This window comes from Schistocerca piceifrons, chromosome 5 (assembly GCF_021461385.2).
Source record: "Schistocerca piceifrons isolate TAMUIC-IGC-003096 chromosome 5, iqSchPice1.1, whole genome shotgun sequence".
Lineage (NCBI taxonomy): Eukaryota > Metazoa > Arthropoda > Insecta > Orthoptera > Acrididae > Schistocerca > Schistocerca piceifrons.
The window spans coordinates 360,815,812-361,104,169 of record NC_060142.1 but is presented as its reverse complement, the minus strand read 5'-3'; the positions used below and the strand labels follow the sequence as shown (position 1 = coordinate 361,104,169).

At 41.6% G+C, this 288,358-nt stretch overlaps 1 pseudogene; it reads left to right on the top strand.

The window, feature by feature from the left end:
- The first annotated feature begins 68,621 nt into the window (after window positions 1–68,621).
- Window positions 68,622–236,849, top strand: LOC124798991 (annotated as a pseudogene).
- Window positions 236,850–288,358: the final 51,509 nt, after the last annotated feature.

Here is a 288,358-nt window from a genome sequence, read left to right as displayed (position 1 = left end):
GGTAAGGAATGAGGAGGTTCTACGCAGAATCGGAGAGGAAAGGAATATGTGGAAAACACTGATAAGGAGAAGGGACAGGATGATAGGACATCTGCTAAGACATGAGGGAATGACTTCCATGGTACTAGAGGGAGCTATAGAGGGCAAAAACTGTAGAGGAAGACAGAGATTGGAATACGTCAAGCAAATAATTGAGGACGTAGGTTGCAAGTGCTACTCTGTGTTGAAGAGGTTAGCACAGGAAAGGAATTCGTGGCGGGCCGCATCAAACCAGTCAGCAGACTGATGACCAAAAAAAAAAAACGTTTCCGCTACGGCACCAGTGTCACGGTGCGCCCTTTTAATTCGACGGATTCTCCAAGCCTTGACGATGCAGCGTGGGAAACAGCCAAACCAGCAGGTACAGCACCGTGGAGTAAACTGATATCGTCGACCATCTGTGCCAATTTACGTGCACAAACAATGATAACACTTGCCAGCAGGTTGTGAACCTAAATTTCATGACTAATAGAAACTATTATTTCTCTTACTTCTTGATAAAGCCGTCGTCACACGCGTGTATTTCAGTGACACTCCTTAGCGACCGGGGACTTGCTGATTTCATTACATAATCGGTGATATTCTGCGCTTCCAGACGGAAGAGAAATATGTGCTTACAGAGCAGTCACTCGTGTAGTTCTGTCAACCAAGAAAGTAAACAGGATGTGGCATAAAGAAATTGTGAGGAATCTGTTGGGCGAAGGGTGTAGTGAAAGTGGCAGAATCTAACAAAATCTAAGTTCGCCGGAGAAGTATTGGTCACCTCCTAGAAGGAGTATCTGACCGCCTTGCAGCGCTGTAGTTGGTATCTGGCACTGAGATGTCCCCACGTGGAGAGGTGACAGAACAGCAGGAGGAGCTGCAGTGTATGGACGTACCCATGACTGCACCATAAATGAAATTGCCCGATTTGTTGGTGTATCAATACATTGTCCAACGTCTTACAAGCAATGAATGCTGTAACACTTGCAGTCATATAACACAACGTAACAACAGTGGTAAAAACGCGACGGGTACTGTGTCACGCCTTGTAAAAGTTAAGTGTCGTTCGACGTTAGCTGCGACACCCCACGGTGGTAGCTTCATCCGCCTGTCGGAAAGAGTGTTCTTGCTCAGCGCCCTTTAGTCTCTTTTTTGCGGATATATGAGGGTTGTGTCATATGTGTATTTGTAGACTCTACGCGAGTGTAATGAATGGCCAGTGATAATTGGTTTGAGACCTGAGAGGAAGTTGCCGCCGTTAGTCAAGGTGATCAATCTCAACCAACCCATCTTGGCAATTATTTAGAAGGGAATTGTATGCAATGGATATATGCTCACTGCAGCATGTAAAGCTGCAGGAGCTCGTTGGACCGAGCAACACAGGAACTTGTCAGTGAGAGACTGCAGTCGTGTTGTGTGTTATCTGAAAAGTGAGATGTTGCCTCTTCTCAGATAATGCGAGGCGTAAAGTCCACCGAAGATTCTATGAGGTGCTGACCCTTATATGTGTGGAGGATGTATTTCGTGGCTGAGGAGGTATGCGTGATGTTTTCGGGGCTTTCTTGTACCATGACTGGGCCCCACTCACCCATGTTACCATGAACATGAACCAGGATGTTTACTGCAACATTACCGATGACTTAGTTCTACATTTTTATGGTGAGTGTGCTGTTAACACATCCGTCTTCCTAGCTGACCATGCGCACACTCTGGTAGCTGTCATAGGATCTAATTATGACTTTGCGGCTTCAGCCGGATATGACATTCCCGAAGAATCCTGTGTACTCTTTTCCTGGGGGAACCGAGGCCATTACTAAGACTAGAGGTCGTGTGACACGATGTTAGTTGATGCCTCCTGAGAGGGGAAAATCTTTTTGTCAGGTATGCTCATCACGGAGAAGCCCTTCAAATGACATTCTTTAAGAGACCGACCAGCGCTCTGCCACTCCACCTTCTAGGCGGATATATCCTATATGTGCCATCGACTGCACAAGAGCTCGCGCACACGACGTGTTCCTCATAAAGATCGGCAGTTGCGGCTACGCCGACCTATGCAGCCGTCTGGGCGGTCTCCTTTGTGCAGCCACAGTCCTGCCGCGGGCCTGCCGTATGAGTAATGCATGACCCGGCGCGGCGCTGCGCGGAGCCGCGAAGCAAAGCCCGAATTTCGCGAGTTTGCTAAGCCTCTAGCAGCAGCAGCCTGGTCGCCTCCAGATTAGGCGCCTGCTGCCGATAGGCCTGAAAAGTTGCCGCAGCCTGCGAATGCCCCGTGCCCTCTGCCCTCCCTTCCTCCCTCCTCCTCGCCGCTAAGCACGAAACGAAACGAGTTTGTAAATCCCGGCTCCACATTGCACCGACCCGACGCTTCAACGTGTGTGGCCGCGCCAAGAGAGCATTTTGCCTCACATATAGGCTCTAAACGTTCCATGAATATTCATGACAGTTTGGAGTATTTCACGCTGCACCACATGTCCCTAGTTGTGCAAGGTGAACCAGAACTTCATCGACAAACTTTCAGAGGTGGTAGTGTGGGCCTAAACAAGAAAAAATATCTGGTAAACCTTAAGAGCTATGAGCACTAGTTCAGTAGAAGGGATGTGTTTCACAGCAGAGAAGATGAACAAGCGCTCATAGTTCTTAAGGTAATGTACTTTAATGTTTACTGGACATTTCCTTCTTGTTTTGGTCCATAAAACTCTCAAAGTTTGTCGTTGGAGTTCTGGTTCATCTCCTTTACTCACTGCAGAGATTACGAATAAGATGAAACCGTGGACAGAAACAGCTCAGTTACTATATGTTTTGTCGTTATAGAAAATGCCATCGTTGTTCCAAAGAACACGTGACAATATCACATGAAAGATGAAATGTCGATCTGAGGAACAAAACGTTTCATCTTTCTACGATCATATAATCAAAACGAATTCACCAGCATTTTGCACTGTGGATCGTTACGGTGTCTTAAGCGCTATCTCGTCCAAAGAGCCGTTAGCGGCTGTACCTCTCCTTAGCGAGTCCCCTGTCCAGCTGGTTGGTTACCAATTGTCCCACTCGCTGAACACCTCTGCCGATATGTAACATTAATGACGCAGGCAGTGCCTGCCGTAATAGGCAACACGGTGAGCCGTTTTAACTTTGATTCAACCGATTACTTGACAGATGGCTTACGTGTAATGACTATTATGCAGGTATTTTTGTCTTGTTGATGATCAGTGAGACTGGGGTAAATAAAGAGCCTAGTCCCCTGGAATAACACCAGGGTGTCAGGCCTGGTGGCGTCACGAGACGAACTGATCATTGTATGCTTTTTTTCGCAAGATATCACCTAGCGCGGTGGGAGGGAGCAGGTTGGACTCGAACTGGAAATATCGCAGCATATTCTGCTCCTTAAGAATAGTGTATCACAACATCTCCTTCTCTTGATGGCTGAGTACTTGCTTCACTTTACTTGTGGCGATGACTTCACCGACCATACGGCAGCTCTACGATCCTCTTCCACATATTTCTGTTGAATAAATTTTTTGTTCGTTCGGGGTTAATGTTCATCCCAGCCGCGTCCTCACAGATGTTATCTTGTTTCCTAATTCTGGGTCTTCTTCTTCCTCTCGTTCCATCTAATATCCTGCCAAATGAAGGCCGAGTGATGAAATTTTCTTCCATTAGCACAATTCGAAACGGACTCGTTTGAGTCGACTGCCGTCGCATGGTGTGCGTGAACCGTCTGTGCTCGCAAAGGGAGTACGTTGCTGACTGGCCACAGATGTAGTGGATGGTCAGCTTTACTAAGTGCAGATTCTATTCTTTAGCTCTTGATATTTATCGTACCCATACCTCGACCATTAACATCTCAAAAATGGTTCAAATGGCTCTGAGCACTATGGGACTTAACATCTGTGGTCATCAGTCCCCTAGAACTTAGAACTAATTAAACCTAACTAACCTAAGGACATCACACACATCCATGCCCGAGGCAGGATTCGAACCTGCGACCGTAGCAGTCGCGCGGTTCCGGACTGAGCGCCTAGAACCGCTAGACCACCGCGGCCGGCATTAACATCTCACTAACCTCCAAGATCGTAAAGATGATTGGCCGCTTCGGCTTTCTAAGATCAATCACAGTGGAGTAATATACAGCAACTACTGATCACTCGACAGTTACTTGCCCGTTTAAGACACTGATTCCGCTGTACATCCGCTATCTTTCATTCACCAAACTCTGACAAATTCATCCTCATCATTAAAGGTCCCAATAGCCAATCCGGCGTGGCTACTACCCCGCTGAGTGTTGTAACTGTACAAGCGACCGCACAAATTAATCCAGGTGGGGGCAAAATTCTAAAACTGACCTTTTTTTATATAAACGGCTCAGGAGTTTGAGAACGTATGATACCTAATCCACTCACTATTTTTTAAGCGTTGATTACTTTTATATCTAAATGAAGTACTGAATTCAACTTTTCATCTTGAGACATTTTCAGACTTTTTAATATGTACTGTCTTATTTCATTTTGAAATGATGGCATTCACTTTATGTGCACTGAACTTTTTTCTGAAATTAAAAAAAATCGCTCTGGAAATATAAGACTTTTTTAATGCAAAAATCTTTGCCAAGGTACAACATGGTTGGTAATGTACGTAGGAAGAAATATCCCATTAACATTTAAAAGTGCTGCAATCGAGAAAATCTGGTCAGTACTGTAATTAATAGTCTATGTAGTACATTATTACTCCACTGCACTCCAATAATCAATAAGTGAAATAAAATTAAAAATAAGTGATACCAAAATCCCGCTAGAAGTTGAAAAATTTAGAAATAGAAGACATTTCCAAGTAGGGAAAGTTGTCAAAAAGTTCAAGAAACTAATCTTTTGCAGTTATCGTGTCTTTCGTAGTAGAAGACCTCCCTCCGTTTCAAGATGCAAGATGGTACATGACTGACGTAGTATGGCTTAACCGTCACACTCTAAGTAACTAATTTTAAAAACATACCTGAAGAATTAACAATATCATCCAATAGCTTTAATACATTATACAGTTATATTTACAAACTCTGAATAAAACACAACCTCGAACCAACACCAAAAACAACAGAAAACGCCGGAAACTGCTTATGGCGGGCGCTAGTGGTCTTTGCTTCATCTGATTCTAAGATCAGTCACTAGGCTGAAATACCGACTAGGAAAGGTCCCGTATTAATATGGATATGAATGGCACCTTATCGATTCGACATGCTGGAATTACATTCCTCTTGCAATACAACAATACAATCCAGCAAAACCAGCGATGTATTCATCAAACATATATTCTTTTCTTAAAGTTAACATTTACACTCCAAATAAGAAATCGGAAACAGACGAAAAGCAGATTTACTGAGAAAATTCTGTTGGACAGTAACATAACTAACCAGCAAAAAATCCATGTTAAATTTCCCTTGAGTGAAGTAACAGAAAATAAAAAAATCTCAGTCAACTGTCATGCCATGTATGAAACATTGCCTACAAAACTTCACTCTAGACCACTTTCCGAGACCTTCGAGTGATAAAGAATTTTCTGTAAATACTTTCGTTTTTAAAATGGAGAAATATACATGTTATATAGTTTTCGAAAGTGATACAGTAACCTACGAATTAATAACAACTCAGTGAGACTATTTCTACTAGTTATTTCGATTAACTTTATTCAAGTAATAACAAAGCAATTCTCAATGCATCGTGCCTGACACCTACAACTCCTTCTCAGAACGGAAAGCTAACTCTCCTCTTTGAGGGTAGACACTTGTTACAGAACGTGCAGCACTTCTCTCCCTAGCGACACTTGCTACACAAACAAATTGTACTTCCGTCTGAAATCAACCAAAAGAAAATGTGTGCAATACACTTAGGCCTATCGGTTATAAATGACTTGATTGCTGGATTCCTTGCATAAGAACTTGTCGAAACTGTAAGACTTCAGATTGCCAACGCTTTTTTTCTAACCACTGCCACCGATAATAATAATAAAAATAACAAAATCACAGTGCAAGGCATGCAGCAAAGCAAAATCCATTACATACTTGCTGTTGCGTTGTGCTGTCAGTAAATCCGTTCATTCTAGCGAATTGAATAATGAAGCAATTTCTGGCCTACCGTGGGAACTATCTACAACCTAGAGAAGATAATGAATCAGATAGTTGAGCATAAATAATTTATACGTATCATTTCTACTCTGATAGATGCATCGCACAAAATATGACTGAAGTGGGTGCACTACGTAAGGAAGATGCTGTCCATACATTAGTTTCACAAGCTGCTGTAACCGCCACCACACTGTGTCACTCGTTAATGCTAGTATTTGAAAAAATTTAATTACTGGTTACTTAAGTCATCAGTATTACAATCTTATGAAACAGTGGTATGCCATGAATTCCTCTCCTCTGCTAACCTCTTCATCTCAGAGTGACACTTGCAACCTACGTCCTCATTTATTTGCTGGATGTATTCCAATCTCTGTCCTCCTCTACAGTTTTTGGCCTCCACAGCTCCCTCTATTACCATGGAAGTCATTCCTTCACGTCTTAACAGATGTCCTATAATCCTGTCCCTTCTCCTTATCAGTGTTTTCCACATACTTCTTTCCTCTCCGATTCTGCGCAGAACCTCCCAATTCCTTACCTTATCAGCCCACCTAATTTTTAACATTCGTCTGTAGCAACACATCTCAAATGCTTCGATTCTCTTCTGTTCCGGTTTTCCCACAGTCCTTGTGTCACTACCATACAATGGTGTACTCCAGACGTACAATCTCAGAAGTTTCTTCCTCAAATTAAGGTCGATATTTGATATTAGTAGATTTCTCTTGGTCAGGAATGCCCTTTTTGCCATGCTTTTTGACATGCTCTCGATATCCTCCTTGCTCCGTCTGCCTAGACAACAGAATTCCTTAACTTCATTTACCCTGTGACCATCAATCCTGGTGTTAAGTTTCTCGGTGTTCTCGTTTCTACTACTTCTCATTGCCTTCGTCTTCCTTCGATTTATTCTCAGTCCATACTCTGTACTCATTAGACTATTCATTCCGTTCAGCAGATCATGAAATTCTTCTTCACTTTCGCACAGGATAGCAATGTCATCAGCGAATCGTATCTTTGATATCCTTTCATCTTGAATTTTAATTCCACTCCTGAACCTTTCTTTTATTTCCGTCATTGCTTTCTCGATGTACAGATTGAACTATTGGGACGAAAGGCTACAGTCTTGTCTTACACCCTTTTTAATACGAGCACTTCGTTCTTGGTCGTCCACTCTTATTATTTCCTCTTGGCTGCTGTACATATTGTATATGACCCGTTTCTCCCTATAGCTTACCCCTACTTTTCTCAGAATTTCGAACATCTTGCACAATTTTACATTGTCTAACGTTTTATTTAGGTATAAAAATCTTATGAACGTGTCTTGATTTTTCTTTAGTCTAGCTTCCATTATTATCTGCAACGTCAGAATTGCCTCTCTTACCTTTCCTAAAGCCAAACTGATCATCATCTAGCGTATCCTCAATTTTCTTTTCCTGTATATTATTCTTGTAAGCAGCTTGGATGCATGAGTTGTTAAGCTGATTGTGCGATAATTCTCGCGCTTTTCAGCTCTAGCCGTCTTCAGAATTGTGTGGATGATGCTTTTCCGAAAGTCAGATAGTGAGTCGCCCGACTCATACATTCTACACACCAACGTGAATAGTGGTTTTGTTGCTACTTCCTTCAACCCCAATGAGTTTAGAAATTCTGATGGAATGTTATCTATCCCTTCTGCCTTATTTGATCTTCAGTCCTCCAAAGCTCTTTTAAATTCTGATTCTAATACTGGATCCCCCATCTCTTCTAAATCGACTCCTGTTTCTTCTTCTATCACATCAGAGAAATCTTCCCGCTCATAGAGGCTTTCAGTGTATTCTTTCCAACTACCCGCTCTCTCCTCTGCATTTAGCAATGGAATTCCCGTTGCACTCTTAATGTTACCACCCCTGCTTTTAAGTTCACCGAAGGTCGTTTTGACTTTCCTATATGCCGAGCTAGATCTTCCGACAAGCATTTCTTTTTCGATTTCTTCACATTTTTCATGCAGCCATTTCGTCTTACCTTCCCTGCACTTCCTGTTTATTTCATTCTTCAGCGCCTTGTCTTTCTGTATTCCTGCGTTTCCCGTAACATTTTTCTACTTCCTCCTTTCGTCGGTCAATTGAAGTATTTCTTCTGTTACCCATGGTTTCTTCGCAGTTACCCTCTTTGTACTTACATTTTCTTTCCCAACTTCTGTGATGGCCCTTTTTAGAGACGTCCATTCCTCTTCAACTGTACTGCCTACTGAGCTATTCCTTATTGCTGTATCTACAGCCTTAGAGAACTTCAACCCCTTCGCAATTTCTTAGTACTTCCGTAACCCACTTCTTTGCGTATTGATCATACCTGACTAAGGTCTTAAAATTCAGCCTATTCTTCATCACTACTATATTGCGATCTGAGTCTATATCTGCTCCTGGGTACGCAGTATCTGATTTATGAATCTCTGTCTTACCATGATGTAATCTAACTGATATCTTCCCGTATCACCTGCCCTTTACCAAGTATACCTCTTCCTCTTGCGATTCTTGGACGTAGTATTCGCTATTACTAGTTGAAACTTGTTACAGAACTGAATTAGTCTTTCTCCTCTCTCATTCCTTGTTCCAAGCCCATACTCTACTGTAACCTTTTCTTCTACTCCTTCCCCTACAACTGCATTCCAGTACCCCGTGACTATTAGATTTTCATCACCCTTTACATATTGTATTACCCTTTCAATATCATCATACACTTTCTCTGTTTCTTCATCTTGAGCTTGCGACGTCGGCATGTACACCTGAACTATCGTTTCCGCTGTTGGTTTGCTGTCGATTCTGGTAAGAACAATCCCGTCACTGAACTGTTCACAGTGTTTACTCCTCAGAATATGTTAATTTATCTCTTTGTGGGTAATTACTCCCAGGTGCGAGACTCCTGCTATGGACCATATTAACTGATTTACTGCATTATTTTCGTATCTTCTAATTAATGTTGACTATCGTAATGAAAACTGGACTAAAGATATTTTTAAAACTATATTTTGTTAGTTGTTTCAGTGAATCGTAACCGAGAGACAGCATTCGACTAGATAAACGTGCAAAACCTACGTAAACGATCTTAGTTAGAGTCTACAACAGTGTATTTCCCTCGTAAAACTGAACCTAGAGTCAACGAGCCGCTAAGAGTATGTAGACAAACAATCCGTGCCCTTGCATGTTGGACAGACCCTTACTGCATCTCTGTTAAAGGCTCTGCAAGAAAGCGGGAAAGAAATTATTTTGGACTTTATTTCGGCACTTTCCTTCAAAGGTTAATATCCTACTTGAATGCAGAACAAGAATCCAAAACGCCATCGTGCCAAAAAAAAGCTTAATTTCCCGTGAAAGGCGAAACAACGAAACAAATCCAAGTTATGCATTAACTGCTAAAGCCATTGTACTTCGTGTTGTGCTCGAAAAAGGTAGATCTTCTAGGATGACAGCTGATCATTGCCAGAAATACATGACAATATTGTAGTTAATACGAAGTATATAGCCTAAATCCTGTGCAGGTTCAAGAGCCCTTCTTGCCCCCCCCCCCCCCTCCCCCTTCCCTCCCAATCCACCGTAATACCGCCATGGCGGAAGTATACGCTTGTCATCCAGAACATTATGACTACCGATGTACTATGGGCATAACCCCGTCCAGGCGATAACAGGGCCATCTGGCGAGGAATGACTGCTAGTCAGACCTACGCCTGTGCTTGTAGTATCAGTGAACGTGCTGTCCGTATACAGAATGGGGAAGGCGTGGAACCTATTTGTTTGATCAAGGGCATATTGTGATGGCCCGGAGGCTGGGAAAGAGCATTTCCGGAACTGCACGACTTGTCACGTGTTCGAAGAGTGCTGTGGCAAGTGTCTTAAACATGTGACGAAATCAAGGTGAAACCACGGTCCAGATGTCTTAGGGTTGGACGGCCTCCCATTACTACAGGTGTCGCACGTCGTAGGCTGGGTAGACTGGTGAAATAGGACAGGCGGTGGACTGTGGTGGAATTACCATCAGACTTTAATGCTGGGCAGAGTATAAGTGTGCCTGGACACACAGTGCACCGAACACTTCTAACGACGTTCCTCTGCAGCCGACGACTAACGCGTATGTCAATGTCAGCACCACGGCATCGGTAAATACGACTGAAATGGACACGTGACCATCGGCTCTGCACGTTGGCCCAGTGTCAGAGCGTTGCACTATCTGATGAATCCAGGTACCTTCTTCAGCACGCCGATGGGAGCGGGCAAATCCGTCGTCTTCCAGCTGAACAGCTCCTTGACACCTGTACTGCAGAACGGAGACAAGCTGGCGCAGGCTTCATTATGTTCTGGGGAAGATTTACGTAGGCATCCATGGGTCCAGTGTAGCTCGTGCAAGGCACAATGACGGCCAAGGAATATCGTACACTGGTTGCAGCCCACGTACACCTCTTCACGACTACCAAGCTTTCCGACGGCAGTGACATTTTTCAATAAGATAATGCGCCATGTCACAATGCTGAGTGCAATGGAGTGGTTCGAGGAACACGGTTTCATCTTCAGATTTGTAGAAATCGCCCCCGAGAAACATCTTTCATTCAGAAACACAGCACAGGTACTGAAATTGAAACCATGTTTTTGGCACCTTCTTCTGTAGTGGTCAATCCAAGGATTGGTTTGCAACACCTACAATGGCAGCTTGTCTCCATTCTGTGCGTCTTTCAGCTTTTCTCTTCATTTCTTTACAGGTGTCACATCCCACATCTTTCACGATTTGATCCATGTACCTCAGTCGTGGTCTTCCTCTTGGTCTTTTTCCCTCGACATATCCCTCTATGATTGTGTTCAGGAGTCCTTTATGTCTTAGTAGATGGCCTGTAAATTGCACTCTTCTTTTAACAATGAAACTCCAGAAGCTTCTCTTCTCACCTGCTCTTTCCAGAACCACTTCGTTTGTGACCTTGTCGATCCATTTTATTTTGATCATGGGTCTATAGCACCACATTTCAAAAGAATTTAGCTTCTGCTGTTCCTCTGTCCCGAGAGTCCATGTTTCACACCCATAGCATTCCACACTCCACACATATGATTTCAAAAATCTTTTCCTGGTTTCAAGGCTTATGCTCTTAGATGTTAATATGTTTTTCTTCTTGTTAAAAGCAGCCTTTGCTTGAGCTTTTCTACTTCTCACTTCTGCCTTGCTCCTTCCATCCCTGGTAATATTACTGCCCAGATAAGTAAATTTATCAACTTGTTCAAGCAGTTCATTGCCTACATGAACTTGGACTTTCACTTGATCTTCTTTGTCGCATGCCATTACTTCTGTTTTTGCTTTATTAATTCTCATATTATATTCTTCACCCATAACCTACCAGCTTTAAAATGCACACATCCAGGCAAAATTGCCATTAATGAGAATATGAATGTAGAAACAGAGCTACAGTTTCTCACTTCATCGTGGAACTATGAACCAACATGAATAAGGCACATCGGGTACCATATTTGACGTGTAACTCCTCCTCCCTCTCTCTCCATTTCTTCCTCCCCTCCTCTCTCTGCCCATCTTGCTACGTCCATTTCCTCTCCATCCTTCCCTGTCCACCTACTCCTCCCTCTCTTTTGATCTTGAGCATTGTTTAGTTTTATTGAAAATTCATATTGCGTAGTAGTATTCCAATCATAAGCTGACAAGTAACAGACACAACTTTTTTGTTTTCTGTAAAAGGCAATTCCAAGGAAGAAAACAAAAGAGCACATTGTTGTGCATACAATTTTTGTATATATATATATATATATATATATATATATATATATATATATATATATATATATAATGAGAGAGGATATGTATGCAAGAAACAGTTTTTCTTATGGTTTAAATGCCCTACTATAGTAGCTAAAACCGACAGCGAGAAAGAAAAGCCGGCCGAGCGGCTCTAGGCGTTTCAGTCTGGAACCGCGTGACCGCTACGGTCGCAGGTTCGAATCCTGCCTCGGTCATGGATGTATTTGATGTCTTTAGGTTAGTTAGGTTTAAGTAGTTCTACGTTCTAGGGGACTGATGACCTGATGTTAAGTCCCAGAGTGCTCAGAGCCATCTGAACCTTTTTTTTTTTTTTCGAGAAAGAAAAAAAAACGCACATATTCACGGCAGAGCAAAGCATAGCATTTTCTTTCTCGCAGTCTGTTTTAACACAAAACCAGTATGACGTTTAAGAAAATACGCAAACTATGACCGTATGATTGCAGATTCCTGTAAAAATTTGAAATAATTTTCTGAAGAAATTTTCGAAATTGTTGCTAACAACATTTCCCTGTTACAAATTTTATAAGCAATTGTATGTTATATACAACAATATATGACCTGTTTCCCTCCGAACGCTTATTAAAGCAAGGTTTAAAATTTTGAAGTAAAGCAGCGAAGAACATTTTGACATTTCTGGTAACAATCTTCCCCTTTCGTAGGTTGCATATATATATATATATATATATATATATATATATATATATATATATATATATATGCTATATTCAAGCGAATGTTTATTAGGGTGTCTTGTAAAAATGCGAATAAATCAGTAAAGAACTTTTCGAGATTTTTGGTAATTTTCTTCTTTGTATGCATATGATAAGAAATATATAGCCTCTGTCCGTCCGAATGTTTATCAGAATAGCGAGCAAAAATTTGAAGTAAATCGGTCGAGTACTTTTTGAAATTTTTTGTATCGTTTCCTCTTACTGCGTTAAATCTGTATCTACCCATATAAATGAAACAGCAACTCTTCGCAAATGCTGAATATGGGAATTGGTGAGACGTCCCAATCTCCTTCTCAACCCTCTCTCTTCCATATCCCCCTCCCCCTCTCATGGCCATCTACTCCTCCTCCCTCTTCTCTGTGTCTCCCCCTCTCTCTGTCCAGATCCTATTCGTTATCTCTCTCCCGCTGTTCTATTTGTAAGGATAGTAGCTTCAGCGACAGTAGGGTGCGTAGTCTTAATCTGAAAATGGTAAGATTACAAGATTTCGAGCAATTCAAATTCCTTAGTAGTATGCTAATCGTAAGCCAACAAGCCATAAATACAATTTTTCTGTTTTCTGTTAAAAACTGACTACGGGGATGAAAACAAAACAACACATAGTTGTATACAGGGTGTCCCAGATATCTTGTCCACCCAAAATATCTCTGGAACAATAACAGCTATTGGAAAACGACTTTCACCGGTATCAATGTAGAGCTGGGGCCCATGAATGTACAAATTTGGAAACATTCTAAAACGAAAGCATATGTGTTTTTTAACACAAACTTATGTTTTTTTTAATGGACCTCCTATATTTTATCTTCAGCAATCCATAGCATGACAAAGCACATACACAATGGCGTTGATTGCATCGCAATATTCCCATTACATCCCGAGATATTGAGACGCGAAGTTGACGCTTGAAACACCCAACATGCGCTGCTAGCGTACGTCCTGAGGCTCAGGCGTGAACCCCATGCTGCCCGTAATCGCGATGTGATTGACAAGTAAGTGTCCCTCTTGATAAGTATGGAGGTGTGATTACACACACACATACATTATATATATATATATATATATATATATAAACATCATATATATATATATATATATATATATATATATATATATATATATATATATATATATATATATATGATGTTTATGGTGATCTCTACTCCAATTTTCTGTACAGGTTCCGGAGCTCTCGGACCCGCGGTGATGCAAAACCTGTACAGAAAATTGGAGTAGAGATCACCATAAAAATCATTTTCACCCCTTTTATTGATTTTGAAAACCACACGTTGCATGTTGTACCACCATACAGCCAAACCTTCAGAGGTGGTGGTCCAGACTGCTGTGTACACCGTTACCTCTAATACCCAGTAACACATCCTCTTTCATTGCTCCTTGCCTGTATTCGTCGTGACATACTGTCAACAAGTTCATCAAGGGACTGTTCGTTCAGATTGTCCCACTCCTCAACGGCGATTCGGCGTAGATCCCTCAGAGTGGTTGGTGGGTCACGTCGTCCAGAAACAGCCCTTTTCAATCTATCCGAGGCACGATTGATTGGGTTAGTGTCTGGAGAACATGCTGGCCGTTCTAGACGAGCGATGTCGCTATCCTGTGCACGATGGGGGCGAGTATTGTCGTCCATGAAGACGAATGTGTCGTCAATATGCTGCTGATATGGTTGCACTATCGGTCAGAGGATGGCATTCGCGTATCGTACAGCCGTTACGGTGCCTTCCATGACTACCAGCGGCGTACTTCGGCCCCACATAATGCCACCTCAAAACAGCGGGGAATCTCCACCTTGCTGCACTCGCTGGACAGTGTGTCTAAGGCGTTCATCCTGACTGGGTTACTTCCAAACACGTCTCCAACGATTGTCTGGTTGAAGGCATATGAGAAACTCATCGGTAGAGAGAACGTGATGCCAGTCCTTAGCGGCCCACTAATCATGTTGTTTGGCCCATCTGTACCGCGCTGCATGGTGTCGTGGAACCAAAGATGGACCTCGCCATGGACGTTGGGAGCGAAGTTGTGCATCCTGCAGCCTATTGTGCACAGTTTGAGTCGTAACACGACGTCCTGTGGCTGCACTAAAAGCATTATTCAACATACTGTCGTTGCTGTCAGGGTTCCTCTGAGCCATAATCCGTAGGTAGCAATCATCAACTGCGGTAGTAGCCCTTGGGCGGCCTGAGCGAGGCATGTCATCGATAGTTCTGTCTCTCTGTATCTCCTCCATACCCGAACAACATCGCTTTGGTTCACTCCGATACGCCTGGACGCTTCCCTCGTTGAGAGCCCTTCCTGGGAGAAAGTAACAATGCGGACACGATCAGACACGGTATTGACTGTCTAGGCATGGCTGAACTACAGCCAACACGATCCGTGTACCTCCTTCCTGGTGGAATGACTGGAACTCATCGGCTGTCGGACCCCCTCCGTCTAATAGGCGTTGCTCATGCATGGTTGTTTACGTCTTTGGATTTAGGATTCAAAATGGTTCAAATAGCTCTAAGCACTATTGCATTTAACATCTGAGGTCATCAGTCCCCTAAAAGTCCATTCACCGAAACAAGAGACGTACTGTAAACACGGCAAAGCGCATGGCCACAGCGCTGCCGTCGAAGGGTGTACAAGGCAGGGGCGTCAGACATTAAAAAAATAAAAAGTCTTGTTTTTTTATAATTTGGCGCCTGAACATGATAAAGTGATCCGAGAACTACCTTCCGACACCTTTTTTTACATTACATTAAAAGATATTGTCACTGGAAAAGAGAAATATTTAAGCCTTCAGGTACAGTTGTTTTTTCGCGTTACGCTATATTTATCACGCCATATATCTTAAACTGTGTGTCGCACAGAAAAATAATTTTATAATTGCCTTCAGTACTATATGTTGATGACGTATGCAAATTTTCTGCCCAATAGTCAGTAATAGTGAAGTAATAAATTAAAATCTCACGTTTGATGCAGAACTTTTACCAAATCATCATCCGAAATATAGTAAGCGACAAACTTTTCCCCTTTAAGTTTTTTTTGTGGGAGTGTAAGCAAGAAAAGTTTCAGAAAGGTTTGAATTTAATTTTGTAGTTGGTTCGAATGCGATGGGTTAAACCGTTTGTCCTTTATGAGCGATGCATTGTGCGGTTCGCAGGCGCGGCGCTCAGTCAGTGTGGCCGTCTGAGTTGCAGGTGTGAGCTCGTTAATGGGTGTTGTACAGCGGCGATTTCAGGATATCTTAAGTTCATCTGTAAAGACGCTTGAAACACTAGTTGTTGATTATTAGACTAATTATATGTTTTTGTAGTCACACTGAGCATTCACTGTTTATGTGCGATCCAATATCATCGCATGGTTTCTTATTTTATACATTCACTTATTTCATTAGCATCACATACGGCTGTCCTCATTATGTCATCCACGGATTCAGCGAGCGAGGTCGACGTGTCAGTTCTGAGTCCACCAAAGAAGCGAGCAAAGAAGAAATCATTAAGTTCTTCTGAGAAGCACATGGTGCATAATGTGTATAAAACGAAACTGTTACATCCAGAGTAGTCGATGAGTGGCATTGTTTCGAAAACAGCTGCAGCTACAGGTGTTGGACGTTCTTCAGTGTATCGTGTGATAAGTGAGTACAAGGCCACACACTCTTTGAAGTCTCCCAAGAAAGGAAAATTACGACAGAAACTTTCCGAAAGTTTTGATGACTTCGATAGAAATGCGATACGAAGGAAAGTACATGATTTTTTTTTTCGTAACGAATTGCCAAGAACTGACAAAGTGCTAAGAGTCGTGAACGAAGATGCAGATCTGGGCAATTTTCGGAGAACTACATTTTATAAGTTATTGAGAGAAATGAATTTCAAATATGTCCAGCGTGGGCGCGATAACATGCTAATAGACAGGGATGACATCATTTTATGGAGGCGGCGTTGTCTTCGAACCATTAAACGGTTGAGAGATGATGGCAGACCCATTTACTATTTGGACGAGACGTGGGTGAAAGCAGGACATACCCGAAGTTACGTCTGGGTAGATGACACTATAAATTCCTCAAAACAAGCGTTTCTGACCGGATTATCCACCGGTAGCAAGGGCCCATCAGGTAAAGGAAAACGTCTGATTATCGCACACATTGGCAGCAAAGCAGGGTTCGTTGAAGGCTGTTTGTGGACTTTCGAATCCAAGAAAAGTGGAGATTGTCATGAGGAGATATGCGCCGAAACCTTCGAGAAGTGGTTTCAAGATGCTCTTCCTCTGCTTCAGGAAAATGCAGTTATTGTTCTTGATAACGTGCCGTACCACACTCGGAGAAAAGAAAAAGTTCCCAATGCGAATTCCAATAAGCACGAAATATCAGAGTGGTTAAAATCTAAAAACATCGATTTCGAAGACGGTATGTTGAAGGAAGACCTTTTAGATATAGTTAATCACAGAACAGCGCACAACGAATACGCAATAGATGAAATGGCGAAGAATGCAGAGAGAACTGTTCTCAGAATTCCTCCGTACCACTGTGAGTTAAACGCCATCGAGTTAGTGTGGGCCAGAATCAAAGGTTATGTTGCAGTGAAAAACAAAATATACAAAATGCCGGAAGTTAAAGTACTGCTAGAAGAAGCAGTAAGAACAGTGACTGCAGAGGATTGGAACAAGTGCGTCCTCCATGTCGTAGAAAAAGTGGAAACTCAAATGTGGAAATTAGACTGCATTATAGAAGAGAGAGAGGAGCGGTTTGTTATAAACCTCAATGAAAACAGTTCAAGTTCGACAGAGTGAACCTTGTTTCGTCCTTTATCATTTGGTATTGTTATTAAAATTAACAATTAATTGTGTTTGAATGGAGCGTTTTGTCAGCAACCTGAATGAAAATAAATCTGCTTCGACAGACTGAGCTCAGTTTAACAATGTTGTTAAATTTATTTCGTACATTGTTGCCCAGGTTTCTCACGGTCCGCTGTGACAGCTCGGCAGCCAGCTGTAAAGCGTGCGCCAAGGATTTTCAACACCCCTACGTATCACGTGAACACCGAATGCTTCCTCTGGAAACGAGCGCAGTCGCTCACGTGACACTGTTCATGTTTCGTCCCAGCTCTCTGTGAATAGACTCAGAACTACTTAAACCTAACTAACCTAAGGACATCACACACATCCATGCCCGAGGCAGGATTCGAACCTGTGACCGTAGCAGCAGTGCGGTTCCGGACAGAAGCGCCTAGAACCGCTCGGTCACAACGGCCGGCCGGGTTTAGGGACATCTCTGAACAGTCAAAGGGACTGTGTCTATGACACAATATCCACAGTCAACGTCTATCTTCAGGAGTTCTGGGAAACGGGATATTGCAAAACTTTTTTTTATGTGTGTGGTAGCGCATACATTTATATACTATGTTTATTAGAAATATGTAGCCTGTGTCCATCTCAACGTTTATTAGAATATTCTGTGAAAAGTCGACATAAATCGCTCGAAAAATTTTTGAGGTTTTTGCTGACGTTTCCACTTTATGTAAGGAGCCTACGTCCATCTGAAAGTTTATTACAGTATCATGAAAAATTTTAGGTGAATCGACCTAGAACTTTTCGAGGTTTTTGATACCAATGTTAAACAACTTGTCTTTATATAGTATAAATATTTATATATTACATATATTTAAAAATGTGTAGCCTATGTGCATCCTAACGTCTTTTAGAGTATCCTGTACAAATTTTAAGTAAATCGAGGAAGAACTTTTAGAAGAACTTTGCTAACAGCGTTCCCTTTATATAGTATGTATCTATTCATGAGTGATATATTTTTAAAAAATATGTAGCCTACATCCGTCTAATTAAGAACATTCGAACCTGATCAGTCAAAAACGTTTCCAGATTTTTGGTAACCACGTTGAACAGCGACTTGTCTTTATTGGTAGTACAGCTAACTTGTATTTCATCACCTATACCCTTCCATCGCTTACGACCGCGGTTTTCAGTTACTTTAAAATGTCCCTACATCTTGCCCCAGCAATCAAGTTAAGGAAGGGGACTGTCTGAAAATCTTCATTGTATTTTCCATACACACGACACAGGGGGTGGGTAGAAGTTTCGTCGTCGACAGAGTAGAACAAGCAGCAGAGACACTTGAAGCCTGTGGCAGCAAGCGGGAGGAAAGAGGTCGCAGGAAGCCACGGGCCGCTTCCCTCTTACCGGCAGACGAGCAGGAAGTGACGTCGGTAACACAGCAGACGACGTCGTAGCTACCACGCTCCGCTGCTCACTGCTAATGGTCTCGCCATATGCTTTTTGCTGCGGTGGAGCTGTGGCCTTTCCACACGTCTGACTACTCAGCTCAAATAAAATTCGGCGTAATCTCTCAGGAAATATTGCAATTAGTAATTCTTACTGGAGCTGCTTAGTACTTGAAATTCCTTTAACAAGAAAATGAGGAGACTTTATTTTAGGTCCGCCAACATGCGACAAATTGTAAAAGTGTTCGATTGTTTTTTGAGAATTAACTACTGTTAAATCGCGCTTATATACAACTTTGGTATCCCAGCACTTTATCGTTCCCAAAACAGCTCCCTACAGCCGTGTGAATATGGTTCTTAGAATATTGGGAGATAGGTGTGTACGTAGCATGCTCAGTATAAAGTGGTAGAGGATGACCCAATAGTTCGACAACATTTGCAAATTCTGTACTTTACGGAATAATGTAGGTAGAGAAGTAGAAATTGACACACATTCTTGATATGGGACTTTACTCAAACCAAAGAACAGTGCACAAAATGAGCAGCGGATGGCGCTCTATATGGTACAACAAATGCTCACCATGTCAGCCATCATTGATCAACATCATTACACAGCGTATGAGCAGATATGGTGAGAAACTGCCGTCAGATGTTGTCATTTAGCATCCAAAATGAGGTCGAGCGATCGCTTATGACTCTTTAGGTATCCCCCATTCAGCATAAAAATCATACCTTTCAGCAGGTGTTTATCAGCCACGCTAGTAATGATCTCTCTCACTACAGAACATTGTATACACGATTCTCACTCGGCGTCACTGACGTATTGTTGTACAAAGGCGTCTGTTGGCCAGTTTTTGCACCCATTTTTTGTTTAAATTTAAAGTCCATGTCATTTCATACATGTGTGTCGATTTGACCTCTCTAACCTACAGTATTCAGTGAATTAGTGCATTTTCAAATACCAACGGAATTCTGAATCACCATGTAGAAGAACGGGAAATAACTGGTTACCGGAAATGTTGAAATGAACTTTGCTATTCATGTTAACAGTAATGCACGAAAAATATCCCCAGAACACCACAGAACCGACTCAGGCCTCAGCTTCACCTTCTACAGAAAACGAGTTAAAGGACAAAATCGTGACTAGTCGGACGATACTACGTCTCCACTTGTATGTTGTTCAGCTTATTTCTTGTTTGCTTTATTTTCCGCTGTAAGCATCGACTTTCGCGAGGTACCCGACTTCAAATGTTCATTGCACGAGATTCCTTTCGCAATTATTTTCCGAAAACTGGTTGCGATGAACCTGCGTTCACCGTGTAACGTTCCCTGGCAGCACACACACTGTTAATAAACTGAAATGACGTTTAATTGTACTACGTACGCCGCTATGAAGCAATTCGTATGTACTGTAATTGTTTAACAAAAAATTTTGTATAAAGGACGTTGGTTATTATTGTAATATTTTCTGTAATAATATTCTCGATGTATTTATGATTGTAATATTTCTATACTCATAATGTAATTACGAAATATGTTAATATCGGCGATGAAAAAATGTAAAATATAGCCACAGAGGAAAATAATGTTGTAAGATTACAAAGAGATATTAATAATCAGCAATAGTATAAATAGCACTACATAATGTGCATTCTTTGTCGTCTTCCTCGAGAGCTGAGAGACAGAGGAACCTGTGGCGTAGCATTATACGCATGAGTAGACTTCTTTTGTCTGTATCTGTCTTTAGCCGCCATCAGAGGAGAAATTACAAAGGTGTGTAATTTTAATTATTGTTGTGGTCTAAATACATTATAATTTATCAAAATTGTGTATTACGAATGTAAATTAGCTTGCCCATGTCATCTATAATATTTCTTTAAAGAATTTTCAGCACTTTTAGCGATTATCGTTGGTGTTGCTGGGCTGTGCCGTGACCGAACCATTTGCAGCGGCGGCACATTTAAAAAATTGTTCCGCTATAAAATTAACCAAACCCGTAAATCGGGAGCAGGTAAAATTAGCAGTGAATTACGAAATATTACAGCGATCCTGAGGCTGACTGAATGTATTACTGGTTTTACATTTGTGCATTCATAGGTGGATAATTAACGTTGAAGTTGTTAATCTGTTGGCTCTTTCAATTTCTAAAGCAAATAACTTAAACGTATAGTGAAGTGTGTTTTGTCAATGATAATTAAACGTTCAGGCCGGCTTGGCAATATTTAACCATTTTATGCTAACAGAGACAGTCTTGTGTCCCATAGCTAACGCCAGGAAAGAATTCAGTAAATATTTAAAAACCCACTGTATTAAGAAAATGTGTGCCAAGGCCGAAATACGTAAAAAATTTAATTTAAATAATTTTCAAAGTCATAAATGTTATTAATCAGTTAGTTTGAATTTATCAGCATGAGAGGGTTGCTAAAGTTCACGAAATTTTAAATGTGCTTAATTCTGTCTAAATGAATTTTTATTACCAAACATAAAAAAAGGGTTCTACAACAAAGTTCGTACTGAAAGAGTAAATAACAAAAATACACTCCTGGAAATTGAAATAAGAACACCGTGGATTCATTGTCCCAGGAAGGGGAAACTTTATTGACACATTCCTGGGGTCAGATACATCACATGATCACACGGACAGAACCACAGACACATAGACACAGGCAACAGAGCATGCACAATGTCGGCACTAGTACAGTGTATATCCACCTTTCGCAGCAATGCAGGCTGCTATTCTCCCATGGAGACGATCGTACAGATGCTGGATGTAGTCCTGTGGAACGGCTTGCCATGCCATTTCCACCTGGCGCCTCAGTTGGACCAGCGTTCGTGCTGGACGTGCAGACCGCGTGAGACGACGCTTCATCCAGTCCCAAACATGCTCAATGGGGGACAGATCCGGAGATCTTGCTGGCCAGGGTAGTTGACTTACACCTTCTAGAGCACGTTGGGTGGCACGGGATACATGCGGACGTGCATTGTCCTGTTGGAACAGCAAGTTCCCTTGCCGGTCTAGGAATGGTAGAACGATGGGTTCGATGACGGTTTGGATGTACCGTGCACTATTCAGTGTCCCCTCGACGATCACCAGTGGTGTACGGCCAGTGTAGGAGATCGCTCCCCACACCATGATGCCGGGTGTTGACCCTGTGTGCCTCGGTCGTTTGCAGTCCTGATTGTGGCGTTCACCTGCACGGCGCCAAACACGCATACGACCATCATTGGCACCAAGGCAGAAGCGACTCTCATCGCTGAAGACGACACGTCTCCATTCGTCCCTCCATTCACGCCTGTCGCGACACCACTGGAGGCGGGCTGCACGATGTTGGGGCGTGAGCGGAAGACGGCCTAACGGTGTGCGGGACCGTAGCCCAGCTTCATGGAGACGGTTGCGAATGGTCCTCGCCGATACCCCAGGAGCAACAGTGTCCCTAATTTGCTGGGAAGTGGCGGTGCGGTCCCCTACGGCACTGCGTAGGATCCTACGGTCTTGGCGTGCATCCGTGCGTCGCTGTGGTCCGGTCCCAGGTCGACGGGCACGTGCACCTTCCGCCGACCACTGGCGACAACATCGATGCACTGTGGAGACCTCACGCCCCACGTGTTGAGCAATTCGGCGGTACGTCCACCCGGCCTCCCGCATGCCCACTATACGCCCTCGCTCAAAGTCCGTCAACTGCACATACGGTTCACGTCCACGCTGTCGCGGCATGCTGCCAGTGTTAAAGACTGCGATGGAGCTCCGTATGCCACGGCAAACTGGTTGACACTGACGGCGGCGGTGCACAAATGCTGCGCAGCTAGCGCCATTCGACGGCCAACCCCGCGGTTCCTGGTGTGTCCGCTGTGCCGTGCGTGTGATCATTGCTTGTACAGCCCTCTCGCAGTGTCCGGAGCAAGTATGGTGGGTCTGACACACCGGTGTCAATGTGTTCTTTTTTCCATTTCCAGGAGTGTATTTAAAGCTATTTCTTCCCCATCTTCATCCATTCGTTTTACATTATATATATATATATATATTGAAACGCGTATGTATTTAGTACAGCGATGGCGAGGCATGACAGAATCTCTGACCAGAGAGTCATTTATCGTTGCTAGTCTGCGCTTGACCGCGCGGGAGTTCAGTTGCATGTACGGAGTCGGTAGTTGCACTCAGTCAGTGCTAGCAGCACGTGTGAGATAATCGGAGTTGTGTGTGAGGAGTCGGCGAGCGTCGACATGGGTCTCTGGTCAAGATTCAGGACGAGGTATATGGTTAAATAAGCTAATGAAGCAGCATTGCGCTCATCTGATAATGTAATGTAACTTAACTGTAATTAATTTGTTCAAGAATCGCCCCAATAATAATTTTGTTTTCAAACCAAGCATTTTAACAAAACAAACATTTTATTGAAAGAAAATTTCCCATGCATTTCCTTAAAGAAAAAATTTACTTAAGTTCAAAGAATATTTGCGATGCATTTCCTCCAAGCTATAGCAAAAATAAGAGCAGATGCAGTTTTACTGAGGTAAGAATTTGAGTTTAATTAGGGCCAAAGATCGACGTTTCGGTCTATTTACGTTTTCATTGTCACTGAGATTTCATTATCATTGAATTGTCTTTCATTTTTGTGGGGAGATTACACTTGGCTCAGATTCCTATTTCTCATTTATTGTCATTGTCATTAAATTCCATTGCTGGGAGGTTACACTTAGCTCTATATCCATTAGCATTTGAATAAGAATATTTTTTACCATTTTGTGGGGAGGTTACACTTGGCGACATCCGGCCAGGATGGTATTTCTTTGGGAATCTTCTAAGAAACAGTCAGATATCTGCTCTTATTTGCTTAAATATAATTAGGATTTGGCGCAACGCTTTTATTAATTTTATGACTTTCTTTCCTCAGATCATCGGCAATTCGTTGCTCTGTTGTATTTGTGTTTGTTGCTTTTTGCATTTGTGCTTATTTCTTTTGTGAATAATTGTGACTATTGTAAAAATGCCGCGAAAGACTGTGAATAGTGTATCGCGAGGTATAATGAATGAAATTACCGACTTAAGCAACTTCACCGATAGTACTAGTGACACGCAGTATAATGATGACAATCATGCTTTCACTGACAATCAGTGCGTTCCAACCACTCATGACGATTTTTGTCTTAATGATGAACAAACGAACTCGGTTATGTCCTCTGTTGATTTGACGACAATCGATGACGCGGGGCGTTCTGTTGTAATGAGCGCTGCCCAACTTAACACACCCGGTTTGGAAAATTCAAGTGACTAACAGACAAATTTTTCTAATGAAAATGAACAGGATACTCAAAGTAGGACGGATTTATTTAATTCCGAAATAGTAACCGACAGTGTACATTCGACTGGCAAACCTTTTTGTAAATTACAGAATACGGGAGGCATTATCACGTGTTAGCATCACTTCACGCAATTTTCCTAGTCGTTGGTCTTGGATTGCGCAATGGTCACACAAAACGGGACAATGGGAGATACATCATCAAACAGTGCAGAAAATAGAGTGGGTAATGCTACCTTGGAACAAATTATGGCAATATTTCTACAACAGAATGAAAGACAAGACAACAATCACAAACAACTTAGTGAGCAGAACAAACAGTTTAATGAAAAATTAGACAACAATTCCAGACAGCTAAATGAAAAATTAGACAACAATTCTAGACAGCTTAGTGAACAGATCAAACAGCTTAATGAAAAACATGACAGCCTTAATGAAAAATTAGACAACAATTCCAGACAGCTTAGCGAGCAGATTACAGCCGTTGCCGCGCAGTGTCATGAAACTAAGGAACAGTTACGCGAGGAAATTGAGGCTTGTTCAAGAAAAAGTAGCGAAGAAATTAGGTCTGTTGCTCAGGAATTAAGGGAAATGCAAACAGTTGCAACAGAAACACTCAGAGACGAAATTAGCGGAGTCGCTAAACAATGCTCTGAAAAAGCTACACAATTACGCGACGAGTTTAAAGCAATGACAGCAGAACTTTCGCGTACAATGGACGCAAAGATAGACGCGAAATTCGACCAACAGAACTCTCAAATTGACGAACGTTTTAATCTTCACATAGAACACAGTGATACGCGTTTCCGCAAATTTATTCAGGATCAAAATAAAGTAAAACGTCAAGTAATGGAAACAATCACTGCACAGAGACAACAAGACAAACGTAAAATGTTTGCAAAGGCAAAAACATATGTAGACAACAATATTGCTACAGTGTCTGACGAAATTAATACCATCAAACAGTCGAACACAGAATTACGTGACGAAATTTCCGATTTTAAATCGAAAACAGAGACATACACAACAGATTTTCAAACAGTGACCAACAGACTCGAACAATTAGAACTAACACAGGATTCTGATGTCATCAAAGCTGATGTTAAAAAATTGAACGAAACTACACGTAACTTGCAAAAACAGATTAATGCCTCAGACACTAAAACCGATGGTCAGGTAAAAATACTGACTGAAAAATGTGATGAATTGGCCAGTCGTATTGATGCTATTGAAAGTAATAATGACAGCAAATCAGACGATACTTCACCGGTTTCATTTAATCAAACACCTGAATTTCAAAATCTACAGCAGACAATTAATGAGATCGATTCATCTAATAACACATTGCGTAGAAAATTGTCATGTTTACAGCAAGAGGTAACAGAGATAAAAAATGTTTCTGGGTTTAACACATCACAGCAGACGTCATTTGGTGAACATTTGTCAGACTCACGCAGCATGTATAATTTGAGTAATCTACAGAGAGTACGGGACTTAGATTCTGAACAGACACAGACAAATAGATTCTCTTACAATCATGAACCTGTTCCATCACACAGAGACATTAATTTTGATTACAAACATTTTCTGTCGGTGAGAAAATTTAAAGTGTTTAAAAATGACAGAACACAGATTCATCCGCTAGATTGGATACAACAGTTTAGCTTTGCTTTTGCACCGACTTGGCCTGTAACACATAAACTTGAATTTATCTGCAGTTTTTTGGAAGGCGAACCGGCAACTCGTATGAGACCGATCGCAAGACAATGCTACTCAGTAGAAGAATTTCAGAATGCTTTTCTGTCAGCGTACTGGTCGAAGACGACACAGCGCAGAATAAAAGATCAATTAATTAGTTTACCAAATTATGAGAACTCAAATTTTTCCAATGTCACGCAATTTTTTGAGCACATGGTGCAACAAAACCAGTACCTAAGTGAACCGTACAGTGAATCTGCACTTATTCAACTATGTATCTCTAAATTATCACGGTCATTAAGAGTGTCACTTCTAACGGGTCAGCAGAAGGAAAATATTTCGGCATTCAGGGATCTGTTGCAGCTTTTAGAAGTGCAGCAATCAGATTATTACTTCGTAAACAAAAACTTTTCGTATAATAACCAAGGTCAACAAACATACAGCAATTATGATCAGACACGTAATTTCAATAGGAAAGGTAACAGATGCTTTAGGAACGACAATCACCAGAACTTTAATAGCAGACAAAATTTTGATTATCAATATCATCAAAATTTTCAGCAACAGGAACCACATTTTAGTAACAACAGAGGTTTTCCACCACAACAGCATGAAAGTCAGCCGGTTAGAATACCTAACCAACAATGTAATGCACAAGGTCAACCTAACTTTAATATTTCGCCATGTGCACGTATAGTCCCACATCCAACAAATACTAACGCACGGCAGCAAAGGAACAACTACGTACAGAAAACACAGTATTTCAATTCCTATCGCAATGCACCGTATAGGAATGACTATCACGACAGACGTAAAAACGATGAGCACAATTATCAACGTACATATAATAACAGTAGGTCTTACCAACAGCAAAATCATCCGCAAGAACATATTCTCATGAATGAACCCGACAGTAGGTATCACCCAGAGCGTAACACGTCTGGAAGAAGTAATAGAACAGTTCAAATAGTAGAAATGCCACAACATCCTCCTGACAATAATAACACGTCAGATAGAATTTGACTAGATACAGTACAGGTCGCATCTTCCAGTAACATAAGCACTACTTTTGACACGCAGAATGTTGTTCACGAAAATGTAATTACTTTTGACGATATCAGAGACACTCTTTTGCAGGAAAGACCAGTTGTTCAGAAAACTATTTCACATCCTGTCATCGAAATTAAAATTGGTTCATCGAAATTTTCAGCAGTAATCGATTCTGGGTCACCTATGTCAGTTATAAATGAGGAGACTTTCAACGAATGTAACAAAGAGAATACGTATCCTACATTACCATTAGGCAAAACGAAAGTGAAAGGAGCAGTATCGAGTAGAGGTGTAGACGTTAAATTACAGACGCATTTATCATTTTGTATTGCAGGCCACACATTTCACTCAAATTTTTGGATTGTTCCTTTATTGACAACAGACGTTATTTTAGGTACTAATTTTCTCGTACAACATGACGCAGTGGTTGATTTTCAAAATTCCTATTTAATGTTGAAGGATGAAAATGTGCAATTGGCTTTAGAGTTTCAGCATTCATTATCTGCAGAAGAACAAACAATTAACCGCACAGAGGTCATTTCCGCAACACGTAACATAGACTGTAATTCCACATTGTTCACGGATACGTACGTACATAACTATAACACTCCAGACGAAGCTGACTACGACGTAATGCAGATGATTTCCGATAAAGTTAAACAAAACAATGCAAATACAGACGACGAACGAACGCAATTACACAAAATTCTTTTACAGCAAGCTCCAGTTTTTGACAACATTCCTGGTACTATGTCCGGATTTATGTATGAATTTCAAGTCAAACAGCATGACACATTTAAAGCAAAGCATTATCCCATTCCATATATCCACAGAGAACTAGTTAAAAAAGAATTGCAAGATATGCTCGACCAAGGAATCATTGAACCGGCAGTTAGTCCGTACATAAACCCGCTACATATTGTTAAGAAAAAAGATGGCTCACTTCGCCTCGTACTTGATTCACGTCACATTAATGACATTATTATTAATGAAACAGATCGACCACAGACATTAGAGGAACTTTTACAGAAATTTCATGGTACAGCTATTTATTCCACACTAGATTTGAAATCGGGATTTTGGCAAATTCAGCTTCATCCGAATTGCAGAAAGTATACAGCTTTTCTCTGTTTTGGCGACTGTTATCAACTTTGTAAATTACCGTTCGGATTAACTATTTCTTCAGCAGCTTTTATTCGCGGTTTGAACACAATACTTCCGACAGAACTTAAAGACAGAATCACGACGTACGTAGATGACATTCTTATTGCAGAAGCTAACTGGTCTGAACACAATCTGATTCTAGAACAACTGTTACAAACTTTTCATGCACAAGGACTTACAGTTAATCTTAGTAAATCGCACTTTGGCAAAACTTCTATAAAATTTCTTGGACACGTAATTTCAGCAGAAGGCATTGCGCCTGATCCGGAAAAACTTCAAGCTCTACGTGACGTTACTGTTCCTACGACAAAGAAACAATTACGCAGTTTTTTGGGCTTAATTAAGTTTTTTCGTAAATTTATTCATCACTCTGCTTTAGACACACCTAGATTATGCCAATTAACAGGTAAAAATGCTATTTGGTCCTGGGATAAGCAAGCACATTCTGAATTCATGTACCTGAAAGAAGCCTTGTTGATGCTCCACTTTTATCGCACCCAGATCTTACCAGAAATTTTTCCATTGCCACCGACAGTTCCAACACAGCTTTAGGAGTACATATTTTTCAGGAAATTGAAGAAGATGGCTCTACAGTAATCAAAAACATCGCATTTGCAAGCCGCATTCCGTCACCTGCTGAACGAAATTATTCCGTTACAGAACTGGAAACGTTATGTGTTGTATGGGCTTTTACGAGATTTAGGCGCTTTCTTTATGGCAGACATACCACCGTTCATACAGACCATAGAGCTATATTTTCGGCTAAATTCACTCATGACAGATTAAGCAGATGGAAACTTTATTTACAGGAATTTAATTTTACAATAGTTCACATTCCCGGCACACAAAATGTTATAGCAGACGCACTATCTCGTTCCCTCAGCAACAATCAGCAAGACGTAGCAACCAACTTCTGCAAAGCAAATTTCAGTGTCATGTACATTCAGCAAGTTGCATTTGAAAATTTTATTTCATCGTCATTACAGGACATAGCAAAAGAGCAAAATAAAGACAACGTGTGGAAAGAAATTAAACACCTCTGGCAAAATAAGAATAATGTTACGATTAGAAACCATTACACTGTACGCAATGACATTCTATTTCGCCGCTCTCATCCTGACAGCAACAATTGGTTATTATGCATTCCTGACGAACTGGTCAACAAATTAATATGGTATACTCATTTAAGTTATGCACATTACGGAGCCAGAAAATGTTTTCTTATACTGAGACAGAACTGTTATTTTGCCAACATGGAGAACGTATACGACGAGTTTTAGCGTCATGTAAAATTTGCCAGAAAGCTAAGTCAGACACAACTTCACATATTCCTCCATTATATCCCATTGTACCTATTCAATTAAGACATATGGCCACAGTAGACATTTTTGGTCCAATTCCGAGAACTAACAGAGGTTTTTGCTACAACTTTGTCGCTGTTGAACTCACTTCAAAATTTGTTACTTTCACTCCGTTACGCAAAGCTATTGCTAACACTGTTTCGAGAGCATTTGTAAAACATTTTCTATTTCATGTAGGGCATGTGATGAGAGTAATTTCCGATAATGGATCACAATTTCGTTCTGCTATATGGACACGCATGTTACGAGCTAGAAACATTTCTCCGATCTATATATCCAATTACCATGCTTCTTCGAACCCCCGTGAACGATTAATGAAAGAAATTGGTAAACTGTGTAAAATATACTGCCACAAAAGACATATTGATTGGGACACACACATATTCTCATTCCAAGATGTAATTAATTCCATACCAAATGAATCGACTATGCTATTTCCGTCTGTTATACTGAAAAATACTGAACCACCTAACAAAATTAAAGAATTAGTAACATTTCCTACATCTCGTCGATTACGACACCACGAAATAATTGACATTGCGCTGAATAACATCAAACGTGCCGCAGAGCGCCGGAGAAGACAGCAAAAACAGGTTTGTACACGCCGAGACTTTCACGTGGGACAGAAGATATTAGTACGTACACACTATTTATCCAACAGAATAAAAGGTAGGTGCAGTAAATTTGAACTTCTATCCGCAGGACCATATCGGATTCGCAGCATTCCTCACCCCAATGTTGTACACGTCGAAACTCTGAGAACCAGAAAATCGAAAGGAAACCACCACTTATCCAACATAAAACCCTTTATTGAGTGAACATACTTTATGATTTATCACACTGTAATGCTGTTTACTAATTTTTACGATCACTTATGCAATTATATTTATGTGACTACTTATTGATGATTATCATATTTTTATCATATTTTTTCTTAGCAAGTGCCCGGCAAGGTAAGGTTAGCAGGTCGCTCTTCTTGTCGTTACACATCAGACCGTGCATATTTTCCAGATGAACTTACACATTTTATTACCACTTATGCAATTATATTTATGTGACTAATTATTGATGACTATCGTATTTTTTCTTGGCAAGTGCCCGGCAAGGTAAGGTTAGCAGGTCGCTTTTCTTGTCGTTACACATCAGACCGTGCACATTTTCCATTTTTTTATGTATGTACGATTGTTTTCATGTTTTGTTTGTATGCACTGTGAAATAGTTAAGGTATAACACACACCAGTTGACTTGGACATTTTTGCCCTATGATATCTCAACATCGTGACTGTTTCACATTTTTTGCTGCTGCATTGTGATATTCTCTGTACATTTTTGCCTTTGAACACTGTCTATGCTTTTGACATATTACGTTTTCTGTCATGTTATGCTGTATGCTTAATTATGTCACCATAAACCAGTCATTATTTAGTGGGTATATGATTTAAATGCAAGACATTAATCTTTGTTCATCAATTTCAGAAAGAAATGATGCGTAAAGGAAATAAATTAAACAGAAATGGAATTTCAACTACGGAATAGACGAAAGAAGATACAAAAACCTTATGAGGAAGAGTAAATGGACCAGAATTAACAAGCATTAACAAGAATATACTATACACATCGTAGAATAGCAGTCTTAACTAATTTTTTCTTTCAGAATACAAGGCGATTGATGCAGGCTGTCAGACAGAACTACACCTCTTAGTCTTAGTGATGAAATGTGCTAGAGATAAGGAATAGTTGTGTAATGAGTAATGAAGTGATTTTTTTTTGCAGATGATAATGAGTGATGATGAATAATGATGAAAAATATGATAATATGGATAATGAAGTTTTTCTTAACAGGTGATGATAATAATGGAGTTATGATAATATAAGTAATGAAGTGATGGATAATGAAGTTTTTTCTTTACAGATGAGAATATTGTTGAAGTTATGTATTTATGCTATGTAGTTATTTAAGTATTTGTTGCAGTTTGCTTTGACAGCAGGTGTTACATTGCATAGTAGGATGACGGAAAGTTTTGGAAAGGACAGCTATGAAACACATTTTTTATACACATTTCACTACCTGTAAATTCGAAGTTCACTACTTTTCAGCGTAGTATGCGTTTCTTCTTTCAGCTCAATAATCAATTTTGTATTTTTTTTCAGGAGAAGCTTTTCATGATACTTACTAAACTTGTTACTTATTAAACCTATACTAGTACTTGCATTTTTTTACCCAGTTGTGTCTATCATTCATAAATGTGATCACATATACTTCCTTGTTTCATAACCTTGCTACAGCTGACTCATGACGAATGAAATTACACATTTTTCATTTACAGGAACAACCCAGAAGCAAATTTTTTTCTCCTATTTCTCTTCTTGCTTTCCCTTATAATAACCCAAGCAATGCATTGCTAACATAAAAAAAATAAAAAAAATGTATCACCAGTTCCAAATAATGCTACCCATTTAAAAGAGTTCTGAATAATACTGAATGATGAACAATGTTTTGTACTATTCAATACTTGCTGGCCAATGAGTGCCAATAATTAGTGTAAATAAATGAATTATGTTAATACTATGCCATTCATTAGCTCCTGTTTTCAATGATAACTTTTGATGTTTTGTAACTGGCCACTGAGTGCAAATAATTAGTGTAACTAAATGAATTATGTTAATACTATGCCATTCATTAGCTCCCATTTTCAATTATGACTTTTGATGCTTTGTAACAGGCCAATTGTAAGTAGGCTGTTTATGTTTTCTCTATGTAAGTAGGCTGTTTATGTTTTCTTATTGGCAACGTTACGTAGCGCTCAATATGAAAATCACTGGCTGTGCTGTGTGCAGTCTGTGGCTAGTTTGCATTGTTGTCTGCCATTGTAGTGTTGGGCAGCGGCAGCTGGCTGTGAACAGCGCGTAGCGTTGCGCAGTTGGAGGTGAGCCGCCAGCAGTGGTGGATGTGGGGAGAGAGATGGCGAAGTTTTGCAGTTTGTCATGAACTGATATATATATATTATGATTTGTGATGATATTAAGGTAAATACATTGTTTGCTCTCTATTAATATCTTTCATTTGCTAACTACCCCTATCAGTAGTTAGTGCCTTCAGTAGTTTGAATCTTTTATTTAGCTGGCAGTAGTGGCGCTCGCTGTATTGCAGTAGCTTGAGCAGCGAAGATTTTTGTGAGGTAAGTGATTTGTGAAAGGTATAGTTTAATGTTTGTCAGGGCCATTCTTTAGTAGGGAGTTTTGAAAGTCAGATTGCGTTGCGCTAAAAATATTGTGTGTCAGGTTAGGCACAGTCATGTAAAATTGTTCAAAGGGGACGTTTCATATGTCGACCCTTAGCCTAGGATACCTCACTGGAATCTTCTGATTTTTTCTTGTAGTTTGTGTATTTAGTGTAGATTTTGTTTATTGCTAGTGCGTAATTGTAGAGAGAATTTCCTTTGTAGTTGCAGTCTTTCATTGTTGTATAGTAAAACAGTTGTGGCACGCATGTAGATTTGCAGCAAGTATTTCGCAGCTGCGCTTGCAATTAACTAGATATTATTTTCAGTGCTATGTTAATGTGTTCTCTTATTTTTGATCTTCAAATTGTGTTTTTCTGTGTTGTCGTGTGAAATACTGTGACAATAATGGCGTGTGAAAAACGTAATACTAGGCTCCAAAGTAAACTGAGAAATGACAGTGAAGACGAAGGCAGTGTGTTAGCGCCGCAGAGTAATGAATTAACTGATGTTCAAAGTAGTAATTTGGTAATTGTGAATAGGGAAATGGAGCGGGCTGCAAACAATGGTGTAGACAGTGAAACAGGTAGTGAACAGGGAAGCATTATCGATCGATCGGTCGGCAACAGCTCGCCTCAGGAATCCGAAATGACAGGACACAATTTCGCAAATACTGTAGATTCAGGTTTTGGGTTATCACCGTTTTCTCAAATAAGTCAAGACGCATTTTCTGCTTGTCAAAATGTGAATGTTGCCGGTGCAAATGCACTGCCGAAAAGCGTAGAGAAACAGATTCCAGACACTAATACATTATTATTGCAATTAATGCAACAAATGGAACAAAATCAGAGACAAACACAGCAAAAGCTTGAAAAGTTAGACACAATGGAACAACACCAGAGACAAACACAGCAACAATTAGACACAGTGGAACAAAATCTCAAAAAGTTAGACTCATTGGAACAAACTCTCGAACAAACACGTGAGGATTTAACTGCTGAGTTACATAACATTGAATCGAAATGTCAAAAAGTCTGTAATGACGTAAAAACTCAAATTTGTGAGCATTTTCAACCTATTTTTTCGCGTCATGAAAATGCATTACAGAATCACGAAGCAGCCATAAAAGAACTGCAAACTATTGTTCATGAAAATCACAACACCTTGCAAGCTAAAATTGACTCAGTTGCATCTACCGATTCGGTTACGCAACTTGCAAAAACTCAGGATAACTTAAAGGACACAGTAGATTCGATTTCAACACAAATGGACACTCTGAAACTTGGTTCAGAAAAACACACTGAGGAAATGTGTTCATTATCAGAGAAAGTAGTTGAACTTTCGGATCAGCTAAATAATTTATCTGCGAAGGTAGATGATAATCTGAATGACGCAAAACCGGTAGTCTTTAATGACACAGAACAGAACGCACAAATTAGGAAACTGAAACAAAATCTGAATCAAATTGATACGCAACACCAAAGAGAAATCCGGGAAGTACAAGATCAGCTGACACAGGTAATACAAGAATTACGTATTTCAGAAGACACTCGCGCTCCAACACGGGAAGAGGGACTTAGAAACACGGAAAAGCCGCAAAATAATAACACAGGGCATTTCGGAAGTTATGAAAGAAATTGGCAATGTGCACCGAATTTTGAGATGGAACGGCCGACACGACCTAACAATGACCGATATGCGACTCGCCGACATGATGATTTTGACTATAAGCTGTTCATTACTACACGTAAATTCAAAACATTTAAGAATTCTGGCAACGACATTCATCCACAAGCATGGCTCCATCAATTCTCTCATTGTTTTCCTCCCAACTGGTCGTTAGAACACAGATTAGAATTTATGTGTGGCTACTTGGAGAATGAACCAGCTGTAAGAATGCGATCGGTAATTCACGATTGCCACAGTGAAGGAGAGTTTTACCATGCCTTCCTCTCAGCATATTGGTCTCAAGCTACACAAGACCGTGTAAAACATAACATCATAATGATGAAACACTTCGAACAATCTGAATTTTCCAGTCTTGTGAAATATTTTGAAGACATGTTGCACAAGAATCAATACCTGTCAAACCCATACAGCCCCTCAGAACTCATCCGCATTTGCTTAATCAAACTGCCTGAACATTTACGACATATTATTTTAGCAGGACGTTGCAAAGACGACATTGAAGCTTTTCAGGGACTGTTACAAGAATTAGAAATTGACACTGACAATTGCGGAACGCGAAACCAGGAACACAACAATTACAGGTCACATCCGTCGCAAATCCGCGATGAAAGAAGTAATAACTGGACACGACAAGGCTATTCTCACAACACAAATCGTGACCAAAATAGACACCACCCGTATGACAACCGTTGGCAGAGTAGTAATAACTACAGGGAAAGATCACCTCTCCGTGGTAATGACTATCACAGAGACAATCAGAGAAACAGACAATATGGGAACCAAAATAAATATTATCAGGGGAGACAGAATAACTTTAGACGCAACGGTCCAGCGCGCAGTTTCGATTCAGGGAGAAATTCTCCACCACGTGACCGACAAGAAAGAAACTATGGCATCTACCGACATGACGACAGACGATATGATCGTAACGATAGACCTGAACTGCATCAGAACTGGCGGGATTCAAACAGAGCAGGGCCCTCTCGTCACGGTGAATTTGTAGAAGTTAGGTCTCCAAATCCCAATAACGACGCGCGCCAACAAAGAGACAATAGGCAATGACTCACACCGATGGCAGCCACAAAACGTTCTTATGACACTAACGACGCAGCTGCCGTAGCTAGTAATTACGTAAAAATGGAAGACATTAGGGACATCTTACTCCAGGAACACGACATAAAACATAACAATATTGTATATCCTGTGATTCACATTACAGTAAATGATGTAAAATTTACGGCAGTACTTGACTCTGGCAGTCCCATTTCAGTAATTAGTGAAACAGCCTTTAGCAAATGCAACAAATCGAACGATTGCCCCACACTTCCGTTACGTAAGATTAAATTACAAGGTGCAATCTTTGGAAAAAGTGTAGATGTACGCCAACAAACCAACTTAGAATTCTTTTGTCAAAGCCATAGCTTCTCTACGAACTTTCTTATTGTTCCATTATTGTCGACGGAAATTATATTGGGAGTAGACTTTTTGAATGAATACAAAGCAATCTTAAGCTTTCACGATGCTGAAATAAGTTTAGAGAAAGAAGGTAAGTCAATAGCTTTGAAATTTGAAGACTGGCTCTCAAACCATGACGAGGAAATTAATCGGCTTTACCTTCTGTTAGACAACAGTTCGGACTTTTCTACGGAACTAGACACTAATAATCACTCTGCAAGTACTGACAGGGATGATATCGACGGCGCATTTGACATTAATAAGTTAATTCAGAATAAAATTCAAACAATTGAGAATTGTAATGACACTGATAGGCAGGACCTTTTTGAGATTTTACAAGCACATTCCACAGTTTTTACTCATAAAACAGGAACAATCAAGGGATTTCAATACCAATTTCGTGTTCGTGAGCATACTAAATTTTGTGTTAGACCATATGTAATTCCAGCACATTATAGGGACCGTGTTAGAACAGAAATACAATCTATGCTTGACGAGGGCATTATTGAGCCTGCAGTAAGCTCATACAACAATCCATTACATGTTGTTGAAAAGAAAAATGGATCGATCAGACTTGTCTTAGATTCGAGACAAATCAATACTATCATTATTCCTGAAACAGACAGGCCGCAGACGATGGAAGAACTTCTTCAAAATTTTAATGGTGTAAAAGTGTTGTCTTCCATTGATCTCAGATCCAGCTTTTATCAGATCGAACTTCATCCAGAATGCAGAAAATACACAGCTTTCCTTTGTTTCGGCGTTTGTTATCAGTTTCGGAAACTTCCCTTTGGTTTGAACATTTCTTCAGCAGCATTTATTCGCGGGCTAAATTCCATATTACCTGAGTTCTTAAAACGTCACATCACCTTATATGTGGACGATATTCTAATAGCGGAAGCTTCATGGGAACAACATAATCGCATCCTCAACAGTCTGTTACGTATTTTTGCAGAATCTGGAATTACAGTTAACTTGGAAAAGTCTGAATTCGGTAGGTCAAAGGTGAGGTTTTTGGGACATATTATTTCTTCTGAAGGCATTCAGCCGGATCCTGAAAAGTTAGAAGCAATCAGAGCCATTCCAGTTCCATCCACAAAAAGACAAGTCCGCAGTTTTCTAGGTCTCGTAAATTTTTACCGTCGTTTTCTGAATATGCAAATTCTAGTTACACCAAAACTTTGTTCTCTCACTGGAAAAAATACTATTTGGAACTGGGACGAACAAGCACAGTTGGAATTCAATTCTTTGAAAGAAGCGTTACTTCACGCGCCAATACTAGCTCATCCTGATCTGTCACAAGATTTCTGCCTTAGTACGGATTCTTCTAAAGTCGGTCTTGGTGCCCATTTATTTCAAGAAGCCATAGAAAATGACACTACCGTTCAGAAAACCATTGCTTTTGCTAGCCGAGTGCTAACAAAATCTGAAAAAAATTATTCCGTTACTGAATTAGAAGCTTTAGCTATCGTTTGGGCATTTAACAAATTCCGTTTCTTTCTTTCTGGTAAGCACGTAAAAGTATACAGTGATCATCGTGCATTACAATTTCTTATGTCTTCAAAATTAAATCATGACAGGTTAAAACGTTGGGCATTGTTTCTGCAAGAATTCCGCTTCACAATAGTCTACATTCCCGGCAAGGAGAACATTGTTGCGGACGCACTGTCACGCGCACCGGCTGGGCTTGAGAAAAGTACCACAGAAGGCAACCTCGAGAAAAATTTCAGTATTCTTTACATTCAGAAAGTCGCCTTTGAAAACTTCATCACCACATCTTTAAAGGACATTGCTCATGAACAAGATAAAGATCCGATTTGGAAAGACATCAAGAGCAAATGGCATGTAAAGACACACACACAGATTCGGCATTATTATCTGGTTAGAAACAACATACTGTTCAAACGCTGCACTGTTGATGACAAGCTATGGGTACTTTGCATTCCTGACGATTTTGTTAATAAGCTCATTTGGTACATTCATTTCAGCTACGCACATTTTGGCCCACGAAAATGTTATCATATTCTTCGAACGACTTGTTATTTTAACAATATGGAAAAGCGAATTCGAAGAGTCTTGTCTATTTGTAAACTTTGTCAAAAGGCGAAACCATCCACTGTCTCACATCGTGCTCCGTTGTTTCCTATCATTCCTTCTAAATTAAAAGAATTTGCTGCCGTTGATCTCTTGGGACCGCTTGTCAGAACATCTAATGGGTTTTCGTACGTTCTAGTCGCTGTTGAACTTACTTCAAAATTTGTTTCTTTCACACCGTTACGTAAAGCCACTGGACGGTCTGTATCCAACGCCTTTGCTAAAAATTTCTTACGTGAAGTTGGACACGTTAGTAAAGTCATTTCAGATAACGGACCGCAATTCAGATCTGCTGTTTGGTCACGCATGCTTCGCAACCATAAAATCAAACCTGTTTTTATTTCATTGTACTCACCACATTGCAACCCGTCTGAACGGATTATGAAAGAAATCAATAAGCTTTGCAGACTTTATTGTCACAGAAAGCATCAGCATTGGGACAGATATTTACACTTATTTCAAAACGTGCTGAATGAAATGCCTCACGACTCCACTGCTTTACCACCTACTCTTGTACTGAAGAATGAAGAACCATCGAACAGAATCAGAGAGCTTGTACCTTTCCCGAATACACGTAAACTTCGACACAAAGACATAATTGATTTGGCTCTTAAAAATATAAAATCTGCAGCAGACAAAAGGAGAAAACTACACGGTAAAGCAAATGCAAAGAAGTTGTATATTGGTCAGAAAGTTCTCATTAAAGCTCATTCATTGTCACATAAGAAGAAACACTTGAGTCACAAATTCTTTCTAGTTTACAATGGACCTTACAGAATCCGACGTATACCACATGATAATTGCGTTGAAGTTGAAACTCTGCGTACTAGGAAGAGTAAAGGTTTACACCACATTTCTCATGTAAAACCATTTATTGACAGATAATCTGCCTTTTAACTTTGTCTTTGCCATAAAACGTTTCACTTCACGTTACTAGTATGCTTTAGAAACTGTTACCATGCAACAATGTTTGAAGTTAAATATCCAATCAAGAACCAAGAGAACTTATTTAAACAGAAATGACGAATGCATTGTTATAGTAAACAGACGTCACAGTGTTATTGTGTGTGTACATTCTTGCTTGTTTGTTGCACGATTACGTAACGACTATAAGGCTCACATACTTAGAACATTTACCAGTACTGCTAATGAGATTTTAATGCAACATTTTGGTTTATTTGAAAATACATTCTGAATTTAAAGTGCTTTCTGAGAGATACCAGATGACACAGAGGTTAGTTTATGTGACAGCTACACGATTTTTATCACGACGCTACTAATGAGTGACAATTTACAATGTTGCTTTTGCGGTGTATCTGTTTTACATCTGCACAGTTTTCTGAATTCTTCTGGAAATCAAAACATGTTTTATTAGTAACTTTTGTGGTATAGCTACAAGGAGACAGCCTTTTCCATAGCACAACAATACGTTACAGCACAGTACTTTCATCATCACAACAATAAGCGTAATAACTAAGATATCTCTACGCAAAGCATTTCACTTTTGTTTATCATGAGGTAAGTACATTGGCTTCTGCAGAACTTAGCTTTCAGAGGACGATAACTACGACACTTCCACACAGATTATGTTGCAACAAGACGCACATTTAGCGCTACAGTACACGTATTTGAGTGATTAATTTTGTACTTGAAACATTTATTTTTAAAGATTTTTTAATTACAAAGAAAGTTTTCCGTGATACATTTCATTCCATTGCTGTAATTTGTAACACCTGAGGGCATAATTACATTTATCCTCAGGGGGGTACACGCTTACTTTGTGTACCATGTGTTTGGCAAGCACAAGGAGCCCTAGCTAATATGGTATTTGCTTATACAACTTTACACATCGGTACCATATTTCTCTAACACACAAATTACACAGCTATCTGATCATTTAACTGAGAGATAAACATGTTTTTTACTACATCAGTGACAGATGTTTACGCAATTACACCGTTGGATAACTTCACACTTATGAAACTGTATTTTGTCTGTACTTTGTAAACTTCATATTTTTTTTTTGGAACCATTGTGATACTATGAGAGCTTTGAATGATGTATTTGGTATGGATTCATGATTTTTAAAGTACGTTTGAGGCAGCTGACACTTTTGACATGAGCAGAGAATTTTTTTAGGCTTGGAAATTATTGGAGGAAGTTACGACGATTTTGAGATTTGACTGAGGTGTTATGATGTTATTATTACGACGACGATGTGTATTATGTTGTTGAGGAATGTTTATTATGCTACGTATTTCTCATGATGAAATATTGAAGAAGTGTCGACGAATATGTATATGTATAATGAGGTAAGGAATAATGAGTAGTGTTTAGGGACTCTGATTTATGAAAAGGATGTTGGAAACCAAGAAACGTACTTTAAGAGTTATGAAATGTGTGTGTATATTCGTGAATGTATTACAATGCAGACGAAAATTTTTTTTGGACACTTATATTTATAGGATTTTGTTTCTACAGATTTGCAACGCTAATTCTTGACCTGTGAAATATTTTTATGTGCGACTGTCTCTGTAGCGGAAACTGCTGTCGTAAATATTTCCGTAAGAAAGTTAACGGACCACCTACACATAATGCGTCGTGGGCACCCAGCTGTGTCAGACGCCTGGAGAAAAAGCCATTATTGCGAGCCCTTTTCAGCGGCACAGGTAGAAAAAAAAGGGGACGTGGGACGTGTCAAACACCTGGAGAACAAGCCATTAGGGTGTGCCTTTCATCGCTAATGCGACACCCTCGTTACTTGAAAACATATGATTACTCGCACTTTGTGCTAATTACTGAAATGCTTATGAATTGATGGGAAATATTCGTACATCTGCACACCTGATTATGACAAGCGTCTTTCTATGAGAGTTGAGAGAATTTCTACTAACTTACGAAATGCCACATGACTATTGAATGATATTTTTATGCTTTGCTTTTCATAGTTGCTTATTTCATTTGACATCTGTTTTCCAGCTGTGTTGCAGCATTGCTTTTATAAAATAAAATGCATTTGCTAATGTGAACACTTTCTGTCAACAGATCTATTAAATAATTATTTTATGATCCACATTCTTTAAAAAAGGAGCACTTGGAAAGGAAAGAACAATAAGAAGGAACTAGTAACAGCATTCATAATTTTCTTTTCAAGTAATTGGTAACTTTTTGGTAGAATAACTTCTTGTGGTGCACCACTTTAATTACATAGACATTAAGATGTGAATATACATTTCCCTTATCTGCATTGTTGTTTTTACTGTAATATTTTTTCTTCTTGAGCTATGTCATGTTTAGATATAAGCTGCTGTTTGCCAGGCATAGTGCTACTGAACTTTAATTTGTGTTACTCTGCTGAGCCAATTTTACTACTCATTGATTTTTCATGTTGCTGCACATTGGCTCATATTAGTTGTAATTTTGCATTTTATCTGTTAATTTAGATTTACGGTAGCTTGCTTTGCAATTTTCCAGTTTTTTGGTAATTGCTGTTTATATTATTTGTTATGTGATGCTGCATTGCCTCGTCCCTTAGTTTAGCATCTGAGCTCAGTAGATTTAAGTTAGCTTAAGAGGGGGTAGACTATATAAGAAACTGACTATGGACAATATGAAAAAGATTTGGGCCAAAATGAGTATTGTACACTGAAAAATAATTATATTGAAAGAAATATGAATAGAATACAGAAAGCATGCTTAGATAGAATTTTTTTTGGTGGAAGCAAAGGTTGAAATAAGACGAAAGATCTATAGAATGAAGTTTTGGGATGGACTGCAGTACCAAATGTTACACTGAAAACGAACCCTGTCCTTTCCTATTGGTGTTATCCCACTATGTGTGTGTGTGTACCCTTGTGTATTTGTTTTCTTCCTGTCTCTGTGTAGTTTCATAGAATTTTTTCTTCTTTTAATATTAAGCTACATTCACTATGATGAGGAATACTGTTATCCTCAAATATAATTGGCATTAATAATATGTTATTTACCTTATAAATATGCTTACACATTATTTATTCTGTTTAATGCTCATGTGTGAAGTTGATGTTTCAAAAGTTATTGTGATCTTTTATGTATGTACTCATGTCATAATTCCACTGATGTATATGTTAGTTCGATTCTTTTGTAAAGCCTGTACTACAAATGTTATCTATATTGTTATGTTTTTAATGATGTATTTTGTACCTTTGTTATTGTATTCTTATGTTATAAAATTGTAATTGTCACCAGTTCATGATATTATTAACTTGTTAGTTACATTTCACTGCACACGTTTCTGTTGGTCATAGTATATGGACAATATGTGAGAAGTAGGGACTGATAGTGTTTGCACGTTTGTTGGTAATTCAGCAAGGGACTGGATAACAGCATTGCTGGTTCTAAGGACAATTAAAAGAAAAACTTTCTGAGTGCACAAGTGGTGGTTTATGGACTTGCTATATTCTCTGCAAGAATCTTCGATGGTGATTGTGCACCTGCACAGTCGCAACGGATGGCTGCTGGCCGTCTATACCAGGACTACAGTGGGTCTGCACCTCTGGTGGCCCACCAATACCATTATCTCTACAAGGACTACAGTGGGTCTGCATCTATGATGACCTACCAATACCATTATTTCTACAAGGACTGCAGTGGGTCTGCACCTCTGGTGGCCCACCAATACCTTAATCTCTACCAGGACTACAGTGGGTCTGTTCTGTGTTGACCTACCTACCAATATTCTTCCAAACTACGACTGACTCTGCTGTGGGTTTGCTCTGTTGTGGCCCATTACCTGTATGCATGTCAAGAGTCAGCACTGTCTTTCCGTTGGGAGGACAACACTGCTTCTTCAAGACTCCATGGAAATCCACTACTTCCGTGTGCATTTTCTTTTACTGCTCAGACTTTGAGAAAAACACTGCTATTCTCCTGTTATGTACGATTAGGACTGTCTTTATGGACTGTGAGACAATTTTAGCTTTTGACCAACATTGTATTAATAAGTGTGTGCATTTTATATCTTTGTTACTGTAATTGTGAAAAATTTTTGTCAAATCTGTATTGGGCACTGCCCCATCCAATTTGTAAAAATTTTTGTGGGGAGCATGGGGGCTATGTAAGTAGGCTGTTTATGTTTTCTCTATGTAAGTAGGCTGTTTATGTTTTCTTATTGGCAACGTTACGTAGCGCTCAATATGAAAATCACTGGCTGTGCTGTGTGCAGTCTGTGGCTAGTTTGCATTGTTGTCTGCCATTGTAGTGTTGGGCAGCGGCAGCTGGCTGTGAACAGCGCGTAGCGTTGCGCAGTTGGAGGTGAGCCGCCAGCAGTGGTGGATGTGGGGAGAGAGATGGCGAAGTTTTGCAGTTTGTCATGAACTGATATATATATATTATGATTTGTGATGATATTAAGGTAAATACATTGTTTGCTCTCTATTAATATCTTTCATTTGCTAACTACCCCTATCAGTAGTTAGTGCCTTCAGTAGTTTGAATCTTTTATTTAGCTGGCAGTAGTGGCGCTCGCTGTATTGCAGTAGCTTGAGCAGCGAAGATTTTTGTGAGGTAAGTGATTTGTGAAAGGTATAGTTTAATGTTTGTCAGGGCCATTCTTTAGTAGGGAGTTTTGAAAGTCAGATTGCGTTGCGCTAAAAATATTGTGTGTCAGGTTAGGCACAGTCATGTAAAATTGTTCAAAGGGGACGTTTCACAATGACTGCCAATAATTAAAAATGTTGTACTATTCAATACTTGCTGGCCACTGAGTGCCAATAATTAGTATAACTAAATGAATTATGTTAATACTATGCCATTCATTAGCCCCTGTTTTCAATGATGACTTTTGATGTTTTGTAACTGGCCACTGAGTGCCAATAATTAGTATAACTAAATGAATTATGTTAATGCTACGCCAATAATTGACTCTCATTTTCAATGATGACATATTCAGTGTAATCAGATGATTTATGAACATTACTCTGTAATACTTAATACATGGTACAGAAATGTTCAGTAACTGGGCGATGAGTGCCACCAATTACTTAAATCAGCTGTTAGACTAATGTAATTCTCAATGAAGACTAGTATGTGACTTAATGTCCTTCACCTACTGACCTAACTACCCTGAATTACTGCAATATCCATTTGTCCTGTCCATCCTCATGATCATGGAGCACTATATTTGGTTTTTGCACTGATTCTACGTTGGTGTGCCTTGTAAGAGTGTGGTGTTGACACGACATGCTGTCCACCACCGTGAGCGATGGAGACGTTATTATGGTCCCACTGTTTGGTGTACCTAATGTACTGCCAAAATGAAAACATGGAATTTTACTACGACATTTCAGTGTCTTTTGTTAACATAATTTCTATTTGTATACATTTTGTGATTTGCTGATATATTCTCAACTGCAGTGCATGTGCACTTATGTCACTTGTCAACATGATTTTTTGCCATTATGTTTATTTGTTGCAAAAATGCTAAAGACATTTTTTTCGATATATTCTGAAGCACAGTATATGTACACTCTTGTCATTTATATTGTATATACATTTTGTGATTTGATAATTTTTTTTTGCCATTACATTTATTTGTTGTGAAAACGTTGAAGAATTTTTCAGTGCATGTGCACTTATGTCTTATGTTAATATGTTTTGTGCTGACCGTCAGTAAGTGTGCACTTTTGTTATTTATCAATATGATCTGTATATACATTTTTCTGATTTGCTGATACGTTCTGTACTCATTGTATATATTTTTTGTCATTGTCTAATGTTTTGTACTCGGTACATGTGCACCACATTTAATTCATGTTCTACATCTGAATATTCTGTGAATTGAAAAGTTAATTAGTTAAGAAAAAATTTGTTGCTCATGGCAAGTCCAAATGACTCACCATCGCTGCCAAATTTTTGCCCCCCCCCCCCTCAGTGGAGGGTTATGAAACGAGTATGTATTTAGTACAGCGATGGCGAGGTATGACAGAATCTCTGACCAGACAGTCATTTATCGTTGCTAGTCTGCGCTTGACCGCGCGAGAGTTCAGTTGCATGTACGGAGTCGGTAGTTGCACTCAGTCAGTTCTACCAGCACGTGCGAGATAGTCGGAGTTGTGTGTGAGGAGTCGGCGAGCGTCGACATGGGTCTCTGGTCAAGATTCAGGACGAGGTATATGGTTAAATAAGCTAATGAAGCAGCATTGCGCTCATCTGATAATGTAATGTAACTTAACTGTAATTAATTTGTTCAAGAATCGCCCCAATAATAATTTTGTTTTCAAACCAAGCATTTTAACAAAACAAACATTTTATTGAAAGAAAATTTCCCATGCATTTCCTTAAAGAAAAAATTTACTTAAGTTCAAAGAATATTTGCGATGCATTTCCTCCAAGCTATAGCGAAAATAAGAGCAGATGCAGTTTTACTGAGGTAAGAATTTGAGTTTAATTGGGGCCAAAGATCGACGTTTCGGTCTATTTACGTTTTCATTGTCACTGAGATTTCATTATCATTGAATTGTCTTTCATTTTTGTGGGGAGATTACACTTGGCTCAGATTCCTATTTCTCATTTATTGTCATTGTCATTAAATTCCATTGCTGGGAGGTTACACTTAGCTCTATGTCCATTAGCATTTGAATAAGAATATTTTTTACCATTTTGTGGGGAGGTTACAATATATATATATATATATATATATATATATATATATATATATATATATATATATTCATTAAAACCGATACCAGAAATTCCTCTTGGGTTTGAAACCGATAGTCATCGACAAGGAGTGATAGTCGCCTCTGGTCCCTGTCAGTTTCCGACTATTGTTCTTAGTCCGCATGGCATGGCTGGAAGTGTTAAGCCATTTCTTATAGAAAGTGGACATTCCCCATCGATATAATTCGAGCAACTTCGTACACGTTGCAACATCAACAGCTCCTGTTTCTCGTTCTGCTACGTCCCCTGTAGACTCACCTCATTACTCTGACTCCACAACCGGCTTCCACATACACACCACTTCATTGCCATAACTTACAGCAGTGGTAGGATCACGTGATCACCTGATGTCAGTTCTCCATGGTGTTGCGTTCGGTAGATTTTGTACACTACTACGGGCAAATGGTAGTATTACGCGAAGTATTGGTAGCATTGATAAGGAAGGAAACATAAATCAGTGTGTAAGACAGAAACTGAGAACGACGACTTCTCGTTGTTTTTTGTTGGCTTGTCTTCTTGCTTTGCAGGTAATTAGAACCGTACGTCATCTAGTGTTAGTCCGTTGTATATTTTATATCCTTACAGAATATAAACTGCATTTGATAAGTAATAAAAATTAGTTGATCGCATTACTTCTGTGCTTTTATGTGACGAAGGCAAATGCTTTTGATGCAAGTTCAGTTTACATGAACAAAGATAAAAAATATATAATTATTGTTGTTACTTGCACTCAATAGAAAGTTTTTCGTCATGATCGAAGGCAAGTATCTTTTTGGTATTATTGATAAAAGCGAAATTCGTTTACGAATAACAGAAACAAGCTTTATATAAGTTCGACGAAGTATTGAAGCAATGTTTGATACATTGTTGTTTTGTTGTTTATTTTTTATTTTACTTTACTGTTGAAGAAATTGCGTTTTCTAGCGCTATATGATAAACATGTATTATTTTCTTTATTTTTACTACAACACCCGTCTGTTTCACGTTATAAATCAACAACTTTAGAATAAAGGCTGAATTAAACATTGACGTTTACAATTTTGCTAGAAATACTGTTTATTTTTGAATAACAGACTAGAGGATGACTGTGTAGAACAAACCTGTCCCGTATTTCGCCTGGCCCTTTATATATCTTCACTCAGTTTCTAGGTGGTTCACCGTTTCCGGTTCTTAGGGGAATCTAGTAAGACACTGATCGCATACAAGAAGAAAGAGGTCGTTGTGAGGTAACAACCCATAGGTAAGCAACAAACCGAACGTGCACGTGCGGCGGGTACGACTTCAACTGAGCAGAACTACTAGAAAAACTACTCTAGTCTACATTTACTCATAATGAGGTGACAAAAGCCATGGGATAGCTTATGCACATATGCAGTTGGCGGTAGTAGCGATTACTCAAGGTATAAAAGGGCACTGCATTGTCAGAGGTGTCATTTACCTCAGATGATCCACGTAAAAAGTTTTCCGACGTGATTGTTGTGCACGGTGGGAATCAACAGACTTAGAACGTGGAATGATAGGTGAAACTAGACACATGAGACAGTCCATTTCGGATATCGTTAGGAAATTCAGTATTTCGAGATCAACACTATCAAGAGTATGCCGGTAATACCAAATTTCAGGCATCACGGAGATGCCGACAGCCTACACTTGACGATCGAGGGCTGCGGCGTTTGCATACAGTTGTCAGTGCTAAAAGCCCACCAAAGCTGCGTGAAATAACAGCAAAAATCAGTGTGGGACATAAGACGAACCTATCTGTTAGGAGAGTGCGGCGAAATGTGGCATTAATAGGCTATGGCATCGGATGACTGACGCCAGTGCCTTTGCTAACAGCATTACATTGTCTGAAGCGCCTCCCCTGGACTTGTGATGTCATTGGTTGGACCCTAAACAATTGGAAAACCGTGGCCTGGTCAGATGAATCCCAATTTCATTTCACAAGAGCTGGTGGTAGGGCTCAAGCGTGGCGCAGACGTCACGAAATCATGGGCTGAAGTTGTCAATAAGGTACCGAGCAAAGTCATGATGGCTCTATAATGATATGGGCTGTGTTTACATGAAACGGACAGGGTCCTCTAACCTCTACTTGGAGACCGTTTGTAGCCATTCAGGAACTTCAAGTACTCAAAGAAAGATGGAATTTTTACGGATGACAATGCGCCAAGCCACTGGGCCACAATTGTTCGCGACTGGTTTGAAGAACAGTCAGGATAAGTCGTGCGAATGATTTACCCACCAAGATCACCCGACATGAATCCCACCAAATATTTATGGGATTTAACTGAGAGGTCAGTTTGTGCACGCAATTCCACTTAATCAATACTTGCGCAATTATGGACATTATAAAGGCAAAAAGGGTCAATATTTCCGCAGGGGAACTCCAACAACTTCAGTTCCACATTGTGTTGTTGCACTTCGCAAGGCCAAAGGAGGTCCAACACAGTATTGGAGGGTATCCCATGAATTTTGTCACCTCAGTGTGTAATAACCTACACTAGCCTACTTTCGTTTTACAACTCTGCTTCCCCACCATATACAGTGCTAAAAAGCGACTAGTGTGCTCCCTGTTAACGGGTGACTTAACAATTTCGCCAGTGAGCTTATTAGTTCAAAATGGTTCAAATGGCTCTGAGCACTATGGGACTTAACTTCTGAGGTCATCAGTCCCCTAGAACTTAGAACTACTTAAACCTAACTGACCCAAGGACATCACACACATCCATGCCCGAGCCAGGATTTGAACCTGCGACCGTAGCTGCCGCGCGGTTTCAGACTGTAGGGCCTAGAACCTCTCGGCCACTCCGGCCGGCGAGCTTATTATTGTTGTACATGCTAATATGCGTTGAGCCAAGAAAATATTTAGTTGTTTGCCAAATAATACCTCATTTACGACTGTTATAATTTTGCTAGTCATGTTTTTATTACGTGTGATGAGCTAAGCTCTCATTCTACAACAGCTCTACTGTATTAAATATTCATAAATGTGTAGTTTTTTTAGGACAGTTGTGGCCATTACGACAAAATTCTTCCAATTTCTCTGACTTCAGTTCTCCCTGCTACCAACAAGCAAAGCCCCTAAGCCCACAAGCGATCTCACCAATACTTCTAAGGACATGTAACCTCCCAGTCGACTACCCAGGTAATCCTAGCCATTTTATAGGATGACGTCCACTCGCTTCCTCGAATATTACAGTTCGATTCCACCTGTACTCCCCTATAAAGTTCGCGAATCCTGTTATATCCGCGTGGTTGCTGTGACCAACTGGCTGTTCAAGACGGCGCCGAGGTATTGGCCACATCAGGGCTGTTTCGTGGAAGAAATGGCCATACATTCAAAAAGAAGAGGTTATGTACACAGTACGCATTTCATATTCTTAGAAATCCTGCAGCTATGGACTTTACGTTCTACGAGACAAGATTTGGAGTATATACGCGACTATGGAATAATTTCTGCCGCCGACTAAAAGTGAGTTGACACTTCTCTATGCAGACTCAGGGCGTCAATTACGTTAGAAAAGTTTACTCGATCGAAAGTTACTAGTTAATCATTCAATGGTCAGTGTGCTGCGTAAAAGGAAACGCTGAAATTAATTTACTGATGAAAATTTCTATTGGACGACTTTATTGTAACAGTCTACCATTGTTAGATCGCTACAAAAACTGTCAAGTGAATAACACTGAAATTATCACTCCCGGTGGCGAAAAGCAACGGAAACTATTGAAAACAAATAAAATAATGTGCTACGCTCTGTCACAATTAAAATATCTGCATCCCCACTTCAAAAAATATTTTTATTCCATTTACGGAAAATATCACGTGTAACGAACAATGAGAAGCAGCTAGGAAAGAGTGCATTTTTTTCTCGTATATAAAATGGCTTAAAGAATGGGTGCCCAGAAGTTTTTTCTTTATTACAGAGGTTTGGCCGACTATAGACCGCTTACAACCTAAAACAAAGCTACAATCTTTTTCTTTTTATCGTCACAGAACTTCTTCGTGCGCTGGCTGATGGCCTGCTTCTGTTACTTTGACATGACCATCCTAAGTTGTGAATTTTGTAGTTGAACAGGAAATTTTGCAGTATTGATCGGTAGCCTGAAATGTTCCCTTCCCTTTACGGTGTCTTTTGTGACATGAAGTTTCCATAAGTTATTTCTTGTCTCTTCAAGCCATCTCGCCGTCTTTTTTTTTAATTTGGAAATGAAATTAAAAATTTTCTTCGCGAGCCTGTTGTCATTCATTCTGTAAATACGACAGTAAAACTTTAATCTCCTCTTTCTTATTGAGCTCGCGATTGTTTCTATGTTTCTGTATAGATCTTTATTTCTCTTCTTAGTTCAGTTGTCATCTTTGGTGGTCCTAAATTTTGTCTGAATATTTTGCTATCTATTTTCTTCCAGATCTTCTTGTTCACCCCTTTTTTCGGTGTTAAGCATTCAGATCCACAAAGTGCTTCCGGTTTAATTACTGTTGTGTAGTTTTTAATTTTTCCCGGAATGATACTGACATTTTATTATGTCAGTTTAGGCTGAGCTTGTATGCTAATTCCATTTTCTTCTATGTTTCTTTACTTATTGTATTATCTAACCCATTTTATTGTATCTCTTCTCCCATGTACATAAACTTATCAATTCTTTTGAGTTTACCGTGTTATGTTTTCATTTTTTTTTTTCTATGTTCTGCTTATGTTCAGTGTGTTCCGTTTTCTCGTACGATATTTGTAATCCAGTTTGAGCTGCAGTTTCATGAAGTGTCTCTATCATTATCTTTCCATCCGTTTTGTCCTTAGAAATTATTGCAATATCGTCAGTCACAGCGAGATACTTCACCTCAAATATTCTTCTTTCTGATCCTAGATGGATTCTTTCAAAGTTTTCCTATTGTGGTTCTTTATCGCACTCTATCATGAACTTTTGTAAGACCTGATTGACGAGAATCGGTGAGAGCCCAACACCCTGCCGAACATGTGTATTACTTCTGAAGGGTTCAGTAACTTCTCCTAGAAATTTAATTTTTGAAGTTATGTTGTATCTGTTCGATTAATTGTATGGTGATTTTGTCGATACCTGCCCCTTCCAGTGCTAGGAATACTACCTGTTTGCCTACATAATCGTAGGCTTTTTTGAACTCAGTGTTTAGATTCCGCATTTTCTAATACTGAGGATAGTTTCCAGGTTAAAAATTTGTTATGGGCATGATCTGTCTTTTCTGTATCCAGTTTGGCATTCGCTAGTTGTGTGTTCTGCGTCAGCTCCTATACTATTTAGTAGAGCTTTACATTTTGTAGGTGACTGAAAGCAGAGACGCGCCTCGGTAATTGTTGGTGTCTGTCCTACCACCCCTCTTATGTATCGGATGGATTATGGCTTCTTTCCAGTTTCCCGTTGTTCCTCCTTTCTCGCAGCAATTTTTAATAACCTCAAAATTTTTTTCAGCTTCCCGCTTCCCTCCCGGTTTCCAAATCTCAACTAACATCCCGCCTTCACCTGACGCTCTGTTGTTTCCCAGCTGGCCAATGTATTGTTTAGATTGATGCAGTGACGGTGGTTCTATAGGTGGGCTTTCATTTTCAGGTTGTCTGAAAATTAGTCGTTGTATTGGTTCTTCGAGGTTTAGAAGATTTCTAAAGTATTTTGGTAGTAACTCACAGTTGTCTTTATCGTTGAACTGTTTGTCTTGAATTTATGAAGTGTAGGCTAGTCGGGTTGTACTGTGATTTTTCTTCTTTGAAAACTGGTCTATATCTTATTTCACCACCTACGTTTCCTTCTTCATCATAATTGTTCTACTTCTTTCACCGTTTCTATCACTGCTTCTCTAATTTCATCCCAGGTCCCAGTCTTCGTTGTGTGAAGCTTCGTTCCTGTTGTCTGACCTAAATTTTATGACAATTCTGTGGAATTTTTTAATTTTGCGGTTCAGTTTTTGGATTGAATTTTGGCTTTGATTTCTGTTATGAAGTGGTCCGAATGTATGTCTAGTCCTTTTCTGACTCGTACGTTTATGATTTATCTAAGGTTTTGTTTGGCCAGTACTACATGAGCCAGTTAATGAGCCTAGGTATTAGGAGATTAGGAGAAGACTAGGTCTTCTTTCTCCATGGTAATTTTCTGGAAGAGGTTGACTTAGTTTTAAGTCGAATTATCTGCAGAAATTAACGACTCTTTCCCCACTATTATTGGTGCGTTTGTGTGCAGCAAAATTTGCTACTGTTGCCTTGTATTTTTCTTCTCTGGATTTTCGTGCATTGAAGTCTCCTACCAGTAGTTTTATGTGCTGCTTTGGTATTTCTGATGTCTCATTTTCTAGTGTCTCCCAAAATAGTTCGACTTTTTCTGGATTTTTTCTGTTGTCATTGTTGGTAGGTGCATGTGCATTTATGATGGTATAGCCCTTGTTTGCTGATCTAAACGAGAGAAGTGAAATTCGCTCCAATGGGGACGCAAAATTTGATGTGGATTTTGTTAGATTCTGTTTGACCATGAAAGCTGCTCTAAGCATAGTGATTTTCTGTTTATTTCTTATGGCCGGTTTTCCTTTATGAATCCTGTAGCTCTCTGATTCGAGTGCGTTCTCATCACCCTATCCGGTTTTCTGAAGTGCTAGGATGTGTATCATATGTTGCGACTGTTTAACACATCCACCACTTGTTTGAGTATCCCAGACTACAGCAAAGTCTTGATCTTCACTGTTCCCAGCAGATGTTTTTTTCTTAAGCCGTATGCAAGAAGTTCTAGGTAGCTCTGACTCTCCCTTACGTGATGTTCTAGGCTCTCCATAATCCGATGGCCAAGTTGCAACACTGTTCCCAATGATGAAGCGTTGTTTATCTGCCAGGGTACTTTTCCGTTCAGTGTTTATCAACATCTCCTGATTGAAAGAAAATTAGGAAGTGGTGTTAATCTCTTCGTGGGATATTACATCTGTGATCGAATCGCCGAATGGGCCTTAATATGCCGCCCAATGAGGGAACAGACGCCTTCCGTAGCCGAACACTTTCGTAACAGACGCTACTGATTTCTGCAGCCGCCATCAACGTGTAGGGAGAGGCTAACCACGTCGCCACTTGTTGCAGGTCAGACGCGACGAGGATTTTTATCCTGCTTGGTGGGTGGCCTCTTCCACTAGATTCGCCGTAATGAGGTCCCTCCTCCTCACATTTACTACCGTTGAGATATCACTGTCACGAGAAAGAAAATGACTCATCCGCCTTCCTTGCCGTTGAGATACATCTGGCTCAGAAGCTGTTGATCCTCTTCACCTCATTTCCCACGTTTCTGGCTAATTGGCTACCTCTCTCCTTTCACCAAGTGACCAGCTATTAGAAATAGACTGTCATTGAATACTGAGCCCCCTTCGCACCAAGACTTAGTCCTTTGGGAGGGGGGAGGGGGGGTGGTGCCCAGATTTTTTTGGAAGTATTATTTATATGTAATGTACAATCCTATTACGTCTTCCAAAATCGAATTTGATGTCGTTTCCACATAGCTGACAACTTCTTATCACAAATGAATGTTGACTTAAGAAACATCACTCGAATGAAACTACGTATAATTACCACTCTTTACACACAAGAACTTACAAAACGTGCGATCCGGTGGCCAGTTATCTGGATGAGACCCAGCATTGTGGTTTCATCCTGTTTTAGAGCAGCTTTATTCATCTCGCACCAGGAAATGACTTTTTCATTTGCGTTTGAACTGCTGGGACAGATAGACGGAGATCACTAAAACAGTCAACAGTTAATGAAGGTCGACCTACCACAGCGTGGAAGGTTTCTGAATGTTTGTGGAAACAAGAATACGTGATCTATCGACTACATTTAATCCATTTTATAGATGTGGGAACGCTTATTATTTTCCTTCCCTTGCGACTTCAATTTGACTCTGACGTCTCATCGACAACTGTGAATCGCAAAGAGAAGACCATATTTCTTTCAAAACGGGAAAGGAGAGACATGACCTCATCGACAACTGAGCAATCGGAAAGAGAATACCATTTTTTTTTTCTTTTCAAAACGGAATGGGAGAGATATGACCTGTAGCATCGTTAATCATAGTAATGTTCACCCGATGTTTTATTTTATTTATTTACTTTGTCGTAATAGTGCGTTCGCAAATTTCTGCTTATCTCCGAGTTTTAGGAGACCGTCTAAGGATGAAAAGAACTATGAACATGACGTTGACTGGTATAAAATTCGTATCGTCGAATAGATCTCTCCAGTCTGAAACATTTTTGACCGAGACTTCTCTGTTATATGTAAATTAAAGGGGGATCGCTGCTGTCAGCTGCAACGGGACATTAAGTGGAATCAGCGGTAACAGACGAAAATGTGTACCGGACTAGGATTCGAATCTCGGCCCGGCAAACATTTCCGTCCGTCTCCGCTGATTCCGTCCCATTGCAGCTGACAGCAGTGATCCCCCTTTAATTTACGTATAATGTTTCACAGCTGCAGCTTTTGCATGGTGTCTGTTCTTTCGGACTGACATTGCGCGTTCATATGATTCTGTGTTGTATTCGATTATATTAAAACGACTTTGTGACCTTGACAAGCTAGTAATCCTGCCACTCCTATCAGAACCGTACCTGAGTGATCATACAAGATGATGATCTCGGTTTATGCCCTGAAATATATCTCTAGCTACTGATTTCGTAGACTTAATTCGGAGGTAGCAAAGCTCACCCAAGGGCGACAAAGGAGGACATACTCTGCAGTAACACAACTGAACGTTGAACTACGACGTTAACTGGAAACCTCATTCGATAGTAAAACCTTTCCGATGGTGTTGAGCCACCATCATGCAATATTGTTTAAAAGGGTAAATCGCCACGTGACTGTGTATTATCGTATTTATCTTCTGTACTATCTACACTTCTGGAAATGGAAAAAAGAACACATTGACACCGGTGTGTCAGACCCACCATACTTGCTCCGGACACTGCGAGAGGGCTGTACAAGCAATGATCACACGCACGGCACAGCGGACACACCAGGAACCGCGGTGTTGGCCGTCGAATGGCGCTAGCTGCGCAGCATTTGTGCACCGCCGCCGTCAGTGTCAGCCAGTTTGCCGTGGCATACGGAGCTCCATCGCAGTCTTTAACACTGGTAGCATGCCGCGACAGCGTGGACGTGAACCGTATGTACAGTTGACGGACTCTGAGCGAGGGCGTATAGTGGGCATGCGGGAGGCCGGGTGGACGTACCGCCGAATTGCTCAACACGTGGGGCGTGAGGTCTCCACAGTACATCGATGTTGTCGACCTGGGACCGGACCGCAGCGACGCACGGATGCACGCCAAGACCGTAGGATCCTACGCAGTGCCGTAGGGGACCGCACCGCCACTTCCCAGCAAATTAGGGACACTGTTGCTCCTGGGGTATCGGCGAGGACCATTCGCAACCGTCTCCATGAAGCTGGGCTACGGTCCCGCACACCGTTAGGCCGTCTTCCGCTCACGCCCTAACATCGAGCAGCCCGCCTCCAGTGGTGTCGCGACGGGCGTGAATGGAGGGACGAATGGAGACGTGTCGTCTTCAGCGATGAGAGTCGCTTCTGCCTTGGTGCCAATGATGGTCGTATGCGTGTTTGGCGCCGTGTAGGTGAGCGCCACAATCAGGACTGCATACGACCGAGGCACACAGGGCCAACACCCGGCATCATGGTGTGGGGAGCGATCTCCTACACTGGCCGTACACCACTGGTGATCGTCGAGGGGACACTGAATAGTGCACGGTACATCCAAACCGTCATCGAACCCATCGTTCTACCATTCCTAGACCGGCAAGGGAACTTGCTGTTCCAACAGGACAATGCACGTCCGCATGTATCCCGTGCCACCCAACGTGCTCTAGAAGGTGTAAGTCAACTACCCTGGCCAGCAAGATCTCCGGATCTGTCCCCCAATGAGCATGTTTGGGACTGGATGAAGCGTCGTCTCACGCGGTCTGCACATCCAGCATGAACGCTGGTCCAACTGAGGCGCCAGGTGGAAATGGCATGGCAAGCCGTTCCGCAGGACTACATCCAGCATCTCTACGATCGTCTCCATGGGAGAATAGCAGCCTGCATTGCTGCGAAAGGTGGATATACACTGTACTAGTGCCGACATTGTGCATGCTCTGTTGCCTGTGTCTATGTGCCTGTGGTTCTGTCAGTGTGATCATGTGATGTATCTGACCCCAGGAATGTGTCAATAAAGTTTCCCCTTCCTGGGACAATGAATTCACGGTGTTCTTATTTCAATTTCCAGGAGTGTACATTATAAATAAATGACCACGTTTGACATGAAACAACGATTAAGTACTCAAACAAAGAGACAAGGTACACGTGGTAGGAACTGTGAACGAAGGAAAGGTGTAAAATATTGAATTTACAAAGTCTAAATATATGAAAAATGCAATAATACATAAACACATCTAATATACAAGTCAGCTGTTTTGGCTACAAATAGACATCGAGTCAAAATATTTATCGTTCCTTCCAAACATCATACCACAAAATTACGTAAAAATAACCTTACAAACTGTTTGGAAATACACTGATCAGCAAGAATATTATTACAACCTTGAAAGGTGGCTACACTGAGCCACTGCGCCAGAGATTGCGCCAAAGAGTACTATTAAGCCGCCTCCACGGTGCGTGGAGAGAACTCGTAGTTGTCAGTGCTTGTTGAGAGCTCGTAGAGACAGTGCCTGTTAAGAACTCGTAGAGGTCAGTGCTTGTTGAGAGCTCGTTGTAGTCAGTTCGTGCCGAGATGTGCTAGTAGGCACTGCTTGTCGTGAAGTCGGAGTGAGATGTGATAGTGGAGAGTGTTGTTCCATGTTTTATGCAGTTATTTGATGGGAGAGATAGCAGATGTTATTCTAATGGAAATACTGTAACGATCAGAGTGCTTTTCGTCAATATATATGAAGGTAAAATACTGCGTGTTTTTTCATTAATTCCATGTTTTAAATAATGCGTCATTACAGGTTCAGTCAACAAAGCATCTGGCGTGTGTTCTTGTATTAGAGTTTAATTCTGGTTTCCTTACGCAATTGTAGTATTTGTAATTTTCTTTTATCACGTCAGTATAATTGGTATTTAAAATTCTTGTCTTGTTGAAGAAGAACCGTGCCAGATGTGCGTTGAGTCACACTCCCACACACAGAACAGTTACTCTTGTGCTTATTGGTTTCGTAGGTTTTATAGTTGCTGGGGACTTAATTAATTAATTGTGTTAACGAAAATTTTCATTTCATTCTTTGTTGTTGTTCTAAGCAGTCAGATTGCGTAACAATAATAGTCAGGGCCAACCGATTACGAGACACAGCGTAATCGGACATACAGCTACGAAAAACTAAAAATATTTTCAATCATATTTAATTAAGCCCCCATGCACGTGGCGACCGCTGCCAGGATCGTCCCTTGAAATTCTTCTGATTGTAAAAATAGTAGACAGTAGTATTGTTGTAGTAATTTGTAGTTCAGTAATTGTAGTCTATTTTGCATGTGTAGATTTGGTAATTGTCATTCTTCTAATGGTATTTTTCAAAATTTTTTTTTGTTGTCTTGTCTACGGGTTTGACAATTTAATGCAATTATTTCAATTGTTCGATTGATCGTGTTTGAGGGAGACATTGCAGGTAAATGGTTTTGTTGGAGATAAGGAGGCATTGTGTGTAATTTTCGAACAGTGACGAATTTTTTATGTTTTGTAAATGATTACGCGGTCAATGAAGAAGGCAAAAATGATGAATAGTGAGAATAACGAAATTGTTGACATGGCGAACTCGCCAACACAGGACAACAGTATGATGAATAATGGTGTTGAAAACAATTTAATAAGCAGGGAAAATAGTCTGGAACCATTTCAAAATTTTTCTCAATCAGAAAATTCACAGAATACGAGGTTAACGACAGAAGAAATGGAACAGTTAATGAGTGCAATATTAAATTCGGGATCACAAATAGGAACAATTCGAACTGAGATAAAAGCAATGACAACACGGTTATGCTCAAAAATAGGAACAATTGAAACCGAGATGAAAGCAGTGGGATCACAGTTACGATCTGAATTAGAAACTGATATGGGAACAATGGAAACTCAGTTAGGCTCACGAACAGGGACATGTTTCAAATACATGAAAGACGAATCAAATAAAGAAATTAGAGAAGAAGTACAACCGATTTTGAATGCTCACAATAATAGTTTAATTTCAACAGAAATCAGACAAGAGGAACAGGGCAGGGAACAGGAAGAAAAAGATCGCGTGAGAGTACAGAAATTTTCAGAGTTAAATTTACAACGTGCAAACGATAAGGAAGAAATCGAGGAATCCGTACCAAATGACAGAATAGATAACTTAACGCAACAGTGTGAACAGTTAACTACTAAATGTGACAACACCGAAACCCGAGTCGCGACACTTACAGAAGACGTAAATAAACAGAGAGAACAAATAGGTGATTCATCGGAAAGAGTTGAGGAAATCTTAGATCAATTGACAAGTGTTAGTTTAGCAGAGGGCTTTGAAGAAAATAATTTGTTTCATTTACGGGATGCAACAAGAGAGCGCCACGCGCGCGAACTTGACAATAATCAACATTGGGACTGACACAGGCGCGGTAGGTCTTTGTCGCCACGAGGCGAAAATTTTGACTATAAACACTTTTTGACTGTTCGGAAATTTAAGATCTTCCGCAACTCTAAGAATGACATACATCCATGTGCATGGTTAGATCAATTTACGTACGCACTTCCGCCAAATTTGCCACTAAGTCACAAACTAGAAATTATGTGCAGCTATTAAAGTCCTCAGGGGATTCACTACTCTAAGTGAATATGTGCCGTAGCGAGCATAGGGCCCCGAGCTGTGGTGGTGCTATTTCTCTTTTAGTTTTCTGCACCGCTGCCTACTCTTTTACTATTCTTTGCATCTGTCAAACCAACTCTTCGACTATCAATCTATCTAGTGAGTAAGTAAACAATAACCTGATATGACTAATTGTACCCAAAAGTGACTTCGGAAATTACCGTTTGGACTTACTATATTTTCAGCAGCATTCATTCGTAGCTTAAATGAAATTTTACCTGTTTATCTTCGTGACAATATTACTTCATATGTTGACGACGTTCTTATTGCTAAACATTCTTGGAGTGAGCACAATAAAATTTTGGATTCATTATTACGTATTTTTGCAAAAGTTGGCATTACTGTGAACTTAGAAAAATCTGAATTTGGTCGTTCTCAGGTGAAATTTCTCGGTCACATTATTTCTACAGAAGGTATTCTCCCTGATCCAGAAAAATTAGACGCTATTCGTATTTATGCTGTTCCTACCACAAAACGTGAGGTTCGTAGTTTTCAAAATTTTTGTGGAATGATATACTTTTGAAAAATTTTTGTGGAATGACATACTTTAGAGAAACTAACAGCTACATGTAAACATGCAGAGAATACAAGGATACCGCGCTGTGTTTTGGCGGCGGCACATACTCAAAGCAACAGTCAAGTCTGCGCGCCGCACAAGGCAGTCGTTGACCGCGAACAATTGCTTCCTACGTCACGCGCCTACAGCTGATCGAGCGCTCAGTGCGAATGCACTGACAGCCGTAAACAAATACACAGTTTAATTTCTCCGATTAAATTCAGTATAAAGCTATAGTGACTTGATGAATTATGTTATTAACATTCAGTATTTTTCAGGATACGGTTCTATAAAATATTTAAGAACTTCAGGTAAATTCTGTGTGTCTCCGACGTTAAGAGGACTTGCTATCGAGAAATTTTCAGGAAGAATGTCATTTCGAAGAAGAAACTAATAAACTAAAAAAGGTAATTATTCATTGAGTTTATTTTTCAGGTAACATATTTCCACTTAGGTACGTACTTAGACGTAATTTGCTGCTCGCGATTACGTGATTCATACTGTGTGCTAATTTCATGTTCTATGAAATTACTTGTGAAGCGACGTGCTTGCGTACGTTAACTGATTTTGACAATGATTATTAATGAACTGGGTTGTAACTTGTGTATATTATGCATCGCTTGGCTGCTATGCTTTTTCACTGATGTCATATTTTTTAATTATGTGCCTGCTGTGCTTATTTATTTAAATTGTAATTGTCACCTGATTTATTGTGCTGATGTGGTTAGGTATGTAAGTTATACTTTGTGATTTATCTGCTTGCGCCTTCATGTTTACTTATTAGGATGACATATGAACATTTATTTGCTTATGCTGATATGATGCTAATGACATGTTTACTGCTTTGCGTATGGATTGCATGTTTATACATATCTGTTGTTGTCATAACTACTCTTTAATTTGGTATATAGAAATGCTGATATACTGTGTATGAACATAGAGTTTAGGTCACGTTATTGGATTAATTATAGATTGTTCGCTTGGCAGAGCCTCGTTGTAGGCTTTGTGCTGCATCCACTTTTTGACATTCTGTTCACTACTGGTATATTTACTCGCTATTGCTTGTTTTGCTTACGCTGAGTGCCTTATATTTTAAGATAAGAAAATGAACTGCTATAATTCGACGAACGACATTGGTACAAAGAACTTCGTTGAAGTCACATGAGCTGGAGGTTTTATGGAAGCTGTATAAATTTATGCTAATAGGAAGGAAGCTAACGACATGACATACCAACACTAGGTTTAGACCATTGACAGTCATTACACTGCATTTTTCGTGAGCAATTGAAATAGGAAGTGACACTTGACACAAGAAATACTCCACATGTTTGCTTCTGTTTGCCATAATTCTTGAAGTGGTGTACACACTGTGAAATATTATGATCATTCACATTCCGTAATCGTACTTAATTACTGAGAGTTATTCGAACTAAGTCTGTTAGAGGTCATGTATGCATTTCTTTGTTTATAATTCATAATGAGCAGAAGATTTGGGTCAGATGGATTACACAGAGGTTGTGTGTTGACAATGTGTCTTCGGATTGTATGGGAAGATGAGGTTGCATTAGGATTTTATCTGTACTTGTTCGAGGAGACTGACTAGAGGAAAGAGTTGTGTTGGAAGTGAGATGATATTGGCAATAAGGTTCATATTTATCGACGTATTAAAGAGGTATTATTGAGGTATAGAGATTATATGAAGTTGATGATTATTGGAGTTTTTGTGGACAAGAGGTAAGGTAAATGATATTGATGATAAGATTTATATGTATGGACGTAAGAAGTATTAGTGAAGTATTGAGATTATGTGATGCTGATGATTATTGGAGTTTTGGTGTATAAGAGGTAAAGTAAGTGAGGAGCATATTTTTTTTTTTTTTTTGTTGGTCTTATGGAACAAGGAGGATGAAGATAGCAGACTAGAACACTAAAGTAGAAGGAAGATAGTCTATACACACACTTTGTTAAATCACTAAGCGGTATATACTTTTTTTTTGAAGAGAGGAAGAATTTGCATATCTTGGCTCACTGACAGTTGTTCAACAACAGTACATTTGATCTGGCTTGGCAAACATTGGTCTTGACATGATGACTATGACGTTGACCTAACTATTATTGACTGTTATACATTGCTGCCACTACTACTTGATACACATGATGAACATCAGATTTTGACAGAATTACATTTACGCAGTTAACACCATTCAATTACACAGTAGTACTTAATGTGGATGAAAGATGAGTGAGTGTGTTTTGTGTGTTTTCCTTTCCTAATCCTACCCACCTATCTCCTGAATATTATTTTATTTGTTTGTAGTGGCTTGCACTGACACCCATAAATATTATAGGTTTACTGATATTTGTGTATTTGTAATAGTTAATATGACATTTATCTGATATCATTTTTGTGTTTATTAGAATTTATATGTTTAGTGTTTAAAAGCATTTGTATGTGTTTTCAAACTATTGTTCATGCCTGAACTGTCAGATTAGTGATGGTGAATATTATGGACTGTTACCTGCACTTTTCAACGTAATGTGTGACACTTAGGAATGATTAATTTCTGCTGTTGAACTGTGTGATCAGTGGTAGTGAATATTATGGACTGTTAGTTGTACTTTTTCTTTGGTGTCACTAGGACATGTTTAATTTCTGCTGATGAACAGTGTGATTAGTATGTGTATTCAAACTATTGTTCATGCTTGAACTGTGTGATCAGTGATAGTGAATATTATGGACTGCTCTCTGGACCTGCTCATCATTGCTAGGTGCAACTGATGGACTACTTGTATGGAAATGAAGTCACTTCATGCTGTCTGCACCTACTCAACTTTACTGGGTGCCACTGATGGACTGCTTCTACTGAACTAATGTGACTTGTTGCTGTGTGTACCTCTTCAACTGTACTGGGTGCCACAGATGGAACTGCTTCTACTGAAATGATGTCACTTGTTGGTGTCTGCACCTGCACTCAACATTGCTGGGTGCAACTGATGGACTGCTTCTACTGAAATAATGTCACTTGTTGCTGTGTGTACCTCTTCAACTTTACTGGGTGCACAGATGTAGCTACTTCTATGGAAATGATGTCACTTGCCGGTGTCTGCACCTGCTCAACATTGCTGGGTGCAACTGATGGACTGCTTCTACTGAAATGATGTCACTTGTTGGTGTCTGCACCTGCTCAACATTACCGGGTGCACAGATGAAGCTACTTCTATGGAAATGATGTCACTTGCCGGTGTCTGCACCTACTCAACATTGCTGGGTGCAACTGATGGACTGCTTCTACTGAAATGATGTCACTTGTTGGTGTCTGCACCTGCTCAACATTGCTGGGTGCAACTGATGAACTGTTTCTACTGAAATGAAGTCACTTGTTGCTGTCTGCACCTACTCAACATTGCTGGGTGCCTCTGATGGATTGCTTCTACTGAGCTAATGTGACTTGTTGCTGGGTGTACCTGCTAAACTTTACTGGGTGCCACTGACGGACTGCTTTTACTGAAAAGATGTTACCTGTTGGTGTCCTTTTTTTTGTATAAACTAATCATTGAAAGCATTTTATGTGAACATTTGTATAAACTGATTTTTTATGCATTGTGTAAACTATTATGTAAATCCACATGTATGAAAAGAATTTGTATTGCCTACTGTATTTTATATATTAGGTTATTGAAAGGTCAGTGCAAAGCCAAAATTTTAACTAATTATGTGATATTTAAGTATTAATATTATCTATTTTTTGTCTGTATTTTTCTGGACGAATTTGGTGGTATTTTCACCACCAATGCTGGCAAAAATACCATCAAATTCTGGCCTGTGGAGGAGGGGCATATGAAAGGTGGCTACACTGAGCCACTGCGCCAGAGATTGCGCCAAAGAGTACTATTAAGCCGCCTCCACAGTGCGTGGAGAGAACTCGTAGTTGTCAGTGCTTGTTGAGAGCTCGTAGAGACAGTGCCTGTTAAGAACTCGTAGAGGTCAGTGCTTGTTGAGAGCTCGTTGTAGTCAGTTCGTGCCGAGATGTGCTAGTGGGCACTGCTTGTCGTGAAGTCTGAGTGAGATGTGAAAGTGGAGAGTGTTGTTCCATGTTTTATGCAGTTATTTGATGGGAGAGATAGCAGATGTTATTCTAATGGAAATACTGTAACGATCAGAGTGCTTTTCGTCAATATATATGAAGGTAAAATATTGCGTGTTTTTTCATTAATTCCATGTTTTAAATAATGCGTCATTACAGGTTCAGTCAACAAAGCATCTGGCGTGTGTTCTTGTATTAGAGTTTAATTCTGGTTTCCTTACGCAATTGTAGTATTTGTAATTTTCTTTTATCACGTCAGTATAATTGGTATTTAAAATTCTTGTCTTGTTGAAGAAGAACCGTGCCAGATGTGCGTTGAGTCACACTCCCACACACAGAACAGTTACTCTTGTGCTTATTGGTTTCGTAGGTTTTATAGTTGCTGGGGACTTAATTAATTAACTGTGTTTACGAAAATTTTCTTTCATTGTTCTTTGCAGTCAGATAGCGTAATAATACTAGTCAGGGCCAACCGTTTACGAGACTTGCGTAATCGGACATACAGGTACGAAAAATTTAAAAAGTATTTTCTTCATATTTAATTAAGCCCCCATGCAACCTATCTAATAGCCAATATTTCCACCTATGACACGGATCAGCGGCACCACGTCGTGGTATGATGGCACTGAAGCCTTGTTAGGTGGCTGGATGGCGTTGGAACCACATCTGCACACACACACACACACACACACACACACACACACACACACACACGCTCAAGTTCCCGTAAATTTCAGGGAGGGCGGCGATGCATTCTGATGCCACTCTCAACCACATCCCAGATGTGTTCCTTTCGGCTCAGATCTGGCGAATTGGGATGCCAGCACATCAACTGGAACTCGCCACTGTGTTCCTCGATCCACTCCATCACACTCCTGGCCTTGTGATATAGTGCAGTATCGTTAAATGCTACTGCCGTCGGGAGACATGATGGTCATGTAGGAGTGTACATGGTCTGGACCAGTGTACGATACTCCCTGGCCGTCATGGTGCCTTACACGAGGTCCACTGGACCCATGGATGCCAACATGAATGTTCCCCAGAGCATAATTGTGGCACCGCCAGCCTGTCTATGCCCCGTAGTACAGGCGTCAAGGTGCTGTTCCCCTCGAAGACGACGGATTCACGCTTTCTTGTTGGCTTCATGAAGAAGATATCGGGTTTCATCAGACCATGCAACGCTCTGCCACTGCGTCAGTGTCCAGTGCTTAGGGTCACGTGCACATTTCAGTCATAGTGTCGAAGTCGTGGAATTAACATTGGCACATGCATGGGTCGTCGGCTACGGGGGCCATCGTCAGCAGTGTTCGGTGCACTGAGTGTGCAAACACATTTGTACTCCGCCCAGCATTAAAGTCTGACGTTGATTGCGTAACAGTTCGCTCCTGCCCTGTTTCATAGTCTGTCCAGCCTACGATGTCCGACGTCTGTAATGAGGAGTGGACGCCTAACCGCACGACATCTGGACGTGGTTTCACCTTGGTTTCACAACGTATTGAAGATATTCGCCACAGCACTCCTGGAACACACGAAAATTCGTGTAGTTCCCGAAATGCTCTTGGCGATCTCCCGGATCATCACAATCTGCCTTCGGTCAAACTCAGTATATCACGCGCATTCCCTATTCTACACACGGACAGCACGCTCATTGATTCTACATGCACCGAAATGTGTCTGCCTAACAGGCATTCCTCTCCAGCTGGCGCTGCTGTCGCCGGGACGGATTTATATCGATAGTACGTCGGTGGTCATAATGTTCTGGCTGATCGGTGTAAACTTGCGAATGATAAAATCATCTGAATGATAAAATCACCTGAATTTACAGATGGTTAACTGAGAGACGGATACTGATTACCACTTGTTCTGAAGCAGCTGAAAACAAGAGCAAAGACTTACCAAAAGAGAACGCGTAAAGGATAAACTTTTACCTAACTTCAGTGCTATCACCGTTTCCAGTAACGGGGATGCAGCCCAAAAGCTTGCTGCTTGCAGCGATCTCACCATTATGTTGAATGTTGCTGGTCGTAAACGCCTACATCAAATGCGAAAGACAATAGGTTTGAATAATTCTGCTCTGGTGTACAGCCCAGTTGAAAATGAAATGTGTGTGAGTTCCTAAGGGACCAAACTGCTTAGGTCATCGGTCACTAGACTTACACTCTACTTAAACTAACTTGTGCTAAGAACAACACACACACACCCATGCTCGAGGGAGGATCCGAACCTTCGGCGAGAGGGGCAAGGGAATACTGCCCAGCTCTCTCTCGAGAGAGAGAGAGAGAGGCGAGAGTGTTTTCGTGATTCAGGTGAATGAACCAAGCGATGTGTGCCAAGAGATCCGATTGTCTAAGTGTCATCACTTCTCTCAACAAGCTGGTCGTCGGTTGTGTTCCAAAAATGAACAGCATAGAAGTGATGACACTCTGCAGGACCTGACCATCATTTTGCAGGACAATGCTCAAGCACGTACAGTTGAAGCTGTTACTGATTTGTTTGACTGATGAGGCTGTTAAGTGCTGTACCACCTACAGCGCTCCCCTGACTTAAGCTCTCGTAAGTTCAACTCAGTTTCTAAACTGATGGAAACACTTCAAGCCATTCACTTCAGAACTGCTACAAATTTGTTGGGCAATAGACCGCGCCGCTCGAACTGTCAACACAACTGGCGCTGCTAAGAGTGTCCTACGACTTCCACATTGCTGGCAACGGGTTATACATAATGCTGGTGACTACTTTGAAGGTCAGTATCTATTTTGTACGAGCTGTAAATAAATAGTTGCAACTATTGATGTTCCAACCCTGTCGAGATGTATTTGTAACGTAGACTTTTCGATTAAGTCCCTGCCTCACTGGGCTTAAATTCCAGACAAGGCGAACTTTGACAAGAGATGCAATACTGCTTCAGCACCATACACGTCACCGTTTACTGTACACTCGTGGCTGTTAAAGGGGGTGTTCTACGTGACGTTCACGCATTTGGATGCAATATTACAGCCTTCTTCAAACATCCCCCGGATGAAGTCGTGCAGTAAGACAAGACTGGACAATTCGCTGCTCCAGTTCTTCGAGCGTATCAACGGGTGTGCTGCACACGTTTCAAAATGCATTTGTTCTATGAGGACAGTATTTGGCTCTAAAGTCAACGGCGAGGCGTAACCACTCATTCACAATTATTTCGCAAACATGTCTTTTGAGGTACCACTTATGCTGAAACGTCTTTGCTTCTGTTATCATACACTTTCACATAGGCCAGTTTTCGCTGTTAATTGTGATATACCCAACAGAATTTTAAGAACATAGTAAGGCAGCAGATATAGCTTTTATTCTAAGGAGGGGTCGACTCCACCTCGTGACGGTTAATGAGGAGATGCTTGAATAAATAAGCAACAGCACCATCGAGCTTCGTCTACAGGCAACAACGGCTGGTGGGATGGCAACATACTGATCGTAGATCGCTCATCGCACTGCTTTATAGCCAGCTGTCGGCCGGCGAAATAGGCCTAAGCACTAATCCGTGACTAGTGTTTACCGTATTTTACAAAGAATATACGTTCTACAGACTATTCGTCGATACTACACTGCTGGCCACCGTAAATGCAACACCCTGAAGGAAGCATCCGAATCAAGTGAAATTTACACCATGGGTTTGCAGCGATGAGATATGCAACTGATTAGAATTTCAGCGCAGACGCACATCACGCGCGCCTGTGGCGCCACCTCATAGCGCCATTTAAGGCGTGGCGATTTCGACGAGTGTACGTTCGGCACGTGTGTTTACCTTGTGGTTGTTTCACAAGACGATCAGTTATGCCTCGTAGACAACAGCGAACATCGTTTGATCAAGTATCCGAGTTCGACAGAGGAAGGATAGTGGCTTACCGAGATTGTGGATTATCATACAGAGAAATCGCTAGTCGTGTTGGACGAAACCAAACAACTGTAATGCGGATATGTGACCGTTGGATGCAGGAGGGTACGATGGACCGACGTGGTCGATCGCATTCACCTCGGTGCACCACTGCACGTGCTGATAGGCAAATTGAGCGCATGGCAGTGACGGATCGCTCAGTGACATCCCGAACCATAGCACAGCACATTGCGTCTGTAACGCATCATCCAGTGTCTGCGCGTACCATTCGACGGCGTTTACAGCAGAGTGGTCTGTCCGCAAGACGTCCATTGCTTCGTCTACCATTGATGCAGAACCACAGACGTCTCCGTCGCCAATGGTGTGATGACAGACGGATGTGGACGGCAGAATGGAATGACGTTGTCTTTACTGACGAGGCACGCATCTGTCTGCAGCACCACGATGGTCGGATTCGAGTGTGGAGACACCGTGGAGAGAGGATGCTGGACAGCTGCATTATACGCCGCCACACTGGTCTTGCACCGGGTATTATGGTATGGGGCGGTATTGGATATTACTCTCGCACGTCTCTAGTACGCATTGCCGGTACTTTAAATAGCCGGCGCATCATATCCGAGGTGCTAGAGCCAGTTGTCCTTCCTTACCTTCAGGGCTTGGCCACAGCCATATTTCAACAGGATAATGCGCGACCACGCATGGCACGCATTGTCCAAAGGTTCTTCGTCAATAACCAAATTGAAGTGCTTCCCTGGCCGGCTCGCTCTCCGGATCTTTCGCCGATAGAAAACATGTGGTTCATGGTTGCTCAACGAGTGACCCAGATTACATCCCCAGCTGCCACACCAGATGATCTTTGGCAACGTGTGGAAGCTGCTTGGGCTGCTGTACCCCAGGAACACATCCAAAGTCTCTTTGACTCAATGCCGAGACGTGTGGCAGTGGTGATCTCCAATAATGGCGGCTACTCTGGCTACTGATTCTGGCAGGAACCACATGTCACAGACGTCTGTAAACGTAATCATTTGATACTTGGTCAACATGTTATCTACAAAATAAATTTTGTTGTGCTACCTCTTGTCTTTCTTGGTGTTGCATTTACGCTGGCCAGCAGTGTAATTTACGTGTGTGTGTGTGTGGGTGGGTGGGTGGGTTGGCGGGTGGCTGGGTGGCTGGGTGGGTGTGTTTTTGTCGGTTAAGGACTCTCAACGACGAGGTTATCAGCGCCTATACGAAACTGGTAGAAATGAATATTGTTAAAACGGAGAAAATGCGAGTAAAGGGATGAAAATCAATGTGAGATAAAAGCGCGCTCACCCTCAACCGGCCTCCACTAACTTACATCACAGAAGACAGTATTAAAAGTGTTCTGATGTTCTTAAACTGTCAAGTAAAACTTACGCAGACAGGAAGGAAGTTGAGAAACAGATTCACAGGAACATGTGGCTCGCTGATCACGTTACTAATTTGCTTTTATCTACAGGTTGAAGACTTTGACTCCACTTTCTCCTGTTTCAACAGATTACAAATTAAAATTTTCGATTTCACTTCGCTTTAAAGATTTGCTTAAGCTCGTATTGCACACACCTTTATTGAGAGAAATGGCTGGTACTGCTGGCGTGTGAGCCCCGGTACAAGATTGAAGTGCGCATCATGTCGGTATCCAGTATGTACGCTACTGCGTCGCTGCTGGATTTTTGCGATACAGTGGAAGTAGAGCTGATAAATGCAACCTGGTGCTGGCGGTGTGGAGAAGCTGTCAGTAGTTTATAGACGTCGGTGACGGAGCACTGGCAGCCGGCACGCTGGTGCAGCCCGGCGTCGCGTCTCCGACAAAGAGTGAGAGGGTAGGAGGAGGGGGAGGGGGAGCAGGCAGGCGGTCTGGGCCTCTCAGCGCAGTGCCGGGTGCGCGTGATTCCCGGCAGGCTTTTCGCTTTGTGGCGCTGCGCCCCGGCCTTCAAAGGCGGCGCTGAGCAGGCGCCAATCGCAACGGCGTCCCATCACCCGGGGCAGGCGCTGCAGCTGTCTGCACCCAGACGTGTATAAACTGCTCGGAAAGAGGGTCGCACCACCTGCACATCTGCCAGCGGGTGTGACCTTTCAGATTCAGAGATAGTTCCGGATGAAAAATAAGGCGCTACCAAATAAAAGCGCAACAATAACTAAAATAATGGCGGGCTGGTCGAAAATCCACATCTGCGAAATCAAAATCAGCTGGCGGGGAAGTCTCAGCACCGTGTTGCGCCACGTCCTATGCTCTAACATGCTTGTATTCTCCATGGCATGTGTGCACGATGTGGTCCACACGCCGCCGTTCGGTGCCCCTCTCACTCCTCGACAGCGACCCTCCAGAGGGCATCCAGTGTGCGTTTATTCTGCGATGTCGCACTGCAAGTTTCTACTGGTCTCAGTCATGTTCAGTCGTGGTCCCACTCTATCACTGGACATTAGCGTAAGGTGTGTCCACGCTTTACAACCGTTTATCCTTTGCCGGGGCACTTTCAGTGAGGAGTCTCACAGGCAGTGGAGAAATGGCAGCCCACTGTTCCTCAAGAACCGAAAATAGGGAAGGCAGTGATGATGGACGATGGAGTCTTGAGCGAAATCGGTGATCTAACCCATCCCAAAGGTTTTGCAGTTTGTTCAGGTCGGGACCCTGGGCACACCCAACCACTTCAGGACAGCTATTGTCAGTAAACCATTACCGCACTGATGCTGCTTTATGACGGGATGCATTTTCAGAGTGCATTTTCATAGCGTTCTTCTACTGTACGCAGTACACATTTCTGTAAAATATCTTCATATGCTTCCGCACTTAGCATATTCTTAAGTGCGATAAGCGTTCCAAATCCTAACCACAGAAAACATCCCATACCGTAACACCACTCCCTCCGTATTTCACTGTTGGAACTACGCATAGTGGCAGATAAAACTCTCCAGACATTCCTCACATTGAAACGCATCCACCTGATTGTCACAGGTTATACAGTAACTCATCACTCCAAATCACTCGTTTCGAATCGTCCACTGTGCAGTACCGTCGCTCTATATATGTCATTATAGAAATTTGTGGCTTATCGGGAGCTGATTGATCATTACATCCAATTCTTCTTAAGAAAGGACGGAAGGAAGACTGGGTTTAGCGTCCCACCGACATCGGATTGTATCAAGATGGCGGAGGAAATTGGCCCTGCCCTTTCAAAGAAACCATCCCGGCATTTTCCTGGAGCGATTTAGGGGAATCACGGAAAACTAAAATCTCGATGGCCAGAGTAGGTTTGAACCATCGTCCTCCCGACTGCGAATCCAGCTCGGTCATTCTCCTTAACTCTGTGCGCACATGCACTGTGCTACCTGGACTGCTGGTGGCGCTTTGGAACTCAGTTGTGATTCCTTCCGCTGATTTCATGCGAGATTTTACAACCATTCTCCGCAATGTTCTACTGCACTGTTCCTAAAGTACGTGAGGCCTGCCTGGACTTGCTTCAGCTGTGATTGTTTCTTCGGGTTTCCACTTTAAATCACATCATCACTAGACTTGGGCAGTTTTATAAGGGCTGAAATTGTCCTGGTGGATTTGTTACTCAAGTGACGTGCAATGACTAGTCCACGTTCGAAGACACGGAGCTCTTTTGACCGACCTATTCTGGCGTTATTGCTTCTCTACTGACAACAGTATTATCCCCGCCCGTTTCTGTAATTGCTAGTCCGTCTCGCATGACATCTAGTGGCCAGTTTTGCGTTACGTATGTGTGTCCGGATTCTTTTGATCAGGTAGTGTGTATACTATGCACGATGGAAGAAAACCATATGTTATAGTGTAGAAAGATTCAGTCAGCCATTTCAGTTGCTGTTATTGTCACGTATGAGTTTAGCAATTTGATGATGGCTGTGGCTAAAACTGGTAACCACTGAAATTGAACAACAAGTAATCTAGACGGTTAGTAAATAACTAGAAGAAGAGGGTATTCAAAGTGAAGCTTTCGACAACGCCACAATTGATTTTATCAACGCAGCAGCTTCAGAGATGCCAATACAGTCCAATGGGGTACACATCGACACATCGAGGAAGGGGTTTCTCGTCCCAGAGAGCCTTATTGCGTAAGTATTCCGAGATCGTATATTTCAGCACAAATCAAGAAACACGTCACTTTCTCTAAATTAGATCTCGAATAATGAGCGTGATCACAAGAGTAGAAAAATTCCAGCGAACACATGTATCGACTATTAAATTCAGTTTGTCGTTAAATATGGTGTTTCTAGGAAACCTGCTTTCTCGGATCGTTAGATTGTACAAGCAAAGTAACTAATGTCGATGCTGCTATAGAACTCTGGACCGCGACCAGTCCGGCGCTGTCGCTTTGTCGTCCTGGAGAGGGTTTGGTCAGCGTGCGATTGGCCGACGTCTTCTCACAGTCATTTCTTCTCTATCGTTCCCGACTGGCGCGCCGGCGCTTTGACTTATCGCCGTAACATTCTTCATTCCCCTCCCCCTAACCCCCTCCCCGCCCACAACGCCACAAAGCGACGGACCGTCGTGGTATAGGGAGTACAGCAACGGCGGGGAAGGAAGAAGCGTGGACGCTCTGAGGGACTGGAAGCTGTGGCTGCAGAGCACGTCACACTTCCAGTCGTACCCCACTATCCGGCCTTCGCTCTGGTGGAAACCTCCCCCAAAAACGACCAAAAGGGTACGCGTCCGCCTCCCGAGGCCCAGACCCAGATGTAGAAGACGTCCGCTGCTGCGGCGTGGGAAGGTCCAGCTCCATCGGTGGGGCGAGAGGAGGCGGAGGAGGCGAAGGCTGCTGTGGCTGCTTTGTCCTCGGAATCCGTGAATCTGGGGGAAGAGGTGCAGAAGGATCACGGTGCACATGACACTCGCGAATCTGATTGTGATATCGGCGGTGCAATCCGTCTGGGCCTGAAATGAGACGAAGGACCTCGCCTCGTGCCCACCATCTGCTGCCACTAAAACCCCTGAAAATCATAATATTATGCGGCGCGAAGCGATACTTGCGACCTTCCTCCGGCACCGTACTATCAGGAGGGTGGAGCACTCTCCGATGGTAGCGGCCGTGTAGCAATTCCACCGGCGATGGTCCATCTCGTGGATGCGAAAGATAAGAGGCGAGAAAGAGTTTAAATGCTTGATCCCTGGTGTGTGCGGTGCGAAATTTGGCCATCTGCTGCTTCAATGTTCTGACAAAACGTTCCGCATCGCCGTCTGACTGTGGATGGAATGGTGCACTAGGTAGATGCCGTATGCCATTGTGTTCACAGAATGTTTCAAATTCATTTGATGTGAACTGAAGGCCGTTGTCCGACACTATGATTTCAGGCAAACTTTCGAGGCAAAAAATAGAGGATAACGCCTGAACTGTGCTACGTGATGTTGTCGAGTTCATTGGCACAGCAGAAGGAAACTATAATAGTCTACCACAATCAAAATTCCAAAAATGACCCGCGGAGTGTATGTGCTCACGTTGCGATAGTGATTGCGACTTGATCCAAGCGGAGCGGACTGATTTTCCGCACATGCGTGACACTGTGACGTCACCTGTTCTATTTGGGTGTCCATACCCTGCCGAGTACAGTGTCGACGCGCTTTGACTTTACGCCGTAACATCGACAACCTCTCTCCTCAAGTACTATTTGCAAATCGAAGATGAGGGGGAGAACGGATTCTACTCCACCATTTTCCCTCTGCCACACACCGAAGCATGCCTTGTAGTGCAGATGTAGGAATAAACATTCGATTCTTACATTCACTGCACGGTCAACGCTACGCACAAAGGAGAACATGCAACATCACTTCAATGTAGGCATTACTGACTACTTTTTGCCCAATTTTCGCGACCGCATTGTCACCAAATTATATTACCTAATTACACCTTATTGAGCTGGACACCTTGTACCCCCTCAACCCCATTTTTCTAACTTACCTGGTGACATATTCTACTATGTATTCTTCTCACTGGATCATTAGATAATTTTTACGTATGTTACTCCTCTGATTCATAAAAATAAGTAGTTTATGTTTATTTAATATTAGTGACTTAGCAGCTGCAGAAGGAAGTTGGTACCGAAAACGACGAAAACTTGTTTGCCTGTTTTGGTGTGGAGGTATATCCACAAACGAGAATTTCGTTCAGAGATGGAAAATGTAGCGTGAAGGTTGAACACCTGTTTTTACTGACTCACGTTACCCAGCGCGCAAATGTTTACTGCTGCAGTCGTCCGAATACCAATTGTACTGTGCGAACAAAAGGCTTTCTAATTTGGAGAGCTACAAATGATATTTATTTTGTCCCCATTTGCACACTGAAATGCACGTAGGAGTGCTCTTGCTGCAGAGTTAAGCCTACCCTTGGTGTCAGTTTCGTTGTCCTCGTTCCATGGTATCAAAAAGTATCCGTACTTACGTTTCACATGACAATCGCAGTTATTTTGTTATTGGTTTATTAACTATACAAAAATAGCACTTCCCACTAATTTACCTAGCTTAAATTGCGTGTTGTTGCAGGATCTGCAGTTTCTGATGTTTCAGTGACCCTTTCTTTGAGGGGAGATTCCAACCCAAAAATTTAATTTTTCGTCTGCTTTTCCAGTTTCAACCGAATTTTAAAATCATGTCTATATTAGTGTTTTTGAAACTCAATTCTTGGTACTCAGACCACAATTTTCACATTCCAGTTTTTAGATATATTCACGAGACGTTGTTTACCAGTTCTCGGCATTCGTTTTATGAGAAGGGTTATTAATTTACTTTCAGTATTTTTTATTGTCAAACAAATTTTCTTTAACTATGGGTAAATATATGTGATAGTCAAATAGACAAACTACATTTTCTATAAAATTAATGCACTGAAGAAGGAAAATACTCAAGGCTACTTCCTACAAAATCTTCATTGAGATTGGTTAATATTTAATATTTAGGATTAAAAAGGTAGTATTGGCCATAGAATAACAAACTAGTAGGAAGCTTAATTTTAAAATTTCAGTAAAAGAGAGTGCTATTACAAGACACATACCCATTGTAATTCACCAGCAACATTCAGTTTTACCTCCTGCTCCTGTAAAGCTTCTTCTTCTTGTAATTTCAAGACCAGGGAATTTTTCACTTCGTGGAATTTCTTGAATTTTTCCTTCCCCATGCAGCATCTTGTGCGCTGTTTGATCCATCGTAGATCTCTACATAAGCAAATGTTCTTCTGGAAGGGTGAAAAGGAATGCTGATACCCCTCTTTTCTTCACTCTTAACATCCCATATTGAACTGAGAAACAGCTTCTACAAGACCAAAGAGTACCTTTAGATTTTTTTCTTCGAACTTTCATTTGCGTTTTGTGTCCTGCCAACAGTGCATCTCGCCAGTAGTACATCAGATGCAAGTCTCTGATTACGTTGGCAGTTATCACTGTGCCAGGGCCCCTCATCCAATCCGAACTTCAAATATTAATCAGACGTAATTGTAATTCGAAAACAACCAAATCGTTTTGGGATCTAAGAGTAAGCACTCCAAAGATTTGAACAATAGATTAAAACCTTTTTGAAAAAGAAATGAAGTTTCATGGTGGAGCTTCCCATTGACCATAGCCGTTCTGTTACCTTTCCATAAGTGTTTTAGAGAACATTCACTAAAGAAGAGCTGATGTGTATAAGACATTCTCTTGCAAGAGACTGCTGTGCGCACCAAGGCTACCGGATTATCGAATATCGAGTTGTTATGAACTTCACGGCTTTTTGGCATGTCAATTATGTGCGTTTCCCTTTTCTTTTCTTCTTTTGTCGATTTGCATGGAACTGTAGACGCGACTAATAAAGAAAATTGAAGTATATATGCCGTTCGTTAATTCTGTTTCATAACGAAGAATGCCTCACAAGCTCTTAACTGATAAAACAAATAAATATGTAAGTGCAATGCAAAGCTGACAGATTATAAAATTTTCCATTAAACGAATATGCATCACGCCATTAGCCGGATTGATCCTGCTCCCCCTCACCCCTTTCCATCCCATCCAGGCTAACTCCGTTAATTCGGTTTATGAGTTCAGCGACGCGCTGGATTGGTCTACGCTAAGCGGATAAAGACAGCTTTGCTGCTATTTCACTTCGTGGAAATACGGTTGACGCAGAATGCTTGTGTGCTATCAAGTCAATCAGCTTGAGCAGTTATTTCGTGCGCATATTATGCAGTTCCGTTTCGTAACAAGATAGCCAGTACGCAAATTGATTCACTTATTATTACTGCAACATGGGAGTCGGCAGTAGGAGAAAGGGCGGAAGGGGAGGGGGGAGGGGGGGGGGGAAGACGCTAAACCTGGAAATTTTTTATATAAATTAGTTGATGGGTTATTCACTCAGCATATGAATAAAAACTCTATACTCAAAATTCCAGGTGGGAGATGGGGCAACAGAAAATGTTAATGTCAAACGATTTTAATGTCAAACATTGCGTCAGCGCAATTAACCAATTCTCGGGCGTAACAATGTTTCGGTGTGGCCGAGCGGTTCTAGGCGCTTCAGTCTGGAACCGCGCGACCGCTACGATCGCAGGTGTTCGAATCCTGCCGCGGGCATGGATGTGTGTGATGTCCTTATGTTAGTTAGGCTTAAGTATTTCTAAGTTCTAGGGGACTGATGACCTCAGATGTTAAGTCCCAGAGTGCTCAGAGCCATTTGAACCATTTGAACGATGTTTTTGGTCTCATCCTATGCGACTGCAGTACTCAATCTCTTCAAACTGTTTTCTCTCCTTTTCATTCTTGTATTCCTCGATAATCTGTCTTACACAATTTAATCCTCGTTTACAACTGCAATTTACACGTATCGTCTCTGAAGCTTGAGTTATTTCGTGGATTCCTTATCAGAAGTTCCATACATTGTCCCTATTAACAATGGAAAATGCTTCTCAAATATTTTGTGTTTCCCACATTATGTTTGGTATCGCTTCATTTTGTATTTCACCTACCTTTTAACAGTGTTCTGTAGACTCACGTCGGAGATGCCAGAAAGTTTTTCTGCTCCAGTTTTTCCACGCTGTCTACCTTTCCCGCTGAGAGTTAACATCCCAAAGATAAAGACCCTTAAATGATGTAGGTCACACAGCTGCGATTTCGTGAGAACAATGTTTATTCAGAAAGCAAGCTAATAGCGAAAGTGGTCGTATTTAGAGTTACTGTTACACGCGAGCGCACATCCATTTGTCACAGTTCAGTCATTCACAATCTCATCCCGAAATACAAGTTACCTACGCGAAAAGTTAGAGTTCACACCAGGCGCGCGGCTGCTCACCGCTCAGAGACTGAATCCCGCGATACCACACAACGCGAAATTATCTAAGTCGTTTCACTTCCTAGCTGCCTAAAGACCGACTGTCCGCTTTCGCGCCTCTTTTACATAAAACCAATACAATTTCCTTCTTAACTCTGAATGTCACAGCAAGTAGCCTTGTACCAATGTGCTTTCTGTTAAATAAATAAAGAACAAAAGTAACTGCTATGCACTAAACTAAACAACAAATGTTCTATTACCTGATGTTTCAATAAGGTGTCTTGCTGTCATCGTTCAATGTGTTTTGTGTGCTTAACTGAAAATAACGATAATTTTAATTTACTGTATCTTTTAAACAAATAAAGGCACAGTTGATATTTACAAAGTTTGTCATTTTAATGATGCTCTTCTATATGAAATATCGATCATTAAGATCGATCAAAAGCGTTCAGACTTTAGCATTCAGGTCTTTGTTGCAAAACTTGTTAATTTCACTTTAACAGTAAATCCTAAACTATTATAGATATGATCAATATTCAAGTTTCATTGGGATCACCATACAAATTTATGGAGGATGGCAGATTAAAATTACTGTGGCTTCATTCCCTGCATTACTACAGAATTAGTTTTCATAAATGTTTTCCTTTATGGCCGATCTTAGGTCCGCCATATTTAACACTGCCACATCTCCTTGGCCGCAAACGGCTTCTACTGAGTTTCCCTTTGACGTAGGTTCTGATCTGTCTCACTCGCACACTACAGTGCTTTGGCCACAATAGACAATAGACGCCTGTGAGTTTCCCCATCTCGTGTTGAATCTGCGACCTTTGTGGCACGCAGTCCTGGACGACAGGGTTCGTTTCACAATTCCTGTAGGTTGATTCTTTCGGTCATATATTTAAATGAGAGAGTAACGCTCGTTAACTCACACCGCGCTGTAGGATTTACTACTTAACAGTGCTACGCTCTAGATGTACAGTTTGAGAATCATCATTCCGTTTTCCACGTCATTATTTGCATACAAGTAATACAATTTTAATGAAAAATATTCCTTTCTTTGTGCCAAAATGTTTCTGATGTCTGTCTTTCGTCCATCATCTTGTGAGGTCATGCTGCAACTAAGTACTTCGTACACATCCATATTTTTTTTATGTTTCGCTATTTTAATATTGTTTACTCCAATTTTATCACAGTTTTCTTCTATTTGTTTACTATTAATCCGAGTTCTGTCGTCTACAGCTCACATCGCTGTTAAGTTCTCCCGGTTTCAGACGAAGTGGTAGATCTGAGACATTGTTGTACCGTTGTCGGAATTACGAAATTTTGATGCACTGCTTCTTCCATATTCAACAGCATTAGCCCTGAGTTCAATGATTCGTTAGATTAAAGTTAGTTTTCTCTTGGAACAACCCACTTTTTCAGGAAGAATTGTAAATTGTCGTAGTTTCTAACACCCATTCAGTTTTGTCTCAGAATTTTCAATGTATTAGCCGCATGACTTTGTGCAAAATTTCCTCTGGCTCACAAATGCCGTGAGCATATCTTTTCACACATATATTCTTTCCGTTACTAAACGCAAGTAATGAATAAATATAAATCATAAATGATTCGTCCTTCCGTGTGAATTATTTTAGATAACATATAGTTAACTCAGACTTATCCATCCGCTAACTTATATTCACCAAGGAAAGTAATGTCTCTGTACGTACTTTACATTCTGACAGTAGCTTTTTGCTGGTTTCTCCCGTTTAATATACATTACAATCTGAGATCTGCAATCGTGAGGTGCAATAAGTACTCAAATGATAAATACAATGCAGCAATACGTTAGGCTGGATGTTGGGAACTTTTAACTGCATTTTTGTCATCGCATCCTTCATTCTTCCCATTTGCTAAAAATGTAACGTGGGTTGTCCGACTTCTCTGCGGTTGCTAAGGGAAACACGATAGTAATTACACTTAAAAATACGTTTATTTTTTCGTGTAACGACTAGAAAACGAAAATCTGTGGGAATGTTAATTTGTTAAAATAGTGGAAGATTAGAATTAGAATACGGTCAACATGCTGCCACTTCCGGTACCGACTCGCACATCACGAAATTCAACTTGTCATTTGTGTCCCTCCACACATCCAAGCTACAAGGTACGGAGGGAAACAAGCGATGAATAAAATTTTTTTGTCGGCCTGTGAGGCGTATTTGGGACAGCAAAATTAACTCATTAGGACTCATAAAAAATAAGATTATTGAGCTTGAACTTTTTATCTATGCTATGGAATTTGGCTATGGCTATTTCACTCACCAACTTTACATTCATCTTACATTGCTAGCTTCATCTTACACTCTAGCGAAATGTTGCTAACTGAATCGGTAAATCCTGTAAAACAGAGTGAATGCTGCCTCTAATTGGTAACGTAATCTGTGTAATTGTAGCGAAGGAGAAGTGGTTTCTTAATTACAAATTTGCCTTCAGTTGTTCAAGAAATCAGCAATAGTGTACCTCACAAAGCTTAGACTGAGCCCACATCACAGAATACATGACAGACTCGTCATTTGAGATTGTGATTGATCAAGAGTCGCCGCTACACTCTTATCCGTTGCTGCCAGTTTTCTACAAGTCTGGTCTCTTCTCGTAGACAGAAACAAATACTGTTCCTTGGAACCTTATTTCGTGCATGCTTAACGAGACCTCCTTCGGCATCGGGAAAGTTTCGAATAGTGTAAGCGTTGAAGCATGGTCCGGTCGATTTTGTGTCAAATTCTTCGCGCTCGCGTAGCCTGGCGAACAGATCAGTGCCTGCGGTATGTGCCGGTTCTCAATTACTTTGAAAAGATAGAAAAGGCTGAGGAGTACAGAAATTGTGGTATCGCACAGAGATCGCGGTGCCACGGCAAAGTCAGCAACGCAAATCGATACTACAGACATCAGCGAGGGCTCACTGTAATCCGCGATGACGTATAGGAGGTACTCCAGAAGACCACACCTCCCTCTTAGCAACAGCAGCGCACTCACACTGAGGTCAGTATAGTGCTCAGCATACGGATTTCAGCCAGCTTAGTGACCTCGCCTACAGCAATCAACATCATAGCACAAGACCGACGTGATTGTTAAAGGTTCTGATTGATTTGTTCATTAAAATGTTGAACATAGTATCGCAAGAAAACAGCTTCTTACGTAGTTCTTCAAGTGATGCTTTGTTAACTCATGATACACTACGTGATCAAAAGTATCCGGACACCTGGCTGAAAATGACTTACAAGTTCGTGGCGCCCTCCATCGGTAATGCTGGAATTCAATATGGTGTTCGCCTACCCTTAGCCTTGATGACAGCTTCCGCTCTCTCAATCGCGTACTGGAAGGTTTCCTTGGGAATGGCAGCCCATTCTTCACGGACTGTTGCGCTGAGGGGAGGTATCGACGTCAGTCTGTGAAGCTTGGCACCAAGTCGGCGTTCCAAATCATCCCAAAGGTGATCCATAGGATTCAGTTCAGGACTCTCAGCAGGCCAGTCCATTACAAGGATGTTGTTGTCGTGTAACATCTCCGCCACAGGCCGTGCATAATGAACAGGTGTACGATCGTGTTGAAAGAAGCAATCACCATCCCCGAATTGCTCTCCAACAGTGGGGAGCAAGAAGGTGCTTAAAACATCAATGTAGGCCAATGCTGTGATACTGCCACGGAAAATAACAAAGGGTGCAAACCCCTCAATGAAAAACACGACTACACCATAACACCACCGCCTCCGAATTTTACTGTTGGCGCTATACAAGCAGATGACGTTCACCGGGCATACGCCATACCCACACCCTGCCATCGGATCGCCACATTGTGTACCGTGATTCGTCACACCACACAGCGTTCTTCCACTGTTCAATCGTCCAATCGCTCCTTACACCAAGCGCGGCGTCGTTTGGCATTTACGGGCGTGATGTGTGGCTTATGAGCAGCCGCTTGACCATGAAATCCAAGTTTTCCCACCTCCCGCGTAATGGATCCTGATGCAATTTGGAATTCCTGTGTGAGGGTCTGGATAGATGTCTGCCTATCACGACCCTCTTCAACCTATGGCGGTATCTGTCAGTCAACAGACGGAGTCGGCCTGTACGCTTTTGTGCTGTACGTATCCCTTCACGTTTCCACTTCACTGTCGCATCGGAAACAGTGGACCTAGGGATGTTTATGAGTACGGAAATCTCGCGTACAGACGTATGACGCAAGTGATACTCAATCACCTGACCACGTTCGAAGTCTGTGAGTTCCGCTGAGCGCCCTACTCCGCTCTCTCACGATGTCTAATGACAACTGAGGTCGCTAATATGGAGTACCTGGCAGTGGGTCGTACCACAATGCACCTAATATGAAAAACGTATGTTTTTGGGAGTGTCCGGATACTTTTGATCACATAGTGTAGTTGTGAATTATCGAGTACTCCTGTGGGAATGAAGTTTGACAAAGTTAAGTAAGTCTTTTACTCATTAATGCAGTATAGTGAACTAGTACTTCAAGTGTTCTAGTCTGAAGTACCACCTCACCGACTGATCAAAGAACACATAGCTGACACCGCACGAAAGTAGTTTCGCATAGTCACAGCAGAAACAGTGTCGATGATGACTGTCTAACCGTAGTGTGAGCTGTTGTTATTGTGAATGGCCTAGAGAATCATGCGGATCTGAGAAGTGAAATGAACAGAATGCCGTTGCTGTAACAGATCTTCGTAACGTGAACTGAAAGCAGGTAAGAGCTCCAGTCAAACCAAAATACTGAAGAGAATGAAATACTACAAACCAAAGACTTACACCTAACTTCAAGGTGTCGGTTCTAAATGCACCGATAAATTATGTGATTTTGGCCTCGAGGGAAAAAAATATACATAATAAAAGCATGCATCAGTTGCACTATGAGTGTTGTTCAATTCGACAACCAGCTACTGTGCTACATCATGAAGGATAATGCCAATCTTCCGACCAATTCTTGAATAATACCCGACAGTGAGCTATAGTCATATTTTTTCAGTAAAATAGATGTGTAACCCTCGAGGGAAATTTTCAGACATCGTTCAAAATCTGCCCTATTGCGTTAAAACAAATGCACAAAAATACGCAAGGAGACACGTGAGACGTATTGCTAAGTTTCCGAGAGTGTACATCCCAAGACAAGTCAAAAAACATATCACTTCCTCCCACATAAATATCACGTAAGACCAAGAAAGTGAAATCTGTGGTATTCTGGATTTAATCGAGGCGTAACGGCTGTCATTTTTCCCAAACTCTATCCCTGAATGGCATACGAAGGAAATGAAGTTTATTAGAACAATAAGTAACCTCCGCAATCACATGTGATGTAGTGATGTAGATTCAAATTTATGAAAAGCAAATATTTTACTCCACATTATTTATAAGAAATCCAACACAGGATTTAGGGACAGAATTACATAGTTTAGTATGATAAATAGCACCCAGTTGCTGCATTCCGAACGTTTAACTTCACCCCAGGAAATTCGTGGATACTCTGGCTTCATGATATTTCTATTTGAGTGCACGATTTGCGTGTAGAAATTGCTAGAGGCCCGTTCGATGGACGACACATGAGGTGGACGGGCAGAAAACGGTAGCAGCGGTACCTGATTGCGTATGGAGGAGATCTCCACATTTTTCATTATCTCTGTGGTGAACTGATGACATTTGCAGTTGTCTGAAAGACGGCCAGTGCTGCTAGCTCTAAGACCTCCATTATGTCGCATTTGTTGTTAAAATAGCCCTCAACACGTAGGAACCGATGTTGTGCGTCACAGCTAATGAAGAACAAAACGTCCTCATTTTTCTAACGTGATTAGGGAAACTCAAAGGACTTGAACAACTGTTCTGTTCAATGCAAATCTATACCTATATCTATATAATCTGCAGAACACCTTACAGTGTGTGGCAGAGGGTACTTCTGGTATCAATAACATTTCCCCCACTTCCCTGTTCCGTTTACGAATGGCGTTTGGGATTAATGATTGGCGGTAAAGCTTCGTATCACATCTCATTTCTCATTTTCTCGTCATTATCATTTCGCCATCCGTATCTGGGAGAATTACTATGTTGCTCGACTCTTCTTGGAACAAAAGCCCTTCAAATTTCAACAGTAAACAACTACGTGATACACAACACGTCTCTTGCAATGTCTGCCCTTGGAGTCTGTTGAGCGTCTAAGTAACGCCGTCCCTCCTTGACGAAGCGCGATCCTTTTTTCGATCTTCTCCATCCCTATTGGCCTCCTAATTGGCAAGTGTCCCAGACTGATGAACAGTACTCAAGGTTCGGTCGAACAAGTGTTTTGTAAGCCACTTAACTCACGTATGAATCAAATTTCCTTGAGATTTTCCCAATGAATCTCATTCTATCGTCTGTTTTCCTACCATATGTTTATTGTTGTGTTTCCACTGTATTTCGCTCCGGATGGTTATTCCTACACTATTTTACGGTAGTTACTGTTTTCGGTGATCTGTCGCCTGTATAATCGAACATTAATGGATCCTCTCGCCCATTTATGGGCAATGCGTTACATTTATTTGCGTTCACGATCAACTGGCAGTACCTGCACCGATCATCGATTCTCTGCGGGTCTTCTTGCATTTGCAACCAGAGTCTTAAAATTAGGCCACCTTACTCGGTGGGATTCATTCGAGCTGTGACTTCTGATTGTTGTGTAATAACTAGGAATTGACCCAATATATTCATCGATAACATTTACGAGCGACATTGTGTGTTTCTTTATGTAGACCCATAGGAACATATTCTAATCGGTGAAGTGATGACAGTTCGTGATTAACTAGGTATTCCTCATTGAATAAGGTGGAGCCACGCCAACTGTTACTCTGCGGCGTTCTAGTAACTCCCGGTACAATATGACAAAGCATTATTTACACAAGAAGGTGCAACTTAAATTACTTTAGCCGTGGCTGCCCTAGTTTTAAAATTACCTGCATAGAACCTTTTGTCATCTGCAATTCTTTGTCCCACACATGATCGATTAGTAGCTCTAATATGTTAAACCTGATGTTTGCTCGTGCAAGCAGAAGAGAGTTTGATGGTTATAATATTACGAATGACATTTAACATACATAACTTGCACTTCAATAAACCCTGAAACATATGAATTTCCATATTTTCATTTAGTTATAAACAGATTTACCTCTTTCCCTGTTTTTGTGAGTAAATTGAATACATATAGAGACGGACCCGCTATTCTGTTACGAAAGGCCTATAAATTCTCACTAGTTATGTACTGGAGTAGCGGGTAGCGTACTAGTTATTGTACAATGCAGCCAGAACCCATGAGCAAAATGACCGTACGGTGAAGGCTTAACCGACCTCTTTGAAACACTTGCAGTGGTTCATCGAGATTTCGTGTTTCTAGGGACACTGGTTTAGACCGCGCGTTGTTACGTCAGTCATCGATTTCACCTATAAACAGGATGACGTTTAGACGTGTACAGAAAAATAAAAGACGTACAGAAATGCTGAAATGAATCGAACAGTTAAGTACAACTTTTAACGGAAAACTAATATTTACAGATCTAACCCTCCTTTTCGGTTGCACGTGAACTACTAATCAGAAGAATGTAAAACTAACTAATTCATACATCCATTATAAAGATTTCATTAGGTTGATTTGTCTAAACGAAGTAAGTTGATCTCAAAGTACGAAGACAGTTACGGTGGTGAACGAAGTTAAAGAGGTTTATAGCTCTGGGAACACTGTCCTTCAAGAACTACTTAGTGAATCCATTAACCGAACGTTGTCGAGTAAATACGGCACTGTGACAAACTTTCCCTTGTAGGTATTAGCCGCCTCATGTCGTCACAAACCAGGAAGGCTCCCTTACGGCTCTCTGTTTGGTAATCCGTGCGTAACTGTCTCCAAATGATAATGGTTGACTATACCGTTTGTCCAACAAGGAAAATAGAGGAGGAATTTCTGCTTCAAATTACCTGTCCTTTCTCCAGGATACGTTCCCGTACGCATCGAAAAGTCATTGCACATCCCTTTCCGTATCTACACATTTTGGGTAGTATACTCAGGTGACAAAAGTCATGAGATACCCTCTTTTTCACGTCGTGGCATGTACTCAACAAGTCGTTCAAAGTTCCCTGCTGGAATAATTCAGTCATGCTACCTCTATGGCCATCAATAATTGAGGAAGTGCTGCAGGTTCAGGATTTCAATCACGAACTGACTTCTCGGATATGTCCCATAATGTTAGATGGGATTCATGCTGGACGATCTAGATGGCCAGATCATTCGCTGAAACTGTCCACAATGTTCTTCAAACTAATCGCAAACATTGTGTCCACGTGACTCTGCGCATTGTCATCCATAAAAATTCCATCATTGTCTGGAAACACGAAGTCCACGAATGGTTGCAAATGAAGTAGCCGAACATAACCATTTTAGGTCAGTCGGACTTAAGGACCCACTCCATTCCGCGTAAACACAGCCCACAGCATTATGGAGCCACCACCATCTTGCGCAGTGCCTTGCTGATAACTTGGGTCCGTGGCTTCGTGGGATCTGCGCCACACTCAAACATACCATCAGCTCTTACCAACTGAAATCGGGATTTATCTCACCAAGCCACGATTTTCAGTCGTCTAGCGTCCAATCGATATGCTCACGAACACAGGAGAGACGTTGCAGGCGATATCATACTGTTAGCAAAGGGACTCACGGCGGTCGTCTGATGCCATGGCCCATTAACACCAAATTTCACCGCACTGTCCTAAGGAATACGTTCGTCATACGTAAAACGTTATTTTTTGCTCTTATTTCGCGAAGTGTTGTTAGTCTGTTAGCACTGACAACTCTAGAAAACGAAGCTGCTCCCGATCGTTAAGAGAAGGCCGTCGGCCACTGAGTTGTCCCTGGTGAGAGATAATGCCTGAAATTCGGCGTTCTCAGCACACTTTTCATACTGTGGCGTTTGGAATATTGAATTCCGTAACGATTTCCAAAATGGAATGTCCCATGCGTCTAGCTCAACTTACCATTCCGCGTTCAAGGTCTGTTAATTCCGGTCGTGCGGCCGTAACCACATCGGAAACCTTTTCACGTGAATCTCCTGAGCACAAATGACAGCTCCCCCATGCATTGCCCTTTTATACCTTGTGTACCGCGACACTACCTCCATTTGTATACGGGCATATCGCTACCCCATGACTCGTCACTTCAGTCTATAAGGACAGCGATAAACCTTTAGTCCTAATGTTACTATTCCAGGCAGAAGTAGCTGTACAGAGCATAAGGAAGGCCTTTTGGTTTGTTGTTACAGCTGATCGTCGAGATCAACGCGCAGGTGGCGCTGTTCCGCGACCTGCTGATCCACATCGGACAGCCGAGGGACTGCCCCGAGCTCAGGGAGAAGATTCGCAAGCTGCGTCGCACCTGCGTGGACGCCTGCCGGCACACCTGCCAGCTGTTGCTGCCACAGGTCCGCAGGTGAGATGTCCACTCTATTTATGTTGGTACTCCTGTCATTAAACTGGGACAACTGTTCTGTGTGCCTATCTTTCTATCTGCACTCAACCACATTAGCAATACTCGATACAATTCAGCTACGCGTTTTGAGAGACAATCCTCTCCCCATCAAGTTGTTGACATTCAGTTTGCGACGTTGATTAAAAAAAATAAAATGAAAATAAAACTCATTACACTATGGGGCCTCGTCTGACTTAATATCGTACACTTCACAGTCGGACCTCGGGCATAACAAACTACCTCTGGTTACCAGGCACTGCTAATTCCCGCATATGAAGGAGGCACAACCTGCTGCGCAGTTTTGGTGGCTGAAGTGGATGATTTTATGTAAGAAAAGAATCCATTGTCTAAATTTGTGTTCCATATTATTTTACTTTATTTTTCATTCTAAGACAAAAAATCTACGCACCACGAAGGAATTATCCGAATGAGACATAAATCAGTATATGTGATGTACACGTACAGACAAATAAATGAAATGTCAGAAAAATTGATTCAAGAGAAAGAGCTTCAGAAAATGAGCGAGTCAATAACGCGTCGGTCCACCTTGCACAAACACTAGTGTCCCTTATGTCAAAACTTATAAGTCTTGGCAGTGATTGATGGAATAGTTGGACGTCCTCCTGAGAGATATCGTGCCACAAATTCTATCCAGTTGGCGCTTTAGATCGTCAAAATCCCAAGATTGTTGGAGGGCTCTGCCCCTAACGGTCCAGATGTTCTCAGCTGGGAAGAGATCCTACCTTGCTGGCAAAGGCAGGGTTAGGCAAGCACGAAGGCATTATCTTGCTGAAATGTAGGCCTAAGATGTCTTGCCACGAAGGGCAACAAAACGGGACGTAGAATATCGTTGACCTACCGATGCACTGTGGCAGCGTATCGGATGTCAACCAAAGGTGTCCTGTTATGAAAAGAAATGGCCTCGAATATTACTGACTGAAGCAGAATTGACTTCAGTGATGAGTTCCGCTTCGAATTGAGCCCCGATGACGTGTCTTGAGATGCCCCGGACAGCGGTGGGTTAACAGCCTAACTGACACCCACTGCGGCCCGACAACGAGTGTCTACAGCCTGATGAAGACAGAATTCTCTTGAAACGCTTGGCTGAATTCTGTCAACCACTTTTTTTAGCAGTTATTGATGCAGTTAGCCTTAACAACTGCTATCTCACATCCAAAAACTGAACAATTTCAAAGTACCTCAATTTCTCATCATTCTCTTAAGGTACCGAACCCATGGTACTACATGAGCGGAAAATCTCAGCCTCTGTTAAACTGCCCCGATTCAGTATCAAAGATTTTCCAAGGGGAGAAATAGTATGTAATTAAGTAATCTGTAAGGAAAAGCAGATTGAAACAGTAATACATGGGCTATATTTTACCATCATCCTCATGTCTCTCTTAACATTCTGGTAACACAGACAGAGATGATTATTAACTGTTGCACCTCTGCACCTCCAGGACAACACGAATGAGTTAACAGTACTGGAAATGGCCTCTGAAGATGCTTCCCAAATAAAGAAGCGAAACGTGCATGGCAATAAACAAACTGCGTTCAATTAGTTGCATAGACGGAACTTAGCTGCACGAATTTATAGCGACTAAGGGAAGTCGGGAAACAGAAATAAATGAAGAAAAACACTTGTTTATATTTCACTACCTATTAAGGTAGGTTTAATGGGACCAAACTACTGATGTCATCCGTCCCTAGGCTTGCGCACTACTTACTCTAACTTACGCTAAGGACAACACACACATCCATGCCCGAGGGAGGACTCGAACCTCTGATGGGGGGAGCCGCCCGAAACATGGCAAGACGTGTTACACATTTTATCTCTGCTAATCACAGCATGCAGTGCATCTTTCCTTGTGGCATCCACATGTTGACTCTTAGGAGTACGTCTGCCTGCTGCACGGTTGTGCGTATGCGCCATACAACTCAGCGCTGTTCATGAAATGGTGAGGATCACATCTTGGAGAGTATCTCTGTCGATTGCGTATTCCTTCAACACAAAAAGTCAAGTTTTTTCGTTATTGGCGTATCCTGGACACCCTCTATTGTTGACAAATAAGGTAATGCAGACCTCGAATGTCGGGCACACCAACAGTTATAACACGTTAGAAATGTAACGCTTGCTGTCCAAATTACCGGCTATGCGAACGAGAGACGATCTTAATGAGAACCGAAGGTACCTCATAACATCACGCCAAGTACTGGACTCATGTGACGATGACAAATGCAGTCTGTCAATTTTCGTTCTTCTCGGAGCCTCCAGAAATAGATACGTGCATCGAGATTCTACATGCGAAACCGAGACTCGTCTGAAAAAAAGGCGGGATATCCTTCCTTGGGCTTTTGTTGACCACGTCTGTCAGTGCTGTCCACAAAGGAAGCCGTAACAAAGATAATTTTTCTGACAGTTAGTAGTGCTCCAGACGTCGTTGTAATGTCCATGTGGTTACTTGTCCTGTTGCTAATGTACTCACTTCCTGACTCAACCTGTGATCCTGTCCTCTCGAGCGCTAGTCACATGGGGCTGCTGAGATCCGACATCACCCTGACTATGACACTTCCTGACCGATAGATTGCATATTCGAATGGCAGTCGTGGTATCCTAGCAAATGCGAGCAGCAACATCGCGGAAGGATAAACTGCTGTCTCGATATGCCGCGATCCTGGTAATTGCGACACAATTAACATTGAAAAACGATTCCTGAATGAAACTCATTGCCTACTGTTGCCATTATTCAAAATATCTTATTTGCGCTGAAAATTTAATTATTTGCATATTCAAGTAGGTAGTACACCTAACGCCAATTTGGCGTTTCTTGCCTGCTGCCTTCATAGCGTTGCACCTGTAATGGCTAGTTGGTATATATAAAATACATCGTTGTAAATCGGTCTAGTACACTTTCATCTACGTCTACATCTATAAAGTCACCTGTCGGTGTCTAGTAGTGGACACTTCGTACCACTGTCTGATCCTCCTCTTCTCTGTTCCATTCGCGAATTGCGCGTGGAAAGAGTAATTGTCGGTAGACCTTAGTATTAATTCTAATGCCTCGAATTTTCTAGTTGTGGTCACCTCGTGAGACGCACTGGAGTTTGCTCAACATCCCTGTAATGCTTTCGTGCTGACTAATCGACCCAGCCACCAAACTCACAGCTCTTCGTTGGATCTTCTCTAACTCTTCTATTAGTCCTTCCTGCTAAGGGTCCCAGAGTGATGAGCAATACTCAAAAATAGGTCGAACAAGTTTTTTGTAAGCTACTTCATTCGTGGATGAGTTACATATTCTTCCTGTGGCTAGCATGGCGTTTTCCTACTGCAGGATGGGGCAGATAAAAGTGTCCCTGGTTCGTGGATACGATGGGACGCGAATGTATGCATATTGCCACACCCTGAGACGCACACCACATGTACACCAGCCACCACCAGCTCGGAGGGTAGTGCAGGGTGGGTCAGTGTGAGCAGAGTAGTGCAAAGGGGTCGATGGTACTCGCAGAGGAGTAGCGGGTGTTCGTTGCCGAAAGTTACGTGACAACAGATTTGTGGAAACGATGCAGTCAGCTATTTGCTGAGAAGTTTCGTGGCGACAAAGTGCCAGCAAAGAGTTCCATGCAATGCTTAGTCCGAAAATCGCGCCGTACAGGGTTTTGAACAAGTCAAAAAACATTCCGAAACGTGCCGGCACACCAGAAGATATGATTGCAGTTCACCAGATAATGCTTCAGACTCTCACCAATCAATCCGAGACCGACATATCACGTCGATAACACGAACAAATACCCCACCTGGACCTGCACATGCATCCCTACAGAGTGTCTGTTCAATAATTCAAAAACAGTCTTAATTACATTTATTATTATTATTATTATTATTATTATACCGCCAACGGTTTCAACCCGACGTAGGGGTCATCGTCTGGGAGTTTACACCATTGGTCACTGCTGGTGGTGTTACTCCTGTCTACGTAACGGCAGGAAAATAGATAGTTGCCAACGGTGTAAACGCCCAGAAGATGACCCCTACGTCGGGTTGAAAGCGTTGGTGGTATAATAATAATAAATGCGATTAAGACTGTTTTTGAATTATTGATTAATCATACTAATCACTGCTTCTCTCCAAAACCATGTTGTCCAAAAAACGAGTGTCTGTTGTTCATGCATTAAAATCAGCAGAACCTCCTGAGCGCCCCCATATTTGTGAATGGCTGTTAACTGAGATAACAATGAATGGCGTGGACATGGATCTGTTCTTCATGTCTGATAAAGCCCGTTTTCACCTGACTGGTTGTGTCACTCACAGAATCACAGGCTCTGGGCACCGGAAATTCCACATAACTTCCAAGAAACGCCATTGTATGATTGGGATTTGGTGTGCAGTGTCTGTACTCCGTATTGCTGATCTCACCTTCTTTGGTTCAAAATGGCTCTGAGCACTATGGGACTTAACTTCTAAGGTCATCAGTCCCTTAGAACTTAGAAATACTTAAACCTAACTAACCTAAGGACATCACACTCACCTTTCATAAGACGGTGACTTCCAGGCGTTACATTTCCAACATTTTGAAACCATTTGTGGCAACCTATACGGAAAAGGAAACGACCTACAGTTACTTCCAACAGGATGGAGCAACTGTCCATACTGCTGGCCGAACCTTGGAGCAATTTTACACAATCTTCACACTTGACATATCCGTTGTTAGCAGAGGTCAGTCTCGTCGCGGCCCTAGCTGGCAACCCAGGTCACCCTGACCTGTCAGCGACCGATTACTTTCTGTGGAGAGCCCTTAAGCCTAAGGTGTATCTCAATACAGCTCATAATCTTCAAGAACTGCAGCAGAACATTTCAGATGAGATTTCAGAATTCAAGCAGTCCAACTTCGATTCGCTTTCAGCAGCTTGCTGACTAGGGCCCAAAAGTGCCAAGAGATGACCTTTCAACATTTGCTATAGTCCAGTTACTACCGCATTTCCTTTTCTCTGCTGTGTTTCTTGTACCCTGGAACTCAATTCTCTGGGCCACTTTTATTTCCCCTTTTCTGTATTTGTTTTATTTGGCGTTCCACTGAAGGTCCTGTGTATTTTATGGTACATACTGTTTCTAGTAATTTTTCATCGACAGTGTAATTGTGCAGTATTGGATTTCTTTTCCTATGTACGAGCGATTACATATATTTACGTTCATCAATCCTGCCCAGGTCTTCCTGCGACTCGCTAGTCTTCTCATGTTGTTACCTTCTGATAGACAACCACCTCATGGAGCTTTAAATTATTTATATAGATCATAAACAATAACAGAACTACCACAATTATCTTTACATCTGTTAGTGTTATTCTGTTGAGAGCTAGGTGCTGAGTTCTATCTGAAAGAAAGCCCAAATCAACCTTGAGATTTTCGTTCTCCAAAACCCTCTTAACACGTCAGCGTAAATCATGCTCCTTATTTCTACAACAGTTTGACATCACCAGTCTAGGCCTCTAATTATGTGCTCCTATCCCGTGACCGTTCTTGAATACGGGACTGACTTGTGGTTTTCCCTACGCGAGGCATCCGTCCGCGTTCGAGCGATCTACGATAAACTGCTTCTAGAGGGTGACCAAGTATTTTTGCATAATCTCTGTAGAATCTTACAGGTATCTCATCTGGTCCACATCCCTTTCCACTATAAGCGATTGTGGTTGCGCCAAAATACCGACTGTGGCGTATACAGGGCGTAAACTATACTTGTTTACAACGTGCCACAGATGTACTGGGCTTAATAGCCCAGTCCAAAGGAGACCAAAAGTGTCGAATATAGGAAGTAATTCGTACATTCGCAAATTTTTGTACAGTGTTACGAGGGAGTGCCATGAACAATATACTAAAAATCCGGAACGATAAGGGATGACTGTATTCGCTTATGCACGTTTTCTTTAACAATTCGGAAAGCCTGGTCTCTAGCGAAAACGTATCCCAGTACAAAATTAAGGTAATTACATTTCCTACAAAAATTCATTTTACCTCTAGTAACGATAGCACGGGTGCAGAGAGCGAGAGAAAATAATAAAAATGTCACGCATCGGGCATTCTCTGTAGCTTAGGTGGATCCTCTAGGCCAATTTGAGTTAGTTTCCCGCCTTGGTGGACCACAAGTGTCCTATGATATGTCAGATTGTTCGTGTCGATTTCCTCTACACCACTTTGCTATGTAGTAAACAATTATTGCTTACACTCTGTACATACACTATAGAGTCACTGCTTGTGTTTATCTGGTAGTAGTTTCGGTATGCTCCAATCTTACTGCTATTTGAATTTTTTATATAAACTTTTATTTGGACCCACGCTTAATGTTGGTAAAATAGTCTTGGTACACAATGCCTCCTCAGGCTTTTCTAGAGTAAACACGCCAAGATCATAAAGGTTCTAAATTCCATCTTCCTTCGAATTGTAAAATAGTAGGCCAAAAGTGGGGTATTAATCGAGAGATGGGTGTTAAACGACGAAATTTGTCAATAGACATAATTTTATTTGTCATTGCTACTGCAAAACATTGTCCCGAGGACGAAAAATTGAAATAAGTAGCTTATTCGAAAAGTAGTGTGTTGGCCTCAAAATGGCTCTGAGCATAATGGGACTTAACATCTAAGGTCATCAGTCCCCTAGAATCTAATGACATCACGCACATCCATGCCCGAGGCAGGATTCGAACCTGCGACCGTAGCTCTCAGGCGGTTCCAGCCTGAACCGCCTAGAACCGCTCGGTCACACAGGCCTGCGTGTTGGCCTCAGTTCGAGGTTCTTTGAAATGATTATTTTTATGCATGAAAATAATAGTTTGCTTCAAGCTGATCGGTCGGCTGCAGTCCGACGTCCTTTTCTTCAGATAAATCGGAGGATTGATTTTTTGTCATGACCGAAGTTTTCCTGTTTTTGTTGCACATGTATATCAAAGTACTTTTTCATAATTCTGAACACTGCAGCTTTTGACACTGAGTACGTTTCACGGCTAGAGTACTTTCTTGACGATATGAGTTTTGCGATCTTCAACCGTCATTTTCGGCACGACTTAATGATTTTAACGTTATATTACAGCAGTGGGAGCCGTACTCAGAGCCTGTGACACAGTTATATACACTATGTGGTCAAAAGTATCCGGACAGCCCCAAAAACATACGTTTTTCATATTAGGTGCATTTTTCTGCCACCTACTGCCAGGTACTCCATATCAGCGACCTCAGTAGTCATTAGAAGTCGTGAGAGAACAGAATAGGGCGCTTCGCGTAACTCGAGGACATAGAACGTTGTCAGGTGATTTTGTGTCACTTGTGTCATACGTCTGTACGCGAGATTTCCACACTCCTAAACATCCCTAGGTCCGCTGTTCCCGAAGTGATAGTGAAATGGAAACGAGCAGACACGTACAGCACAAAAGCGTGCAGGCCAACCTCGTCTGTTGACTGAGAGAGACCGCCGACAGACGATGAGGGCCGTAATGTGTAATAGGCAGACATCTATCCATACCATCACACAGGAATTCCAAACTGCATCAGGATCCACTGCAAGTACTATGAAAGTTAGGCGGGAGGTGAGAAAACTTGGATTTCATGGTCGAGCGGCTGCTCATAACCCACACATCACGCCGGTAAATCCTCCCTTGGTCTGAGGAGCGTAAACATTGGACGGGTGGACAGTGGAGAAACGTTGTATGGAGTGACGAATCACGCTACACAATGTGGCGATCCGATGGCAGGGTGTGGGTATGGCGAATGCCCGGTGAACATCATCTGCCAACGTGTGTAGTGCCAACAGCAAAATTCGTAGGCGGTGGTGTTACGGTGTGGTCGTGTTTTTCATGGAAGGGCTGGCACCCCTTGTTGTTCTGCGTGGCACTACATTGATGTTTTAAGCACCTTCTTGCTTCCCATTGTTGAAGAGCAATTCGGGGATGGCGACTGCATCTTTCAACACGATCCAGCACCTGTTCATAATGCACGGCCTGTGGCAGAGTGGTTACACGACAATAACATCCCTGTAATGGACTGGCCTGCAGAGAGTCCTGACCTTAATCCAATAGAACACCTTTGGGATGTTTTGGAACTCCGACTTCGTGCCAGGCCTCAACTGCCGACATCGATACCTTTCCTCAGTGCAGCACTCCGTGAAGAATGGGCTATTATTACCCAAGAAATCTTCTAGCACCTGGTTGAACGTAAGCCCTGATTGAACGTAAGCCTGCCAAAGTGAAGGCTGTCATCAAGGCTAAGGGTGGGCGAACACCATATTGAATTCCAGCATTGCCGATGGATGGCGCCACAAACTTGTAAGTCATTTTCAGCCAGGTGTCCGGATACTTTTGATCACATAGTGTATATAAAGTGACGAACAAAATCGTAACACCAAAAATTAATTAATGTAGAGTAATGAAATTTCGGGAATACATTTGCCTGGATAGCGTATTTAAGTGATAAACATTGCAAGATCATAGATTAATGGAAGTGAGAGGCAAGCCATTGTAAATGTCAAAACCTGGTACATTCATAACCAATGTAGCCACCAGAATGTTGAATGCAAGCATGGAAACGTGCATGCATTGCGTTGTACCGGTGCCGGATGTCAGTTTCTGGGATGAAGTTCCATGCATGTTGCACTTGATTGGTCAACACAGAGATGGTTAATGTTGATTATGGATGAAGCTCGTGTTGTCATCCGATGACGTCCCGTATGTGCTGCATTGGAGACAGATCTGATGATCGAGCAGCCCAAGTCAACATGTCGACGCTCTAGAGAGCATGTCGGGTTACAACAGCGGTACGTGGGCGAGTGTTGGAAAACATCCCCTGGATTTCTGGTCATGAATGGAAGCACAACAGGCCGAAGCATCCGACTGACGTACAAAGGTGAGCTAGAGTGCGTGGGATACCAAGAGAGTGCTCCTGCTGTCATGCGAAATCTCACTCTTGACCATAACCCTAGGTGTAGGTATAGTGCGTCTAGCACGCAGCCTGACTGGTTGCAGGCCGTCAACTGCCCTCGTTCTAACCTACACATGGCCATCACTGGCAGAGACGTAGAATCAGTTTCTATCAGGAAACACAACAGACCTCCAGAGCTCTCGCTTGACACCAATGAAGTCGCAAATGGCGGTGGTTTGGGGTCTGTGGAATGCACGCTACAGGGCGTCTGGCTCGGAGCTGTCCTTGAAGTAACCGGTTTGTCACTGTGGTGCCGACTACTGCTCAAGTTGCTGTTGCAAATGCAGTACGATGCGCCACAGCCATACGCCGAACACAGTAGTCTTCCTTCTCGATAGTACATTGTGGCCGTCCAGAGCCCGGTCTTCTTGCGCACGTACATTCCCGTGACCACCGTTGCCTGCAGTCATGTATAAATGGCTACATTTGTGCCACGTCATTCCGCAGTATCACAGAAGGAACGTCCAACTTCTCTCAGCCCTATTACACAACCTTGAGGTGTTGACAATTGCGTGTTTGCCACCTTAAAGGCATTCTTGACTCACTTCAACTCACCACATCCAGTTTCAGAGGTAACCAACTGTCACGATCGTTACGGCGTGTATTTAAAGCAAACCTTAGTTGGATCCACTCCTATGCGACTGGCGCGATATGTAAATAGACGACATGTGGAAACATGCCTACCAACTTTTGTTTATGTCACATAACACCTTTTTGGTCTTGCCATTCTTCTTTGCGTCAGTGTATGAAAACCGGCTGTCCTTTCTAAAAGCCATGAAGTGCACCTTCTCTTACGTTTCGGCAGATTTTCTCAATGTGTAGCTGGATCCAACCCAAACAAATACTGGAACTTCCTGACAGATTAAAACTGTATGCAAGACCGAGACTCGAACTCGTGACCATTGCCTTTCGCGGGAAAGTGCTCTACCGTCTGAGCAACCCAAGCTCAATTCACGCCCCGTCCTCGTGCCTTTACTTTCGCCTGTACCTCGTCTCTTACCTTCGAAATTCTCCAAACAAATACTGCTTGTGTGTAGTAACCTACACGATCTAATGATGCCTTTCTTTATGCGGGCAGTATGTGGTTACGGACATGAATTTTCGCTTCAGTCTTTCCTAGTGAATTATTCCACCAATATTACTGCAAATTTGACTTTATATGTTATCTTTTGTTTGGATCCACGCTCTGTACTGGTAATATATTTGTGGTACACAATGCCTTCTCAAGCTTTTGGAACAACCACGTCGTGATCATCACAGCTGTAAATTCCAGCTTCTGTCCAACGGGAAACAGTGCATCGACACCAGGGTATTCCTCGGGAGATTGCTAATATGACTACTGCAAAAAAATCGTCCAGGTGTTTGCTCCTCCCTCTCGGAGACATTTATATACTTCACAAACACGGCACAAAAGAACAAAGATCAACATAAGGTGCTTCTGAATGGTACAACTGAAATGAGTGCTCCTAATCTGGTAATGTGGTATAAAAACAGGCCGTCGTGACCTGAGTCGTGGTGATGTAGTGACAAAGGTCGTGACACAAGTCCATCATGTCATTGGCTAATTATAACCGCGAAGACTATTGAGGTACCGCGTCCAGGGAAGGCCAGCAGCGGACGGGCGAGGGCTCCGAAAGCGACGCCCGCTATAGGTCAGAGCGTAAACAGCTGCGTTACGTTTTGTCTGCAGTAGTGTTTCCATAAGACGTGGTCCCTCGTCAGAAGTTTGAGTCCTCCCTCGGGCATAGGTGCGTGTGTTGTGCTTAACGGAAGTTAGTTTAAGATTGTGTGTAAGCCCAGAGACCGATGACCTCAGCAGTTTGTCCCATATGGATTTATGACGACAAGAAGTGGTTTATCAGCGATGATGAGCGCATGACTGGCTCCGGTGAAAGAGCGCCTGTGAGACTTGAGCAGACTACCCGCTAACCTTGAATGTTATGCCAGAAGCCGAAGTGCCGGGGTACGCCTATGCACGAGAGATATTCGGAAACGAATTTCCGATCGGTCAAGAAATGGAAACCACTATGAAAATCTAATAAATCTTTGTACATATGTGTTCGACATTGTCTCTAGTATCCCTTTCGGTTGCATCACTTCGCTTTTTTCAGTTCTGAGCGCATGGTAAACACAAAAAGATGTTTAGAAAGTAGTGTCTCCCGCCAAGTATGAAGTCCTGGTGAGAGATTTCGCTTGATGTTATGCAGCCCACATTACAGAAGTGTCATACGGTTCCTGCTTCGTGACAATTCTCGGTCGCAGTCTGCAGGGGCAATGAAAATGCTCCAGCAGCGTTTTCGATGGGAAGTGTTTGATCACCCGCACTACAGCCGGTAATTGGCTCCCTCTGTGTTTTACCTCTGCTCACATTAACTACTGGCTATAAAGACGACGAGTTATAGATGAGCGTAGAGAATTGACGGGAAGCACATGCGGCTGCCTTATATGACGAGGGTATTGGAAAGTAGGTATAACGGTGCGACGGATGTCCTAGCTAGAGAGGCGACTATGTATAGAAGTAGCTGGAAGGTGGAGTCAACTGTCGCAAATAAAACATTTCAGATTTTCAATGTAGTTTTCATGTCGCGACTGATCGGAACTTATTTTCTGGACAAGCCTTGTGTACAGAACTGTTAATTTAAATATTTTCAACATTTCGCGGCCCTGTCAGCAACTGTATAAATATTAATTTTAATTCTAAAAACTACCAACCTCAGTTGCAAAGTTTACCTAGATTTGCCTAGGTTTCAGTCGGGATAACCCAACCTTCTTCAGGCTAAAACTACAAATCCATAAATTATCGTCAGACTGTAAAAATTTATCTCAGACTGCCTATCCCCCACTTCGCGCCCGCGATGCAGCAGCCACGATTGCTGTACTGGAACTCACCGTAGCGTCATGAGGCCCGCCTAGGCAGACACAATATCTTCAGCCTGCGCATAAACTGTGTGACGGGTACTGTTGGGACAAGACGCGAACCTAACTCCTGACCTTGAATTTACTAGTAAAGTGAAATAAAAGGAAGGTACAGCTGATCAAAAGGGCGTGTATGTTATCCTGTGCAGAACGTACTTAGATCGACTGTCTTAACATTTATGAAGTACTCGTTGGTCATTATATCAGGAAGACATCACGTGCTTACAACGTATGGCCTGTCTAGGAAAATTGTGATGCTGTACTCTTCCTCCATGTATATCTTTCAGGGTTACGTTCCACCTTGACTTCTTTCTCACGGATTAAAATGAGCGGCTCCAGCGAACAGTGCTTGTGTAGGATCTCATGGAATGGCAGCACGTTTGGCAAATGGACTGGCCTGTCCTTTCCGTGACATAAATCTCATCCAGAACGTGTCGGATGTGCATCGCAGCACATCCACAACAACCAACTACCAACCGGCAGTAACCAATCGCGCTAGCGGAGGAATGCATCACTTTAACACAACAACAGATTACCAGCCTTGTGACCAGCACGGGAGCACGTTCCATAGCACAAATAGCTGTCGATCACATACCCTATTAAGAACCATGTACAGCCTTTTGTAGTGCCCACCTAATTAACTACAGTAACTTTTGTGCTACACTGTACGGTCCAAGTTACGGCGAGCTATGTTACTCGACTGTCGAGTAAAACACACACACACACACACACACACACACACACACACACACACACACACACACACATAACGTTACCGCTGGATATATTTCGTGTAAACCACATCCAATACTGACGAATCGATTCCACAAACCGAACGTGAGGAGAGGGGCTAGTGTAATTGGTTAATACAAACCATAAAAAAATGCACGGAAGTATGTTTTTTAACGCAAACCTACGTTTTTTTAAATGGAACCCCGTTAGTTTTATTAGCACATCTGAACATATAAACAAATACGTAATCAGTGCCGTTTGTTGCATTGTAAAATGTTAATTACATCCGGAGATATTGTAACCTAAAGTTGACGCTCGAGTACCACTCCTCCGCTGTTCGATCGTGTGTATCGGAGAGCACCGAATTACGTAGGGATCCAAAGGGAACGGTGACGGACCTTGGGTACAGAAGAGACTGGAACAGCACATTACGTCCACATGCTAACACCTTTTTATTGGTCTTTTTCACTGACGCACATGTACATTACCATGAGGGGTGAGGTACACGTACACACGAGGTTTCCGTTTTCAATTACGGAGTGGAATAGTGTGTGTCCCGACATGTCAGGCCAATAGATGTTCAATGTGGTGGCCATTATTTGCTGCACACAATTGCAATCTCTGGCGTAATGAATGTCCTACATGCCGCAGTACATCTGGTGAAATGTCGCCGCAGGCTGCCACAGTACGTTGTTTCACATCCTCTGGGGTTGTAGGCACATCACGGTACACATTCTCCATTAACGTAGCCCACAGAAAGAAGTCCAGAGGTGTAAGATCAGGAGAACGGGCTGGCCAATTTATGCGTCCTCCACGTCCTATGAAACGCCCGTCGAACATGTACCTCACCCCTCATGGTAATGTACATGTGTGTCAGTGAAAAAGACCAATAAAAAGGTGTTAGCATGTGGACGTAATGTGCTGTTCCAGTCTCTTCTGTACCTAAGGTCCATCACCGTTCCCTTTAGATCCCTACGTAATTCGGTGCTCTCCGATACACACGATCGAACAGCGGAGGAGTGGTACTCAAGCGTCACCTTTAGGTTACAATATCTCCGGATTTTTTACAATGCAACAAACGGCACTGATTACGTATTTGTTTATATGTTCAGATGTGCTAACAAAACTAACGGGGTTCCATTTATAAAAACGTAGGTTTTTGTTAAAAAACATACTTCCGTGCATTTTTTTATGGTTTGTATTAACCAATTACACTAGCCCCTCTCCTCACGTTCGGTCTGTGGAATCGATTCGTCAGTATTTGATGTGGTTTACGAAATATATCCAGCGGTAATGTTAGGTGACTCACCCTATATAGATATATATATATATATATATATATATATATATATATATATATATATATATATATATATACAGGATACCAGCAAAAAATGTCCTATAAACATCGGCTCTCAAGTGCATGTCTTAATTCTATGAGCACTTACTCACCTTCGATACTACGAAACCCATCTATTCTATTGAATAAGTGTTCAATCTCTTAAGTTATGCATTTTGGAGCCCATGTTCTCTAGTCTTTTTGCTTCGAACGATCGTTCGTGTCATATCCCCTGAATACTGACCACACCTAAAAACTGGCCGAAGAACAGAGTTCCAGCGTACAAAGAAACACAGCGGAGGAAATTAAATACAGTATTAACCTGGCTATACCAGACGTTGAAAGTGACAACAAACTATCTCTTGGCACTTTTAGGCTCTGTTCACCAAGTTGCTAAAGGCGGATCGCAGCTGGACTGCTAGAATTGCTTTAATCCCATCCGAAATGTCCTGCTGCAGTTCTTGAAGACTATGAGGGTTGTTGCGGTATACCTTAGACTTAAGGGCGATCCACACAAAATAATCCATGCAAACCAGGTGACCTGGTTTGCCAAATACGTCCGCTACCAGACTGATCTATGCTAACAACTCTGAAAAGTGTGAAGATTATGCGATGTGCTCGAAGGTTCGGCCGGCTGTAAGGGCAGTTACTCCATCCTGGTGAGGTATGTTTATGTGCATACATTCACGTCCAATAGTATCCACTAGTCTGGGTCACTTTTATTTACCCATATATAAGGTTTCCTCTACATCCTGGGGTGTAAAACTTAAGAACGAATCATTTTCCGAACGACCGGATTATACATTGCTTGGCTAGTGGACACTCTATGGATTTGGAGCAAACGATTCTAGCAAACAATGAATTAAAATTGAAGGAAAATTTATTAATCACGAATCTTGTTACCGCATCCGCAAGGTCTAGAACCCGCTCAAAGCAGAAGTATAGGCTAAAAATCCGCGATCAATTCGCTAAAATCGAACAATACAGAGAAGGAACGATGAGGTAGCGAGACAGAACGTCGGAGAGCGCAAATCGGCGTCGAGACGTTAATCTAACCCCTATATATGTTACGAAAGGTATTTATTTTTGTTTGCTACCAAAAGCTGCTACTGAGTAAAGCTTTATGTGCTGCGACTAATTTAGTCTTTTTGTCGTCATCTGGCGTATATTTTCCTACGTCATTTGCATCAGTAAACAAAATTTATAAAAACTTTCCGGAAACCTTTAAGGTGGACCGTCTATAGTTGTGCCACACTTACACAGTATTGGGCCAAGGGACCAAGTCTGAGTCGTACTGACGCAATGATGTCAGGAGGCTGAAAGGCCTCCCCTTATACCTGTGGGCGTCCCAGCGCCCTTGTACTCCTCACAACGGCAGTCTGGGCGCTCCACCCTAGGTTCCCCCCACCTAACGCCGCTTTTGGCTCTCTGGTGTTCTGTTTCGCAACCCCGCCGTTCTTACTCTATCTTGTTGTTACCCTTTAGTTATCTATTGGAGATTTATAGCCTATACCTCTGCCGTGATTTAAGCACTTGAAAGGCGGCTTTCTAGGCCTTGCTGTGGTGGATAATAAGATTTCCGGGAATTGTAATTCATTCACTGCTAGAGTCATTTGGTCGAAATTCATAGAGTGTCCACTCGCCAACCAGTTTTCCGTATAGTCATTGTACTGTGTTGCTTCAAATGTATGCTTCGCTGGTATTTTGAAAATCGTTTGCGGGAATGCAAATTTCGGGCTGGAAATTATTAAATTATTCGGAGAAATCGGTAACTGACAGAAGATGTTTATTGCCTTATTCTGGCTTAGTGATGCTCGCAGCTCTCTTTCTACCTGTACTTAGTTCTCTCCGTAATGCTCCAGCGACGACCTTATGCCTGATTCCCACTTCACAGTCGCAGCAAACGCGATTGTAGCTGACACCTAAAAATACTGAAAAAAAAAACAGTGTATTCGTACGACATTCTATTGTAGGTTCCTTTCAGGTGTCCTGACTGAAAAATTCAACGTCTCTGTCGAAGCAGATATGTAATGTAAGTTCGTACAATGAAGGATAACTATTATCTACAAAATCTTCTAACACATTTCATTGGTAAAAGTGTGTGTATTCTGAAAATGAATGTGTCACCTTTACGACAGACGATTCCTTCATGCTCACTGTAATTGGCTGTAAATTGAAATGACACAGAAGTTCCTTCCTAGCAACGGTTTTTTACAGCTCGCCAACGTCACAGTTTACTTAAGGTCGATAAGTGGTCTGGTAAGCTGCCGACGGTAAAGTTCAGTCAGTAATTACGCTCGCCCTAAAGTGGACTCCAGTAGTCTTCCTAAATACACTAAATCCGTTCTCCACACGGAAAATACTCCACTTGTCACATGGCATTTAGCCTCTAGATCACGAGAAGCGGAAGGATTGATTCAGTACGGATCTTGTTATGAACCTGTGATTCATTCATGGGTATGTGAATTGCTGTATCCTCTTATATGAATGAATTCTTTATAGATAACTCATGTAATAATCACTTAGACTTAAGTGTAGGTAGTTGAGTAGTACTTTGGTCGTTGTTGTCTTGGTGACTGGAGGTAACTAGCAGTATCTAGTTTTATGTTAGAGATAAGGGAAAATTTTCTGGTATACCCGCCAGGTTAGCCGTGAGTGTCGAAGCGCCACTCCCAGGACTGGAATTCGGTGTGCCGGTTTGTCTGGACGTGGTTTTTCGGCTTTTCCTTACACCCTACCAGGTGAATACCGGGCTGGTACCCAAGCCGCGCTCAGTTACAAAATGCGTAAACATTTCGAAAACTTTCACCCACTTTCATATGAATAACACTACACGTAGGCAGTTGGGGTACCAAAACTCCGCCCCAGAGGGTAAAGGGGTGTCGACAGGAAGGACATGCGACCACCCGTTAAATTAACCATGCCGATCCCCCGGCCGATGTCTGTCGTCACAAAGGCACAAGAAAAACAGAAGAATATTTTCCGGTATAATAAGTTACCTTTGCCGTAACTATTGAAGCCTGATGGCCTTATATTGCAAAGTGTTACTTCGTTGTTTGGGTTGGTCTTGTGGTGCCAGATTGAGTTGTTTTGTATTAATGATCATTATTATTTCAAAACGATATTTTATGTTATTCCAGCCTTGCTCAAGTTTATTAGAGCCGCTAACAATATCCGGTTTTACAATAGTGTCTTATTTCTTGTTAAACTGGTCTTTTGCATGGTAAATAAAGCGTTAACAAAAAACTGAGCCCCCTTCAGCGCAAACCCCAGCTCGAACCCCACTCCACCTAAACCCCAGGCAACAACAAAAACTATTACTACCAGCGTTGAACGTCCCGTAGTCAATCAAGTCGTTAGAGATGTAGCACAATCTCGGATCAGGGAAGAATGGGGGAGGAAATTGGCCTTCTCCTTTCAAAGGGAACTTCCCGGCGATTGCCATAAGAGAGTTAGGGAAACCATAGAAAACCTAAATCAATATGGCCAGACAATGAACCGTCGTCCTCCCGAATGTAAGTCTTGTGTGTTAACCACCTCTCTATCTCACTCCGTAACTACTGCTGCTGTCCAATGATTGCGCAACGAACGTGACGCCACGTACGTGGCTGCCGAGGCCTAAGAGAGACAGGCCGCAGCGCGTACGTCACGGAAGTAGGCCGAGCTCGCTCCCTCAGTTCTGCAAACAAACTGCATTTCTACACCTGTTAACTCGTAACTAGGTGTGTATGTACAAACGACAATTGCATCTTCTACTGCAATCCACTATTATGGAGTTTTATTGTATAGTGTTTTTATGGGAAGTCCACAGGCCTACTAATAATTTGTTACCGCTGTACTGCGGTACAATAAGATTAAAATCATGCCAAAATGACTATCAGCTGCGGAAGGCACCAAATCTTATATGAAATGAGGACTGTTACATAGAACAGATTAAATGCTATAATAAGGCCGTTATAACATTTATGTCGAGAATTGATCTTCAATTTTGTTGTACAACTATAATCAGCCAGACATCATGTAACCTCCCCACAAAATAAAATAAATATTATGGATAATGATTCTGGTTTAGTGTAACCTCCAAACAGAAAAATTCTTTCTCATTTGTAACCTCCCTACAAAATTCTTTCTCATTTAATCCAAGCTCAAAATTCATTCACATTTAGCGTAACCTCAAAACAGAAAAATTCCTAAACCTCTCAACAAAATTCTTCTCACATTAACGTCCCAATAAAAAAAATAAATTCAGTAATCTGGTAATAAAACAATGCAACTAACCTCTCAATTAAATTGTCGCTCACTTATGACTTTTCAATAATTCACTGTGAATTTAACCTGGTAAATTTTGGACGACAGCAGTGCTGCGTCATGGCCCTGAAAGATCATTCTGAATAAAAAAAGGAAAAATTCTTACCTCAATGAAGTCGCCGGGTATATCTGCTCTTACAATAAATTTTTCCGGCACAGCTCTGTGCAATGCTGGCCGACCTATCTGTCATTTATGAAAGAAAGCAACTGATTTTTCTATTGCAATAATCGGGATGATCATGGATGGGAGAAATTAGTAAATTCTTTAAATTGAAATGAATGGTTGTTGAAAGTTACTTTTTATGAGGAAGATTATTATTACGAGAGTTTTAAAACATTTACATGCGACTTGAGATAACATTACTACATATGCGCGAGGCTGCTTTTTACCTTATACAATAATACTCAGGCTCCGGCATCGCTGCACCGCGACCGGCCAGCCAACACGATACACCATACCAGACCAGAGCAGACTCCAGACTAGCAACAACTTACTGCTACAGCTACACAGTTCCAACTGCAGTCAACACTGCTCTCTGGTCAGCGATTCTCTTATACCTTGCATATCGCAGGCAGCGCATGAGCAATACATCGAAATTACATCTGCTCGGACCTCTTACATAAAATTACATCCACCAAGTGAGGCAACCTGAAGTTCTCTTCCCTGAAGTATTAATCAGTGTAGCCAAGACACTGAAATGTCGTATTAATATTCAATGTTATCATTTTGGTAGTACATTAGGTACACCAAACAGTGGTACCATATTAACATTTCCATCGTTCAAGGTGGTACACAGCATGATGTGTCAACACCACACTCTTGTAAGGTACATCAACGTAGAATTAGTGCAAAAACCAAATATAGTGCTCCATGATCATGAGGATGGACAGGACAAACGGATATTGCAGTAATTTCTGGTAATTAGGTCAGAAGGTGAAGGACATTAAGTCTTATGCTAGTCATCATTGAGAATTACACTAGTCTATCAACCGATTTGAGTAATTGTTGGCATTCATTGCCTAGTTACTAAACATTTCTGTACTATGTATGGAGTATTACAGAACATTATTCATAAGTCATCTAATTGCAGTAAACATTGGCACTCATTGGCCAGTTACAAACCATTTTTTTTGCATTGTTCAGAAGTCATCATTCAAAACAGGAGTTAATTAATGGCATAGTATTTACATAATTCATCTAATTATAGTAATCATTAGCACTCGTTGGCCAGTTACAAAACATTTTTATGCATTATTCAGAAGTCATCATTCAAAACAAGAGTTAATGAGTGTAGCATCTAGCTACTGGTATTCATACATAATATCATGTGAGTGACATAAGACAAATTTAAAATATAAGAAACAGTGGCATTCATTGGCCAGTTACTAAACATATAGCAAGTACTGAATATTACAAAACATTTTTCATCATTCAAGTGACATACGACATATTTAAAATAATTATTGGCACTCGTTGGCCAGTTAAAAAGTATTCATATCGTTTTATAAAACATTATTCAGTATTATTCAGAAGTCATCATTCAAGTGACATAACAAAAATATTATTTACAGAAATTATTGGCATAGCATTTATGCATTATTACAAAACATCATTCAGTATTACTCAGAACTCATCATTCAAGTGACATAGGACATATTTAAAATGTAACACACTGTAATTATTGCTCAAGGGCTGTGGTTAGAAAACATCATTCAGTATTACTCAGAACTCATCATTCAAGTGACATAGGACATATTTAAAATGTAACACACTGCAACTATTACTCAAGGTCCATGGTCCAATAATACATCATATAACTATTACTCAAGGTCCATGGTTAGAAAACATCATTCAGTATTACTCAGAACTCATCATTCAAGTGACATAGGACATATTTAAAATGTAACACACTGCAACTATTATTCAAGGTCTGTGGTTAGAAAACATCATTCAGTATTACTCAGAACTCATCATTCAAGTGACATAGAACTAGAAATATCTCTTAAACTAGTAGCATTATTTGGTTGTATACTGGTAATACATTTTTTTTGTGCTAGCAACGCATTGCGTTGAGATCGATAATTAATTGCTGGGGCATGAAAATATTTGCATTTGACTTATTGCTGCAAATAAGGATTAGTAACTTCATTCGTCATGAGTCAGCTGTAGCAAGGTTATGAGACAAGTAGAGTATATGTGATCACATTCATGAATGACACACACAAATGGGTAAAACCAATGTAAGTACTAGAATAGGTTTAATGACTAACTGCATATAGCACATTAATTTCATTAATAGCTCCTCCTGGAAAAAATACAAAATGGATTATTAAGCTCAAAGAAGAAACGCATATTACGCTGAAAAGTAGTGAACTTCGAATTAACAGGTAATGAAACGTGTACTCAATATGTATGTACTCTAGCTGTCCTTTCCAAAACATTCAGTCATTGTACCATGCGACATAAGATAGACTGTCAAAACGAACTGCAACAACTACTTAAATAACTACATAGCATCTCTTAACTAATAGTAAACATATAAACTTTATCATTATTCTCATCTGCAAAGAAAAACTTAAAAGTGGCGTGTTAAGTGGCCATATAAAATTCATCACTATCATCACCTGCAAAGATAAACTTCATTATTCATATTAGCATATTCTTCATATAATTATTCATCATCATTTATTATCATCTGGAAAAAATAGACACTTCATTATTCATTATTCGTATTTCTATTTACTTCTTACAACTATTCATAGTATAGAGTTTCTTATTTCTCACATATTTCATCACTGAAACTAAGATGTGTAGTTCTGTCTGACAGCCTGCATCAATCGCCTCGTATTCTGAAAGAAAAAAAAATTATTTAAGACTGCTATCATATGATGTGTATAGTATATTCTTGTTAATGCTTGTTAATTCTGATCCATTTACTCTTCATGGCTTGGTATTACATCTTCTTTCGTTCATTCCGAAGGTGAAATTCCCATTTCATGGTAATTCACTGTGGTTTGTTTAAGTTATTTCTTTTACACGTTATTGCTTTCTGAAAATGATGAATAGGGATTAATATCTTGCATTTAAATCATATACTCATTAAATAAAAACTTGTTTCTAGTGACATAATTAAGCATACAGCATAGCATGACAGTAAACGTATTATGTCCAAAACATAGAGAGTGTTCAGGTGCAAAAATGTACACACAGTCTCAAAATGCAGTAGCCAAAAGTGTAGAATAGTCAAGATATTGATATATCATAAGGAAAAATGTCAAAGTCAACTGGTGTTTGCTACAACTTAAACATTTCATAGTGCATACAGGAAAACAATCATACATACACGAAAAATGGAAAATGTGCACGGTCTGATATATAACGACAAGAAAAGCGGCCTGCTAACCTTACCTTGCCGGGCACTTGCCAAGAAAAAATACGATCATTATCAGTAAGTACTCACATGAATATAATTGCTCAAGTGGTCATAAAATATCTAAGTTTATCTGAAAAAATGTGCACGGTCTGATGTGTAACGACAAGAAAAGCGACCTGCTAACCTTATCTTGCCGGGCACTTGCCAAGAAAAAAATACGATAATCATCAGTAAGTGTTCATATAAATATAATTGCATAAGTGGTCATATAAAAATCAGGAAATGGCATTACAGTGTGATAAATCATAAAGTATGTTCATTCAATAAAGGGTTTAATATTGGAGACATGGTGATTGCCTTTACTTTTTTCTGGTTCTCAAAGTTTCGACGTGTACTACATTGGGGTGAGGAATGCTGCGAATTCGATATGGACCTGCGTATAGAAGCTCAAATTTACTACATCTACTCTTTCCTCTGTTGGATAAATAATGTGTGCGTACTAATATCTTCTGTCCAATGTAAAAGTCACGGCGTGTACAAACCTGTTTTTGCTGTCTTCTCCGGCGCTCTGCGGCATGTTTGATGTTGTTGAGTGCAATGTCAATTATTTCATGGTGGCGTAGTCGACGAGATGTAGGAAAGGATACTAATTCTTTAATTTTGTTAGGTGGTTCAACATTTTTCAATACAACAGTCGGAGATAGCATAGTGGATTCATTTGGTATGGAGTTAATTACATCCTGGAATGAGAGTATTTGTGTGTCCCAATCAATATGTTTTTTATGACAGTATATTCTACATAGTTTACCAATTTCTTTCATTAGTCGTTAACAAGGGTTCGAAGAAGCGTGATACTTGGATATATAGATCGGAGAAATGTTTCTTGCTCGTAACATACGTGTCCATATAGCAGATCGAAACTGTGGTCCATTGTCGGAAATTACTTTCAATACATGTCCTACATGAAATAGAAAATGTTTTGCAAATGCTTTCGAAAAAGTTTTAGTAGTAGCTTTGCGTAACGGAGTGAAGGTTACAATTTTTGAAGCGAGTTCAACAGCGACAAAGATGTAGCAAAAAACTCTATAAGATCTGGGATTCGGACCAAAAATGTCTACAGCGGCCATGTGTCTCAATTTAACAGGTACAATGGGATGTAACGGAGGAATATGTGAAGTCGTGTCTGACTTAGCTTTCTGACAGATTTTACATGACGCTAAAACTCGTCGAATACGTTTCTCCATGTTGGCAAAATAACAGTTCTGTCTCAGTATAAGAAAACATTTTCTGGCTCCGTAATGTGCGTAACTTAAATGAGTATACCATATTAATTTGTTAACAAGCTCGTCAGGAATACATAATAACCAGTTGTTGCTGTCAGGGTGAGAGCGGCGAAATAGAATGTCATTGCGTACAGTGTAATGGTTTCTAATCGTAACATTATTCTTATTTTGCCAGAGGTGTTTAATTTTTTTCCACACGTTGTCTTTATTTTGCTCTTTTGCTATGTCCTGTAATGACGATGAAATAAAATTTTCAAATGCAACTTGCTGAATGTACATGACACTGAAATTTGCTTTGCAGAAGTTGGTTGCTACGTCTTGCTGATTGTTGCTGAGAGAACGGGATAGTGCGTCTGCTACAACATTTTGCGTACCGGGAATGTGAACAATTGTAAAATTAAATTCCTGTAAATAAAGTTCCCACCTGCTTAATCTGTCGTGTGTAAATTTTGCGGAAAGTAAAAACTGGATAGCTCTATGATCTGTGTAAACGGTAGTATGTCTTCCATAAAGAAAATGCCTAAATCTGGTAAATGCCCATACAACACATAATGTTTCAAGTTCTGTAACAGAATAATTGCGTTCAGCAGGTGACAGAATGCGACTCGCAAAGGCGATGTTTTTAATTACTGTAGTACCATCTTCTTCAATTTCCTGAAAAATGTGTACGCCTAAAGCAGTGTTAGAACTGTCGGTGGCAATGGAAAAATTTCTAGTAAGATCTGGATGTGATAAAAGTGGTGCATTCAACAAAGCTTGTTTCAGATTGACAAATTCAGAATGTGCTTCGCTATCCCATGACCAAATAGTGTTTTTACCTGTCAATTTACATAATCTAGGGGTGTCTAAAGCAGAGTAATGAATAAATTTACGAAAAAAGTTAATTAATCCCAGAAAGCTGCATAATTCTTTCTTCGTCGTAGGTACAGTAATGTCACGTAAAGCTTGAAGTTTTTCCGGGTCAGGCGCAATGCCTTCTGCTGAAATTACATGTCCAAGAAATTTTATAGAAGTTTTGCCAAAGTGCGATTTGTTAAGATTAACTGTGAGTCCTTGTGCACGAAAAGTTTGCAACAGTTGTTCAAGAATCAGATTGTGTTCAAACTAGTTAGCTTCTGCAATAAGAATGTCGTCTACGTACGTTGTGATTCTGTCTTTAAGTTCTGTCGGCAGTATACAATTAAAACCGTGAATAAATGCTGCTGAAGAAATTGTTAAACCGAACGGTAATTTACAAAACTGATAACAGTCACCAAAACAGAGAAAACCCGTGTACTTTCTGCAGTTCGGATGGAGCTGAATTTGCCAAAATCCCGATTTCAAATCTAATGTGGAATAAATAGCAGTACCATGAAATTTCTGTAGAAGTTCTTCTAGTGTTTGAGGGCGATCTGTTTCATTAATAATAATGTCATTGATGTGATGCGAATCATGTACGAGGCGAAGTGAACCATCCTTTTTCTTAACAATATGGAGCGGGTTTATGTACGGACTAACTGCCGGTTCAATAATTCCTTGGTCAAGCATAGCTTGCAATTCTTTCTTAACTTGTTCTCTGTGAATATACGGAATGGGATAATGTTTGGCTTTAAATGTGTCGTGCTGTTTAACTTGAAATTCATACATAAAACTGGACATAGTCCCAGGGACGTTGTCGAAAACTGGAGCTTGCTGTAAAAGAATTTTGCGTAGTTGCGTGCGTTCGTCGTCTCTATTTGCACTGTTCTGTTTAACTTTATCAGAAATCACTTGCATAACGTCATAGTCGGCTTCGTCTGGAGTATTATAGTTGTGTACGTACGTATCTGTGAACAATGGGGAATGACAGTCTATGTTTCGTGATGCGGAAATGACCTCTGTACGATTAATTGTTTGTTCTTCTGCAGATAACGAGTGCTGAAATTCTAAAGCCAGTTGTACATTTTCATCCTTTAACATTAAATAGGAATTTTGAAAGTCAATAATTGCGTCATGTTGTACCAGAAAATTCGTACCAAAAATAACGTCTGTTGTCAATAAGGGAACATTCCAAAAATTTGAGTGGAACGTATGACCTGCAATACAAAATGATAAGTGTGTCTGTAACTTTACATCTACTCCTTTACTAGATACTGCACCTTTTACTTTAGTTTTGCCTAATGGTAACGTAGGATAGATATTCTCTTTGTTACATTCGTTGAAAGTTTCCTCATTTATAACTGACATAGGTGATCCTGAATCGATTACTGCTGAAAATTTGGATGATCCAATCTTTACTTCAATGACAGGGTGTGAAATGGTTTTTTGAATAACTGGTTTTTCCTGCAAAAGAGTGTCTCGGATGTCGTCAAAAGTAATAACATTTTCGTGAACAAGATTCTCTGTGTCAAAAGTATTGCTTGCGTTGCTGGAAGATGCAACCTGTACTGTATCTAGTCAAATTCTATCTGACGTGCTATTATTTGCGGGAGGATGCTGTGGCATTTCGACTATTTGTACTGTTCTGTTATTTCGTCCTGACGCATTAGGTTTGGGATGATACCGACTGTCTGGTTCATTCATGATAATCTGTTGTTGCGGATGATTTTGCTGCTGGTAAGACCGACTGTTATTAAACGTACGCTGAAAATTGTGCTCATTACTTTTACGTCTGTCATGATAGTCATTTCTATACGGTGCATTGCGATATGAGTTGAAATGGTGTGTTTTCTGTACGTACTGATTTCTTTGTTGCTGTGCGTTACTATTTGGCGGACCCGACGCTATACGTGTAGGCGGCGAAACATTAAAGCTTGGTTGACCTTGCACATTGCATTGTTGGTTAGGTACGCTAACCGGCTGGCTTTGATGCTGTTGCGGGGAAAAGCGTCTATTGTTACCAAAATGTGGTTCCTGTTGCTGATAATTTTGACAATAATGATAATTAAAATTTTGTCTGTTATTGAAGTTCTGGTGGTTGTCATTCCTGGAGCGTCGATCACCCTTACCACTGAAATAGCGTGGCTGATCGTAATTACTGTATGCTTGTTGGCCTTAGTTATGATGTGAAAAATTTTTGTTTACGAAAGAATAATATGACTGCTGAACTTCCAAAAGCTGTAACAGATCTCTGAATGCCGAAATATTTTCTTTCTGCTGACCTGTTAAAAGTGATACTCTTAACGATCATGGTAATTTAGAAATACATAATTGGATAAGTGCAGATTCACTGTAAGGCTCACTTAAGTACTGGTTTTGTTGGACCATGTGTTCAAAAAATTGCGTGACAGTGGAAAAACTTGAGTTCTCATAATTCGGCAAGCTAATTAATTGATCCTTGATTCCGCGCTGTGTCGTCTTCGACCAATACGCTGACAGAAAAGCATTCTGAAATTCTTCTACCGAATAGCATTGTCTCGCGATCGGTCTCATACGAGTTGCCGGTTCGCCTTCCAAAAAACTGCAAATAAATTCAAGTTTGTGTGTTACGGGCCAAGCTGGTGGAAAAGCAAAGCTAAATTGTTGTATCCAATCCAAGGGGTGAATCTGTGTTCTGTCATTTTTAAATACCTTAAATTTTCTCACGGATAGAAAGTGCTTGTAATCAAAATTATCGTCTCTGTATGTATGAACAGGTTCAGGGTTGTATGATAATCTGTTTGTCTGTGACTGTTCGGAATCTAACTCACGTACTCTCCGTAAAGTACCTAAATTATACTGGCTGTGTGAGTCTGACAAATGCTCGGAAAGTGGCACATGCTGTGATGTGTTAAAGGCTGAAATATTTTTCATCTCCGTCATTTCTTGCTGTAAAGATGACAATTTTCTACGTAATGTATTATTGGACGAACCTATCTCACTGATCGTCTGCTGTAAATTTTGGAATTTGGGTGTTTGATTAAGCGAAACTGGTGACGTATCGTCTGATTTGGTGTCATTATTATTTTCGATAACATCAATACGACTGGCCAATTCATCATATTTTTCAGTCAGTGCTTTACCTGATCATCGTTTTTAGTATCACAAGCATTAATTTGTTTTTGTATTTTACGTGTGGTTTTGTTCAATTTCTTAACGTCTGCTTTAATGGTATCGGGATCCTGTATTAGTTCCAAATTTTCAAGTCTGTTGGTCATTGTCTGAAAGTCTAATGTGTGTGTGTCTGTTTTTGTTTTAAAATCGGAGATTTCATCATGCAATTCGGTGTTCAACTGTTTGATGGTATTAATTTCGTCTGATACTGTAGCAATATTGTTGTCTACGTATGTTTTTGCTTTCGTAAACAATTTACGCTTATCTTCCTGTCTTTGTGCAGTAATTGTTTCCATGACATGTTGCTTTACTTTATTCTGTTCCTGTATAAATTTACTGCAACGCGTTTCACTGTTGTGTAGGTGGTGATTAGAACGTTTGTCAATTTGGCTGTTCTGTTGGTCAAATTTCACGTCTACTTTCGCATCCAGTGTGCGTGAAAGTTCTGCTGACATTAATTTAAACTCGTCGCGTAACTGTGTTGCGTTTTCAGAGCATTGTTTAGCGACTGCACTAATTTCATCTCTAAGTAATTTAGTTGTTGCTGCATGTGTATTACTTAATGCTTGTGCCACAGATCTAATTTCTTCACTACTGTTCTAGCACAAGCCTTAATTTCCTCACGTAATTGTTCTTTAGTATCATGACACTGCGCGGCAACGGCTGTAGTCTGTTCACTAAGTTGTTTGTTCTGTTCATTAAGTTGTTTGGAATTGTTGTCTAGTTTTTCATTAAGTTGTTTGTAATTGTTGTCTTGTTTTTCATTCGACTGTTTTGAATTGCTGTCTAGTTTTTCATTAATTTGTTTGTTCGATTCATTAATTTTTTGTTTGAAATTTTCATTAAGTTGTAGCAATAATGCCATAACTTGATCCATGCCAATATTACCTACTCTATTCTCTGTGCTGTTTGATGGCGTACTTGCAACTGTCACGTTTTGTGTAATCATTTGGTCATTCTGTGATTCTCGAAAAGGTTTGCCCATCGGATGAGCACTGTTGGTCGCTAAATCGGGATCAAATAAATTTGACGTACTTTGAGTATATTGTTCACTTTCGTTAGAAACAATTATCTGTTCGTTACGTAAATTTTGCAAATCGGGTGTGTCAAACTGGACAGCGTTCATTGTAACGGAACGTGCTGCGTCATCAATTGTTACATTTACTGTGGACATAATTGAATTTGTTTGTTCATCATTAGGATCAAAATCATTACTAGTGGTCGGCGTGCACTGATTATCTGTAATTAGGGGATTATCACTATTACACTGAGTGTCGCAAATATTATCAGTCAAACTATTCGAGTCGGCTATTTCACTCATTGCACATCGCGATGTACTATTAACAGTTTTTCGCGGCATTTTTCACAAATCAAAATTAAGCAAAAATGAAACAAAGACGAAGCAAAAATGGAACAAACACAATTACAACAAAGAGCAACAAATTACCGATGATCTGTGAAAGAAAGAGTGACAAATTAGTAAATGCGTTGCGCCAGATGCAAACTACATTTAAGTAAAAAGAAATACGATCCTGCCCGGTTGTCGCCAAGTGTAACCTCCCCACAAAATAGAATAAATATTATGGATAATGATTCTGGTTTAGTGTAACCTCCAAACAGAAAAATTCTTTCTCATTTGTAACCTCCCTACAAAATTCTTTCTCATTTAATCCAAGCTCAAAATTCATTCACATTTAGCGTAACCTCAAAACAGAAAAATTCCTAAACCTCTCAACAAAATTCTTCTCACATTAACGTCCCAATAAAAAAAATAAATGCAGTAACCTGGTAATAAAACAATGTAACTAACCTCTCAATTAAATTGTCGCTCACTTATGATTTTTCAATAATTCACTGTGAATTTAACCTGGTAAATTTTGGACGACAGCAGTGCTGCGTCATGGCCCTGAAAGATCATTCTGAATAAAAAAAGGAAAAATTCTTACCTCAGTGAAGTCTCCGGATATATCTGCTCTTACAATAAATTTATCCGGCACAGCTCTGTGCAATGCTGGCCGACCTATCTGTCATTTATGAAAGAAAGCAACTGATTTTTCTATTGCAATAATCGGGATAATCATGGATGGGAGAAATTAGTAAATTCTTTAAATTGAAATGAATGGTTGTTGAAAGTTACTTTTTATGAGGAAGATTATTATTACGAGAGTTTTAAAACATTTACATGCGACTTGAGATAACATTACTACATATGCGCGAGGCTGCTTTTTACCTTATACAATAATACTCAGGCTCCGGCATCGCTGCACCGCGACCGGCCAGCCAACACGATACGCCAGACCAGACCAGAGCAGACTCCAGACTAGCAACAACTTACTGCTACAGCTACACAGTTCCTACTGCAGTCAACACTGCTCTCTGGTCAGCGATTCTCTTATACCTTGCATATCGCAGGCAGCGCATGAGCAATACATCGAAATTACATCTGCTCGGACCTCTTACATAAAATTACATATGCTCGGACCTCTTACAATCATAATAGCAGATTTCAGTACAACGTTCAATTCTCATTAGTACGTACACATCCAGTTGCGGGTTAACAGGTTAAAACATATTTTGTCTGCTGAGTTGAACGAGCGAGTGAATTCAGGCCTGCCTTCGTGACGTACGCAGTACGCACCGCGGCCTGTCTTTCTTATAGGCCTCGGGTGGCTGCATGCGGACGACATGAGGGAGGACTTGCTCTAGTAATCAGAACCATTCGGCTACGTGGACCGAATACAGAGCACGTTACTAATATCAAAGTGTGGCTTATGGAAGGACATGCTTCTTTCCCCTCATGTTCTTCGACGGATATGACCGTTCGATCATATTATGGCATACCAAGGTATGATAAATTCACGACTGATGGAAATTCAGATTGTCTTTACGCTACTCTGACGAAATCTTATTTTGAGGACAGGTAGATAATATACAAGTAACTTACGGTAATGCAGCAGGGTAACCGGCGCTATTTCTAAGGGAGCATACATAGAATTTGCCGCATTACGGAAAATTGCCTATCTGAGACTTGAGATGGTTTGCAGAGAAAGTCTGTAGAGATAACACACATCCAGAAAGTGCAGTTTTCGTAAGGCGTATTCAACCGTCTTCCTAGCAGTTGTGGCATGTCATATATTGGTAAGACTCTCAGGAATGTAGATAACCGATGCAATGAGCATAAGCGTTACACACGCTTACAACAGCCAATCAAATACGCCAATACGCCATTGCCGAGTATTGTCACCCTGTGGAAATAACTAAACTGAGATTCTCGCATTCACTTCCAGATATTAGGATAGGGCTTTTCAGAAGGCTGTTGAAATTAAATTAGCAAGGAATGTTATAAACAGAGATCATGGTTTTTGTTTAGATTATGCGTGGAATTCTGCTCTCTCTCCTAAAAAAAAAAAAAAAAAAAAAAGACAGAGAGGGACAGAGTTAATGCTGCCCTATCCGTTCCTTATTAATTTCACTATCGGTAACTTCTGTCGTCGGTCATCTTTAGTTTGTGATGACGCTAGAGTTTACAGTTTGTGTGTGTGTGGTGTGTGTTTGTGTGTGTGCGTGTATGCTGCAGTTTTGCCTTGAAAGTGACAGGATGTGTTCCTGTATAAATGTCGGTAGCTGTCGACGACTTCAATGGGCCGCATTCCCATAAGTTGAAAATTGTATACGGCAGGAGGAAGTCAGGTCTCAGACAGACAGCTTTTCCGTAATGCGGTAAATTCTGCTTCAGAGATCCGGTATAAGGAAGAAAGACGGGCTCCCGCAACTACTCTGTCTTCTGGGTTCTGTCACAGCGCTCCGATGGGTATGAAGTGTGACACTGATGGAACGAGAAATGGTGATAGCAAACCGAGAGTGAAGCCGGTATACGAGTCTAGAATAAAGCCTGAATCGCCGCCTTGATGCGTTGAGGAACTGAGGGAAGCTCTCAGATATAAATTAAGCACGTTCCATGCTTAACGACAGATGGTGCTGTAGTCGGAAAAATCGAAATGGGTAAAAACCGTACTTGTCAAAATGCTATCCAATGACACTTGAATTAACCACCTACTTATACGAAGCGAGAGTAGGACAGACAATTATCTCACCACTTTTAATGGAACTGTACTGCCTATTATGATAAGTCGTACTTCGCTACACGGCCACAGTGGTGCATCACCGGCCGCTGTGGACGAGCGGCTCTAGGCGCTTCTGTCCGAAACCGCGCTGCTGCCTCGGGCATGGATGTATGTGCTGTCCTTAGGGTAGTTAGGTTTAAGTAGTTCTAAGTTCTAGGAGACTGATGACCACAGATGTTTAAGTCCCATAGTGCTCAGAGCCATTTGAACCATTTTTTGAGTGGTGCGTCGAGCAGTCGCCTTGTCGTTTTGTCCAAGCATGACAATGTTAAGAATGGGGTTTCCCATTAAAAGTTATGGAATAGCTGTATGTCCTACCCTCGCAGCTTCGAAATGGGGGTTTCATGCAATTGTCATTGCGTAGCATTTTGAAACATATGATTTTCAAACCATTTTGGTTTCTTCCAATTACAGCACCATCGGTCGCTAAATGAAAAAAGTGTTTCAGACAAAACTTATGGATTTTTTTCGTATAATCCTAATCTGAACGCATTATTGTGGCCAAGATAGATACGAAGCCCACGCCTACTACAGTAGTACAAGTTTATATGCCAACTAGCTCTGCAGATGACGAAGAAATTGAAGAAATGTATGATGAAATAAAAGAAATTATTCAGATTGTGAAGGGAGACGAAAATTTAATAGTCATGGGTGACTGGAATTCGAATGTAGGAAAAGGGAGAGAAGGAAACATAGTAGGTGAATATGGATTGGGGGACAGAAATGAAAGAGGAAGCCGCCTGGTCGAATTTTGCACAGAGCACAACATAATCATAACTAACACTTGGTTTAAGAATCATGAAAGAAGATTGTATACATGGAAGAACCCTGGAGATACTAAAAGGTATCAGATAGATTATATAATGGTAAGACAGAGATTTAGGAACCAGGTTTTAAATTGTAAGACATTTCCAGGGGCAGATGTGGACTCTGACCACAATCTATTGGTTATGACCTGTAGATTAAAACTGAAGAAACTGCAAAAAGGTGGGAATTTAAGGAGATGGGACCTGGATAAACTAAAAGAACCAGAGGTTGTACAGAGATTCAGGGAGAGCATAAGGGAGCAATTGACAGGAATGGGGGAAATAAATACAGTAGAAGAAGAATGGGTAGCTTTGAGGGATGAAGTAGTGAAGGCAGCAGAGGATCAAGTAGGTAAAAAGACGAGGGCTAGTAGAAATCCTTGGGTAACAGAAGAAATATTGAATTTAATTGATGAAAGGAGAAAATATAAAAATGCAGTAAGTGAAACAGGCAAAAAGGAATACAAACGTCTCAAAAATGAGATCGTCAGGAAGTGCAAAATGGCTAAGCAGGGATGGCTAGAGGACAAATGTAAGGATGTAGAGGCCTATCTCACTAGGGGTAAGATAGATACCGCCTACAGGAAAATTAAAGAGACCTTTGGAGATAAGAGAACGACTTGTATGAATATCAAGAGCTCAGATGGAAACCCAGTTCTAAGCAAAGAAGGGAAAGCAGAAAGGTGGAAGGAGTATATAGAGGGTCTATACAAGGGCGATGTACTTGAGGACAATATTATGGAAATGGAAGAGGATGTAGATGAAGATGAAATGGGAGATATGATACTGCGTGAAGAGTTTGACAGAGCACTGAAAGACCTGAGTCGAAACAAGGCCCCCGGAGTAGACAATATTCCATTGGAACTACTGACGGCCGTGGGAGAGCCAGTCTTGACAAAACTCTACCATCTGGTGAGCAAGATGTATGAAACAGGCGAAATACCCTCAGACTTCAAGAAGAATATAATAATTCCAATCCCAAAGAAAGCAGGTGTTGACAGATGTGAAAATTACCGAACTATCAGCTTAATAAGTCACAGCTGCAAAATACTAACACGAATTCTTTACAGACGAATGGAAAAACTGGTAGAAGCCAACCTCGGGGAAGATCAGTTTGGATTCCGTAGAAACACTGGAACACGTGAGGCAATACTGACCTTAAGACTTATCTTAGAAGAAAGATTAAGGAAAGGCAAACCTACGTTTCTAGCATTTGTAGACTTAGAGAAAGCTTTTGACAATGTTGACTGGAATACTCTCTTTCAAATTCTAAAGGTGGCAGGGGTAAAATACAGGGAGCGAAAAGCTATTTACAATTTGTACAGAAACCAGATGGCAGTTATAAGAGTCGAGGGACATGAAAGGGAAGCAGTGGTTGGGAAGGGAGTAAGACAGGGTTGTAGCCTCTCCCCGATGTTGTTCAATCTGTATATTGAGCAAGCAGTAAAGGAAACAAAAGAAATATTCGGAGTAGGTATTAAAATTCATGGAGAAGAAATAAAAACTTTGAGGTTCGCCGATGACATTGTAATTCTGTCAGAGACAGCAAAGGACTTGGAAGAGCAGTTGAATGGAATGGACAGTGTCTTGAAAGGAGGATATAAGATGAACATCAACACAAGCAAAACAAGGATAATGGAATGTAGTCTAATTAAGTCGGGTGATGCTGAGGGAATTAGATTAGGAAATGAGGCACTTAAAGTAGTAAAGGAGTTTTGCTATTTGGGGAGCAAAATAACTGATGATGGTCGTAGTAGAGAGGATATAAAATGTAGGCTGGCAATGGCAAGGAAAGCGTTTCTGAAGAAGAGAAATTTGTTAACATCCAGTATTGATTTAAGTGTCAGGAAGTCATTTCTGAAAGTATTCATATGGAGTGTAGCCATGTATGGAAGTGAAACATGGACGATAAATAGTTTGGACAAGAAGAGAATAGAAGCTTTCGAAATGTGGTGCTACAGAAGAATGCTGAAGATTAGATGGGTAGATCACATAACTAATGAGGAAGTATTGAATAGGATTGGGGAGAAGAGAAGTTTGTGGCACAACTTGACCAGAAGAAGGGATCGGTTGGTAGGACATGTTCTGAGGCATCAAGGGATCACCAATTTAGTATTGGAGGGCAGCGTGGAGGGTAAAAATCGTAGAGGGAGACCAAGAGATGAATACACTAAGCAGATTCAGAAGGATGTAGGTTGCAGTAGGTACTGGGAGATGAAAAAGCTTGCACAGGATAGAGTAGCATGGAGAGCTGCATCAAACCAGTCTCAGGACTGAAGACCACAACAACAACAACAACACAACAATCCTAATCTAAACTGCGTGGGGTGGGTGGTCGAGTTTGGTAACATTGGATGTCCCCCTCCGAGACGAACATATTTTAAACATAAATTGTTTAGAGCCGATGTGTAGTTTTACAGATATTGCAATGTCTTCAGATTTTCTGTGGTACTCGCCTGTCTTGCCCCGGAATATAAATTTATAAAAGAAGAATACGGAGGGTGAATAAAAATTTGTCCAGCCCCTAGGGAGTTCTGATGGATTAAAAAGTGTGGGAAACGGCCCGGAGAGCAATATGGGATACTTTGCTGATTATGAGACTGAACGAGATTTGAATTCAAAGGGCGACTTGCACGAGAACTCTTACCAAGATGGCACCTGCGTTAGGTGTGCCGTCGACTCGCAGCGCGGACTGACTACGAGCGCGGGTAATTTCGGCGATCACGCTAGCCGTTTGTATCTTCTCTCGATCTGATCCGATTGCCACCGAACTGACTCTACCCACTTCTAACTCCAGGCTAATATAGGCCAGTATACGCTACTAGTTTAGACGGGGCACTTTTCACGAGCGAACTAAAACCAAACATCATCGACAAGAACATGCGACAGCCAGGGCTGGAGAGCGTGCCCCTCTCGGTTTTATTGCCTCGGTGGTGAGGAATCGTTAGCGCCAGGATTTCACCCGGAACAAGTCCCGCCCACTCACCCCCGGTCTTCCCGGTCTTTGTTCGGCGCCTGGGCATCGTTTCAGTTGACCCACGTGGTTTACCGCGTTCAGCTGCACTCGCTCGGCGTGAATGTTAGATTAATATTTTGCTAGGTCTCAAATTTTGCCACATAGTTACAAGACACGTTACAAAAAACGTGTACAGTTGGCCTCAGCTGTGCCAGGTACTTCCACAGCAAACATAAGAGAAAACAATTTAGCACTGAATTCTTTAAATGCGAGAACTCAGTATTCAGATGAATGGCCTATGAAGAAACATACTTCTGTGTGAGAAAAAGCACCCAAAGGGAAAACAGGAGAAACCTACCCTCAAAGAATAATTTGCTAGGAGAAATAGGAACCACGGTATATTTGACACTCGAGTTTCAGAACTCAGACAGTATACGCGAAACAGGCACCAGTGTTCACTATAATTCCGGAGGGCATCAAAATTACTTTGTTCTTGCTAGATCGATCCAGTGTGTTTTCGCATGTTATTCACTGAATAGTTTTGCTGAAAAGTTTTAGGGGTGGAAGAAGAGCTGCACAGCATGAAGAACGTTTTAAAGCCGTCAAACACTGCAGCATTTATTTCCTCCATAACTGCTCTGTGACAAACATACACATCATCATTATCATTTTTAAAAAATGGTTTGAATGGCATTTATGAAATTAATAAATCTTTTGGTTAAAATAGGCAGGACAAAGAATAACGACAGATTATTTTCCTGAGACGTTTGCAACAGCGTATAGTACATTAATCACACAGAAACAGCCACAATTCTTTATAACCTCGTTTATAATGCGCAGGTATGGCATTGGAAGAATTTACAAGTTAAAATTCACCCATTACCCATGCAAATACTAACGAAATATGTCATATAAGCAAATATCTTACTTCTTTCATTAGGCATTTCTACTTTATGGCATTCTTATATTCTTTAATTTTCGTGAGTTACTATGAGGGCCTACATAAACAAAACGACTTTCACTTATTTCTATATAACGTTGATGTTAGACAAAAGAGTTAGTCGACTGCACCCGTGGCTTTACTACCGACATGACAGATTCAAGACCATTGTTTCCGCATTGTATGTTTGCTCTGCTGTTTCCCTCAAATAAACGTATTATAATAAGTGAATTAGTTAACGAAAATTTGTCCTCATTGTCCTTAAATAACATCACGTTATTTTTTGTTTTCTATTGCTGGCGATGCTTTCAATTCTCTATAAATATCTTTATTTCTTTAATAATTCAAATTCGTGTTATATTACTATCCAGAAAAACTTAAATTTCTTATCATTACTGAATTTCATCACAGTGTAACACGTGTTGAACAGTGACGATAACAACTTTGCTGTAGCTTCCAGTTTGCGGAACTGGCGGCTGTTTAGGGGAGGGCCTTACACTACAGATAGGCATGGAGGGGGGTGAATGGGCGGGACTTGTTCCGGGTGAAATCCTAGCGCTAAGGGCACGTTCGGTGGTGTGTCTACACCGGCAAAAAAAAAGTAGTTCCTGCAGGCTCTCTTACAGGAGAGGCTGTGTGGGTGGTACGGGGGCGACTCCGGGTTTTTTGGTTGGCCATTCTGAAGTGGCGCCTCTCGAGCAGACGGCGAACAAAAAAGGTGTTCCTCCATGACAGCGTGGCCGCAAAGCTATTTTGATCTAACGGCTCTTTTTCCCCATCGATACACTTCTTCTGCTGCTTTTTTAAACAATGTGTTAGGAGGAAATGAAAGTTGTTTTGACATTACCAATCGATGCTTCTCTACTTCAGAATACATCGCTGGGTCCAGGCTACCGACAAAATTGATTACATAGGGCAAATTTGCATGCTAAGTTTTCAAATTTATTAAATATCCACACGATCACCCTGTGATTGCGGTCACTGGATTCGTAGTTTCCCCTTTTGTATGAATCTGTGATTGGATTTTACGTCAGTTTAATAATTCGATGCTATTTATTTTAAGAGCTGAACAACACGATCGCTAAGGCCTCTTCATGTGTGTGGGATAAATCTAGAAAAAGTCTTAGATTTACAAACTCATTAGGAATTTGATAATAGCGTGAAGTGTTCTCTTTCGTCTTAATGATGACTCCATTGTGTCAAGCCATGAACATCATATTTCCATTGAGTGTTGCAGTTGGCGAACAGATAGGAAATTTCTGTTTTAACCAGAAGAAACCCGTGGCAGACTTGTCTGAAACCCATTTCACCAACGTCAACATCCCCTTCACGATAGGAACTCTACAACACACCGCCACGATATCCAGGCAAATTGGATGCATTGTCACTGATGGTTTTCCAACCAGCACCGAGTTGAATTTCTTCATTTATTAATCATTCAAGGCTGTGATACTACCACCGAGATAATTGCTGTTTCCTGCAATAAGAGATGAGCATATGTGCAATTTTGAGACGGTGGCGCCTGCACTCCAAAGTTGTGGTGTAGTATTGAAGTGGAAACTAACTTGCTGTATTGTGACTGTCTATGCGATATCTCGTAGTTTTTTGAATACCCTGGGCATCCATGAGCTGGCAATTATCATGCATCTTGCCAGTCCTGTGTTCCTCTCACACCGACGTCAAGTACAGTGTTCAAGGTGCGACACGATTAGATGCAGAAGACCCACGACCATTACGTACACATGAGATTTATGTCACCGCTGAATAGATCGCTAAAATAATGGGTCACTTGCTGCTAAAAATTCTTATCTACAGACGCGTTTCGATCACAACGTATCATCAGTGCGTCTGCGAAGAAAAATACAAAGCCATGAACACAAAAGTAATTGATGAATGTCATTTAATGTAAATTAAGAACGGTAGCATATACAACGGCACACAAAGTATACGTAATTGAATTTGCACCTTTATAAAACTTAGCCAACAGGATTCACCACCAGGCTGCGAGACAGATGGTACCATGATTCTATTTGCGACCAAGTGAATATTAGAACAAGTTAATAATGGAAATAGAATAATAGATAAATATGACCAGAAACCTAATTCTGGACCTAAATGTAGATAACAAAGCAAGAGTATAAGAACAGCACATAACCATACAAAGGACACTAAGAGCCGATAAGAAAAGATATGGGGAAAAGAGAGAGGGACAGGAACAAGAATGGTAGAAATACAGATCACTCGTAATACAATGTTCATACAAGAAACCAAAAATCTAGGCAAAATGATTAATCTGAGTGACAGTTAACAGTCCCAAAAAGCAGGCCAGACGATACGAAAAACTAGGATGAGAAAGGGCATCTTCATTGCCACAATTACTGAATATTATAGTAATCAGTGGCTCAGGATTTTTTTAGAAATATTTTATTGCTATTTGGCCTCTCTCAATTTTTTTGTCATTGCTCTAATAGGCTGTGCTGTACTTAGACTTTGTATTACAACGATGTTCTTTCTTAGTTGTAAATGCATACATTGGCTTCAGAGCCACAGATTACTGTGAAACTTACTTATGAGATTTTTTGCGAGGTAGACTGATCTGTCTCTGCTCAGAGGAAAACCGCTGAAACACGCATGAAAATTCAGCTGTCTTAATATTCTTGTATAAGATGACGCGGCAGTACTTACACAAAGATTTTGATGACACTGTAACCGACCGTGGAAGACTACGTATTTAAATGATTCGCTTTGTCTTGCTTGTTTCTGGATTCCAGCTTGTCACGGTGCTGTTTATGATTGGTGAGCTGTTTATAATAGCTGAAGCTGACGTGGCCTATCTTGTGGGAATAAGACATCCTTATTCCACTAAGAACAGTCCAGGAAAGCATGCTCTGAAAAACATATAGCGCCGGAATAGTTGGTTGCGCTGGAGAGAGCAGAGACACGATAGATGATGTGGACAATGTGAAAAGACAACGTGATGTAGGAATCGTATATTTCACTGAAACGCTACTGGGGTGGTGTTTACTAGCAGTGTTTAAGAGGGCTGTACTAATTTCGAAGAGTTTCGTGCCGTCGTCCATATAAAGTTGGGAAAATTACACAACTTACAAGGACTCAGCTATCGTCAAAACTTACTTTATAGAAAACTGTGACAACTCTGAACGCCGGTGAGTGATCATTTCTGTCACGTGAAAACCTGACAGCCACATAACAAATAAAGCAAACCGCATAAGACACTTGACATTTTTGTCATAACAAGCAACTTTACATTGATGACTACGACCTTGCAGCTCAACTACCTTTGCCCAGAACGACTGCTTGACAGTTCTGTCGCTGATTAGCCACTCCGCTTGTTTAACTTCCTGGAATGCATCCGATTTTGCAATGTGAATATCACATCGTGCAAGTTACACACGCTACACTGGAAACAAAATCGTCTAGTATCATTGGAGATTTCTACTTTGTCAAGCTGAGATACGTCGCTCTATTGAAAATTTGGAAGGGTTGTTGTTTCAACGAGTCATGTTTAATGTATGTTGAAAATCGTAGTAGTAAGACCCATTTACACTATCATCTCGGGTCCATATATCCACTGGAAAATTCCATTAGTTATTCAAGTCTACTCCTGCTGATGGACGTCCACAGAAAGTTTGTGAAGTTACTCCTTTGGTATAACTGAGTCTCTCTTCCCATGAACTAAACTTTGTAGGAAACACACCTAGCTTACTATGTTTAAAAGGATGCAATAGCTATTCACTTAATTGTTTTCTAGGTAAATTACTATGGTACCGCAAAGAGAAGCATGATTGCGTTAATTTATACTAATTACATCATTTATGCTATTCAAACTATATTGGATGATATTTATTTAACCCCCTCGTGGTCTCGCGGTAGCGTTCTCGCTTCCCGAGCATGGGGTCCCGGGTTCGATTCCCGGCGGGGTCAGGAATTTTTCCTGCCTCGAGATGACTGGGTGTTGTTGTGTCGTCTTCATCATCATCATTCATTCCCATTACGGTCGGAGGAAGGCAACGGCAAACCACCTCCATTAGGACCTTGCCTAGTAAAGCGATGCGGGTCTCCCGCATCGTTCCCCTACGCTCTGTAAAGAAGCATGGGACTTCATTTCCATTTTTTTCATCTGAAATTAAGACCTCGTATCATTATATCCAGCAGATAGCCAACAAAACGTTCAAAAATTATGGAAGGGAGGAAGATTAGGGTCGACAACAGGGTCATAGAGACGAAACACATGCTCAGAATGGACAAAGATGGTGAAGGAATTCTGAAGTGTTATTTCCAAAAGAATCATTTTGGTATCCACCCTAGAGATTTAGGGAACCAAGAAAAATATTAATCTGTATTCCAGGACGGAAATTCTAGCCTCAGATCTCCCGCAGACAAAGCTAGAAATATCCAGTAACGACATTTTTATTCTTGTGCCAATCATTCAGAAATAGCTAGAATGAGAAATCGGAAGAAGGTAAACAATTAGAGTGATCGAATACTCTTATCGGATACCAACAAAAACAATCATTGAAAAAGTTCTATCGACTGATACTTCTCAGAAGTGAAGAAGCAGGCAATAAACTTATTTTTATTCAACTTCGATGCCAACTGCGACCTATTCTTTCCTTACAAAAACTCGTAGCTGATCACGTTAATAGCTATATCGCGTTACTTTTATATACCTATTTTACATCGACTAACATTAATTAAGTTTAATAAGTGTATATTGAAATCTATATTTGCCAAAGCGTTTGTGTAGAGGTTCATCATTTGTCTACATGAATGTGAAAAGCCTCCCAGTAGAACGGACTCACAAAAGCTTATGATCAATCGAAGACGGTTGTCATCTCCATAATTCGACTTTTTATTGTGCAGTGATGTCAATGGCTTGCTGAATTTTTAGCCTTTAATTACAAGCTCAGTGATGTTACCTGCCGCTGAGGTCGAGAAGATTCACACTCCTAACGGCTCTTTTCTCACTTTTAGCAGAGAACGAACAGTATAGGGATCCACAATAAGACAAAGATGAGCTCACTTACTCGCTCATGTTCTTCAGGTTCTACTAGCCTGCTATGTAAAACTGATTGTAATCTCAGCAAACTACCAGAGACGAAATTTGTATAAGAATAGAACACGAACTACTATGATGATAACACTCTGCAGGGGGTGGGGATTGGGCCGCTTTCTTTCTGCTGTTTGGCCTCATACACGAGATTAATCTTCAAGTTTTGAGATTTGGGGAGAGAAAATACCAAGAATTTGCCATAGAACTCCTAGTGCAAGTTTATCGGGGGGGGGGGGGGCGGAGGGGATGAGGGCGTATAAAGGAAGGGACAGCTCGTTTGACGCAGCTATCCACCCCAATCTGAATTCAGCAAGCCTCTTCAAGTTTGCTTAACTACTTCAACCCACATCTATTCCAGTCTTCCTTCCGTAGCCAAGCTACGGTCTCCCTCTACTATTTTTACCCCAACACACCCTCCACCACCAAACTGACGATCCCTTGATGTCTTAGAATGTCTCCTATCAACAGATCCCTTCTTTTAGTCAAATTGTTCCATTAATTTCTTTTCTCTCCAATTCGATTCAGTACCTCCTCACTAATTAATCTACCCATCTAATCTACATTGCAGCTTTCTTCTGTAGCACCACAGTTCAAAATCTTCTATTCTTCTCCTGTGTGTACTGTTTGTCGTCTACGTTTTACTTCCATTCCAGACAAAAATCTTGAGAATAGACTTCATAACACTTAAATTTATATCCGATGTTAACAAATTCCTTATTTCAGAAATACTTTGCTTGCCATTGTCAATATGCGTTTTGCATCCTCTCTGCCTGTTGGCCAAATAGCAAATTCATTAACTACTTTTAGTGCCTCTTTTCCTAATCTAATTTGCTCAGAATCACATGATTTAATTCGTCTACATTGCATTGTCCTTCTTTTAATTTTTCGATATCCAGTTCATAATCGTTTCGAAGACAAAATCCACTTCGTTCAACTTCTCTTTCAAATCCTATACCGTTTCTGACCAAGTTACAATGACATAGGCAAGCCTGAAAGTTTTTATTTATTCTCCCTGAATTTCCAAATTTCTTCTTGATATCGTTTACTGTATGTCAATGCACAAATCGAATATCTTTAGGTATAGTATACAACCCTGTCTCTGGTTTCAGCACAAGTTATATTTAACCTTTCGCTCTTAGTATTTTATCCCATATTTTCAGAATATCAAAGAAAAAATTCCAGTCAACGTTGCCAAAATCTTTTTCCTAAATCTATTGGTACCACAAACGTACGTTTCCCTTTCTTCAGCTATTGTCTAAGATAAGTCGTAGATTGGGTTGGTACTCTCTGGCGTGTACCTACTCCTGAGTCAAACTAATCTTTCCCGAGGTTTACTCCTCCTTCTTTTCTAAATAATTCGTGTCAGGAATTTTGAACCGTGACTTATTTACTAAACATATAGCTCGGTAATATTCACATCTTGTAGCACCCGCATTCTTTTTAGTTGGAATTTTCACATTTTGCGTGAAGTCTGATAGCGTTTCACTTGTATCACATATCTTGCATTGCAGGTGGAATCATTTAGTCGTAGTACATTCTCCCAAGAACCTCTATGTCATTTACTCCAGATGTCTTATTCAATACTGAATCAAATTTCTCTTACAGATACACATCTGTCTTCTTATCTTCATCTACTTTCACTTCCCTTTCTACACTATCGTATTGAAGTTCGTTTCTCTTGTGTAGCCAACCTACACATTCCTCCTTTGACCCTTCCCTTGCTTGGTACTGGCTTGCCTTCTGAGCTCTTAATATCCTCATAGGCAATTTCCTTTCCTCCACATCTGTCTGTAATATTCCTATACATCGAATCTGTCTTTTCTTCTACAGACTTCCGTTTCTCCTTTAACCATTCCTGCTTTCCATTTTGCATTTTTTGTCAATCTCGTTTATAGAAGTCTACTTTTTCCTTTTGCCTTCTTCGTTTGTTGCGTTGTTATATTTCCTCCTTTCTACGATTAAATACAATATCGCTCGTGTTAGCCAATGATTTCTACTGGACCTTGTCTTCCTGCGTGTTTAGTCCTTTGTTACCTTCACTATTTCGTCTTTCGAACCTACCACTGTTTCCGTCAAGCGTTGCCTAACTCTCCCTTTAAAACTCTCATCAACTGTCCGGTTCTTGCGACTTATTAATGTTCCATCTCCATAACGTCCTTTCTCGAGTTTTAATCTCCAGTTCATAACCAAATATTATGGTCAGGTTCCAAATTTTAAACTAAATGTTTACAATGATTAAATTATGTTCTGTGTATAATTCTGTCAGAAAGCTTGCCCTTTGATTCCCTCCGAGAGTTACATGTTCTACTATTTTTCCTTTTACTCTTTTTCTACTATTGATTTGCAGCCCCCCACCATATTTAAATTTTCGTTTATCTCAATTGATTTTTTTTTCTCATCGTATATTCTTTTCATCTCTTCGGCATTTGCGGAGCTGTTGGGGTACAAAATTGTATTATAGTGTAAGGTCCTTTTCGTCTGTCTTACTACATCTCTTCGTTCATTGTCCTCACACTTATCAAAAAACGGCTCTGAGCACTGTGGGCCTTAACATCTCAGATCATCAGTCCCCTAGAACTTAGAACTACTTAAACCTAACTAACCTAAGGACATCCATGCCCATGGCAGGATTCGAAACTGCGACCGTAGCGGTCGCGTGGTTCCAGACTGTAGCGCCTAGAACCGCTGGGCCACCCCGGCCAGCTCTATTGTCACAGTTGGGCGTTCTTTTAGGTATCTTATTCACACGACTATATTAAGATTTTCAATCGTAATATCACGTTTTACGGGAATCGTTATTTCGGATGGCTAAAAATGTGACAGTTTGACACAATGCAGGTGACTATTCTTAAGGAGCGACCAAAAACGTTCCATTTAAGGGTGTTGCTGCAGCGTATATGCAACGTGTCGCAACTCTGATGCGAGTACATCAGGGACAGGGAAAACTACGACAAGGATGTTGCTGCTTCGTGATGACGCACGACCCTTTCTCGTAAATCTCGTGACGCAGAAGTTACGCCAACTCAAGTGGGCGACACTCGAGCACACACCCTGTAGTCCTAATCTCTACCCACGCGATTATCATGCCATTGGCCCCTTAAAGAAGGCCTTGAAAGATCGACTGTTCCTATCAGTTCTATCAGTTCATTCAGATCCTTACACTCAGTCTTTTTTCCTGATCCACTTATCCCTTACCAACATACAAAATTTCCTTCTTTCCTCTCCAATCCCAAACTCCCACGGATTTCTTATAATTGCCTAAGATTTCACATCAAGCATCCTGTCGTTACTGCCCTGTATTCTAATCTCAGTGCCCTACCACGCTTGTAAGTCACATTGTACAGTTAATCAGTACCATCTACTGACCCTGCAGTATGGCCAGAAGTGCACCTCTCCCCTCTCGAAGAAGACTTTCCTTTTTCCCATTCTCCTCTCCCCTCCTAGGCTTCCTTTCCCAACAGCATGGTCTGCGGTCCTTTTTCATCACACTATCTGCGTCCTTTCCCAAATTTCCCCCGAAATAATCTCCATTCCACATTTCGACTTTTCCCAAATCCGTAGTTAGTCCATACCTCATTTTCAAAGTCCGGAAAATATCACTACTCAACCTCTCTTACTCTTTAGTAACTATTAACACCGCGCTCTACCGTGCAACAAACATAATAGTTATCAAATGGTAATTAATTGAAACCCTCAGCTGCCGACAGGTGTTGTTGATATACCTCGATGGGGACAGCTGAAAATGTGTGCCCTGACCGGGACTCGAACCTGGGATCTCCTGCTTACGTGGCAGACGCTCTATCAATCTGAGCCAGCGAGGACCCAAATGAATAGCGCGACTGCAGGGATTTATCCCTTGCACGCTTCCCGTGAGACCCACATTCCCAACTGTCCACAATCTACATAAGTAATGTACCCAATAGATACTTGCCCATCTACTCATTACTCGCGCACACTAAGGTGACGATTCCCGTAAGAGTCTGGGCAACCTGTGCGCATTCGCACAGGCGAAGGTCAATGACTGGGTAGCCTTTAACTATACATATCAAGAGGGTTTCAATTAATTATCATTTGTTCTAGAGAAGCTGCACGGTCATCAATGGTATCTGTTCTTTCGAGAACAGTTACTATCTTCATATACAGGGTGTCCCAGCTATCTTGTCCACCCAAAATATTTCTGGAACAATAACAGCTATTGGAAAACGACTTTCACCGGTATCAATGTAGGGCTGGGGCCCATGGATGTACATATTTGGAAACATTCTAAAACGAAAGCATATGTGTTTTTTAACACAAACTTATGTTTTTTTTTAAATGGACCTCCTATATTTTTTCTTCAGCAATCCATAGCATGACAAAGCACATACATAATGGCGTTGATTGCATCGCAATATTCCCATTACATACCGAGATATTATGACGCGACGTTGACGCTTGAAACACCCGACATGCGCTGCTAGCGCACGTCCTGAGGCTCAGGCGTGAACCCCATTCTACCCGTAATCGCGATGTGATTGACATGTCTAATCACACCTCCATACGTAGCAAGAGGTCCGAAACGAATAATACGGTCTGCTGCCATCAACTCTCATAAGCACATAATGGTTTCCCTCTTGCACGTTTTACGTATCTACGTACACAATATGAACCAGTACCGATCGGTGTACACCCGTCAGGTTGTCTTATTTATCCTGCACACCCAAAATAAGGTTTATCTAATGTGTTATATGACCCATTGTGCCTGTCGCGCAGGGCCTGGCTCTACCTAGTCAAGTGTCCAACGTAGTTCCCACTACTGCCACAGTTACCACTTCGCCTTGTTTATGATTTGCGCTTGCCAGTGTAGTCGTGCATCAGAGTAATCTAGTGACGGCACGGAGGTAGTACACATTGTGTTGTGGAACTTATACTGTACAGTATAATGTACACACATGAAGATATGGTGGAAATGCTGCTGATCTATGGAGAATATACGTTGACGGGAAATACGTTATGAGATTGCTTGTTTGTTGATAGTACTGTTAGCGAACATTATGAAGTTAATATGTCTGTTTTCTACCCTACTCTACATACCTGTACTGTACCCTGTTGTAGGTGGACGAAATGCTGTTCAGGCAGAACGACTGTACAGAAGACGATTCCCTGATAAGCCATCGCCTTCGCGCCGGATGTTGGGTCGTCTCACATCTCGTCTACGTGAAACGGGAAGCTTAAATCCAAGACCTCGACATCGTCCTAGAACACGCACAGATGAACGTGCTGAAGTTGCTGTGCTCGCTACCATAGCTGTGAATCCTCAAATCAGCACACGTCAAATTAAACGTGAAGTTGGTGTGTCGAAATCAAGTGCACAGCGTATTCTTAAACGTCATAAATTTCATCCTTACCATGTTCATTTACACCAGGATCTTCATGGAAATGACTTCCTCAATAGGGTAACATTTTGTCGGTGGGCTCAGCAAAAACTTCTGACTAATCCAATTTTTTTTTGCAGATGTTCTCTTTACCGACGAGGCATCATCATTCTCCAACAAAGTAATTGTCAATATGAGGAATATGCATTATTGGTCCGCAGACAATCCAAAATGGCTCCGTCAGGTAGAGCATCAACGTCCTTGGAAAGTTAATGTTTGGTGTGGGATTATTGGAGATACCATTATCGGACCTTTCTTTATAAATGGCATCCAAAATGGCAGACAATACTCCAGATTTATACGACACAATCTTCTTGTTCTCTTGGACACCGTACCTCTGAACCGGAGAATGATCATGTGGTTTCAGCATGACGGATGCCCTGCACATAACGCCTTACGAGCACTACGACTTCTGAACCGTAAGTTCCCTGGTATGTGGATTGGACGAGGTGGCCCAGTTAGGTGGTCTGCCCGATCTCCGGACCTTACACTGCTGGATTATTTTCTTTGGGGAGCAGTGAAGGATGCTGCTTACCAACATGAACCAACAACACCAGAGGGCATGAAGCAACGCATTATTGATGCTTGTACAGCCATCAAAGAGAAAACAGTAGCACGAAGTAGGGCATCCTTCATCCGGAGAGTGACCCTATGTATGCAAGCCAATGGGCATCACTTTGAGCATGAGATGTGAACGCTATGTTTAGTATGTAGTGCTGGTATCACAGTGGAAGGTTCTACAAAGGGCCATTTTACCCAGTGATGTTAAGAAACATTTGTTTGCAACAATTTGTCATTTAACGCATTAGATAAACATAACATTGATAATTATGTGATAACAAAACTAATTGGTTAAACATGTTTACATTCATCTTCTATGTCCTACCTGAACTTCCCAAATCAAAACATTTTTACCTAAATAACGGTAAAACTTTTAGCCCACTTGCTCGTTTCACTAAAACCATCAACATGAATTTTACTATTACGAGTGAATGATTAACTGTCACTTACGCTAGATCTACAGTGAAGTAAAGTTTTAACGTTGAACGGCATTACCTTTTTAGTAACGGATTAACGATAAGCGAAGTTAACTTTGTGACTAACGTTGCGGTACACAGATATGTTACAGAACCGCATCACCCCTAGCCTATGGGATAAATACCTGCTGGAATGAACGACGTTAATGCAGGATGATAGCTGACCGTATTATTCGTTTCTGACCTCTTGATAAGTATGGAAGTGTGATTACACATGTCAATCACATCGCGATTACGGGCAGCATGGGGTTCACGCCTGAGCCTCAGGACGTGCGCTAGCAGCGCATGTCGGGTGTTTCAAGCGTCAACTTCGCGTCTTAATATCTCGGGATGTAATGGGAATATTGCGATGCAATCAACGCCATTGTGTATGTGCTTTGTCATGCTATGGATTGCTGAAGAAAAAATATAGGAGGTCCATTTAAAAAAAACATAAGTTTGTGTTAAAAAACACATATGCTTTCGTTTTAGAATGTTTCCAAATATGTACATTCATGGGCCCCAGCCGTACATTGATACCGGTGAAAGTCGTTTTCCAATAGCTGTTATTGTTCCAGAGATATTTTGGGTGGACAAGATAGCTGGGACACCCTGTATATAATTATTATCGTCTTTTACTCAAAAATCGCTAACGGAATCGGCTTGTTCTTGAAAAAAAACACACGTAACTAGTCTTGTGTGTTTTAGTTCATAAAACCTAAAAAAATGTTTTCCTAATACTTTAAAACCTTGTTTAGATGTTTTAAAATATTTTAGATATTGATTTGGTGTATTTTACTAGCTACACTCGCCTCGCACCTGAAGGGAGCGAGGAGAATCAAATTCTAATGAGTTTAAAGAGATCCTGTATTTCTTTATCTCAGGTAGTCGACAAGGAACGCACATTGCTTTCTTATTGATCTACACGTTTACATAACATTATCTGGAAGGATTGAACCAGTATTCGCAAAAAATAAGGCTAATCAGCTGCAGAACAGAAATTAAAATTAACTCAGAACTCTACACCTTCATGAAATTTTCAGACTTTCATATTAATCACATGGGCTTGAATAGATTTTCAGGAGTACTAGGTCCCGTTAGTTGAGGCTGCTTTTTATCCTGGGATCAGTACCAGACAGAATTGATGGTGGAAATAGAGAAAATCCAAAAAAAGAATAGCGCGTTTCGTTTCAGTTCGTTTGGTAAGCGCGATAGCGTCACGGAGGCGCTCAGTCAACTCCAGTGGCAGGCGCTGCAAGAGAGGCGTTCTGCTATATATATATATATATATATATTGCTCCTACGCATATGACGCGAGAAATCTATCAAGATAAAATTTAGAGGGATCCGATCCCACACTCAGGCTACCAGCATCGTTCTTCCGGTGAACCATTTGCGAGTGGGAAAGGAAAAGGGAGAAGTGTAACTTGTAGACAAAGTATCCTCCACCGCACACAGTAAGGTGGCTTCGAAGTGTAGATATAAACGTAGACAGTCGATACATATACATATATTGGTTGCTGACGTTAAAATCTTCTGGGTTGTTTGGCCGCGTCATATTTCTTCCAAACGGTCGACGTTTCGACCTCTCTACTGGGATCTTCTTCAGGATCTTGTAGTGTCCTCTGTGGATTGAACACTGTCAGAGATCGGTGTCGCGTTCTCTTGCAACGGGGAGTTTTCCCGCGCTTGTGCCGGAGAAGTGAGATTATTGGGTAAAAATCTTAGTGCTACAATTGGTGATTCATCGTCATTGGATAGTAAAAGAATAATCCCGAGCTAATGCCGAAGAAGCAGGTTATAGGCTAAGTCTCTTGTGGCTACCATTGGTGGGCCAACGTCATTGGTTAGAAAGGGATTTTTCCCGCACTTATGCCGGACAATAGTTATTGGTAAAAAAATTCTTCCTGTTGTTATTGTTGGGCCATCATCATTGGCTAGAAGCGAAACGGGCAGAGTAAAAGAAGGGGAACATTTGCCCAAAATATTGTTGTTCACAGAGACGGCTTCTGGGCTGTTGTCTGTATTGCTCACACGTTGCAGCCGCGTATTCACTTTGTTAGGGTCGGGGGACCTGGATGTCAGAAGCCTGTAGAAGTCATCTCTATTGAATTCACATGCGTTCTTAGAAATTTCAATCGCTTCTCGGACTTTTGTTCTATAACTGTTGGTTTCCTTAGCAAGCGCACGTACGTTGTTGAAATCGATGTCAGGGCCATAGTTCTCGTCGAGTTCCGTTACCTCCGATTTCTTTGGTTATTAGTTGTCAAACCACGTGGCAGCGTTGTGTGAATGAAAGTAATTCTTTGGCTTTCCAGTTCGGCACCAGGGTGTAATATGAGCATACTTAGTGGTTGTTGAGTTAGACATTCATTTGTAATGGTCATCGACGATTACACGGCGATCGGAAGGCGTTTCTGGGCACCGCCTGTTTCGACTCTGCAGGTAACAACTGTGTTAAGTTTAAAGGTGAACAGTGTTTGCAACAACCATTGTAAGGTACTTCTTGCTCTACTAACAGTACTTCCGTTGAACAGCTTCAGCCATATGAACGGGGTAGCGTCGTGTGTCTGTTGGAAGTTGTGTGGACGTATTATGCAGGGGCCTGAAGATGGCATAATGAAATACCGAAACTGGTAGCCTTGAGAATAAAATCTTCAAGTACACGGCTGTTGGTGAATATTATTGACATTGACAATTACGTAACCAGCCAACGTCACCTGGCTCTGATGGACCAACAGAAATATAGCTGTACATGTTGTGGACAATGTATCGGTGGTGTACCACTGCTTTAAACACTGCCCTGTGGAAAATTTCCGCGTCTATACACACGGTACGAGACGTCCGCTTAGTACTGACACACGTCAAATGGATTCATTGTGCGAGGAGCGGTGGCCCACCAAACGCAATCCGCGAACGAACTCCGGGCACATTTCGCAGCTGCTGCGTCATCAGGAACCATTGGGGACTAAGGCCTCATATGCCTCTGGCCAGGGTGCCACTGACACCACGATACCGCCAAGATTGGGTAACCTGGTCTCGTGGAAGATAGACTGTAGACTGGAAACGCACTCTGTCGTCTTCGAGTGACGGATGTACACGTTTGTGGCGCAGACGTGGTGAGCTGCCTACTCCAGAGTGCATTCGTCCACGATACAGAGGTCCAGTTCCAGGCTTCATGGTGCAGTTTGGGGATTTGGGGGAGGGGGCTCAGTTGAACTCGTGGTCACATTTGGTGTTCCCGCAGGGTTAAGTAACCAGTGTCCCCAACATTACACAGCAGCTGTTACTTCCATGCTACTGTTATTCCTTCGATAGGAAGGTGATGGGCTTATTCAGCAGAACATTGCTCTTCCACATACGGCTGCTGAGACCCAACAAGCTCTTCGTGGTTTACATCTGTCCTGGCTAGTAAGACCACCAGACCTTTCACCAAGTGAACCGTAAGGGGCATGATGAAGCGGGAATTTACTTGTTCTCCTGAGCCTGCAAGACCACTGCCGAATTGCAACAAAAGCCGCGAGATGCTTCTATCGAAGTTTGCCATTTGGGACCTTTATGATCGTTTGCATGCTAGTACCACGCATGCGTTGCCGCCAGATGGGGGTACACTCTGTACTGATGTGACTGACCACGACTTACTGTGATGTATGGTTCATTGGGCCTGAATTTCTTATCATATACTGCTACTATGGTGAACTAACTGGTGAACTGACTGGTCAATAAAACGACTTTATCAATGCGAGCGTTGTACTTTTTCCCGGAAATGTATGTCAATGCAATGTTTCTGCGATGCTGGTCACGAAACCTCTAGATTTACTTTTTATGTTTAAAATTTCAGGCACTTGGACAGTGTATTGAAGACTCTATGATGCATCGTAAAAACATTTTCTGGTTGAAAGGCGAGTATATTTATATTGTTATTTCTCGGATTACGTAAAGGAATATTTTCGACAATATCTTGTTGACAAGCTTATCAGCATTCCTATTTATGCGTAAAATTGCCGTGTTAGTCTATCGCAACGTCAAAAGAAGTTCTGCCTCTTTCTCTGTGTGTTAGACTGTTGTACCTTTAGTATTGTTTCTTTCAAATTATTGAGTTCCTTATTGCAGTGTCGAAAGGTACCACAGTCAAAAAGCATCGGCTCCGGAAATGCAGCATAGTGTTAGTGGTGAATAGTTAATTTACCTTTACGCAGGAGCAAGTTAAAAAAAGGCTCCCGCCAATGAAAATGTACTGCGAATGACAGCTGAAATTTTTCTCGCTGCGCTAAATTTTCAGAAAGTTAATTACAACAGTGTAACAGCTCTGCTATTTACAAACCCGCGAGGAAGCGATAGGAAAGGCTAGAACACCAAAATCAGAGAGAGAGGGAGAGAGAAAAGTAAACTGCGTTTCGCGTGAAGATCAATTAAGAAACAAAAATACAGTACAAAATTCAGAATTCTGATTTGCAGTACTGTCAAATATTCTGAAACCACCACCCCACTGAACTTAAAAGTTCTTTGTTTCTTACCTAAACGGAAACCTTTTCGTAAGTTATTCATATTGTCATAAAAATACATTTTGTATCTTATAAAGTGTGAACTGCTCACACTTCAGGTCGTACCGCACTATTTTTATGCATTGAAATAAGACTTTCACAGACAGCGAGAAAACGTAAAGCAAGAAGATTTTTCTGCATTATTCACATTAACGGTGATCTAATCCGACGTAGTGTGGCAACTTTATTTCCATTAAATCGTTTCTTGCAATCTTTTACAAGCATTTTAGCTAATGAGGAAAGTACTGTTTTACTGTATAGATTTTTTATGCTTCTGCGCCTTAGTCCGTATAAACGGAACCCTTATAGGATCCGACTGTTCAAAGCCCTTCTCCCAAGGAACGATTAGACACATAAAGTTGAAATTTATGTCACATAGTAAGTCCTACGGTCCCTTGTTGATGAAAAAACGTGAAGCTTCTGTGTCAATACAATCAGAAGATACGGCCATTTGCGTCACATATTTTGATACTCGCAAATTTTCTCATTAAAATCTATAGCTTACATTCCCTGGATGTAGACTCATGAAATTTGGCAAGAAGCATGGTTCCACAGTGTAAGTAAAGGGAAAAAACTCAGAAAATCGCAACTCTGTAATTATATACTTCTTTTGTTATTTTTTATCTGGCTTCAGACTTGTCAGTAAAACATTCTCGAAAGCCTTGCAATCCATTGGACTGCTGTCTTTCCAGTGTTAAAGTTGATAACAGGCAAAAATCGTCGAGATTCTCGATTCCTGATACTGCTGAACTGCCTATATACATAATTAATTTCGACAGAACCCTCAGTGCGCGAGTCCCGCTTGCACCTGGCCAGCTTTTCAATTATGGCCGTAGTCGTGAAATATTCCTAAGATACCAGGGCAGCCAGTTCCAGCTCTCCTGGCCAGTGAAGATGACACAACAAGGCTGAAGTTGCTCAACAACGGCCGTGTCTTTCATAATCATTGCAGTTCGCGACTATTATTTGCGAATCTCTTCAGTCACAAATATGTCGCAAATTATCGTACTTCTTCTTTCAAGAACTGACGAATCGATCGTTTGATTTTTTAAAAAAAGACTGTAGTAGCTTCAAAATGTCTTTACAGTATCTAAAATCGTTGACGTAATATATTTGTGGGACACAATGTAAATAACTAACTGATGTCTCGAAGAAGATGGAGTTATGAAAGGCACCTGCATTATTGGCCTGTGTTCTTCATTTTCCTCCTGCTATGCATCCACGAAAATAGAGCTACTGTAATTTTGACAAAGGTACACTCTCTTCAACGATCATTCTGATAAAGCCTGTACCGTCTAGTAAGAAAAATTTAGTATAAAAGGAAGCAAGTTTAACGCAAACTCAGGCTTATGAATTACAGGAAAATGGGAGAGATAATTTAGAGCTCATTGAATAGGCGTCCGCTAGAGATGGAGGAAGTGAGGAGGAAAATGCTCTTATGGTTCTATTTGTGAAGATATATCAAGGGAGGTTGCGCAGTGGTTAGCACATGGGACTCGCATTTGGCAGGACGACGTTTCAGATCCCCGCATCCAGATTTAGGTTTTCCATGATTTCCTTAAACCACTCCAGGCAAATGCGGGGATGGATGCTTTGAAAGCAGCACGGCCGATTCGTTTCCAATCCTTTTGTATTCCGAGCTTGTGCTCCGTTTTTTATGACCATGCTGTCGAAAGGCAGTTAATCTATAATCTTCCAGCCTTCATTTTCAGACGTTCGCAAAGTTGAATGAGAAACTCGTACGGGACGTGCAGTTACAAGACGGAATCCAAAATAAAGTGTTAAAAGGCTGCAAGCAATGTAACAAGGAAATTTGCTTGTTGTAAACCTCTGCATCAAGTGAATTTGAGAAATTCACATTTGTTTCATTCATTTGATAATACTGAAATACACTGACGGAAAAAATCGCAACACCAAAGAATAATTAATGTAGAGTAATGGAATTTCTGGAATGTATTTGCCTAGGTAATATATTTAAGTGATTAACATTGCAAGACCAAAGGTTAATGTTAGCGCGAGATAAGCTATTGCAAACGTGAAATGTTGGTACATTAATAATCGTTATAATCCCCAGAATGTTGAATACAAGCACGCAAACGTACATGCATTGTGTGCATTTTGAACTTCTCGCCGCGTAATGAATAGTCCATTAAATTTCTAGCATGCAGCAGCTCAAATTTTATTTGCGCGGCTGCATGCCCGAAATTTAATGGACTGTACATGCATTATGTTGTACAGCTGACGGATGCAATTTTTTTATTGTTTATTTATTTTATTGTTTATTTAAGCTTGACAACATATTAAGTGTCCTGCAATAATGTTAAAGACATAAAATCAGATACTTGAAAATGGCAGAAAAGGCCGAAACCTGGGTTATACTTAAATAAACAATAAAACAGTCAAATGGCCGTGTGTTCCTTTAAAAAACATTGTCTGTCGCTCAGTAACATCAAAAACTGTTGACGGATGTCAGTTTGTAGGATGGAGTTGCATACCTGTTGCACCTGGTCGGTCAATAGAGAACGATTAATGCTGTTTGTGGAATGCTGGAGTTCACATCCGATGATCTGCCACAAGTGGTCGATTGGAGACAGATTCGGTAATCGCACAGGCCAAGGCAACATTACGACACAAAGTACAGCTTGTTGGGTAACAACAGCGGTATGTGGGAGAGCGATTTCCGGTTGGAAAACACCCCTGGAATGATGTTCATGAATGTCAGCACAGCAGGTCACATCACCAGACTGACGTACAAATTTGTACTCAGGATTCGTGGGGTGATCACGAGAGTGCCCCTGCGAAATCCCACCGCAGACGATAATTCCAGGTGTAGGTACAGTGCGTCCAGTAGGCAAGCCGGCAGGTTGGCTTCCCTGTATCCAACACACGTCCATTACTGGCACGGAGGCAGAACCAGCCATCATCGGAAAGAACAATAGACCTCCACCTTGTCCTCCAATTAGCTCTCGCTTGGCGCCACTGAGGTCTCAAATGGCGGCAGTTTGGGGTCAGTGGAATTCACGCTACTGGATCTGGCTCGGAGTTCATTATGTCACTGCACTGCCAAGTGCTGCTTAAATTACTGCTACAAATGCAGCACGATGCGCCAGATCCATACGCCGAGCGCGATTGTATTCTCTCTCGGTAGTGCTACGTAGCCGTTCGGTGCCCGTTCTTCTTGTGACCGTATATTCTCGCGACCACCGCCGTCAGCAGTCAGGTACAATGGTTACATTCCTGCCGAGTCTTTCCGCAATATCTCAGAACGAACATCCATCTTCTCGTACTCCTACAAGATGAGCTCGTTAAAACTCAGTGAGGTGTTAATAATGGAGTGTTTGTCGCCTTAAATGCATTCGTGACTGACATCAACTCATGACCTTGACTCTCAAATATTACTAACGCCCAAGGCCGTTACAACGTGTTTACAACAAACCTGATTTGCATTGTCATAGTGGCGCTACTTGCGCCTCTCTCATGAGCGACTGGCGCAAATTTTGAGTAGACATCATCTTTCAGACGTAAAAACACGCCTACCAACTTTCGTTTATGTCGCAAAATTACTTGTTGGTGTTTAGACTTTTTTTCCGTCAGTCTACTTTACCTTCTGTCCGTGGACAAACTAGAGCCGTGTCGGTATGTTGAGACTACATTCCGTTCTAAACGGTAGACAAACTGTAGTAGAACCTGTCGTAAAAAATGACCACATAATCCTGAATGAATACTTATCTATTCTTCACACAACGACCCGAAACGTCGGAAGAGAATGCACCACTTTCCGCGCTAGAGAAAGAAACTGAAATGTAGAAGATGTCCTCTCCATTAGTTGAAACCTTCTTCATCTCTATCGAATGTAACTCAACACTGCATGTGTTATAGTGCAAGTGGAAGATTAGGGAAGGTAAACCTTCCGTAGTGGATGTTCACCATCACTAAAATGATCAGTTAGAGCTTACCATAAACTGAAAAAAAAACACATCCACTTGTGAAGGTGAACCATCACTGTACTCGGCTAGGGAAGTGTACAGTTGCATATTATCCAGTAGTAGAGATGGATGGAGATCACAAAGTCGTAATGGTTTATCAGAACTACCTCCTAAATTCGTTGTCCTCAGCCCACTGAAGTCCAGAACAGCTGAAGAGGTATGCGATAACATTATTGACATTTTTACGTTTTTAGGCGCTCCCTCAGTATTGCAGTCTGACAATGGTAGAGAGTTAGTTAGCAAAATAATGAGCAGTTTGACTGAACTATGGTCCAAGTTTAAGATTGTCCACGGTAAACTTAGACACTGTCAGAGCCAAGGCAGCGTAGAGCGAGCAACTCGACACATAGAGTAAATGCTAATTACATGGATGCAGGAGCACAACACGGCGGAGTGGATCCGTGCATTAAGAGTTGTGTAGCTAATAAAGAACAGCGCTGTACAGCTTGGAATTAAAAGATCTCCGTACAAAGCGATGTTTGGCTGCCCTCCTAAACATGCTTTGTCATCAACAAGTTTACCTCCTGAAGCATTGATGAACGTTCACTCTGAGGATGACCTTGAAAATATAATTAAACATGTGAGTGTTAGCACAGTAAATCTTCATTGCAACAGTATAACATACCAACAGCAACAGATGTTGAGAACAGAGAGAAAGAAAGTATTCCTGACAATAATGACTACTGCATGACTGATATAGACGAGTCACCTCGTGCTACTAAAAAACACAGAACTGAAGGGAACAAGTGCTTAGAAGAACAAGCGGAAAGAATGCGGCAGTGTTCAGATCGCTGCTTTCCAACAGTGGAAAAGGGCTGTACTGTGAGATTGCCAGCTCCCGACCACGATAGAAAAAGAGGAGACGATAGGTCGATCTTGGGTGTCGTTCTCGAGACAGTGACCGATGGCTTCTACCGAATCGGGACGAGAGATGGTGTGCTGAGCCAATTATACGCACAGTAATAAATTGTTTGTTTTTAAATAATTATGGAGGAGACGGTACTATATGCCACTGCGGCTACAACATTTTTTTTTCAGGTCCCAGTTCAGTACTTGCACTCTAAGAAGTTCCAGCAGAGAAAATTGCTGCCCTGAGGACAGTTGCGACGTCTCAGTCGATGGGAAGCGGCCATGGGTTCTTCAAATGCAACTGCCACCAAAAATATCAGACTCTGAGATGTTTTTGCAAAAACAAAAATGGGTTGTGCAACTCAAAGTGGCATGGTGCACGTCTTTACTGGAACAAATGAATTTTACATAATATGACTATGTTTTCAAACTACAGGTGACAAGTATAACTTTCGAAGTAAGACTGTTTTGTTATTACAGTCATGGTTCACATTCCTTACCTCTTGGCAATGAAGGTACACATTCACGAGTGGTAGCGCACTATCCCTAGTCAATGTGTATTGGTTGATTGAACTGGAATCAGTAGTCCACTTTCACTAAATGGGCCAGTGAAGGTGCACTATCACCAGTGATGGTATACTTTCCCGGAAATTTCCACTTGCACTATAACACATCAATCTTAGAGTTGTGAATACGGCATTCCTGAAGATGTCAAACTAGAAAGGCGAAAATTTTTCAGTGCTTAACTTTGTTCAGTCCTAAGCTGTTGAGGGTTGGTATTACACTTTAGTCTCGGGAGGTGTTCCATTTTTCGGAAACTGCTCAAAAAATGTAGTTTTTAAAAACAATGAGTTAGGCTGTCATCATTAAAAAACAGAAGGCATGGAATGACTCTTTCGTTTAAGTTCATTTCCTGTATTAGTATATTTTCTCACTTTATATTTTTGTTGATACCAAACAGGATTTAAGCAGTTCTCTTTATTTTTTTTTAATTTCTGATTTGTAGTATTCTGTGTTACAACGCGATGACATGATGGCTGGGTGTGAATGGCGGTTCTCCGCCGAAGATGTATGCAGGAGCAGCAGGACACAACAGTTCGTAGGTACAAGAACTCTTTGACGCCACTAGTATCGATGGCGAGCGAAGCGAATATGTCATTCGGCATCTCCCGGTGCTGGCGTTCCCGTGGCAGTGGCCCGCTTGCCCGGCGCAGCTGTTCGTCGGTGAACACCGCAGGCTGCGCTACTGCCAGTGGTTCAGCACTTGGAAGCCCCTTGCTGGTGCCTCACTGCAGGCGGTAGACTCCCCGAGCATTGAGATGCTCAGGCGCCGGAAAGAGGTTCGGAGAGGCGCCAGTGACATCGATAAGGCGCTAAACAACAACGGCTGCACGTGACGCTGCTGCCCAGTTGTTCGACGATGATGGCTGGTCAGGAAGAATTTAAATGTTGCTGCGCGGTACTGACTTCGTGGTAGTCGCTGCGTTTATATGTCGTGTCGAACGATCTGAAACAGGCACTGTCCGGTGCAGCTCTCGCAATCGACAGGAAAATTTTGGAAATATGTTCCTATGGTACCAACCTTTTGAGGTCATCGGTCCCTAGGCTTACACACTATTTTATCTAACTTAAACTAACTTACGCTAAGATCGAAACTCACACCCATGCTCGAGGGAGAAATCGAACGTCCAACAGCGGGAGCCGCGCGAACCGTGGCAAAGTTCCCAAGACCGGGCGGTTACCCCGCGAGGCGCAGTCGAAAGCTCGCATCGATGACACGAAGTCGTCAACATGGAGAGACTTTTCGAAGGCTAACCTCATGGCATTGACACCCATAAGGGTGTGTCACAACCGTCTTGTTAGTGCTGATCAAGCAGGAACGCCAACCGACGGTAGCCGATGTCTATTTCCTGGCCTAGTGTCTTGGCTCCACACACTGCTTCAGTCCATGCCACTACCGAATCAACGAAACTTTGTTGGTATACGTATTACAAATGTTCGGGGGATATACGAGGGGTGTTTAATAAATAATGCAACACTTTTTTCTCCACCAGTTTCGGTTGAAAAAATGCGGTTTTTTTTTTTTGCGTCGTGGAATATTCGTTCCGATAGGTGACGACGCCACATGTTGACATCAAAGTGGCGTCTGAGAGAGAGCTGTCATGGAATTTCTTTTGGCAGAGAACCAGAGCATCACAGGTATTCATAGGCATTTGTAGAATGTCTGCGGTGATCTGGCAGTGAACATAAGCATGTTCAGTCGCTGGGGAAGCGTCTGTCATCATCGCAGTAGGTCGCGAAATCCTGTTCTATCACCAGCGTGCCGGCGGGCCTCACACAGCTGTGACTCCTCCAATGTTGGATCCACGGATCACAATCAAACACCTCTATTTACAACTGGACGTCACTGTTGGTAATGCTGACACACTCATTTACCATTTGGGGTACTGAAAGGTGTGTGTCTGCTTGGTTTCTCTCTGCATAACAGAAGACCCTCAAGAGCAGCGAAGGACCATCTGTGAGGAATTTCGTGCTGATCGTCACAAGTTTTTGTCGAACAAGGAATCAACCGATAGAACATGAGTTCATCACTTCGAACCGCAAACAAAACCTCAATCCGTAGACTGGCGCCACACTATCTCTACTCTGTACAAAAAGTGCAAAGCAGTACCGTCAGCCGGTCCTCTGAAAATTTGGTTATTCTCCAGAACGATATTTTCACTCTGCAGCGGAGTGTGCGCTGATATGAAACTTCGTGGCAGATAAAAACTGTGTGCCGGACCGAGACTCGAACGCGGGACCTTTGCCTTTCGCGGACAAGTGCTCTACCAACTGAGCTACCCAAGCACGACTCACGCCCCCTCCTCACAGCTTTACTTCTGCCAGTACCTCGTCTCCTTCCTTCCTAACTTTACAGAAGCTCTTCTGCGAACCTTATTCTGTTTGATTTTCTCCCTCATGGTGCAACGGTCAATTCTGAAGTGTGCTACCCTTAGGAAAGTGAACGAAACGACTTCAGTGTGTTTGTCGCCACAAAAACGCACATGAACTGCTCCTTATCTGTGGCAACGCAAAGTGTCACGCAGGTCTGTGCACCTCACGAAACTTCATATGACTCCTCTTCTTCATCTATCCCATTGTACGGATCTCGCACCTACCGATCTGTTTGGCCCAATGAAGGATGCATTCCGCGTGAAGCAGTACGTGGATAATGGGGAGGTTATTGATGCAGCAAGATGTTGGCTCCGATGTCGACCAGTAGAGTGGTGCCATGTGGGCATACAGGCCCTCTCTGTGAGATGGAGTAACACGTCGTATTGAACGGTGATTAAGTTGGAAAGTAGGGTTTTGCAGCTAAAATAGTGGGGAATAATATGGTGTATTGGGATAAAACCACCTGGCTTGCAGAAAAAAAAATGTTTTGCATTACTTTGTAACTCGTTGAGTTTAATCGTATACAAGTGAAACTTAGGACCTTTAACTGAAAAAATATGGCGTCCATGATTATATTAATAAAATAAAAAAGTACTCTGCTTACTCTGGTTAAATATGCTAGCATTTTACGTATCAAAGTTCAGACTCGCCTGTTAATTACATCACAACAGGCAAATTTCAGAATCGTACCTCCTTTTACATACATTTCTGCGTGCGCCCATGGTTGCTTGTATGTGATGCAGGGTATCAGTGGTGTATCAGGGCCCCAATTCTGGGGAGCCCAGGAAACAAATTGGAAAATCCTCTTTCCTTCCCTTTTAATATGCGCATACCTAGCTTTCCTAACGTTTACTACTATTACTAGTTCTACTACTACTACTAAGACGACGACGACTACCACTACTACTACTACTGCTAATAATTTTGACACTTTTATTTACAAACGAACTCGTATATAGGGCATTTGAGCGTTCTTACTTGTAAAACAAGTTAACTCGATGACCCTTCTTCTCCCGAATCTTTCGATGACGTTGTTTACCACATATCTCAGCTTTCAGGTATTCGTAGCATTGGTTTTTCAAGAGCTGATAAGTGATCCTGGGCCATACTGTTCCTCAAATGTGTTTTTACACGTCTAAGACAAGAAAAACTCCTTTCATCTGAAACACTTGTTGCACGAATGGTAGCAATTAGACAAAATAGTTTGAAATCTTCTGCAAACATTTGGTCCGTTTCTCGATCATAGTTTTGTTAACGTCTCCCGAACTGACAGAATGAAATGTCCATGCTGTATTCATGTGTTGTTCAGGTTGTAAGAGGTTCCCCACCCTGCTGGAGCAAATGTAATCTCGACTTATTGCTCACTTGCTAGAACGACAACTCACAGGCGCTGCCTGAGACATAAAGTATCTTTGCCTCTGTCAAAAGAGAGCTGCAATAGAGTCGCAGTTCAGAGCAGTTCTCTTTTGACAGGGGCAAAGATGTTTTATGTCTCAGGCAGCGCCTGTGAGTTGTCGTTCTAGCAAGTGAGCAATAAATCTAGATTACATTTGTTCCAGCAGGGTGGTGGACGCCTTACAAGGTTGTGAATTAGTCGAGCGTTTCGTGGAATTTAAAACCTCGATAAATTTATCTTCATTTCTTAAGTTTTTCATGTAAACCATGCATTCTGAGACAGCATTGTTGCAGAACTATCCATCACTGGGTTTTTCCACAAAAATGTTGAAAAACAGTTCCGTCTTCAAAAACATTCTTTGAAAACATGAGAGAAGGAAAACAGGCTGGCTCTGAGCACTATGGGACTTAACATCTATGGTCATCAGTCCCCTAGAACTTAGAACTACTTAAACCTAACTAACCTAAGGACATCACACAACACCCAGTCATCACGAGGCAGAGAAAATCCCTGACCCCGCCGGGAATCGAACCCGGGAACCCGGGCGCGGGAAGCGAGAACGCTACCGCACGACCACGAGCTGCGGACCAGAAGGAAAACAGAATCAAAGTGTAGGAAGCTACTTTTGAAACGAAAGACATCTCTTGGAGGCATCGCATTAGAGTTTGGACTGTCAATTATTTCATTTAAAATGTCATTTAGCCCCCAAAGGCTTTCATGAATGGCAGATATTATTCTGCCGTCACATTTCATCTAGTTTCACTTTTCGAAAGAATACGTTTACCAACAATAACGTGGAGAACTACTGTGCGTTTGGAAGGCAGGAGGAAGAAAGCAGCTACATCTTGAAGCGTGGAGAATAAATCGTTACTGGTATTATACAAGAACAGTTCTGCTGCAAAACTAAATCAAAACGATGTGCAAAACAATGAGTAAAAAAGCCTTAGTGCTGCAGGCCATTTAATTTACCATATTCATTGCACGCGGGACAGCTAACGTGAGAGAAAGCCAGAGAGGCGGCACTGCTGCTGGCCTCTCGTGCCACTTCTGATCAACCACCGCTTCAGTGCATCACAGTAACACGAAACGACCGAAGTCAAGGTTCGTCGGAGAGATGAGGGGCGCGTTGCCGCGGTCAGTAATTGATCCGCAGCGTACGTGGGGACGAGGTGTCCGCCCGCGCGTGCCGGCGCTGGTGTCTGGAGGGAGAGCAGAGCCCACTGCTGGCTGTCTGTGGCCAGTGTCTGCGGCCGCAGTGCTCGGTTAATAAGCGCCTTGCGCTAATTGGACACCACGCTCCGGCTCTGCACTTACACGGCTTGCTCTGGAGCGCTCGCCGCCACCTGTGGGTCCTTCAGCAAACACGTTCCTTCCTAAAATGTAAATAACAATAATATTCAAGAAAGACAATAGTAGTAATCCACTAAATAACTAGCCCTCATCATTAACTTCGACATGCAGCAGCATTTTGGAACATATAATGTGTTCGAACATTGTGAATTACCTCGAAGAGAACGGTCTGTTGACACACAGTCAACATGGACTTAGACAACATATTTCTTGTGAAACAAAACTAGCTGTTTACGCAATCAGAGTGTTGAGTGCTATTGACAAGGGATTTCAAATTTATTCCATATTTTTCGATTGCAGAAGCTTTTGACACTCTACCTCACAAGCGGCTTGTAATTAAATTGCGTGTTTACGGAATATCGTCTCAGTTATACTACTGGATTCGTGATTTCCTGTCAGAGCAACCACAGTTCATAGTGACTGATGGAAAGTCACCGAGTGAAACAGAAGTGATTTCTGGCGTTCCTCTAGGTAGTGCTGTACTCGCTCTGCTGTTCCTTATCTATATAAACTACTTAGGAGACAATCTGAGCAGACATCTTTGGTTGCTGGCAGATGATGCTGTCGTTTATTGCGTAGTAAAGTCATCAGAAGATCCAGACAAATAGCAAAACTAGTTAGAAAAGATATCTCTATAGTGCGAAAATTGGCATTTGACTCTAAATAATCAAAAGTGTGAAGTCATCCACTTAAATTGGAGAGAACAAATAGAAAATGTTGTGGGGAGGAGAACCAAATACTGTGATTTATTGGCAGAATACTTATAAGATACAATAGATCTGCTGAAGAGACTGCTTACACTACCCTTGTCCGTCTCTTTTGGCGAAGTGCTGCGCGGTGTGGGATCCTTACCAGATACGATTAATGGAGAACATCGACAAACTTCCAAGAAGAGCAGCACGTCTTGTATTATCGAGAAATACATGACGGAGTGTCACGGACATGATACAGGATTTGGGGTGAACTTGATTCAAACAAAAGCGTTTCCGTTGCGGCGGAACTTCTCACCAAATTTTAATCACCAACTTTCTCCCCCCAATGCTAAAATACACTCCTGGAAATTGAAATAAGAACACCGTGAATTCATTGTCCCAGGAAGGGGAAACTTTATTGACACATTCCTGGGGTCAGATACATCACATGATCACACTGACAGAACCACAGGCACATAGACACAGGCAACAGAGCATGCACAATGTCGGCACTAGTACAGTGTATATCCACCTTTCGCAGCAATGCAGGCTGCTATTCTCCCATGGAGACGATCGTAGAGATGCTGGATGTACTCCTGTGGAACGGCTTGCCATGCCATTTCCACCTGGCGCCTCAGTTGGACCAGCGTTCGTGCTGGACGTGCAGACCGCGTGAGACGACGCTTCATCCAGTCCCAAACATGCTCAATGGGGGACAGATCCGGAGATCTTGCTGGCCAGGGTAGTTGACTTACACCTTCTAGAGCACGTTGGGTGGCACGGGATACATGCGGACGTGCATTGTCCTGTTGGAACAGCATGTTCCCTTGCCGGTCTAGGAATGGTAGAACGATGGGTTCGATGACGGTTTGGGTGTACCGTGCACTATTCAGTGTCCCCTCGACGATCACCAGTGGTGTACGGCCAGTGTAGGAGATCGCTCCCCACACCATGATGCCGGGTGTTGGCCCTGTGTGCCTCGGACGTATGCAGTCCTGATTGTGGCGCTCACCTGCACGGCGCCAAACACGCATACGACCATCATTGGCACCAAGGCAGAAGCGACTCTCATCGCTGAAGACGACACGTCTCCATTCGTCCCTCCATTCACGCCTGTCGCGACACCACTGGAGGCGGGCTGCACGATGTTGGGACGTGAGCGGAAGACGGCCTAACGGTGTGCGGGACCGTAGCCCGGCTTCATGGAGACGGTTGCGAATGGTCCTCGCCGATACCCCAGGAACAACAGTGTCCCTAATTTGCTGGGAAGTGGCGGTGCGGTCCCCTACGGCACTGCGTAGGATCCTACGGTCTTGGCGTGCATCCGTGCGTCGCTGCGGTCCGGTCCCAGGTCGACGGGCACGTGCACCTTCCGCCGACCACTGGCGACAACATCGATGTACTGTGGAGACCTCACGCCCCACGTGTTGAACAATTCGGCGGTACGTCCACGCGGCCTCCCGCATGCCCACTATACGCCCTCGCTCAAAGTCCGTCAACTGCACATACAGTTCACGTCCACGCTGTCGTGGCATGCTACCAGTGTTAAAGACTGCGATGGAGCTCCGTATGCCACGGCAAACTGGCTGACACTGACGGCGGCGGTGCACAAATGCTGCGCAGCTAGCACCATTCGACGGCCAACACCGCGGTTCCTGGTGTGTCCGCTGTGCCGTGCGTGTGATCATTGCTTGCACAGCCCTCTCGCAGTGTCCGGAGCAAGTATGGTGGGTCTGACACACCGGTGTCAATGTGTTCTTTTTTCCATTTCCAGGAGTGTATTTTGTTGCCGATTACCTACATACGGAGAGAATATCATCACAATAAGACAAAGGAAATCACAGCTCGCAAGGAAAGATATAGGTGTTCGTTGATTCGCACGCTATTCGAAAGTGGAATAACAGAGAATTATTGTGAAGCTGGTTCGATGAACCCTCCGATAGGCACTTAAGTGTGATTTGCAGAGTATCCAATAAATGTAGGTGAACACTTCCAGAGACCAATGAAATGTGAGGAATCTGATGCACCGAGTAAGGAATTTGAAAAAAAAATTGAAGAGACAGGAAGATCAGAGTTTAACATCCCGTCAACAAAGGCCTCATTAGAGATGGAGCACAAGCTCGGATTACAAGAGGAAATCGACCCGAATGCGAGTCCAGTGTGTTAATCACTGCGCCCTTATGCTTGGAGAGGAATGTGATGTACTGTGAACGATGTGATAAGGAATAATTTCCTCTGGAATTACTCTTCTGTCTTATTACGTCATGTACAGTCGAGTCTTAATTTATTCGGTTTATACGTTAGAAATGAACTTTTTTCCGACATAGCGTCGATAGATAAAAATTTTCTTTACTTTCTCCAGTTCATGTATTCCGTCGCTGAAGAGCGATCCTGTAAGGTTTGTATCTGCAGGAACCACAACATTTTCATTTTGATTCAAACGTTCAACAGGCACAAATTTCTTTACATGTGGCAGTGTGTGGAAGTCACAGGCCACCAAATCACACGAAAGTGACAGATTTTCCTACAACTTAAACTACTAACTCCACGTTCTCACATAATCCCGTCGGTAGGTTGATTGCCTGATTTCCTTCTTTTGCAATCAGTACCTCTACTAAGTAACGTACGGTTATAATTAAAGCGCACCTACTCATGGAGATCCAGTGTGGGCTGTAATTATCGTATGACAGTGAAATTCCATAGATATGCTAAATACGCCAATGCAGAACCAACGTACGCTGAAAAAAAAATATATGTTAAGTCCCATAGTGCTCAGAGCCATCTGAGCCATTTTTTTGAAAAAAATAGATCCAATTTTGGCCGCCAGGTGCTATTCCGTCCCGGCCGGTGTGGCCTAGCGGTTCTAGGCGCTTCAGTCTGAAACCGCGCGGACATGGATGTGTGTGATGTCCTTAGGTTGGTTAGGTTTAAGTAGATCTAAGTTCTAGGGGACTGATGACCTCATATGTTAAGTCCCGTAGTGCTCAGAGCCATTTGAACCGTTTGATTTTGCTGTTCCGTTGCCGTGCTCATATTGAACAAATTGTGAAGCGCCAGTTAATAACAAACTCTGCTTTATGCCTTTCGGGCCTGTTGGACTTACCTGCCCACGTTACGTTCCTAATCCACTACATATGGAAATATTTCTATACATCTTTTCGCATTCACAGAGCCAGATTTGCAGATGATGGCCGAAACTGGAAATTTTTTTCAGTGTAAATCGAATTTGCAATAACGCATTTCAACATCTACGAAGTTTCGTTGCCATACGATAATTAAAGCCCACACTGTACCTTTATGATTAGCCGCACTTTAATTACAACCACCCGGTATTTTTAGAAGCATTCGGCCCAGTAACCTAACTATTCGTTACAGTATAAACAACAGTCACTTACTGACCATCCATAACGGGAAATAAAATAGATTTTTCCCTTATTTAGTGTGAGCCATCATTCCGTCCATTGATTTGATTGCTATTTATTCGAGTGATATGTGCAACTCATGTCTCATATACAAAAAGAAGTCATCACACTAAATCAGATAAATTCTTTTTAATGTGGTTCGAACATAGATGACGTGTTAGTCTTTGCATTTGGTTTCTGTCAGCATTTAACAAATTCGTTCCGCATCTTGCGCGAAGAAAAAAAATGTGTGTGAAATCTTAGGGGACTGGACTGCTAAGGTCATCAGTCCCTAAGCTTACACACTACTTAACCTAAATTATCCTAAGGACAAACACATACACCCATGCCCGAAGGAGGATTCGAACCTCCGCCGGGACCAGCCGCACAGCTTGCGCGAAGATTTCTTGTACTTAATTCTTCGGGTAAATGTACTGTACTCTTTCTTCAGTATTGCCTTCAATATCAGCAAGTTCATACATCTTCATTTGTCCAGCGACCAGTACACAACGGGTAGTTTGTTAATGCTTACATCCATAGGCGCTGTTTCGGGACACCCTGCACACAGACCATCCCCATAGAAGCACGACCATGACCGAATTCTGCTATTCATTGCTGAAAGTGAAAACATTCGAAAAGTTATTGTACATGTATGTTGACCGCATCTCTCAGTCGGAAGATGAAATGATGTCCTTATCTTAATACACGTACCACGTACAACACAAAACTCGTAACTGACTTACCTGCGATTTATCTGAGCTGTAACAAAGAATGCTCGCTTGATGTAGGACTTCTGGGAAAAGAGGAGTTAGCTGAGTGTTTGGGAACATTAGAGTTTGTGAACTGTCTTTGTCTCTGTGATCAAACTGATTCGTCAGTGAAGTAATGACGGCAACAGCACTAGCATCCTTCACAACCCTACTACGCTTGGAACTAGGACTGTCGATATTTTTAAAAATATCGCGAATCCCATATATTGCTATTTTAAAAAATTATGTGCAATTTTACAGACGTATCATATAAGTAATAACTCAATGGACAGTTTCTTGTAAATTTCCGTACAACAGACTGAAATGTGAATATGTTGTAACGTATATAATAATTTTTAAAATGCCTTTTCTGTTATTATGCGAAACTATTAAATACTAAAGAAATATCATAAAAATCATATCAATTTTAGAGCCCGTGATTATTGAATATTTTTTTTTTGTTTTGGTCCACAACACCACCTCTGTAGGACTCTTGCTCGCAAATTTTGCTGATTTCTTTTGTATACGTCATTACAATGAATCAACGTCCTCCTACACTATGAGATCAGAAAATCCCAATACCCCTAAAGGCATACGTTTTTTCATATCAGGTGAATTTTGCTGCCACCTACTGCCAGGTACTCCATATCAGCGACCTCAGTAATCATTAGACACCGTCAGGGAGCAGAATGGGGCGCTCCGCGGAACTCAAGGACTTCGAACGTGGTCAGGTGATTGAGTGTCACTTGTGTCATTCGTCTGTGCGCGAGATGTCCACTATCGTAAACATCTCTAGGTCCACTATTTCCGATGTGATAGTGAAGTGGAAACGTGAAGGGACACGTACAGCACAAAAACGTAAACGCCGACCTCGTCTCTTGACTGACAGAGACCACCGACAGTTGAAGAGGATCTTAATATGTAATAGGCACACATCTATCCAAACCATCACACAGGAATTCCAAACTACATAAGGATCCCTTGCAATTACTATGACAGATAGGCGGGAGTTCAGAAAACTTTGATTTCGTGGTCGAGCGGCTGCTCATAAGCCATAAATCACGCCGGTAAATGCCTAAAAACGCCTCGTTTGGTGTAAGGAGCGTAAATATTGAACGATTGAACATTGGAAAACCATTGTGTGGACTGACGAATCAAGGTTCACAATGTGGCGATCCGATGGCAGGGTGTGGTATGACGAATGCTCGGTGAACGTCGTCTGCCAGCGTACGTAGTGCCAATTGTAAAATCCGGAGGCGGTGATGTTATGGTGTGGTCGTGTTTCTCGTGGAGGAGGCTTGCACCCCTTGTTGTTTTGCGTGGCACTATCACAGCACAGTTCTGCATCGATGTTTTAAGCACCTTCTTGCTTCTCACTGTTGAAAAGCAATTCGGGGATGCTTACTGCATCTTTCAAAACGATCGAGCACCTGTTCATAATGCACGGCCTGTGACGGAGTGGTTACACGACAATAACATCCCTGTAATGGACTGGCCTGCACGGAGTCCTCACCTGAATCCTATAGAACACCTTTGGAATGTTTTGGAATGCTGATTTCTTGCCAGGCCTCACCGGCCGACATCAATACCTATCCTCAGTGCAGCACTCCGTGAATAATGGGTTGCCATTTCCCAAGAAATCTTTCAGCACCTGATTGAATGTATGCCTGCGAGAGTGGAAACTGTCATCAAGGCTAAGTAAGGGTGGGCCAACACCATACTCAATCCCAGCGTTACCGACAGAGGACGTCACTAACATGTAAGTCATTTTCAGACAGGTGTCCGAATACTTTTGATCACATAGTTTATGTTTACGCCATTGTATCAACATACACTGTTTGCAAAGATGACTCTATACGTTTGAAAGAACTTCACAAATACGAGTGTCATTTCAGTAGTACAACGATGATAAATAGCTTCCATGTTATAAAACACCATTTAACCTTGAAACTTTCGGTTACTTACATAATGTGCAGAAAGATAATACGTAACATCATCGATGTTTGCCATTGGTAGAAACTGAACAACAACATTAGTATTGCAGGTTACAAAATACAAGTTAATTACTTTATAAGCATGTTGCTTTCACACAGGATTAAATACTATTACATTGAAGCAGGAAAACAGTATGCAACCTTTCTTACAATATTTTATAACAATTTATTAATATTATACATTAACAGAGTCATGGGTGTAAGCAGATTAGTTATGAGGTAAGTGACTGGTGGCAAAAAGGAAAAGTTGGAAGAGCAACAGATCTGTTGTGAACTATAAAAAGTATCTTCGCTATTAGTTATAGTGTGTGTGTGTGTGTGTGTGTATTTAATAGATGGGGATGTGGTATGAGATATTTTTTTTTAATTTCTGGAGTTTCTATAACATGTAGTCTTAAGTCTTTGAGCAGAACGTATAGCACCTTTAAGTCTGCTTCTCTGTTGTCACTTCTGTAGCTTGTTTTCGGAATTATTAAAGGAAAATAATTAAAGATTAAATTATGTTGTGTAATATGTAAGTTATTTAGAATCTTTTTACAACTAAAAATTCATCAAAATTGTTATGTTCTTTGGAACTTGTAGCGTCCTTCTTCAAAATTAAGCATGTCGATATAAATACGTAGGCAACATACAGAATTTACATCATTTTGATGTATACGAAACATATCACCAAAATTTGCAAATGTACTATACGTTTAACAAATTGCTACACATATTTTTCAGCAATAATTCGCAGCTTACGATTAAGACTGCACTATAGCTCCCGCAGACACGCATTTATGACGTGTTAATATTGTGAAGATCGTTTCATAACAAGTGAAGCCCTGAGAATGAAGCTGTGACTTCGAAATGCATAATGGAGAAGTGCTATTTATAAGACGTTAGATGGACGTTTTATTAAGTGTTCCAGAGTAGCCAGAATGCCCCCAGGGATTTCAGTCTGGCATTGCAGTGTTCTTGCCTGTTAATTACTTATCTCGTCTCTCTGTATTGATTCTCTAGAAATGGAAGATAATCGTCGCCACTACGAATTTGTTGTCTTAAAATGAGGATAAATGGGCCTGAGTTCATTTTCTTGTTGGTTTCTCTTCTACTACTAATGAACCACGTGTAACACATTGCTGCTAATACCACCTGATTTCTGGCAGTCTTCGCCTTTGATGATGCCCTTCTTTATTGTAAATCATACTGGAAAATGTGAGACGGATTTTAAATTCCCGGTTTATTTCAGGATTCTTCCGAAATTAATAGTAGGAATTGTCTTCATGGTTTTCTGAGATGAGCGAGTGCTGATCAAAAGAGATACTGTAGGGCGCAGTCTGTACAGGTAACCACTGTTTTATATATCGATTAACTACCAACCAACAATCAGCAGAACTGCGCAACAACAGGATGTCCCCAGAGCTCCAAGCCGAGTTATGCCGGTATTTACAACTAACATAGCTCCGTTTTTCTCTGTGCTATATGTTGGTATTAACTCTCCAATTAGCGTATGGAGAACGCTCAGTGATTCTCTGTTTAGTGGCTCTGACTGACTAATATCGACACCCTCAGGAATATACCAGATGACCAAGGGAAGTTCAAAAAGCCTAATATTTTATATATTATTTAATGTGGCGGAACATGTTTTTCCACGAGTGATAGTCAAACAATACAAATATATTTCCACTTCTTGTAACATTTTGAACTATCTATACAATGGAGCAAAGACGGTTGGTTTTCTTTTACTTCATGAAGCGACATTTCTTAAAGGCCTTGCACTTTTTTTAAGCAGAGCATTATAATAATCGTTAATATTTATGGTGAAATGATTTATAGAAATAATTGGGATTCACGCTACGAATATGTGTGGTGACACAGTCATTTGACAACGTAAAATTGTAGCATTATTGTGTGATGTTTAGGTGAGAGGCAGATAAAGTTGCACTGCAGAGATAACCTTTACCTTCGAGTTTAACGTATATCTCGATATTTTTCTAAACTGTTACAGTTCAAACATTGGCAAGTGTACGGCGGCATGCCTGTTTTCACCTGCTCCGAAAAAAGATACAGAACACAAGCTTGGATTGATAAGGATAGAGAAAAGAGCCGCGCATACCCTTTTCAACGAAAACATCCCTACACTTGCCTTAAGGGGTTGAGGGAAACCACGAAAAACCCAAATGTGGGATGCCGCACAGGGTTTTGAGCCCCCGTTCCCCCAGTGCGTTTCCAGTGCCTTACGATTGCGCCACTTACTTTGGACAGTTGTTACGGAATGCTGTTAAAATATTCCAACATTCCATAAAATATACGTCGCCAATTCAGAGTGGTAGAAGTCTCCTAAAAATAATGACCTTCTGTAAATCCTTTTAGTTCTGAATACGTTGATCATTTGGTTATTGTCAGTTGCAACTTTGACCTTTATCCTTACGTGAATGATGTCCCACGGCTGTACGGTGCAGCAGTAAAGTCACTCTTTGGTAACAGCCAATGAGACACTTTCTCAATAAAATTTGCTAATATTTTGTACCAACTATCAATATAAGAATATAGTTTCAGTTGTTATCAAAGCGTAAGTATGAGTTACTTTCCACGGTGAATTATGTGTGTGCGTGAGACAAGATTTACTTTCGGTGCTCATTAGCTCCACTATATAGTTTCAGTTTTCCGCTGTCATATTTTTCTTTTAATGTTTTCTGAGACGGGTCGAACGCTCCCTCAAACACGACTCAAGTATCCGCACAAAAATGAACTCAGAGACTCATTTTCCGCTAAGTTGTTGCAACCAAATGCTGCTTTGAAAAATCTAAATACCCAGAATTTCATTTTAAATAAGAAATAGGAGCGACAGCAGAGTTAGATTAAGTAATTTCAATGGAACTCCGTAGTAAACGTGCACTGGGAACTCTTCTCTTCCTAGAGCACAGAGCTTACACCCTCTTCGTCACGTAATAACTTCAAATAAAATATTTAGAAATACTGTTCTGATTGTCACACCCAACAGAAACTGAAAGAGAAAGGGAAAGTTCACTCTCGCCCGCGCACTTGTTGCTATGCAAATACATGCAGTGTGGCCTCATTCACTGTAGTTGTAAATTCACGGCAAAGCGTATTTACGATATTTACTTCCGTGAAAAATGAAATTAAAAAATATATAATATATGGAATGCACAGTTATTAATTGTAAAAAATGTCATACATTCTGCAAAGGTATTGCCCGCAGGACGAAAACCATTTTACAGTTAGCACAAATGACGAAGCTCCGAGCCGTGATTAACAGCACATCAACAACAACAGCTAATATCTGAAATTCAAGTGAAGAAGTTTTTAAAAAGAAGGAATAAATATTGGCATCGTCGATCAATCATCGCAGCTCACGTTACTTTGAAATATTCGTAACCAAACCCAACAGTTCGTAGTTATCCAAAGAGCTGTCAGCTTCTGGCTTCGCACTGCTGGTGCCAATGGTGTTGTTGGGAGGGCGGAACACTGTTCACGAAAAGCTGATGTTGGGGCTCCGACGCACGGTTTTGCCAATCGGCCCGGTGCAAAGCAAGGGATTTCGTTCAGGAACAAGGCCGCATATTGTTCCCCGGGTCGGATGCGCGAGCACGGTCCCAGCTGGCGTGGTAATCGGCTTAACCTAGACACCCCGAGCGCCTGTCGAACGGACCAGCCAGAAACGCACAATCAAGTTGCCCGGGCACGAACCCGAACTGGCGAAGTGCCTTCGCTCTTCCGAAAGTAAGGTCAAGGTATAAGAATATCGGAAATCTCAAATTAAAGCTTCGCCGTCCTTCTGGCAACAGATTTAAAGTCTGGAATACGACGGTAGTTTCGTCAGCAGATACTATGATAATTATACAGTAACTGTAATACACGCGGATTTCGCATGACGTAGTACTTTGAGCTGAAAGTTAAAAAGTAGCAGTCCATATCACTAGCGTCGTTTGAAAATGTAATTAGCATGACTTTTGATACTGGGCTGCTCTACTGCAGAAATTATGTTGAATCTGAAAAAGTAGTTTCAGTCACACATGAAAGTTATTTTGCTCCAGTTTGCTTTGACCATTTCATTGAAGTCTCACACCTGCATTTTGAAGAGTGGATAACTGTGTAACACTGTCAGGTCAATAGAAAAAATTTGTTATTCAGATAGCCTAATTAATTTAAGCAGAGGGAAATACAGCGAGAAGTCACGACATTGAAATATTTGTGTTTTGGTCCCATTATATTGATATTTCGTTTCTTAACGTTAGCAAAGTTATTCATTTAGACATGTGAATAGCTGACCAGTCAAGCGTATCTCGCGGTAAGACACGCTGTTTTGCTTACGAATGGCTCATACCACTGGCTTTTTTTTCTTTAATTGGGAAGGGGGGATGAGTGATTCATATTCTAGCCACATTTCCACATTTTCGTACGGTTCTGAGTGTTCGAGGTTACGCATTACTCTCGTACGTCGATTTCAGGAACCGGTAAGCTTATGGCCAGTGTTTTCTGGGATTCAGAAGAGCATTCTTGTTATTGGTTATCTTGCAGAGGGCAAAACAGTAAACGAAAATTGCTACGAAAGTCTTCTAGACCAAGTAGAGAAAAGAGTACGTGAGAAAGGACTTGCACTACAAAAGCAAGATAAGTGATCAAAGTAAAGATCCGTCTATGAATGTGTTCTAGCTGTGGGAAAACAGAGATCTGATGGTCGAACTGCTCTCTTGTTCACCAGTTTTGAAACTTTCCTGCGTTCTGTATAGCTATAAACTTTATTGCTGGTAATCGTTTTGAATCCAGTTAATAGTAATTTCAGTAGTGTTTCAGTGTAAAAAATTGACATATTGTCTATTTACGTATTGGAAATTCCTCAGTCAGTGGTTCCACAACAATTTTTGTTGTTATTCTACACTGCACATATTTCTTATGTCATACAGGTTTCAGTTCCACAGAAGCATCTTCAATGTGTATAAATAAAAATAACATTAGAAATATACGGATTCGAGACGAACAATAAAATTTATATTTGGAAGATTCTAGCATTCGTTCCAGTATCGTAGTCTAGGTATGTAATATATTTACTGGAAACATTATGACCAATGTGCACTGATCTAAAACAGCTGAAGTTCGATAAAAAAAAGTATATTGTGACGTGAAGAACATGGTGCTCATAATTCTCTCCATTGCTACAGAAATATTGCCGAATAGGTATTTTTAGAAGCCAGACCAATACTTAGTCTCCCAGTATTTTTCACTGCTAAAAGAAGACTTCCAGCAATTCTATTGCAATTAATGTTTTTAGTCTACCACTTCCATGTGCTTACTTTTACATTTTGGCATCTCATATTGTGCTTTAAACAGAATCACACAACTGTTATTTCACGTTAGACTTAGAAGCTAAATCATCCATCCATGCTGTCCTAAATGACTTACATTTAATGAATGTTTTACCATAATGCTCTAAAGGCACTATAAGGGCCACAAAAACAAGTACGCAGGTAACCGAAGTACGATCCGTACAGATGACACAGAAGGAAACAGACATCCATGTGGTGAATCAACTGTTCCACTATACTTGGTCTTCTCTAAGCAAAACGATATGTACGCTGTTTACGACAGAAATTAGAAAATTCCTCCACAGTACTTCTTTACATTTTAAGCAGTGGCGCATGCTAGACTGACACGGTTAAAGCTTTTGAACAATTCACTGCATCTTTTTATTTGTAGATTTTTATCTCCATAGAGTTTTGCTTACTGTATCAGATTCAGCACGAAATGGTTCTTTTTTACTGCCCTAGGATATGCCATGTCCCTTTTCCAGCTTTCTGTGTTTTCTCTCTGTTCTCTTTAAACTCAGAACTCCTAACGCTTTCAACTTTTGTTCCTCATACCTTCAACAGCGGTTCATTTTAGTTTGTTTTCATCACCTTGTATCTGGGTCAACGCTGAACTCACTTTATTCCGGTTATGTGCTTGCATATTTGTCACGACGTCGGAACATCAGAAGCAGACTGAGGAACATCTGCCAATCATAATCACCCAAAAGTACCTATCACATTTACTGTTTGTTGCAGCATACCTTTGAACGTGTACTTGAATTTGTAATTGATTTTCAGGCATTGATTTCCCCCTTTAATCTCTTTAATGCTTCATGGAAATAATTAATTTGGGGGTTAAATAGTACTTTCTCACGATCGACCTTGACTGACACGATCGCTGAACTCACCAGAGTTTCTGAGTCGGCACACAGCCTCTTCGATTAAAGGCGTATAAAAATCAACCAAGTACCAACTGGCTAACATCATATCTCTGGAGCAAGGCTAGCCATTATGTTTTCGGAGCATCCATGAGAGAAAGTTCAGATACAGATCTGGAGACAATTCTTTGGGAAGCTTGTCTAGAACAGACAAATCCTGTCAGCTGTTTTTCGCCGGAGTTAGGCGGACGAACTCAGTTGGTAGGAAAGAACGGGGACGTAAAATTTTACCTGAACATTCAGATAATGAAGAAATGAGAGTCTATTTGTGTCATTGTCTCGTATGGAAGGATCCATTCAGTTGCCAATTCTGAAACTCCTTCCGGCAGTAAACATTACGATTTCGCCAGAACTTTTGGGAATACTGCTACTATTTAAATGCCTAGTATGTTCTCAGTCCCCTTGCAGCCCAGTCCGTTTCACAGACCTATGTAAGAAAATCAATCACATACAGCTTATGGCATCATCGATCACGTTTTACGTTTCAATACACCGTTCAAGATCAGAGCACGCAATACTATTTTGTAACCCTATCGTCACAGCGACTGGTGTGTGCACAAACTGCACCTTATTCAAGCATCGCAGTCTTTACCATAATAAGAGATAAGATTAAAATATTTTATAATTTTTTCATTAACTTTACCTCAGTCGGTAAACACGGGATCCTTATAGAATGTTCAAATGTGTGTGAATTTCTAAATAACCAAACTGCTTAGGTCATCGTTCCCTAGACATTCACGCTACTTAAACTAACATAAACTAACTTATGCTAAGAACAACACACACCCATGCCCGAGGGAGGACCCGAACCTCTGGCGGGAGGGTCCGTGCAGTTCGTGACATCACGCTTCAAACCGCGCAGCCACTCCGCGCGGCGATCCTTATAGAATCGCTTTGTTGTCCGTCTGGGAAGACTCCTTTTTCTCAGGAAGAGGTATCAAGTTGAAATTTATGTCAAATACTCTGACCTACGGGCCTTCTAATGGGTAATATATATATATATATATATATATATATATATACACTCCTGGAAATTGAAATAAGAACACCGTGAATTCATTGTCCCAGGAAGGGGAAACTTTATTGACACATTCCTGGGGTCAGATACATCACATGATCACACTGACAGAACCACAGGCACATAGACACAGGCAACAGAGCATGCACAATGTCGGCACTAGTACAGTGTATATCCACCTTTCGCAGCAATGCAGGCTGTTTTTCTCCCATGGAGACGATCGTAGAGATGCTGGATGTAGTCCTGTGGAACGGCTTGCCATGCCATTTCCACCTGGCGCCTCAGTCGGACCAGCGTTCGTGCTGGACGTGCAGACCGCGTGAGACGACGCTTCATCCAGTCCCAAACATGCTCAATGGGGGACAGATCCGGAGATCTTGCTGGCCAGGGTAGTTGACTTACACCTTCTAGAGCACGTTGGGTGGCACGGGATACATGCGGACGTGCATTGTCCTGTTGGAACAGCAAGTTCCCTTGCCGGTCTAGGAATGGTAGAACGATGGGTTCGATGACGGTTTGGATGTACCGTGCACTATTCAGTGTCCCCTCGGCGATCACCAGTGGTGTACGGCCAGTGTAGGAGATCGCTCCCCACACCATGATGCCGGGTGTTGGCCCTGTGTGCCTCGGTCGTACGCAGTCCTGATTGTGGCGCTCACCTGCACGGCGCCAAACACGCATACGACCATCATTGGCACCAAGGCAGAAGCGACTCTCATCGCTGAAGACGACACGTCTCTATTCGTCCCTCCATTCACGCCTGTCGCGACACCACTGGAGGCGGGCTGCACGATGTTGGGGCGTGAGCGGAAGACGGCCTAACGGTGTGCGGGACCGTAGCCCAGCTTCATGGAGACGGTTGCGAATGGTCCTCGCCGATACCCCAGGAGCAACAGTGTCCCTAATTTGCTGGGAAGTGGCGGTGCGGTCCCCTACGGCACTGCGTAGGATCCTACGGTCTTGGCGTGCATCCGTGCGTCGCTGCGGTCCGGTCCCAGGTCGACGGGCACGTGCACCTTCCGCCGACCACTGGCGACAACATCGATGTACTGTGGAGACCTCACGCCCCACGTGTTGATCAATTTGGCGGTACGTCCACCCGGCCTCCCGCATGCCCACTATACGCCCTCGCTCAAAGTCCGTCAACTGCACATATGGTTCACGTCCACGCTGTCGCGGCATGCTACCAGTGTTAAAGACTGCGATGGAGCTCCGTATGCCACGGCAAACTGGCTGACACTGACGGCGGCGGTGCACAAATGCTGCGCAGCTAGCGCCATTCGACGGCCAACACCGCGGTTCCTGGTGTGTCCGCTGTGCCGTGCGTGTGATCATTGCTTGTACAGCCCTCTCGCAGTGTCCGGAGCAAGTATGGGGGGTCTGACACACCGGTGTCAATGTGTTCTTTTTTCCATTTCCAGGAGTGTATATATATAGCTTCTACGTCAGTGCAATGCGGCTTAAGTCACACGTTCTGATACTGGAAAACAAACTCGCCAAAACCTATAGATGAACTCTCTGTAGACGTAATTTCGTATGGATCCCTGAAGGCGCGGGTCGTACTCGCGTGTGTCCGGTTTTTAAATAATCCAAGATGCTTTTCGGCAAATTACTTTCATTAGGATCTTTTCCCGGACGACAGTGAGGGATACCCACAGTGGCCCGTAACTAACATTTCCTGCGTGTGGGACGACTTTTACTGGAAAGATGAATCCGTTAGCTTTTTGTCCAGTTTTTTGCTACTGTCTGCCACAAATCTTCAAATGTACACTTCTCTACGTCCTATGTCTACGGTTACATCATCAGATATAATTGCACAGGACTGGTTTCTTCATCTGTGACAGTTCTGACCCTGATTTCTCTTCCTACGGCCATCTTATTTTATCGCGTGTCTATCGTAGAAGAATTACTAAAATTGTCATATGGGGTTTCGTATTACTCTCACCTTTGGCTGAACATCAATACATTTAGCTCCAGAATGAGATTTTCACTCTGCAGCGGAGTGTGCGCTGATATGAAACTTCCTGGCAGATTAAAACTGTGTGCCCGACCGAGACTCGAACTCGGGACCTTTGCCTTTCGCGGGCAAGTGCTCTACCATCTGAGCTACCGAAGCACGACTCACGCCCGGTACTCACAGCTTTACTTCTGTCAGTATCTCGTCTCCTACCTTCCAAACTTTACAGAAGCTCTCCTGCGGTTCGCAGCAGTTAAGTCCCATAGTGCTCAGAGCCATTTGAATTTATTTTGCAACCTACATCCTTCTGAATCTGTTTAGTGTATTCATCTCTTGGTCTCCCTCTACGATTTTTACCCTCCACGCTGTCCTCCATTACTAAATTTGTGATCCCTTGATGCCTCAGAACATGTCCTATCAACCGATCCCTTCTTCTAGTCAAGTTGTGCCAAAAAATTCCTCTTCTCCGAAATTCTGTTCAGTACCTCCCCATTAGTCACGTGATCTACCCAACTAATGTTCAGCATTCTTCTGTAGCACCACATTCAGAAAGTTTTCATTCTCTTCTTGTCTAAACTAGTTATCATGTATGTTTCACTTCCATACATAACTACACTCCATACAATTACTTTCAGAAACGACTTTCTGACACTTAAATCTATACTCGATGTTAACAAATTTCTCTTCTTCAGAAACACTTTCCATCGCCAATCTACATTTGATATCCTCTCTACTTCGACCATCATCAGTTATTTTGCTCCTCAAATAGCAAAACTCATTTACTGCTTTAAGCGTCTCATTTCCTAGTCTAATTCCCTCAGCATCCCCTGATTTAATTCGACTACATTCCATTATCCTTGTTTTGCTTTTGTTGATGTTCATCTTATATCCTCCTTTCAAGACACTGTCCATTCCGTTCAGCTGCTGTTTCAGGTCCTTTGCTGTCTCTGACAGAATTACAATGTCATCGACGAACCTCAAAGTTTTTATTTCTTCTCCATGGATTTTAATACCTACTCCAAATTTTTCTTTTGTTTCCTTTACTGCTTGCTCAACATACATACTGAAGAACATCGGGGATGGACTACAATCCAGTCTCACTCCCTTCCCAACCACTGCTTCCTTTCCGAGCCCATCGACTCTTATAATTGCCATCTGGTTTCTCTGCTAATTGTAAGTAGCCTTTCGCTCCCTGTATTTGACCACTGCCACATTCAGAATTTGAAAGAGAGTATCCCGATCAACATTGTCAAAAGCTTTCACTAAGTCTAAAAATGTTGGAAATGAAGGTTTGCCTTTTCTTAATCTATATTCTAAGATGAGATCCCCATGAACCATGGACCTTGCCGCTGGTGGGGAGGCTTGCGTGCTTCAGCGATATACGTAGATAGCCGTACCGTAGGTGCAACCACAACGGAGGGGTATCTGTTGAGAGGCCAGACAAACGTGTGGTTCCTCAAGAGGGCAGCAGCCTTTTAAGTAGTTGCAGGGGCAACAGTCTGGATGACTGACTGATGTAGGCTTGTAACACTAACCAAAACGGCCTTGTTGTGCTGGTACTGCGAACGGCCGAAAGCAAAGGAAAACTAAAGCCGTAATTTTTCCCGAGGGCATGCATCTTTACTTTACTACTCAAGATATTTAAATCCATATTTTTTTCTTGGTCTTGCACTGATAATAAATACCTGTCAATGGCTTTAGATGTTATGAGTCATCTAAGTACTCTAGTTTCATCCGAATTCTATTAACTAAATATCTCATTCAACCTATCGAAGACTTCATCTAGTTCATACATACCAAGAGGATTGGTCCTTATGAATTGTTTCTTGTACTTGACAGCCGGCTAACTTCGTAGCTGAATTGATCGTCGTATTGTTCCCCTTTTTTTTTTCTTTATATTCTTGCATACGTTATTTTGGTAAATATTTTTGAATCGTTTGACGTTCAGCGGTTCATGCAATAAATGTTCACTCTCCGTTCTTTCTTCGTCAGCGTGAAAATATTGCTTTTCGGAAAGTCTTATATGTGCTCTTCTTTCACAAGCCGTAACACTAGTTGTATAGCCGCCTATTTATTGGGTGATCATGATGTTACGATAAGAGAAACGCTGCAATAACAACAGTTTTAAAACTAGTCTAGATCAGAGATAGAGATATGATTACGGAACATAATTGCGAGTAAAGGTTTACTTGATGAAATGGTTAGACACAATGAACGACGACTACTGAAGTGTACCGAACTGTAGCAGACAGTAGTCAAAAAATTTTTTTTGAACATAATGGTGATAATGTTCATAACACACAAGTATATGGTAAACTGCTTTTAAAACTTACGGATGCTAAAATTAACAATGTTACCTTTCCGTTTCTCGCAACAGATCTCTAACAAATACTAAAATTGTGCTGCTTTAAATAGGAAGCCTAAACCTTAAGTAGAAACTCTGAGTTCATAGCGTAGCGATCTCACTCCCATTCTTCCGTGAATTTCATAGGAACAACATTAGCATTTAAATACCCAAACTATTATTTTCGTTCGTATTCAGGTAAACTAGTTTGTGACTACATCCTTTTCAGTTTTATTGCCCGGTTGCTAATTCATAGTTTTATTTTCTAACATAATTTTATTCTACGTGTAAACTGTATATTGATAAAATAGAAATCATATCAAAACTCCAAAAGTTTATTCAGGGACAACTCATCTTTTCGCTTAGCAGAGAATCATAGGACAATATTTAACAAAGAGGTGGTAGTTTGATGTTGTTAGTGCGTAATAACAAGTGTGAAAATCATTCAAGCTTCGTTGAATTATGGTGGATGCTTAGCACTTATCAGATGAAAGAAACTTACCAAAAAGTTAGTATGGAAAATTTAACACGAAAACATCACCTGTACTCAGTTAATAAGGGATGTAGGCACAGGGTTTCAAGTACAATGGTTCTCTTGATTCAGGAACTAGCAGCGCGGGAAGAACCGAAATACTCTACATGAAAAAGGTCACGTTGGAGGCAAAATTAGAATGAAAGCGAGATTGTGAATTATATATTTTTTTAAATTCACAATCTCGCTTTCATAATTTTTTTTAACTTCCCACGTAGCAAAGCCTTCGTGTTTCGTATGGTTGGGAAGTTATATAAGAGCTATGTCTATGGTGTTAGCACCATTTGTTATCGCTTTTAATTCATTATAATGTTTGCGGAAATAAAAGTAATTTATTTCGAATAATCTCTGATGTATTTTCTTTTTTAATCCTCATACGTACACATGTGTACCACCATAGGAAAGTTGGTTTACTAATGAATATATAGAAATGTGTTAGTTTCTTTATGTGTAGGTCCACAGCTTCGACGTAATTTCTTAATTCTAAAACCACGTAATTGAACCGCTACTGACAAACATCTTCCATGTCATTGCGTAAGGTATTTATCAGCACAACGAGTCCTTTGGTATCCTTAGACGTAAACAGACACCGCAAAAACGCGGGAACAGGCAAATTGAAACAGTATGTTCACATCGTGAGATTTTACAGAGAGCAGATGTATATTAACCGAGAGAGCTACAGTCGTCTGGCCACAGTCACGCATACAATAAGTGTCTTATAATTGTTCTTGAAAAAAAAAAACGTAGTGTGCGTTAAAATCATATACAATAAAGTCACCAGTACAAATCACTTATACTCTTGCTGCGTAAAATATACCTTGCTTTTGTCAAAAAAATTATGTCTATGGTAAAAGTCGTCACCCGTGCTCATTAGTTTATATGGTAAAAAATGTACAACGTCACTAACACAATAACAAAGAATATTCATTACTACATACAGCATAATGTGATTTTGTAACACTGCTATGTGGCATGAAGGTGTTTATTATTCATACGGTATTAAAATATGACTAAGGTTAGTCAGAAACCTTCTGCTCTTCAAATACGTCTCAAACACAATCAAAAACTCGTTAGCGCTGCACAGTTTATAGGAATTCTGTAAATGCCACACAAAATAATTTAGCAGTACATTATGTATTTATTTTGACAAAACCACAGTACATTTTATGCAACAATAACGAGTAAAGCTGACTGCACGATTGTCTGTATCGTAAGTAATTTTCACTTACACTATGTGATTTTATCAAGAATAATGAAAAGTCACATAGTGCGAGCGAAATGGCGCCTGAACGACTGTACCTCTGTATGTTAGTACAAATACACTATGTAAATTGCCACGATATAAACAAATTATTTGAGCATTGCCTGTTCTCGAGTTTTTATAACGACATTGTTTATGTCTATGGAAGTGAAAGGACCGTTGTGCCGTTAAACACCGTGCGCAAGAACGTGGAAGCCGTTTGTCGTTTATCAACAGCTGTTCATCCTAAATTTTGATTATGGACGCTTTTTAGGGCAAGTGGCCTGAACAGCCCTCGTGTTTCCCCAGGGGCATGCACAACACGGCAAACAACGGCAGAGCGCGGGTCGGGCGCGCAAGCACGGCGGCGCCGCGGATCGGCGACCGGGCGGGCGAGTTTTTCATTGGCGCGAGTCGCCCCCTCCCCCCCCCCCCCCCCCCCGGCATTCTACCATCCTGTAGCCCTTCATCCGACTCGCATCAAATATTTACCGGAAAAGGCAACTTCCGCAGCCTTCCGGTGTATTAGCCCGCCTCGCTTCACGCTGCCTGCGATTGTCGGCCAAACTTCAGTGTCAATTCGAGCGATACTCCAGGTGTTTCCGACATGAATTTTGCAGCAATCGAAAAGGTGTCCAGACAGTCAATGTTGATGAGGGATTCATTTCTAGAACGAAAATGTAGCACTGGTGTTGTGACACAGCTTCCGAAAACAGTACTTTGTAAAACTAGTGGTAGTCTCTGAAGCTGTATGTGCAGTAATAATTTAAGATACATGAAGGAGAAAAGAAGAGTAGATGGCATGTACGCAGAAATGGCTTGCCTCAAGGTTCTGTTCTTGCATCGGCTTTATTACAGAGAACTGCTACCGAACTTGCTCTGCAAACTTCCCTCGCGGTCCAAAACCTCCACACAAATTTCTCAGTTCACCCGCGATTCCGTAAAAAAAGGGATAGATAACGTATAGTATAGTGGTCAAACCTTCCACAGGAGAGAGCACTATCTAAGATGACCCTTCATGGATTACTTTAGTGAATCAACACGTAGCATTTCTCCTACATGTTCTCTGTGAAGCTCTCGTAGATGTTGTCCCTCAAAGCAGCTCTTGTAGTGCACTGAATTCTCCAGAAGATGCAAGCACGCGACCGGTGATTTTAAGTATTGGTGCAGGCAGCTAAATCATATGAAATAAGCCCCTGGATGCCATTATGATGCATTCACTTATAAATATATTAAAATAGTAACAATTCTGTACTATAAAACGATTCCTCTCAAAAAGTTTATAAAATCCGAGTGCACGGTGAAGCCGACTAACGTATAAGAACAAATTCCGAGTACTCCCCATCGCCGACTGTCACATATGAACATGCTCCGAGTACTTCCTATCGCCGGCTGGCGAGATTGGTGAGCAGCAGAAATCTCTTGCTTAGAACTAAAATGTTCGAAGTCCTTCGTACAGCGTCGGTAAGGTAACAACATTCATTTCTGCACAGCTTTGCTGTACTAGTGAAGCTCTGATGGCACTTAAGCATCTTCTAGTACCGATATGCAAAAGGAGGACTGTAATCATTAATATTTAATAAAGCAAGATCGGAGTCTCGCGCCGAAAGGCTAGTGGTTCCATCACGCATTTACTGCCGAATAAGATCTGTTCTCAAGGCTCACCTTTCTCTCCCCACTTCCGTGATTCACCATCGCGGCATATGATCCGGTCGCTACCTGGGAACCAGCTTCCAACTTGCTGTACTGCTTAATGCAACAAACTAATATTTACTATCTGCCGAGTTACAGAAAACGTAAAATTTGGAAAATAAAAACCTCATAGCCTTCCGAAAATTTGAATATAGATACGAACTTATGATTTCTAACGAGAGTGTCTGAATGTGAAGAACACCTAACAAACAGTCTCATTAACCCCTATGAATATTTTATAACATATCGACTTACTAGTATAAGTAATGTTTGTAAAACAGAATTAGGACTTTTCGACCTCTCTAATCGTCTACCATCAGCAAAGGTCACCCCATGATTTGGCCCTCTTGGTATATTCAAGTACAACAGGAAGCCAAAATACCTTGGTGCCACATTGGAGAGAACGCTGACAGAACACAGCTGAGAAGGTACAAACACGCGTGATTCCGGATAGGAAGCTGCCAAGTAGTGCACGGGAACCAAGTAAAGCATTTCTCCATGGCGCATCCAATGCGTTGATCTACTCTGCAGCACAATGTTGCGCCCCAGTTTGGGTCCGCAGCGCTAGTGTAAAGAAAGTTCACGTTCATTTTAATGCAGCTATGAGAACGAAAGTGGCACAGTCGGATCAACACCTACATGCTGGCTGCCAATACTGTCGAACATCTATCTTGCTCAATTTCGTCGATAGGCAGCTCTCTACAACCTTTTCTAAAAATGAATCAGCTCCTCTCCACGAAGATTTAATCTCGCTGTCTAGGAAACGCCTCAAATCCAGAAGATCGACATTTGAAGGAGGAGTCCAAATGCTCTCCATTGGATTCAACCGAGGCGCTACAAGGAAACATTAGTGGCAAGTCACGAAAACCTGGAACCACGAACTTACTGAGAGCCCAACTATGAAAGCTTGTACAATATCTGCCTAGCTTTCCATTTTCTTCTAGACGGAAGATAGGTTTTGTGGGAGTTCAATATCACATGCGGTCCTCCTAGACTGATGTCTGGCTTATCGACATTGTCATGAAGAAGAAATCGTTTATTTTTGCCCACTAATGCACAATCACTTGTCACATTCTAAGGCTTGACAGTGTAATCTTGACAGCAGTGATATAAAATCTAAGATGCCCTGTACGGATCACACAACTTAAGTTATTTATGCGTTTATTGCAATTGGCAATATTAGGACATTCAAGCTATCTCTCCTAAATAAGCAGATAACCTCTTGTTGTTCATTTTGGAGCGTACGGGCGCTCAACGGCGATGATATCAGCCTCTAGAGATTTTATTACTAACACAATCATTCCAACTGAAATCAAAACAGAAAAATACGGTTTCCAGCCCGATTATCTCAGATTTTCGTCACATTTTGTGCGCACATTGTACGTGACGAGAGAATGAAAAATACCAAATTTTAGAACTGTAGCGCAAGTACGACAAAAGTAATGGCTAGCAGAAATCCTGTAATTGTGCGGATGAGTCGACAAACATTGCAGACAAAAAATTGCTGTAACTTCTATTCGAATAGAGATAGAACTGTCAAGCAGGTAATTTTGGAAAGGTCTGGGAACAAGTTTTCGAATGATGTGCAACATGGTTATACTCAAGCAATGTACACAATTAAGGTTAATGACAATGGTCTTTGACCTTTGCGTTGGTATCTATAAAGTTTACCTGTATAGAAAAACGAAATATATTAATCCAAGCAGGTGCCAGTTGAATGCGCCAATGATATATTAATTCACATTACTCCACATTAATGTAATCTGAGGGGCGGCGGAAAAATTAAAAACACTATACCTGTACCTTCAAATTTTTAACACCACCTCTCTTGTTTTAATGCTTGTAATAGAGCTCTCCTGTTTTCGTCAGCCATGGTGTACGGTCGTATCTCGTTCTACATGTGTCTATCTCGTGAAAGAAAAGTATTTTATTTCTACGTGTTTCAAGTATACCTGTTCCCCTCCACGAGCATCAAGAACCATGATGTTAGTCTTCGGATAAACTGGAATAATGTTCAAGGGGACGACCGCAGCATCGTCATCGATATCGTCGTACAACGGAAGAGGAGAGGTAAATATAGTTAATATGGAGACGAACCTCTAAGTTAATGATTTCCAGTATGTGTTACAGAAGATTGAAAGCAGTACCTATGGTCATGTCCTGCATGGTGCTTGTGTACGGAGAAAGAACTTTCGACAGGTGTTGTTGATCCTAACGTCATACCTCTCTCGCCAAATTAATTATATTTTTATACCCTGAATATTACAAAATACGTCACCTTCAAAAACGATGAAAAAATATCAAATTGCGATGACATTTGGATAAGAAGATAGAAACGAGTATTTACGGCTGTATGATGCAATAGAGCAATACAAACTGTATGCAGACTGCAGGTATACTGTATATACTGCTTTCCTGAATCACGTAGATGTAGCGTACAATTATATCTTCTAACCTAAATGTCATCCCAACTTGATTCTTTTCTGTGTTGTATAGTGCAACATTAAAAATTAGAGATACTTTTTATCAGTTATCGAAGAAGACGCGTTCTGAGGTACTCTGTCTACATTGTTTGAACTGTTTCACAGTTCTGTCTCTGTTAGAACAAAGATAACAACCATTTGTGTCTGCTGTGCCTGTCGAATGTTCCATGTATTTTCAGAACTTCGGGTGGTCGTTACTTCTGCTACAATTCTCTTATTTGCCATTTTTGATTCACTCATATTGGGCAATAAACCTACTAAATATGATGGAAACTGGAAACGGTCAGGCTGCTGCCTACGTTGATTGGACATGGAATTATAATGTACCAATACTCTCTAGTGTATAAATAGGTCTTTTGTGACATATGAACCTGATGTTTCGTAATTAAAAGAACAATGCATCGAATCCGAAGAGCAATGCTTACCAATAGAATATAGGTAGCTACAACATGATCGTTATCGCACGTGTGTTCACTGTGTACAACAACGATCGAAAAGTATATATAAGTTGAATTTTCACAGTAGTTAGCCGTAATTTTCTATACCAAAATTGCTTGAACGAATTTAGGCTGTAGGAGAAAACCAGTAGCCAGTTCCAAAACGAGCAAAAGCTAAATTTGGTAAATGACAGCAAATACTATGAAATCATGCAAATACTAGACAGAATGATAATGTGGCAACTGAACAAAATCCACTCGCGCGTGATTAAATGTAGAAAAAAGTGTAACATGAACACTAAATCGATAATTTCGGACGCAATGATGTTAATCGTAATTATGGAAACCTGTAACATGCGGCAACTGGCAACACTTCGTGGAAACTACTGTACTACATAACTCACGGCAAAGTTCTCTATTTCGATGTTTCCATAAGAGTGATCAAATTTAATTACGGTTCTCTACTGATTATTTTCCAAATGATGTCCTAAAAACTTTCACTCTTTTCAACAACTATTCGTCAACGCTAATGTTACGTAAACATACTCACGTAATATCACTTACAGAAAGTAACATAAAATTGTGAAGTTACTTTGACTGCAAGAGAGCGAGCATACTGTTGTCATTGTAATATGAACTGCATTTAAATCAGTTTGAACTGATTGTATGCGGTAGTAGCGCTACACTATATGCACAACTATAGTTACTACAGCTTTTTATTACAGTAATTACTTGAGTTAAAATCAATTGTAAATTTAACTGAATCTGTAATTTTAAACTATTTCTTTGACTCATAATTTCTCGGAAGTTATAGTGATGAGGATAGGACCCTGCTGATGGTTAACGATTTCGGTCAGTTAAATTAAGTCGCAAATTTATGCTTTGACTAAACACACTCTAATGTTACAAAAAAGAGTAAATATATACCTATTATACAGCTACATAAGAAAATACTAGCTGGATCTTACTTTGCGATGAGTTTGTGCGATGCAATGATTATTATGAAATTCGTCATTCGCAATTACTGATTAGAGAGCAGCTTGAATAAATCACTGCCACAGAGTACTCTTCATTAATTCGAAAACCTTCTTGCGACCATGTACCGTGTCCATGTAAGTGTTCACTCACTTATATTTTGCCTTGCCATATTTTATAAATATAAATCTCCATTTGGCATTTTCGATCCAGCACACACGCCTGTAACACACCACGATGCTTCACAATTCAACTTTGCCCTCACCTCTACAACTGTGAGCTCCCACACCTACGATGTTACTGTTACATAAAATATATTCTTTGGGTTTCGTAAAATTCAGATTTCCCTGACATTGCCAGCATGTTTACTTCAACGATTTGACATAATTATTTCTTACTTATGTTTTCAGCATACATTATAATTTCATAAACACTAATTACTGAAAAAATTCATAAATATGTATAGTTAGAAAAAATGGTTTTAAATGGTTATAAATTCATGAAATCAAGTAGCTGAATAACATGTGAAGCACTGGGTTATAGTGTTACATGTGCCCCAAATTTAATTTATTTGTATTGTCAAATATATACTAACGTTCATGTAAAAGAGTGACTAGCATCACTTATGTTTCGTTTGTAATGATTAATTATTAAAATATAATTGATTTTATTGTACTGCTGAGAAAACTGATTTAACTATTCACAAAAGATGTACCTGTATATTTTGCAGTGTAAAACAGGTAATAATTAAGCTTTTCACAAAACACCCTCAAAGCAAAGTTTATCACATATCATATCCCAGTGTATTAAGTGTAGCTGTTTCATACGTTACATACTAGTACAACAATTTATTCACATAATCATATCACTATTATTTACTTACAGTTATATAGTTATTTACTTAACAAATAAATCAAATTCTGCATTTATGACTTTTACTGGTTAGTCTTTTGTGAGAAGTTTATCCACCAAATTGCTTTTACATAAATGTTATCGTCGTGCAAGGATAGGTAACTAGTTCATGACTACATAGTACACTCTGTCCACCTCTTCATGCTACCCACATTAATATGCACAATTCAACCATTTACAGTTTCCTTCATTTTCTGCTGTCTTTAGCATAATATGTAAACTTCCTGTATTTTATTAGGTAGCCGTTCATTTTATTTCACTTGCAACTAAAATAAGTCTTAGTCTTCTGAAACGTATTTCACCATTCCACAATGACTACCCTTCTTTTTAAGTACCACTTTATATGATATAATCATTACCTATTTACAAACATAGTTCCAAATCTTGTGTTCATATTTTACCTCTTCGTTTGCACTACGATCTTCAATTATCTCTACTCTGGTAATGCTTCAATTGATTACAACATACTCACCTTATCTTTTGCCTGACTGGTTGCATATAAGACAGAAAGCATTAGGGTGAGGAATGCTCGATTTTAAAAGAATAAAAATCCTTACAAGTAAATTCAAATCACAAAATTTCGTAAATTCGTAGATATATCTGCCGCTCGCCCAATGCCAATGGAGACATTATGCACAGATTTATTTTATCTGGTGGTTTTTATTATGTCTTCCGTACTCAATTGGTTTATTGTCTATAAGTCATATCAAAGGGCAGCACCCTTATCTGTCGAGTGTACGCATACTGCATCTTTGTTTGGTACATTAGAAACATTAGTAGCACCTACTAACTTTACTCCGATTTCTGTATCATCCATTCTTATTGTAATTATGGTTTGTACCTCTTGATCGAATTCACTACTTTTATTTTCGAGTAACGAATTGCGTCCGACTTTCAGACTGAGTGGCAAAATATAGCTCTAATCGGAAATTTCATTTGCATACTCTTCCTGTTTATAATTGCTCAGATCTTCATTTTGATACATTTTCTCCATTAATTTCATGTGATCATCGAAAAGTACTTGCTCTTGCCTGATACTTCAGTATCCCTTTCGTTACTTTTGGAAAGGGCATAAAACAAATTTTGATTTGTTTGCACTTCACATGCACCGTCCTCCTCTTCATTCCACTAACCTCATCTGCATGGTGTAGCATCTTGTTTAGATTACTCGCCCATACCTTTCACGCACTTCTTAATCATTACTACTCTTTCCATTCTGACTCTTTTTTCCAGCAAAACTTCCATGTCTTTTCCTTTTTCTATTGTTCTAGTCTGTCATATATTTGACCAAGCTGCATTACCTATTCCTTATTGTTTGCTATAGTTTCGACTTCATTGTGCTGTATAGTTTGCTTTGTCCCGACCAAATGCTGATCCATTATCAATACTGCTACGTTACTATTGTGCACAAAAGTTGCTTTTGCTTCAGCAAAATAATCATTTTTGTTCGATGTCAATTTCACTTCATTACCCATACAAATATCATTATCCATACATTGGTTTTCATGCTCATTACTTTCTTCTGCGTTCTCTGTTCGTGATTATCTCCTTTCACCCCTAAATTACTACAAATAGATTTGTTGCTTTTCATTACTTCTTTAATTTCTTCGTTCGTCGACACATTAAACGTAGTTTCCACAGAATTCATTTTCTCAGTTAATTCACTGCTCATTTCATCTCCAAAACTCGCCAGCTTCCGTTTAAATTTCTTGTTCATTGATTTATTCAAATAATCTACTTTATTATAGAATTTATTGACTACTCACCTATTTTTCTGTTCAAAAACTGACTTAAACAGTTTTGCTGTTTATCTGATTTTTAAAATTTTTAAGCAAGTGCATCATTATATCAACATCGATATTTGATTCAATACCTGTATTGTTTTCTCTTCCCAAACTGCCTGCTATGAAACTGTGATTTATTGTTTTATCAGTAGGTAACTTGTCTCTCCCATGGTGGTTGTATTTCTTGTTTCATAGTTGCTAGCTAACACAATGTTGTAATTCCTGAGATCGCCTTGCCCATTTGAAGTTGTCGTCCCACCTCCACTGTCCATTCTGACATTATTTCTAGCTCTTGTTTATTGTGGAAACTACACTGATCACAGGTGTATTTAATTTTCAGGTTAATTTTGCTAGGGTTGGGACACCAATACCCCATAATGTCCTGTCAGTTGGGGAATACGATAGCTACGATGGCAGTTTCTATTTATTCAAGATGGTGCATTCTACCCCACCCCTCAGCCTCTCCATGGCGTAGATGTGGCAACATTGCACCGATAATGTCATAGGTTTCTCCACCCTCAGCCCTCCCACCATCACCCCACACCTCCCTCCCCACTCCCTCAACCCATTCCTCCCCTCCTCCTCCCCTCTCCTCTCCTCCGTCCCCTCCCCTCCAGTACCACCCTCTTCCCTCCCCTCCCCACCCCTCTCCTTCCTTAGCCCCTCCTCCCCCCATCCCTGCACGTAGAAAATGCTGGGGAAAATCGCTCAGCCTGTCCTGAGTGGGTGGTGTGAAACGACATAGAGTGGTTTTTCTTTATTTTGGGGGTGCACTCTGTTGGAAAGTATTTCCTAAATTTTTTATTGTGATGTGTTCACCTTGATGTGTGGAGACCGATTGGCTTAGTTACCACGATGACGACGACGACCACAACTACGAACACGACTACGACCATGACTACGACCACGACCACGACTATGACCACGACCACGACGACCACCGCCACAGGGCAGTGGGAAAAGCAACGTCTCCTTCCCTTTTGTCAGTGTTCTAGGTGGTTGGCGACATTTTAGTGCCTCACATATTCACTAGTACTTTCTGGAAGGATGGAATGCTTTGTTCTATCCGCTACATGTTTCTTTCTAGGAAATACGATTGCTCGCCTTTATGACAGAGAGTGGAAGCACTTCATTCTTTGTCGATCTTTCAAGTGGTCGGTGGCACTTAAGTGTGCAGGTATACCATGATTGCTGAATGTAGAGAGAATATTTGCGCTAGTAGTCTAGCCAACAATACAATGTGGGAAGGATGGGTTGTTACAATAGGATAGCAAAAAATCAATGTAGGCCAGGGAAGTAGCCTTCCGCTGATTTACAAACGAATAACTGTTGGAAGGGACGTAAAGATGGGTAATGATATTAAGACAGCGACTCACCGTCCTAGTGCTGCTTTAAATCCATGCTCCCTATATACAGGAATCATGTAGCAATATCATTGGGGGATGAGACACACTTATAACTGTTTATGAGGCACAAGTCGTATCCGAGCCAACAGAAACATGGGAAAACATGGTGGACCATTTTTCAAGCGTGTGTTGCTTATTATCTATTTATGCACTGGATCTAAAGACGAAAAAATAGACCAATCACCTCTAGTGCAATTCAGCACCATCTACCAAGTGTATTGCGTACCTGAAGAGCCGACTAATTGATACCTTCCCTTATACATGCCTAAGCTCTCATTATCATGCCTGCCACTGGCCGCAGACCAGCGTCGCTAACTCTGCGAGACAAGCTCGTTCAGATTGAACATTGGGCTCTAACTGCAGTTCCACTCCTGACATAGATTCTCAGGTTCAAATAATCCACTTTATCCGGTCTGAGACGGGGATCTTGTTGTCCATACACGTCGAATTTTTCACGCAAAATATAGATTCCTCCCTATGATGCGCATTATTTCCGAAGACAGAAGAAAGCGGAGCATACGCGCGTTTTCTTATCGCTAAGCTATAGTTACTTCTTGGTTCTTAGCCGGCCGGAGTGGCCGAGCGGTTAAAGGCGCTACAGTCTGGAACCGCACGACCGCTACGGTCGCAGGTTCGAATCCTGCCTCGGGCATGGATGTGTTTGATGTCCTTAGGTTAGTTAGGTTTAAGTAGTTCTAAGTTCTAGGGGACTTATGACCACAGCAGTTGAGTCCCATAGTGCTCAGAGCCATTTGAACCATTTTTTTCTTGGTTCTTAGAGTGCGTATCCTGTCCAACAGTATGACATAGGCTATATTTCCTATAAGTATTCTCTCATCCGGTAAGAAATCTGTTCTGATCAGTTTAATATCTCTTACATCCTGCATCACAGGACTAGAATATTAAACTCATGATGGGGTGCTAAAAGCATGCTCTATATTTGTCACAGGACGCTTCCTCGCTTTCGAATTCTGTTAAGGTAGTCAGATGCCTCATAACCTACTAAGTCTTTTAAGGTAGCAAAATAGCAGCACAGACAAGTTAAATATCGGATAAATACTAGGTATTACTTTATAAATTCGGTATTATTGGTTATTTTATTGCTATTGTTATCCCTCCCTGTGTATACGGGAGATTGAAATTCCGTTGAAAGATCTCACCGCAACAAAAAATGCCTGATTACTGCTCCAACTCACGAATCGTATCTGTGGTAATCTCCCGCTCGCTTCCAACCGCCCAGCGGCATGTCATTGATATCAAACTGAATGACTAATCAGTTAAGTTGATCATGAGAGTCCCTTTGCACTATGGGTAATTTTTTCCGGTCGGCGGATTATAACTGTGAGGTAACTGAAATGGGAATCCCTGGAGGGAGACCAATGTTCTTTTCGAAAATCACTATTGAGAAAATCTAGATAACCTACATTTTAAGGTCACTGGAGATGGATTCTATTGCTGCCTACATACATTTCGCGTCAGACCCACGAAGATAAGGTATAAGAAATTAGCGCTCATTATGAGGCATATATCTTTTTTTTTTTCTTCGCTCTATTTGTGAGTGGAACATGAAAGGTAATGACTAGTTGTGGTACAGTGTGTCCTCCGTCACACATCGTACGACGTCTTGCAAAGTACGCATATACACTGAAGAGACTAAGAAACTGGTACACCTGCCTAATATCGTGTAGGGCCCCCACGAGCTCGCAGAAGTGCTGCAACACGACATGGCTTGGACACGACTAATGTCTGAAGCAGTGCTGGAATAGTCCCCCATTCGGATCTCCGGGCGGGGACCACTCAAGAGGACGTCGTAATCAGGAGAAAGAAAACTGACGTTCTGCGGATCGGAGCGTGGTATGTCAGATCCCTTAATCGGGCAGATAGGTTAGAAAATTTAAAAAGGGAAATGGATAGGTTAAAGTTAGATATAGTGGGAATTAGCGAAGTTCGATGGCAGGAGAAACAAGACTTTTGGTCAGGTGAATACAGGGTTATAAATACAAAATCAAATAGGGGTAATGCAGGAGTAGGTTTAATAACGAATAAAAAATAGGAGTGCGGGTAAGCTACTACAAACAGCATAGTGAACGCATTAAGTGGCCACGATAGACACGAAGCCCACGCCTACTACAGTAGTGCAAGTTTATATGCCAACTAGCTCTGCAGATGATGAAGAAATTGATGAAATGTATGAAGAGATAAAAGAAATTATCCAGATAGTGAAGGAAGACGAAAATTTAATAGTCGTGGGTGACTGGATTTCGATAGTAGGAGAAGGGAGAGAAGGAAACATAGTGGGTGAATATGGATTGGGGCTAAGAGATGAAAGAGGAAGCCGCCTGGTAGAATTTTGCAAAGAGCACAACTTAATCATAGCTAACACTTGGTTCAAGAATCATGAAAGAAGGTTGTATACATGGAAGAACCCTGGAGATATATTTTATAATGGTAAGACAGAGATTTAGGAACCAGGTTTTAAATTGCAAGACATTTCCAGGGGCAGATGTGGACTCTGACCACAATCTGTAGGTTATGAACTGTAGATTAAAACTGAAGAAACAGCAAAAAGGTGGGAATTTAAGGAGATGGGACCTGGATAAACTGAAAGAACCAGAGGTTGTACAGAATTTCAGGGAGAGCATAAGGGACCAATTGACAAGAATGGGGGAAAGAAATACAGTAGAAAAAGAATTGGTAGCTTTGAGGGATGAAATAGTGAAGGCAGCAGAGGATCTGGTAGGTAAAAAGACGAGGGCTAGTAGAAATCCTTGGGTAACAGAAGAGATAATGAATTTAATTTATGAAAGGAGAAAATACAAAAATGCAGTAAATGAAGCAGGCAAAAAAGAATACAAAAGTCTCAAAAATGAGATCGACAGCAAGTGCAAAATGGCTAAGCAGGGATGGCTAGAGGACAAATGTAAGGATGTAGAGACTTATCTCACTAGGGGTAAGATAGATACTGCCTACAGGAAAATTAAAGATAGCTTTGGAGAAAAGAGAACCACTTGTATGAATATCTAGAGCTCAGATGGAAACCCAATTCTAAGCAAAGAAGGGAAAGCAGAAAGGTGGAAGGAGTATATAGAGGGTGTATACAATGGCGATGTACTTGAGGACAATATTATGGAAAAGGAAGAGGATGTAGATGAAGATGAAATGGGAGATATGATACTGCGTGAATTGTTTGACAGAGCACTGAAAGATCTGAGTCGAAACAAGCCCCCGGGAGTAGACAACATTCCATTAGAACTACTGACAGCCTTGGCAGAGCCAGTCCTGACAAAACTCTACCATCTGGTGAGCAGGATGTATGAAACAGGCGAAGTTCCCTCAGACTTCAAGAAGAATGTAATAATTCCAATCCCAAAGAAAGCGGGTGTTGTCAGATGTGAAAATTACCGAACTATCAGTTTAATAAGTCACAGCTGCAAAATACGAACGCGAATTCTTTACAGACAAATGGAAAAACTGGTAAAGCCGACCTCGGGGAAGATCAGTTCGGATTCCGTAGAAATGTTGGAACACGTGAATCAATACTGATCCTAAGACTTATCTTAGAAGAAAGATTAAGGAAAGGCAAACCTACGTTTCTAGCATTTGTAGACTTAGAGAAAGCTTTTGACAATGTTGACTGGAATACTATCTTTCAAAATCTGAAGGTGGCAGGAGTAAAATACAGGGAGTGAAAGGCTATTTACAATTTGTACAGAAACCAGATGGCAGTTATAAGAGTTGAGGGACATGAAAGGGAAGCAGTGGTTGGGAACGGAGTGAGACAGGGTTGTAGCCTCTCCCCGATGTTATTCAATCTGTATATTGAGCAAGCAGTAAAGGAAACAAAAGAAAAATTCGGAGTAGGTATTAAAATCCATGGAGAAGAAATAAAAACTTTCAGGTTCGCCGATGACATTGTAATTTTGTCAGACACAGCAAAGGACTTGGAAGAGCAGTTGAACGGAATGGACAGTGTTTTGAAAGGAGGGTATAAGATGAACATCAACAAAAGCAAAACGAGGATAATGGAATGTAGTCGAATTAAGTCGGGTGATGCTGAGGGAATTAGATTAGGAAATGAGACGCTTAAAGTGGTAAATGAGTTTCGGTATTTGAGGAGCAAAATAACTGATGATGGTCGAAGTAGAGAGGATATAAAATGTAGACTGGCAATGGCAAGAGAAGCGTTTCTGAAGAAGAAAATTTGTTAACATCGAGTATAGATTTAAACGTCAGGAAGTCGTTTCTAAAATTATTTGTATGGAGTGTAGCCATGTACGGAAGTGAAACATGGACGATAAATAGTTTGGACAAGAAGAGAATAGAATCTTTCGAAATGTGGTGCTACAGAAGAATGCTGAAGATTAGATGGGTAGATCACATAACTAATGAGGAGGTATTGAATAGAATTGGTGAGAAGAGGACTCTGTGGAACATCTTGACCAGAAGAAGGGATCGGTTGGTAGGACATGTTCTGAGGCATCAAGGGATCACCAATTTAGTATTGGAGGGTAGTGTGGAAGGTAAAAATCGTAGGGGGAGACCAAGAGATGGATACACTAAACAGATTCAGAAGGATATCGGCTGCAGTAGGTACTGGGCGATGAAGAAGCTTGCACAGGATAGAGTAGCATGGAGAACTGCATCAAACCAGTCTCAGGACTGAAGACCACAACAACAACAAAAACAACAGTGCTTGACGGAATTGACACCATGAATCCTGCAGGGCTGCCCGTAACTTGTAAACTTCCCACAAAATTAAAAAAAAAAATAATATCAATAAGATTCTAATTTAGTGTAATCTCAAAACAAAATTCTATCACAGTATAACCTCACAACAGAAAAATTCCTAAACCTCTCAACAGTAAAAATTATAATTATGTCGTTCACATTCAGTGTAACGTCCCAATAAAAAAATAAATTCAGTAACCTGGTAATAAAACAATGTAACTAACCTCTCAATTAAATTGTCGCTCACTTATGACTTTTCAATAATTCACTGTGAATTTAACCTGGTAAATTTTGGACGACATCAGTGCTGCGTCATGGCCCTGAAAGATCATTCTGAATAAAAAAAAGAAAAATTCTTACCTCAATGAAGTCGCCGGATATATCTGCTCTTACAATAAATTTTTCCGGCACAGCTCTGTGCAATGCTGGCCGACCTATCTATCATTTGTGAAAGAAAGCAACTGATTTTTCTATTGCAATAATTGGGATGATCATGGATGGGAGAAATTAGTAAATTCTTTAAATTGAAATGAATGGTTATTAAAAGTTACTTTTTATGAGGAAGATTATTATTACGAGAGTTTTAAAACATTTACATACCACTTGAGATAACATTACTACATATGCGCGAGGTTGCTTTTTACCTTGTACAATAATACTCAGTCTCCGGCATCGCTGCACCGCGACCGGGCCAGCCAACACGATACACCAGACCAGACCAGAGCAGACTCCAGAATAGAAACAACTTACTGCTACAGCTACACAGTTCATACTGCAGTCAACATTGCTCTCTGGTCAGAGACATTGCATATCGCAGGCAGCGCATGAGCAATATATCGAAATTACATCTGCTCGGACCTCTTACAAACTTCGTAAGAGTACGAGGTGGTGGCAATCTCTTGTAAACAGCACACTGCACGGCATTCCAGATATGCTCAAAAATGTTCATGTCAGGGTAGTTTGGTGGCCAGCGGAAGTGTTTAAACTCAGAAGAGTGTTCCTGGACCACTCTGTAGCAATTCTGCACTTGTGGGGTGGCGCATTGTCCTGCTGGAATTGGCCAAGTCTGTCGGAATGTACAATGGATTTGAGTGGATGCAGGTGATCAGGCGGGATGCTTACGTACGTGTCACCTGTCAGAGTCGTATCTAGAAGTATCAGGGGTCTCACATCATTCCAAAAGCACACCATTACAGAGCCACCACCACTATGAATAGTGCATGGATTCATGAGGTTGTCTCCATACCCGTTCACGTCTATCCTCTCCATACAATTTGAAACGAGATTCGTCCGACCAAGCAACATGTTTCCAGTCATCAACAGTCTAATGTCGGTGCTGACGGGCCCAGGCGAGGAGTAAAATTTTATGTTGTGCAGTCATCAAGGGTACACGAGTGGGCCATCGGATCCAAAAGCCCTTATCGATGATGTTTCCTTGAATGGTTCGCACGCTGACACTTGTTGATAGTCCAGCATTGAAATCTGCAGCAATTTGCGGAAGGGTTGCACTTCTGTCACGTTGAACGATTCTCTTCAGTTGTTGTTGATCCAGTTCTTGCAGGATATTTTTCCGTCAGCAGCGACGTCGGAGATTTGATGTTTTACCGGATTCCTGATATTCGTACGGGAAAATTCCCACTTCAAATGGTTCAAATACCTCTGAGCATTGTGGGACTTAACGGCTGTGGTCATCAGTCCCCTAGAAATTAGAACTACTTAAACCTAACTAACCTAAGGACATCACACACATCCATGCCCGAGGCAGGGTTCGAACCTGCGACCGTAGCGGTCACTCGGTTCCAGACTGTAGCGCCTAGAACCGCACGGTCACTCCGGCCGGCCAATTCCCACTTCATCGCTACCTCGGAGATGCTGTGTCCCATCGCTCGTCCACCGACTGTAACAACACGTTGAAACTCACTTAAATCTTAATAACCTGCCATTGTAGCAGCAGTAACCGATCTAACAACTGCGCCAGACACTTGATGTCTTAAATAGATGTTGCCGACCGCAGCGCTGTATTCTGCCTGTTTACTTATCTCTGTACTTGAATACACATGCCTATACCAGTTTATTTGGCGCTTCAGTGCAGAAATAGATGTAACTTTAATCTACTTTTTAATATGTCAGTCCACTCATTTATAGGAACACGAAACTCATGGAAGAATGTTGTCTCGTATATATCGAGAAAACAAAAGACATAACTTCTCCTGCTGATTGTCTCTCAGTAAAAACCTTCGTATTAGTCTTTAATTTTCTCATTGCATTCACTTCATGAGACATATATGAGAGGCTGTAATATGTTTGCCCATAACAGAAGAAGCGGTATAGAGCTCACTTCTCAACTCCCCTTTTGACAGAATATCAATTACCCGTCATATTCTCACTTATCTTCCAGTCTTTAATATATAGCATTTGAATCCATCTGATTTTTATGAGGAAGGTATGTCCTCCATCTAGTCACAAACACCTGTTAATTGTCTCGAAATCCCATAGAACAGCACTGTTCTATTAGTTAGAAGAATTGTCCAGCCCTCTACCCTGCACTGACTACATAGAGAATTATCACAACGAGAAAAAAATAGCACATTAACGTTCAGGGAGAAAAACACAGCCATGCAGACGCTCACATCTAGATATTTTTTCGACTCGTGACGTAATAGAACAGTAGTAGGTCTCTTCGGCTATGTTACATTAAATACTTACATTTACCTTAACGGTGTCACAACACAGTTAGAGACATGAGCTTACATTTAAATACATAGTCCGCATACCACTGCACCTTGTGGACTGTGTCGTAGCACCATTATCGATTTATTGGTTTCTTTTCAAGCCACATGCGTGATGATCGAGTAAAAATGAATGTCTCTATGTCTCTGTATACATCATAACATACTCCGTGACCGCTACGCCAGATTTAGGTATTTTATGGCCAAGGAAGTCTTACTACTGCACCTTTATTACACTAGGACTGCACAAAGAAAATCTCATACATCTCAGACTCAGCGGTATCAAATGGTTGTCTATAAGTATTTTGTGTACGTGTCCTATTATCCTTTAGTGTACTCCAATGATCACCACGCTAGATATACGATGACATAAAGGTGTCACAGTCTTCGTTGACAGCTTGTGTTTCATTAGAAGTACACCATCAGTTATTCTGTTTGGAGATACCACCATAATACAGTTTTAGCAGTATAACAGAGCTTTCAATGGGCACACTATCGAATGAAGCATTTACATTGGTGCAACAGCGTCGTACCCCCACAAACAATTCACTGGTACTGGAGGAAAAATTCGGAGTTTAATCATATGACCATGACACTGTATTCCGTCTAGAACAGAGTATATCCACCTGGTAGTACACATATTCGTAGTGCAGTCTTTTCTTTAGAAGCAAACACAGTTCTAACATGCTTATCCAACTATTGTACATCTACAGCCAATTAACCAAATGGTACAAGCCAGACCAAATCATCTTTGTTGTTCCATCATGGACAAGGGACATCATCAGGTTAAGTGGTTAAGTAATTGTTAGTGTGTAATTTAAGATGTTATTTTATTTTTTTTATTTTGAAGGCTACCAGTTTCAGCATTTCACTATGCCATCTTCAAGCCCCAGTCTGGAAACTGGTTTGATGCAGCTATCCTGTGCAAACCCCTTCATCTCCGCGTAACTACTACAGCCTACATCCTTCTGAATCTGCTGAGTGTATTCATCTCTTGGTCTCCCTCTACAACTTTTACCATCCACGCTTCCCTCCAGTACTGTTTTGGTGATCCCTTGATGCCTCAGAATCAGTCCTACCAACCGATCCCTCCTTATAGTCAAGTTGTGCCAAAAAATTTTTTGAAATATGCCGCTATCAAGGCAATATTGATGGTAGAGCTACGAAAATGGGTGTTTACTTTCACCCTCAGAAATAAAGAATTATGTGTTTGGGCGTTTTTGAAAATTTGACCCTATGGGGTGAAATAGTGGGTGAAAGCTCTTTTTAAGAACTACTAAAGTATTAAAGAACTACTAAAGTATTTTTAAATGTACATCTATGGACATTGATATTTGAGTTCTCGGTTACAAATAAAAAATACTGTACATGTTTCACTGTTTTTGGAAATTTAATCCCTAAGGGGTGAAATAGGGGATGAGATTTTTATGAAAATATTTTATTCTGGAAGTATTTTTAAAGCCGAAGCTGTGAAAATTTAAATTTTGCTTCCCAGTTAGGAATTGAAAAATGCGTGTTTCACTGTCCTTGGTAATTCAACCAGTATGGAGGTGAAATGTAGGACGGAAGTTTTTTTTGGAAGTCTTTCATTTTGCATGCATTTTTAAAGCTAAATCTATGAAAATCTGTATTTTTCTTCTCCACTGAAAATGAAACATATGCATGTCACTGTTTTTGGAAATTTAATCACTAACGGGGTGAATAGAGGGTGAAACGTTTTATGAAAATATTTCATTGCGAAAGCATTTTTAAAGCTAATTTTTTGAAAACTGGTATTTGCTGCTCGGTTAGAGATGAAAAAACACGTGTAACACTGTTTTTGAAAATTCAACCCGTCATGGTCAGACTGACTCCCTGACTCATCACCACTCAGCCCAAACCATTAACGATAGAAACTTGAAGTTTGTAGAGTATGTGGGTCTTATATTGTAGGCGTCGTTTAAGAAAGGATTGTCCGAAATTCTGCTCCTAAGGGTGTGAAATGGTGTATGTAGGCGTTTTGTAGGTATGTCGCTGTTAAGAGAATTTTGAAGCTAGAACTACAAAAACTGGTATTTTTTTCACTCAGCAAATAAAAAATACGTGTTTCAACATTTTTGGAAATTCTACCAGTAAGGGAGTAAAATAGTGGGTGAAAGTTTTTTTGAAAATAAATAATTACTAAAGAACCATTAAAGGATTTTTAAGGCTCCATCGATGTCAATTAGTATTTGATCTCTCGGTTGGAAATTAAAAAAAAAAAAAAAAACGTGTTTCAGTGTTTCTGTAAATTCAACCCCCCAATGGAATGCATAGGGGATGAAAATTTCTAAGACAATACTTCGTTACATTAAAAAAAATATTGAAGTTAAACTTATGAAAATTGGTATTTCACTTTTCTGTTAGATACAATAATTATTTGTTAGTAGATGAAAGTTACTACGCAAATATTTCCACAAGAATGCAAAAAAGCATGGTTAACAAAAACTTTGGACTCCAGCTACCAGAATCACTTTTTGAACAGAAGTAAATTGGAGAAAGACCGTGTTTATACGGTGTTAATTAGCGTGAACAGCTTAGAAGATGTTGCAATTTGTGAACAACATAAAAATTCGAATAAACAAAACCAAAAGAAATCTCTACAGATTAATATCATAATTTCGGTCTTAAGCCGATATCAAGTGCAATAACGTTGGGTATTAGGTGATACAAATTGTCGGTAAGCGAGCTGAGTAGCTCTAAGTATGCTAGAAGCACAGGGCATCGCCACAGAGCTTCGAAGTGTGTGTGTGTGTGTGTGTGTGTGTGTGCCAGACGCGTGGCGCACCAGCAAGAGGGCGGGCGCTCGCCGAGTGAGTCCGACTGCGTGGGCGGGCGGCGCCGGCTGGAGAGCGCCCGCGGCAATGGAGGGTGCTCCGGCTAATGAGAGCCGGCGCGCCCCCCAGCGGACACCTGCGGCGTCTGCCCACCTCTCGCCTCTCGCCGCTGCCGCGCTGTCCCTGTCTATTAACAGCCACGTCCAACCACACCCCACAACGCTGCCACCTGCGGTCTTCAACATCAGTACTCCGCAAGCCGTCTTCTGGTTTGTGGCGTACGCTACTTCGTGTACCAGTGCCCCCTCCACCTCTTTCTCCCTCCACTCACGAGTGACGTGTGGCAAGAAATATAGTCGGCAAGCTTCAGTTATTGTAGCTATTGTGAATTTCACCCCGAAGACTCGTTCGATGCAGCTCTCTACGCTTGTCTATTCTGAGCAAGCTCCTTTATCTATGAATAAATACTGAAATCTACACCCACCAGAACCTGTTGTCAACTCCTGGTCCCCCTCCACAATTTTTACATGACGCGCTTCCCTGACAATTACCTGATGTGTCTTATCAACTGAACCCTTCTCTTAGTCAAGTTGTGTCATAAATTTCCCTGCAGTACGAATCAGTATTGCTTCATTAGTTATCCGATATACAAATGTAATTTTCTTTCTTACCTGTACTACTTCGGTGTTAACTAATTTAATTTATCTTTCTTCAGAAATATTTTCATGCTATGTCGATTCACATTTTGTATACTCTCCACTGCGGTCATCATCATTTACTTTACTGCCCAAATTCCAAATTTATCTACTACTTTTTGTGTCTCACTTCCTAATCCAACTCTCACAGCATAGCTTGATTTAATTCGACACATTCCATCCACTTTTCTCTTACTACTTTCGCTCATAATCATCTTACAACCTCTTTGCAAGATAATATCGACTCAATTTGATCTTCTTACTGCTTTAACGTCTCTGGGAGAACTACGATGATATCGGCAAAGCTCAAATTCTGTATTTCCTCTCCCTGAGCACAAATTAATTTTACAAATGTGGCATTCATTTCCATTACTACTAGCTGAATGTACAGACTGAATAATGTGGGAGATAAGCTACAACCCTGTACATTTTCTTCTCAACATTTCTTTGCCTTTCACGTCCTTCGATTCACATAACCACAATCTGGTTTCTGTGCAAATTTTAAATAATACTTGACTCTCTGTACGTTATCCCAGCTACCTTCGGAGTTTCAAAGAGTGCATGCTTGTCAGCATTGTCAAACTCTTTCTGTAAATCTACATTAAAGGTAGGTCTGCCTTTTTGCAATCTGTCCTCTAAGAAAAGACGTAAGGTCAATACTGGCTCTCGTGGCCCTACATTTCTCTAGACTCCAAAGTGATCGTCGCGAAAGTTTGATTCCAAAAGTCTTTCTGTTCTTCTCCATACAAATCTCTCTAGTTTTATCTCATGATTATTTCCGGAAAGCAGATAAATTTGTCGACTCTCCTACGAGAATGCTGCTTGGCAATTGTAACAGTAAAGCGAATCGCGACGCACAACGCCTAGCTTGTAGCGCCTGCCTAAGGAGTTGACGCAACGCGCTGCTTTTCTTTGTATCTTGTCTATTACCATTATCAATCCTACCTGCCAAGAGTCCCAGACAGAGTAGCAGATTCAAGTGCTGATCGAACGACGGTTTCGTAGGGTACCTTCTTGACGATTCTTACACTGAATGTCACTCTGGCATCTTCCTTCTTCGTGAGTAGTCTGATGTGGTCGTTTCATTCCCAGATGTTTAACGGATGTGGCTCTTTCCAGTGACTGTTGGGCAAACGCGTAATCCAACAATAACAGTTTTTTCGCCCATTTATGCACAGTATGCTTCATTTGTCCGTACCAACGGCAACTGGCAGTTTCGGTAGCAATTGTCGATCCTCTGCAGATCTCCTGCACTCAGCTGTCTACACTTAAAAAGAATAAAAAGTATTCCAAATGAACAGGACAGGATTGATGGTGCTAAAGAAAAAAAATCTGTTCTGGTAAGTTCCAATGCTTTTATGGATTTGTTCTTCCACAGTTGTACTCTAGATTTTTGATTCTTTTATCTGGTCGAGGTACAAGTTCCTGCTAAAGTAGTGTTACCAGTGACTTGCCTCTCTCTTGTTGTTGGGAAATGAGTTTGAGAATTTTTGGTTTAAGTTATGAACAACCTTTTTGATTTTTCGGAAACGTTAGTTTTGTAACTTGCCTCTAGTGGCTGGTGTAAATTTATGTTTGTTAGATAATGCAGATTATTACTTATCATCCCCTTGATAAGTGAATAATTGAAATTGTAGTTTCTTAATTGAGTTCTGTGATTATTGTTGTTTCAAATGTGTTACCTTTTGTGTCTAGGAATCCTGCGTACTCCGTTCTCCAGACAAACAATCAAACATCTGGTGTTAATGAGTTTTATTACAATTAATCAAATACAATACTTAACTTCGGAAATTACATAGATATGTCGCTAGCAAAGGGCGACATACAAAATAATCAGTCTTCGAAGTGACTACTGATCTCAAACTGACAAAAGTCTTTCCTGAACTACTATCAAAATGCCTTACGTTGACACTGCTATCCAAGTGGCTAATCTTGAAGCTGCTATTGAACTGGGCCGCCACCAGTCGGTCTCGGCGCTTACGTCCTCTTCACATAGGGGCCGCTGCTGTCACGTTGTTCTCCTGGAGGGAGGTCCAGTCAACGTGCGATTGGCTGACCCCTTCTCACAGCCTTCTCAGCTTTGTCGTTCCCGACTGGCGTGCCGGCTCCTGACTTAACGCCGTAACATTACCTGCAACTGGTTCCAAAAATTGGTTATTTATCTTGGATATACGTTCTCGTCTTACCGTACGTGACATACTTTATATGATGATTGATTTTTGCCCTAGAGCCATGTAGTCGTTTAGTTTTTTTTCTTGTGTATGTGTGTGTACGTACATGTGTGATTTAACTTCATTACTTGCATATGTTAGCAACAGTGCTTACGTACCTCTGTGTGTGTCAGCGCCGTGGCGGAGGGCATCCCGGCAGACAACCCGCACCTGGTGCTGCTGTTCTTCATCTCGCAGCTGCTGCTGAGAGAGCTGGCCAAGTGCCGACGGCTCGTGCAGGTGGTGCCCATGGACATGTCCGGCCTGTATGGTGAGTACCGCTGTCCTCGTGTCTGCCTGTCACAGTATCCTTGATTTCCTCCATCACGAACAAGAGAACAGTACTAGAGGCTAAAAGGGTCTCTGCTTACCAGTTAAGTGACATCATGAATTAAAGGATTGATCGAAGGCTGTATTTAATGTTACAGAAGCTTAATGAAACCAACATAATAAATATATTAGAAACAGGCATATTACACTTGTGCAAAATGCACTATGTAAATAACATCAAGGCATACACTGATGAGCCAAAACATCGTGACCACTGCTCACCGCGAGACTGAATGCCGTCTGGTGCCGGTGCGGGCGCTTGACGTGAGAATATAAAAGCGAAATGGAAAAGATTGGAGAATCGTTCTAGCGAAGAGATGTGTCATAAGTGAGGAAAAAGCGCAGATTGTTATGATCCGGAGCCTGTGAACGAACATCTGGGAAATGAAAAAGCAGGGCCGGCCGGGGTGGCCGAGGGGTTCTAGGCGCTACAGTCTGGAACCGCGAGACCGCTATGGTCACAGGTTCGAATCCTGCCTCGGGCATGGATGTGTGTGATGTCCTTAGGTTAGTTAGGTTTAAGTAGTTCTAAGTTCTAGGGGACTGATGACCTCAGAAGGTAAGTCCCATAGTGCTCAGAGCCATTTGAACCATTTGAAAAAGCTGGTCTGCTGTCCCCGCACTATTGGCGTACCATCTATGGAAAACGACTGATAGACGGTGATATCATGAGTAGGTGACAGGATGTAGGACGCCCACGCCTAATCACAGAACGTACAGGTGAGAGGGCTGCGTGCTCTGTAAAGCAAGACAGGCGGTGATCTGTAGCAGATCTGGCGGCAGAGTATCTTGCTGGTGAACACCATTCGGCGCACATTGTTCAACATGGGGCTACGCAGCAGACGACGTTTTTCCACTTTGACTCAATGATATTATCATATACGATTGTTCTGAGCGCGGGATCATCGAGTCAATTTATTTGTTACACTTTAGTCTGTTACCTGTAATATAAACACGTAACCATCGATACTGGGCCTTGAATCGACGGAAACGTATCACCTGATCAGATGAAACACGTTTGTTATCACACCAGGTGATCATCTCCGAATATTCCGTACCCACGCAAACAGCTGCCCGAAACATGCACTGCGCCGTAGACGCAGGCCGGTGAGGTGGCATTCACCTGGGCTGCCATGGAAGCTGTGGTATTTATCCGCGGCACCATGAACGCTATGGACTATGTGGCCATCATTGAGTTATGCGTTACGAAAAAACACATAACTGATGTAGATCTATCTGCATCCTATACAAGCTGTTATATCATACATAGTCAACCACAAGGAAGAAAACCAGCACAAGACATCACTGATTTCGATTTCTAGCCACACACTGCCCCCCTCCCCCGCCCCCCCCCCCCCCAAATGCCACACCAGCCGCTACAGCAACAAACAATGGACAAAGAGTTCTAGATTAATCTATTTTAAGACCATTTCTTTTCAAGTAACATTTCTCTGTATGTATGTATGTATAAACGCCTGAAGATAAACAGAACATGTTCGAAACGCGTAGTATTATGTTAGATTAAACATAAAATAAAAAAGTGACTGGTAGCAGAATTTATAAATAAATAGTTATCCCACACGGCCGTGGTTCACAAAGATAGCCATTATGGCCGAAAACAAGCATGACAATGAATTCGCGTTGATAGTTGGCTACCAAATTCACTAGACCTGGACCCGATGGAACGCATGTGGGGAGATGCTACGCACCTACAGACCACCAACTCGTAGTTTACAGGAATTGCGTGACCTGCTCATAGACATCCTCTGGCAACCTACCAATGCCCTTGACAAATCCATGTCAAGCAGAATCGTGGTTTTATTGTGTTCCAAAGTATCTCTAACACGCTATTAAGCAGGTGGTGATAATGATTTGGTTCATTACCATGTACGAGGGGCGTTCGATAAGTGATGGAACATTTTTTTTTCGGTTCAAAAAATGCGGAATTTGTTGTGTGACATCGTGGCATATTCCCGCTTCAGCTTCTATAGTTTCGCAAAGTTCCGAAAGGTGGCGGCGCTATACGTAACCTTCAAAATCGCGTCCGCAACGGCTGTGGTTTTCTAGTAGAGAACTGCCACTGAGATTTTTTTGGGGGAAAACCATAACATCGTAGATGTTAAAAGGCGCTTGCGGAATGTCTCCGGATACTTGGCAGTGAACAAAAGATCGTTGATTCGTTGGGTGGAGCGTCTGACATCATCGCAACAAGGTCGCGCAAATGCGTCCAAACACCCGCGTGCCGTTCGGCCGGAAACAGCTGTATTGCTGAAATGTTGGAACGTGTGGTTACTCTTATCCAAGGTGATCAACGGATCACAATCAAACACGTCGTTGCACAACTGTTCGTCTCTGTTGGTGGAGCTTGGTAGTGCTGATAGAGTTGTCCGCCATTTGGGATACTCATAGGTGTGTGCCCGCTGGATTCCTCGCCGGTAACAGAAAACCATACAGAGCAACGCAGGGCAATCTATGCGGAATTATTTGCATTACGATGCTGATCATGACAATTTTTTGTCGAACATGGTAAAAAGCGATGGGACGTGACGTCGACCAACAGACTGGTATCATTCGGAGACACATTCCCTCGCAGTAACGTTGCTTAGGACAGTCGGATTGAGCGGAGATTATGTTGAAGAATAAAGTTTCGTGGTCAATAATTTGGCGCATAATATGGTGTACTGAAATAAAAACAGCCTGCTTTCAGAACAAAAATGTGTTGCGTTACTTATTGAACACCCCTCGTATTAATAGAAAACATAATATCTGACGAATACATTTAGGTGGAACATTACACTTGCAGACAATCCATAGTCAGTTGATATCCCTGGTGCTAGAGACATAAACTGGAATTTGTCACCTTTAGTTAGACACGGTATGAAATTTAAAAGTAAACTCCAATTTATTTGCGCTAACAGAACAAAATATATGAAATTACATGACATTCTCATCCCACATTGTATAATCATAATGTCTCAAGAGCAAAGCAACAATTTCAAACAGGTAGTATATTGTCCCACAGTACTCCAGTCTGTCACCTCTGCTATTGTGACCTAGTAATCCATTTCCTTCGGTTCACATTTCTCCCGTTACCCAACCGAGCGACAGATACTGATCAAACAAAGGATCTGACTTAGAAATATTAGGACCATAGTCGATTCTTACAATCAGTATTTTGTTTCCGAGTAATAGTGTCTGCTGTGTAGCTCCGGGGTTAAATCTTAATGAATGCCCTTGGGAGCAGATCGCGAATGACGTCCGCTTGTAAGCGGGTATGTATATATTGTGGTTTAGAAGCCGCTTCCGTGTATTGTGGTTCAGAGGCCGCTTCCATGCCACTCTGGGACAGTGCCCACTAGAGACGTATAACTACAACAATCTGTCGTAGTAATCTAAGTAAGAGTAGACTACGGTAGTTTTTCTTCTAGCTGTGATGTGTTGCATACCTATTGGGCGTTATCTCACAACGATCGCTTCTTTTACGTATGTGATCAGTATCTTACTACATTCCCCTAAAAACCGGAAGTGGTGAACCATCTAGAAACTGAGGAAACATAAAGGACCGGATTCTCTACATAGTTATCCTCCGGTCTGTTCGTTAAAAGTAAACATTATTTGTAGCAAAATTGAAATTGTTAATGTTTAATGCTGATTTTATTCGAAATGCGTTGGTATGTAACTAGAAACTGAGGTAGGTTGTGGTAAAAATAAAGAAAAGAATACGGACTTATCACATAGAGCTAAAAAAGCAGTTTCCCCAAAAAAAGGAAACATAGAAGAACCCGCAAATACATCTAATGTTTGTGCCTATAAACTGTACTCGCAACAAAAGTAAATGCTTTGATTGCATAAAAGCGCAGAAGTTAAGAGATAAGCTAATTTTTATTACTTAGAAAATGCAATTTATATTCTGTAAGAATGGCGAATACACAGTGGACTGACACTGAATGATATGCGGTTCTAACTATGTACAAAACAAACAACCAAACGACAAACAAACAAAAAAGAGAGAAGTCGTCGACTCCCAGTTTCTCTCTTACACTATCGTTTATGTTTCTTCCCCTACCACTACTACCAATACTACAGGTAATCCTACCATTTATTACGCCATTTATGTATTGTACCAAAACTACTGAAGTAAAAACTTCCGAACCTAGGTTCGAACTCGGGACCCGCGAAAGGCAATGGTCCCGATTTCGAGCCTCGTTCCAGCACACAGTTTCAATCTGCCAGGAAGTTTCATATCAGCACACACTCCGCAGCAGAGTGAAATTTTCATTCTGGCTAGTGTAGTTTTGGTAGAGCGCCATTCTAGTGCCCACATTACGGTCATGCCTTAACGACGTTTCTGTCTAAATGAAGTGTAACACTGAAGGCAGCCTACAAGTTTTCAGGTCTGTAGTCTAAACACCAGTAGACAAAAAGTACTGGCTAAATCTGTTATTGATAAGACAGTAGGATTAATGACGACAGGCTACACGAGAAAGAAGCAGGAAAGGTGCACGGCAGCGGACCTGACGAGCCTGTGATAACGCCTTTGCTTCTGTTGTGCAGAGAACCGGCCGGGTCCGTCGAACCTGGGCAACGTGATCAGCCAGATCCTTCTCTGCAAGACCATCACGCCCGACTTCAACCAGGAGGAGCTGTGCAGCATCGCCAAGGACTCGCAGGACGTGCTGCGGCTGTTGCAGGACATGCAGGAGTACCTGCCGAGGCAGGAAGCGGGCACAGGTAGGCCCACCCACACACCTCTGTTCATGTCACTTCATCTCGCTTCCTTTGCCCTCCTGTTATTTCAGCAGTCGACAATCGCGTGTTTTACTGGAACAGTTACGGGTTTCGGCTGTTATCTACAGCCATCTACGGGAGTCAAAAAGGAACTAGTGCCTCCCACTTCTTTTCGTGGAAACTGCAATATATACAGAAACCATAATAACACAGTTAAACAGAGCAACAGTTATAAACAATATTTTTTCTACGCTGTAACTACCAGTCGCCATACACGTTTGCTAATGACGAGCAAGAGCCTGCATACTGGGTCCGTGAAAACCTGAAGCATCTGAGGATACCCACTGTCTTACAGCTTTGTGACGGCATTTGAGTCTGACAATGTAGTTTGCAGGTGCTAAATCGGGACTGTGCGATGGTTATTGCTGCACAGTCTAGCCAAATTGAGCAATGATTTTCATTGTAGAAAGCTGTTATGGAGCTTGCAGTTATCGTTCTGGAAGCGGGTCTTCTCCACTGTCCTAAATAGATATTCGAATATTCCGCTTGGTTAGTGTTGTCTTCTAACGTTCTGAATTTACAGTTGCTTTACGCTCTGACTCATCAAAATGAACCACACACTGCTTATATCAAAATACTGTACATACCACTTTGCATTCTGTCTTCAACTTGTTCATTGTTCGAGAATTTGCATGTCGCTTCCCCATGAAATCTCCTTTGGATTTCGACTCGTAGTGATGATACCACGTCTCATCTTCCGTGATGACGGTACTGAGAAAACTGCCGCCTTCATCCTTGTATAGCATCAGCTCCCAATGAATTCTCATTCAGTGATCGTTTTGGTTTCGTATATGCATACGTGGGACCTATCTCACATGCATTTTGGGTAACCGAGGTTGCATAACAAAAATGGCTCTGAGCACTATGGGACTTAACTTCTGAGGTCCCCTGGAACTTAGAACTACTTAAACCTAACTAACCTAAGGACATCACACACATCCATGCCCGAAGCAGGATTCGAACCTGCGACCGAAGCGGTCGCGCGGTTCCAGACTGAAGCGCCTAGAACCGCTCGGCCACTCCGGCCGGCGGTTGCATAACAGCTTGAGTAAGGCACTACAGACGACATCCAACCCTGCACATAATACCTAATCTGTAATCCGCCGATCATCAATAATGACTTCATCGAGCCACTTACGATTATGACTGGCAGCTAAGCTGGATCGATGAAGCATGTCTTAACGTGCACATTCTTTGCACCACTTCCCAAAAGCAGTACCCACTGTGTCATATTACTCTCGTCTTCTGTAATGTCTCTACACTCCTATAGTATGCATAGATGGACTTCAGTTGACACAATTAGTCACTAAGTGATATCTTATATAGGTCATTTCAACGTTTCCTTTATAGAGATGATCTGGGACGAGTCCAAATACATGATTAATATGAATGAGCACATTATTTTTTAGATCTACTCATGCAACAACACTTAAAGATACTTAATATGCTACTACTTTTTAAATAATAGTAGTTCATGGAACAGCAGGCGCTGTCCAAGAGAAATCATTTTAGGTTAGATTTAAAACTTGCTTTAGTGCTTGTCAGACGTTTTATGATATTGGGAAAATGATGAAACATATTTGTTCCTTCATATTGATTCATTTCTGAGTATATGAGGGCTTTAATAGTGGGTAATAAAGATCATTTTTCCTCTAGTGTTTTATGTATGGCCTTCACTCATCTTCTCAAATACGAAGAATTATTTACGATGAATTTCATTGCCGTAAGTATGTATTGTGAAAGTTCAGTTACAATGTCTAACTACTTGAAAAGCAGCAAGACCGCTACGGTCGCAGGTTCGAATCCTGCCTCGGGCATGGATGTTTGTGATGTCCTTAGGTTAGTTAGGTTTAACTAGTTCTAAGTACTAGGGGACTAATGACCTCAGCAGTTGAGTCCCATAGTGCTCAGAGCAATTTTTGAACTTGAAAAGCTACCTGCAGGTAAACAAAATATTTTATTCTTAACGCTCGATTTTGCGCTATCAGTAATTTATTTCTAAGTGCTGAGATCCCTAGAAAATTATTCTATAAGACATTAATGAGTAGAAATATGCCAAATATGTCAATACGTTAATTCGTTTGTTTCTAAGATTAGCTATTATATGAAGAGCCAAAGCAGGTTAACTTCATTGTTTGACAAACCCGGTAAAATGCTTCTTCAGCTTCAGTTTTTCATCAGTATGTAAAACTAAAAATTTGAAGCATTCTACCCTATTTAGTGATTCCTGTTCATCAGTTATGACCCTATTTGTTGTACAGAGAGATGACTATTTGCTGTACAAAACTCAATATAATGTATCTTCTCAAAATTTAGGGGAAGTTAGTTTTCAGAGAATCATTTATTGATTCCTTGTAAAATATCATTGACTTGCTATTTTGAACAGAAGTGACGAAATAAACGACACATCTGTGTTTTATATGCAACTCGATGGCAAACGACATTTTGGAACACTCCCCAGCTACAGCAGTGTGCCTCTCTACAATGAAACCAACAGGATATTAGCGGGAAGATTCAAAGATTAGTACTATACCAACATCATCTGACTCAGACACTCAAAATCAACACAAAAAGGAGACATTACTTTCGAAACGAGCAATTTAGATTACAATTGACGTCTGTAACTGTATGTAAAAACAATTGTCCATCGTCGAGTTAAGTTAAATAACGAAAATGAATCAGTCACAAATTCCTCCACAAAATACAATTATGTCGTATTTCAGAGCACTCAATTTGTTTCTTATCTGATACTACCAGAGTACTTGGCATTGCTTTGGTATGTATTTAATCGAATCTTCTGTTAGTTATTAGTACATCTCCTCCTTTCCTCCTCCTCCTCCTCTCTGCCCATCTCCTCTTCACCCCTCTCTCTGTCCACCTTCTCTATCCTCTCACTGTTTGTCCATGTGCTCCTGACCCTCTCTCCACCCAATTGCTGCCCCCCCCCCCCCCCTCTGGGACTGGGTGTTAGAATAGGCCCGAGGTATTCCTGGCTGTCGTAAGAGGCGACTAAAAGGAGTCTCACACATTTTGGCCTTTATGTGATTGTCCCCTGTAGGGCCTGACCTCCTTATTTCAAAATTTTGCCGGAGAGCGAGCCAGTTGGGGAAGGGCGCCTTACACGGTGCATCGTGTCCACCAAGCACTGAGATCTTTCGCATCGCCGGCCGCGGTGGTCTCGCGGTTCTAGGCGCTCAGTCGGGAACCGCGCGTCTGCTATGGTCGCAGGTTCGAATCCTGCCTCGGGCATGAATGTGTGTGATGTCATTAGGTTAGTTAGGTTTAAGTAGTTCTAAGTTCTAGGGGACTGATGACCACAAATGTTAAGTCCCATAGTGCTCAGAGCCATTTGAACCATTTTTTTCTTTCACATCCTCCGTCAACGTGGATCTGCACTTCCGCTCATTTTCCAGCTGTTGGGCGAGGTCACCCTTCTTCCACTGTGCAGTATCGTTTTTTGCGCTGATGATGATAATGGACTTGTTTGCATCTGATATCCAGCACGGTAGCCAGTCCATTGTGGTGAGGCCGCCATCTATCCTGTTGGTTGTAACCACCTGACAACACAGGTATCGCTCTGCTGATGCCTGCGCCATTAACTCATTAACTCTTCACATATCCCAAGGAGTAGATGCCCGTCACCCTCGGGCATCGGGACTCCCAGCAATGGCCATCCTGCCAGGTGGCCTTTGTTGTGGCTAGGTGGCGACTGTGAGGGGTGGAGGGGGGTTCGTCGGAGTGGGTGGCATCAGGGCGGATGACACGCCATGAAGCGTAGTACATCTTCTCTTACTCGTAGTCAACCACCAGAAGAATCTAAGTGTTCTAGGGCTCAGTTTAATGCAAGGAAGTATGACTCCAAATCGTTCCCCTGCCTGGACACACCATGGGAGGAACGCCAGGCTAAGGATGGCGGCGAATCTTATTCGTCCCAGTACCTAGTATGTACGAGAGCTTATGGGGAATCCTTTGTGTCCATGAAGCCTCAGTTCTTTGTAGAGCATTTAGAGGACAAGTTTGGGGAGGTGGAGGGATTGTCCAAAATTTGATCAGGATCTGTCTTGATAAAATCAGTCTCCTCTGCCCAGTCACAGCCATTACTCACTTGTGACTGCTAGGGGATGTTTCTGTTACTCTCATGCCCCATAAGAGCTTAAATATGGTCCAGAGTACTATCTTCCACAGGAGCAGTCTGAGACGAGCTGCGCGCCAACTTAGAGTGATGTGGTATCCATTTTGTCCAGCTTGTCCATCGGGGTCTGAGGGATAATCAGGTTGCCACTGGTACCTTCATCTTGGCCTTCGAGGGTGACACATTACCCAAGAAGGTCAAGTTGATGGTCAAGCCAATATGCTTCCCTCGATGCTGTGCTTTAAGTGCTGTACTTCCAGCCTATCATGTCGAGATTGTAGATGTCCATCGCATCCCAATACTCCATGGGCCCCGCCTTCCATTGGTGTCAACTGTGGAGAGCATCATTCCCATTGCTCGCCAGACTGTAGGATTCTACAGAAGGAACGGAAAATAATGGATCAGCTGATCTATGCTGACGCTAAAAAGAAATTTGAAAGGCTCCATCCTGTGCCCATGACAACATCTTACACCACTGCTATAACTACTGTTCCAGCCCCATCCGTTGCGCCAATTCCAGTCAGCTCTCAGAGTCATAAGTCTACACCTGCCCCTTTGATGGTGGGGGAGCGCTTCCCTCCCTGTTGCTCCCACACCACCTCCTTTGGGAGCAGCACCCCCCCAACACCCCACCATCAGGGAATCAGTCCCTACTTCTCAGACAGAGAAGTGTATGTCTTCTTCGGCTCCTCTCGGTAGAAAGGGGTCCCTTGGGTCACTCCCTTCCCAGGTTCCTACCAGTGGCAAAGCGGACACCTGCCAGTGGCTGAAGCAGCCACAGGTAGCTGGTCGTAGGGCTTCACGGTCCTCCTCAGTCCTGGAGACTGAATCAAAGAAGCCCTCCCAGCTAGAGAAAAACCCAAGGAACAGAGCGAGAAACCGAAAAAGAAGACCCCCAATAATAAGTAAATTGCGGTGGCACCCACACCACCGCTACCTACAAGCTCTGCGTCTGAGGATGAGATTCTGACGTCTGCTGAGGACCTAGTTCTCGCCATACCCTCAAATACAATGGATATCGACTTCTCAGGAAATACGTCGTTGGCAGAAGCTGAACCTGAGGCGTAAAATGCCTCACTGAATGTTCCATGCTTCCCAGCCTCACGATCACGTTATCCTCCAGTGGAATTGCGACGGCTTCTTCCACCACCTGACTGAGCTATGGCAGTTGTAAAGCTTTACACCTGCTTTCTGCATTGCCATCCAGGAAACCTGGTTCCCGGCAATGCGAACCTCTGCCCTCTGCGGCTATAAGGGATATTACAAGAACCATAGATAATATAATAGAGAATCAGGTGGAGTTTGAGTGTATGTCCTGAACTCGATATTTTGTGAACCTGTGTCACTTCACAGTCCTCTTGATGCTGTGGCTGTCAGGATATGGACGACACAGGAAATAACAGTCTGCAATGTGTATCTTCCTCCAGATGGTGCAGTACCACTGAACGCATTGGCTGCACTGGTCCATTAACTCCCTAAGCCTTTCCTACTTCTGGGAGATCTTAATGCCCATAACCCCTTGTGGGGAAGGACCATGCTTACTGGCCGAGGCAGAGATGTCTAAAATTTACTGTCCCACTTCAACCTCTGCCTCTCAAATACTGGGGCCGCCACACTTGTCAGTGTGGCTCATGGTAGTTTCTCAGCCACCGATTTATCAATTTACAGCCCAGGACTTCTTCCATCTATCCACTGGAGAGCATATGACGACCTGTGTGGTAGTGACGACTGCCTCATCTTCCTGTCACTCCCCCAGCGTCATACCCACGGACACCTACCCAGATGTGCTCTAAACAAGGCAGACCAGGTAGCTTTCGCCTCTGTTGTGACTTTTGAATCTCCGCCACCTGGTGCCATCGAAGTTGTGGCTCACCAGGTCACTACAACCATCGTTTCTGTGGCAGAAAACGCGATCCCTCGTTCTCTAGGGTGCACCTGGCGAAAGACAGTCCCTTGGTGGTCGCCGGAAGTCACTTGGGCAATTAAAGAGCGTCGGCGAGCTCTACAGCGACATAAGCGGCATCCTTCCCTAGAGAACCTAATAGCCTTTAAGCGGCTCCGTGCCCGCGTTCGACTGCTTATAAAACGACGGAAATAGGAGTGTTGGGAGAGGTATGTGTCGACCACTGGCCGCCATACGTCACTTTCCCAAGCCTGGACGAAGATCAGACGTCTGCTTGAGAGCCAGACCCCAGCAGGTGTCCCTGGCGTTAATATCAACGGCGTGTTGTGTACAGACGCAAACGCGATTTCTGAGCACTTTGCTGACCAGTATGCTCGAGCCTCTGCGTCGGAGAACGACCCCCCAGCATTTCACACCCTCAAACGGCTGATGGAAAGGAAAGTCCTCTTGTTCACAACACGCCACAGCGAACCCTATAGCGCCCCATTTATGGAGTGGGAGCTCCTCAGCGCCCTTGCACATTGCCCTGACACAGCTCCTGGGCCAGATCGGATGTACAGTCAGATGATTTAACATCTCTCGTCTGACTACAAGCGATATCTCCTCGTCATCTTCGACCGGATCTGGTGCGATGGCGTCTTTCCGTCGCAGTGGTGGGAGAGCACCATCATTCCGGTGCTCAAACCCGGTAAAAACCCGCTTGATGTGCATAGCTATCAGCCCTTCCGCCTCACCAACGTTCTCTGTAAGCTGCTGGAACGTATGGTGTGTCGGCGGTTGGGTTGGGTGCTGGAGTCACGTGGCCTACTGGTTCCATGTCAGGGTGGCTTCCACCGGGGCGTTCTACCACTGATAATCTCGTGTTCCTTGAGTCTGCCATCTGAACATCCTTTTCCAGACGCCTACACCTGGTTGCTGGCTGTTTTGACGTACGTCAAACATACGACACGACCTGGCGACGTCTTATCCTTGCCACTTTGTATGAGTGGGGTCTCCAGGGCCGACTCCCGATTGTTATCCAAAACTTCCTGTCGCTCCATACTTTCTGTGTCAAAGTTGTTGCCTCCCATAGTTCCATCTATATCCGGGAGAATGGAGTCCCACATGGCTCTGTACTGAGTGTCTATTTTTAGTGGCCATTAACGGTCTAGCAGCAGCTGTCGGGCCATCCGTCTCACCTTCTCTATATGCAGACGACTTCTGCATTTCGTACTGCTGCTCCAGTCTGGTGTTGCTGAGCGCCAGCTACAAGGAGCCATCCACCATCCACAAGGCGCAGTCATGGGCTCTAGCCCATTGCTACCAGTTTTCAGCGGCGAAGTCGTATGTCGTGTGAACATGGTACGGTTTATGTTGCATCTGGTTTGTGTGTAAGTGACTGGAAATGGACGAGCCGCACTGAGAGACTGTTTACAGCGCTTTCCCAACAAACGGTTTCCACAGTACCAAATGCCTGGATGTTTGTATCGCCTGATACTTGAACGAGACGCTTTCTGTGCAAGTATAGGTGATACTGGTCGGAACGCAGCAGTGCGAACTCCCGAAATGGAAGACGAGATTGTACGACATGGTAAAGACAGTCCATCTATAAGTAAACGACGTGTTGCACTCGCCCTTGGCGCCAGGAGGTAGCCTTGTGTGGAATGTCATAGACGACCGGTAGCTTCATCCTTTCCATCTTCAGAGCGCGGCAGCACTGGCAATTGAAGATTTTCCTCAGTGGATGCAATTCGCACAATGGTTTTTACAGTAGATATCCCTGCATCCCTTATTTCCTATATCCAGAGGAGGCATTGTTTGCTTGTGAAGGCTGATATCCACAATTTGCATGTCTGAGCACTTGTGAATCCACGAGGTGCTCGACTTTTACCAAATCAACATCTATTTGGTGTTAATGTGTGGACTAGCATTCTCGATGGAAGTTTGATTTGACCATATGTTCTTCGATTCCGTCTCAGCGGACGGAGATATCATATCTTCATGGAACATCTGTTGCCAGAACTGCTATAGGATATACCTCGTAATACTAGACAAAGGATGTACTTTCAGCACGATGGGGCGTCAGCCCATTTCAGCACTGCTGCGAGGGATCATCTGAAACTTATATTCGGGAATCGCCGGATCAGCTGAGGTGACCCTCTTGCCTGGCCAGTCAGGTCATCTGACCTCACGTGTCTGGATTTCTTCCTCTGGGAGCCTATGAGGCAACTGGTCTATTAAATCGTTATAGAAACAGAAGACCTCGTCGCTAGAATTGACGTCATTGCCGGTGCCATTGTGGACATGCCAGGAATCTTCGAACAGACACAACAATCATTGGTCCGACGATATACTGCGAGCATACAGGCGCGTATTCAAGCTATTCCTGTGAATGTCACTGCTGTAATTAGCATCCTAAACTTCCTCCTCAGTATATCGTCCGTAGCATCAGAAATTGCCGACAGGAACTTTGTGTACCGCAATTACGTATATTGGCTTCGATGTTCTTTATCTCCTTTATTAATTTGAACGAATAGTTTCGAAAAATCCTCTGTTTGTCTACATCGCTGCAGTTATTTGAAGGGGACCGTTTCAACCGACGTATGCTGTCATCTTCATTTCAGACAATAAGACAATAGTCAGGGTAGATCTGAGAACTGAAATGGAGGATGGGCATAATTAAAATTTCGCTGTTTGATAGGGGCCCATGAAAAACGAGTGATCGTAGGACAACGAAACTTTATCGAAACATTTGTAACGACATAGGGAAGTGAAATAACGAATAAACCGTTGCAAGAAATACATTTCAATTACCACATGAGCGAGTAACATTTGTTAATTGCGTATCATATTTACGTTCCACTTTGCGAACTTTGCTCAGTGTAACGACCATCTGCACCTACGACAGCTTATAATAGCACTAGAGATTGGTCCACTGCTGCGCGAAGCATCTGAGGCGGGATGTTGGCTATGCTCAGCTTGAACCTCCATGTCTTACCGTCCACGGATAATACCTGTCTTTCAGGTAACCTCACAGCCAAAAACCACACAGGTTCAAATCTGGTGATTTTGGCGGCGACCCAGTTTGGAACGTAAGGCCAATGATTCGGTTTTCTCCACATGTGTTACGGAATAATCGAGTGACCTCACTAGCGCTGCAAGGTAAATCTTCGTCGTGCATAAAAACAGTCGAGATCAAAGTATCTCTCTCTCGTACAGCAGGGACCACATGTTGCCGTTTACACTGCATGTCCTCAGTCCTTGGAGTCCGATTTCCTCCATACAACGACATATCAGTACCGGCGCCTAACGACAAGTCATGATATACCACTAACAACACAGATCCTGCCGTGCACAATCTGAACACCATTCCTATAAAGTTGAGTACCCATAAGGTAAACACTTTTCCATCCACACGGCCCCAAGTAGCGGAAGTTCCATTATAACCGCCCTGTAGAATAGGCACCAGACGATCAAATATGAAAGAAAGCGAGGCTGAACAGAAAGACTCTTGGGTAATACATGAGAAACTGAATTAGATTGACAACAGGAGTAAATATAAGAATACAGCAAATGAAGCAAGCAAAAGGTAAAACAGACGTCTAAGAAATGATATTGACGGAACTTGCAAATTTCCAAAGAAGGAATGCCCAGAGGAGAAGTGCAAGGCAGTAGAAGCATACAATAGTGGGGTAAAGTTAGATGATGCTGCCTATAGGAGAATTAATGATGCCATTGGAGAAAAGAGAAGAAATTCTGAAAATATCATGAGCTCAGATGGCAAGCCAGTACTGAGCAAAGAAGGGAAAGCTGAATGGTGGAATGACCAAATATAGAAGGGCTGTAGGAGGGAAACTAATGACAGTGTAATAGACAGGGAAGAGGAGGTAAATGCTGATGCGATAGGAGTGATGGTACTGGAAGAAGAATTTGACAGAGTGCTGAAGGACCAAAATGGAAACATGTCAGAAAAGGGCTTGGTAGAGCAGTTGAACAGAATGGAGCATGTTTTGAAAAGAGATAAGCAGATGTACGTAAACAATAGTAAAACAAGGGTAACTTAGGCGATCTGAATCAGGAAACGCTGAGGGTAATTAGACCAGATAAATTATGAGACATTAGGGAATCAAATGAGATTAGGTGTCTGGGCAACGAAATAGTCGATGGTTGCCGAAGTGGAGATGATACAGTGACCGGCAGTAGCGAGAGAAGCATTTATGAAGATAGGTCTAATACAAATTTAAGTTAGGAATGAAAAAACACACGGCATCGGTTAATATTGTAAAACATTTAATTAATATAACAGATTCAAGTTTTTAGAAGTATTTTCTGAAGTGACCCATGCTGCGTTCAACGTAGAGAAACTAAAGCCAGGAAGGACAATGAAAATCAAGTTTACTGATATGAACATAAACTTCAATTCTTCTTATTTGTAGCGTAATTACACAACAAAAGAAATAGTTCACAATTTAGTTGTGGCCAAAATAATGGAGATCCGCGCTGCAGGAGCCAAGTCCCGGTATAGCTCGAGGAAGACTGTTAGTGGTTCTAAATCGTATCCAAGGCAAAGATCCAAAGCATGTAGACTGGCTCGGACGACAGGTCGTGGAAGGATTCCACGAGAGCTTCTGACTGCAGAACCGTGGCGGAGGTCGGCGTAAAGCCCAGAGAGCACATCCTCGGAGAACTGACTAGCCATAGGTGCGCTCCGGTCCAAAATATTATCGAGGTGCCAGGATACAGTGAGACCTTTTTTCGAGAATGTGATCCTATGGAAGTGAATAGGTCCTTACTGACTGCACCCTCTAGTTACGATGCTGCTGCCGCCTGCGGGCGAGGTATGGGCTTGGAGTTGCGTTGGTGTTGTTCACCGTCGTAGCCCCTGTGGCGTTTGACATAGACTACCCGTGGTGCACCAGCGGTATGCTGGAAGGCTTGGCGTCCAGAAATAGCATTTTCTGAAGGTGTTTTAACAGTGTTTGCTAAGTCGTACTAGTAGCTCAAACGGTCATTTTCGTCAGATCGCAGTAAAGCTAAAGTTGGCTAATCTGGATTTCTCCATTGAGCTCCGACTGCGCTCACAACCGCATGTTTCTCCCAAGCAACTGCCATTCTCAATTAGGAATACTACTTTTACTACTAAGTCAGCCTCATAGTTGATTTATACGGTTGAGATTGTGTACCTTTTTTCTTATATGTATATTACGTGGAAAGTTTAGTTTACGCATTGATACCAAGCAAGGTTACAGTTTCGGCGATACAGTACGATATCTTCAGGCCCCCTGGCCGATGTGTAGGAATATTCCCACCTCTGGTCCAGTCCAAACAGAAGCCAGCGTTCAGTAACTGATATTCACAGATTTTTGACACAGTGATCTTTCTACACATCGGTCAGGGGGCCTGAAGATGGCGGAATACATCGCCGAAACTGGTTGCTCAATGAACAACAAGTAGAAATTTTGACGGTTGAATGGTGTTTTGATTCAACATTCTATACTGAACAGAGACTAAGCTACGTTAGTCCTAATGATAGCTTGTTGATGCAAAAAAAAAAAAAAAAAAAAAAAAAATAGAAAAAAAACCTTACCACTGTTATTCGGAATGGAAACAGATTACGTGTTTGCCCGGACAAAGGACAAATGTGTGTCTTACTGCGCTATGAAAGTGTACCAGTTGCGAAGAAAAGGAAACACCGAGCGTCACTTCAAAACCGTTCACTCAGGGATTGAAAAGAGTTGCCAACTGGCTTCTGCTCTAAGGAAAGAAAAAGCAAGGCTATTAAAATCCAAACTTAATGCTCAACAATCAACTGTTTTAAAACCATTAGACAAGAATAATGCACCAACTGAGACATCATTCCGAGTTTCCAAAATTAGTGCACAACATACCTAACCGCACGAAGGTAGTAAATTAATCATAAATGCATTTTTTGTAAGTTGATGATTCAATATTTGATAGTTTCAAAAATAAAAATTAGATATTTTCTTCTGTTAAATCTATGCAACTGTCAGCAAATATAATAATGATGGGGATTGAGATTGTAAGTTCTGACGTTGCTTCACAACTTAAAACTGACTTTGATAGCTGCAGCTATATTTCTGTACAACTTGGCAGATCGACTGTTGGAATTGATGCAGCTCAGTTGAACATTGTTTCAAGAATGGCTTTTGATAATTTCGAAATAAGAGAGGAGCTGGTAAACTTCATACTACTAACAGTGTGCGCTACAGGATAGGAAATCTTTTTAGCCGTTAAAGATCTTATAAATTCTGAAACATTCCTGTAAAGAGGTTGATGGGCTTAGCAACTGATTGAGATCAGACGATGGTAGGCAGAGAGAAGGGATTCATAGGCTTGTATCGTAAAGACAATATCTTTTCGAAATTTCTGTCTTACAATTATGTAATACACCAGCAGTCACTATGTGGAAAGGTTTTAAGTATGAGCAACATATTCAAAGCAGTCACGAAAGTAGTGAACAAAGTTAGAGCACACGCAATTCAGAGACGTTGTTCGGAGCACTGACTGATGAACTAGACTGCCATTATGTGATCTATTACTTCATAGGGAAGTTAGTTGCTCTAGTAGAGGCAGAGTTTTACATCACTTTTAAGAGTTTTTTTTGCCTTAGTAGGTCTTTTGGAAGAACAAAGCGAATCCTTCCGTGAATTAGAAGATCCGGTTTGGCTGCAGGACTTTGATTCTCTCGCTAATGTCATTTGCAACTTTAAGGTAGGGATAATAATATTAGGAAAACAACTTCGCTCTAAAAAGAGATGGAACTGTGGGAAAAAGTCTTGTCCTCCTTACAACAAGCAAGCAACACATCGAAATTTTTTTAGGTTTGAGAAGTTAATTCAACAAACGCTTCCAAAATTTCAGAAATATTTTAATAGTTTCACATTTTGTCAAATCGCCTTTTATAGACGGCGATACTGAAGAGTTCTCTACGTGTGTGATCGAGCATTTTGATTTTCAAGAAGACACTGCTACAGTGGAATTGGAACTGATTGAAAACCGCTTTCTTGAGACTCTGAAAATATTTTACCTCTTCTTCCTCAAGAAAAATATCCAATTTTGGTCCTGGTTCTTGTCAAAGTGAAGGCGATGTTTAGCTCTACATACGTGAATGAGGTCTCTTTTTTCCTGTATGAAATTTATTAAAAAAATGTACAGATACCCACTTATGGTCACTTGGCCAACTGTTTTCGCAAGGCAGCCTCTACTTACTCTCCCCAACATTAAAAAACTTATTGAACGCCATCCTTCTCATTAACGTTATTAAGGCCGACTAAAAAATCTGTTCTTGTATTTGTAATTTATTATTAACTGCATTTCAGTTTTGTTCTTGCGCACAATTCAATCTCAGTTTCTTTCTCTTATAAACCGTACAATTGAATTAAATTTCATTTCATATTTATTAAAACGTAAATTTTTAGACAATAAACAAATCTAAGATTCTTTTTTTAAAACGTTTTTATTTGTGTCCCAGATTCTTTTGGTAACTCCCTGCAGGATGTGAAAACGGTGTGGTCGCTCTGAAGCTTCATAAGTTTGCGAAATAGCAATGCCTGTGTTATTAAGAAATACGGTGTAATGTTGTCCCTTCTGACATCCATGCATATATGCAGGAACATGGCATCGTACCTCTTAACAACACAGGCAACGCTATTTCGTATTTATTTGCTAACATCAGGACCTCGATCTCAATAAATATGTCCTTCTTGGGCGGGGATGTACGTAACGTACGAGTGCAGGTTGTGACACGTAAACGACGACGTATGTGTCTGTCCGTGATTCGTGCTCGGATGGCCGAAGCAGTTAAGCTGATCGCTCGTGTAAAACAGGAAATCCGGATGTGAATCTCGATCCGGCGCAAATTTTCATTATCGTCATTCCAACGTACAGCCGAATTTGGTTCATAATCGCAACTGCGAATACATTTCCTATACTTCATAAGTTTGCCGAACAGTGGTATGTTGTGTGGCACTGTGCAGAGGTGAGACATAGATTATAGGCAATTCAAACAGGAAGAGAATAGATATTTTTAAAATATTGTGCCACAGAAGAGTGATATAGTTTGAGAGATTGAATAACTAACGAACAGACACTGAATAGAACTGCGAAGAGAAGAGATTTATGTCACAAGCTAACTGAAAGAAAATATCGTTGATAGTATACATCCTGAGACAACACAGAAACGTGAATTTGGAATTGTAGAGAGTACATGGTTCATAATTTTGTGGAGGTGTTTGACTGGAAGATTGAATGAAAAATATAAATGCGAAACTGAAATAAAAATATCTCCATTCATTTGTCCCACGCTGTTTTACTAGGCCGGCCGGTGTGGCCGAGTGGTTCTAGACGCTTCAGTCTGGAACCGCACGACCGCTACGGTCACAGGTTCGAATCCTGCCTCGGGCATGGATGTGTGTGATGTCCTTAGGTTGGTTAGGTTTAAGTAGTTCTACGTTCTAGGGGACTCATGACCTTAGATGTTAAATCCCATAGTGCTCAAAGCCATTTGAACAATTTTTTTTTGTTTCACTGGTCCTCCTGTACCATATATACTGTAGTACTTTGTAAACATGAAGGGAGCAAAGATGCATTCTAAAATCTAATAAATGCAAAGAACATATAGCAAAACAGAACATTGTTCATGTTAGAGGAAAGAATCCATCACCTCTATAGATATTTACACTTTCATTTCTATTCACTGTACATATTTATACTTAATTTCCTATTCATTTACGGAACCAATGGTCTCGGCAACGCTTGGACACTTACTCCAAAATAGTGTTTTGTTTTTCTGTCTGTTCTTTGTACTTAGTAGATAATATAACTCCAGAATCTGTATACTGTGCTCAACGCGTTACAAAGCCCCATAAAAGGCCTTATTAGCGAAAACAGAAGTAAAAAATCATGACAGCTATTCATCAGTGTAAGGTAAGTTTTTTTAGCGTATCCTCATCCACACCTGGGAAATGTAATAATCGCAAACTGCTTTCTAGACTGGTTCCAAAGTGGAAGGTAATGGATTTCTAGCTACCAGTTATGAAACATACACGTTTCATTATGAATCTGAATCCAAATAAAAAAGTTTTGAATGGAAGCATCCCAATTCACCACCTACTGAAAATTTAAATTTCGGGCATATTCTGGTAACGTGATATTGTTTTCCAAATTCTCAGAGTCTAATTTTTGTGACTATTCAAAAGGACAATATACTGTTACTCTAATATGCTTCAAAATAACGTGGAACCTACTGTAATAGATCAAAGCAAGAGTAATTTATTTGATTTTGCTGAATCATAACGACCACCTAAGTACTAACCAGTAAATGAGAGAAGACCACATTTGAGTTGTGAGGTGTTTCCACATTCATCCCATAGAGCTTACGCTTGCATGGACATTCGTGTTCTTTGCATAGTCCACCATGTTGTATTAAAGCAAAAGTTTCGATTGGTCTAAATACGACTAAAGATGATTGTTGTTGTAAAACTAATTTAGTAGCCTGTAATAATACGAAAGCCTGCTGTACAGTAATGCCTCTGAACTTTTTATGTAAAAACTCTTCAAGCTTCTTAAATAAATCAAACTTTATTAACATTGTACGTCTTTATTCTTCATGTCTACAGATTTATTAATCAAAATTGTCACCCTGGCGACGAACAGACCAGTTTGTTGATTCCGTCACTGTAGAATGTCCGACTTTGTTCACAGAGCCACCACCTCACCTCTTTTCACACCGCTACATCACTACCAAAGTGAAGTACTCGAATGCGTTCTGGAAACAGATCAAAATCGGATGATGCCAAGTTGGGTTAGTATGGGGGATGACTGATGACGGTAAACCCAAGGCGTCGTACTGTTACAGCTGTTGCAGCGCTCGTGTGTGGTCTGGCGTTTGTCACGCTAAAGGAGAAGGTGCTCTAAATGTCGACGAATTCTTCGAATTCGAAACTTGATTACAGCACGCTGTTATTCACGTGCCGACATAGTTACATTATACACTTCCATGTTACACGCTAAAATTCGGAACCCTCTTGAGGCAGAGGGCTACAAATATACAGACATGAAGAATAAAGTTGTACAATGTTTGTAACGTTTATTTCACATAAAAAATTCGGAGATGTTACTTTTCAGTATGCCCTCGAATCAGCCAGTTTCAATATCCCGTTAAAAGACGCCCACATAGCCAAAGTAATGTTTTCCTTCACGCAAGCTACAAATTTTAGTATCTCGCTTGCAGTTTTCTTGTTGCAAAAGCTAACTGAAAATTTAGCGATCCAGATATATTCCGAATACTTTGAGTCTTTACTGTGTATGCCCTGCAAGCTGTTCACAAGCATTTGTAACATTATTCAAAAATTACATCATCCATCCTTTTGTGGATTTATCTCTGTTGCCAAAACTCTTCCTAGACCACATTTAGTGCCTAGATGTGCAGATAAACTGTCTTGAAAGCTCGATATTTGACATCCTCCTGTGAAAAAGGCATTGTTGCATTTGTAGTTCGTGTCTGTGTGACGTTGAGTGGTAACATAAACGCTGGTATGGAATGTATAATTTCCGATATTAACAATCTCAAAAACGTATCACTCTTTAGACAGAGATGTAGACTGTGCACATTTCAGTATCAATTTATACCTAATGTGTGCCTATTTCCTCCGTTCGTAATTTTTATCAGGAGCATAGGACCAAACACTGCCACTATTTTTGTCTGCATTGTTTACAACACTTGAGTTAAGAATTATAATTACTCAAAGAATTGGCTAGTATGGTGCTAAATTTATCGATAACAGTACGCTCTTATAGCAACAGTCCCCTGTCACCAGGATGTTGGCAGAGCTTGTTATTGACCGTCGGATGGCGGTCGTGAAATGTTTGAGCAAGACATGAAAATTCAGTGCAATTGATAGCGAGCAAATAGTGGGTGCTGGATGCGTGGGAAACTACACAGAGGACTTCGTTTGTCATTGAGATTTTAACGCGCAACCATAACAAGGATATCAACGTGTCTGTTGATAACGGGGATCGGTATCAACTACCGGCATTCTAACAACGAACAGAAAGGCCACAGAGCCACAAATTACTCGCCACTTTAATGCTGAGCAATAATCAGTGGGCATCATTAGTATCATGAACCGCCTTTTCGCTATGGCTTTCACAGGCATAAATAAAATAACGCAGACTTAATTTTCTGATCAGCCTGTCAATCTCCGGATCACATATAAGTGTTGAAACGTACTGAAAAAATGTCAGAGTTCTTTGCACTAGTTTTGTTCTTCTCTAGAAATCTAGGACCTCTGAAATAACGCACTGGCGAAATCTCAAGCCTTATTCTATGAAGGACCGGTCTGGTAGTTATCAAATTTCTGGAGATCTTCAACACATTCATTCAGTTTAGAATTGTCCATTACCCACATCGGTACAGCCGTGACACCTAAGGGCACGAATACACCTTTGTGTTTAGTGTGGCATAGAAGGAAACAATTCCAAATGTCATGTTCTAGAATTTCTTGTCGTGGCTGCAGTATATGTCTTCCCATCACAACCCAGACTTGCTCCGTGCGAGACAAATCAGGGGACCGAGTAGACCAGTCAACGATCCAATTTTTTTGGTGTGACCTGCAGTTTGGGGGTTTCGTAATATCCTGCTGGAATCCGCCCTCGTCATGAAGAGTATGACAACAGGGTTTACCATACTTGTCACCTACTTGATAGGATTCAGCCTCCCTTCAACAGTCAACTAATCAGTCCCGTCACAGTATTCAACAATTCCCCACACAATGACAGCAGGCGTACGAGAGGTAAGGGTCTCTATATTCGCAAAAGCAACTCTCCTGGCCTCGACAGCCAGAGACACTGGTCATGTGTGTGTGAGTTGCGTTTGCGTGAATGTGTGTCTGTATGTTGTCTGATTCGGAAGAAGGCCTTTAGGCCGAAAGCTTACTTGTTTAAGACATTTTGTTGCGCCTGTGGGAAACGTTATTTAAAATCTCGAAAAGTTGTAGGTCATTTACTACACAGTTTTACACGATCCTGTATTGCACATGCAGACGGACATGGGCTATATTTATATTAACGCATATAATACCAAATATAAACGCTATATATAAAAGGGAAAATTTTTTACAACATATCGCGATAAGTACCTAACCAATTAATTTCAAATTGATCAAAGACACACATTCAGACGGTCATGGTCTAATATAAAGGTTTCCTGTTAAAATCGACTGCGAAAAAGAAAATGCTTTCGTTTTCTTTCTTGCAGGTAGTTTTAACTACATCTCCCCATACACGCCCTTTCTCGTTATGTATATGTAACAATGTTCTGTTTTGTTTTCTTCCTCGCAGTCGGTTGTAACAGGAAACAAGAAAGTCGTATTTATGGCTTATCGGCTTATGATTAGAATACTACTACAGAATCTTAACTGTCCAAAACTGTAATCCTATCAATTCACAGATAAAAACAGCCAAACACTGTCCTTGGAGCTACTATCGCCACAGATCCAGCAGCAGCTAAGATCTCTCTCATACCATGTATACCAACGATCCCAACCAATTTACCCAGTCATTTCAACCGACTTCAGTTTCCAATCAAGGTTTCGTTTGCAATTGCAAAAAAGAAGACCCAAGGTCAGAGAGAGGACAGAGTGGTGAAAGCGGGGGGGAGGGGAGGGGGGGAAGGTGAGGTTGTGGAGCGTTAGCGGGTTTGCGAGTGTAGACTGTAGTTATATGAATGATAAACGTCATGAAAAAGGAATGAAATAAAAATATATTAATAAAATATGCACCATGCCATGACACGATAAGAGAGAGATTTTACCAAGTGACGTATTGAGCCATATTGTGTTGACATATTTATATGCGTTTTTCCTTATGTATGCATACAACTAGAGTTTATACACTGTGGATTTTTATCATGTCTAAAAGTAGCAATAATATGCTGAAGCCGGTAATGTGAATGTTTGTAGTTATTAGACAATCTTGACGCATAAATTATTGTGTGAAAATTTATAAGGTCGCATCTCTCCATTCCACAATATGTCAGAAAATAAACTTCCTTAATGATTAAATTTTAATCAGTATGACCCACTGACAAGGAAATACTGGCGTACCAGTTTAGTAGCTTCATGGTGTAACACATCACATTTCCGTCAATGTAGAGCGATGTGGCCATATAGTCGAAGAGCAGTTTATTTTCTTTACTAGTTATACTTCTTTGCCGAAAAGTTATTGTTAACGAAGAAACGAAGGACGACAATCTTCGGCCGGCACGCCCAGACGCCTACAATTCGAAATCCGAATATAGAGCACTGTGGAGACCTATTGAAAACTACTATAATGTACTTTGTCATTTAATTATTAATTATTGCACATCTCTCGTAGTGTTCAACAATGTACAGTTGTCTTTCTGGGGCGCCAATGTGTTCGTATTTCAAATTTTTGCACAATTACTTTGCTGTATTGTACAGTTGCTCGTGTATAAGACAGTTGAATATAGCGCCTTGTTTCCACTCTAACACACTTGATGAAACATATCTCGCTCCACTGTTACTATTGCAACTCAGTTGTGGTAAAGTAAGAACACAGACATTTACAACCCAACCGACTTGCAATTTTTTCAACGAGAATAATCAAAATGTACAGCTAAGTCATACATAGCGTGTTGAAACTGATGATAACACAGATGCTTAATTCATTTGTATGAGCAACAAGCTGAAATAACTGATCTGAATACACGATATCGTTCAAACAGAGAGTAGGGTAAGTAATCAGCGCAGCTGCACAGCAACGCATCCGGTATTTCCCATGCTCCCTATGTTCCGTTGGCGTTTCACGTCTCCGAGATAGCTAATACAGACGCACTTGGCGGATAATCATCACTATTTGGTTAGCGAGGCAGAATAACGTTGGCGTAAGCTTCCTGTTCATGCAGACATCAAAAAAAAGTTATGCGTCACCTCGGTTCCGAGAGTTCTGGAACCTGTACAGAAAATTGGAGGAGGGATCAACATAAACATCATTTACGCCCTTTTATTGCTCATGAAAACCACACATTCCATGTTGTACCGCCATGCAGTGAGACCTTCAGAGGTGGTGGTCCAGATTTCTGTACACACCGGCACCTCTAATACCCAGTAGCACGTCCTCTTGTACTGATGCATGCCTGTATTCGTCGTGGCATACTATTAACAAGTTTATCAAGGCACTGTTGGTTCAGATTGTCCCACTCCTCAACGGCGATTCGGCGTGGATCCCTCAGAGTGGTTGGTGGCTCACGTCTTCCAGCAACAGCCCTTTTCAATCTATCTCAGGCATGTACAATAGGGTTCATGTCTGGAGAACATGCTGGCCACTGCATTCGAACGATGTAGTTTTCCTGAAGGAAGTCATTCACAAGATGTGCACGATGGGGGGGGGGGGGGGGGGCGAATTGTCGTACATGAAGACGAATGCCTCGCCAATACCTGCCGATATGGTTGCACTATCGGTCGGAGGATGGCATTCACGTATTGTAAAGCCGTTACGACTCCTTCCATGACCACCAGCGGCGTACGTTGGCCCAACATAATGCCACCCCAAAACAGCAGGGAACCTCCACCTTGCTGCACAGTGTGTCTAAGGCGTTCAGCCTGACCGGGTTGCCTCCAAACACGTCTCCGACAATTGTCTGGTTGAAGGCATATGCGACACTCATCGGTGACGAGAACGAGATGCCAATCCTGAGTGGTTCATTCGGCATGTTATACCGTTCTGTGTGGTATCGTGGTTGGAAAGATGGACCTCGCCACGGACGTCGGGAGTGAAGTTGCCCATCATGCAGCCTACTGCGCACAGTTTTGAGTCGTAACATGACGTCCTGCGCGTGCACGAAAAGCATTATTCAACATGGTGGCGTTGCTGACAGGGTTCCCAGCGGTAGGTAGCGGTCATCCTCTGCAGTAGTAGCCCATGGGCAGCCTGAGCGAGGCATGTCATCGACAGTCCCTGTCTCTCTGTATCTCCTCCATGTCCGAACAACATAGCTTTGGTTCACTCCGAGACAACTGGACACTTCTCTTGTTGAGAGCCCTTCTTGGCACAAAGTAACAATGCGGACGCGATCGAACTACGGTATTGACCGTCTAGGCATGGATGAACAACAGACAATACGAGCCGTGTACCTCCTTCCCGGTAGAATGACTGGAACAGATAGGCTGTCAGACCTCCTCCGTCTATTAGGCGCGGCTCATGTATGGTTGTTTCTATCTATGGACGGGTTTAGTGACATCTGTGAACAGTCAAAGGGACTGTGCCTGTGATACAGTATCCACAGTCAACGTCTATCTCCAGAAGTTCTGGGGACCGGGATGGTGTAAAACTTTTTTTGACGTGTGTATTACCTGCGAACGTTCCAAGTTAACATCCAGATCTCTTCACAGTTCCTCATAGTGTGATGCCGTGTGGCCCTGATTACACTGATATGTCTATTTGATGGGAAGATTAAGCACGGCAGTCTTCAGATTTAATCCGGGGGAAGTACGTTAACTATGCGGCGTCCTGCTTCAGTCTCTTTCTTCTTTCCGTCTTATCTAGTGATACACCGTCATTTCAGAACAGGTCACTGAAAGGCGAGCGACATGCATAAAGATCTTGCCCAGGACAACAGAGTCAGACTTCTGCGTTGCCCGTAAGGCTCATTACGTTCCTATGAACAGTGGTGTTACACATTCAGTGTTCTATGAAAATCAGAGCTGATTACAAATAACTTTTACGTCTAATAGGCGGAATACAATCATAATTTACCGCAACTACTCCATAAACAATACCTTTACTTATTTCTGATGGAGTGAAAACATAGCATTCAAATAATCTATTCGTATTGAGAGCAACCAGGTTAAATTCCTGTCTTGCCTCTACCTCGCAGATTTTCGTGGTGTTCGTGTTGCTTCAAATCAGGTAGTTCCCATAAAAAAGGCCGTAACATCTTGACCATCTTGACTCCACATAGTTTACATTTGATATTTCTCCCTTCACTGTCGCTCAGATTGTAAATTCTAAAATGGGGAAAAGATACTGGCTTTGTCTTGAGTGGTTTTTATTTAGCAAAACTCACTATTTGTTCTTCTGTTCTCTGAACAATAAGTATTTTTAGATGATAGCACCTTGAACAAAGTACTCTCTTTTTCCCCTCTCTCTTCACCGATACATATTTCGATGATGTTACACCATCAAAAAATGCGTTTATTTTACTCGACAGTACAGATGACGCTGCCATAAACATGTCAAACGGCGCGTTTTCGTCAGTGCAGCTCCTAGATTCGTGACAACGTGGAAAGTACTACCACCAACGTAAATAAAACTAAAATAGATCTATAGTGCAAAAGGCAGACTACAACGCGAACAACAAAATGTATTGTTCAGTGAAATAAAGGGAAAGCGACGGACGGTGGAGTAACATAATCGAAATATCCCAGGGTAAAGAGATAAATACAAGGAACTATGTTATTCTCTTGGCGGAATCATCAAAATATATTTATTACACTGTTTTCCTCTGAAATATTCTTGGAGCTTTTTCCAGTGCAAATAATTTCTTGCAATCTTATTCTGGAGTCATAACGAAAAAAATTCAGCTTGGGTAGCAGAGGCTGTTATCTGCAGTGCAAGTGCTTGCTGGCGCCATCTCCTCCAGACTCCAGTGCGCTGCCTGCAATTTCATTACGGCTGTGGGGTCAGGCGTCGCATTATTTAACGCCGCCCGTGAAAGTAGTTGCACGTACTACGCCGTATTCGTTAGGCCCGTGCAGCGAAAGCCAGAGATGCTGGAGGCAAGGCACACATTGTACTACTGAGCGAACTCATACTCTGTGCTGTGATTATACGGTTCTTAGAACACTTTAAGAGATGCTTCTAGCGATGGAGAATTTTTGTTGCCATATCAGGCTGATTTTCCTGCTTTAACCTTAGCAAAGACTATATTCGCGCGCCTAATCACCACATTTCCTTCAGGAATGAAAGGCTAATTTCAGCGGCAGAGCATCCCAGGAAACAAATGCAATGAGATGTGAATTGTTTATAGCGAAGGAAGACAACCATCAGCTTCAGATTTCTTTAAGTCCATTGCACTGTAGAGGTTTTACTTCATCGCATGCAATGTGTAAGCTACTTTTGAGGTTCATTAATCAGAGTCCAAGTACCCTGATGAATCTCCCGCACTGTCCCGTTAAAATTCACTGAAGAGCTAAAGAAATGGTACACCGTCCTAATATCGTATAGGGCTCCCGCGAGCACGCAGGATTGTCGCAACATGACGTGGTATGGACTCGACTAATGTCTGAAGTAGTGCTGGAGGGAAGTAACATCATGAATCCTACAGGGCTGTCCATAAATCGGTAAGAGTACGCGCGGTGGGAATCTCTTCTGAACAGCCGTGCGGTTCTAGGCGCTTCAGTCTGGAACCGCGTGACCGCTACGGTCGCAGGTTCGAATCCTGCCTCGGGCATGGATGTGTGTGATGTCCTTAGGTTAGTTAGGTTTAAGTAGTTCTAAGTTCTAGGGGACTGATGACCACAGATGTTAAGTCCCATAGTGCTCAGAGCCATTTGATTTCTTCTGAACAGCAAGTTGCAAGACATCGCAGACATCCTCAATAATGTACATTTCTGGGGAATTTAGTGGCCACCGAAAGTGTTTAAACTCAGAAGAGTGTTCCTGGAGCACGCCGTAGCAATAATGGACGTGTGGAGTGTCGCATTGTCCTGCTGAAATTGCCCGAGTCCGTCGGAATGCGCTATGGACATAATAGATGCAGGTGATCACACAGGATGCTTAAGTACGTGTCACATGTCAGAGTCGTATCTAAACGTATCAGGGGTCCCATATCACTCCAGCTGCACACGTCCCACACCATTACAGAGCCTTCACCAGCATGAACAGTACCCTGTTGACATGCAGGGTCCATGGATTCATGAGGTTGTCTCCATACCCATACGCGTCCATCCGCTCGATACAATTTGAAACGAGACTCGTCCGACTAGGCGAAATGTTTCCAGTCGGCAACAGTCCAATGTCAGTGCCGAAGGGGCCCAGAATAGGCGTAGAGCTTTGTGTCGTGGAGTCATCAAGGGTACACGAGTCGGCATTTGGTTCCGAAAGCCCACTCCGATTATGTTTGTCTGAATGGCTCGCACGCTGACACTTGTTGATGGACCATCATTGAAATCTGCAGCAATCTGCGGAAGGTTTGCACTTCTGTCACGTTGAACGATTCTCTTGAGTCATCATTGGTCTCGTTCTTGCAGTATCTTTTTCCGGGCGTAGCGATGTTCAAGATGTTTTACCGAATGCCTGATATTCGTGGTACACTCGTGAAAAGGCGGTACGGGAAAATCCCCACTTCATCGCTACCTCGGAGATTATGTGTCCCATCGCTCGTGCGCCGTCTACAACACAACGTTCAAACTCACTTAAATTTTGCTGACCAGTCATTGTAGCAGCAGTAACCGATCTAACAACTGCGCCTGACACTTGTCTTATGTAGGCGTTGCAGCGCCGTATTCTGCTTGTATTTGAACGCTGTATTTGAATGCGCATACCTATACCAGGTTTCTTTGGCGCTTCAGTGTAATGTGGCATTGGCAGACGCACAGCACCTAATTTTTCTGTTCTATAAATGGAGAGTTTCCGATCATTCACTACACATTCCGACAGGGCGGTTTCATTCAGAGTTACCTCAACCTAATATATAATCGGATCTGTTGCAGTCTTGTAGCTGCTGCACACAATGAACCCCTCACCTGTTGTCGTCATTTGAAGAGAGTGAAACCTAGAATCAGGGTTTTAACCTTATAGTGATCAGGTTACTCGCCAGCGTGCAGGTGCCGTCTGAGTACCGATTGCTCTGGGAAAGGTGTGAAAGTGCATGTAAGCCTTCCAATTGTCTTTCATGAGCTTCCCTCCGCGTCTTATGGAACGACTCTAAGGGCCCTACCGCTGTGGGGTGCCACGGCAGATCTGTTGACAGAGACGCCAGACGGAAGCATGGGACGCAATGGAGCCTCCCGCACCTAGGCATGCCAGCCAAGCTGCCCTGTATCTGGAACACGGCCGCTCCCGCAGACCTGCCAAGCGCTACCTGCCTCTCACCCGTACCTAGTTTTATCCTCCCACGTAGGCGCTATGGCTGGTTTTCACACCGAATCTTTTGTCTGCGAGATTCCGATGAGATCAGCAACTTGGGACACTCAGAACTATTCAAAACACGAACTGAAAAACAAAAAAAAATCTATTGGGAATTACGAGGGTCACAAATGAAACTCAGTTCGAAGAATAAGCCTCTCCTCATCATAATCGCATTCAAACTACTTACAATACCGGAACCGCGCCACTGCTACGGTCGCAGGTTCGAATCCTGCCTCGGGCATGGATGTGTGTGATGTCCTTAGGTTAGTTAGGTTTAAGTAATTCTAAGTTCTAGGGGACTGATGACCTCAGATGTTAAGTCCCATAGTGCTCAGAGCCATTTGAGCCACAATAACGCATTTTCTGGACTCTGTTTGGCTGGCGATCGTGAAAATTAACAATCCTCAATTTCCTCGGAGCCTGTTCCTGATGCTCCATTCCAGCCACCAGAGGTTTACGCCACACACTAAGCATGTTTAGTATCCGGGCTATGTAAGTTTCTCTCGAAACCTACTTTCAGGCCTTAATAGCACCTCTACAGCTCCTGCTGCAGTAAGTGACGCTAATGAGCCAGATACATTAGACACGCTAGAAATATTTTAAGAAAAAATATGTAAACAAAGGTGACAGGTTTCCGATTTCATGTCTAAAACATTTGTAAATTTAATTTCAGTTTATAATAACGTACTTTCAAATAATAATTGAGAAGCACTTCTATGTATACTTTAAGGTTACAACAAAAACTGTATATATCATTAAGCTTTAAACGTGGCTGCGTTGTCAGCGACCATTACAATGTAAAATTAAAACGATTACAGCCCTCGGTCTGGAAAATGAAGTCTTTTTGACCTAGGCTTCGGCCACGTCTAAGAGTGCCTTCGTCAGATATAAAACATTTAAAACTGGCATGTCACGTATAAAATAAATATGAAGCGATAACACTTTAGTCACAAAATATAACTCTGATGCTACCGCAGCTCGACATGTGGTGCAGCCCTTAGTGCCCTGCCTTCTATGCTTTCTATTTTAATATTTTGTGACTAAAGCGTTATCGCTTCATTTTTATTTTATATGTGACATGCCTATTTTAAATGTTTTATTTCTGATGAAGGCACTCTTAAAAGTGGCCGAAACCTAGGTCAAAAGACTTCATTTTCGCAAACGAGAGCTGTAATTGTTTTAATTGTATTTGTAAATATCACTACAGACCACAAATAATTAGCTACCGAGAACACAGGCTGCATCCCTCTGGTGTGCCTGCTGGCGTCTCGTGCTGCCTGACCTGAGCGCTGCCAGCAGTGCGGCCAGCACACTTGCTTACCCGTCTCGTAACCTTGATTTGTTAGATTTTAAGCTGACGTAGCAACGAATTCCGCAACTGATCCCTGTAAAATAGCCACTTTTTCGTATAAACAGCAAGAAAAAAAATTAAGTCACTTATTGAGCAACTTTAATTACCCTAATAGTAAACACTCAAAGAGCGTACCCAACTTCGTTCTTCGAACAGAAACACTATTGAACGTTTCTTTTGTTAGTGTGTTTAACGTTCAAAAAGGACTAACTTTTATTTTCAAACACATTACATTTATTTTATTTTATTTATTTATCGTTCCGTGGGACCACATTTAGGAGAAGTCTCCATGGTCATGGAACGAGTCAATACATGAAATTATAACACGATTGTAGAAACAGATAAAATAAAATATAAGAAACATATTCAGGCGACAAGTCGTTAGTTTAAATAAAGAAAATCAAGAATGTAACACTGGAATTTGCTTAATTTTTTAGCTCTTCCAGGAGCTCCTCGACAGAATAGAAGGAGTGAGCCATGAGAAAACTCTTCAGTTTAGACTTAAAAGTGTTTGGGCTACTGCTAAGATTTTTGAGTTCTTGTGGTAGCTTATTGAAAATGGATGCAGCAGAATACTGCACTCCTTTCCGCACAAGAGTCAAGGAAGTGCATTCCACATGCAGATTTGATTTCTGCCTAGTATTAACTGAGTGAAAGCTGCTAACTCTTGGGAATAAGCTAATATTGTTAATAACAAACGACATTAAAGAAAATACATACTGTGAGGGCAATGTCAAAATTCCCAGACTATTGAATAGGGGTCGTCAAGAGGTTTTCGAACTTACACCATACATAGCTCGAACAGCCCGTTTTTGAGCCAAAAATACCCTTTTTGAATCAGAAGAATTACCCCAAAAAATAATACCATATGACATAAGCGTATGAAAATATGCGAAGTATACTACTTTTCGTGTTGAAATGTCACTTATTTTAGATACTGTTCTAATGGTAAATAAAGCGGCATTTAGTTTCTGAACAAGATCCTGAACATGGGCTTTCCACAACAGCTTACTATCTATCCGTACGCCTAGGAACTTGAACTGTTCCGTCTCGCTTATAACATGCCCATTCTGTCTGATTAAAATGTCGGTTCTTGTTGAATTGTGGGTTACAAACTGTAAAAACTGAGTCTTACTGTGATTTAGCATCAAATTATTTTCCACAAGCCATGAACTTATATCATGAACTACATTATTTGATAATGTTTCAATATTACACACAAGATCCTTCACTACCAAGGTGGTGTCATCAGCAAACAGAAATATTTTTGAATCACCTGTAATACTAGAAGGCATATCATTTACATAAATAAGAAACAGCAGTGGCCCCAGCACCGACCCTTGGGGAACGCCCCATTTAACAGTGCCCCATTGGGACTGAACATCATTACCACTCTCAATATTGCGGAGGATTACCTTCTGCTTTCTGTTCTTAAAGTAGGAGGCGAACCAATTGTAAGCTACTCCCCTTACTCCATAATGTTCCAACTTCTGCAGTAATATTTTGTGGTCAACACAGTCAAAAGCCTTCGTTAAATCAAAGGAAACACCTAACGTTCGTAACCTTTTATTTAATCCATCCAAAACCTCACAGAGAAAAGAGACTATAGCATTTTCAGTTGTTAAGCCATTTCTAAAACCAAACTGTACATTTGACAGCAAATTATGTGAATTTAAATGCTGCAGTAACCTTGTATATACAACCCTCTCGATAACTTTAGCAAACACCGATGGCATAGAAATAGGTTTATAATTGTCAACATTATCCCTGTCTCACTTTTTATAAAGTGGCTTCACTACCGAGTACTTTAATCGGTTAGGAAACCGACCACTCCTAAAGGAAAAGTTACAGATATGGCTAAGTACTGAGCTAACATACGTGGAACAATACTTCAGTATTCTGCTAGATACCCCGTCATATCCATGAGAGTTCTTGGTCTTTAGAGATTTAATTATTGACTCAATCTCCCTCTTGTCAGTATCATGGAGGAGCATTTCAGGTAACAGTCTCGGAACACTTTTTTCTAAGAGCGCTATATGATTCCCTGTTGGGACTAGGTTTCTATTTAGTTCACCTGCTATATTCAGAAAGTGATTATTAAGTACTGTACATATATGCGACTTATCAGTAACACGGACATCCCCACTACGCACTGATTCTATATTCTCGACCTGTCTCTGCAGACCAGCCACTTCCTTTACGACTGACCATATGGTTTTAATTTTAACCTGAGACTTAGCGATTCTATCACATACTTTTTGCCTTCCTAATAACTTTTTTAAGCACCTTACAATACTGTTTGTAATGGGCTGCTGCATTTAGATTTTGACTGTTTCTAACGTTTTGATATAATTGCCACTTTGTTCTACAAGATATTCTTATCCCTTTAGTCAGCCACCCAGGCTGCCTGTTTGTGCTAGTACCCTGTTTTGAACGTTCTAACGGAAAGCAACTTTCAAAGAGCACGAGAAAAGTCTTGAGGAAAGCATTATATTTATCGTCTACTGTATCAGCACTATAAACATCTTGCCACTCTTGTTCCTTGATAAGGTTTACAAAAGTCTGTACAGCAACTGGATCAACTTTCCTAAAAAGTTGGTAACTATATTTAACATGTGTTGCAGCACAAAAATCTTTTAGACTTAAAATTTGTGCATCATGATCTGAAAGGCCATTCACCTTTTTGCTAACAGAATGCCCTTCTAATAATGACGAATGAACAAAAATATTGTCTATGGTTGTTCTACTGTTCCCTTGCACTCTCGTTGGAAAGAATACGGTTTGCATAAGATTATATGAATTAAGGAGGTCTACCAGCATCCTTTTCCTTGCACAATCACTTATACAATTAATATTGAAGTCACCACATGTAACTAACTTTTTGTATTTCCTATAAAGTGAACCAAGAACCTCCTCTAGCTTTAGCAAAAATGTTGTGAAATCGGAGTCTGGGGATCTATAAATAACAACAGTAAGAAGTTTAGCTCCACTAAATTTAACCACACCTGCACAACATTCAAACACCTTTTCAGTGCAGTACTTTGAAACATCAATTGACTCAAATGGGATACCGTTTTTCACATACATGGCTACTCCCCCACACCGCAAAGAGCTCCTAGAAAAGCTGCCAGCCAACCTGTATCCTGGTAAAGGAAGCCTCTGAATTATCTCCGTATTTAAGAAGTGTTCAGATATACCAATAATTTCAGAGTCAACATCTATAAGCAGTTCACTAACTTTATCTCTAATACCTTGTATATTTTGATGAAATATACTAATTTCCTCACTAATCGGATACCCAAGCTCTGTAGAAAGTGGTTTCTTTGTTAGAGAGACTTCCCTTAAGCAGGAATACCTATCAGCTGACTTCAATCTAAAAAAGGTACAGCTCTAACACCGAAACTACCGGAATTTTCCCATGAGTGGTCCCACCACCCCCACCTATGCTGTCACCTATAAGTTTTACCAACCTCCCCTTCCCATACCTGTTGAGGTGCAGGCCATGTCTAGTGAAACCCGTCCTACTGATAGACTCCACCGACACCACTGAAATGTGACTCATGCCTTCTGTCATCAGCGCACCCCCAAGTCTCATGTTATTACGCCTGACGACTGTATTAAGATGAGGCCGATCGTGACGCTGAAACAGTTCCACGAAATGCACATTCGTGTTGCCAGTCTGAGTGGCTATCTTTTCCAGGTCACCATCTATGTCATACTCCCCATCCCTATCAATACTATTACCAGCCCCACTCACAATCACTACCTGGTCCTCTTTAGTAAAATCCCTACATAACCCCCCTATGTTAAAAGTCACCTGAGCCAATCCTGCAATAACTCGCCTACAACAGTGAAAGTAGAGATACGAACACTGAGTAAGACTAACTGGCGTCCTCTCTTTCATTTTGGCTCCATTTAGTTCCAATGCGCGGCTACTCTTACGGTAACTTCTAAATGGTTGCAGTGTGGAGAACATATATTTGTTTCTACAGCTAACTGCTCGTAAGATTCTCTGACGGCGCAGGAACGTATTCCGACCCAGTTCTTTGTTTCTTACGAACTCCAGTAACTCTTTTCCGCAGTAAACTAAGCTTCTAACTTAGTTATAACAAACAGTCGGTATGGTGACACATCCAAATCATAAAATCCACAACAGAAGTTCTTTACAAATTAATGCATTTTTGAGTCACGTTATTTCATTGTCTTTTTTTTCTTCTATTTCGTTTCATTCTCTACGCTAGGAAGAAGCGGATTATTTAAGATCCGACCTACTTCAGAGCTCGAGTCATAAAGCTAGTTACGTTTTTCTATCTGTATAGTATCTGGAGAAGATGCGAGAGAGTCACGTGCTGAGAGGCCTCCATGCATCTGTGGATCAGTGATTTGCACATCAGTCGACGCTGGTTTCCCTGCAAATCTCACATCTGACGAATGACACGAGAGGGATCGAACTTGTGGTCGTCAAACTGCGGCCGAATGAAATATTCGTGCGGACCACGTATTTTGTTATAATATGCATGTAGCAGGTAACAGCCTAAGTCAAAATCGTCGACTAACGTTAAGAGCTTCTTTAGAATATATTTTTCGGGGACTGTAACAAACAGAAATACTTGCAGAGGCAGTAATGTTTCAAAATCCTCCTCATTTTGATTGACGTTGGTGAATTCGGCCGTGAGCTAAGTTGGCCGCTAGTATCAGGGGCAGAAAGGTAATTAGCGCGGCCAATGCGGGATTAGAGGGCGTGAGAGGGGGAATGTGGTACTGTTTACCAGCACTGGCAACTCACGAGCACGTGAGATTCGTACCGATTAACCACTGTGTTATAAATTTTGACACGGAAGTAATTTGCTTTCGTGAACGCGCGGTACAGAGACGATTATCTTCAAATGTGGTATATACGAAATCCGTAACTGCTCGTTCGAAAGAAACCGTCGATCCTTCAAGATCTTTTGTAAGCGACCAAAGGCGTGATAATCGCGTGGGGAGAGATCAGGATTATAACGCGGCTGCTCGAGTGTCTCCCACATGTCGCAGCTTCTGCGTCAAGCCCTCTACCGACCGGCGTCTTATGTCAAATCGCAACCGGCACGAAACCATTCCTCAATGGTGGTTTTCGGTAGAAGTAGTGCCCACACGCTTCTTCATTCTCAGCTGTGTGTCTACGGTGTTTGTTCTTCGGCAGCCAAGAAAAGAGTACTAGCACGTTCGTCCCGTTTGGACGCATTTGATAATAACGTCGCCATATTTCCCGTTTCCGCATTTACCGTACGCACGTCGGAAACACACAAATGCCGCACTAATCCCTTAGCTACATGTCGGTGATTATATACCCGCTACGTAGCATATTTGGTGCAGCAACGCCCTCAAACGGAAATGTTCTGATCGTCCCTAACGATATCAGTACACATGCGGCCCGAGGTGCCACAACACATTGTTAATATCGACTCTTCAGGAAATAAGTTTGAAGACCACTGCCCTAAATGTTCAACTGCACTACGAGCTATAGAATTTGCGGATCAAACCATGTGCCCCCCTCCCGTGAAAACGTTTACAATTCACTGAAGCGAGTGTTACCTGATGATTGATTGGCAATGGAAACAGTTAGCAGAACATTCCATATACTTCATTGCCCTAGACAATTTCAAGATGTAATTTTCCTGATAAAACTGCCCAACTATCTCGTGTTTCCCCAAAACCTGTTTCCCAGTCCATTCTCTAATGTTTTTTGCCGATCACACTGACATCCATCAACCCTATGAAGCAGAGAACGTGGCTAATCTGAGAAAACAAATGGCTCTGACCACTATGGGACTTAACATTTGTGGTCATCAGTCCCCTAGACTTAGAACTATTTAAACCTAACTAACCTAAGAACAGCACACACATCCATGCCCGAGGCAGGATTCGAACCTGCGACCATAGCAGCAGCGCGATTCCGGACTGAAGCGCCTAGAACCATTAGATCACTGATAAAACAGCCCAACGTCAATAAGCAGAAGTTCACCTATCATTAGAATTGGTGCATAAGCGCCTGTGTGACACAGTTCACGGAATTGTTATTCGCCCAATTGTAGTATCCGACTGCTTCTTGTTTTATTTCGACATTCTTCGTAGTATGTCAGGCGCCCTTAATGCAATATCGAAGCCTGTACTCTTCTAAGACTTCTGCCAGAGGCCTTAATGAGGTCCTTTAATCACCAATCACTATTTTTAATCGATATTATTGTTAGTCGACGTTGAACATTCTACAAGGAAAGGGCCATTATAGAAATCCTGTAAGCTGGATCAAGATAATGCAGCTTGAAACGATTCTGAGCAATACAAGTTGACTCGACTTCTTGACTGCAAATGAACTTCGACTCGATAACACCTAAAGGAAAAGATCACCAGTGCGTTACTATGGGAATGTCAACACCTCCAGCAAATCGACGTTTAAATTAAAGGCAAAAAGTATGTAATTAGGCGACAGCCGTAGAGACACTACCAGAAACGTCTTCGGATATACACACACTAAGGCTCTTAGAGGGAAGGAGTTCAGGCGGCAAACCGAAACACGATGAGTTGATTGGTTGGTTGTTTTGGGGAAGGAGACCAGACAGCGAGGTCATCGGTCTCATCGGATTAGGGAAGGAGGGGGGAAGGAAGTCGGCCGTGCCCTTTGAAAGGAACCATCCCGGCATTTGCCTAACACGATGAGTATCTGCACCTGGATCATAATGGCCTTCGGGATAACAATGGCCTTTTTGCTGAGCGCTTGGTCTGTGAGAATGGGACAGATGGGTTTGGATCATGAGCAGACTTGTAGCAACATTTTTTCTTACGAAATAACCACCACAGTCCAAGAGCAGGAACTCCACACCACAAGCGATTCCCACATACAATCACTAGTATAACATAGCGCTGGTGGTAGAGGATCACTGTACCCTAATTTAGCACTGTGGTCAGTTCTGGCCACTTCATAGTATCGATGAGACACAACAGACACGTGCAGCTCACCAGTCTTCGTAGAGAGTACGACTTTGCGGGTCGGCCCTGGGGAGTTGCCGCGCTTATCCGCTGCATTTGCAGACGCTTCACCACTGGCCGCCAAGCTGGATGGTTAAACGTTAGCACACACGCCGCTAACGGCTCATCGCTAAATTGAACGCTGACAACGTGTGCAATATGTAATATTCCTAGCCTTTTCGATCCACAGATAGATTCTCATATTTTGGAACTGATGTCTTTTTTTTAATTATCATAATATTTAGTAACATTTATCAACAATGCGTCACAGGTAGTATGTCGTATGTAGTACTTAAGTACTGGTTATTAGTTTCTACTCCATGTAAATTATCACAGTTCACATAAATGTTATTCTGTATAATCGAATACTTCACTGCCACGTATCATTACACTGATTTTTCTGTTTGTTGTTCTAACACTTTTGTAGGGTAAGCTCGGGTGTATCGGGACAAAAAATTTGAAAATTTATAACACTGTTCTTTTTGTTAGTAGAAACTGTAAAGTTCTTAGTTCATTCTTTATCATACTTAAGGAGAAAATTACGATTCATATTGCTATTGTTATCAAATACACAGAAAATACGTTAAAGATAACAATTAGGTACCACATGTCTCTATTTACTCTTGCCAGTACGCATGAATCGGGACTGTCACAGAGATGAATCAAGCAACTGTTACAATAACATTTTTCTCCTTTTAACTGTGAAGTACTGTACTTATATGTTAAGAAAGTATACTGAGTGTCTCAGGACAACTGTCCATGGATTTTTGCAATCACGTAATGCTTATTAAGGCCCTTGCTACGGTATGAAGAGACACCTTCAGACTTCCTGAATCTTATTTCAGGACTGCACGTACGAAAAGCAATAAGCCAATCAATTCCTGCAATCTAATGAATCACAAAGTTCGAAGAGACTGGTTCAGCGCTGACCAAACCGAAATTCGAGCGACCAAGGTCATCAAGAACGGGGGAATCTGTGGAGAGTGTAAATCGATCTGTTCATGACGATCCTAACCTCTCCATTCGTATGCGAGCGAGTTCTTTAAATAAACATAGATCATCACTGCACCGAATTCTGCAAAAGACCTTAAATTGAGCCCTTAAAAATCCAATTGGTGCAAAAACTAAAGCTGGGTAGTAGATTTAAAATAAACAAAATATTAGAAATCAGAAGTTTCTATTCCTCTTAGTTTCAACACCTGGTATTTGCCGAGAGAAGTTCAGAACTTGACACTAGACGGTCACTATGTCAAGTAGTTTTCTGATACATCAAGTACAGACAATAATCTGGAGATTGCAGCAGCTTATTATACGCAGTTCATCTCTACTAGGGAATTAATATTCTAAATCTGTCCAGAGCTTACCCTACTTACAGCTACATCTGCATCTACATTATTACTCTGCAATTCCCAATTAAATGCCTCACAGAGGGTTCATCGAACCACCTGTAAGTTACATCTCTACCATTCCATTTTCTAGGAGCGCGTGGGAAAAACGAACGCTTGAATCTTTCTCTGCGACTCTGATTTCTTTTATAGTGCCGCGCGGAGTGGCCGGGCGGTTTGAGGCGTCATGTCGCGGACAGCGAGGCCCCTCCCGCCGGAGGTTCGAGTCCTCCCTCGGGCATGGGTGTATGTGTTGTTCTTAGCATAGGTTAGTTTCAGTAGTGTCTAGGGACCGATGACCTAAACAGTTTGGTCCCTTAGGAATTCACACACATTTTAACATTTGAATCTTTTATACTACTATGATGATCATTCCTTCCATGTAGGTGAGAACCAACAAAATATTTTCACACTCTGAGAAGGAAGTTAGTGTTTGAAATTTCATGAGAAGATCTTGTCGCAACGAAACACGTCTTTCTTTTAATGACTGGCACCCCCAATTCACATATCATATCCGTGGCGCTCTCTCCCCTATTTCGTGATAGTACAAAAGGAGCTTCCCTTTTTCGAAATTTTTCGATTTCCTCCGTCGATCCTGTCTGATGCGGATCGCACACCGTACAACAATTCTGCAGGTGGGGAAATACAAGCGTAGTGTAGGCAGTCTCTTTAGTAGACCTGTTGCATTTTCCCAGTGTTCTGCCACTAAATCGTAGTCTTTGTTTTGCTTTACCCATAACATCATATATATCATCGTTCCAGTTTACGTTAAGCGTAATTGTAATCCCTAAGTACTGAGTTAAATTAACAGCCTTTAAATTTGTGTGATTTATCGTATGACCGAAATTTAGTCGATTCCTTTTGGTAATCAGGTGGAAGACTTCACACTTTTCATTATTTAGCCACTTTTCGCACCATACAGATAGCTTGTCTAAATCGTTTTGCAATTTCGTTTGATCATCTGATGACTTTATGAGACGGTGAATGACAAATAATGTAAGAGTGCTACTCAGATTGTTTCCTACATCGTTTACGTACATCAAGAACAACAGAAGCCTTATAACGCTTCCTTGGAGAATGCCAAATATTACTTCTGTTTTACTCGATGACTTTGTGCCAGTTACTACGAACTGTGGCCTTTATGACAGGAAATCACTAACCCAGTCGCACAACTGAGACTATAATCCATAGGCACGCAATTTTTTTAGAAGTCGCTTGTGATGCATGATGTCAAAAACCTTCTGGAAACCTAAAAATATGGAATCAATTTGACATCGACTGTCAATAGCACTTCGTGGTAATAGAGAGCTAGTTGTGTTTCACAAGAACAATATTTTTTGAATCTGTGCTGGCTGCTTGTCTACAGGTCGTTTCTTCGAGATAACTGATAATATTCAGACACAGTATATGTTCCAGAATCGTACTGCAAACCGACGTTACACTTTTGGGTCTGTAATTCAGCGGTTTACTGTTATCTCCTTTCTTGGCTATTGGTGTGACTGTTGCAATAATCTAGACCTCACGCATGGATCTTTCAATGGGTGGTCGGTTGTATATGAGTCCTAAATATGGAGCTATTCCATCGGCATACTATGAGAGGAACGAGGCTGGTATATAATCTGATGCCTTGTCTTTATTGAGTGGTTTAAGCTGCTTTGCTGCACCGAGGATATCTACTTTTACCTGTTGTTCTTGCTTCGAATTCTGGATTATTTACTTGGTCTTCCTTGGTGAAGGAATTTCGGGAATCCGTATTTAGCAAGTCCGTTTTAGTGGCACTACCATCAGTAACATCACCACTGTTATCGCGGAGTGAAGATATTATTGTGTCTTTCTGGTAGTGTTCTTTGCATACGACCGGAATCTGTTTGAAAAACTGCTTCATGCTTAAATCACACCTGCTGTCAAAAGCACTGCAAGAATTGATCAGAAGAAGAGTAGCCAAGAATGTCGCAATTATTTCATAGTGATTGTCCAATATTCAGGCCGGATTTAGGGGGGGGGGGGGGGGGGGGCGAGCGCAAACCGTGGTATCTGCCCCGAGCGGCAATTTCAGGGAGCGCCAAATTCATATTCTTGAAGCAAAAAACCTAGTTTCACAAAGCGCCTAGCATCTAGCGCACTTTGGTTTATCCATTGTTCATATGATTTTGAAACGCATTGCTGTTGGTCTTTGAACATTTTTGAACACATCCTAAGTTGATTTCTAAACGAATCATAAGTTTATTTTTGAGTGCGTGAATAGTGTACATGATGTCTCTGCCAGAGGAAGCATCATCGCATCTAGAAATTAACTTTCCCGCAGACAAAATGGGACGGGGCTATACAAGCTGAGTCGAACAAACCCGAACGGGTGGGTGCGGGGGTGGGTGCCAATTGTTGTTTGTTTATGTGGTCGATCGCGTGTGCGAATGACAAGCCTTGTTATAATTATACCAGAGTGGAAATAAACTTCTCTGCCTCGTGATGACTGGGTGTTGTGTGATGTCCTTAGGTTAGTTAGGTTTAAGTAGTTCTAAGTTCTAGGGAACTGATGACCATAGATGTTAAGTCCCATAGTGCTCAGAGCCATTTGAACCATTTTTTAAAATAAACACTAACAGGAATAACAGGTAAGAAATATTTCATATTATATTCTCGGTTATCCAAGAAAATGAACGTTTCACAGAAAATTTTTGCCAGATCGGTACACAACTAGAAGCCAGTTTAACAATCCCCGTTTCGTAGCGGCTTAATTTTATTCCCGGAATAGCGCGGAAAACGCGTTGTACGAACATATAATAACGCTTAACTGGAGGATAAACGCTTGATAAGTAAACCTGTGATTCTGGTAGGGTTACTGAAGTTAACTGGGAAATACGTTTTGACAATGGCTTAAATAGTTACAGAATTAGTGATAAGATTGTTGGTAAGGACGAGGAAGGGGAAGAAACGGGGACAGCACACAAATTATATGGATGAATATAACGATTCCAAATTTATATTAAAATTTAGTACTACTACTACTACTTTTCGATCTTCTGCTTGAGAAACTGAAGTGTATGAAGGAAACGTGAAACTATTTCCTAACATAAAACTTTATGCTTGTAGTAGGCCTAATATGCATTTGATATTGGTACTTCGTGAATTATGTTCTGTCGAGTTATTTATGTAACGAGATAGATAAAAATGACAATTTTTTAGTATGTGTTACAATTGTTGTAATACTAAAAAGGCTTGTTTCGTTTTATCTAGCTGACAGTGACAAAATAGACGTAATCAAAACGAGCAAGCACACCAGTCTTGGGTATCATTCGTATTAACAGCTTTTTCAGTATTAGACGACGACATTTTGATTTTTCATGTAGCAAAACGTTTGACGAACCCGATGATATAATAGATTCTTTTGCAGAAAGGAAGCTTCGCGGCATAAAGCTGTAACAAGATTAGAGAGAAAAAATCCTGATACCTAAGGATTGAAGAAATGTGTACTGTCTTGCTTTTCTCTTGTCTTTAATGCTTTTATGTTCGCTATATTTAATTTTATGCCACACAAAAGAGAAAGTTATTACCCAATAGACAATAAAGACTGCAAATTTTCTGAAGAGTCTGAAACGTCCCCTTTTGAAGAATTATACATGACTGTGCTTATACTGACACACAATATTTTGTTAGCGCAACGCAGTCTGACTTTTAAAATTCCCTACAAAAGAATGGCCCTGACTAACATTAAACTATACCTTTCACAAATCACTTACCTCACAAAAATCTTCGCTGCTCAAGCTACTGCAATACAGCGAGCGCCACTACTGCCAGCTAAATAAAAGATTCAAACTATGGAAGGCACTAACTACTGATAGGGATAGTTAGCAAATCAAAGATATTAATAGAGAACAAACAATGTATTTACCTTGATATCATCATATATAAATATAGCAGTTCATGACAAATTTCAAAACTCCGCCATCTCTCTCCCCGCATCCACCACTGCTGGCGGCTCACCTCCAACTGCGCAACGCTTCGCGCTGTTCACAGCCAGCTGCCTAACACTACAATGGCGAGTATTACAACAATGCAAAGCAGCCACAGACTGCACACAGCACAGCCAGTGATTTTCATATTGAGCGCTACGTAACGTTGCCAATAAGAAAACATAAACAGCCTACTTACATAGAGAAAACATAAACAGCCTACTTACATAGAGCATGGGGGCTATGTAAGTAGGCTGTTTATGTTTTCTCTATGTAAGTAGGCTGTTTATGTTTTTCTCTATGTAAGTAGGCTGTTTATGTTTTCTTATTGGCAACGTTACGTAGCGCTCAATATGAAAATCACTGGCTGTGCTGTGTGCAGTCTGTGGCTGCTTTGCATTGTTGTAATACTCGCCATTGTAGTGTTACGCAGCTGGCTGTGAACAGCGCGAAGTGTTGCGCAGTTGGAGGTGAGCCGCCAGCAGTGGTGGATGTGGGGAGAGAGATGGCGGAGTTTTGAAATTTGTCATGAACTGCTATATTTATATATGATGATATCAAGGTAAATACATTGTTTGTTCTCTATTAATATCTTTGATTTGCTAACTATCCCTATCAGTAGTTAGTGCCTTCCATAGTTTGAATCTTTTATTTAGCTGGCAGTAGTGGCGCTCGCTGTATTGCAGTAGCTTGAGCAGCGAAGATTTTTGTGAGGTAAGTGATTTGTGAAAGGTATAGTTTAATGTTAGTCAGGGCCATTCTTTTGTAGGGAATTTTAAAAGTCAGATTGCGTTGCGCTAACAAAATATTGTGTGTCAGTATAAGCACAGTCATGTATAATTCTTCAAAAGGGGACGTTTCAAGTCTTTATTATCAAAAATGGTTCAAATGGCTCTGAGCACTATGGGACTTAACATCTGAGGTTATCAGTCCCCTAGAACTTAGAAATACTTAAACCTAACTAACCTAAGGACATCACACACATCCATGCCCGAGGCAGGATTCGAACCTGCGACCGTAGCGGTCGCGCGGTTCCAGACTGAAGCGCCTAGAACCGCTCGGCCAATTGGCCGGCTCTTATTATCCCGCTCACAAATAATCCTACCCAGTATTGTGAGGTTTCTGTTTAAACTGAGGCAGGATGTCAAACCGGCCGACTGGAAGCTAGGGAAGCACCACAGGACATTATAATTTCCACTCTCATGAATATATTTTTGATGTCTTGCTTACAAAGTATACATCTTTGAATTCCACAGAGCGAAATATAGTGACGTGCGATAGAGGAACGCTGTGTGGCGTGGCACTCCACTTCGGCACACTGAAGACCAGATTATATGTCTTACATTTCCACGAAAATACATATTTCATATATCAAACTCTTCAGAAAGATGTGCGCTACAAAATGAACAAAGTTTTGAATTTTTTTTTAATTATGACGTCCTATCTCAAACGCACAAGAGCACCGTCAACTTTTTCCCTGGTTCGGAAATTCCGTAGATCCGGGGCTGCTAATTTTATCTGTTAATGCAGCGTTTTTGTCCAACAGAGTAGCACTAAGCTTTAACGTGGTACATATTTTCTGAATTCGCCTTTGACTTACACTGTGACGAGCTATTGTGCAGTAATGGTGTCTGTTGCAGAACGGAACTCGGCGCTCCAGGAGGCGGAAGGCAGCCGCAGCGGAGGCGGCGCCGGGGCCGCTGGGGGCGGCCAGTGGTCGCGCAAGCGGCGCCGCCGCTCCTCCAGCCTCTACAAGAACGTCGGCTCGTTGTGCTGCCTCTGCAGCCGACCCAACTACCTGTGACTGGCGCTCCCCCAGCCTCCACAAGAACGCCAGTCCCTCTCCGCAACCGACCCAACTACCTAATACTGCCGCTTCTGCAACCTCTACCACCGGGTCCGGCTGCCATTGCTGCACCGGCCGTGACCTCACCGACGGGACGCCACCTGATGACTGCGCAACAGTTGATACACTACTGTGTTCACCCTTGCGGCGAAGGGATGTAGCAGACTGTGCGGTCTATGTCGCCAAATACTTCACCATCATTTACGCAAATATGAGGGGTGCATCTCCTTACTAGGAGCACAGTAATTACTTCATGTAGTCAACAGCACTGTTCTCGCATCCCAATCAATTAGCACGTGCCGGTCTGAGTTGGAATGCTAACTATGCACGGTGGAAAAAGAGCAGTGCCCTTCAAAACTACCGAGAGATAGACATTCCAAAAAGAACACTGTAAGGAGGCGATTAAATTGAGACCGCATCCATATAGCTGCCGCTGCGTATGTGCAGCTCTTTCCCAAATGCAACTTAAGAGAATCTGTGGCTTCATCAATGGTAAAAAGCAGTAGCATCACTGACCAGACGTACTCGTTAAAACTTCGTTCAGCGCCCTGGGCAAAATTCTCACAGTCGCCTATAATCTTTGCAGGCGTCAGGGGAACAATAATGTTACCGACCGTCGAATCGACGAAAGTTTTAACGCTGGACGTAATGTCAGCGATGGTCACATGACAGATAGATGCCCTTTCTCACAGCACTACGTAGTTAAATGATGAAGTGTACGGTATTCGCATACAAAAACAAACTTCATATGATAGAATTAATCCTTGTACTGTAGCCACTGAAAACTTGAAATTAGCAAAAATCGTCAATTACTCGACAAGTCTCCTCAGCTAACACTCCCTACGTGATCACCCACATGCCGTTCAGATGTAACCGTATGATGGACAGATAATAGACTCGTCCACAACTTTAGACTAGCAGCTTTCTAGTGTGACCACACCAATAATGTAAGGAGACACTCTCACCGTTTCCACAGACTCAGAACCACACGAGCAGGACCATTTGTGTAGCAAATATTCGAAGCTTGTAAAGGCAGTGGCGATATTTCCGCCGTTAGTGTAGATCCTTGCACGTAAATTCCGATCCACGATACCTCATAACACAGCAGTCAACCTCTCCCCACCTTAATGCATCAAGTCATCTTGCCAAATCTGTAACACCTGTTGAAGAAAACGCATGTGAATATGGGCGCATTAGACGTCGTGTACAGATAATGGTGTGTCTCGAGCTCTGCTTCTGCTTCGTGTACAGTGAGCTGGGAAGATACACCGTGTCTTAACTAAAATCCCATTCTTTACAGCAAATGCACCAGTGCAAGACGTAAACCTACGATGAAGTTCTATACCCTCGCTCGTTTGAGCTCCTTTCCTAATTCCTACGTAGCGTATTACTACAAGCATTTAAAGACAGCTGACTACGTTTAGGCAACTGCCTGTAACATTAGGAATATCAATCCCTTTCTCCATGTTTACAAGGAACGCAGTTGTTTGTGCGTCGTCTACAGTTCAGTAGATATTGCATTTTCTAAATAATCCGTATCCTCGAACAGATTTTACCAAGCAGCAGTTTGCAGCTACTATTTATGAAGGTATTTTTTGGAAATTTTGGAGAGATTAAAAAAGAAAAGACGTTTTATTGCCAAAGTTATATTTAGAGGAAATATCGTCTTGTTAGGTTTGTAGCACATGTTGGTATTTTTCAGAACGTTTACCACGATGTTGACCGAGTCCACTTCACAAAAATTCTCCTTCTTTTCCGTATAAGTATCAAAGAAGTATTGTTTGGAACTCTTAAATACTAAATGAAATAGGAAAAATGATATCTCTGTAAAATCGGCGCGTTTGTCACCCTTACTTACGGGTAAATCATAGATAATACAAGTTTCTGGAAGTTTTGAAAGAATGTAAAAATCAGCTGTGTTGCTGGATACTTGGTCAACAAATATTGTATTATAGATGATTATTCTACTGTATTATACTCATAGCTGTAGAGCCCTGAATATTTTCGGGCTTAAAGGAAAAAAGCAATACTTAATGATATACATATATAAATCTAACTTTGGGGAGTATTTTTTAAGCATGCCGTTTTAATATAATTACTATTGCTATGATACATATACAAATACACACACCGATAGAGTACTCCGCTATTGTCCGTAGCTCCGATGTTCAGTATCAAGGAGATGACGCCTCTATTTCCTTCACATGAGCCTCGTGCTCCACCTTCCAACTTGTTGTGACACGTTACGTGTCCTGGCGAGTACTCTTAACGACTCCACTTTATCGATTAAGCGGACCAATGTTTGACATAGCCACCAAGCAGGTATCGATAGTCTTTAGCATGAACGGACGCCAATGATGTTATTGACTGAAAAGCAACAACAGCGGCAGACAGAATATAACAGCTTGTACTGAGTGGGAAGTCGTTTCCTGTCGAACGGCATTCGGCAGGATAGGATGAAGGACTGCGAAACTACTAATTGTAGGTTTTAATACCAGGCTTATATTTACTCTGATCATGTAGCGCCCTCGATAATCCGTGACTGTTATTCGAATCTTTCTCTCCCGCTACAATGTCCCTTTCATTCATCTTCGCAGATGCCTATAGCAATAGACGGATAATAGTTCATTCTGTTATTTCTCTCTCTCTCCCCCCCCCCCCTTTCCAATTACTTGCACAAATCGAGCACAGGCAAATGTTTTTATCTGTGTCGCAACCCCTTTTACGTTCATCTTCACATCCAACAAGGATCTGTACACTTGAGATGACAGAATCGTTTTACAGCGTTAAATCTTCGTATTCTGAAATTCGACAGTATCGCTTCGTCAAAAGAAAGTAAAAAATTCAGTAACACGTCTCAAATCTTCCCTTTAATCCGAACTGTAGAGGGTCCCACACGCTCGTGGCATATTAAACAATAAGTTACACAAGGATCTTGTAACGGTCTCTTTGTACCTTTCACTATACGTTCCCAATAAGTCGACTTTGTTCACTTACTTCGTAAGTTCGTCCTTCACATCGCTTCGTAACGACATCCTTAGATAATTAACGTTTGTGGCTGAGTCCAGGATAAATCGCTAACGCGCACCCAAAAGCTACCAGAAAGTTTCCTATTTAAGCCCATTATTTTGCTTCTGCTCACATTCAACGTAAGCTGCAATTCGTAACCCGATTTTGATATTCGGCCAAATCGTTCTGATTTTCCTGTCGCTGTAATAGCATGGAACTTTCCTGCACACAACTTCGTTCTCATTAGTTACCCTTAATGCAGAGCTCAACCTGACCAAAAGTTTGTTTATATGTTCCGAGAATAAGGGCCGCCTCAGTCGTCATCTCGGGTACTTTTGGAAAACTCAGCGTCTCTTCTAGTAACTTTTTCATTCTTATTTATTTAACTAATCTGTAAAGGCCTTTCCGTTTCTTTATTTCTCTGTCCTCTTAAACCTTTGAGTTATTTGCAACTACTTTTTATGGGATCCTGGTTCCTACAGCCGGTCATTTTTCACATTCATAGTGTTATGGTACAAGCGTAGAGTTAGAGGCGCTTCATTTGTCAGCTGAGAAGCAATATATGAGACTAGTATCTCTGGCAGCAAACGGCACTCTTCGCTTGTGTCTTCCTTGCTCCGATGAACAAGTGTCATGTTCCCTTCCACATATCAGATTTCAGTCCTTTTCCCGTATTCTGATGTTTCAGAATTGGAATTGGCTGTTCACTCACCATCGCTTTCGACTTTCCGAATTAAGTGATAGTCAGACAATCTGCTCATTATCCTATTTCTTCATCATTTCGTACTTGTTCCTCACATTTACTCTAGTTTTGACTGCTCTTTTACCATATAATCACATGCTTTCGTGAGTGAAATCCAGTGCCTTAAAAAGCTTTGCCCAAGTTATAGGTACAATTTTACACTTCATTAGACCACACCGCTGTCATAGAACTAAGTAACTTTTATTAAAATGCCCTTTGGTTACCAACACAGCCCACTAAACAGTAGTGATAAACTGGAACAGTCTTCATCTGGGTTACCTTTGAGGGCTTTCCACTTTAATAAAGCAGAAAAGAAACAATAACGACTGCTATGAAAAGAAATGATAGCGACTCCATGGGGACCTGTTTATCATCTTTAATTAAATTGACTGAGACACGCACTCATACACACACAGACACACACACACACACACACACACACACACACACACACACACACACACACGCACACACACGCACACATACTCTACAACATTTACTCCCCAGGCGATTATCGTATCTTCGAGACAAAATTAGCCGGAACTCTTTCCCCTCAGAATCGATCATCTCCATCATGCCTAAAGCAGCAAAGTGAGGAATAATTCAAATTGACTGAGTGAAGAGATGAAAAGCCACAGCTCGCGTGACAGTTTGTAACTAACATTAATGACTAGTAATTAACAACGCCCATCATGAAAGTAATTGACAATATTGGTCGTATAACGAGCTGGATGCAATGTGACTTATATACCATGGATTGGAGCAAATGCGTTTACAAAGCAAAACATCCTGAAATTCATCATATAATTAAAACACAATTCTGATTTATTGGTTGTCAGTTTTGCAGTCCCATCTAGAAACTGAAATTACAAGTCAACATTAGAGGCATTCATTTCATTTAGTTCACTAAAAATCTTAATTCCATTATATCTTTCCGGCGTATCGAAAGTTTTCTACGAAATATTTAAATACACTGCCTTCTAAAATGGAACGTATTTATGTGAAGAGTAGTATCTTTTTGAAAAATACTCATTTATAGGAATGACATCTGTCCTGGAAAAGCGAAAGAACGAACGATTTACCGATACATTGAGTGAATATGTAAGATAATTATGGTACAACATCAGTGCTTAGAAAACTGGTATGCCAGACAATATGTACTCCTACACTTGTGGTGCTGAGATGGTCCTAAAGCATTGCACGCATTCAAGGTTCAGCGAAGACATAACGTCTCGGTGATGGATAAATGGTTCACTTTGACACAGCTGAAGACCTAAAAGAAGAAAAGGTATAATTTAAATTGATTGGCCTTGTATGATTACCTAAGATCTTGGCTTTCATAAGTAGAGGTAACAGTGGAGTCTCAGTGTAAATAGGACAAATATATAAATTACAGTCAGTTAGTGATTATAACCATGAACTCGAATGCTATTCGCAGTTTAAAGTAGAAACGTAATGTCATTTCAGGCCCGAATTTTCATGTCAAACTATGACGCCATAATGATTTTATGCAATGTTAAGGGCTATGGCATACAATAAGTGATCAGGATTATAACATTCGAAATGACACTGCAAGTATTCCTGTTAAATGCAACATTTTAAGTCCTTTAATTCTGATATCATCTCACACCAATGGCAACTTTTAATGTCACGAACTAGAGGTTCGTGATAAAATCTGCCTACTGCATAATAAGAGCTAACCCTCCGACTTATGACTGTGTAACTGGGAGCAAGTAGTAGACAGATTTCATCATCAACCCCAGTTTTCTAGAAGACTCTCCACTGTTTAGTACAAACAATAGTAGTAAATTATTGCGTTACTTACACACAAGAGCGACGATTTACCATCCTTCCTGGGCGTACTCCAGGCATAAAGCAGCTGATAACTCGCATTTAAATCTGCTTGAAGCTGTCGCTGAATGTAATAGCAGCATCCATGCGGCAAGTCGCATAGTTTCTAGTAGCGACAGCGCACAGAGCTGGCGGTCGCACAGTGAAAGGCAGAAGCAGGTCGCGGATGGCAGCTGGTCGCGTCGCATAGCTCATGCATTCAAGCGCGCCTCATATCGACAGCGGATTACAGCTGCGTGCTATAATGAACGCACATCAGCCCACTCGGTAGCACCCACCGGATGATGCGCCAATCCGAAGCGCAGGGAACGTATATCGTGCTATGAAGAAATGTTTTGAACTGTCAGGATTTACTTGGCACGTAGAAAAACCTCACAGGACAAGTGAACTCCGGAAGTCATTGTGGACATTAAAATTCATCATAAGACATTGATGAAATCCGAAAGTTGGATTTATGGCCTGGTTGAGTGAAGGGTTCAGACTTTATTTTCATCGACCCCAAGCATAGGTAATATCACAACTCTTGGTTCTACTGCAGCCAAATAATGGATGACGGATAGTCCTCAATTCGTCCGCGAGATCTTGAAGTCGTATGCTCAGAGGGAATGACATTTCATGGACTGTGGATTGCTTTGCCACCGATGAACAGAATGTATGCAATGTTTCCCTACCCAGAGTTAGTCCTTAATTCTATGACGATGACATATAATAGATGTAACAAGTACTTATTGGTCCTGAATAATCTCAAGGACCTGCTAAGTTGCCAGATGTAGTTCGTTACGTTGTTTGTCGCGTTCGCTTCCTGACGGTTTTTTCTTTCCTCTGAGACTTTATATTTACTTTTTTACAAAATTATACTAACCGAGGTAATCCTGGCCTCACATTCGCGATACGTATACTTGAATAGATCTATAAATTTTGAGATGCAAGAGTATCGACAAACATGTGAGTAATCTTTAGCACATAAGTACTTTTTGGAAATTCAAGACATTCCTCGCCCTCCTTTCCTTCTCTAACTTCTTCAGGTCTCTTATCTCTAGGAGGCTTTTGTGATTATTGCATACTTCAGCTGTACATTGGCGAAAACTCTAGATGTTCTTTACCTAAAATACAATTGTCTTTTGGCTTGCTTCTCTCACAAATATCTGAAAATAATACTTGATTATTACAGAACGGAGTTTCACCTCCGTTGAACAACACTTACTTTTCAACTTCCTCGCTGAAACATCTTTCAGCACATCATCAACAAGTCCTTATTTTTATAACAAACCTTAATTACTGGTTCGTAGACCATTCATTTGTTCCGGTTCGGAAAACTGTTAACTTTTTAATTGATATTATTCTCCACATGCTCATGTTTATCTCGTGAATTCAGGAACTTGGAAATACTGCAAACTTCATAATTATCTCAACAGCACTCATCAGCGTTACGCAACGGGTTCACGAAGAATATCATGTATAACTGCGTTCGTGGAGATGTAGCACCTGCTCCGTTCACAGCCGCCGTCTACGATCATGAAGTGTGTCTGAAGATGATCGTAAACAGGCCGAAACCGGTAACCTTACATTAAAAAGTTTATTACGGTTGTGACTCTTTATATTCAATTTCAGATTTTAAATAAACGGCTGTACTCCAGAGATTCATGTTCTCAAAAATTACTAATATAATGTATCTCCGTACAACACGAGTGCCTGCAGGTGTGGTGCAAGGAGAAACCTTGGTTTCATACATGTAGTGTTCAACAACAACGAAAGACGTTAAGGATTAACGTGTCCACCATTTTCAATTTTCTGTTTTCATATGAGGAACTCGTTATTCGGATAACAACTTCGAAAGAATAGCCACAACAGACTAGCCAACTAAAACTGTTGAATGTTCCACCAACAATAAGATTGTTAATTAACATACCTCATAAAAATGGGCTCTCTGATGATGACACAAACTGTCAGGTATGGACACAAAGGAGAGGTCCTGTTTTGAAAACTCATGGCGAAAGCAGTCTTATAATTATTTTGAAAACATGTCTTCGGTGGAACGCAATAAACCAAATAATGACTAATACACCGTGAAATTCACCTTTGTTTGACGAAGTAAGCTGTTTACATCTTTTTGTCCACCCTCATAGCTTCTTTTGCTTCATTTGTTTAGGAACATCTTAGCTGTAATCGTGATATGTGAATAACATGGTGGTAATACCACAGTTCAATGTCTGCATCGATAAATCACATACTTACCTAAGACGATAAAGATCAAAGAACATGTAACATACCAGAATTTTGTTCCTCTGATACAAAACTTTCATTACCGATTACAGTAGTAATGTTCTTTCTAATAGACTTCGCACTGATTCACTGTACAATGTATGATTAAGACATTATACTACAAAGGGAAGCTATTTAAGTTACCAGTGATATTGCTTTTACTAGTTTCCATCACCTTCTTTTCTCTCAGTTTATCCCATAAATAATGGAACTTTACTTCGTATGGTTGTCTTTTTGCCACTACTTCCTTATTAAATTAGTTGGACTAATGCTGTTGGTACATCATTCAGATCACTTTGAATGACTTGGAATTTATTTGATAGCATTCGACACTTGAATGAAACTTTCAAAGTCCGTTTCTTCGCTGTTTTACAAATGTAAAATTGACGCTTTGTTGGTAGAATACAGAGTGCACATTTAAGTAATTTTTGTAGTAGCATCGCAGTGAAAGTAGTCTTCCAAAAAGGCCCACAACTTTTTAAATTTGTTCACTAGGCAGTATCGGTGTTTTGTAAGGGTTTCTCATTTGTAAAGAAAAGCACAGTTGTTTTAAGCAGTCTTCGCACTGTCTCTGCTAATGCATGTTTCACAGTATGACAAAACGAGTATGCGTAGCACACACGGGGCTTTTGAATGCTGACATTTCGCAGCGGAGAACTTCAGTCATAAAAGTTACTGCTTTATAATTTGTGTTTATCACAACCAATAGCTGCTTTCAAGTGGGGCAAAATAAATTTGCTCTTGTTCTTAACATAATGCACTGCAGTATCCAAGATGAAGACCAAGCCGACAGATCTTCGCTTTGAAGAGCTTACAACCTGTTCGGTGCGGTGATTATGGTGTGGAAAAATCCGTGCAGGAAAAGCGGTGACATATTTTCCCATTGGAATAAATGGAAATGTCGTGTGGCTAGGGCCTCCCATCGGGTAGACCGTTCGCCTGGTGCAGGTCTTTCGATTTGACGCCACTTCGGCGACCTGCGTGTCGATGGTGATGAAATGATGATGATTAGGACAACACAACACCCAGTCCCTGAGCGGAGAAAATTTCCGACCCAGCCGGGAATCGAACCCGGGCCCTTAGGATTAACAGTCTGTCACGCTGACCACTCAGCTACCGGGGGGGACTCCATTGGAATTAATCGAGTTTTATTCTATCGATTCAGCATCTACAATTTATTTTTCTTACGTTTTGTGGATATGACCGTGACAGCAACAGAAAACTCGCACGAAATCCCTGGATCGTAAAGCTACTTTCGGAGTAATCTTAATATTGCTGCAACAAAAATTATCAGTGTCAAATATTCAGGTGCTGTGTGTGTGTGTGTGTGTGTGTGTGTGTGTGTGTGTGTGTGGCTGTGTGAGAGAGAGAGAGAGAGAGAGAGAGAGAGAGAGAGAGAGAGTGGTGGGAGAAGAGGAGAAGAGGGGAGGTTGACGGGAGAGGACCAAGAGATCAGGATGCGTTCGAGTGTGTACAGCCTTGAGTTCTATCGTTTAATTTGTTGTGAAGCCCTCCAGTAATTAACATATCAGTCAGACAATTTAGTTCCAACACGGTCCCCAGCCGTGATAGACTTCTTGGTAGACTTAAGAGTCCTGAATTGGCTGTTTTTCATCGTCATTTAATTTTTGTTTGGTGTACTGACGTCCGGCTGCGTAGCCATTTTCTAGCAACTGCATACATGTCAGAATAAATGTAATTAGAATAAAAATTAAAAAGTCTGTACGTGATCTTACTTGATTTTTATTGTTCTGTGTAGTGTATAACGGTTACAATAAATCGTATTATTAGAAGTACATATATTTCGATGGTATTAGTCACGACCTGTCTACACAAAAAAAGAAAATAATCCTCCTTCTTTCCCTTCCCTACGTTATGTTAATATCTTAGATGACTCTGGTCACACATTGAGTGTACTTGTCCACAGAAGTTTCTCTTTGACTTGTTTGCAGTGCTTGCACGCAGTAGTCAATGCTTGGCTCTATTTGTATCATGACTATAGCTTTTAGGTCCGGCAATGTAGTTAACAATCGTATTATATGGTGTTATCAACTACGGCCTACTTTCTATTTTTACCTGTACGTACATAGTGGTTGCTTTGTATTATACTTTATTATAATGTGTCAGCCCAGCCATCGACTGCAAATGAGATTATAGGACTGTAACCCAAACCATATGTAGTTAATGGGTTAAACATTGTTATTGCTCTTTTTATTCTATTTTTAATCTTGTTTTATTGTGGTGGCTATAGCCAAGGGTTGCTTTCTTGAGAATACTGTAATTGCGTTTTTCTGATTTGTACGCAGTAGTTCGAAAATGGCTACACAGCCGAAATGTAAGACTACACAAAATGAAAGTAAAATGGAAATAAAAGCAGCCAAAACAGGAGAATTATTTCAGTTTAAAAAATGTTTAATGTTGAAAAATTATTAATAGTTACGTAAGTTTTCTGAGTAGGAACGGATGGGAGTGTCATATTTTCCGAAAGAACATACAAAGTCAACGGAAGAGGAGCTGTTAACTTTGACATTTAAAAAATTATAACGTCACCCTTGATTCAAATACTTTTGTTAATATATCATACAAGACTAATGTAGGTCCATTGACCATGATCAGAGGTGTCAAACTGAAGCAGTATTTGTTCTTACGTAATGGATTAAAATAAAAGACGAACAGGAGGAACATAGAAGCAAACAGCACATATCATACCAACATGACGTCAAGCGTGTGATACAGCTTATCTCGTGATCTTAAGTTTCAGGTGATCACTGTCAAGTGCTAACGTTTTATTTGCAACGCCCTGTATTATAGCGCGTCTCGATGATCCGGTGAATGGAGTTTGAGTGCTGTGGGGTTTCAGTATGTTGATTGCAAAATTATGAATTAATCAAACTGTGACGTCAATCGTCTTGACTTCAAGAGATTAAGCTAACTGCTATTTCCGTCTTCAGAGGTTACTGTTGAGCCCATCTAGTTTTGGTCCTAAAAGGGTTTCTTCCTGCTTTCGGCCTGTATAGCTACAGTTGTTTGGTCGGCATTTCTTCTGGCATTCTGCTTACATGCTGATTCCACCTGATTCTCTATTTGTCTCTTGTGTTGTTTATCCCTTCAGCATTCAGTTCTTCCCTAATTGTTTCACTACACCACAGCAGAGACGTCACAGCCATAGTTGTATAAAACTTTATTTTTGTTTCTTTTCTGACCTCACTCTATAAGGTTCTAATAAGAGTACCACACATGTTCTGAAACTGATGAAGCTTGTTGTTTCTATCTCTGCTACTCTGATAAGTAATTTGATCCCCTAAATAATTATAACTGTTAAATTGGTCACTTATTTTGTTATTGATAACAATTATTGATCTGACTGGCTCAGCTACTTTAAATGCCATTACCTTAGTTTTCTTCATTGAGATTTCCATGTTGTATTGTTTGCCCAGGAGGTGCAACTTATGTACCGCATAAACAAGTGTCGTAATAATAACATCCGTATTGAATCACATGAGATTACAACCAATGAGCCGCCTTGGTAACCGCGTGCGTTAGCACGCCGCTTCCGGGCTTCGGGGAGATTCGCCAGCCTCGGATCGAATTAACGACGAGGGTTGGTGTGCCGGCCAGCTTGGATGCGGATAGGTGAATACAGGGCTGGCACCCATTCCCGCCTCAGTTACACGATTCGGAAACATTTCGAAACCGTTCACACACTTTCAGATGAGATAACACTAAACGCAGACAAATGGAGTGTAGCAATCTGGGCTGGGAGAGAGAGAGGGAGGGGGGGGGGGGGGTTGGAGGCCAGGAAAAAGAATGTGTTACATTAGTTTCCCCAGCCACGAATTAACAAACTCCGTTTTAAAAAAATCAAATAACTACCAGTGGAAAATCAGTCCAAGGCTACAGGAGAAATAAATTATTTTATAGAACAGTAATACATACATATTAGTCATGAGAATAAAGCGAAATAATGGTTGGAACGCAAAGAAGTTTTAAAAACTTCATCTACAGATTATAGTAAAAGCATAACTAAGATGCCGGCGCATTTAAAACCTAACAACAAATAAGATACTATTTTAATAATATACCGGTATTATGAGTGCCATTTCAGCACGACACTGTATTTATAACAAGTCGGAGACACTTGCCCTCTGCGACTTTCTCATCTGTCACAGGATTTTAAGTTCAGTGGCCGGGCATCAGTTTCCTAAAACAGTAAAAAACAATTCTCAAAAACTTCGAAAAACCGCTTTTGAAAATTTGATTTCAGACCGTTCGTAACTAAAAAATGTTTCCATCGTGGAGACATAGTAGCTGATAGCTGGTTGCGTAGTGTGAAAGATTTGTGTAGCCAGTAGAGTCAAGCTGTTACCAACTTTTTTCTTTTATTTAAATTATAGATTTATGAACAAATATTGGATCATTACTTTTAACAAAAATTACATCTTTCCATTTTATTTACAACTCGTATGAAAAAAATGGGGAGACGCGTCAAGTGACTTACTACGAAGTGAAAAAGTTATTAACAGCAATAACACTATTCAGTCTGTAGACATAAATTATTTTACATTTTATTTTATGTTTTCATTGTTGTCCCACATTTAAACTTATTGTTGAGTACTCGCATTTCATGCGATTAGCAATTAAAAATAGATGTTATTTGTATTAGAAAATTATTGTTTCACATTTCTTAAATAACATTTTCATTCGTTAATAGATACGGAATATAATTAAAATTAAAACAATTGTTACCAACGAGAACTAACTACTTTACGACTATTAATCTTTTACATTACGTGCTGTGATAGCGGCAACTATGTTAATTCCCCTAAAATGCTGTGTTGGTAACAGCAATCGGAAATCTAACTTTCGAAGGCGATTTTTTTTTCGAGTTTTTTTTATATAATTGCATCTCATTGCTTTAGGAAACTGACGTCAGGGCAATGACCTCCAAATATTACAAAGGCTAAGAAAATCGAAGGTGAGTCGGTAAGGTCGCCTGGCAAACCAGATTGAAAAAATGCTGTTTCTGGGGCCAGTGAAGGGTCGGGGTGAATCACTTAGCGCGGCTGCGCCACCCCGACGCCGCGCTCATACATAGGGAAGACTCGGCGTCGGCGCGGTGTGCCTGCAGGAGGTACGGGCCGCCCTTTGAGCAGCCGCTCACACAGCAAAGGAGCGCCGAGTCCGCGCCGTGACAGCGAGCACCGGCTCAGCTTCGTGGGCAAAAACTTCGCAGCTGGGACGTGCCTTCATATATAGGGTGATACTCATTAACGTTTAAAAACCTCTGAAGCGACGTAAATGGCGCTGAGACAAGTTATTTGAGACATATTGGGCCGCAGATGACCTCAAAAAGTGGGTGAGAAATGTTGAACATGTGGCGTAAGCAGATGTACCTCGTCGCACGTGCAGCGGTCGAGCCTGTCGGTCTGCCACAACTGATCACCGCAGCCGAAGTGCAGGTCGGTGTGGCTCTGTGCTCACGTGCGCGACTCCAGTGCGTGCGTCTCACGGTTCGAGTATTGCGCCTGGCAGACAGTATGTTTTTCACTAAGCTAGACCATTATGCGTTTACGTCAAGGTAAGATTTTTTATTTTATTTACTGGTTCGTGTCTCCGCTGATTTGTCGCAAAGTGCAGTACAACAAAAACCTACCGCATTGCGTCTCAAGTAAAGGAGTATAAGCTTCTGAACTGCATTGTTACCAGTAAATGACCTATTTTTTTTTTTTTTACTAAATAATGTCTGAAAACAAAAGAAGAACCGACACAAGAAACACTAAATTAGAACAGCTCTTCCGTGGTTACACCGAGGAGAATAATTTTGTAACTTCTATATTCATAAGAGATTACATTTACAAAAGGTGTTCGCAATTTACACCGTTTGTCCGAATGCAAGTACTGCATCGTTCAATCATCCCTTCGCGCCCAAGGCGAATCGCTGCACGTGTAGTGAGTTAAGTCATCTGCTGACGCCACATCTTCAACATTTCTCATCCACTTCTGTGGTATTTCCCGACATTTGCGGCCCCATGTCTCTTATATTAAATTACTCCGTGTCATCTAAGTCTCTTTGGGGGTTTTTAAGTGTTAGTAATAATCACTCTGTACAATTTCATAGAGCACAGGAACATGTGTATACTACTATCCAGCACGGAGGAAACCGTAACAACCGGCAAGAAAATCTCCCCCGCCCCGGTAAGAAATGTATCGAGAGTAGCCTGCTGGCGTCATTTACTCTAACAAATTATAGAAACGCATGGTCAACAATTTGAAAAGAACCTTTTATCGAATATTGCATCAACGAAGCCCCAATTGTGCAATAAAACGTTACGTCCTACTTGCAAGTCGATGGCTGTTGCAGTGGTCTTCATCCCGTACTGTGCTTATCTTGTGCAACGCTCTATCCCGTCGTAACTACTGCAATCCCCATCCATTTCCTAGCCTCGATTTCGGACCACATTGTTTGCCCCATACTTCCCTCCACTACCATATCAACTGTTTCTTAAAGCCTCAGCATGAGTCCTACAAACAGACTCCTTCTCTTAGTGAAGTTTTGCTCTGAATTCTTTTGATCCCCAAACTGATTCAGTTGCTCATAGTTACTCGATTTACACAACCGATCTTCAGCTTTCCTATTTCAATTCAGCTCTTGCCTGAACTGTTTATCGACCATTTTTCGCTTCCCCACAAGATCAGACAATCAGAAAAGGCTTTCAAGTATTTAAACTCATATTGTACTCGTATGTCAACAAAATTCCGTTAAGCTGACTTTGCCATTGTCCTCAGTAGCTCCCACCCAGAGATGCTAATGGGACGCACTTCATCTCCGGAGTATTTTGCCCATGGCTATGCAGCCATTATCAGTCCATATAGCACAGTAGTACGTCATCGGGAAATATAATGGCTGTAGTTTCTCCTTGCTTTTAACCGTTCGCAGTAACATCACAGTAAGGCCATACTGATCACTATTCAAAGAGCAGCTCAGTCACTCCTACATACAGATGCCCCTGCAATTACTGAAAAGTTTTCTGCCCCTCTTTACGATCTATATGTGAATCTGGCCTTTCCACAGGTACCCATCCGTTCCCGTTACACCTACGGTATCGCTTATTGTACCGTTGAAACATACCGGGACAAGGTCCATGCTCGCTGGAGATAAAATAAATATTCATCACCAAAATTTAGGCACCAGATGAGTGAGACGGGGATATAAGGTAATAAGTATCACCAAATATAAATGAAAGCTGCTAGGCGTTACCGTGAAAGGTTTAGAAGGAAAGGGGTCTTCAGTTCAGCTTTGCCTTGCTCCTAGGTTATGGGCCTTTAGCAAGATCACACTCTCCCTCTTTCATCTGCATACTCACTCATACCAGCAGTCACGATGTTACACTGCACAAGAAGCCATCACAGGCATTCAAAGGGCAGACAGTATAGGCTGATACTTCGTCAAGCTGACAGCAGGAGCAAGTGGCAAGCCACATCCATTTTTATTATGCCTAGCATAGTAATTCGAAATTATCGTAATGTTCGGAAAACATGAAGACAGTAAGCCTGTACTCGTAAAATATTGTACTTTCATTCATTTGTTCATTTTATGTTTTTCTCGAATGATCGTAGTTCATTTACTAATATGGTTGGCTTAGAGCTCTTAGCTGCAGACGTACGAAATGATTTACTGCGTAATGCGAGGTTCCGATTTGTAGAAGCATCTCACGAACGTACACCTGACAGTCTGTACTTCAAATTAAATACTTAGACTTAAATTTCAGCCTGGAGATTCATTTGGGTAAGAGAGACATAAATACACCATACATTCTTGCTTTTATTAAAGATCCTGAAGCGCCTCTTCATCCTATATCTATTGCGACAGCGACATTCTCAAATTATTCGACTGTGATGCTGTTTTTCTATATACTGTGAAATATTATTGCACTTAAAATTAATGAAATCCGTACTATTACTGATCGTTACAGTTACTATACTTAATTTGCATCTGTCCGCATACATAAATAAAGACAAGCCGACGCAGAAGCCTTATATCGACAACGAGGCTTCGCAGCTGTCTACTGTAGCTCCGGCACTAAGCCAGTGTAGTCAGACATTTTGATCCTTCAAACAAATTGGCCCGATATCCTACAAAAGTGAGCGAGAAATGTATGTCTAAGACTGCAAACCAGTCGTGGTGCGAGCATTATGTCTTCCACACATATACTGGAAAAAGAAATTAAGAAACATATTTCGGCCGATATAGGAACATGCCTTTTTTCGACGTTCGTCCGTTTTGAGTCACGGTAATATGAGAGGCGTTTCATTAGGAGTGCATACTGACATTGTAGAAAGTGCTTCCTCTAACTGCTGTTTCTCACTTTGTCGTAGTCTTCGTTGTTCTGCTTATTTGAGTCCTTGGAGCAGACAGTATGAATTTCTATGGCTAATAGCATCCTTTAGACATTAGTATGATCAGTCAGCTTTCAGAGCTTTTCTAATGCAGCAGCACATGGCCATGTACAATTGTTTTTGCCAGTAAATGCATCCATACACTCATTTATTTAACTTCTCATTGCTCGCTCTATGACTCAAAATTATGTAAAATTATTTGGCTACAGCCTGGTACTGTGGCATAGAGTTTAGCTTATGCCAGTACGCTTAAATATGAAACGTAGTGTAAATGCTGCATCTGCTCGCCTCTTCACAATGTAGAGCTCTCAAATAAATATTGCGCACTATGTTTGTTAGTGATTCCGAGTGGAAGCTGCTCAAGCAGGTTCTCTCACGGAGCACGGTACTTAAAAGTACTTTTCTTAGTGATTGGCAAAATTTAGATCATTCTGTATAATTTTATTCGTCGTTGTTGCTATTATCATCGTAGCTGACACGGTTCCTGTCTCGTTCTGCACTTTCTTCTCGTTTCCCATAGTCAGTGCGGCAGCTCTTGCATCACCCACTGTATGTAATACATCTTCCGTGTCAGTGGAACTCCTGCAGCCGGACTAACCATTAATTAGTGTGCGTACTGTACATGGACATTTACTTGTTGTTGCTTCTGAACTTCAAATCCACTCTCAAGATAAGATATGACATAAAGGGCTAGAATGCATGTATATCGGATAGCATGATGGTAACGCAGTGTGAGCTATTGTATTCCACCGTAAGTGAAGTAATTTCTTGCACGTTATCTCGTGCTCGTAGACATTTCTCTATAGGAACCCCCCAATCACTGACGTTCAGATTATCACTTGCGACCAACGTGACCCTATTGCTCACTAAATATGTGCTCGTTATTGCATTTGTACAACTAAGTTTGATAAGTGGCTAGCTGGTTTTACAATACTATAATAATGTTACTGCCTTCTTTCGAAAATAATTTTCGATTTCTTTGCAGAATTCCTGGTGGACAATGGTGGAATTCTTAATGTCTGTTTCTCGTATCTGCCTTTTATAGTCATCAGCCTTCCAATTGCTCTGGGGCATACACATTCACTGTGTATTTCTAGATGTGTAATTTGTCTTTACTTACAATTACGATACGTTCTGTAATAATGAAATATTGAAAATGTTGCTGTACATCTGTTAGTAAAGGTGAGGAAGGAATGGTCAACGAACACTCATGAGAAAAAGAAAACCTTGCATACAACATAGGAGAAGTGTAATATTTACTTACAAATTTCTGCGAAGTCGACGCGCATAAGAAAGCTTAGGCTCAGTACGACGCTGTTCTGTCTGCCGACGCTGTTGTACGACCAGTCGTTGAGGGGCCCCGTCACTCGGTAACCTCAGACCTCACAATCTGACTGGTCCGGGCTACAGTGGTTTCCTACCGACGGCGCTGGTTTGTCAGCATATGCACAGCGAGCCGCAAAGACGATGCTCTGTATACAGTACGGAAGTGCGAAACAGTTACGAAACACCTGGTAGCCCTGACAAACTTGCGCTGTTCGCAGAAGATATGCTTTCATTGGACCGACTGATGGCGGTAAGCTTCAGTCCTGTATATTACAGCCTCAATAATGACGACAAGTTCACTGTTACCATTTTTTCCTAAATAAATAGAACTTACGATATTTAAAAATGTGTTATCTTTTTTTAACCTTCTCTTCTACGATGTCCCCTTTGATTTTTAGTAGTTTCAGAAGGTGAAGAGACTTCGGTCTTCACTGCCAATGAACTTCGAAAACGTGGAACTAAGGATAACGATAAGAGACTAGGGTAGGTATCTGCATGAGAACGTAACCCAGAAAGCAAACGGAAACAATTTGTTTGTGATGATAGCCTGTATTAAAGCACACATGAAGTACCGGTACTGCAAGTGAAATTTTCCCATTACATCTCGCATTGTTCTGTAGCCCAAAAGCAACACTGGTGCGATAAGCATAAATACACAGCGTTAGTTGCAATGATTGCTGGAAACTTGTTATGTATACCTAACGCAAAATCCTTCAGCAATAATCTTATTAAATTGTTTACTGTAATTACAAAGTATGCTTAGATGGAATTAAAATATTCAAAATATATTCTCCTAGTAACTTTACACACACTGAAGGCTAACTTATCTCTGCCCGTGTTGCGCTTTTCTGTCCAAAGACAGGTTCAATGCTATTCTAGTCTTTGCAAGGCTCTACATCTCCGAACAGTCACTACAACCTACATCCATTTGAACCTGCTAATTGTATTCACCTCTTGGTCTCCAACTACAGTTCACGCTACATACACTTCCCTCCGGTATCAAATTGACGTTTCCTTAATGTCTTTGAAGGTGTGCTAATAAACGACTCTTTTTTAGTCAAGTTGTATCAAAAATTTCTTTTCTTCCCAATACTATTCAGTATCTCCTCATTAGCTGCCCTCTCCACCCAATTATTCTTCAACATTCTTCTGCAGCACCACATTTCTAAGGCTTCTGTTCTTTTCTTTTCTGAACTGCTTATCGTCCACGTTTCACTTTCATACAAGGCACAATCCAGACAAATACCTTCAGAAGAGACTTTCTGAACTGATTGTTGCTTAATGCAATAACAACCAACGTCAGTTCTTCAAGAACCTGAAATACGTTACGTAATAGTTTAAGAATGTTACCAAATTTTATATGTTAGAATAACCAAAACCAAATTTTAATGAGAACGACAGAACAAGGCTTCTGGAGAATCAGGGTTATATTATAAGCATGGAAGTATTTTATGGAACAATAACAGATGTATATATTTGTGAAGAATGTTTCATGGTTTACACTATTAGAACAACCAATGTCAATAATGAGTAAGAGAAAGTAAAATGGAAGAAGAGAACTCATTCATTCATAATTCACCTGGGAACGTATATAATTTTTCCTTCCGGTATACTAAAGGTAAACAAGATATTAAATCTAACAAGAAGAGGCAAACATCCGTTGAATCACGACGCATATTTTAGCTCCTTTCATCTATTAGATTCAATATATCATGCGTTATCAAAGATTTTACTGTGTTCAGTCTTTTTCCCTATTTCTCCCTCTGCTGCCTTTACTATTTCATCTTTGAAGACTACCTATTCGTCTTCTGTTGGGTTACTGGTCATCATTTCAGTAAATCGTTGCAGAATGCTCTCTTTGAGACTGTCAACATCTTGGGGTTCTTTCAACTTATCCAGGTCCCATCTCAAAAATCTCATATCTTTCTGCAATTTCTTCTGTTTCCATCCGCAGTTCACAACCAGTAAATAACGATCAGAGTCTATATCGGCCACTGGAAGTGTTTTGCAATTTAAAATCCGGTTTCAGAATCTCTATCTTACTATTATGTAAATTACAAAATGTCTCTAGGTCTCTTCGATGTATATAACCTTTTTTCAAGATTTTCAAACCAAGTATTATCGGTGATTAAATTATCTCCTGCGCAAAATTCATTCAACCATCCTACTCTTTCATTCCTTTCCCTCAGTCACCGAGTGAGGTGGCGCAGTGGTTAGCACACTGGACTCGGATTCGGAAGGACGATGGTTCAATTCCGCGTCCGGCAATCCTGATTTAGGTTTTCCGCAATTTCCCTAAATCGCTCCAGGCAAATGCCGGGATGCTTCCTTTGAAAGGGCACGGCTGACTTCCTTCCCCATCCTTCGCTAATCCGATGAGACCGATGACCTCGCTGTCTGGTCTCCTCCCCCACAACAACCCAACCCAGTCCACGTTCTCGTACTATTTTTCATCTGCCGGCCGCGGTGGCCGAGCGGTTCTAGGTGCTTCAGTCCGGAACCGCGCGATTGCAACGGTCACAGGTTCGAATCCTGCCTCGGGCATTGATGTGTGTGATGTCCATAGGTTAGTTAGGTTTAAGTAGTTCTAAGTTCTAGGGGACTGATGACCTCAAATGTTAAGTCCCATAGTGCTCAGAGAAACTTGAACCGTTTTTTTTTCCATCTCTTCCTTTTCCTGCTATCGAATTCCAGTCCTCCATCAAAATAAAATTTTTGGCCCCCTGAGCTATCCGAATAACTTCTGCTACGTCGCAACCAAGTATCATAGCTCTTTCAATCTCTTCGTCATCTGAGTAGCTAGTTGGCATATAAACTTGTACCATATGTGGTATGTACCATATGTGGTATGTACCGAAAAGTACAAAAATTCTGATGATGAAATTCAGAAGTACAAATTGCTTCCCCTCAAATTTTTCGCCGTCATGTTGCCAACACTGTAAACTGCGATCTGGCTGCTTTGTGCGGAACTGGCATGTTACCGAAACATACTACACTGTGCCCCTTTCTCCAGACCTGGTTGCATGCTAATCCTTTAGAATCAGAATTATGGAGATTTTAGGTCGATGGTGTTTATGGTGTCTTACACCCGGTTGCTTCCAAAAATTAGATTATTAGCCCTGGCACATCTGTTGTTGTAATATACTCTGGTGTGCAGAACGCAAGGAAGGAATTAACTTTCACACGATACGTCGCAACCAAGTATCATAGCTCTATGAAACTTAGACCGTACATAGAAAGAACTGGTACATTAGAGTACAGAAGATAACTGAAAGAAATACGCAATATAACAAAAAGAAACGACACTTTTATTCAGAGAGCCGGCCGGGGTGGCCGAGCGGTTCTAGGCGCTACAGTCTGGAACCGCGCGACCACTACGGTCGCAGGTTCGAATCCTGCCTCGGGCATGGATGTGTGTGATGTCCTTAGGTTAGTTATGTTTAAGTAGTTCTAAGTTGTAGGGGTATGATGACCTCAGCGGTTAAGTCCTATAGTGCTCAGAGCCATTTTAACCATTTTTTTAATTCAGAGACAATAATTAGACTTAAGTTAACGAAATTTATGATGGTTCTCTGGACATTAAAAAAAGCCTGGACACGGTTTTTAATAGGGTCTGTGATAACCACGGATCGCAATGCATGCTGGCCAAGAGGTTGGTAAGGAGTTCTTGTGGTTCCCTATCTCCATCAGCGCGTGTGACGACTGTTGGACGGTCGTTCGCGCATGCAACCGTTCTGCAATACGTCTCCACAACGCAATTTGTCGAATGGACTGCCCTTTCCTCCCGACTTAAATCTCATCGAGCACATTTGAGATGCTTTGATGAGACGTATTGCAGTGCGTCGACAAGTACCAACGACCATCCAGCACTTGTCAACGGTGCTGGTAGAGGAATGGAACGTCCAACCATAGGAAATCCTTACCAGCGTTGTGACCAGCATGAGGGGACGTTATAGAGCATGCACTGCTGTCCATGGTGATCACACACACATTTAGGAAACATTTCCCGTCTTTTGTAACGTCCAAGGGACCTCATAAATTGCAAGGCCTTCAGTGTAACCACTTTTGAATGAAAGTGTCGTCTCATGGCGTGTTTCTGACAGTTTCCTTCTGTAATATATTGCAGCAGTTCTGTCTGTGGGTGGCCCAAGTTTCGTTAGGCTACATTGCTTGCCAGTGGCATATCGTGTGAAAGTTACTTCCGTCCTTAAGTTACGCAGACCAGTGTATACAGTTATTGAACGTTTCAGTTTGTTTAATTTTATTTCATGGAACTGAAGCGTTTGATGATTTTATTTATATGGGAATTAGGTCGTGGTCTAGGGCAAGTTTCTGTGCCTAACGTTTCCTCTCCAACCACCAGGGACATCATAAGAGACTATACGAACTCAGTAGTAGTTTCAAACTTAAGCATCAGTCTCTACATCTACGTCTACATAGATACTCCGCAAAGCCCCCACACGGTGTATTGGCAGAGTTACCTTATACCACCACTAGACACTCCATTTCCTATTCCAGTTGCATATTGAGTGAGGGGGAAAAATTACTGCTAACACCTCCATACAAGCCATAATTTCTCTCGCCTTCGTTGTCCTTACGAGAGACATGCGTTAGTGGCAGTAGAATCGTTCTGCAGTCAGTCACAGATGCCAGCTCTCTAAGCTTTCTTAACAGCTTTTCTGCGAAAAAGAGGCAGTCTTCTCTCTGCGGATTCCCATTTAACTTCGCGGAGCATATCCATACCACGTTTGATCAAATCTAGCAGTAACAAATCTAATGAGACGTCTCTGAATAACTTTAATATATTTGCTTAATCCGACCTGACTGGTATCTCAAACACTTGAGCAGTACTCAAGAATGGGTCGTACAAATGTTCTGTAGAACGTATACGTTGTCCACTCACATTAATGTGACCACCTGTCAAAAATCTCAATACCCGCTGTACGCAGTGCGGGCCGCTGCTAGACTAGCAGGAAGGGAGTCGGTCAGGTTGTGGAAGGTGCCGACAGGGATATGGAGTCGTACCGACTCTAGTGGAGTGGCCAGCTGAGCCACGTATCTCGGTTGAGGATCCATGACGTGAAACATCCGATTAAGGTGGTCCCTCAGATTCCTGATTGGGTTTCAATCCGGAGAGTGTTGCGACCAGCCAATTCCTGCTGGTAGATGCCATCGTGGCGAGGAGAAACAGACTGCACGTGAGGGTGGACATGGTCTCCAAGAATAAATGCCTACTTCGTTTGATCCATTGTGCCTTCTAGAATTACGAGCTCACCCAGGGAACGCCACTAACACATTTTCCAGAAAATGACGTCCCCTCCTCCATCCTGGACCATACACGCCAACGCCGTCTGTCCGATGGAGCCATCTGTCCCCAATCAGTGGATGTCCAGTTGCATTACTCAGTCAATTGAGGTAGTTTTCATTGGAAACAAACACTAATAGTGATTGACAGTTGTTTCACAACGAACCTATTTACAAATAAAAAGGAACAGTTCGCTTGTCGGTCAGTTCTCAGAATTACTCACTCCACCCCCGTCTGGCCTCAACATCAACATGATACCTGCTAAAATATTTCGCAAGATACAAGCCAGCCTACAGCACCGCAAAGTCTAATTAGGTTGTGTTGTGGGTTGGCAGGAGAGCCAACACCGTATTATTAGAGGAAGCCGAAAGGCACGTGTTTTAGCTCACGCAGGCTGGCGTGAGGCCTGGAACAGGACAAGGAAATTAGACTTTAGAAAAAACGGACGTAGCTGATGGAATACTTAACTTTAATCCATTAATGATGAGCGTCGCTCTTGACGGTACATGATTACAGTATCAATAGTAACTGGTACTGGCGCCTTGCTAGGTCGTAGCAAATGACGTAGCTGAAGGCTATGCTAACTATCTTCTCGGCAAATGAGAGCGTTTTTTGTCAGTGAACCATCGCTAGCAAAGTCGGTTCTACAACTGGGGCGAGTGCTAGGAAGTTTCTCTAGACCTGCCGTGTGGCGGCGCTCGGTCTGCAATCACTGATAGTGGCGACACACGGGTCCGACGTATACTAACGGACCGCGGCCGATTTAAAGGCTACCACCTAGCAAGTGTGGTGTCTGGCTGTGACACCACTTTCCTCCCCCGCAAATCGGCGGACGGTTGTGGCATAAGGCTTCCGCCCGCCGTGGGGAGGACCCCATGTTGACGTATGTGACGAGGTGGGGAGCCTAACAATAGGTGGCTGTGCCACCCGCACCCTACCATTCGGACCGCGGGGAGCTAGGAAACGCCTGAAAACCTGCTCCAGGATGCACGCAAGCATGCGGTGTATGCGCCCGTAGAGAGACAGGAGGGGCCGAAGGGTAGACCTCCATCGGGCCGGGGCACCCGACGGGCGAAGACGACATCTGGTCCGGAGCGGGCAAGAGTTCCAAGTAGGAGGACAACTGGTCACGGGAAGCGATCGGCGGCGCGTGACCCAGGAAGGCGCCCGGCGGTTGCAGCGACGCATCCACTGCGGACGTCGCCGGCGGGAGCACAGGCAGCGGCGGTGGCAACGGCGCGTCGACATGGGGAAAAATGGAAGGCAGCGTCGGTAACACCTGGGGATGAGGCGAGCCAGTAGATGGGTCCCCAGGGCGCTGACCGGACGGCACCGTCGCTGAAAGCGGACGGGGAGCGGCAGATCCCGTGCGACGACAGAGGCGCAGTTGATTGAGATGCAGACGCACCTCACCAGAGGCCCCCAAAACCAGACACAGAGCGCGGCCGGGGCAGCGAAGAATGCGCCCTTCGAGCCAACGCCGTGAACCTCGGTAGGTGCGGTGGTAGACAACGTCGCCTGGGGCAAAAGCAGGTGTCTGCCGCTGCACAGGAACCTGATGCGGCGGATGTAGCAAAGACATCAAGGTTCGATGAGGGCGACCGTGAAGCAACTCAGCCGGCGAGCGACCATCTCGAGGCTGAGAGCGATACGAGGACAAAAAGAGCAATAACGCGTCCTCCCGAGAATGTGACTCTTTCAACTTCAACATCTGTGACTTGAAAGTCCTGACCAATCGTTCAGCGGCACCGTTTGACTGTGGCGAAAACGGCGCGGACGTCAGATGTTGAATACCATTGGCCTTGCAGAATGACTGAAATTCTGCGGACATGAATTGTGGGCCATTGTCGGAAACAATAGTCTGTGGAAGACCTTCAATGCAAAAGATAGCAGATAACGCTTGGATGGTGGCAGATGACGTCGTGGAAGACATCCGGACAACAAAAGGAAAATTACTGAATGAATCTACCACAACCAACCATCGACCATTCCAGAATGGATCAGCAAAATCGATGTGCAAGCGTTGCCAAGGGGAAGTGGCTTCTGGCCATGCAAAGAATTTCCGCGGTGGTGCTGATTGTTGTTCGGCACACACGAAGCAAGAAGAGCACATATTCGTAATCGCGGCATCGATTCCCAACCAAGTACAATGCCGACGAGCAAGTTGTTTCGTTCCCACTATACCCCAATGTCCTTGGTGGAGAAGCCGTAAGACAGAGGACTGTAACGAACGTGGGACCACGACCCTGGACTGATCGTTATCTGAACGCAACAGCAAAACACTACGTCAAACAAAAAGTCTCTCCTTGTGAGCAAAAAATAGGCGAACCAACGGATCCCCGATCCGTGACTTTGACAAGGGCCATTGCGTAGCAACAAAACGCAGAACGGTAGCAAAAACAGGGTCGGCAGCTGTGGCTGTAGCTACACGACGAAAATCTATCGGAAACGATTCGACCACGTCGTCAGTTTCCGAATCAATGAACATGCAAGCAAGTTCGGAAGAATCGAATGCTCTATCCTCAGCAACAGGCAAACGGGACAACGCATCGGCGTTTCCGTGCTTAGCAGGGGACCGATACAAGATGTCGTAGCGGTACTGCGAGAGTAAAATAGACCAGCGAATGAATTTCTGCGCTGTACGTGGAGGTACAGGCTTGGTCGGATGAAAAAGCGATGTCAAGGGTTTGTGGTCTGTGATGATGGTAAAGTGACGACCATACAAGAAATCATGAAACTTTGTAACACCAAATACGAGACCCAATGCTTCTTTCTCGATCTGTGAATAATTTCGTTGCGCAGACGAGAGAAATTTGGACGCAAAAGCAATAGGGCGATCGTGCGAACCATCTTTGTGCGCAAACACAGCACCGATCCCGAAATCCGATGCATCCACCATCAACAAAAGGGGCTTCCGGGGATCGAATGGCGTAAGGCAAGTATTGGAAAGCAACGCCGATTTCAACTGGCGAAAGGCGCGGTCTCATTCCGTCGTCCAGACGAACGGAACACCTTTACGGCGTAAGCGATGAAGCGGAGCTAAAATGGAAGAGGCGTGGGGAACATAGCGATGGTAATAGTGAATTTTGCCCAGCACACTCTGTAGCTGCTTCAAATTCTGTGGCGAAGGCAAGTCTTGTATGGCACGGAGGTGCTCTGGACTGGGATGTATGCCTTGGGCAGTGAGTACATGTCCCAGGTAGGGCAAGTCACGAGGAAAAAACACACATTTGTCCTTCCGCAAGCGAAGACCATTTTGTCGCAAGACCTGAAATAATGTTCTGAGATTGGCTAAATGTTCTTCTTCTGTCTTTCCGGAGATCACAATGTCGTCCAGATAGTTTGCTGCAGTAGGGACCGACGCACAAACAGTTTGTAGATATTGCTGAAACAATGCAGGGGCGGATGCACACCCGAATGGCAGTCATTTGAATCAATACAAACCAAGATGCGTGTTAACCACCAAAACGCGCTGGGATTCTTTGTCCACCAGTATTTGCAAGTACGCATCTGCTAGGTCCAACTTCGAAAAATATTTACCCGGGCACAGTTTGTCAAAAAGATCTTCCGGGTGGGGTAAAGGAAAAGTTGCAATCACTAGTTGTGGATTCACTGTTGCCTTAAAGTCCACACAAAGTCTCAATTTTCCGAAAGGTTTTGGCAAAATTACCAAGGGTGATGCCCAGAGAGAAGCCTGCACACGTTCAATTACACCTTGTGATTCCAAATCGTGTAATGTTTTTGCGACCTCATCACGCAATGCGTGGGGAACATGGCGCGCTCTGAAAAATTTTGGTTGCGCGTTTACTTTCAGTTCCAAATGTGCTTTATAGTTCTTAGCACAACCAACGCCCGGTGCAAAAATGTCTGCAAATTCTTCACATAGACGAGAAACACTGTCTGAAGGCACAGTCTGGTTCACTGATAGGACATGATTTACTATAGACAAGTTAAACAACTGAAATAAATCGAAACCAAACAAGTTCACTGCAGAAGAAGAACGAAGGACGTAAAATGACACAAGTTTTGTTTGTCCCTTGTATGTTGCAAGAAGGCTACACTGTCCTAACACAGGGATCTGATGAGCCGAATAGCTAGTTAACTTAACAGTTGCGGCACGCAACGGAGGTGTACCCAGCAGTTTGTAAGTGTCTTGATTGATCAGTGAAACTGCAGCCCTGGTATCGAGCTGGAATGGTATCACTTTGCCGTTAATGTCCAAGTCCACAAAAAGTTTATTGTCCCGCTGACGACAAGAACGACTGTCTCGTGCAACGTGAACTGACACTGGTACAAAATCACTTGCGACTTGACGGGAGTGCCGGCGACGTCGACGCACATTATTTGTGGGACGAACACAGTCATTGTTAGAGAGAGTGGCACTGGGTGGAGTGGCATGAACTATATGAATTTCCATGGGCGAAGTGTCGCGAGCCTGAGTATCCTTGGTTCGATTCCGATTCTGGCGTGAAGCAAAGGGCCTGGAATGGTTTTGAGCTTCCGATCTGAGCTTTTTCTGGCAAACACTTTGAACATGTCCTTTTTTATTACAGTAAAAGCAAATAGCTTGGCGTGACGGGCAATTCTCACGTGAATGTCTAGTAGCACACCGCGGGCATGATTTTAGCACTGCATTTGCTTGCCAGCGCGGTACACGTGGCTGAGAGCCTGGTGGCAGCGGCGCGGCCGGGCGCGAGGGCTGTTTATTGTTCCGTTGCAGCTCGCCCGGCGGGCCGGTTAACCTGACACACGGGTGGCGAAGTTTCAAATGATTCCTGAGCAAAGTCAAGTGTGTCCTGCCAATCCAATATGTCCATCACTTGTTGAAGGGAGGGATTGACTAGTCTCAAAATCTGTTCCCATATACGAACATCAGAAACGTTCTGTGCAATTGCATCACGTACCATAGAATCTGAATAAGGGAGTCCACATTGACACTCAAAAGCACAATCCCTAGTAAGGCCTTGGAAGGTTGCAAACCACTCCCTATTAGTCTGACCTGCTGTACGTTTTGTACGAAAGAAGGTATACCGTTTGGCAACTACATTGACTGTTCTTTGAAATATGCATCTAATGCAGACAAAATTTCGTCGTAGGACAGAGTTGCTACGTCACGTCGGGGAAATAATTTGACTATCACATGATACGTGTGCACCCCTACGGAGGATAATAAAAAAGGCTGCCGCTCGTTACCTTGAATTCTGTAGGCGGCGAGATGGAATCCAAATTGGAGTGACCACTCCGACCAGTTTTCCAGTGCAGCATCAAAAGATCGAAAAGTTGGTGCAACTGCGTGTTGCGGATGCGTTAGCGGTGGAGCGGCGGCCGTCGCATCGTTTTGCATTGCGCGTTGACCCTGGACGAGCTGTCCAAGGGCATCCAGTAAGGCCTGCGTCTGCTGATTCTGTAAGCGATAAAATTCGGACAGTACATCTGGAGATGGTGGCGAAGCCATTACACAAGTAAATTAGGGCAGTATAGTTACCAACGCGGTGTTGCCTCGTCGCCAAATGTTGTGGGTTGGCAGGAGAGCCAACACCGTATTATTAGAGGAAGCCGAAAGGCACGTGTTTTAGCTCACGCAGGCTGGCGTGAGGTCTGGAACAGGACAAGGAAATTAGACTTTAGAAAAACGGACATAGCTGGTGGAATACTTAACTTTAATCCATTAATGATGAGCGTCGCTCTTGACGGTACATGATTACAGTATCAATAGTAACTGGTACTGGCGCCTTGCTAGATCGTAGCAAATGACGTAGCTGAAGGCTATGCTAACTATCTTCTTGGCAAATGAAAGCGTTTTTTGTCAGTGAACCATCGCTAGCAAAGTCGGTTCTACAACTGGGGCGAGTGCTAGGAAGTCTCTCTAGACCTGCCGTGTGGCGGCGCTCGGTCTGCAATCACTGATAGTGGCGACACGCTGTCCGACGTATACTAACGGACCGCGGCCGATTTAAAGGCTACCACCTAGCAAGTGTGGTGTCTGGCTGTGACACCATAGGATGAAAGTTGTGTAAATGAACGCACTAGTCCCTTGACACACCTTCTTCAAGAGCCCTTAGTTCAACGGCTTTTTCAGTATCATTTCGCACTTCTGACGACAACAACAACACGTTCCTAACTTAAATCTACCACATTTTTCAATGTGACCATTCTCTCTTGCAATACTTGAACCTGGAACCTTCTGCTCGAATGGGCATAATGCATCAAAAGTTCTAAGATCGAAATAATGTCTATCCGTCCAATATAGCCCACAAGAGTCTTCATCATCCACGATGGCGGCCCTCAGTCCGTGTGCCTGACTTGATACTCCTTGGGCCCGGTGTCGACACCTACACGGTGTCCAAATACTTTCTTGCCCACGCCGCCTGCAGGCCCACTCTACACTCCTCTCCCGTTGCGTGTGCAGCAGTATTCGCTGTAGCTGACCACAGTGAGAGGCCACTCTCGAAGCAGTTCTAACTGACCTCTCTCCTCGTCGGAGCCTTACTCCAGCGCTTATGTGCTGCACTCCACAGTGAATGTCTTTGCAAGAATGTCGTTGGAGATGCCTCAGATATCATAAAAAATTGTCGATCATATAACATGGAACATGAACATCACGATGATTTAATTGCATCTTAAATCTATTGAGCATATCAGCAAGAAATGGATAAGGTGAGAATGACGATGATCTCAACAAGTCCTCCTCTCAAATGCATGTGTAATAATAACTCCGATCTTATCAGGACACAAGGTATTAATTTTATACAGAAAATATCTAATCGCGCTCAGTCGTGAATGATCCTTCTACTATAAGGCGTAATATCAAATCGATGTTTAAATAAATTAAACGAAAACCTGATCATTCTCCTCACCAAAAACCTTACCAGTCGAAGACTCAGAGCAAGAAGGTCTGTGTACAGCGGAGCCTGCTGGCAGCAGTAGCTCATCAATCATGAGGTGATGAGCTGACTCTCAAATTCAGGGCCACACCTCCCAGCCAAGTATCTCCTTCTGTATCTCTTCTCCAGTACCCAGCACCCACCTCCGAGTAGCGAGTCTTGTCAATCCCTGCTTCTGAGTTTCCTGACAAAGTCTATGCAAGCTTTCCTCCACTAACGGGAACGCCCAGCCAATGATTATCCAATCATATTTCAAGAAACGAACTGCAACATCTCACTTAACACCTAATCATCATTTTTTAAGCAACCCAATGAGGAGTCTTCCCATACTATAAGAGAAAATTTTGTTCTTTCCATGGTTATGTATCCATCTCACACAAAAAGGAGAAAAACGTTAAGAATAACTGTCACATAGCTTACCCACGTGAAAACCGCCAGCTCGCTATCCTTGACCAGCATGACTCCTTCCAGCTTTCTTGGACAGCCTATCGGTGAAAAATGCACCACCTAGATCTTCTTTTAATAGAGATATCGACTCATGAAACAGTTTCTTTTGCTTTGGCGTGAGCTGCTGTATTGTTCCCAGACCAAGTTCTTTACTAAGTGACCACAAGTTGTGAAAGATGGAATTCACAATTCTATAGACTTGCAGACGCACACGATCTTGTGGCACCGGCATGCGGAAAGCCACAGATTCTATCTGGCAGCCAACACTCATTTCGCTGCCCATTGCTCCTGGCGGCCTCCCTTTAGAAGTCAGTCCATCCCTTGGGACGCATCCACAAATGGCTTCCCACATCACCTTGTACATAGCTGAACTGCTTCTATGGACACATGCAACCCGTTAAATCAAGAACATGCAACTAATGGTAGGCGAAAAAATGTGATAAATGTTAGCTGCTTAATCTTTGTAATTATTATCATTATCCGTGATAGCATCACGGATAATCCAATCTAATCTCTAACCTATCTACAAAAACTAAACAGAAGTTAGAGGTTACATTGTTGAGAAACGCGAATGTCAAATAAGAAATTAAGGAAGTGAGAGGAACTTTGCTTAAATATAAACGAAGAAAAGACCAACCAGGAGAAGAATGGTACATGGGAAAAATAAAAGAGAAATATGAAATCAGTCAGCCCAACGTTTGGCTAACAAGTTTAATCACCTAAGACACAAGGATAAAATATTATGCAAGTTATGTCGCTTTTAGAAGACGATGATCGGACATCAACAAGCATTTTTTTCTATTATTCCCTACCATGAGGGAATGAGATGGTTGGGAAATTGAGAAAATGGCCCTTTCCAATGCACCACTCACTTAACAAAACCTGATTCATTCGATTCTGGAGCCATCAGCAATCACTCATACCTAATGCTGGTGAGTCCTCCTACAGGCTTTATTCCTGTTTACGAAAGAAAGAAACTAGCTTCCACATTGCATTCACTCCCTTAAAGTAACTTTACAAATGTTATTTTAATTCATGATTATTCTTTAATATTTACGTTCAATGACTTCCAGATTCAGTCCACTTTTATTATTACAACGCGAAATAAATCCCATTCAATCATTGAGAGAACAATTTTATTCCTTTGCAAAGCACGCACATCCACAATCATACTTTAGGAGGCCAATTCACTCCTTCCTTTTAAGTGTGCTGTTTGAAATTCTCGTACAACACAAAGATTTTTAAATGGAGACAAAATATTTGGTATATAAACATCAGGTATCGTCTTTTAACCTATAGAATTTTATAGAAATTAGAAGACACACACAGACACAGCAAAGAAACAAAGTTTACAAAATTCACTCAACAAAACTTTTCTTTAAAGAGGAAACATGGTAATACATCGTTATTGGACACTGTACAGAGCAATACTAATGAAATTTATGTTTTATTTCTTGTGCAGAAACGCACATCTATATGATTTGTTCTTCAAGAGACCTTTACTCATAGCAACTGTAATTTCATACCCTACAACAGAGAAAGACAATAAAGAGATAAATAGATCGAAGTTTTTCCACTGTAAAAAAATTGTGTGGAGTGTAATCAGTGTTATATTACCAATAAATGCAAATTGTAGTTGGACACACCCACCAAGTTTTACAAAGCTAGTTTAAAAACAAAAGCATGAAAATCTACATAAAATCAAGTTTAAAAACAATAGCATGAAAATATACATACACAAGTAGACAAGTTTTTACATTACGTATTTTTGTCTGTCCAGCTGAAAGAGAAAGATCAAGTCTGACACTTATTTACACCTTGTTCACTATCAAATCTACACTCTGAATTATGTTCAAACCGAAATTCAACACACAACCTTAGCTCACAAGCAGAAACACTTGAGAATGTGAAAGTGAAGTAGTTCAATTCATTCGATTTGGTGTCATGACGACATCTTCCATCTGCTTCAGTGGAATCATGACATCAGGATCAAAGTTCATGACAAGCTCCTCTTAGGCGACAGGTAACCAAGGATCTAGTCTGTCTCTAGCAATAAGACTGCTGTTGTTGGCACCATGACCAAAATATTGCCTTCTGCGACTATTTTGTCAGTGTTTGGAAACCCATGATTCTTAAGAGAAAAATACTATGTATAATACAACTCTACCATATATGTAGGCTGCACAAAGGCGTTGATGGAAGATAAAATCTTCTGTGACCGTTTTGTCAGTAATTAGAAACTCGTAATTCCAAAGAACAGAAAGTACAACGTGTGGTACACGTCAGCACGACTGCAAGGACTGTGGTTGCTGCAGGCGGGGCTCACTGATCCCCTCCTGAGCATCAACTCCAGCTGTGACGTTACGTTGATGGTTTCAGTGAGCCAGCTGCCGTCTTCTCGTCTACGCAAGGAATCCATTAATGGAGGACCACGTCTCCTATGTGTCTCTACTCCTCATCCAGATGGCATGATGTCTGGGTGGCTAACCCATTCTCTGAAAAAACGAGAGTGCCTGTCAGAAATCGGTCAGAGTGCCCTGTCTCTCTGTCTCTGTGAACACCTGGCAGTAGGGCTCGGCCCCTTTGTGGTGGCATGTCCTGTTGTGTTTGGGCATCCCAATTGTTATCAGCGATCAGCATTCACCTTCCCTTCGCCTTTTTTTCCTGCAGAAACTCCAACAACCAGAGCTGTCAGTGCTCATGTCATACTGTATCCTGGTGACTGCACAAGACTTTTAACCGTAAAGACAACATTGTTTACATCAAATACATCAAATTCTCGTCAGTCTCGCTAAAGAATGAAAGTATGATAAGAACCTACCTATTCATCATGATAACTTGATCATCAATATACATACTTACAGATGACCTTTAAAAGAATGAAGGCAACGTACTTGGCACTAACTCGGGTGGCTCATCTGTATAATATAGACTGCGTTAGCAAACAGCATAGTTGTCACAACAGTGATGTGACCGATCAAGTAGGATCTCAATACAATTATTTACATTAGCAGTCAAAAATAGCATTCGGATTACAAACAGCCGTTCAACATTCAGTAAAAGAAAAAATGTTAGGTGATTAGTCACTGTGTTACACAATAACTTCCCCCATGATTCGTGCCCCACAACAACGTGCTTTAATACATATGACCCTAAGAAGGTCAATACTCGAGCTATTAAAACAAAAAAAGCACAATACATTCTACACTCAAACCGTATTCATCACATGCATTGCTTTCTTCCGACTCCCTGCTTTCATTCTCCTGTCTTATCCACAGTCACCTTTCCTCGTCTGTATCCATTCAGCCATTTCTTGCCCTTTCCATTCCATCTTCCTCTTTTTACACATACTCCATTCTCCCATTTAACACCCCTACTGTGTTGGACAATGGTGTCACATTAATCCAAATTGGAACAATATCTAACAATTAATTTATCAGTAAAAAAATTATCTACAAAAACACAACATCTTTACTAGCCCAAGAGACCGTAATCGACAATAATAAAAATATCAAAAGAAAATCCTTACATTACCGTGCTTACTTAAGTACTCTTGATACATTACCTGAAACCTTTTATTCTATGTTTTAATCTCACAAGATTTACTCGCATTTGTTTTGCGGCATTTTCTGTCACAGACTGTTTGTGCTTCGGTGCACATACTCCTCAGTACTATTCGTCCACTCTTAACTGCTCACTGGCTACATTATTCACTGGCATGGTGACTTCCTAACAAAAGTAGCTAGAGAGAAGAGGATTAGTCCAGCACAAGTCACCAATATGCTTACTCTGAGATCGGGTTATAAGGCGTTGAACGCCTTATTCTTTAATTGGCTTCCAAATTATGTTTTTCTGGTTACCCTTTTGCATCGCTATACAGGTCAAAAGCATCGCTTGCAAATCAAATACCCCCATCATTCTGAGCTCCAAAACAAAAACATAGAAAAATCATCATCTTTCCAACACCCAGGATCCAAACATGGATCTGTCATGGACATCACTATATTTCAAAACCCTTGTAATACATCCTACGACAGAGACCAATGTGCAACATGCATGAATATTAATAAAACACAACCTTTCTCTGTCCCCTGAACAAAAATGTATGACTAACTCATCTTTCATCTAAGAACATCACAAACGAAGAAAATATGAATTCTTATACAGGGTTGATATAAGGCTTCACCACATCCACAAAGGCTTGAGTGAACCAAGTCCTTCGTCTCCACCTGATTACTTCCACAAAACAACAAAATCATATTGTTCGAGGGTGGTTTGAAAAGTTATCAGAATGGAACAAGCACCGGGGAAGAGACAACACATTACATGCAGCGCCAGGGGGGCGCGGACGGCAGAGAGAGCACCCAGCGCCCTCTGGGCATAAATACTGGACAAGATCCTCCAATACGACAGTCTCAGGTAGCACCTGAAGAAGGCAACGAGTTACATAGCCGAAATATTGTGCCAGAGCGAGACAAACATCCCTCAGTAGACCTGATTATTCCACATGTCAAGATCTCGCCGGGAAAGCCTGAAAAGTTACAAAAAAAGTACTTACATCACTGTAACTTTTTTTTATTTTTCAATGTAGTCTCCTTGTACCTTAATGCATTTGGTCCAAGAATGTTCCAGTGCCTTGAACCCATCTCGAAAATGAATTTCCTCTGGCCTGTAAAACAGGTGTCAACTCCAGCTATCAGTTCTTAGTTTGAAGTGAATCTTCATCCTCCAAGAAAAATTTTCAGTTTTGGGAAGATATGGAGGGCTGACGGAGCCATATCAGGTGAAAAAGGCAGATGTGGCAAAAATTCATACCTTAGTTCGTGTAATTTTGCAGTGGCGACGCCACATGTGTGCTGACGCACATTGTCTTGATGGAAGATGACTTCCTTCCTTGCTAAACCTGGCCTTTTTTCACGCATATTTTGTTGTAATTTGTCCAGAAGGTTAGCATAGTATTCTCTAGTAATTGTTTTACCAGTGGAGAGTTAATCTACAAACAGAATCCTCTTCACATCCCAGAACACCGATGACATGACCTTTCATGTTTCCACTGACTCTTGTTTTGTCTCTGGGATATAGTAGTGCACCCAAGTTTCATCTATGGTCACAAACCGGCGAAAAACTCTTGTTCGTTTCTCCTAAAACGGGTGAAACATTGTTCCGGTATGTTCATTTTCATGCGTTTCTGATCCAGTATCAAGAGTCGCGGCACCCACCTTGCAGATGATTTTTTCGTTCCTAATTCTTCAGTTAAAATGGGATATACCCTTCCACGTCTGGTAAGCGCGAGCTATTTCATGCACTTTCAATCAGCGATCCTCCATGACCATTTTGTGCACTTTTGGTATGATTTCTGGAGTAGTGGCACAACTTGGCCAAGCACTGCGTGTATCATCATCTAAGCCGTCCCAACCAAATTTAAATTCATTTTTCCACTTGGTCATAGTTGAATATGAAGGAGCAGAGTTCCCAAGTGTATTCTGGAATTCGGCATGAATGTCCTTTGCTTTCATACCTTACTTTACGAAGTACTACATCACTTCTCGAATCTCGGTTTTTTCCACCTTCACAAATCACTACGCGGTAACAACAACAGAACCAAGTCACCACCACAGCTCTCTTTCAACAGCACGGAAGTGGCACATGTTTACAGGCAACAGTCCAACGAATATCGCGTGAACAACTCGTTGCACTAGCGCTGACCTCAAGTGGTAATTCAGAGAACTTTTCAAACCACCCTCGTATCTTCATTTCTCTTGTGAAGCCCTTCATTGAAATAACCATTTGGCACCAAAACTAACACAAATAATCTTATTGCCCACTCTGCTTCACTCCTTCCGACCTAGGATTCATCCAACTGCCTCCTGAACACAAGAGGAAGATGTACTCTTTGTTAAAACACTACGCTCTACCAGATGACATAAATAAAAGGCACTAGATTCAGAGGGCAGGAAATGCAGCAAAGAAATCCATCCGTCGATGATCTAACAAAATACACAACAGTATTTCATCCCATTTGGCGTAGAGGTTTGTACAATCAAAAACTGATTTTAAAATATCCTCGCAGAAAAGAAATAAATTCTAAATTCCAGAGACAAACATTACTTATTTTAAAATTTTGCTTTTACTATCGCACTCCCTCGGAAGCTTTACACAATCAACAGTTTTATGTTACTAATATGTTGCACACTGTATGACTTTCTTGATTTAATTACTTTCGCTTAGAATTCTTTCACATCCACAATACTGCGAATCCACAGTTCCCCATTGTGAAAGAAGAACTTGTGGCACAGAGCCTTCTGCTTATTTCATAGCTTGCACAGTCTCACTGAATACTTCTGACCCACTTTTTACTGCCTTATAGGCGCCTTCTGTTCGGTGTATTCCTTCCTGTTTCCTCCTGAATTCAGTATCTCATAATATTCAGACAACCTCCAGATTACTACATCAAAATATGCATGAGAGACACATGAGGAATCAATGAGACCTATTTAGAATTATGTATCCTTTAATCCAAATATGATCCAAAAGGAAGAGACTGCATAAGGCATATAGAAATTCAGTTCATTAAACAACATAGATAAATTTAAGAAAAAATATTTTATGTAATAAACACATTCATTCTTCATGAAATTAATGTGTGCAGTACTATTTCCTGTTATATCTCTAATCCTTAATATAAAATAAATCCCCTGTACAATCACTCACTAACCCTAAACTTTAAGATCAGTAAATCTGTCATTACCTCTATGTGCAAATATATCCAGCGGTAACGTTAGGTGACTCAACCTGTAGATCCAATCTTATGTCTGACCTTTCTCCAGTTCCTTTCTAAATCTTTCACCAGTGATACCAGATAAATTGAAACATGGTGAAATACCTGTTGAAAATCTCTAATAACAGATTCAGTAATTCCCAGACATCCAAGAACTCTGCTTCTGCTGGCATCACCATAAAGGAAATTAATACTGAGACACTGCTCCACTCTCATCTGACGTCATAAAAAGCCACATTTTAATATTTAGAAAAGACATGACCTGTTGGAAAGCCATTATCCTTATTAACGCAGCTTTCAAAGAAACGTGTACGTCCTCAACAGAATGAGCCACAGCGGTTGTGAGTTCCACCTCCATTCAAACTTCATTTACTACCTCCTCATTTAATACCTTATAATCAGTAATGAATCTCACAGGTTTTATAGCTGATATATCCTGTTCACCTAAAATTACATTAAACCGCAAATCACGATTTATTACTATACATAACCCTAAGCCACATTCCTGTCTCAAGTTTGGCTTCTCATGTACTGGAAGGTCAGCAGGTACAGCCACAGACTCCTCCCTAGCATGCGTTACCTCCTCTTAATCACAAACACTGGTTGCCACTTGTGAGTGGAGCTTTCATCGCCGTCAATTCAAATATTTTAGAATTTCGTTACCAGAATAAAGTTTGTATGAAGCTTTGGTGATGGGAGCGAGGCAACAAAGGATGTGGATCGAATGAAGTTTAGGAAGTGTAATATGCATATCGAGATTTTGTAGCCGTTCTATGCTGTATGACTGATTTTAAAAAAATAATTCGGAATTCTTTTCTGAATGCTACAGGTTTCACACATACAGTGAATAAGAATGGGCAATTTAAATTAGTAATAAAAACACGCCAGGGATGGCGTGTCTTCCCTGCTAGAAGTGCTGAAAAAACTCGTGACACAGTGAATGATGAAATTTAACATGTAAATTGGTTAACTGATTATAAAACAGCACTTAGTAACACAAAATAAGTTAATATATTGTGAAATTGCTACATCTGCAGACCACAACACTTTCATGTCGAAAGCTGCAGGCAGACAAACAAGTGCGAACAGCCAGACTTCTCCTACCTCTTCTCAAAAAATTTTAAGGCTGCGCGTTCTTTTATTACACAGATAACACAATCTTGAACACAACATAGTTATTTAGAAAAGGAATAGTACAATTCTACCTGAATGACTACGATGCAATTCGTTGCTTCGTTGTGAGTAGTCAACCAACCTTCACACATCGGAAAGAAAAGTTGATATGTACATTGATATGTTGATAGCAGGCCTCAAGGCTGCGGGAAGTGAAAGGACCAAGCCCAGAGAGTACTCAACAACAAACTTTATTTACCAGAATTGGTAACAGCACAAAGACACATGATATTACAGCTTGTTTTTTCAAATAATAAAGCCAAAAAAATTCAGAAAAATCTTTACAAAGCAATAATCGTAAAGTTTAAGAATATAATTATAATTCAAGATAGCTGGAAGTGATTTCCTTCAATAAAAGAAATATATTTTCAACTTGGAACTTATGCTATAGCTTGTGACAAAACTTAAAAAAAAAGACAAGAAGTTTTAAGAAAATACTTTGTAGGTATACTACTTGTTCAGTGCAATACTTTAGACAAAATTACCTGACAGGACTAAAAAGCCTGGCGGCTACAAAAGGGGTTGACATACTTTGAACAGTCTAAAATACCAAAACACATTATCTACAAGCTACAGTTTAAAAATCATAAAAAATTTCTTAGAGGGAGAATACATGCATCATTAATGGTACTGCACAAACTTAGCAGCCTTCCATGGTCGTAGACCTACTTGGCTGTGCTGGCCACGCAACAACGCCCGAGGAGCTGCCCAGCCGCCTTAGAAAACAAGTTCCTTCTATAACACACGAAATGAGCTACTGGAAAATGGTCTGTTTTACGTCAATTATGAAGCCAGCCAACCTTCTGCTTGCAAGGCGTTAAAACAGATATTAGCGTATAGCCTTGCAATCAGCCAATAAGCTCGCAGTTCTTAAAGCAAATTGCAATACATTGAAGCACTTACGACATTTTCATTGCAACTTTAAACATCAAATGATTTAACTAGGAAGCTAGAAGTGCTCAAAGCAGTAAAAGCACACTTCACTATAGGGTTAGAAATACAACTAAAATGGCATTGTGTAATTGGACTGCTTGCGCTTACAGTTCATCAGAGGTACCCAGCACGTAATCAAGTACTGCAAGAGCAACCTCTACCAGTAAATTGGTTGACTCACAATTAAGACCACACACACTGATATTCAATACAACATACTTCAGAGAACACAACAGACTTTACCACAGTCGCGCTTATAGAACTTGCCAGGCATTGGGCTTTAAATAAAAAGATATTACTCCAGCAACATTTCCCAGAGGCGAGCTCTAAACAGTTTGAACAATCTGCACAGCTTTCCTAAGTTAGACAATGTAAATTACGCCATAGACACAGGTAGTACTTGGAAGCACAACGGCACCTACAGGGCGAGTAACTCCCACACACAAACACGACAGCACATTTGAGGTATCACAGCTCAACAAGAAGGTCGTAAAGGGCCACCCAACAGTTAATTGTTCAAGAACGGTCCTGCATGAGAAAAGAGCTTACCCACCAGAATTAAGAGAGTTGTAGATGGCAGTGGCAGACAGACATCTTAGCTGGATGATTAGGATGCGAACGGTTGTAGTCAGGCCCCTGAACGGCTACACTGTCCACACACGTAGCAAGACCCCAGTTCCGCTGTTACCGTGAAGTGTCACGCTACGTCGTCTACTCATGAGTGTTGCTTTCGTACACTACGACGACAACTATCAGGGTCACTGTCATCCCCCGGTAACCAGCGTAACTTCCACCGCGTCGCTCTACTGCGCTGAAAACGCGGTCGAATCGTTCCGCGCGCGCCTAAATAGGCGTTCACGACCTATTGTATCGCGGCAAAGCGTGAGCACGAGAAAGAGCCGACACACTAATCGTTCCACAGTTACGGCTCATACATTTCTTTTTCTTATTGAATAAAAACGATTTCGTTAAATGTTGAGTGGAATAATGGTGAATTCATCTGCACAGACTTGTCCTTTACCAACACGAATTATGAGTAACATAAAGTTCTGGGGATTGGTGGCAATTCCAAACATTTGTCGGCTGACGCAAGCGGTGTAATGTTGGCTGTGAGTTTGTTGTAGAAGTGACATCAGTCGCAGATGGTGACGACAGACGCAATTTATGGCGTCACACCCGATCGCATGGCGTCTCCAGGCCGCGCCAGGACGGATAGTATGATTTACTGAAAAGCTGGCAGAACACGCACGCAGTGTTGTCTTCCTGATTCTCACCCTAGTGTACTCCCTCATATCTATAGCATTTCTTCGCGATTTATGAACTACTTGTGCACTGACATAACTGTTCTGAGGGCATGTACTTCTATGGTGCATACAGAATTAAAATACATAGAGAAATACTCTTACAATAGATAAATATTTCAGATTCATTTCTTTGCAACACTGTTGTTGTTGTGGTCTTCAGTCCTGAGACTGGTTTGATGCAGCTCTCCATGCTACTCTATCCTGTGCAAGTTTCTTCATCTCCCAGTACCTACTGCAGCCTACATCTTCCTGAATCTGCTTAGTTTATTCATCTCTTGGTCTCCCTCTACGATTTTTACCCTCCACGCTGCCCTCCAGTATTAAATTGGTGATCAATTGATGCCTCAGAACATGTCCTACCAACCGATCCCTTCTTCTAGTCAAGTTGTGCCACAAGCTCCTCTTATCCCCAATTCTATTCAATACCTCCTCATTAGTTATGTGATCTACCCATCTAATCTTCAGCATTCTTCTATATATAACACTATAGGATTATAATATACAAACATTCACCTTCTTATCGTATTTTATCAACGGGACAGACTATGACATTCTTCATGTCTTAGGAATGACATAACTTTATACGAATTCACACAGAGCTGAAAGTTACATCTCTGTATGTCGAACAAAGTGCTCATCTACAAGAGTTGAAAGTTGTTGGGTTCACATGAATATCATGTGTCCATAACATTTGCTTTCTCGTACGCTTATTAAAGTGTACATTTTATATGGTCAATAACGTGCACAACACAGAAGTCCGGCGACAATACATCTAGCTCCGGGCGCTCGGCTGCTTAGTTCAGTCGAGTCTCGGACTGTTGATACTTTTAAAATAACATCTAGAATGCGATATATCGACAGTTAAAGAAAGAGAATTATCGGCTCTCTATATAACGAGAAAATGTTTCAATATATCGATTATCTGTAGGAGAAAGGACGATGTACTGGCCCATAAAAATATCGGCTTCACTTTGTTAGTATACTCCCGGATTTAGAGCTGTATATTTAAGTACTGATTTATAATTAGATATTCTCTACATCAGCAAACTAGCAGCCTGCTATCCTCCTCAATGCAAGAACTGAAAGGAAGAACTATGCATGTTCACGCTTGGTGATAACCACTTTGCTAACAATGGTAACTACAGGTAAGTGGTACAAGTAAAGGTGTCCAATGGGTCCCTCGCTCGGTTTCGTCACGTCTCGGATTTGTTCACAACACCTCAAGTCGATGACCCTGTTTCTTTCATTTCTGCCAACGCCAGCGACCTAACAGTCAAAATGGAGAGTTGAAGCTAAACGTTGCTGGTAGCGCCAAGCGCCAATTACGTCAGAATTTCCCCTCACACGACTCAGCCCACAGAATTTACTTTTTTTTTTGTTCATTATTTTCAGCAACTGTTTTTGAAGACTGCCAGTGTGAAGAAATAGCATACTAGTTGCGTTAAAAATTGTTTTTTAATGCAACTAGTGTCCTATTTCATCTCATCGAAAATTTTGTTATTCCATTAACATCGCCAGCCCCCAGTCCAATCGTACTTCTTTTGTGCCACGTATACTAACTCCACACAGTCAAACAGAAAGATTTAATGTGATGAAAGCTCAAAAAATAGTAAGATCTCTTCACACAGTGAAAGCAAAACTATGTTCTACTACAGTTTCAAAAGAACAGCTCCAAATATGTACCGAAAATGGCGAAAAAAATATAATATAAAAAAATATCGGCATTCGATACTGCCATTTTGACATCGACATATCAGCGGAAAAATATCACTAATATATCTGTGGAGATCTTTTGGAAAAAAATATCGATATATCGATGCTTTTTCAACAACCCTAGTCGAGACGGTTCACGCGCCACGCCGTGTCTATGTGATGTGAACGGTTCTCAGTGATGATAGGTGTTGGAGACGCATTTTGAGTTCCTGTGCATAGGAATCCATCAACATCCTTTCGGTAGCACACCCTCTTGAAGGATAGGGATTCAGTTCGTTCCTGAGGTAAGTGGTCATTTTATATGCGGCAGGAATCTGTTTAGTTGTCGTAATGTTCTTTCAGTAGCCAACCAGGGATCGAAATTACACACTATGCACTCATTCTCTTCCCCAACACACGATTGACCACTGTTTATCAGATGCACACCACTAACTTGTTTTTCACGATCACAAAACTCTGAGAACTTCTGTACGTAATTTTTTATTTACTGTGGCTTTTATGTTTAAAGTATTCTGCCCCAGTCATTTTATCTGCTAACATTGCTTTAACTGTCCAGTCAAAACTTTAAAATATTTTAAACCTTTTAAAGCACACTTTAGAAATTGGGTTTAGTAATCTCACATACTGAAATTACACTGAACCACCAAAGAAACTGGTACAAGCATGGGTATTCAAATACGGAGATATGTAAATAGGCAGAATATGGCGCTACGGTCGGCGACACCTGTATAAGACATCAGGTGTCTGGCGCAGTTATTAGATCGATTACTGCTGCTACAGTGACGTGTTATCAAGCTTTTAAGTGAGTTTGAACGTGGTGTTATAAGTGGCACACGTACGATGGGACACAGCATCTCAGCGGTAGCAATGTAGTGGGGATTTGCCCCTACGACCATTTCACGAGTGTATCAGTGAATATCAGTGCAGTAAAGCATCACATCTCCGACAACGCTGCTGCCGGAGAAAGATCCTGCGAGAACGGGACCAACGACAACTGAAAAGAATCATTCAACGTGATAGAAGTGCAACACTTGGACAGATTGCTCCAGATTTCAATGCTGGGCCATCAAGAACTGTCGGCGTGTGAAACATTCAACGAAACGTTATCGATATGGGCTTTCGAACCCGATGGCCCACTCGTGTACCCTTGATGACTACACGACACTAAGCTTTACGCCTCGTCTGGGCCCGTGAACACCGACATTGGACTGTTGATGACCGGAAACATGTTGCCCAGTCCGACGTTTGTATCGAGCGAATGGATGTGTACGGGTATGGAGACAACATCATGAATCCATGGACCCTGCATGTCAGCAGGGGATTGTTCAAGCTGGAGAAGGCTGTGTAATGGTGTGAGACGTGTGCAGTTGGAGTGATATGGGACCCCCGAAACGTCTTGATACGACTCTGACAGGTGACATGACTTAATCATCCTGTATGATCACCTGCATTCATTATGTCCATTGCGCATTCCGACGGACGCGGGCAATTTCAGCAGAACAATGCGATACCCAACACGTCCAGTATTGCTACAGAGTGGCTCCAGGAACACTCTTCTGAGTTTAAACACTTCCGGTAGCCACTAAATTCCCCAGAAATGTACATTATTGAGCTTATCTGGGATGTCTTTCAACTTGTTGTTCATAAGAGATCTCCACCCCGTCGTACTCTTACGGATTTATGGACAGCCCTGCAGGATTCATGATGTCAGTTCCCTCCAGCACTACTTCAGACATTAGTCGAGTCCATGCCACAGCGTGTTGCGGCACTTCTGCGTGCTCGCGGGGTCTTCACGATACTAGGCAGGTGTACCAGTGTCTTTGGCTCTCAGTGTAGTATTTCAACTAATTACCTACATTTAAAAATCAGGTCACTCCAACACATCACTACCTAAAGTACTTGAATGCAAGATAGTAGAGTACTATGAAAAACGATTTAATTACAAGACAAATAGATGCTCATAAAAAAGTAGCAGAGGAAAGAACTTCAGCAGTACACTACCAATCATGTAGCTCAGCTGTGCTTTGTGTAAGTGCGCTCTGATGTTTATTTTGCGCATAGAATTGTACATGACGTACATATGTGTGATCGTGTTGTGTTTGAATGAGGCATGTCACACAGTGCAGTGTGCCTGTATAAATGTTTACATTTATTGACAGGACATCATTCTCAGGCTTTTAACATTTGGGCGGTTTTTATTAATTCATGTCCATCCTTTACTTCTTCACAGAGTACCTGTCATAGCATTTAAATGCCTTAAGCATACGAAGTATTTAGTAACGTATAACTTTGAGGTGTCCCTTCGCGCACAGAGGAAACAGTCCTATATCTATCTAGGTGAAAAATACTTGACATTATAACAAATAAAAAAATCATAAATAAATGCGAGTTGGTGTTACTGTATATCTTCTTCAAATCAATATGTGTACGTACGCAAGCAGATAAATACAATATCAAGTAATGTAGGTCTTGTATCACTGAGACACATGTGTGTTGCAAAATTTAATGCTTGTTCTAAAACGAAGTCAGCATATGTGACGTTTCATTTGCTTCATTTATTAGGCGCTTAGCACGACGTGTATTCTCACAGTTGGTACTTAGTTTTCGTAATGTTTGTTTAATGGTTTCGTGTGTGTTGAAACTTATTCAGACATTTATGTGGGTATAAACCCTGAATCTTTCTCACTCTAGAATTTGTGAGCAAATAATCTGGGTGTGGAACGTGTGTGGTGATATATGGTTCTTCATGGAGTAGTGCTCACTTGCAGTTCTTACGTCTGAGTACTCTTTACACACAGTTGACAAGCTTGTAGTCTCATGAAGTTAATACGGTGATTCTCGTAAGTCTGTTCAAGTTTCACGTGTTGAGATGTCACTGTGAGTTCAATATGTGTGGGAATTTCTATTAAACTTTAGCGAATTTGCACTTACCTTGTACGCTAGGGGCAGATATTCTCCTCTATTCCTGTCCATTTCCTAAGGCAAGTTAACACATCGTTTTTAGTGCATGATAGTCATTACATGCTTTCTTAGTTAGTCTTACTACCTATATTATGATGACACTTCTGTTGCCCATTCTTTTACTTCATACTTTTGTCATCGTTTGTGTAGACCATGGGATGGAATGTCTTTCTTCATACATTTGATTGATAGCAGTAGAATTGAGTCTACTATTTAATTTGTTTCTTTAGATCAAGTTTCGATGCTATAAAGGGTGAGCAATCATTGCATGTCCTTCACTTACAGGTATTAATCATGACAGTTTTTACCATATAGGTTTGCTACACTTGTCAGATTCTTTACGATATCCTCGCTGTCTGTAGTAGAGTAGCACATTCTTCCGAGGAGAAGTCGTCTGTTGGGTCCTACCTTCTGTTTATACAGCAGTTATTATTCAGATCCTAGGAATGGACATTTTCTTTCACTCCATTTTCCTGGTTCCGTTTCATTAGAACAATATCCTAACCTTGTGCGACTCGAAACTAACAGCACTGATATCTTAGTATTCCTGAGCAGGTCATCTTAGATTCGGCAATCGTGTGGTTCTTAAAAAGCTTTACTTGAAACTTCACTAGCTTCATGGTGTTTTTCTTAGTTTTAGTTAACTTACTTACCTTACTATATCATGTTTTCATTAGTTTAATACGATGATATATGTTGTTGCTTGCTCATGTCAATGGTTAAAACTCATAATGTATCGTATTGAGCCCCTTTAGTATTTATTTGCTACTCGCAGTAGATTGGTAACACTGTCTGCTACACGTCGGAATGTAGCATGGCGTATCGTTTGGTTGCTGTGTTCAACACACGCTCCCTATAACATAGATAAGTTGTCGTTATACAAGTGACAGTCCGGCTGCTGCCAGTAGTTATTATTTTTTTTTTCCTGTAGTCGTATGGGTCACGAACTGGTGTTCGTACGACTGCAGAATCATAGAGCACTAAAACTCTCTGAACAGTGTTTCTGATCTGAATAGTTAACTGTCGCTGTTTGAACAAAATGTTTCGGAACATAAAAATATGTGAACATTTGACCAATGCCCTCGGCTTATGGACAGCGTCTTGCTGTGCTTTGTATGACGACTGCACTGGTTGATGTCATGTACCATGTTGCTAGAGCATAAAATTGTTGTAAAAACTCCAAGTGCCATCTTATCATAGGGCTGGCTCTGACAAGATACCTATCTGTATAGCATATTACTACCGTGATTAGTTTCAAAATGGTTTTTGTGTCTGATTAAACATCACTGTAATTCATATACACGTCGTCGAACGGATATAAGTGACGACTTGTACTGATTGCGTCGAAATTCAATTCCGCCTCATTGTGTTCATGAGTGACGTGAGATTGTATAGCCATTTCGGTGCCTGTTTTGCACAAATTCGTTTAAATTTCTTCAGAAGAGTGACGAAGTTCACATGCGTGACAAATTTTTATTGTGCTAGTTCTTCATTTGCATACCTTTTTACTATGGATACTGAGTTAACACCTTCACTGAACAAATCGTCGTCTGCAAATGGCAGGACGGGAAAACAGTTTTCTAATTTTTCTGAATTATTGCAATGATCGGTTAATTCTACCGAGTCAAATGGTGGGATAGAGAAATTTTGCATACAGCTATCTGTTGGTGTACGTTTGAAATCGGAGCCTGCTGTTTAGCTACACTCGATGAGAGTTCTGAAATTGTTACCTGGTCATTTTAGCCGATACCACAGTAGCAATTTCACTTTTGATTTCATCTTTCATTTTAGAATGTATCATATCAGTTTTAGTACTCAGAGCGGATATCTCATCTTTAGTGGCCAGGGTGGATATTTGGGTGATCAATTCAGTGTCATGTGCGGATATTTGAGTGGTCATACTGGTTAATATGTTTTGCAGCATTTGTTCCACATTTAGTCCGCTAAAAACTTATTCTGGTGGGAATGTAAGGTCCACTGAAGGTCGAACCATTGTGTTCGTGATCTGGACGTTACTAGTGGATAGTTGAAGATCTTGTTGTACAGCAGCATTTTCGGAATGTATACTGCTTTCGTTCACAGCAGTGTTAATATCTTCCACATATACGTCTGAAGATGAGGTACTAAAATTAGTTTCCGCTGTTTGCCAATTTTCAGCATAATAACGAAAGAGTCGTAAATAGCAATAAAACTTTTTTGAATAAAGTCCATTAACTGAAAATGAAAATATTAACACCGCAGCTGCATATCCGCAACACAAATTGCATTTATCTCATTTATGGAATATGCCGCTATGCGCGAGATATGAACTCATCCATCTTGTACGAGATAAACTGCATGTTGTTAGTTCGTTACTGTTACTATATTGTAATATGTTGTATGACAGTACATTACTAAACAAGGTACAAAAGTGATATACTGCTGCTGTGTTAAAGATGCACAAGATGGCAGTCTAGCAGCCGTCTACTCTAATTGTGAGCAGCAAAGCGCAATAACGAACCAACTCGAATGCCTTCATTCTCGTTCCGGGCTATTTTTGGTAATTTCTTTGCAGATATTTCCTTTTTATCTCCTTCTAGATGTTTCAAGTTCAGATTTTTATTTACTTTATCTTCAAATAGTAGTACTCTGAGTGATCGCGCGACCGTGAAAAAGACAAACAATTAGTAGAATGAAGACAATGACAATTATATATAACTGGCAATATTTAACAATTGTAGGGGCGCGGTCTCAAGTGTAACTTGGCCTCCCACTTCTGTCACCTCAAATATTTTATAATTTCTTCACCAGATTGAAGACTGTGGTCTCAGATTGGTGTTGGGAGCTCGGGCAACATGGGATGTGGACCGAATGAATTTTAGGAAGTGAAATTTCTGTATCTCTATGCTGTATGCTTGATTTTAAGCAAACAACTCGGAGTTATTTTTGAAATGATTGCAGGTTCCTCACATATAGTGAATAAGAATGGACCTTGTAAATTAGCAATAAAATCACGCCAATGGCGGATCGGAACCACATCGAAGTGTTGCGTCTTTTCTGCTAGAAATGTTGAAAAATAAAACTCACCATACAACGAATAATGAAATTAAACATGTGAACTGGTTATGTGTAGTAGAACAGCACTTAGGTAACTTAAATTAAGTAAATACATATTGTGAAATTACTACAGCTTCAGCCCACGACGCCTAAACGTCAAAAGCTGAAGGCAGGTAGACAACTGCGAACACTAAGGCTTCTCCTAGCTGCTCTTAAAAATTTTGAAGGCTGCATCTACATTTATTACACATGTAATACAAACATGAACATTGAACATTGGCTTTGTGGTCGCAGTCTCTATATGTTACACCGTTATCTTTAGAAAAGCGGTGCCATCTGATCTCTTTTCAACGTTGCTAATTAGCTGGCGGGTAATAGTAACGATTTCAATCTCTGGAATACCGCATTACACCTCACTGTGCTCCTGGACTTGGTTTGTAACTTCCTCACGTTCGAGCATGGCGGGAGAGCATTCCGTTCAAATGGTTCAAATGGCTCTGAGCACTATGGGACTTAACATCTGAGGTCATCAGTCCCCTAGAACTTAGAACTACTTAAACCTAACTAACCTAAGGACATCACACACATCAATACCAGAGGCAGGATTCGAACCTGCGGCCGTAGCAGTCGCGCGGTTCCAGACTGAAGCACCTAGAACCGCTCGGCCACTGCGGCCGGCCTAAGGACATCACACACATCCATGCCCGAGGCAGGATTCGAACCTGCGACCGTAGCGGTCACGCGGTTCCAGACTGAAGCGCCTAGAACCGCTCGGCCACACTGGCCGGCGAGCATTCCGTTCACAGCTTATATCGGAACTAGGGCGATCTTTTCCGTCCGCATAGTTTTCAGAAAACTGCACACACGTATGGGCGCCAGTGGCATCCTCTCGCCGGCCATACATCTGTGCGACCCTCGCCTTGAACTCCCCATAATAGTCAACCAAAGTCTCGCCCCTTTGGCGCTGTCGTTTTGTTATCCCTTTTTGTCTCTGTTTAAACGTGAGAAGCGCTTACCCCTCCACAAACTGTATTAAATACTTTAGAAAAATTGGATACCTGGTTTGATTTAAATGGGTTAAAATGCAATATGGAAAAGACTCAGTTAACGCAGTTTAACACATAATGTGCAAAATTAAATGATATTCAGTTCAGTCACAGAAACCAGAATTTGCAGGAAGCAAGCTGAGTGAAATTCCTAGGAATGAAAATATACTGTTCCTCCCAGCACGAGTATTTTACACTTGCTGCACTACCATGTCATGGTTACTGATCGTAAGTTGTTCCGCTGCCTCATACAACCAATATTCAATCTCACTTAGGTGCATCCATCCTTGCTACGTTGGATGGCGGAACAGCAGTCGATATGTAGGTACCGTATTTTATGGACTATAAGACGTCACGGACTGTAAGGCGAACCTTAAGTTTTACATTTTTATTATTAGACTACAAAGCCAGATTTTAAAAAATCTTAGTTTATAAAACCGGACTGACCTTTACAATTCCTGAAAATCGTCAACTGAACTTTCTTCTTCTACTTCTTATTTTTCTTCTTCCTCTTCGTCGTCATCGTTGTTCTCTTCGTATATAAGATGGTCTTCACTGCCAACAAGAGCGTTATTGAAGCCGCACTTCTTGAAAGATTTAACAATAATGTCTTCTCTTACCCAACACCATATCCATCCTTAAAGTATGTTAATTAAGTTCCATTGTAGCGCTAGTTACTAGCCCGTATTTGAATCATTTTTGTGGCAGTTACAATGTCATTTTGACGATGTCCTTGAATCCATTTCATTACATCATCTTCTACTTTTGACTACTTGGCACTCAGTCTTCTTTTTGAACATTTTGTCTTCCTCATTTTTTGCGCTTCTTCTTTACTAGCCCGCCAATTACGAATGGTTTTTTTCTACTGGTGGAGGGCCGAAATGTCGCTCAGCTGCTCTGTTTACATGTTCTGCAAATACTATTACTTTCAATTTATAGCCTATATCTTATGAATACCTTTTATTTTTTTGCAGTACAAAACTAACTACTACTAAAAATGTTCTGTTTCCGATAAGTATCACTTTTAATTCAAGTTCACTGGCACCTTAGACTGCAAAGGCGCATCGTAGGCTAATTAGTGTTCTTCGTTTGTGATGGCGGGGCGTGAAGGAGACAGTGTTATCAAGCTTGTGAATCCGCATAACACATGTCGTCGCATCGGTGCAATGCTGCGGTTAGTTGAATCCAATGTTGCCAGTGGCATCGAATATGTGACCATTTTTAAGACTAGCGGGAATTTTAAATCAAACACTGGACGTTTTATACTAATTCCGATTATAAGACGCACCTACATTTTGGAGGCAATTTTTCGAAGAAAAATATGCGTCTTATGATTCGTAAAACAAGGTAATAAATATAAAACAATCTGTCAGCTATGAATTCATCTCAAATTTATTTCATAGGCTGTCGGCTTAGCCAATACAATACGCCGTCGTCAGGCCTTCTATTCCAGATATCGGCTAAGTTCTTCAATGACAAAATGTATCTACGTCGCATGAAAAACAACCAGTCTTCGCGCCAGCTTATATACGCTGGACTTTAGCACGCGTCAACAGCTAGAAGAATGATGGGAGGAGAAACACAAGAAAGTCTTCAGTATGCTTAACAGGGGTCAAGTGATGAGATTGAAGCAGTTTGATTGAACTAATACTCCAAAGTCAGTTGAACAATATGGTGTTAGGTATGTATAGTAACTAGCTGCTGGAGATTCCAGTGTTTTAAGACTATTTTTGGAGGGCAGTCCTTTCACAAATTTAAACTGAAAAACTGGAATGCGTGTGGCATGTTCAAACGCGAATAGGAGGCACTCGTCTCAGACCCAAGAAGGAAATGCAGAGGAAAAAATTAGAAGATGGAAAGCCACTGGAATGTGCTAACAGACTGACAGACAAAGAGATTCATACGTTTCAAATATATTATGGAAAAGTCATCAGGGACAATGTACATCGTGTGAAAACAGTGCAGCAAGCTGTGTGGACAATATTCTTCCACAAATCTTCCACAGATAAGAACCCTCAGCATTTTTGCTGTGTCATATCGTGGTGTAAGTATCTTCACGCAAAGCCAGTGGAAAGCCATATACCCATGAGCCCGGTTTGCAACTTGTGTTAAATGTTATAAAGCAAACTTTCAGATACCTAGCCATTGCTGAACGGCTGCAAAATGTGTACCTGGGAAAAAAGATACGAATGAGAGTTATAATAACCTTATATGACTGTTTTGTCTAAAAATGGTATTTGATCCTTCAATATTGTGAATACAGCTGCATGTGATGTCTGTCTGGTGCTTAGTAGGGGAAA